Below are 288358 nucleotides of genomic sequence, written 5' to 3'. Positions count from 1 at the left end.
CGAGGTGAACGTTACGTCAATCGTTGTGTCATGGAAGAAAATCGGTTCGGGGGCGGCAGCATTATGGTATGGGGTGGGATTACAGCAAGACAGAGGACCCGTTTGATAATGGTAGAAGGAAATCTTAATGGACAGCGCTACCGCGACGAGATCATCGACCCTGTTTTTGCGCCCGACCTCATATTGCTCGACTTGTTCAGGATTTTCTTCAACAAAACAACGTGAATGTCTTCCCCTGGCCAGCTCGCTCCCCTGATCTCTCACCAATCGAGCACATGTGGGATGAGATGGATCAGCGCATTCGACATCAACCACGTGTTCCACAGACACTCCAGGAACTTCGAAACATGCTCCAGCAGATATGGACAGATATCCCACAGGACTTTGTGCGACGCCTGGTCCATTCCATGAGACGAAGATGTGTTGCTTGCATCGCAACTAGAGGTGGACACACACTTTTGATTTGTAAAGTGACAATTTGGCATGTTCATGGCTTTTTTATGAAATCACACATTTTCTGAAGTCAGTATGTCAAATTAAAGCATTTGAACACTTACAGGAGTCTTTTATCTGTTGCAAACCGAAATTGTTTCAGATTTGGTAAAACACTTTGCATCAAAACTTATTCAATGTCACGGGAACTTTTGTTGTTCAGTATATTGTAGCTTTGACTTTATTGCGAGCGTTTAGCCCTGAACTTCAAGATTTTCTTAAGCCTACATTTGTACTCCCCCCAAAGGTTTTCCTTGATATTGGCCTTCTGGAGACTGTCCCTTATCTGTATCCCTAAGTACGTATCGGCCTGACCTTCCATGATATGGTCAATAACTCCTCCTCCAAGTAAACTGACTGATCCTCCCTCTTCTACCTTGCCACGTTTCAGATGAAGAATGTTGCATTTGTCAATCGCGAGTCCAAAGGACATGCCGATATCTTTAGAAAAGGACTCGACAAGAAGAATCTCCAAACGAAGACGAGCAGAAGCTGTTCAATTCCACCGACACAAGCCCCCAAATCAACAGAGATCAATGATATCTCATCCCGTCTGCCAACAATGAATTTATATAACAACAGCATCTCTATAAGTAATGCTATCAGCGCTGTATACTTGTATCCGGCCATGTACAATTACCTTCTGCTGAGTGCGGCAAAAAACAACCAACCAACCAACCAAAGCCAATGGAAAGTCCACGATGACACTTGGGGAAGCGATCACCTTCCTATACTTACCTACATAGGTAGCCCACCACAATTAGAGGAACAGCCCAATCCTCAGCCCACATGGGCTGATTGGCCTAAATTTAGGAAGGAATGTATAGCATTCAAAGCCTCAGAAATTGCCTTGGATAATCCTGATCTTCTTTTGGCCAAAATCTCACCTCAGCAATTATTGCTGCATCTTAAACATCAGTTTTAAAAAAACAAACCGCAAAACTAGCAAAACTCCGGGAAATAGCAAAACCTAGGAGAGTGAGAAAGAAAGCCCTAAATAGGTCAAAAAGGGATAAATCAGCCTTCGCCCAAGTCCAAGCAGCCAGGCCAAAAGTAAGACAGCTCATAGACGATTCTAAAAAGGAGTCATGGCAGACCTTCTGCGAATCTCTAAATGAAAAAAACAACCAATACTAAAACAGTCTGGAACAAAATACACGCAATCAAGGGTAAGCGTAACCCTACAAAAATTCCCAAGTTAGCCAACGCCCATACAGTCAAAGAAAAGGCCAACATTCTAGCCGATCACTTCTCATCTGTCAGCAGCAACACACACATTGCAGCAAAGAATTCAAACAGGAAAAAATGCTTATCAAAACAGCCGCTGAGCAAGCATCTGGTGTACAATATACCATTTACTGTGACAGAGTTTGACGATATGATACAACATAGAAAAGGCACAGCACCGGGTTTTTGACACAACCAGTTACGATAAATTGAAAAACCTACCTGATCAAACCAAAAGCTTATTCACTGAGTTGTATAACAAAATATGGTCCAAAGGAGAAGTCCCAAAAGCATCCCGTTTCTAAAGCAAGGGAAAGATGAAGCCCTACCAAACTCTTATCGACCGATCACACTCACCTCAAACATGTACCGCGACGAGATAATCGACCCTGTTGTTGTACCGTTTTTGCGCCCGACCTCATATTGCTCGACTTGTTCAGGATTTTCTTCAACAAAACAACGTGAATGTCTTCCCCTGATCAGCACGCTCCCCTGATCTCTCACCAATCGAGCACATGTGGGATGAGATGGATCAGCGCCTTCAACATCAACCACGTGTTCCACAGACACTCCAGGAACTTCGAAACATGCTCCAGCAGAAATGGACAGATATCCCACAGGACTTTGTGCGACGCCTGGTCCATTCCATGAGACGAAGCAGCAATGAGGATACAGGGAAGGTTACTTTAGTCCTTATAAAAGTAATGCAAGAGGCACAGCTGTCTTATTTAATAATAATTTTTAATTTTAAATTTTAAAAGTAATCAAAGATCATGCGGAAGGAAATGTTTTAGCACTAAATATTAGGATACAAGACATTTGATTATGGATATGAATATGGATAGGTTTAATTATAAGCATTTAAACAATCCCAAAGCAAGGAATGAGGTATTAGATATTATGGAAAATTTTGATTTGAAAGATGTTTGACGAGATTCAAATCCGTTTGACAGGCTTTTCACCTGGCGACAGCCTAACCTTATTAAGCAAGCTAGATAAGATTTTTTTTCTTATATCCTACAATATAGTCCCCTTGGTCAGTGAATGTGACATCCACCCAGGGCTGGACTCTGATCATTCTCTGGTTTGTCTCTCATTAGATATTCACGAAACTGATAGAGGAAAAGGCTTCTGGAAATTCAATAATTTTCTGTTATGTGATAAAGAATATGTTGAGGAAATTTAAAAAAGACTTAAAGATACATTTAATCAGTATGAGGACAAAAATAATGATACTAATAGAAAATATGTGGTAAACGATCAGTTGCAATGGGAAATAATACTTTTAGCTATAAGGGGTGAAACAATATATTATTCTTCAAATAACAAAAAGATTACAGGGGCAAAGGAAAAACAGCTTGAAAAGGATTTACTCAATTTTGAAAAGAGATTTAGATAAAACAGAAGTGGAAATAGAAAAGAAAAATATATTAAAGAAAATAGAGGAAATTAAAAATGAAATTGAGAAAATACATAACCAAAAACCACTAGGAGCTTTTAAAAGATCAAAAGCTAAATGGATTGAACATGGAGAAATACCTAGTAAATATTTCCTACACCTTGAACATAGGAATTTTTTAAATGAGTCAATTTGTGAATTGCAGTTAACAGACGGAAATATAATTTTTAAAAATCAGAAGCAAATTCTAGGCGAAACAAAAAGATTCTATAAAAAAATTATTCACAAGAAAAAATTGTACACAAATGGATTTAGATAAATAATTTGAGGGGGATAATGTACCCAAATAACCAGAATCTATTTCCCTACAACTAGAGGGGGAGATAACTTATGAAGAAGCTCTGGAAGCACTGAAAGGAATGAAAAATGAGAAAAGTCCTGGCCCGGATGGTTTCACAACAGAATTTTTAATTTCTTTTAATGATATTGGACAATTTTGGCTTATGTCTGGTAATCATGCATATATATAGAAACGAATCTCTTTGATGTAAAATCGTTTGGTTTTTGAATAATGTATAATGGATGAAATGTTAGACGTTGTATTTTATTAGAAATGTGAATACAGATTTTTTTAAATCATTGATAATAATCTAATACTCTTTATTATATTTCCTGAATAAATTATATAAATTACGATTTTTAGGCAAACAATTTAATCCCGTCGTTGAGGGGCGCAAACACCCATGATCCAAGTCCGACCTCAATCCATACTACTGCTACTACTACAGCTACTGCAGCTACTACAACATTGACCTTCTACTACATGGTCACCTAACCGTTGATGCACTCCATACTCCATAAAGGCTCCATAATGTGAAGGGATCGCACAACCTTAATATTGGATCATTTAAACTTCAAAAGTGGGCACGGGTGGCCCAGTCGTCTTAGGCGCCGCGATTCGCTGTGCAGGGTTACGTCCCTTGGGCACGCTAGAAACCTATGTTTGTGGGTTCGAATCCCGGTTCGCCCCGATTATGTTTCTAGGTTTGTCAGCACCATGCCCGTGCTCGTGGGTTTCACCGAAGTGGTAAACGTCTGAGACCTGCACCACTTCGGGCTTTCCTCCCACATTAAGCTGACACGCCGCGATATAACTGGAATACTGTTAAAAGCGGCGTTAAACCCAACTCACTCACTCACTTAAACTTCAACACGTATTCTAATATAAAACAACCAACATCGTTTCAGGAATTTTAACCGGATCAATCTACGTGGATACAAAATTGATGGAGAATGGCTTCCCTGGAGAGGGTCGTGAAGACGGCACAGTGGTTGCGATTAAGACACATAGGTCATTCTCTACCAGATACAAGCGAGCTGTATTAATTATCCGGAACCCATACGAGGCATTTCTTGCTAATTTCGTCCGTCTACATTCTGGTCACACTGGACAAGGTAACCTTGATCACTTCAAAGGTAAATACAAATACGAATGTAGATTTAAGTGACTTAACTTATTGTTACATACAGATTATGTGTGGTTTCCATTGTCCTGCACGTGTCGTACCCACGTTATGCTTCAATCGTTGACATTGTCCCGTAAGCTTCACACACATTATACAACTCCCGTGACATTATACTACATGCTTCACACACACATTATACATCTCCCGTGACATTATACTATATGCTTCAGACACACATTATACATCTCCCGTGACATTATACTATATGCTTCAGGCACACATTATACATCTCCCGTGACATTATACTATATGCTTCAGACACACATTATACATCTCCCGTGACATTATACTATATGCTTCAGGCACACATTATACATCTCCCGTGACAGTATACTATATGCTTCAGGCACACATTATACCTCTCCCGTGTCATAGTGCTATATGCTTCAGGCACACATTGTACATCTCCCGTGACATTATACTATATGCTTCAGGCACACATTATACATCTCCCGTGACAGTATACTATATGCTTCAGGCACACATTATACCTCTCCCGTGTCATAGTGCTATATGCTTCAGACACACATTTTACATCTCCCGTGACATTATACTACATGCTTCAGGCACACATTATACATCTCTCGTGACATTGTACTATATGCTTCAGGCACACATTATACATCTCCCGTGACATTGTACTATATGCTTCAGGCACACATTATTCATCTCCCGTGACATTATACTACATGCTTCAGGCACACATTATACATCTCCCGTGACATTATACTACATGCTTCAGGCACACATTATACATCTCCCGTGACATTGTACTATATGCTTCAGGCACACATTGTACATCTCCCGTGACATTGTACTATATGCTTCAGGCACACATTATACATCTCCCGTGATATTATACTACATGCTTCAGGCACACATTATACATCCCCCGTGACATTATACTACATGCTTCAGGCACACATTATACCTCTCCCGTGACATTGTACTATATGCTTCAGGCACACATTATACATCTTCCGTGACATCAAATGGGGTTTAACGTCGTGTCCAAGATTATTGCACTTAAATAGCGACGTGCATGTACGTGTGTGTGTGTATTTGTGTACTAGTCTTACTTACTTTGGAGATTTAACGTGCGCTTTCCGACTGATACGTATTTCGCACACGGTTGTACTAGTCCGGACTGATGCCGATTTCATAGTGCTAGCTCACTGAGATACCATGCCGCAGTTTAACATGAATGCCCCACTCAGACACAGTATACTGACTCCGAGCCGATCAGTCCTTGTTTTAGCCCCTTAATGCCGAGCGCCAGACAGGGTAACAACAAGTACCATCTTTTAACGTCTTTTGGTATGACGCGGCCGGGGATCGAACCCCGGACCTTCCGCTCTCCGGGGGGACGCTCTACCACTAGACCACGGTCACTTTCGAAGAGGAGTGTATATCTCATGTCATATACGTCTGTTACAACAGTAGGTGGTAGTATACATCTCATGTTAGATACATCAGTTAGAATGATAGATGGGTGGAGTGTATATCTCATGTTATATACATCTAATACAACGGAAGATAGGGAGTCTATAGCTCATGTTGTTTACATCTGTTACAACGGTAGATGGGGAGTGTATATCACATGATATATACATATGTTACAACGGTAGATAGGGGAGGTATATCTCATGTTATATACATCTGTTACAACGGTAGATGGGGAGTGTATATCTAATGTTATATACATCTGTTACATCAAAAGATGGGAGTATACATTGCATGTTATATACATCAGCTACAACGGTAGATAGGGAGTGTTTATCTCATGGTATATACATCAGCTACAACGGTAGTTAGGGAGTGTTTATCTCATGGTATATACATCTGTTACAACGGTAGATGGTGAGGTATATCTCAAGTTATATACACCTACAACCTGCTCCAATATACCTGTTATCACAATACGATACCTATTGTACTCATCTCACGGTGACACCTAGCAGGAACTACCTTTAACTTCGTCACCTTCCATGTTCACTTTTTGCAGGAACTGTTTTCGTATCGTAATGCTCACTGAAGGCTCGTATAATAAAATTCTTATTCCTATATATGATACTGTGGGTACGGAGAGAATCAGTCAATAATCCGTATTATCATAAACGAACTATTGTTGCTGTTCTTTCTTGTGTATATAATATTTCAATAAACAAAATCAACTGATAGACACAACTATTTTGATAATATGCTTAAACACTGATGCCTCGGGTGCGGAAATCTTAAATCTTTTAAATCTTTTTTATAGCAACTACAAATCAATATTATCAAATCTGTTATATATGAACACTGTATTCCATTTACAATTATGTCTTCTGGTTTTCAGACTGGACAACCAATATAGAAAACTCAATAGGTTCATTCCGGTCCTTCCTCACTTCCTGGATGCAGCAAAAGGATCTCCTTCCAGTGTTCTATGACGCATTGAAAGCCAACTTAACGCACGAGCTCGTCAGGATATCCTCATTCTTGAAGGAGGCAGGCGTTGACGGAAAGCCACAGTGTGCTTTACGGAACTCGGAGGGGAACTTCCATAGAAATTCAAGTGGAGTGTCACTCAACTTCTTCTACAATAACGATCAGAGAAAGAAAATGAATGGTCTCATATCTCAAATTGAGGGTATAGTTTCGAAGAGATTTGTCAATATGACCTTACCTATGAAAAATTGGAGAATGTAAATACCGAGGGAAAATTCAAGAAAAATAAAAGTTTAACATAGCGCAATATTTAGAATATTCTTTTCAATTAATAAGAATGCAGCAAGTAATTGAGCCTTTGTGATGGCATGACAGGTGAAGTGGACTGAAATTTTCGTTTGGCAATGCCTCGGTCCACTGATCGTTGTCTCAAATGCCAGTTTCTCCATGATCATGATCCTTGCTGCTGAACGGGATACCACTTACCCCAATATTTCATCCGGGTCACCAATAGGATCTTGATAAGAAAAGACCTGCACCGGCAGTTCGCATGAACAGAGTCGAACCAGTGTGTGCGTGCGTGTGTGCGTGCGTGCGTGATTGTGTGTGAGTGAAATCCTACAAGGACAGAGTCACTCTGCATCGACAAAACCATTTCGATATACATAAGAAATCTCCTCAAAAAGCTGAGCGTTTGTACGATTAAATTAGTTATGATACCAGATGTTGGCCGAAGGTGAGCGTATCCTGCAAACATGCAAAGGCAAGTCAATTGTTCATCTGAAAAACACGTGAACATATGAAAAAAGTCAAAATTAGGAATTGCATAGGACATCGTTTTTGTCACTGAAGCGTTAACTTTTGAATGTCCTCAATATGTATACCATACAACTGTTTTGAAACCGTGAAGATCCGGGGTGGAATAGGTCTTCAGCAACACATGCTTGCCGTAAAAGGCGACTATGCTTGTCGTTAAAGGCGACTAACGGGATCGGGTGGTCAGGCCTGCTGACTTGGTTGATGCATGTCATTGATCCCAATTGCGTGGATCGATGCTCATGATGTCAATCACTGGTTTGTCTGGTCCAGATTCGATTATTTTACAGGCCGCCGTCATAGTGCTGGAATATTGCTGAGTGCCGCGTTAAACAACAAACCAACCAACCAAACCAACTTTGAATGTTGTAACCATGATGATACAGTTTCTGAGCAAGAGTCGCATGACGCTCTTTGAAATCGTGGCAGAACGGGCATGTTCGATTGTACCTCAAAAGCTGGGAAACGTAGACACCAAATGCTGGTGGAGCTGTAGGGATATTGCTCGACATAAAGGGAAAGTTGTCTTATCCCTACATATTAAATAAATGTTATTCAGCATTTAACATATTGATTTCTCAGTAAACTTCAGATGGCATTTGTCTCAAATAGTTTCTGTGAATATAGAGGACGTCCTTCCTTGTTTGTATTAAGCATTATGGTTAATCGTTGAGACAGAGATTTGGTGGTACGTTTGCTCGAACCAGCAACATGTCTCTCTTTGTATAGCTTTTGAAGGACCTTTGTATCCATTACAAAAGAGAGGTTACTTCGTCAGGTTTAAGAGTGAAGTCAAAAGTTTGTGACACTGAGGCTGGTTTATGACAGATTTCTTCCTCGGTTAACATGGTGGCCTTATATATAGCATTATTTAAAATATCACTTACATCTAGTTCTTGATCAAACAGTTCATGTAGCGATGCTTACATACATGTATAATAGTTATTTTATGTTAGACTGTGTCAGCGGGAACAACTACAAACATTTATTGTTGGACAGACAGACACTTATGAACATTGAACAACCTGGATAAAATAGTGTTCGTATAGGATTGGTTGGTTGGTTTGTTGTTTAACGCCGCACTCGGCAATATTCCAGCTATATGATATGATAATTATAATAACGAGCAATCTCCTGTAGTCATCAATAGTATATAGTTAGGAAAATCCATGTTCATCATATATATTTTTAACTACAGTACATTAAAACAGCAATCCTTATAAATATTTAAAAATTAACGCATCTGAAATATTGACACATATACGTAAATAAATATAGATGTGCAAATTAAGGCACATATGTTCAATAATTTCATTGAGCTTACACTTCACCCTGTCCCTTCGTGTCACGCAGCAGAATCATATCATTTATCGCACATTCCATTTTAATGTTTTCTTTGATGGTATTGTCATTATTCGTCTCATAGAATTTATCAAAAATGTATTTCAATAGCATATTCTTAAAGTTTATTTCCATATATATACATTTCTATGAACTTAAATTCATATTGTTACAGCAGATGGACTGCCGCAAAGAGCTAGCTGACCACACATATATGTAATTTCATTTTTACAGAATAATACGGTATGAGACGTGATATCTGAAGAGTGAACCTTTTAAAAACATAACGTCAAACACATTTTGGAGACCATTTGAAGAATAATTATAAAAGGGATATAACGTATTAGAATCTTGACAGCAAATCGCGACATGAATCAAATTCTTCAACCTCACCTTCTTCCAATCATTGAGGAGGAGGCTGTTTCAACAGGACAACGTTCCACCGCACATAGCGGTAGACTACCTTCATAATGCGAACATCAACGCCTTGCCCTGGCCGTCGTGATCTCCAGATCTTAACCCGATCGATCACCTCTGGGATGAACTCGATCGACGTGTACGTCAACGTCAGAGCACGCTGCAGACACTCCCACAACTGGCCAAAGCGTTACAAGCAGAATGGCGCAGAATTCCGCAGGTTAGAATTCGAACACTTATCCAGTCAGTGCCGAGGAGATGCAGAGCCGTGATTGCTGCCTGGGGCGGTCACATGAGAAACTGAGTTCAGTGCAACCTTGTGGCATTATGTGACATGACAATAATCAGATTTCAATGCCGTTGTACATACGACAACATGTGACTATCGAGCTCTAAAATTTCATATATGTATCTATGATATTAAATTAAATATATCGACTTTATTATGTTCAATAAATTTACTATAAATCTACCTGTGCGTTTCTTTTTTCATAGAGTGTATTTAACCAATACTTTACACATCTTGTCATAGCATATACATCAATGGGGTATCTACCACATTCACCTAACATTGCAGTGGTCTAGGCAGACAGTGCACCTTATCCAACTTGTCTTCCTTTTCAAACCTCCAAACTTCCGCATGATACAAGCGTACTGGCTTTATCTTTGCCTCTAAACGTTTGAAGAAGAAATCTGGTGAAAACGTTTGCAACGAGTGTAGACTTCTCAAAATATTTATCCATGCCGTCTTGGCCTGCAGAGCTGTATTGTCGGCCGTTTTAGGCCAGTTAAGCCTATCGTTAATACATAAACTCAGAATGAAGTACCAAGGAACAACTTCAACAACATTGCCTTTATTTCTCACAAAAAGACAATCCACCACCATTTCTGAATACTACAAATTTAGCTTTAGACATATTGACCGACATTCTTCTCAAACATTTTGAAGAATATTTAACTTTTTTTATATTAAAAACAGTATGACCAAACAGTATCATATCATCAGCAAATAAGGGAAGTAGAATGTGAATTACACCTCCATGTAAACTCACACCAAATGGGCACTCCTTTTCCAGCTCAAGAACTATTGGAAAGCTGAAACAGGAACGGGCTCATCACACAGCCTTGTCTTTCGCCAATAGAACAAGCAAATACACCAGACATGTAGTTGTTAAATGTTACATCACTATAAATCGACTGCAGCATTTTACCTATTTTTGAACTAATTCCATGTTTGTTTAACAGATTCCATAAAAGAGGTCCCTTCATGGAGTCGAATGCCTGGGAGAAATCGCTAAAAGCAACATAAAACTTACCCCTTTACATGAAAGAAAACGTTTTATTCGTTATGCAAAAAGTGTTCAGTGCAAGGCAACGTTCGTTTTTTATAAAGACATTCGTCGTCCTACCACGGGGAGTCTCTGCATGTCTCAAGGCAAATCTGTCTTTTGAACACTCAGTGTAGCATCAGTTAGTCAGCTCACTCTTGTAGATATGTCTGAGATAGAACACTATGCTGCGTTTTCTAACATGTCAGTGATAATCTGTGATGACATATTTGTGACAAAGGATTCACTAAGTTTTTCATTCCAGATATACGTTTGCTTTAACTGTTTGCCACTAGATTGGAAATGATTATCTTGTCGTGCTTAATACTCACGGTGACAGGTAAATAAGATATCATTTTATTGTCTGAAATATTGTGACAAAGATTTGATGACGCTAAAGCATAGTCTTTAACACTGCATCCTAAGTGTCCAATGAAAGTGTCATTTGATATTACTCCAAATCTGCCGTTTATTAGATGTATGTCGAGAAGGGAACACAACTCCAATAGGGATTTACCAAATGTGTTCATCTTGTGGCCAGAGGACACTCTTGTCGAGAAGGGAACACAACTCCAATAGGGATTTACCAAACGTGTTCATCTTGTGGCCAGAGGACACTCTTGTCGAGAAGGGAACACAACTCCAATAGGGATTTACCAAACGTGTTCATCTTGTGGCCAGAGGACACTCTTGTCGAGAAGGGAACACAACTCCAATAGGGATTTACCAAACGTGTTCATCTTGTGGCCAGAGGACACTCTTGTCGAGAAGGGAACACAACTCCAATAGGGATTTACCAAACGTGTTCATCGTGTGGCCAGAGGACACTCTTGTCGAGAAGGGAACACAACTCCAATAGGGATATACCAAACGTGTTCATCTTGTGGCCAGAGGACACTCTTGTCGAGAAGGGAACACAACTCCAATAGGGATTTACCAAACGTGTTCATCTTGTGGCCAGAGGACACTCTTGTCGAGAAGGGAACACAACTCTAATAGGGATTTACCAAACGTGTTCATCTTGTGGTCAGAGGACAATCTTGTCTAGAAGGGAACACAACTCCAATAGGGATTTACCAAACGTGTTCATCTTGTGGCCAGAGGACAATCTTGTCTAGAAGGGAACACAACTCCAATAGGGATTTACCAAACGTGTTCATCTTGTGGCCAGAGGACACTCTTGTCGAGAAGGGAACACAACTCTAATAGGGATTTACCAAACGTGTTCATCTTGTGGCCAGAGGACACTCTTGTCGAGAAGGGAACACAACTCCAATAGGGATTTACCAAACGTGTTCATCTTGTGGCCAGAGGACAATCTTGTCGAGAAGGGAACACAACTCCAATAGGGATTTACCAAACGTGTTCATCTTGTGGCCAGAGGACAATCTTGTCGAGAAGGGAACACAACTCTAATAGGGATTTACCAAACGTGTTCATCTTGTGGCCAGAGGACAATCTTGTCGAAAAGGGAACACAACTCCAATAGGGATTTACCAAACGTGTTCATCTTGTGGCCAGAGGACAATCTTGTCGAAAAGGGAACACAACTCCAATAGGGATTTACCAAACGTGTTCATCTTGTGGCCAGAGGACACTCTTGTCGAGAAGGGAACACAACTCCAATAGGGATTTACCAAACGTGTTCATCTTGTGGCCAGAGGACAATCTTGTCGAAAAGGGAACACAACTCCAATAGGGATTTACCAAACGTGTTCATCTTGTGGCCAGAGGGCAATCTTGGTTTTTCAATTTGGGTGGAACCGGCACTAAAATGATCACCCCCTTCGACATAACACCCCCTTCGACATAACACCCCCTTCGACATAACACATCATATCGTCTTTGCCAGTTCTGCTGTTTAGGTCTTCATACATCAAAACGGATATCAATGTATACTCTTCGAGCACACTTAGTAATAAGTTCAATAATAACTCCACTCCATGGCCATTTCGGCAGTCGTTGTCCCTTTACCAAGATGAGCCTTCTGGTTGGATATAACTAAATACACATACAATATCCATATCATAACCAAGGAGAGCCTTATGAAACACCACAACAATTGCATTTTGACCAAATCTATCATCAGTTATGTACTTTGTTAAATAGTGCTTAATTAGAACTACTATTCCCCGAATAGCGTCCAAACTTAGATATATCACTTGCTGGTAAAGTAAAAACTGCAGAAATCTGTTTCAATTGTCCATGTTTCACACAGTGAAATGATATTGAATATGCCAAGGAAAGAACAAAAACAACTAAAATTGCTATGATAGGTTTCGATTTCCCTTGAACCCGTCTTTCCAATTCCGTGGGTACATGCGATCTCACACAAACTGAGTTGGTCTGATTCTGGTATGGAGTTGAGTGCACTTGCAACTTTTTGTTTACAAACATCGTAGGCTTCATTCGTGTCTTCGTCACCTCCAGATATGATTAGGTTGTCCCGCCTATTGAGGGCTCCCAGCCTGTCCACTTCATCCTGTAGATAGTCGAATTGCATATCGTCTCTGAAGGGTGTTGCAGCTGAGATTCAGCTTCTGTAGTACGGATGTCAACATTGTCCAGCTTTGTCTGAATAACATCTTGATTATCTTTGATTTCACTTAAATTTGCATGAATGTTACTCAATGTAGTTGATATGTTCTTTTTCAAGTCATGACATGATTTCTCCAACTTCGAATACTTACTTTTCGTCATTTGTACGAGGAGAACAGCCTTAAGCATTTCGATAGCACTATCAACAGGTCGTATCTCCAGCACACAACAAAAGCTCAGAAACGAGGAAGGGTTGGTTTTGGAACGCCTTGTCAACGTAAACAATGTGCGGTATAAATGGGCGTACATAACAATAGCGTCTGTCATGCAAATACTGCTGCACTCAAATGGACAGCTTTCAAACAAGAATGACAATATTTTTCCTTGAGCCAGTTCATCACACCCCCTGGCCACAATAGCACCAGATCCGGTCAGTAGAAACACAATGGACGTTGCAGGGAGGCGAACATGAAATCATATCTGACCACATTCACGTATCGTAACGGAAAAGGGTGTGTAAAGGTTCCAACTGTCATTCTCCATGTTTAAATCGAACATTTGCCTTGTTAGTGCGTTATTTGCTTGCGGTGGAGTGGTATATAGTCTGCAATTGTTGAAATATCACTATCAATAGACACCGAATGCATTTTTCAGTGAACATATTTAAGATTTTATGTTGTTATTTTACCAATAGGATTTGAATCATTAAAATAAACATCAGTTTCAACGCGTCTAAACGGTTTATGTCCTTGGTGTTACCATTCGTTTAAATAGAGTTATCAAACATATCATTTCTAAAGGGGAAAGGGCAGAGTTCTGTCGGTCACCAACATTTAAAAAGATAGCATATTTCATATCGTCGGATGAGGAGATAAAGTAGTCATTAACACTGTAACACTGTTTTCTTACACGCTTACCATTTAAAAAGATAGCATATTTCATAACGTCGGATAAGGAGATAAAGTAGTCATTAACACTGTAACACTGTTTTCTTACATGCTTACCATTTTTGAAGAAACCAAAATTGCCAGTTTTTTTTATAGCTTTAAGCTGTTCTCGCTGATGCTACGTCGGGTCAATTATTTTTCCGATAGAATTTTATTCAAATACTGGCGTTGCCTTTTGCGCTTTTACGATGAATGGCTTTAAAAACTGAGGTAATTGTTATCAATGAGTTAGCAGAAATGTTCCATAAACAGTCTTACAGTTGTTCTGGAATCCATTCCATTATCAGCTTGTTTTTGAGTGAGTGAGTGAGTTGGGTTTAACGCCGCTTTTAACACTATTCCAGTTATATCGCGGCGTGTCAGCTTAATGTGGGAGGAAAGCCCGAAGTGATGCAGGTCTCAGACGTTTACCACTTCGGTGAAACCCACGAGCACGGGTATGGTGCTTACAAACCTAGAAGCATAATCGGGGCGAACCGGGATTCGAACCCACAATGATAGGTTTCTGGCGTGCACAAGGGACGCAACTCTGCACAGCGAATCGCGGCGCCTTAGACGACTGGGCCACCCGTGCCCCCGCTTGTTTTTGAAATGTATACGTAGGTATATGTTTTGATCCATCTCTTACTAGAGAAATGCTCACCAGTTTAGTCCACGACCAGTCTGTCCTGAAATCGCGTCACTGGCTTCAAGTTTACGAAAGGATACAGATTACAATCTATTGCATACAAGTAATTTCACATAATTGAATTATTAACAGTGTAGTCAAAGTAATAAAACATGACAGTTTGACCAAAGCTTATTGAAAAAACCTCTGTCACAATTAATGACGAAGTACAACTTGTTAACTGACGATTAAGTAAGCTCCTGCATAAATTGGAAAATTGGTCAGAGATATTATTTCAAAAGTTGAAAATGATTCGTTTTGACAAAATGATATTATGGTTTAAAGAATTGTTATTTTACCATATATAATCAAAAATAACATTTTCTTTGAATTTCACTTTCACTTTATTGGATTTCCAGAATATATATCCATCAATATTGACATTTATTGACTGTGTGTTTTTTATTACTAAAATTCCGTCGTCTGCAACCTAAGTTGGTCGTAAGAGATTGCTCGATTCATCTGGCTTGGTTGGTCAGGCTCGGTTGGTCAGACTCCGTTGGTCAGGCTCGGTTGGTCAGACTCGGTTGGTCAGGCTTGGTTGGTCAGGCTTGGTTGGTCAGGCTTGGTTGGTCAGACTCGGTTGGTCAGACTCGGTTGGTCAGGCTTGGTTGATCAGGGTCGGTTGGTCAGGCTCGGTTGGTCAGACTCCGTTGGTCAGGTTTGGTTGGTCAGGCTCGGTTGGTCAGACTCGGTTGGTCAGGCTTGGTTGGTCAGGCTTGGTTGGTCAGGCTTGGTTGGTCAGACTCGGTTGGTCAGGCTTGGTTGGTCAGGCTTGGTTGGTCAGGGTCGGTTGGTCAGGCTCGGTTGGTCAGGCCCGGTTGGTCAAGCTCGGTTGGTCAGGCTCGGTTGGTCAAGCTCGGTTGGTCAAGCTCGGTTGGTCAAGCTCGGTTGGTCAAGCTCGGTTGGTCAGGGTCGGTTGGTCAAGCTCGGTTGGTCAAGCTCGTTTGGTCAGGGTCGGTTGGTCAAGCTTGGTTGGTCAGGGTCGGTTGGTCAAGCTCGGTTGGTCAGGCTCGGTTGGTCAAGCTTGGTTTGGTCAGGCTCGGTTGGTCAAGCTCGGTTGGTCAAGCTCGGTTGGTCAAGCTCGGTTGGTCAGGCTCGGTTGGTCAGGCTCGGTTGGCCAGGTTCCGTTGGTCAGGCTTGGCTGGTCAGGCTTGGCTCCTACGACATGGATCTTTGTCAATCACTGGATTGTCTGGTCCAGACTCGCCTATTTACAAGCCGGCGTTATGTAGCTGGAATATTTCTGAGCGACATTAGACAACAAGCAAAACTCCAAAAACTAAATCGCACAACATGTTTCAATCACGTATTAATGTAATCGTATGTGGCCTTGCTCCATAGAGACGGTACTTGTATATGTTATAGCAGCGTAGTTATATCTGTGGCATGTTGCTGCAAGGTTTGAAGCACCTGGCAATGACGTCGCTATTTGGCTGACAAAATTCTCACGTCGTTACAGACTCGCCCTATTTGACCATGACCATGATCTATACACTACATAAAACGTTAACAATCTCGTTTATCCATGGAACAATTTCCATCTGGCGTAAAGGGCAACATATGAATGGATCACTGAAAATCAGTGATGACACCACGTGTTCGCAAATATCAGGAACAACCCAAGTGTATGCTAATTCTAAATTGACAATATATTTACTGGCTGCCTTGACTACACTGCATATGGATAAATCTAAAGTTTTGATTAACAATACCACCAAGGAAATGCTTTTAGTGTCAAGTGCTATTGGTGTCAAGCGCCATCTTCCCGAGGCAAGTGAGTTAACTGGCTATAAAAGTCCAGTTTCCACCCTTGCCGAACTAGGCTTACATTTTGCTGGACAAACGAGTCTATGCATAGTCCAATCAAAATCGCGCACCGAAATCGAAATCCGGTTCGTAAATTGTCATGCAGATTCCGGTCGACTGCACGTTTTGCAAAGCATGTGCACGGCTAACTCGTTGTCAACAGATATTTTCTAAATCTTTTCATGTTTTTAATCAAGATGCCCACGTGATTTGATGTACTTCGCGATGTAAGACTCGGTTTATCACAATATAGATGTTGATTATCGATCAGATCGTCCTGACTGGGCGCCATCGTTTTGTTTGAAGCAAATGCAAGTGATACGAGAGGTGGAATCTGATTGGTCAATAGGAGGGGCATAGAAGGGACATAACTCATAATAGCCACTGGTAGCGCTACGATCGAGCCCAGGAATTGCAGCCCAATTCGACAAGGGTGGAAAGTGGACTTTTAAAGTCAGTTAACTGTCTTGTCTCGGGAAGATGGTCAAGTGCATGCTTCAAAGCCTTAAGGGGGCACGGGTGGCCCAGTCGTCTAAGGCGCCGCGATTCGCTGTGCAGAGTTGCGTCCCTTGGGCATGTCAGAAATCTATGATTGTGGGTTCGAATCCCGGTTCGCCCCGATTATGTTTCTAGGTTTGTCAGCACCATACCCGTGCTCGTGGGTTTCACCGAAGTGGTAAACGTCTAAGACCTGCGTCACTTCGGGCTTTCCTCCCACATTAAGCTGACACGCCGCGATGTAACTGGAATACTGTTAAAAGCGGCGTTAAACCCAACTCACTCACTCACTTACTCATTCTAACATCATTCCCAACTTCTGCGCGTTTAGTACCCTAAACAAGATCTCAATACGCTTAGAATCTACACATGTTTAGCATCTAAGCCTTTTCTGTTAATACTGTTAACAGCGGCGTTAAACCCAACTCACTCACTCACTCACTCACTCACTCAAAGCCTTAAATACAGGAACTTGAATAAACACTTTCATATACATTCATTTATAGTTTACATCCAGTTTCCATTTGTCCATAATCCCTGTTCTTAAGACAAACCTCTTCGATAATACAGTGGTAATGTTTGATATAAGCTCATTGATCATCTTCCTTTTCCTGTTAGAATAGAAGAAGGACAGTGTCATTCCAGATGAAGGTCTATGAAAGTTCCCCTCCGAGTTCCGTAAAGCACACCCTGGCTTTCCGTCAACGCCTGCCTCCTTCAAGAATGAGGATATCCTGACGAGCTCGTGTGTTAAGTTGGCTTTCAAATCATCGTAGAGAACTGGGAGGACATCTTTGTGAAGAACCCAGTGTCTGTGGAAATTGTCATATCTGTGCGCTAGTCGTTGAACAAAAACATCCCAATCTGAAAACGAAAGTTGCATCATGGTTATGTGTGATCTGTCAGTTTGTATCAAATACTGTCGAGGGTGCTGTTTCGAAATAGTCCTCGTAATTGTCTTAAGATTTCTGTGTCATGACTGAAAACGTTTCGGTGCCAATAAGAGGAACGTTTCTAATTTTTTCAGTCGGGTTTGCCTGATCCAGACTTGACATATGTATACGCGAAGGAAAGATTACGGCCGTATTGCTTAGTTAGCTATACAACCTCACAGGTCCCACCTCACTCGATCCCTTCGCCACTCACAAACTCACCCACAAACTCACTCGCAAACTCACCCATCAACCTACTCACAGACCCACTCACAAACTCACCCATCAACCTACTCACAGACCCACTCACAAACTCACCCATCAACCGACTCACAAACACACTCGCAAACTCATCCACAAACACACCCACAAACACACTCACAAACTCACACACAAGCTCACTTACAAACTCACCCACAAACTCATCCATCAACTCACTCACAAACTCACTTACAAACTCACTCACAAACACACTCACAAACTCACCCACAAACTCACTCACAAAACTCACACACAAACTCACTAAAAAACCGACCCACAAACACAATGACACACTGACTCACAAACTGACTCACAAACTCACTCGCAAACACACTCACAAACTCATTCACAAACCCACTCGCAAACTCACCCACAAACTCACTCGCAAACTCACTTACAAACTCACTCACAAACTCACTCGCAAACTCACCCACCAACTCACTCACAAACTCACTCACAAAGTCACTCTCAAACTCACCAACCAACTCACTCACAAACTCACTCATAAACTCACTCACAAACTCACAAACTCACTCACAAACTCACTTACAAACTCACTAGCAAACTCACTCGCAAACTCGACCACCAACTCACTTACAAACTCACTGTCAAACTCACTGTCAAACTCACTCACAAAATCACTCACAAACTCACTTACAAACTCACTCACAAACTCCCTCACAAGGCTATTTATATTCCGCATATTTCCACACCGCTCAGGGGCATGTTCAAAGCGTTATTATTACCATGGTCACCTGGTCATTGTGCAGCTCCCTGGGGATCATACAACCTGGTCATTGTGCAGCTCCCTGGGGATCATACAACCCAAGATGTATGTCAGATGCTAGAAGGGTACCATCTCAACCTACCGGGTACCCACTCACTGCTGGGTATACAGAGGCACATTTCGAATAAATGCACTTGCTAAAGGAGACACCACAAGTGTCACATGTACTTCAGTGTCGGGCAGGGACAAAGCCCTAGAAACTCTCGGGAGCCAAGCTACTGAACGCGGTCACCTGTCCAGTCAAATCTCATTCGGCTACCAACATTAGTACGACCAGCACATGCTCCTCGAGACCACTGATTGCATCTTTCAGTGGCATTTAGAAGTTGGTGTGATGGAGAAAGACAAGTTCCATGAATGAACAACTTCTTTATTAGAATTAGTGCGACGTTTCGGTGTAGATCCTAACACCTTTATCAAGCAAGTGACTTATTACTGGGTATAACACGTGGAAGATACTTACCCTTCTCCTTCCGTTTGAACCGAGTAATGGCGATCAGCCCTGTGTGGTTGTGAGATTGTCGGCGGTTGAACTCGGACAGAATGACTTCGTATGGATTTCGGATCAGCAGGATGGCTCGTTCATACTTGGTTATGTTTAGAAAGTGCGTCTTTACCACTACCACTGAACCGTTAGAAATTCCTTCAGCCGGGAAGTCAGTGTTCAGCAGGGACTGGTCGTGGTAGACGGATCCTGTCAAGAAACCTGAAACAATAAAAAATCTTCAAAATTAATTTCAGAATACGGTGAGGTGACTACTTTATCCAAACAGCTATTTTCACGAACTGTGTGTGGGTGTGAATGCGTGTCTGTGTGTGTGTGCGTGCGTGCATGTGCGTGTGCGCGTGCGTGTGTGTGGTGGTGTGTGTGCGTGTGTGTGTATGTGTGTGTGTCTGTGTGTGTGCGTGTGTGTGTTTATGTGTGTCTCTGTGTGTGTGTATGTGTGTAAGTGTGTTTGTGTCTGTGTGTATGTGTATATGTGTACCTGTGTGTATGTGTGTGTGTTTCTGTGTGTATGTATGTGTATGTGCGTGTCTGCGTGTGTATGTGCGTGTCTGCGTGTGTGTGTGTGTCTGTCCGTGTGTGTGTGTGTCTGTGTGAGGGTGTTTGTGTGTTAGTGACTCTGTATATGTGTGTACGTCTGTGTGTGTATGTGTGTGTATGCCTGTGTATGTGTGTATGTGTGAATGTCTGTGTATTTGTGTATGTGTGTATCTGTCTGTGCATGCGTGTATGTGTGTGTATGTGTGTCTGTCTGTCTGTGTGTCTGTATGTGAAACGATACACCGATATTCCGATGCATCGCGATACTTGACCCACGATACGATATACGATTAACGTGGGCCCATTTATCGATACGCCACGATACGGAACGCAAATCTCAAGTACAGCGTTTCCTCGCTATTGTGCCTTTCAATCAACCGTTAACTTGGTTATGGGGCGCTGTAACGCATGGCTCCATAAACGTACTTACATTTTTAATAAGCTCAGGTTTTACACTGACAGATGTTTTTACCCATCTTAAAAAAACATTATCAGCTGATCCCCGCAAGCACATAACACTGGAAATACCAGACAGCAAATCCGAACTAAAGTACGCAATTCAATGCCATTATTATACTATCTTGTTATTAAAACGTGTTCATTGTATATCTGGACTAGCGTTTGTAATATATTTTAATAATTTTATTCAAAAATTCATTTAATATCGTTTTCATTAAGGTAGGTGAAATCGTGTGTGAAGAGATACAGCAACCACGGTCAGATTACCGCTTTTGACGCATGGAAACGAACTTTAGTTGTTAGGGAATGGATACATATATTAGAAATGCCATACTTTGACTCGTTAAAAGTCATATTTGTGGCAATTTTGCTAATATATGTCAACATAACGTTTTCGCAATCGAAAAACGTGTAGCACGGGAAGTCCCTAGGGTGACGGGTGAAATTGTTTCATACGTTAAAATATCCTGCAACAGCAATCACCAGTACCAAAATGCTACACTTGTGGTTCTTATAATTTTTAATGTATATACATGTATAGTAAAAACTGCAACTAAAGTAACACGATATTGGAATATATTATTCCTGATAAAACAATAATTTCAGATACAATTTCTTCGACCATTGCATCAAAATTCTTTGAAGTTGTATCACTGGTCGAGTACATTAATTATTTTCTGGTGTTTGAACTTTGAATTGTTTTGAAGGAAAGTTCGAGAAAGTTCCACTTTGAAGCTGAACATTTTAGTAATCTTGTTATTATAAAACAGTTTTGACTGTTCAATCTTGACATGCTTTAAGTTTTGTTTTTTTATCATTGCGTATCGAGATGCGTATCGTATCGTGGCCTTCCTGTATCGTTGCAGCCCTAGAATGAGATGAGTGTATGTGTGTATGTCTGTGTGTGTGCGTGTGTGTGTGTGCGTGCGTGCGTGCGTGAGTGCGTGCGTGCGTGCGTGCGTGCGTGCGTGCGTGCATGTGTGTGTGTTTGGGGGGGGGGGGGGGGGGATATGCTCGTGTGGGTTTGTGGATATATCTCTGTGTCTCTGTGTATGTGTTTGCGTGCCGGGCGAGAGTGTGTGTGTGTGGTTTTGGCGCATGTGTCTGTGTGAGTGAGTGTGTGTGTTTGTGTGTAGGGGAGAGGCTGATGTGTGTGTGTGGGTGGATGGTGTATGTGTGTGTCTGTCTCTGAGTGTGTGTATGTGTGTGTGAGTGTATTAGTGTGTGACTTAGTGTGTATGTGTGTGCCTCTCTGTGTGTGTGTGTGTGTCTGTCTGTGTTTGTGTTAATGTGTGTGTGTGTGTCTGTGCTTGTGTGTATCTGTTTGTGTGTTCATTCCGTCTGTATGTCTGTGTATGTGTGTGTAAGTATTTGGTTGTTTGCATGTGTGTCTCTCTTTCTGTGTCTGTGTGTATGTGGGTGTACATGTCTGTCTGTATGTGTGTGTCTGTGTGTATATGTGTTTATGTGTATATGTTCGTGTGTGTGTATGTGTATATGTTTGTATGTATGTGTGTGGGGGGAGAGGCTTGTGTGGGTTTGGGTGTGTGTGTGTGTGTGTGTGTGTGTGTGTGTGTGTGTGTGTGTGTGTGTGTGTGTGTGTGTGTGTGTGTGTGTGTGTGTGTGTGTGTGTGTGTGTGTGTGTGTGTGTGTGTGTGTGTGTGTGCGCGTGCGTGCGTGCGTGTGCGCGTGCTGGGCGAGAGACTGTCTGTGTATCTGTGTATGTGTATGTGTGTCTGACTATGTTTGTGTGTATGTGTGCCTCTCTGTCTGTGTCTGTATGTATGAGTGTGTGTGTACATGTCTGTCTGTGTGTATGTTGTACTGACTTACGGAGAAACAGAATCGGGACAAACCGGGATTCGAACTCACGAACATACGTTTCGGGCGTGCCTAAGGGATGCAACTCTGCAAGCGAATTACGTCGCCTTGTTGATACACCCAATAGCTCTCTCTCGGGTAAGTATGGAGCCAGTACCGTCAGCTATCTCACTGCATTGTGGGAGAATATAGTGTAGATTTAAATACATGAGTTAAAAGCGTAGTGTATTTATTGTACATGATTTATTTTGTTTTCAGGACAACGAGTTCCACTGCCTTCGGAATAGGGCTGCTGAACGATATTGGCCCAGAATAGGACCAGTACTGGACAGTACCACAACAGTACTGGCCCAAATCTAGCTCAGTGTGCAGTGGTATTGGGCCAAATCTAGGTCAGTGTGCTGTGGTATTGGGCCAAATCTAGGTCAGTGTGCAGTGGTATTGGCCCAAATCTAGCTCAGTGTGCAGTGGTATTGGCCCAAATCTAGGTCAGTGTGCAGTGGTATTGGCCCAAATCTAGGTCAGTGTGCTGTGGTATTGGGCCAAATCTAGGTCAGTGTGCAGTGGTATTGGCCCAAATCTAGGTCAGTGTGCAGTGGTATTGGCCCAAATCTAGGTCAGTGTGCAGTGGTATTGGCCCAAATCTAGGTCAGTGTGCAGTGGTATTGGCCCAAATCTAGGTCAGTGTGCAGTGGTATTGGCCCAAATCTAGGTCAGTGTGCAGTGGTATTGGGCCAAATCTAGGTCAGTGTGCTGTGGTATTGGGCCAAATCTAGGTCATTGTGCAGTGGTATTGGGCCAGTTCTGGTGCGGGCAATTGGGCCCGGATGGATACAGAAAAGGCTTAGATGCTAAACATGTGTAGATTCTAAGCGTATTGAGATCTTGTTTAGGCCGCTAAACGCGCAGAAGTTGGGAATGATGTTGGAATGAGTGAGTGAGTGAGTTGGGTTTAACGCCGCTTTTAACAGTATTCCCGTTATATCGCGGCGTGTCAGCTTAATGTGGGAGGAAAGCCCGAAGTGATGCAGGTCTCAGACGTTTACCACTTCGGTGAAACCCACGAGCACGGGTATGGTGCTGACAAACCTAGAAACATAATCGGGGCGAACCGGGATTCGAGCCCACAATCATAGGTTTCTGGCGTGCCCAAGGGACGCAACTCTGCACAGCGAATCGCGGTGCCTTAGACGACGGGGCCACCCGTGCCCCCGATGTTGGAATGAAGTGAGATCCCAGCCACCTCTGTGTGTTTACACCCTACGTGTGTTAGCATTAGGCACGGAAGCCTTTCCTCTATTCGCAATTAAAGCACAATCTTAAGCAAATTAGAGATTAACATGTCAAAACATACATGTTTTTGGTCCCGTTTCATTCCTGATATATCTGTACAGCTAAAATGATATATATTTTTCAGTTTTGAAATAGCAAAGTTTTCCTCAAACATTTTCCATATCCAATAGAAATTTCTGCACAAAGCAAAGTCGATTGTACGATTCCGACTATATCATGTGTGTTTGAATCATTATCAAATTGTAATGATACCAAGTGTTCGCGTAAAGGTATGCACATCCTGCCCCACCGGTGGCACCCGTCACAAACACATGCAAAGGCTAGTCAATTGTTCATCTAGAAAAACACGTGAACATATGGTACACGTAAAAATAAATAATCACTGATGCGTCAAATTTGGAAATGTCCTCCACATGTCTACCATACAACGGTTTGAAAGCTTGAATGTTGTAACCTTGAGGACGTCATTTGGAATCTTGGAGCATGCTCGATTGTATCTCAAAAGTAGTCACAACCACATGCAAAGGCAAGTCAATTGTTCATCCGAAAAAAATATGGGAACATCTAGTACAAGTCAAAATAGGGAATTGCATTGGACATCATGTTTGTAACTTATGCGTCAAATTTTGAAATGTCCTCTGCATGTCTACTATAAAACTTTTTGACAGCTTTACTGAGGCCTTGAAGGTTGTAAGGACTGGTCATGTCTTCAGGTTTCAGAGTCAAGTCAAAATGTGACAGCACTGATTTATATTCGTCACAATATGGCTGAAATATTGCCGATGTGACGTTAAACTTTAACTCACTCACTCACTGATTTATGGTGTGGCAGAGTTCTCCTCGGTTAACATACTGGTATCGTACTTTATTCCATGTACCGGAGCTGGCAAGATATCCCTGGTCGCTGAACTTGCCGGGTCATTGGCCGGTTATTCCGGGATTCCAGCGCCACAGCAGGTACATACCTTAATATATTATGTCTATTCTACACATGCACATGCACCAAGTTCTTGATTATGCGTTCCCTGCTTAGTTCATCTTCATTTACAGTTTGTGGACACCACGTATATAAAGCACAGTTCTATCAATGTACAACAATTAATTCATATTTCTGACATATTTGTCACTACGAATTGTCACCATATCTGGCACTATTTGATATGTCGTGGACACCAAGTTCATTGATCAAACAATTAATGTAGCTATACTTACATATACTTCTTAGGTTATCTGATGCTTTGTCATGTGTTTTTTTTAGGCCTTGTCATGTGTTATTTTAGGCCTTGTCGTGTGTTATTTGAGGCTTGTCATGTGTTGGCTTGTCATGTGTTATTTGAGGTCTTGTCACGTGTTATTTTAGGCCTTGTCATGTGTTATTTGAGACCTTGTCATACGTTATTTGAGGCCTTGTCATATGTTATTTGAGGCCTTGTCGTGTGTTATTTGAGGCCTTGTCACATGTTATTTGAGGCCTTACATAAAGCATGTGATGATTGTTCAAGCTTTGCGTTGTTTTGTGTCTATTAGCCTAATGATACACCAAATACTTTTTTTGAATAAGGGTCGTATCGGAAGTACCCACATGAATCCATTGAAAAGTTCAAAATACTAGTTTCTGGAATGATTTGTGTTTTGTTTGTTTGTTGTTTAACGTTGCACTAATATTCCAGCTACATGACGGCGGTCTGTAAAGAGTCGAACCAAGTCAGCAGAGGGTGGCCACCCGACCCCGTTAGTCGCCTCTTACGACAAGCACATTCGCCTCTTACAGCAAGTATGGGTTGCTGAAGACCTATTCTACCCCGGATCTTCACGGATCGATTCTGGAATGAAGTCACTCCTGTAGTACCCTAAGAGTCTCGAAAATGTATTTGGAACTTGGGGAAGTTTTCCGAGCGCCCTTAAGGGTACGGGGTAGTGGTTTTCAACATTACGAAATTTAGAGTTTTTCATAACTTCAAGTGGCCATATAGTCATTATTTTGGTAGTTATTGTAGTGATACTGTCGAATGCACATTTGCATGAACTTTCCATATAATTATTACACGAGGTATGGTTTCAAAATTGGGTCACGCGACCAGCCCTTAATGAACTGGTTACGGAAATTTCGTTTAAATCGGGTTTGGACCTGCAGATGATATTGGTGATAATTATATATGTGCAGTCATTATACCTGTGAGTTGCTGAAGAATATGGCGCATCCACGTGTTACCGGATCCGGGAAAACTGGCCAAAGCTGTTACAGGAAGGGTCCTTTTGGACGTCCCAACTGCCACCCACCAGCCCCCCCCCCCCCCCCCCCCCCCCCCCAGTCAGTTAAGAAAGGAAATGGAGTACAGATGTAGTGACTTGAGGACGCTTCAACGTGTAGAAGATAACGGATTACAAATTACCTTTATTATTGGAGAGGCATGACAAGAAAAATGAAACATAAAATCTAAACATAAAATAGAACTGTGAATTTTGTCATGGATTCGACAAAGTGACAAATACCAGTACCTGTGAGTTCCTGAAGAAGATGACGCATCCACGTGTTGCCGGATCCGGGGAAACTGGCCAAAGCTGTTACAGGAAGGGTCCGGTTGGACAAGGAAGGGATCGGACAAACCAGATCCGGCGTCCGGATGTGATGGTGTTTCTTTGCACTGATAACATCATCGACCTTGACCAAGGTCACATTATTGCTGATGATGTACAGAAGCATGATGCACACGACACTGGCGAATAGCCTCCTCATCTTAGATGTAATGAAACCTGCATTGACCGAAGTACTGTCTCCGCCACAGCGTGTGACCATATCGCCGTACACGCAGAGGAATCGATTTGTCTCTTCGTCTGTCCTGCTACCGACTTAATAACACCAAAGCAGATGTTACCTACCTCTGTCAATTAAGTCTATCTTTAAATTGATCTCCACCAATGGGTGGTCCTCGAAAGGTAATTTCAGCTAGTCCTTGGCGATTGTACAAGCAGTAACCCTCTTCTGCATTTTGAGTGAGTGAGTGAGTCAGTCAGTGAGTCAGTGAGTCAGTCTGTCAGTGAGTCAGTCAGTGAGTCAGTCAGTCTGTCAGTGAGTCAGTCAGTGAGTCAGTCAGTGCGTCAGTCAGTCAGTCAGTCAGTCAGTCAGTCAGTCAGTGCGTCAGTCAGTCAGTCAGTCAGTCAGTGCGTCAGTGAGTCAGTCAGTCAGTCAGTGAGTCAGTGAGTCAGTCTGTCAGTCAGTGAGTCAGTCTGTCAGTGAGTCAGTCAGTGAGTCAGTCAGTCAGTCAGTGAGTCAGTCTGTCAGTGAGTCAGTCAGTGAGTCAGTCAGTGCGTCAGTGAGTCAGTCTGTCAGTGAGTCAGTCAGTGAGTCAGTCAGTGCGTCAGTGAGTCAGTCAGTGAGTCAGTCAGTGCGTCAGTGAGTCAGTCAGTGAGTCAGTCAGTGAGTCAGTCAGTGCGTCAGTGAGTCAGTCAGTGAGTCAGTGAGTCAGTCTGTCAGTGAGTCAGTCAGTGAGTCAGTCTGTCAGTGAGTCAGTCAGTGCGTCAGTGAGTCAGTCAGTGAGTCAGTCAGTGCGTCAGTGAGTCAGTCTGTCAGTGAGTCAGTCAGTGAGTCAGTCAGTGCGTCAGTCAGTCAGTCAGTCAGTCAGTCAGTCAGTCAGTGCGTCAGTGAGTCAGTCAGTGAGTCAGTCAGTCTGTCAGTCAGTCAGTGAGTCTGTCAGTGAGTCAGTCAGTGAGTCAGTCAGTGCGTCAGTGAGTCAGTGAGTGAGTGAGTGAGGTTTTACGCCGCTTTTAGCAATCTTCCAGCTCAATATCACGGCGGGGGAAATGGGCTTCACACATTGTACCCATGTCGGGAATCGAACCCGGGTCTTCGGCGTGACGAGCGAACGCTTTAACCACTAGGCTACCCGACCACCCTTCTGCATATGGAAATAAATATATCCACCCAAGCCCTGTGCGCCATAGGGAAGAGGTTCACGAACACCTTGCAACTGTGTACCCTAAATATGCCCTGTCGTGTAAATTATCATTTGACCATCATCGGTCACAAAAGGCTAAATGTTTAACCTAAGTGTTTGGCAAATGTATAAGTTTAGGATTACCCTCGAAAGTTCATTTGAGACATTCTTGTTTTCCGTGATCCATTAATATACATGTAATTGCCATAGCTATTTCGCCCAGTGAAGTCTATTTCGTTGGATGAGTGAGAATTGCGTTTCCTATTTAAACGACAACGCTAGAGAATAATCAATGACGATTATCCGCTGAAACGTATTCCAAGGTGTTCGCGAATGACAATAATAACTCACGGGGATACTTATTCTAAAATTCAAAAATATATATACTTTCTGCGTTGAATGGAATGATGTCCTGCTTATGGATAAATCACAAGTTTTGATCAACAAAACCACACAGAAAACGCTCTCAGTTGTGCTATTAATGTCATTCGCAAGCTTCAAAACCTGCATACAAAGCCTTGAATATATATCACACCCGTTGGTGTAACATCATATGTGAAGGTACTTTCCTTTTTGCAAATGGCAAGGGTTTCAGTGTGAAAGCCGACATTTACTCCCGCAGCAAGGATGTGGTGTATGTCATGAGATGTTCGGGATGCGGCGAAAACTACATCGGTGAAACCGGCATGGAATTAAAAGATAGAGTCATTGTACACAAACAGCAGATTAGAGACCCTAATGTTCGATGCTTAAGTGTCAGCAAACACATTGATGATGGCGGGAACGGGGAATTCAGTATTTTTCCGTTTTATAAATTGTATACCAGTAAAAAGCAGCAGAGACTGGAAAAAGAACACATGTTTATCCAACTGATGAAACCCAAATTGAACTCTAGAATGTATTAATAGATTTGTCATTTCAATCGTAAATGTTACACTGTTACTTTGCAAATACTGTATATTTTAATTCAAATGTCTCCCTACAATTGTTAAATTACTTGGTGTCGTCGCTGGAGTGTGTAAATACATTATGACGTCACAGTTGTAATTTATGACGTCGTCATAAGTATGACGTCATTCATATGTCATTTCAGTTACACTGAAGAGCTGTCATGAGACAGTGAAAGTACTAGAGAGAGAGAGAGAGAGAGAGAGAGAGAAAATACAAAAGATGAGCTGTATTATTTATTCTACCATGAATTTGGAAATTACTCGATTCTGATTAGTCAATCAGAGCCTGTTAAATCACAATTAACCCCTTCTGATTGAAACAGCTGGTTTGACGGCCGCATCACCGCGGAAGCTAATATTCATAGAATAGTACTTTTTCAGTCATTGTCGGTAGGCATATTTAAATAATTATATCTACAATTACAGGTTACAAAATGCACAGATGCGGGTACTACAATATTCAAAGGATGGGTGGCAATACATTTCGTGCAGAAAGCACGATAGAAATCTACAAAGTGAATGTTTTTACGTTTTGGAGACAACAGAGAGCTTGGAATTTTGGCGCTTTTCTATATACGACACAATGAGCGACATGACGTCATAATGGTGACGCGCGATGTAGAGCGAAAGCCTTGCAAAGATTGCTTTGTTTTCTTTAAGGATGCCAACCTTATGTTAGCTTACCAAGTTGCCGTGCTTATATGCTTTCAATGCCTGTCATATGTTCGAGTGAAGTACAAGGGTGTAAACAAACTGCTTGAGTATGTACAACACCATATTTTGTTCGATGATTCCGTAATTCAGATCGATAACCCACTCAAAACACTGGACTCAACCCATGCCGCTTCACTCAGTATATTGCTAACGACGAAGCGTTCGCGTATTATTTACTCATGGTAGAATGGAGATAAACATACTGTGTTTTCAATGTAAAGCTAGGTTACCTGTAGATTTAACCGCGCTAAATTGAATTTGGAACCGAACGCGCATTCGGTTAAAATCTACAGGTAACCTAGCTCTACACTGAAAACACAGTATGTTTATCTCCTAACTCAACCGGTTTCACCCATGTGATTTTCAAGAGTACAGTTATACCGTTACGCTGTTTTGACATCACAGTGCACTCTAACATAGTATGACGTCATAGTTCAATCTAACTTTGTGACGTCATAATATCACGGGCGTAAGACGATAAGGCAGGCGTACGTCACATACAGAAATATTCTACCATGACATTGATGAATGCTTGATTCTGATTGGTTAAAAAGAGGTTTTCTTTTTGCTACGGAAACCCCTTTCAAATATATTAAGCCTTTTCACAAAAAAACGTGAGTATGAATAGATAGCCTACATATCGGTTCATAGAAAATAGCTGCCGATCGATCACCCAAAATGAACTGTAAAACGTATCTATATTTCCTCTAATACACGCTGGGTCTCCAATACCAGCCAGGTCTCTTAAACATGCCGAGGCAAGGGCTGTCGCGAAATTAACAGACGACATAACGTCAAATAGAAGAAATACGGTAGTTTGATATCGAATGTTTTGGGCGTTGGCTGACCCTGACCCTGACCCTGACGGCCGCAACCCTGACTGCTTCGATGATGACATTAAAAGATTTAACGAAGGCATATCTTTTGCACACAGGCGAAATGTTTATGAAACTGTTAGAGAAATGTTCTATGGTGACCAGAATCGGAACAATTTGAGCTATTTCCTCATTGAAACAACCGACAATGAAAGTAAAATAAAACATTATAAAAATTGTTTAAAAAAAAACTTTATTCATCACAACCTGTTGCTTACAAACCTTTTTGTGATCGATATTCGTCGCTATGTCCGTCATCAACCATCGTAGGTATTTGGCATAAAAGGATTTAAAATTCCATCACTCAGAAAACACTTGTCCATTCGAAAATCCACGAAAACAATGCCCCAACATCATTGAACTCAATCTTGGTGAAATTCATTTCAGAACATGCACAATTAGGAAAATCATACACGACCCACTACGTCTGGGCGACGAATGTCTCATTCCATTCACACGCTGGCTTTGGAATCCATGAAATCTTGAAAATGACAGGTCACACCATGCAGATTCTGAGATAGGCCCTACCTCGTGTAAAGTTGTCCCGGCTCGTCTGTAGGCTAAAAAGCGGCTGTTCAGTCATACTCAGTTCCACTGGTAATCATATTGTACCAGCAGGCTCTATCATTCCCAGTAAGTCCACAGGTTAATGTTGAACCACATTATAGATGTAAACAAAATTGTCAGCCATTGACAGCTGCGAGGTGTGAGTAACCGTGATGTAGGTCAAGTTCTGCCACATCCAAGTTCGGGGTGGAGAGGCATTTATTTTGATGTTATTATTGTTTACTTGGGGTAATTGCTATCTAACTAATAACTCTTAGACATGTTAAATGTGTAATAGGATATTAATTCAAAACGTTTGTTGTAGAAATATATTCGTTTAGCATTTTAAAACCTTTTTCTATAACCTGTCACCCCTATAACAGAAATGATGGGATGTTCGATTTCCAAGAAATGACCTCCTCGCCAAATTCCGAGAAAAGACAGGGTCAGCCGAAACAGTGTACAACAGGTTGTTAGAAATTAAAACATCTGTCTTTGGACTAAGTTTGGAGTGTTATTTGTCAACTTCTTTTGAAAAACTATGTGTTTTGAATACCTATTATGAACTACTCACGACTATGGTGTTTTTAATCTTGAACTTTAGTAATAATTGTTACATATATAACTACCTGTGACCACTTTTCGGAATTTTCTAAGATTGCGGACCTGTGCACCTGTGTTATTTACGCGTTGCAAGAGAGCGCCGTTTTCAAAGCGTTGTTGCAGTCATGGTAGAATGGAGATAAACCTACTGCGTTTTGAAATTTGATGTAGTCCCAATGTAGAATAGATACCTCTTTATTATAATTTGGAACCTTGTCGTTGTTTCTGGTGTGACGTCATTTCGACCTTAATTTAAAATCACATTAAGATTTGAGTGACGACAACAATACCGTCCGGGTGACACTGGTTCGAGTGAAGTGCTTGTGCACTGACGAATTCTATAAACTATTAATTCAATGGGACAAAGACAAAGACAGTTATAGTTTCCATTTCTCCATAATCCCTGTTCTTAAGACAAACCTCTTCGACAACACAGTGGTAATGTTTGATATAAGCTCATTTATCATCTTCCTTTTACTGTCAGAATAGAAGAAGGACAGTGTCATTCCAGATGAAGGTCTATGAAAGTTGCCCTCCGAGTTCCGTAAAGCACACTGTGGCTTTGCGTCAACGCCTGCCTCCTTCAAGAATGAGGATATCCTGACGAGCTCGTGTGTTAAGTTGGCTCTCAAATCATCGTAGAGAACTGGGAGGACATCTTTGTGAAGAACCCAGTGTCTGTGGAAATTGTCATATCTGTGCACGAATCGTTGAACAAAATCATCCCAATCTGAAAATGAAAGTTGCATCATGGTTAGATGTGATCTGTCAGTTTGTATCAGATGTACTTTGGTTTTGGTTTGTTGTTTTACGCCGCACTCAGCAATATTCCAGCTATATGATGGCTGTCTGTAAATAATCGAGTCTGGACCAGACAATCCAGTGATTTACATCATGAACATCAATCCACGCAATTGGGATCAATGACATACATCAACCAAGTCAGCGAACCTGACCATCCGATCCCGTTAGTCGCCTTTTACGACAAGCATGGGTTGATTCAGACCTATTCTACTCAAGATCTTCACGGGTCCAAATGTACTTTGAAACCATTGTGGAAAACTGACAAGAGTACTGTGCAGGAATTGTCTCCAAACACCTCACAATTGTCTTAAGATCTCTGTGACGTCATTGAAAACGTCTCGGTGCCAATACGTATAAAAATTCTGATGCTTTCCGCCTCTGGTTGACTTCGGTATGCACAAAGGCCGGAATATAGCTGCTTGCTTACTGTGGCGATAAAAAAACACTCACCGGCTACGCCTTCGCTCGCTCCCTTCCCCGCTCACGCACGCACGCACGCACTCAATTCACTCACTCACCCACCCACGTAATCTCAGGATGATAAAACTAATATATTATTTTATATATGGTAAAAACATCATCTTCCATCAGTAATTTACGCATCGTTAATGTTTGATATTTGCACACGATAGCACGAAACATGGCTGGCTGACAATCCAAAATAATTATCGCATATTTTTTAAAATACAAGTTCAGGTTTTCTTATTATAAGAATTTAGAAAGTGACAGAGGAGTTCTTATAACGTTTGTTTGTTAGCCTGTAAATAATCGAGTCCAGATAATCCAGTGATTGATATGGTGAATAACACACTGATAGGATACGATAACTCGCAATCAGCAAAGTCGGCGAGTCTGACAACGCAGTCTATCAAATCGGGGGGCACGGGTGGCCCAGTCGTCTAAGGCGCCGCGATTCGCTGTGCAGAGTTGCGTCCCTTGGGCACGCCAGAAACCTATGATTGTGGGTTCGAATCCCGGTTCGCCCCGGTTATGTTTCTAGGTTTGTCAGCACCATACCCGTACTCGTGGGTTTCACCGAAGTGGTAAACGTCTGAGACCTGCATCACTTCGGGCTTTCCTCCCACATTAAGCTGACACGCCGCGATATAACTGGAATACTGTTAACAGCGGCGTTAAACCAAACTCACTCACTCACTATCAAATCGCCTCTGACGGCCGCTGCTTGGGATCTAGTATTACCGGGATATGGATGTAAACTCCCCTTGCGGTTTTGACGGAGAATGTGAGCCCAATATCCCGACTCGCCGGCTTACAGTCTCCGTCAAGACCGAGGGGGACTGTATATCCTACTCATGAGCCTCAATGCAAGAAATACCCGGAAAAATCAGAAAACATCGACATACCTTATAGGGAAACAATACAGTGTGTCGCAGTATAAAAGGAATTCACTCAAAAAACACGTGCAGCTGGAGTCATGACATAATAATCTGAACAAACTCACGTCACCTGCCCCAGTAGCTCAGTGGGAAAACAGGGGGTTACAAAACTTAACACAAATGTGAGGTTGCAGGTTCGATTCACATCATCGAATTTTCATGTTTAAATCAAATTTCTGACTTTTAACCAATTATCAAACACAATTATGTACGCATCAAGTGGCAATTTTATTAAACGTTAAATTTCACGTAATGCCCGCTTACCCGAGCTACTTCAGCTGGAATGCCCGCTTACCCGAGCATACTTAAGCTTGAATGCCCGCTTACCCGAGTAACTTTAGCTTGAATGCCTGCTGACCCGAGCATACTTAAGCTGGAATGCTTGCTTACCCGAGCATACTTAAGCTGGAATGCCCGCTTACCCGAGCATACTTAAGCTGGAATGCCCGCTTACCCGAGCATACTTAAGCTGGAATGCCAGCTTACCCGAGCATTTACGAGGGAATAACTCCTTTACGGGTTTACCCGAGACAAGTCGTCCTTTACGGGTTTACCCGAGACAAGTCAAACCTATATTCATAACCGAGTGACATCGTTTGAGGTTAATAAACACTAAAGAGAGCATCTGTGCTTACACTTGAATTCACTGACGTTGATTAGCCCTGTGTGGTTGCCGTCTGATCGATCGCGGCGGAATTCAGCCAGAATGGCTGCATATGGGTTCCGGATGAGTAGGATAGCTCGTTCATACAAGTCTATATAAGGATAGTGCGTCTTTATCGCCACGACAGAACCGTTTGTAATTTCTTCTCCCGGGAATTCCTTCTTCATGAGCTGTTCATGAAAGACAGATCCTGTTAAGATGCCTGAAACAATGAATATGTTGAAAATTAATTCCCGGAGCAAACGAGGAGATGAGTGAGTGAGTATGGTTTTGCGCCGCGTTTAGCAATATTCCAGCAATATCACGGCGGAGGACACTAGAAATGGGCTTCGCACATTGTACCCATGTCGGGATTCGAACCCGGGTCTTCGGCACGACGAGCGAACGCTTTTATCACTAGGCTACCGACCGCCCACTATGAGATGAGGTGAAATGGGGTTCGGCGTCTCGGTTAAGACTATTTAATCCTTACAGCGCGAGCGCGTGCGTGCGTGCGTGCGTGCGTGCGTGCGTGCGTGCGTGTGGGTGCGTCTGTGTCTGTGTGTGTGTAAGTGTTCCAAAGTGTTCCTACTGTAAATAATCGAGTCTGGACCAGACAATCCAGTGATTAATATCATGGGCATCGATCCACGTGCGTCAACCAAGTCAGCGAGCCTGACCGCCCGATCCCGTTAGTCGCCTTTTACGACAAGCATAGTCACCTTTTCCGGCATGCATCGGTTGCTGAAGACCTATTCTACCCCGGAATGTTCACGGTGCAATAACGCGTATGTACCCCGTTGGAATCGATAGCGGCCTGTCATGGCCTGCCCATGGAAGAGACGGGTATTCGAATTACATCCTGGGGAATGGTAGCCCACTCGGCCTGCAATGCAAAAGCCAACTTCTGCAACGTCTGGGGTTGTGGTTGACGTCGGCGTAGGCGTCTATCCAATTCATCCCACAGGGTCTCTTGTGATCGGTGCTGTATGCGGTCGAGCGTTGTCCTGCTGGAATACACCGTTGCAGTTGGCTGCAATTGGGAGGACGTGTGGTAGGAGAATTTCGTTGATTTATCGTTGACCCGTAAGATTTCCCTGGATATTGACCAAACCTGTCCTGTCCTGTCATGATGAGAGAAGGGCGCCCACGTCATAACGCTACCCTCGCCAAACCTGTCCACTTCCTGTACGCAGTTCCCGGCGTAACGTTCTCCCTGACGTCTGTAGACCCGTGCTCTTCCATCACCGCGACGGAGGAGAAATCTTGATTCGTTGCTGAACCAGACATCTCTCCATCGCAGTTGGGTCCATTCCCTTTGTTGACGACACCACTGCAGTCGCTGTTCACGATGTCGACTCAATACGACGCGTCGAACAGGACGTCTAGCTCGTAGACCTGCTGCTCTTAAACGGTTTCGTACGGTCTGGTCAGAGATTCTGCGCAGTTCGGATAATTGTGATGCGGTTGAGGTGGCTGTTGTCGTCCTTTCACGTAGGTGGCGCAGTCGGAGACAGCGATCGTGGTCGGGGGTGGTTACTCTTGTTCGTCCCGACTTTGGCCGATCACGTGTTGACCAATGCTGATAAAACTGATCCCATAGACTTGTAATGGTGCTGGGCGCTACATTGAAAACCCTGGCTATAGTTGATCGGATTCACCTGCCTGCAAGCGACCTATGACGTTGTTTCTTTGCACTTACATTACTCTTGGCATGTTGTTGAACTGTCACTGTTCGATTGTCGCAGATATCAGGCAATGAAAAACCCTTCCCTTTAACACAGTTTATAGTGCTGCTGCCCGTATAGTGCGTGCAGCTACATGGCCCTTTCCGTAATGCACTGGGTGCGTTTTTCCGAATCGTACGTATTTCCCGAAAAATGGTTTGCATGTCCTTGTTGTGATCATTTTGATCCGGAATATTTGTTACTGACAATATAACACATTAACCCACTTTATTTTGCACCTCTTGGTCCACTAATTTTGCTTTTATTGCAAAGAAATATCCGTATTGCGTTTCTTTTTTTTGAAGCGTATATATAAAATATTGTTTTTATGAGTCTTTTTGTGTCTCGTGAGCCATTGTGGCCGGTCGCTGAGATTTTACATTCATATGTCATTTTATATGTACAGTGGGTAACACTATGATAAAATATTAGTAGTATTTTTTTTCTTCGTGCTAACCAATTATACTTACTATGGGGGTAATTGGTTTAGTTCAACGTCGCTTTTAACAGTATCCTCGTTCTATCACAGCGTGCCAGCTTCATGTCGGTGGACAGCCCGAAGTTATGCTATTCTCAAACGTTTACTACTTTGTTGTGTATGGGGCTGACATATGTAAATACACAGTCAGGGAGAACCAGATTTGAATGCACGATCAGAAGATTATGGTACGCTTTGGCAAGCTCGACAGCAACTCGCAGCAGCTTCACCGACTACCCTTAACTCCCGTGTTGTTTCAGTCAGAGGTCAGATGTAAATCACAAGGTTTAGTGAGTGAGTGAGTTTTACGCCGCTTTTAGCAATATTCCAGCAATATCACGGCGGGGGACACCAGAAATGGGCTTCACACATTGTACCCATGTCGGGAATCGAACCCGGGTCTTCGGCGTGACGAGCGAACACAAGGTTTAGAATGTGTATATCACTGATCGTGAGTTGTATCCAGGCAGGAAGTGTTTATTAATCCTCCTTAGTTGGTTGGTTGGTTGATTTGTTGTTTTACGCCGCACTCTGCAATATAACGGCTATATGACGGCGGTCTGTAAAATAATCGAGTCTGGACCAGACAATCCAGTTATTGACATCATGAGCATCGATCCACGCAATTGGGATCGATGACCTGCATCAACCAAGTCAGCGAGCCTGACCACCCGATCCCGTTAGTCGCCTTTTATGACAAGCATAGTCGCCTTTTATGGCAAGCATGGATTGATGAAGACCTATTCTACTCCGGATCTTCACGGGTATTAGGAACAGCTTGTGACCAACAATGGCCTACAAACTGCCCCATGGTTGTCTGAACAAATGCTTCAGGACAGATGCCTTTCTGATTTTTTGCAAGGACTTCATTAACATTGTTATATTCCCAGTAATATTCCAGTTATATCGCGGCGTGTCAGCTTCATGTGGGAGGAAAGCCCGAAGTGATGCAGGTCTCAGACGTTTACCACTTCGGTGAAACCCACGAGCACGGGTATGGTGTTGACAAACCTAGAAACCTAATCGGGGCGAACCGGGATTCGAAACCACAATCTTGGTTTCTGGCGTGCCCAAGGGACGCAACTCTGCACAGCGAATCGCTGCGCCTTAGACGACTGGGCCACCCGTACCTTTATTATTGGAGAGACATGACAAGAAAAATGAAACATAAAATCTAAATAGAACTGTTAATTTTGTCATGGATTCGACAAAGTGACAAATACCAGTACCTGTGAGTTCTTGAAGAAGATGACGCATCCACGTGTTGCCGGATCCGGGAAAACTGGCCAAAGCTGTTACGGGAAGGGTCCTTTTGGACAAGGAAGGGATCGGACAAACCAGATCCAGAGTCCGGATCGGATGGTGTTTCTTTGCACTGATAACATCATCGACCTTGACCAAGGTCACATTATTGCTGATGATGCACAGAAGCATGATGCACACGACACTGGCGAACAGCATCCTCATCTTCCCCATCTTCCAAGCGTCTGGCCTCATCACAGTACCACCTCCGAATCCACCTTGCCTCGCGTCCCAACTGCTACCCACCAGCACGGATGCAGATGTTGCCTCTCTCTGACAATTAAGCCTATCTTGAAATGGATCTCGTCAAGCAGGATGACATCCGAAAGGTAATTGAAGCTGGTCCTTGGCGAATGGATCAGCGTTAACCCTCTTCTGTATGATGAAGTGAACACATCCATCAATGACCTCGACTGACTGACTGACTGACTGACTGACTCACTCACTCACTCATTGACTGACTCACTGACTCATTGACTGACTCACTGACTGACTGACTGACTGACTGACTCATTGACTGACTGACTCACTGACCCACTGACTCACTGACTGACTGACTCATTGACTGACTCACTGACTCATTGACTGACTGACTGACTGACTGACTCATTGACTCACTCACTGACTCACTCACTCACTCACTCACTCACTCACTCACTCACTCACTGACTCACTGACTCACTGACTCACTCACTGACTCACTGACTCACTCACTGACTCACTCACCCACCCACCCACTCTTCTGCATGACGAAGAGAACAAATCCAATGCCCTCAACCAAAAAGGAAAGAAATTCACCTTTCAAGTGTTGACCACTATCCTACACAAACGGCTTAATGTTTGACCTCAGAAGTTGACACATGTGTAAGCTACATGAGTCGGGGGGCACGGGTGGCCCAGTTGTCTAGGGCGCCGCGATTCGCTGTGCAGAGTTGCTTCCCCTGGACACGCCAGAAACCTATGGTTGTGGGCTCGAATCCCGGTTCACCCCGATTAGGTTTCTAGGTTTGTCAGCACCATACCCGTGCTCGTGGGTTTCACCGAAGTGATAAACGTCTGAGACCTGCATCACTTCGGGCTTTCCTCCCACATGAAGCTGACACGCCGTGATATAACTGGAATAATGTTAAAAGCGGCGTTAAACCCAACTCACTCACTCACTCACTATATGGGTCGACACACAGGATTGGTTCCGTCACAGGACAAACTGGTTTGTCACTAATCTCCTGCTGGGACGTGGTGTAAGGGGCGGTAGGGTAGCCTAGTGGTTAAAGCGTTCGCTCGTCACGCTGAAGACCCGGGTTCGGTTCCCGACATTGGTACAATGTGGGAAGCCCATTTCTGGTGTCCCCCGCCGGGATATTGATGGAATATTGCTGAGTGTGGTGTTAAGGAACAAACAAACAAACAAACAAACAACAAACTATTGTGACAGACTGGAACAGAGCTCACGTGCAGCTGGCGTCGAAGATATTTACATATAAATTCTAAGGTATTTACTTCCCCAGTCTGCTGTTATCTCATTCGCCCATAGCTGTCTCGTACAAGATGTCACAGTCAACTAGATATTTTCATTAAGAGTCATAGTGTCATCAAGATTCTATCTCTTTCAGTCAGTAATTCGGAGATGTCACCAACTGACAGACTGGTGCGACAGGCTGTAACACACTAACCTCTAACAACCGCATGTCGCTCATCTGACCGTTTAGCAATATTCCAGCAATATCACAGCGGCGGACACCAGGGTACCCATGTGGAGAATCGAACCCAGTGCTTCGGCGTGACGAGCGAACGCGTTAACCACGAGGATACGAGTGACGTTTTATGACGCCTTTTATAGCAATATACCAGCCAGGTGAACCCGACATATCTACATTGTACCCAAGACCGCCTCCGTGGTCTAATGGTAGAGCGTCCGCCCGGAGAGCGGAAGGTCCGGGGTTCGATCACCAGCCACGTCATACCAAAAGACGTTAACAGATGGTACTTGTTGTTACCCTGTCTGGCGCTTGGTATTAAGGGGCTAAAACAAGGACTGGTCGGCTCGGACTAAATCGGCATCAGTCCGGACTAGTACAAACAGACACACACATACATACACGTGCATGCACGTCGCTGTACAAGAGCAATAATCTTGGACGCGACGTTAAACCCCATTTCACCTCACCTACATTGTACCCACATGGGATTTGGTGACGTGAGATGGCCTACGGTTTAACGTAGCGTTTAAGATTATTGCACTTATAGATCGATGTGCATGGATGTGTGTGTTTGTGGCTGTTTGTACGGGCGGTCGGGTAGCCTAGTGGTTAAAGCGTTCGCTCGTCACGCCGATGACCCGGGTGCAATGTGTGAAGCCCATTTCTGGTGTCCCCCGCCGTGATATTGCTGGAATATTGCTAAAATCAGCGTAAAACCATACTCACTCACTCACTCACTTGTACGAATCCGGAGTAATGCCGAGTTTATAGTGATAACCTACTGACAATACCATGCTGCAGTTTAACATGAGTACCCCACCCAGACACAGTATACTGACTCGGCGCCGACCAGTCCTTGTTTTAGCCCCTTAGTGCTGAGCGCCAGGCAGAGTAACAACAAGTACCACCTTTAACGTCTTTTAGCATGGCGCGCTATCCGGGCAGACGCTCTACCACTAGACCACGGAGGCGGTCAAGGTGGGGATTTGACACCATGTATTCAACATGAAGTTAGAACGCCACACGATAAGGTTGGATGCCGCCCAACACAAATTGTAAATTTTTGCCATAGAGGGAAAGATAGAATTATTTTTAGTAATTCTCAGTGAGCATTTTTTTGTTACTTCATGCTGATTGGTTAATTCACGCCAATGTTTTTATTATTGTTTATTGTTTTTATTGTTGCCAATTGCCAATTGCTCCATTGTTTTCAAGTCCCCAATAGCCACGTGACGTCATATCAACACACTGTGATGAAAAGATGACGTCATTACTTTCAGGACGTCTCACTTGGTTGTGTGTGACATGGTTCCAACAATAGACTGCCAGAGCTACTTTCACTACTTGTGACCGCGAATCGAAATGTGTCTGCCCCTCGTGAAGTAACGGTGAATGTGACCCGTGAAGATTCCAGGGTAGAATAGGTCTTCAGGAACCCATGCTTGCCGTAAAAGGTGACTATGCTTGTTGTAAAAGGCGACTAACGAGATAGGGTGGTCAGGCTCGCTGACTTGGTTGATGCATGTCATCGATCCCAATTACGTGGATCGATGCTAATGATATCAATCACTGGATTGTCTGGTCCAGACTCGATGGTTTACAGACCGCCGTCATATAGCTGGAATATTGCTGAGTGCGGCGTTAAACCAGAAACCAACCAACCAACCAACTAACGGTGAATGTCGCTAATATGGAAGCGTATTAGTGCCACAGTCTAAAACAAAATTTCATCTACGTAGATGATATTGTTTTAGACTGTGGCACTAAGACGCTTCCATACGCTAAGGCTCGGAGACAGATAATTCGTATTCTCCTAAGCTCGAAGGTTACACTCCAAGTATATTACCCAGGATATCAATGATTTTCAGTAACTCCTACTGAGTAAAATAATGTCAGGTGCATCCAAACTGGACAGATTATGCTAATTGTCCCATAGTTTGTCATTGTTTTTTAAACGGTCTATAGCAATGGGGCGTAATTTCCACACATTATCACATATAATTAAAGATGTCTTCCTCTATTGTCACTTACGTTGTCAATATTTGGTTTCATACGACGTCTCGATCATAGAACCCGCGTTTAATTCATTTTTGAAAAATGACTAGAGTAATAAATAATTAATGACGTCGCTTCAGCTGCGACGACATGTGTTTCACACAAATGTGGCGGCTTAGGTGTCTAATTAAGTATGCCAGGTGTCTAATTAAGTATGACAGATGTCTAATTAAGTATGCCAGTTGTCTAATTAAGTATGCCAGATGTCTAATTAAGTATGACAGGTGTCTAATTAAGTATTCCAGGTGTCTAATTAAGTATTCCAGGTGTCTAATTAAGTATTCCAGGTGTCTAATTAAGTATTCCAGGTGTCTAATTAAGTATGTATAGATTGTTTGTTTCAAGTACTCAATCGTTGGCAAATGTTCGATTTGTTGCTAACACACCTGTAGGAGGTCTGTAGGAGACCTGTAGGAGACCTGTAGGAGGCCTGTAGGAGACCTGTAGGAGGCATGTAGGAGGCATGTAGGAGGCATGTAGGAGGCCTGTAGGAGACCTGTAGGAGGCCTGTAGGAGACCTGTAGGAGGCATGTAGGAGACCTGTAGGAGGCCTGTAGGAGACCTGTAGGAGGCATGTAGGAGGCATGTAGGAGGCATGTAGGAGGCCTGTAGGAGACCTGTAGGAGGCCTGTAGGAGACCTGTAGGAGGCATGTAGGAGACCTGTAGGAGGCCTGTAGGAGGCATGTAGGAGGCATGTAGGAGGCCTGTAGGAGACCTGTAGGAGGCCTGTAGGAGACCTGTAGGAGGCATGTAGGAGACCTGTAGGAGGCCTGTAGGAGGCATGTAGGAGGCATGTAGGAGGCATGTAGGAGGCATGTAGGAGGCCTGTAGGAGACCTGTAGGAGGCCTGTAGGAGGCCTGTAGGAGGCATGTAGGAGGCATGTAGGAGGCCTGTAGGAGGCATGTAGGAGGTCTGTAGGAGACCTGTAGGAGGCCTGTAGGAGACCTGTAGGAGACCTGTAGGAGGCATGTAGGAGGCATGTAGGAGACCTGTGGGAGGCCTGTAGGAGGCCATCGTGCTGGTTACAAAATAAAAAAAAGGTAATAAAAGTTGACAGCTGTTTTTAGAAACATTCCCTGTTCTTTATGGTGGCCGAGAGGGGACATCACTTTATCGCCTTCAGTTACGACCGCCTCCAAACACGGCCGCGAGAAAGCGACAACACGAGACGGTAATGCAATGTCCCCTCTCGGCCACAACAGGAATGTAACACTATTTAATGTAAGCGGTGGTGAGGAAGTTATCATATTTAGATGCCCGAATTAACTTCCGGAATAGCATGATGGATGTCAAGTGTTATAGAAAGGGAATATTCTGTGATGTTCTAGTGACACTCGGCTGGTCTAGCACTTTGTGGAAAATGCTGGAGGGTAGTGGAGCGGGCGCGTCCCTGTCTCATCTCACATTTCATATGACATTACATCAAGACCAGCTTTTGTGTGAAGATGACCCCGGGTTCCCCAGCCGGAAGCTTGACCACTGTTGCTGATTTGTGAATATTAATATCCCTAAACTTTTTGTTATCACCAGTGCCTTCATATTTTGTATTTGATACTGTCATTGAATATTGTACTACCACTTCATTATGTACTGCCATTGTATTTCTGTGCAGTATTTTATACTGATTTGTAAACCTAATTAATTGTGTAATATAAATTGTGATCGTATACCAGCTTGTTTTTTGTTAGATTCACACAATTACCTTATTGTTTCCATGTGGGAATCGACACGTTACACAGCTGTGGGTGTTCTCTACCTTCTGTTGAGTAGCATTTAGTGTTTTATCTGCAAATGCCATAATGTTATCCCTAAATATTCTGTTTGACATCTGACTGAAGATGAGCATTGTGTCTCTTGTCTTGCATAAATCTGCATGTGTGTGTACTTGTGTGAGTGTGTGTGTACTTGTGTGAGTGTGTGTGTGTGTGTGTGTGTGTGTGTGTGTGTGTCTGTGTCTGTGTATATTTTATCTGGTTTTGCAGATCTCGCTGAAACAATATCTAAACTCCATACGAACCCCGGGCACCCACCCCCACCTGTGATCCTGAGTTTGAATCCCGGTTCGCACTGATTATGTTTCTGGGTTTGTCAGCACCATACCCACGATAGTTGGTTTCACAAAGTGGTAAACGTCTGAGACCTGCATCATTTTGCGTTTTAGTCCCACATTAAGCCTGTATGCCGTGATATGGAACACGGTCAAAGCGGCGTTAAACCCAACTCACTCATGCCGTTTCCAGCCCAGGCAACCTTAAACCAACAGCGAATGTGGTACAGACGTTAAAGGTACTTGTTGTTACCCTGCCTGACGCTCGGCATTAAGGGGAATGACAAGGGCTGTATCTCGTCAGTGTATTGTCTGAGTGGGGGTATCTGCGGCATGTATCTCACACGTCTCTACAGAAGCACAATAATCTTGAAAGCCACGTTAAAACCCCATTTTGCCTCCGCTACAATGACATATGCCAGCTACAACGACGCGATATGTTCAGACACACATCATCATAGATACTGGCACATGCTTTAATTAGCATATCTGAATACCGCATGATATATTCAGTGACACATCATCATAGATACTGGCACATGCTTTAATTACCATATCTGAATACCGCCTGATATATTCAGTGACACATCATCATAGCTACTGGCACATGCTTTAATTAGCATATCTGAATACCACATGATATATTCAGTGACACATCATCATAGATACTGGCACATGCTTTAATTACCATATCTGAATACCGCCTGATATATTCAGTGACACATCATCATAGCTACTGGCACATGCTTTAATTAGCATATCTGAATACCACATGATATATTCAGTGACACATCATCATAGATACTGGCACATGCTTTAATTAGCATATCTGAATACCGCATGATATATTCAGTGACACATCATCATAGATACTGGCACATGCTTTAATTACCATATCTGAATACCGCATGATATATTCAGTGACACATCATCATAGATACTGGCACATGCTTTAATTAGCATATCTGAATACCGCATGATATATTCAGTGACACATCATCATAGATACTGGCACATGCTTTAATTAGCATATCTGAATACCGCATGATATATTCAGTGACACATCATCATAGATACTGGCACATGCTTTAATTACCATATCTGAATACCGCATGATATATTCAGTGACACATCATCATAGATACTGGCACATGCTTTAATTAGCATATCTGAATACCACATGATATATTCAGTGACACATCATCACAGATACTGGCACATGCTTTAATTAGCATATCTGAATACCGCATGATATATTCAGTGACACATCATCATAGATACTGGCACATACTTTAATTAGCATATCTGAATACCACATGATATATTCAGTGACACATCATCACAGATACTGGCACATGCTTTAATTAGCATATCTGAATACCACATGATATATTCAGTGACACATCATTATAGATACTGGCACATGCTTTCATTAGCATATCTGAATACCACATGATATATTCAGAGACACATCATCACAGATACTGGCACATGCTTTCATTAGCATATCTGAATACCACATGATATATTCAGTGACACATCATCACAGATACTGGCACATGCTTTAATTAGCATATCTGAATACCGCATGATATATTCAGTGACACATCATCACAGATACTGGCACATGCTTTAATTAGCATATCTGAATACCGCATGATATATTCAGTGACACATCATCATAGATACTGGCACATGCTTTAATTACCATATCTGAATACCGCATGATATATTCAGTGACACATCATCATAGATACTGGCACATGCTTTAATTAGCATATCTGAATACCGCATGATATATTCAGTGACACATCATCATAGATACTGGCACATGCTTTAATTAGCATATCTGAATACCACATGATATATTCAGTGACTCATCGAAAGTGCAAGTGCTGTGAGTTGCGTCCCTTGGGGTTGCAAGAATCCTGTGATCCTGTATTCAAATCCTCCTCGCCTTTATTAGGTTCCTAGGTTTACGAGCAGCTTATCCATGTTTGTGGGTTTTACAAAGTGGTTCGCGTCTACAATCTGAATCACTCCGGGCTTTCCTCCCACATTTAGCTGACACGCCGTGATATACTGTTCAGGGTGTTGTTAACTCACCTCACTCACTAACCCATGATATACTCATGGTATTCACACGATGATATTCAGTTACAACACATGATATATTCAATGACATATATATCCAAGCAGGCTGTGAATCTTCGCATCATAAACTGTCACATTCGGATGAATATCGTCATTTTCAGCCGCGACAGTCATATCCCAGAAATCTAGGAAATATACCTGATCTTGAACCCCCGCGAACTCCTTCTTGTAAATCTGAGAATAAATTGTTCCCCAATAATCATCAATAAAACCTCGGTTGTTCCCGCGGTCGTTGAACGCGTGAGGACCCTTCACGAACACTTTGGCTTCCGGAGCCCGTTCTAAGAGCGACTTCACTGATTGGACGACGCGCCTAACGTGCGTTCTTAGCAACGTCGGTGGATACGCCGTGAAATGGAGGTAAAGGTGAAGGATGACGATGTCTCGGTTGGCGGCGGGGAGCTGGTCGATGTAGACGTGCGTTGCTTTGTGGGCATGGCGAAGGACGAATTCTTCAGTGTTTGTGAACGGCAGTTCATGAGTGGCCCAGAATACAGCGTAGTTGTAACGCTGGCTGTAGAGCGTGGAGGGGTACGGCCATTGAGCGTAGTGCCACGTTTCCGACGTCAGACTCAGTGTTTGACGTTTCCGAAGGTAGGAGAACCACTGGCGCAGTGTGGAGTCTCCGTGCATCCAGACTCTCCTGTTGCTGAGGCACCTGTTCCAGCTCTCTACAGTGTTGGGGAGGATGTTGGTGCAGATGGTGGAGTGCCATCTCCAGTGGAGGAAATAGCCGACCGGGGTGCTTTGTTTCCACGTCTCAGAGGGCGGCAGCTCATTGCAACTAACGAGACGTCTTCTGCCTGTTGTTCTGGGCCGCTCTGAAATAGATTTCATAAACTCAATCAATGTTTGATACTAAGTCGGTGAAATAATGTTGTTTAACGCCTTACACTGAAGACCATCTTCTTCACGGCGACCTGAAAATGGCGGCCCTACGAAACCTGTACCGCACTTCGTTTGCGATCTGTTACCCTTAAGGGGCGGTCGGGTAGCCTAGTGGTTAAAGCGTTCGCTCGTCACGCCGAAGATCCGGGTTCGATTCCCGACATGGGTACAATGTGTGAAGCCCATTTCTGGTGACCCCCGCCGTGATATTGCTGGAATATTGCTAAAGGCGGCGTAAAACCATACTCACTCACTCACTGTTACCCTTATTCTAAGTTCGCTTTCCATGTAGTATACGTGTATAGAGGGAAATAACTAGGAAGAGGTAGGTATGTAAGACTAAGGCAATCGGAGATCCTACAACCCTACGGTGAACATTGGCAAACTTTTATTATTTGTTTGTTTGTAGTTGTTTAACGCCGCACTCAGCAATCTTCCAGCTATCTGACAGCTGTCTGTAAATAACCGAGTCTGGACAGACAATCTAGTGATTGACATCATGAGCATCGATCCACGCAATCGATGACACGCATCAACCAAGTTATCGAGCCTGACCACCCGATCCCGTTAGTCGCCTCTTACGGCAAGCATAGTCGCCTATTGCGGCAAACATGGGTTGCCTATGAGAAAGGTGATCATAATCGATGAACGGTCTTCCGTACCTCCCCCTTAACCTTATATCTTCTACCTCAGCCTTAACGCTTTATATTCTTAAACAATGACCATCTTAGTAAACACCACACCCTTCTGACTGTCGTACCAGTGTCTACTTTGGTACCTTTAGCCCCGAGCTGTCGTGAGGTGCCGTTAGTTGCCGTGAGTTGCATTCATGCACTCAGAGTACTCACCCTTGACCTGGACTTGGACAGGACGTCGGATGTTTTGATGAACGTTGTTTCTAACAAAAATACAAACAAGCCATAATGAATTCATGATCAGACTTTCACCAATCCCCCCACCCCTCTCCCAGTGTGTTGTACCCCCAGACAAAGGAAAGCCATATGTAATACACCAAACACGCAGTCCTATCAAACATCCACGTGTCGTGTTAATCGTAGCAGTTAAAGGCAATGAACAGTTTTATAAGAGATACAAGTTAAAATAGTATACTAACGTATTAATAAAACGTATTGTAAATTATACACAACAAGAAATTGGCAGTACGTGATACATTCTCTTGCATGGAATCCGATCAAGGGCTTGTCTGGTGGGTGCGAGTGAGAGTGAGTATGATTTTACGCCGCCTTCAGCAATATTCCAGCAATATTACGGGGGAAACACCACACATAGGCTTCACACATTGTACTCAAATGCGGAATCGAACCCCAACCTTCGGCTTGACTAGTGACGTGTGAACACTTGTTCCACAAAGCTACCGTATTATTTGTTCAGGGAAGTTTCTCACACTTACTCATCTCCGGGTGAGATCAGGGCCCTACCAACCTACGTGCTGGTCGTTAGAGGCTATTTAGTATATAGGGTGGTCAGGCTCGCTGACTTTTGCCTGCCTGTATTACTTTAAGCGTACACTGACGTCATGGATCGTTGCTCATCACTGGTTTGTCTGATCTCATTTTGAATATAAACTGCTGGGCACAAGTCAGGATACGATACAAACGTGAGTGAGTTTGATTTTACGCCGCTTTTAGCAATATTCCAGCAATATCACAGCGGGGGACACCAGAAATGGGCTTCACACAGTGTTTGCAGTGTTTCGGCGACTGTTTTCAAACTAGTATCGTTTTCATAGCGTTTGTAAAGTAAAGCAAATCCTATTTTCAAGTGTATTTTTTTCTTTTGCCCTGCAGGTTATATAGTTGCAATACTGCTCTGAGTTAGGGGGTACAATAAACAAACACACTTACGCATCAAATAACCTCTTATCGTCAGTGTACAGAGGCCATGGCGGTTGTGAAGCGCCAGTTCTCGTCCACTCTGCGCATGTCAGGAAGTCCGGGTGACCGCAATACCATGGTAACCCGTGGTTCATGGCGGTTAGGTTGCACACAGTCTCGTAGCCCGGAAGATGTGGAGTATATGCACAGAGCGTCATCTCATACGTGTACCTTCTTTGGAAAATGGCAAACATTTGTCTTATAAGGTATCCTTCTCTATGAATAGTATAGAGCATTCTTATCGCTTCCCGAGATGACGCAATGGCAACGACAACGTCAACCCTTCCCCGCCATAGCAACCGCACAACGCCGGTGTAGCTTCCATTGCGATGGTCAATGACGTATCCATTTGCGCATGCGCCCTTGTCGGGTTCCTTTACCCATATTCGGACTTCGTCTCCGCCTCGTAATATTCTCTTATTGTATCCATTGTGCAGGACAATCGACACGGAAAGTACGTCATTGACGTAATGATGCGTCAAGTGTGTCAGCGCCGCCGTCGAGAAGGTCGCATTGGCTATGCCGTAGAGGTCGACACTTTGGTGCTTGTCGAATCGTAAATCGTGAACATATTCATCCTCTTCGTACAAACCACTCAGCACAGCATCGTCAAATTCCGTGAATAAATCTTCGTGACGGGGTCTCGGAAGAAAGTCGGTGTTAAGTACTTGTATGCTTCTATCATGGGTGTCATGGCTGACGCCGATAGGATGAGTGTACTCTTTCCTTCTTGGCTCTTCAGCGTACTCGAATTGATCTTGAGAGATCCATCTGCACGAGAATAAAGGGAGTGAGTGAGTTTGGTTTACGCTGATTTGAGAAGTATTTCAGTTATATCACATCTTTCCGAGGCATGAGAGTTTACTGACTTTAAAAGTCTAGTTTTCACCCTTGCCGAACTAGGCTGGCATTACTGGGCTCGATCGCAGCGCCACCATTGGCTATTACCAGTTATGTCCCTTCTAAGCCTCTCCTATGGACCAATCAGATTCCACCTCTCGTATCACTTGCATTTGCTTCACACAAAATGGCGGCATCCAGTCAGGACGATCTGATCGATAATCAAGTTCTATATTGTGATAAAACGGGTCTTACATCGCGAAATGCACCAAATCACGTGAGCACCTTGATTAAGAACATTAAAAGATTTGGAAAATATCTGCTGACAACGAGTTGGCGGTGCTCATGTTTTGCAAATACTGCAATCGATCGAAATCTGCACGACAGTTTACGAACCGGATTTCGATTTCGGTGCGCGATTTTGATTGGACTATGCATAGACTCGTTAGTCCAGCCAAAATGCAACTCCACAATACCAGCCTAGTTCGTCAAGGGTGGAAACTGGACTTTTAAAGTCAGTTAACTCTCTTGCCTCGGGAAGATGGTTATATCACAGCGTGAAGTTTGATGTGGGGGGAAAGCCCAAAGTGATGCGGGTCTTAGACGTTTACAACTTCGATGAAACCCACGAGGACCGGTAATACGCCTGGGATTAAATGTCGACTTGCGACCGTGTCTGCGTTAATAAGAAGGCCAACTCTTCCAATGGTAACGGCCGGACTCATAGTGCGTAAACTAACGGGGAAAAAGAGGTGATGAGGTGAAACTGGGTTTAACGTCGCGTCCAAGATTATTGCACTTATATAGCGACGTGCATGTACGTGTGTGTGTTTGTGTGGCTGCTTGTACTAGTCCGGACTGATGCCGATTTATAGTGCTAGCACACTGAGATACCATTCCGCAGTTTAACATGAATACCCCACTCAGACACAGTATACTGACTCCGAGCCGACCAGTCCTTGTTTTAGCCCCCAAATACCGAGCGCAAAGGCAGGGAAACAACAAGTTCCATTCCGTCTGGTATGACGCGGCCGGGGATCGAACCACCGATCTTCCGCTCTCCGGACCGACGCTCCACCACACGAACACGGAGGAAACCCGTGAAACCCAGTCGTCGTCAGGCGTGACAGAAACCCGTGACTGTTAATTGAACTCACAATCTCTCTATGATTATCATACTTGATTTGGGGGCGGTCGGGTAGCTTCGTGGTTAAAGCGTTTGCTCGTCACGCCGAAGACCCGGGTTCGATTCCCGACATGGGTACAATGTGTGAAGCCCATTTCTGGTGACCCCCGCCGTGATATAGCTGGAATATTGCTAAAAGCGGCGTAAAACCAAACTCACTCACTCACTCATGCTTGATTTGTCAGCAACTTCCAATGAGTTTTACCAAGTGAGTGGGTGAGTATGGTTTTACGCCGCTTTTGGCAATATCCCAGCAATATCACGGCGGGGGACACCAGAAATGGGCTTCACACATTGTACCCATGTCGGGAATCGAACCCGGGTCTTCGGCGTGACGAGCGAACGCTTTAACCACTAGGCTACCCGACCGCCCCAGTTTCACCAAGGGGTAAACGTCTAAGACCTGCATCACTTCGGGCTTTCCTCCCACAAAAAGCAGACGCCGAGATGTGTCTAAATACTCTTCAAAGCGGCGCTTAACCCATCCCAATCGAAATATACACATCACCTCATCAACAAAATACGCATACCACAGTACAATTTTCATGTATTTCAAAATAGTACAATATCTTACATGGGAAAACGTTATACTCAGAAGTGATGTAAATATGTTCATAGCGGCGTTAAACCACCTCACTCACAACAGATTAAAGAGAAAATCACTTCACCCAAATATTGATACGCTATAATTATTATCAATCCCATGTATTCCTACTTACCGGAAACGGAATATCCAATACAAGACGAACACGGCAGTATTAAGTATCAGCAATGCGAGCAGGATACGAAAGGATGGTACTTTGAAAACAGTCGCCATGTCACACAGAAAAGTGTCTCTATTTCGCTTATTTCCGTGCAAGTTTACGGAAAATGCCGGGGAGACGACAAACCGTGATTCTTGACATTTGCTGACCATGAGCCGAATGCATCCGGATCAGTTCACGGAAAGACCCGAGTTGTGGATACGTATGTTTCCGTTTAATACTAAAGTCGGATTAAAGCCACAAGCAGCACACTGCCTGTCTACTTCCTGATAGAGAACCTGATTCTGGAAGGAAGAACGGATTAACGAGGAGTGTTTCCAGCTGGTTCTGCATTGGACGAACCTCCTCAGGTAAAGAGGCTTAAGAACATAAGAGCAGGAAGCAATATATGACGAGGTGTTTTTGTAAATTCCAGCATATAATTATTTTTTTTATTTTTTTTATAGAAACCCAAAGTTACAAGTTAAAAGGCTCATTGCATGTGATTTTATTAACATTTCTTTAGTAACTTACCAATGCATGAAAGTATTCATGCATTTCTGGTGTCCCCCGTCGTGATATTGCTGGAATATTGCTAAAAGCGGCGTAAAAGCATACTCAATCACTCACTCATGGCCTTTTTCTAATAAGGTAACCAAGGACCTATTTTCCTTGAGAAAAAAGTACACATACCTCGCATTGTAGGGGAAAGGGACCTTTTCTTGTAGACAAGTGTCGATAGGCTACTCGCATTGTAGGGGGAAGAGCCCTTTTCTTGTAGACAAGTGTCGACAGGCTACTCGCATTGTAGAGGAAAGGGCCCTTTTCTTGTAGACAAGTGTCGACAGGCTACTCGCATTGTAGAGGAAAGAGCCCTTTCCTTCTATTTATAAATACAACACCAATGGTTTATGTTGGAAAAGATAACTCATATACTGAGCTACTAAATATTTTAAAAAAGTTGATCTCAAACTAAAACGATTTTTAATTTATAAAAGACAGTTATAGTGATTGAGTGATTGTGTGAGTGAGTGAGTGAGTGAGTGAGTTGAGTGAGTGAGTGAGTGAGTGAGTGAGTGAGTGAGTGAGTGAGTGAGTGAGTGAGTGAGTGGGTTGAATGAGTGAGTGGGTGGGTGAGTGAGTGAGTGAGTGAGTGAGTGGGTTGAGTGAGTGGCCGGGGTGAGTGAGTGAGTGGGTTGAGTGAGTGAGTGGGTGAGTGAGTGAGTGAGTGAGTGAGAGAGAGAGAGAGAGCCTCCAGCACTTTCACGGCGGATATCAGACAGTAATGACGTACCTCTCTAATGTTATTTATACATGATAACTTTTTAACCGATCTGTTGTTGAATCTCAACTAACGGAAGTGTTAGGCTTTCTGTTTGTTTGTTGTTTAACGCCGCACTCAGCAATATTCCAGCTATATGACGGCGGTCTGTAAATAATCGAGTCTCGACCAGACAGTCCAGTGATTGACATCATGAGCATCGATCCACGCGATTGGGATACGATGATATGCATCAACCAAATCAGCGAGCCTGACCACCCGATCCCGTTAGTCGCCTCTTACGACAAGCAAAGATTGCTGAAGACCTATTCTACCCCGGATCTTCACGGGTGATTAGACATTCTAATCGTGTCGAATAAAAATAGTCCTCTCATCAGTCGCCCTTAAAATAGCTGCAGCGGACGGGGCAATGTATTAACCAACGGTCAACACAACGAATGGTTCATCTTTTAAATAAACATGTGTTAAAATCTGTTATTGTTGTGCACTCGCTGTCGCCCAAAGTATTGGTCTTGGTCACTGAGCACACGTGCATATCGTGTGGATAGTGAGAACGAGGCTGGTACCATTTGAATCACCATACCATTATTACCGACTCTTTGATGCACGAGCTCAATAATTGAAAGTTATTTTACACCGTAAGCATTATTCCAGCTATATTAATTATGACGGCCTGAAAATTAAATTATATTTAAGCTGGGCCATTTAAACATCGGTTGATAGCACGAACACGATCACAACCATCTGCCAACCAAATCACATTGTGACCTTCAGAGCTTCATTGTCGTCGGATCTTCCGACAAACAATTGATTTGGAGGAACAATGCTTTATCAGAAAGGCCGTCCCAGTGATGTGGTGGTTAGAGCGTCTCCCCGGGGAACGGCACGTCGGTGGATCGATCTGGCCGCGTCATACCAACAGACGTTAAAAGATGATACTTGTTGTTACCCTGCCTGGTACTCGACATTAAGGGAGTAAAACAAGACTGTCGGCTCTGAGTACACACCCACACAGACACAGACATACACACAGACACAGACACAAACGCAAGCACGCACGCAGGCGCGCACCCACGGACGCACGCTTATCCCCATTTCACCTGACCTATTGATCCGTGTCCGCACGGGGTGTCGGCAGCTGGTGTTCTCCGATAAGAAGAATACGTAAAAACACAAAGTTTTCAGTTTGGTTGATGTTAACAAACACCCTATTTCGGCAACACATAAACAGTTCCCATCACAACAAAAAATGACCCGGTAGGTCGAATATCAATTACACTTTTTACTGAGCAGATTCATTTGACATATTGTTACAGCTAGATGCCACACAGACGAGTCTACACCTCTAAATCTGAGTACTTTTAAACATCTCTCTATCGGGATAAGCCGAAGATTTGTCACCATAAGTCAACATATATCTCAAAAGCACGAACCATCGACTACAAGTTTCTCAGAAACGTGATGCTTTCCTTTCTGTTGAAGATTAGTGAAAGGGCCAGTCTAATCCTTGACCAGCATTTGACGCACACAGCTGTCGTCCGTTCTCTCTCTGCGAACGTGGAATATTGCTAAAGGTGACATGAAGTCAAGCACTCCATGCGAGCGAGAAAGATACCGTATTTCCTGTTTTATGTGAGTGAGTGAGTATGGTTTTACGCCGCTTTTAGCAATAGTCCAGCAACATCACGGCGGGGGACACCAGAAATGGGCTTCACACATTGTACCAATATCGGGAATCTTCAGGGGTCAGTTCATCCTTGTAATTGTTAAACGCCCATGTCAGCAATATTTAAGCAACATCGCAGCGGCCTGTTAATAATCGAGTCCGGATCAGGCAAACCAGTGACTGAAAGAATGAGCAATTATCAACACCATTAGAGCACTATGACTAGCTATCACCCAATTATGCAAGGAAATAGTCTCCTAACTGCATGATCATTCCAAACCTGTGTTGACCCAGAATCCACATAAGGGTGCTACAAAAAGCATATGTCCTGCCTCACACTGAAGCACATGTGGTCTCTTTTGACAAATGACTTTGTTCCAAATGTGCCTCTGTTCACCCAGAGGGCGGTCGGGTAGCCTAGTGGTTAAAGCGTTTGCTGGTCACGCCGAAGACCCGGGTTCGATTCCCGACATGGGTACAATGTGTGAAGCCCATTTCTGGTGTTCCCCGCCTGACATTGCTGGAATATTGCTAAAAGCGGCGTAAAACCATACTCACCTGGTACCTGGTATCATCTGAATGCAGCTTGGGTTGTGTGCTCCCCAGGGAGCTGAGAATGAAAATCAAATGCGCACTGATCCATTGAACATCCATTGAACATAATAATAATGTAGCGCTTTATTATTATTTTTAATCATTATTAACACAACCTGTAGTTTAGAGGACATTGTGTTCCCACTCGAATCCTATGTTAAGCACAATCTTTTGCTGTTTAAACCAAATAATGTAATCGCAGAAAATCATTTTGCATGCTCTGGTAATCTTACATTTCTTGAACACACTGCATTACATATTGAATTTTGTACAGATTCTTGAAGGTCTTATTTTGTTGTGTAGCATATAGACAGAATTGGGACAATCCAGTGGTTGATGTTGTGAGTAACAATCCACGAGGTCGGGCACGATGACATGCAAATCCACAAGGTCGGGCACGATGACATGCAAATCAACCAGGTCGCCCTCACCACTTGATCCATCTGGTCGCCTCTTACGACCCCCCTGTGTTGCCGGGGACCTATTCTAACCAGGCAGTTCTTACGTCATTCGGGGCTACTGGGTGAGTGAGTGAGGTTTTACGCTGTTTTCAGCAATACTCCAGCAATATCAAGGTGGGCGACACCACAAATGGTCTTCACACATTGTTGGGAATTGAAACCCAGGTCTTCGGCGTGACGAGCGATCCCCTTAACCACTGGGCTACCCGACTGCCCCTTCAGGGCTACTGATAACAGTTGAACAAACTGCTCTTGTTTTCTTCAGCCTAGCAAATTAAACAACAGAAAGAATTTCACTGAAAAATAGGGTCCTTTTCAGTTGACACATTTTGTCCATTTGGTCCTTGTTTGTGCCGTCATATTGTTTAAATTTTAAATTACAGATTCAAATAAATAAAAAAAATATTTTAAACAGTGTCTGTTTTTCTTTGTAAAGTTGGGTCTGGCTTTCAGAAAGAAATGATATGTGATGGGGATGGGTGTGGAGTGAGTGAGTGAGTGAGTGAGTTGGGTTTAACGCCGCTTTTAACAGTATTCAAGTGTCAGCTTAATGTGGGAGGAAAGCCTGAAGTGATGCAAGTCTAAGATGTTTACCACTTCGGTGAAACCCACGAGCACGGGTATGGTGCTGACAAACCTAGAAACATAATCGGGGCGAACCGGGATTCGAACCCACAATCATAGGTTTCTGGCGTGCCCAAGGGACGCAACTCTGCACAGCGAATCGCGGCGCCTTAGACAACTGGGCAACTTGTGCCCCTCATGGGTGTGGAACCTTACAATTCTAGGCCGGCTGAAATGGCCAAAGACTGTTTCCATCAGTCTACCCCTGTGGTATCACGCTGTATAGACCGTCTCTGTGGCCCAGTGGATAGAGCCTCTGCCTGGAGACCTGAAGGTCGGTGGGTCGATCCCTGGCCGCGTCATACATAAAGACGTTAAAAGAGGTTAAAAGACGTACCCTGCCTGACATTTGTATTACCGTGATATTACAAGAACTAGTGTCAGTATACTGTGTCTGAGTGGGGTATTCATGTTAAACTGCGGCATGGTATCTCAGTGAGCTAACACTATGAAACAGGCATTAGTCTGGACGAGTACAAGCAGCCACACAAACACACACACACACACTAACACACTAACACACACACGTACATGCAGGTCGCTATATAGGTGCAATAATCTCGGACGCGACGTTAAACCCATTTCACCTCACCTCACCTTACTTAACATTTACAGCCAGGTATGTACACTATGAAACAGGCATTAGTCTGGACGAGTACAAGCAGTTCCACTCAGGCACGCACGCACGCACGCACGCACACACACAAACGTTCACGTCACTATGTAAGTGCCCCGTGACACCCGATTTCACCTCACTCACTTCACACGATGTACACGTCACTCCATGGAGTAAAATCCTCATAAACGTGAAAGATTCAGAAAGACAAAATCATGAATGACAATGATTTAATGCTCAAAATCATTACTATTTACAACTGTAAGAATGACTTTATACACATAAATAAATACATATTTCATATCCACATCTCTCGGGACAACAAAAATAGGACAACCATGACAGTTCATGTAGACCTGCGATTCACCCTTCACCTCTCCTCAGTACATTCAACGTTCTTGTAACGTTCAATAAACAACTTTGTCTCCACAATGCATCCTTCAGCAAAACTAGATCACAAAGCTAATCAATTAGATCATAATAATAATTACATAAATCATCGTGTAATTCCTACTCGAGTGTTGATATAAACATTCAATTGGCGCATAACAAATCGTTACAGATTCAAATATTCACAATTTCTTTTTTCGACAATATTCCAACATAATTCAGTTATTGCGTTCTTGTTCCATGAAAGACATGTCTTAATCTGTGTTCTGTTGGACAGAGCACTGACCAGGAATCTGTGTCTAGTACATGTGTTCTATGGACAGAGCACTGACCAGGAATCTGTGTCTGGTACATCTGTTCTATGGACAGAGCACTGACCAGGAATCTGTGTCTAGTACATGTGTTGTATGGACAGAGCACTAACCAGGAATCTGTGTCTAGTACATGTGTTCTATGGACAGAGCACTGACCAGGAATCTGTGTCTAGTACATGTGTTCTATGGACAGAGCACTGACCAGGAATCTGTGTCTAGTACATGTGTTCTATGGACAGAGCACTGACCAGGAATCTGTGTCTAGTACATGTGTTCTATGGACAGAGCACTGACCAGGAATCTGTGTCTAGTACATGTGTTCTATGGACAGAGCACTGACCAGGAATCTGTGTCTAGTACATGTGTTCTATGGACAGAGCACTGACCAGGAATCTGTGTCTAGTACATGTGTTCTATGGACAGAGCACTGACCAGGAATCTGTGTCTAGTACATGTGTTCTATGGACAGAGCACTGACCAGGAATCTGTGTCTGGTACATGTGTTCTATGGACAGAGCACTGACCAGGAATCTGTGTCTAGTACATGTGTTCTATGGACAGAGCACTGACCAGGAATCTGTGTCTAGTACATGTGTTTCTCTGGGGCCTGCTTGTGTGCTATGTACAGGAAGCCGATGCTGGACAGAGCACTGACCAGGAATATGACATCAAACCAGCGATGGTAGAAACTAAACTGCAACTCTCCCAGGACCTCCGTGATTATAGACCTGAAAACACAGCACACAATGAAAGAAAGGGAGTGAATGAATAGCACAGCTTTTCTGCTACCAGATTAGCTTGGGAAGATCAAGAAAGAGATAAATTTGAGCTCAAATTATTTGTGTGTTTTTTGGGCACTGAAAAGGTTGTGTTGGTCGGTTTATTAGAAAAAAAATATATTTGCAAGATATTTATAATATTTTCTGAAATAAAAGCTTCAGCTCTGGTTGGTCAAATCCATTAACTGGCATAAACTGACAACCATGATGAAGTAGTTTTTAGTAGTCAAGATATTCTTATCTGGTTAATGAGTAGGAAAAATACACTTTGTTTCTTCTTCAAAAGTCGTCTAAGGCACTGTGCAGAGTTGCGTCCCTTGGGCACGCCAGAAACCTATGATTGTGGGTTCGAATCCCGGTTCACCCCAATTATGTTTCTAGGTTTGTCAGCACCATACCCGTACTCGTGGGTTTGACTGAAGTGGTAAACGTCTGAGACCTGCATCACTTCGGGCTTTCCTCCCACATTAACCTGACACACCACAATATGACTGGAAAATACTGTTAAAAGCGGCGTTAAACCCAACTCACTCACTCACTCTTCAAAACTCACCTATATTCCAGTGGCATATTCATCCTCATCAGCAGCACAGAGGATACAAAGTACATGCCCTGAAAACAGACGTTTGTTCATTAGTTTGTGGTGTTTGTTTGTTGTTTGTTGTTTAACACCACACCCCAGCAATATTCCAGCTACCGTATTCGACATAATAAGCGCCCAGGGCGCTCTCAAAATTAGAAATAGGGGGCTGTTATTTAAATAAAATTTTGGTGAAAAAAGAAAAGTCTGTGCGTATTAGACACGACAGATATATTTTTCAAGAATTTAATTGCCCATGATATGGGGCGCATATAACACACGAGTTCGTATTATACACGAATAAATATGTCTTGTGTACATTTATCAGTTGGAAGAGATGCTAATTGGGATTGTTCACTGGCCAATATATTAGCAAATATTGCCGTGGGCGCTTATTAGAGCGGGGTGCTTCTTATGTCGAATACGGTATATGACGGTGGTCTGTAAATAATGAAGTCTGGACCAGACAATCCAGTGATTGACATCATGAGCATCTATCCATTCAAATGGGATACAATGACATGCATCAACCATGTCAGCGAGCCTGATCACCTGATCCCGTTAGTCGCCTCTTATGACAAGCGTAGTTACCGATTACGGCAAGCATGGGTTGCTGAAGACCTATTCTACCCCGGATCTTCATGGGTTGAGTTTGTGGGGAGGAGATAGGTAATAGTGTTACGACAAACTAGAAAACAATGTCAAGATGAGTTGGTTTGGTGTCATCGCATCCTGATAGCGTTGATTGTTGATGAATCATTGGATTGTCTGATCCAGACTCCATTATTTACCTCATTAAACAACAAACAAACTTTCAAAATATGTGTTGGACTATTAGGGCCGTGTATTGCCTTTAGGTGTGCGTTACAGTGCCCTGGATATATTGAGATACTTAGCCATTATTGTGACATATTTTAATAGTGCCGATTTATAGTGCTAGCACACTCAGATACCATGCCGCAGTTTAACATGAATACCCCACTCAGACACAGTATACTGACTCCGAGCCGACCAGTCCTTGTTTTAGCCCCTTAATGCCTAGCGCCAGACAGGGTAACAACAAGTACCATCTTTTGGTATGACGCGGCCGGGGATCGAACCCCGAACCTTCTACTAGACCACGGAGGCGGTGTCCTTATAACGATAACACATAGCAAAAGCCTTAAAATGGGCCAAATTCTACTAGTCCTTGTGATACCTTTACTACTGGGCAGTTCGGTAAGGACTACAGGACTAGTGCCAATTTCTAACGCTGGAAGTGGCGCCATCATTGGTTTCTCCTCCCTCTTTCATGGGAACTATCAGGTATTCCTGTTTTTTGACAACATATGTAAACAATCAGTTCTGGACCAGACAATCCAGTGATTGATATTCAAACCAACCATCAATGCTGTCAGTGGAAGACGACAACCAGTGAACCCAGTCACTGAACCTGACCACCTGATCCATAACGCTCCCTCTTCCGACAAGCGAAGAGCGGTCGGGTAGCCTAGTGGTTAAAGTGTTCGCTCGTCACTCCAAAGACCCGGGTTCCATTCCCGACATGGATACAATGTGTGAAGCCCATTTCTGGTGTCCCTTGCCATGATATTGCTGGAATATTGCTAAAAGCGGCGTAAAATAAAACTCACTCACTCACTCACTCCGACAAGCGTAGGTTCCTGTGGACCAGTTCTACACGGAATGAAGATGGCACAAAAATGACAATACATTGACCGTCATGACCAGTGTCTGGTATCCAGGGCTACAAGGAGACTCTATAGCGGGTTTATTTCAACGATTTTCTTGGGGCGTCAGGGTAGCCTAGTGGTTAAGACGTTCGCTAGTCACGCCGAAGACACGGGTTCGATTCCCGACATGGGTACAATGTGTGAAGCCCATTTCTGGTGTCCCCCGCCGTGATATAGCTGGAATATTGCTAAAAGTGCTGTAAAAGCATACTCACTCACTCACGCAACAATTTTCTTACCATAATCTGAGCCAGACATAACACGATGACATTGGAGGATTTGCTACTTGCTATAGCATAGAAGAACTGAAAACAAAAATCACAAAGCTTTATTTATCACAAAGTATTTAACACAACAGAAATAAGCATCACTTTAAGAAACTGTTTTAAAAGTACAAATATTTCCTTTTCCCTTTTTTTATTACATGTTTGAATCGGTAGCTATCTTGTAGTTGTCCAATTTTCGATCACGAACGTTGATAATACTTAATTTTGTTTATCCGACATACTCGTTAATCCGACATCATCATATGCAACCAACAATGTCTGATTAACGGAACTTGACTGTAATCAGATATGTTCATATGAATTAAAACTAGACTTTCTTCATTTCAACACATGCACATTTTGGATCTAATATAACAGGAAATGTACACACAAGGGGTAAAGTTTGTCGAATGGTTGATTATATTTGCTTTTAAAATTTTTTAACATGAGCAAGACTTTGACCCAAGCTGATTGTATTAGATGAAGACTAAAGATGTAAGTACAAACATAAGGTCAAGAAGTCATCGAGGGACAGGGACTTGCTCATAGTTACATTTCCTCCTGGGAGTTGGACGACTACATTTTGTTTGTTTGTTTGTTGTTTTACGCCACACTCAGCAATATTCCAGCTATATGATGGTGGCCTGTAAATAATCGAGTCTGGACCAGACAATCCAGTGACTGACATCATGAGATCGATCCACGCAATTGGGATACGATGGCATGCATCAACCAAGTCAGCGAGCCTGACCACCCGATCCCGTTAGTCGCCTCTTACGACAAGATGTCGTAAGCAGAAACCGGGCAACAGTCTGAAATTGCTTCTCCTTGCTGAAGACCTGTTCTACCCCGGATTTTCACATGTCTGGACAACTATAAGTGCTCACCTTGGTCAGTGTGATGAGAAGTCCTCGTATTGATGTTACGATGATGATACCCACGAGGAAGAATGAGATTTGTTGAGACCAAAATTTCACCTGAAACCAACAAATGTCACCTATTTACACTCACATCTGTGTGACACTGACTTTCAGAAATTTGGGTGAGAATGCATGTATTACCTTACTCTTGCTCAGGAAATATAAGAATTCTGACACTTGTTTTGTAAAATCACACATGCTCATATAAAAATCTCTATATATTTCTCTGTTGAATGTGGGGCAGCAATATTCCAGTCACAGTGGACCCTCGATATACCGCTGTCGTCGGGGTCCAAGATCCTGACCCCACGTTCTAGGAAAGAGCATTATACAGATATTCGTTGCTGATGATGTGAACTTATCTGCTCAAGTCATCTTGCACTATAAAGGTGTTAGAATCTACAAAACCGTCGCTCCTAATGGTAATAAAGAAGTTGTTCATTCATACATCTTATCCTTACTTAGTACTTAATTGCTAAATGCCTCTCACACAAGCTACATCCACTAAAACTGACCATACCATATTCTGTTTAAAATTAGGATTTTACTTCAAGTTTGTATTTTCTAAAGTCCAGAGGAATATAACCATTGTTTTCAATACAATAACTCATCTTCCTTCTGATTGGTCCTGGTATTGCTAAGATGATCGTAACTCCCATACTTTAACATAGGTTTACAATAGTCGTAGCGCTAAGATAGCTTTGTGCAAGTAGGCCCTGGTATCAATGAAACACCACTGGCATAAAGCCTTAACTGGAGTTAGAGTGAGTGAGTGAGTTGGGTTTAAGGCCGCTTTTAACAGTATTCCAGTCATATCACGGCGTGTCAGCTTAATGTGGGAGGAAAGTCCAAAGTGATGCAGGTCTCAGAAGTTTACCACTTCGGGGAAACCCACGAGCACGTTTATGGTGCTGACAAACCTAGAATCATAATCAGGGTGAACCAGGATTCGAACCCACAATCATAGGTTTCTGGCATGCCCAAGGGACGCAACTCTGCACAGCGAATCGCAGCGCCTTAGACGACTGGGCCACCGTGCCCCCTAACTGGAGTTGGAATTATCATCACTGTACGCTTGTGAGTTGTCTCCCATTGTACCACATGCAGTGTTAGAAATTGGCACTAGTCCTGTAGTCCTTACCAAACAGTTGAGGTATCATAAGGACTAGTAGAAATTTACCAGATTTAAGGGTTTTTCTACATGTTATCATAATAAGGACCAGTGGACCAAAAATGTTAGTTTCTAACGCTACACTTGGGGCAGTAGTTTTGTGTGGAAGCAATACTTACGTCCACATTGATGCCAAAATAGTTGACAGCAATGTCAAAGCCTTTAGTGATTGGATCAACCTTTCCCACACGATCAAAGATGATGTTTATCGTCGCCTGAAACAAGGTCACAAAAAGAATGTATTATTCTTTGGCTACCCAAGAGCCGACCCATAAGATACCCCTTTAACTGGCTGATGGATCTGAACCTGTGACAAAGTCCAGCTGTTTGAGTGGTGAATTGCTGTCTTGTAAAGACCGACTCAAATTGGTCAGCTGCATAAAAAATCCATCATCATAGCGTTTCATATGATGTCATGTGCTTGACAGTCATAATTGACCTACCCATTACTTGGTTGATGCATATCAACGTATCCTAATTGAGGGGATCAAAGCTCATGAGATCGATCACTAGATTGTCTGGTCCAGATTCGATTATTAATAGACCGCCGTCATATAGCTGGAATATTGCTGAGTGTGGCGTCAAACAAACAAACAAACAAACACAGTTGAGCCAGTGCTCATCTTATGTCACCATACTGAACCCACTGGTGGACATTAAACCAAATAACTGGTGAACAAGAAATGGTGGACATGAAATGGTGGATTCATTACAGTCTCCTACACACCTCAACCTTTGGTCTTGTACATGCCATTCCCCTGGAAACTCCTGACCCCCCCTCTAATGACATGAACTCATGTCATCATCACACCACATATCTCACTGGCGAGTCAACATGTAAACACCCACACAAGGCCTGTACGGACACCATGACGCGATGACGTCATGGGCTGCCATGTGGTAAGTGACCCTGTTCCTACTTTAGTTTCCTAGTTTCCACTAGTTTCCTGTGGTACTTACCATGAATATTTTCCACACGCAGTATACTGTAAACACGTAGCCCAGCACGTTGAAATATTTCCCTTTAAAGGTTTTGGAGTATTCCCGACGTTGCTGAAATGACAAGCAATTCAAGTTCACCCTATGAAACAAACTGCTCCAATACTTAAGGCAGTGTCATATGTCAATACTTGAATGTTACTGCAACTAAATTCTAATTGCTAAAAAATTACTGTGTTATAACATGATGTTAAAAAGGTGAAGAATTCCTGTTTTATGACGGCGTGTCAGCTTAACGAAGCCCGAAGTGATGCAAGTCTCGACCATATTGTACTCTGTCTTCTGAATAGACTTTCAAACTACATCAGTCGACATACACACATACAAAATAAAATGTTGTGTCTCCTGACACATTATTCAAAATTTGGACACATATCTAACAAAATCTTCCCAAGGCAAGGATGTCAACTGACTGTAAAAGTCCTGTTTCCACCCTTGCCGAACTAATTTGGAATTTATCGGCTCAAACATAGCACCACCAGCGGCTATGGTGAGTTATGTCCCTTCTATGTCCATCCTATTGAGCAATCAGATTCCACCTCTCATATGACTTGCATGTGGTTCAAACATAATGACGACGCCCAGTTGACGGTACACATGCTTTGCAAATCCTGCAGTCGACCGAAATCTGCACTTTGAAATCCATGTTGTTTACCAACTGGATGTCTAGTTCATTATGAGATTTTGATTGGACTATGCATAGACTCGTTGGTACAGCCAAAATGTAACTCCGGAATTCCAGCCTAGTTCGGCAAGGGTATAAACTTTTGTTGTCAGTTAACTCTACTACCTCGGGAATGATGATTTATCATCCAAAACGGGCTCCCACGGGAGATATCCCTTGAGTGAGATCAAGAGATATCTACACTGTAGATATTGCTGCAATGAAATTTCATCACAATGCTTTGCAGACCATTGTGACATCACTGGTTACCATGACGTCACAATCAAATGACCTCACTAATGGCTCTGCTACTGAAGCTGTCAGCTGTACTTTTTACACTTAAGACACTTCTTATTACTGTCTGCAAACTGAAAAAGTTGGAAGAATGATGTTGGATGATAATAAAATCTCACCCTCGTGTCCACTGATATAAAATATATCAACACTCATTGATAAAAGTGAGAAAACTCCTCGGCAAGCCTCGGGATTTTTCCACTTTTATCAACTTGTGTTGATATATTTGATATCAAAAGACACTCAGGTGAGATTCTCTATCTAGCAATGAATTTCTTGTGGACTACATCAACATCAACCCACCACAGCATCGTTGAGGTCGCAGGTCTCCAGGAACAGCTGTCTGCTGAGCTCCTCCATGGCACTGGTCTCCTGCTTTAGGAGGTTCACGTCTCACACGTTAAGGTCCAGTCACCACTAGTACGTACGTACACCTTACGATTTGTTTATTTGTTGTTTAACGCCAGCTATACGACAACGACCTGTGAATAATCGAGTCTACATCAGTCAATCCAGTGATTGACAATATGGACATTGATCTTCGAAATTAAGATACAACAATATGCATCAACCAAGTCAGTGGGCCTGAACACCGGATCCCATTAGTCGCTTACTTACGACAAGCTTAGTTGCCTCTTACGACAAGCACAGTTGCCTACTTACGACAAGCACAGTCGCCTACTTACGACAAGCACAGTCGCCTACTTACGACAAGCATAGTTGCCTCTTATGACAAGCATAGTCGCCTCTTACGACAAGCACAGTTGCCTCTTATGACAGGCACAGTCGCCTACTTACGACAAGCACAATCGCGGCGCCTTAGACGACTGGGCCACCCGTGCCCCCGAAAAGAGCCCGAGGCCATGAGGGTATTATACTGGGTTGTCTCCCCTTCCTAGCTACACTGTTCAAAACAGGATACTCTCGTTGGTGCTGCCGGACGTGACATTCTTCAACATCCCCCAAAGTCCTCCAGAACTCTTTGATATGCTGGCCCGACGTAGATTCTCTCGCTCCGCCAGGGCAATCCTACAACATGAAATTAAACACCGTTTTTAGCAATAATCCAGCAATTGAACCAAGGGGGCACCAGGAAAGGGTTTCACACATTGTACCCATGTGGGGAATCGAACCAAGACGTTTAGCGTGACAAACACTTTAACCACTAGGCTAACCCATCGTCCCAGAAGAAGAAGACAGGAATGCGTCAGATTGTCTATTATGTATGGTTCATGTGGCCACAAGTGAAGAAACCAACGGTAAAATTGTTCCCAATACCCTATCATACTGGTTGCTGTGAACCTAATATATCCAGGAACTAGGGCTGGGATGAATCTGATTTACTACCCAGGTACCTGACCCCCTATTACCTGATTTTCATCCAGGTACCCCCTGTAGGTCTAAAGTGTTGGGGGGCGGTCGGGTAGCCTTGTGTTTAAAGCGTTCGCTCATCACGCCGAAGACCCGGGTTCGATTCCTGACATGGGTACAATGTGTGAAGCCCATTTCTGGTGTCCCCCGCCGTGATATTGCTGGAATATTGCTAAAAGCGGCATAAAACCACACTCACTCACTCACTCTAAAGAGTTGGGCACAAAATGTCTGACTGGGAATTGTTTAACTGGAGCCCAGACAGAAAGTATTCAAGATACACATAGAAAACAATCTGGTCATGCAGACACTGAAGTTGATCAAAGCTTCATCTTATTTAAACATATGAATGTCAGAAGGAATCTGTGCACAGGTTTACCTTTTCTTCTTCATAATGATCATGTCGAGTGTCTGCAGAAGCCGCTTCTCTATACTCTGAATGTCGGTCTCTGTAACGTGTCTGCAAATATACAAGGAGGTCTGTTACAGGTCTGAATGTAGGTCTCTGTAACGTGTCTGTAAATATACAAGGAGGTCTGTTACAGGTCTGAATGTTGGTCTCTGTAACATGTCAGCAAGTGTACAGGGTTGTCTGTTACAGGTCTGAATGTTGGTCTCTGCAACATGTCTGCAAGTGTACAGGGTTGTCTGTTACAGGTCTGAATGTCAATCTCTGTAACGTGTCTGTAAGTATACAGGGTAGTCTGTTACAGGTCAATGTCGGTGACTGTAACGTGTCTGTAAGTATACAGGCTTGTCTGTTACAGGTCAATGTCGGTCACTGTAACATTTTTGTAAGAATACAGGGTGGACTGCTACGGGTCTGAATGTCAGTCTCTGTAACGTGTCTGCAAGTATACAGGGTTGTCTGTTACAGGTCAATGGCGGTCTCTGTAACATGTCTGCAAGTATACAGGCTTGTCTGTTACAGGTCTGAATGTCGGTCTCTGCAACATTTCTGCAAGAATACAGGCTTGTCTGTTACAGGTCTGAATGTCAATCTCTGTAACGTGTCTGTTACAGGTCAATGTCGGTGACTGTAACGTGTCTGTAAGTATACAGGGTGGACTGTTACAGGTCAATGTCGGTGACTGTAACGTGTCTGTAAGTATACAGGGTTGTCTGTTACAGGTCAATGTCGGTGACTGTAACGTGTCTGTAAGTATACAGGGTAGTCTGTTACAGGTCAATGTCGGTGACTGTAACGTGTCTGTAAGTATACAGGCTTGTCTGTTACATGTCTGAATGTCAATCTCTGTAACGTGTCTGTAAGTATACAGGGTAGTCTGTTACAGGTCAATGTCGGTGACTGTAACGTGTCTGTAAGTATACAGGCTTGTCTGTTACATGTCTGAATGTCAATCTCTGTAACGTGTCTGTAAGTATACAGGGTAGTCTGTTACAGGTCAATGTCGGTGACTGTAACGTGTCTGTAAGTATACAGGGTAGTCTGTTACAGGTCAATGTCGGTGACTGTAACGTGTCTGTAAGTATACAGGGTTGTCTGTTACAGGTCAATGTCGGTGACTGTAACGTGTCTGTAAGTATACAGGGTAGTCTGTTACAGGTCTGAATGTCAATCTCTGTAACATGTCTGTAAGTATACAGGGTAGTCTGTTACAGGTCAATGTCGGTGACTGTAACGTGTCTGTAAGTATACAGGGTAGTCTGTTACAGGTCAATGTCGGTGACTGTAACGTGTCTGTAAGTATACAGGGTAGTCTGTTACAGGTCAATGTCGGTGACTGTAACGTGTCTGTAAGTATACAGGCTTGTCTGTTACATGTCTGAATGTCAATCTCTGTAACGTGTCTGCAAGTATACAGGGTTGGTTGTCTGTTACAGGTCTGAATGTCGGTCTCTGTAATGTGTCTGTAAATATACAAGGAGGTCTGTTACAGGTCTGAATGTCAGTGTCTGTAACGTGTCTTGCAAGAATACAGGGTGGTTGTCTGTTACAGATCTTAAGGAGTAGTTTACTCTGTATAAGTATGGAGGTGTAGTTCTAAGCTTAACAAACAAAACCAACATTTGTGAAAGTGTTTTTAATATTATTTAAAATTTGCTTTCAGTTTAGGAAACAGGTGGAAATCACTCGGTGCCATGTCTGATGAGTATGGAGGAAGCTCTTCGAACCCACATTGTCACACTGCAGCCTTTGCCTAGGGTCGTCATCAAGGCTTGCTCTCCCAGCCTTAAACATAGCTGCCCAATAAAGAGTGTAAATACCTAGGGCACTTTCAAGTTCAACTGGCTGTCATTGATATACAAACGGCCCCAACAGACCAAATACACTTGCAATTTACTTTATTATGGCTCCTAGTTGAAAGTTAGTCAGACTGACAACGTTCTGACCAGCCCTCGTATATGTATGGGAGTGAGTGAGTGAGTGAGTGAGTGAGTGAGTGAGTGAGTGAGTATGGTTTTACGCCGCTTTTAGCAATATTCCAGCAATATCACGGCGGGGGACACCACATATGGGCTTCACACATTGTACCGATGTCGGGAATCGAACCCGGGTCTTCGGCGAGACGAGCGAACGCTTTAACCACTAGGCTACCCGACCGCCCTTGTATATGTATGGAGGTGAAGAGTGCTGTTTAATATATGCGTATGGCTACCTGACGAAGTAGTGCATGGAGGTGTAGGGGTAGTTGACGGCACCAAACCCTGACAACAGCGCCATCAGTGTCACCCCGATCACGCCCACTCGTCCAATACACTGCTCTATAGAAAATATGCCTGAAAACACAAGAAACAGAGTTGCATCAACATTATCATCACAGGGATTCATCTTGGATTTTCAACTTAGTGCCTGGAAAAGTGCAATCTCATTAAAATCAGTCTTAGTTCTCGCTACCGCTTAACAAAGATCTGAGGACATCCCATTGCCGGTCACGTCAGACCGACCTTTCACAAACTTTGACCCACCAATGGAATGACTAACAAGAAGTCGACAATAGTCAATCAGAAGGCAGCTTAATCGAGCTTAATCGGCATGAGTTTCAAACTGGTGACTACGCTTTGAAACATATTTTGACATATACTCGATTAAAAAATTAAAAAACTGAACAAAAGAACATTCTGGAATGGGTAATGGATGGTCTAGATTGTAAGAATACAGACATAAAACACTAACTGTCGTTCGGAATTCCCTGTGTGTTTTGGGAAACAAACAAACAAACAAACAAACAAACAAACAAACAAACAAACAAACAAACTATCTAACTTACCATGTCTTGGGCTGAGGATGGGGAAGGGGTCGCCAATCTTCCAGAACAGGTAACAGAACCCACACCAGGATCCCACAGTGAACAGAACCCTGATGTGACGCTTCTGTGGCACTGGTAAACAAACACAAGATGACGTGATGAAAGTTGGAGACTTATTGCAGGTTGTTTAATGGTTTTGTTGTTGAATGCTGCACTCCTCAATATTGCCGCGGTATGACGGCGAGTGTTGCTAACAATCTTTAATTCAGACTCTCCTACAGGGCATCATTATGCAATCCTAGTAAAATCCTACACACCCCTAGGGTAAAGGCACTTAGAAATACAGCTGTCAACAGAGGCATCCAAGGTAAACAGTAGCTGTGCTCACCCAGTCGAATGTTGCTGATGATGAAGTATGCGATGTAGAAGGGCAGTACTGCAATCAGCATTGTCAGTATCGCATACAGGCCAAGCTTCCAGTGGAAAAATCGGGAACTGAAACACAGAATTACACCTTCAACCTGTGTGTGTCAGGGAAAACATAGCAATCTCATAACTTAAAATCAATTTTTTACTCCCCTACAATACCTCTCTGCGTGAGTGAGTGAGTGAGTGAGTGAGTGAGTGAGTGAGTGAGTGAGTGAGTGAGTGAGTGAGTGAGTGAGTGAGTGAGTGAGTGAGTGAGTGAGTGAGTGAGTGAGTGAGTGAGTGAGTTTTCATGCCACTTTTAGCAATATTCCAGCAATATCACAGCAATGGACACCAAAAATGGGCTTCACACATTGTACCCATGTTGGAAATCGAACCCAGGCCTTCAGCCTGACGAGCGAACACTTTAACCACGGGGCTGCCCTTACGCCCTTTAAGAGGTCACATTAGAAAGAAACCTGTGTAAATTTTGCCCAATCTAAATCAATGGATGTGTGGGTTCTTGGCTCAATCAGATGTCAGCACACCAGAGAAGTCAAATTCTAAAGTTACGGAAAACTTAAAGGTATATCAGGGACTTATCTAGGCATGCTCAGAGGCAGAGAATCGGCAAAAGTCTGCAAAAATGTTCCTAAAAGATCCAAAGCTAGAATGCTAAGTTCCCCAATTCTCGTCAATAAATATGTAACCGCAGAGATCAAAATGCATATTTTTTCAAGTGTGACATTGGGCACTCATCAAAATAATTCAGTGACCTTTGAAATGTAAGTGTGCCAAGTGGAATACTCGTGATCCATCTGCTCACTAACCATCTGTGAATATTTCACTAAGGCGAGATAATGAGCAGTAATATTTTAGAAACATTGCTCCCTTCCTCTTCAATAATCATTGATATTTTGTGCCTGACTTGTGCACATGTTCATAAGTTTCCCTGTGTTTGTCGTGTTTACTTGTGTGATTTGGTTTGGTTTGGTTTGTTGTTTGACGCCGCACTCAGCAATATTCCAGCTATATGACGGCAGTCTGTAAAATAATCGAGTCTTGGCCAGACAATCCAGTGATTGATATCATAAGCATCGATCCACGCAATTGGGATCGATGACCTGCATCAACCAAGTCAGCGAGTCTGACCGCACGATCCCGTTAGTCGCCTTTTACGACAAGCATAGTCACCTTTTATGGCAGGTATGGGTTGCTGAAGACTTATTCTACCCCGGATCTTCACGGGTCTACTTGTGTGAAAGTACATCTATCCCTGGCTTCATGTAACAAGCATTGTCACAGGGTACTGTTGTTCATTATACATTATTCATAAGGGGGGCCCTTCATATGTTAATGGTGTCATTGCAATTTTAATCGTGCCATTGTCACTAAAATAAAGGTATTTTGAAACCCTTTCAGGTGAGGTGAAATGGGGTTTAACGTCGCGTCCAAGATTATTGCACTTACATAGCGACGTGTATGCATGTGTATGTGTGTGTGTGGCTGCTTGTACTAGTCCGGACTGATGCCGATTTATAGTGCTAGCACACTGAGATACCATGCCGCAGTTTAACATGAATACCCCACTCAGACACAGTATACTGACTCCGAGCCGACCAGTCTTTGTTTTAGCCCCTTAATGCTGAGCGCCAGACAGGGTAACAACAAGTACCGTCTTTTGGTATGACGCGGCCGGGGATCAAACCCTGGACCTTCCGCTCGGACGCTCTACGATTAGACCACGGAGTTGAAACCCTGATAAATAATAACTGTATTTTACTGACAACAGGACCAATAAAGACATAGTTTTATTTTATTGCATTGAAATTGTTCTCAAAAATACAGAGTTAAATATTTCTGAATTTATGAAAATGAAAACTCGAAAAACCAACCTGATTTTAAAAAAAGTAACGGTTTCATCCCAAGTTGCTTGACAGGGACACATAATTTAAAATCCTGGATAAATCCTGGCATATTTAATCTGCTAACTTAACGTGTAGTCCATCTACACCAGACAGCCCCTGTGGCCTGGGTCATTATCATGCTGGAAGCCTTCAGTGTGGGCAACCAATTTCTGGACATCAAAGCATTTTGTGGCCTCCTTTAGGCGACAAGCACTTACCTTGAATCTAATACTTCCAGGGTTTAACAACAGCGACAAGATCACTTACCTTGAATCTAACACTTCCAGGGTTTAACAACAGCGACAAGCACTTACCTTGAATCTAATACTCCCAGGGTTTAACAACAGCGACAAGCACTTACCTTGAATCTAATACTCCCAGGGTTTAACAACAGCGACAAGCACTTACCTTGAATCTAATACTCCCAGGGTTTAACAACAGCGACAAGCACTTACCTTGAATCTAATACTCCCAGGGTTTAACAACAGCGACAAGCACTTACCTTGAATCTAATACTCCCAGGGTTTAACAACAGCGACAAGATCACTTACCTTGGATCTAATACTCCCAGGGTATAACAACAGCGACAAGAGGACTTACCTTGAATCTAATACTCCCAGGGTTTAACAACAGCGACAAGAGCACTTACCTTGAATCTAACACTCCCAGGGTTTAACAACAGCAACAAGATCACTTACCTTGAATCTAACACTCCCAGGGTTTAACAACAGCGACAAGCACTTACCTTGAATCTAATACTCCCAGGGTTTAACAACAGCGACAAGCACTTACCTTGAATCTAATACTCCCAGGGTTTAACAACAGCGACAAGCACTTACCTTGAATCTAATACTCCCAGGGTTTAACAACAGCGACAAGATCACTTACCTTGAATCTAATACTCCCAGGGTTTAACAACAGCGACAAGCACTTACCTTGAATCTAATACTCCCAGGGTTTAACAACAGCGACAAGCACTTACCTTGAATCTAACACTCCCAGGGTTTAACAACAGCGACAAGATCACTTACCTTGAATCTAACACTCTCAGGGTTTAACAACAGCGACAAGCACTTACCTTGAATCTAATACTCCCAGGGTTTAACAACAGCGACAAGCACTTACCTTGAATCTAATACTCCCAGGGTTTAACAACAGCGACAAGCACTTACCTTGAATCTAATACTCCCAGGGTTTAACAACAGCGACAAGATCACTTACCTTGAATCTAATACTCCCAGGGTTTAACAACAGCGACAAGCACTTACCTTGAATCTAATACTCCCAGGGTTTAACAACAGCGACAAGCACTTACCTTGAATCTAACACTCCCAGGGTTTAACAACAGCGACAAGATCACTTACCTTGAATCTAACACTCTCAGGGTTTAACAACAGCGACAAGATCACTTACCTTGAATCTAATACTTCCAGGGTTTAACAACAGCGACAAGATCACTTACCTTGAATCTAATACTTCCAGGGTGTAACAACAGTGACAAGATCACTTACCTTGAATCTAATACTTCCAGGGTGTAACAACAGCGACAAGATCACTTACCTTGAATCTAATACTTCCAGGGTTTAACAACAGCGACAAGATCACTTACCTTGAATCTAATACTTCCAGGGTTTAACAACAGCGACAAGATCACTTACCTTGAATCTAATACTTCCAGGGTTTAACAACAGCGACAAGATCACTTACCTTGAATCTAATACTCCCAGGGTTTAACAACAGCGACAAGATCACTTACCTTGAATCTAACACTCCCAGAGTATAACAACAGCGACAAGCACTTACCTTGAATCTAATACTCCCAGGGTTTAACAACAGTGACAAGAGCACTTATCTTGAATCTAATACTCCCAGGGTTTAACAACAGTGACAAGATCACTTACCTTGAATCTAACACTCCCAGAGTATAACAACAGCGACAAGCACTTACCTTGAATCTAATACTCCCAGGGTTTAACAACAGTGACAAGAGCGCTTATCTTGAATCTAATACTCCCAGGGTTTAACAACAGTGACAAGAGCACTTACCTTGAATCTAATAATCCTAGGGTGTAACAACAGCGACAAGAGGACTTACCTTGAATCTAATACTTCCAGGGTGTAACAACAGCGACAAGAGCACTTACCTTGAATCTAATACTTCCAGGGTGTAACAACAGCGACAAGATCACTTACCTTGAATCTAATACTTCCAGGGTGTAACAACAGCGACAAGAGCACTTACCTTGAATCTAATACTTCCAGGGTGTAACAACAGCGACAAGAGCACTTACCTTGAATCTAATACTTCCAGGGTGTAACAACAGTGACAAGATCACTTACCTTGAATCTAATACTTCCAGGGTGTAACAACAGCGACAAGAGCACTTACCTTGAATCTAATACTTCCAGGGTGTAACAACAGTGACAAGATCACTTACCTTGAATCTAATACTTCCAGGGTGTAACAACAGCGACAAGAGCACTTACCTTGAATCTAATACTTCCAGGGTGTAACAACAGCGACAAGAGGACTTACCTTGAATCTAATACTTCCAGGGTGTAACAACAGCGACAAGAGCACTTACCTTGAATCTAATACTCCCAGGATTTCAAAGATTATCAGTTCAAACATGGTGCAGGAGAGGGCAAAGGTCACAGAGAACACCAGCAGAACGATGGAGTGATGGACCTGAAAGCAGCACAAGGTCGACTCTCAGTGGATAGGTCAGTCATTTCCATCTTCCCGAGGCAAGGGCGTTAACATAGAAGGGAGATAACTGGTAATAGCCACTGATGGAGCTATGAGTTAACTGGTCAATAGGAGGGACATAGAAGGGAGATAACTTGTAACAGCCATTGGAGGAACTCCGATCAAACCACAAAATTCCAGCCTAGTTCGGCAAAGGAAGGGTGGAAACTGGACTTTTACAGTCAGTTAATTCCCTTGCCTCGGGAAGATGGTCATTTCACAAGAACTAGCACTACAAACTCAAAATAAATCCCCATTCAGAAAAACATTTGTACCATAACGTTATGAACCAGGGACCCGTTCCACAAAGCGATTTTAGCGCTACGACTGTCGTAAGTCAGTGTTAAAGAATGGGAGTTACGACCGACTTAGAGCTAAGATCGCTTTGTGGAACGGGGCCCTGAACCAAAAAGAACCCATCCCCAAGGGTGTGTGGATGTGGAGGTTGTGTGCGAGGGTGACTGTAGTAATCTGGACCAATACACGGACACCCGACTCAGACACAGCATACTGACTGAGCTGACCCGTCCGTGTTCTTGCCTCTCAATGCTGCGTGACAGGCAGGGTAGCAAGTACCATCTTTAATATTCTATGAAATGTCCACTCTCTGTTTCCTGTTATTCTCACTCAACAATATTCATAGCTGTCTGTAAATAAAGAGTCTGTCCCAACTTTAAACAAATAAAATAACGTACGAAATTCATCTGGTTCTTAATTCTCTCAAAATTACGTTTGACTGATTTCTGAAGTAATTTAGTTAGATCTACATGTCATTCACACAAACTTCAGTCACAATTTCCTCTTCTTTATTCATAATATTTCGAAATTAAGTCACTAAAATATATGTATGACCTCGAAGCAAAGAGAAAACGTTTTTCCGTTGCACTAAAAATAGACACGGGGAAACCTTATGGCAAGAGACAAACTGACTTTGTTTGAAAAAAATACTTATATGAATATTGCCAATGTTTTGTTTAAATACAAAGATTTATAAGTTACTTTATTTGACGGTCCACAGGGATTGGCAGTTATCAAGCCTCATTTTACCGGTAATAAACTGGTAGTTTCCAGTAAACAGGTACACTCGGTTTAAGACGCACAATCAACCTAGCAAACTGAGTCATCCATCAAGGCACCTCTTTGACCAGCATAGGAGACCTATGCTAAACCAGAATCTTCACAGGGTTTGTGAGTGAGTGAGTATTCCAGTTATGCAGCATGTCAGCTTATTCTGGGAGGATATCCTGACGGGATGCAGACGCTTACCTCTTTGGTGAAACCCAGGAGTGCGGGGATGGTGCTGACAACCCGAGAAACAGTGAACCCGGATTTGAACCCACAATCATAAGTTTCTGGCCAGGCTAAGGGAGGCAACTCTGCACACCAGTGCCACCCCAAGGCTTCAGGCTCAACATGTCATGGTGCAAACTAACCATCCATTTTAACGTAGTGAACTAATCTGTCAGAGTATGACGCCAGACAGTCTACTAATGTTTAAAATCCACCCCTTGAGCAGTTCTGTGAAGAATATATCAACAGACCGAATTTCAATAATGCTAAATGCTCCATGCCATTAACTCACTTGCAACTTTGGTTTTGTTTGTTTGTTGTTTTATGCCACACTCAGCAATAATCGAACTATATGACGTCAGTCTGTAAATAATCGAGTCTGGACCAGACAATCCAGTGATTGACATCATGAGCATCGATCCACACAATATGGATACTATGACATGTATCAACCAAGTCGGCAAGCCTAACCACCCAATCCTGCTAGTTGCCTCTTACGACAATCATAGTTGCCTTTTACAGCAAGCATGGAATGCTGAAGACCTATTCTACCCCGGATCTCCACAGGTCGCAACTTTGGTCCTGGAGAGTAAAACATTCTCGCCAGTGCTACTATTTCAACAAAAACACAGCATTATATGGCAGTGTACTTTACTGTTGAACAATGGTTGTAGTGAGTGAGTGAGTGAGTTGGGTTTAACGCCGCTTTTAACAGTATTCCAGTTATATCACGGCGTGTCAGCTTAATGTGGGAGGAAAGCCCAAAGTGATGCAGGTCTCAGACTTTTACCACTTCGGTGAAACCCATGAGCACGGGTATGGTGTTGACAAACCTAGAAACATAATCGGGGCGAACCGGGATTCGCACCCACAATCATAGGTTTCTGGCATGCCCAAGGGACGCAACTCTGCACAGCGAATCGTGGCACCTTAGACGACTGTCAGATTGTATCTGTGTTGCATTGTTTCTGTTGAGATTCGGTACACGCTCATTGCATTGTGTTTTCACAATGATTAGTTGTCAGGAATGTAGTGCTATTTAATGAAAGTAGTCGCCAGGAAGTGGCACATCACTGAGGTTTATGTCAAGTTGGTAAAACACATGAGCATGCCTAGTAAATATTGCGTGGATTGATGCTTATGATGTCCATCACTGGATTGTCTGGTCCAGACTCAATTATTTACAAACCGCAGTCATATAGCTGGAATATTGCTGAGTGCGGCGTTAAACAACAAACAAACAAACCAGTAATCAGACCGAGCCTGGGACATCAAAATCAGTATGGTATCAGCAGAACCTGACAGAACCAAGGGAAGCAACTCTGCACAGTGACTGTGTACCATAGTCCACTAATTACCTCATAATCTCGGAAGAGTTTCTTGAGGAAAAACACCCATCCTCCTCCAAAGAAGAGAATCTGAAAACATATGATCAGTGTCAACAACAATACCAGGAGTCATCAGAAGATGACATATCCCCCCACTCCCCATTGTTGTAATATAAGACAAGTGGGCCAACAAGTATGGAACACAAGACCTAAGGGATGGGCTAGTTTACAAATGGCAGGAATTCAAAATTTAGTATTCTTTACACATTGGAGTGAGCATTTCCTGAGAGATGGGCTTATACACAAATACTATGGTATGTCGCATTGGTGTTACATCAGTTTATTTTTTTTGCGGCCATGAAATTTCCGAGTCCCGTGATGGGATTCAAACCACAGACCTTCTGACCGAGGTCGGACGCCTTGCACATGACCAAAGAGGTTAACCCTGTCAGCAAGCTGACAAGGTAAGGATGTCCTCTGTGGGACGACTCCAGGCCCTGCTACATTTACATTTGATGGATATTGTGAGTACTGATGCATGCAGTCGGGGTATGATGACACGCTATCAACCAAGTCAACAAGTCTGACCACCTGATCCACTTAGTCGCCTCTTATGACCATTGGTTGCTGGGGACGTATTTTAATCCGGAATCCCCCCGGGACATTCCCAGTGTATATCTAGATGTTGTTATTAGTGACCAATTGAGTCATGGTCATGTCTGTGTGTAATTTAAGCAATCTTTACCGTATTCGACATAATAAGCGCACTGCTCTATTAAGCGCCCACAGCGATATTTGCTAATATATTGGCTAGTGAACAATCCCAAAAAGCACCCCTTCTGATTGATCAATGTACACAAGACTTATTTATTCCTGTGTAATATGCACTTGTGTGTTATATGCACCCTTAATTATGGGCAATTAAATTCTGGAAACTATATCTGTCGTGCATGATATGCACATACTTTTCTTTTGTATCATTTCAGGCTGTCAGCATAAACTACGAAATTTACAATCTTTCAACTCTGTCTTTTTCTCGCCAAAATTATGTTCTAATAAGAGCCCCCTAATTCTAATTTTGAGAGCGCCCCGGGCGCTTATTACGTCGAATACGGTAACTCATAAACATTGATTTAAATCAAAAAATTTGAACATGCAGATAAACCAAATTATATTAATGACTTATTCTAGCTTGCTAGGACTGCCAAGTTATCTTAACCCCAGTCCTTGAAGGCCTTGCTTGTTTTTCTGTGCAGCAATGTAAATTGTATATACATCTACTGGTTTCTCGAAGTTCACTAAAGTTTGCCTCGTTTTTCTTCTAAAACAAACGTGAAAATTTATTTCTTCAGATTGTTTCATCAGTGTTAACTGAATGAACATACATACTGGTTTGTCAGCTGACATTATTGTATTAACCGATGATGTTTCGCGGGCCACTGCATATAGAGAGGTTCAACTTACATTATATATTTACAAATAGACCTTAGCCATTTGGTTGTTTTAGAGGGACGTGTTGCGACGTTGACTAGACGAAAATATATCCATATTTACCTGGGAAAATAACATGATACATGAATCTGCGAAAAAGGACATCTTGAATAAGGCGTGAGGGTGTGAATGTAAACAATCAGAGCTCTATCAGTTGCAGAGATCTGTTTAGTGTGGCAGTATCCACGTCAGACGTCCAACACAGGTGGTGTTCCCGGTGCCATGTTTATAAACTCATCTCCGAAGATGATATGTAAGAACCATTTTGATTGGTCGGTTGGATTAACAAAAATAAACGAATGAAACTTTGATAACATTAATATTCAGGTACATACATATAAAAGTGATATTTATAATCAGTGACAGCAGATAAATAAATATTATTTTGCCATTCTCGTACACTATTGAATGTTATCTTTCGTGTTTATAAGGGGATTCCTCAACTTTATAGGACTGGAAACAACCAATCAGAAATATCCTATTTGTGGAGAAGAAAGGGGAATTCCAGGCTGTTCTGTCTAAACGATTCACTCCAACGTTAGTCAGCGAATAAAGGAGTTCCACGAGATTATTACAAAACACGTTTAATAGGACAGAAACAGTTACATCATTGAATAACATTGCAAATCGGATCTTGTTTGTGATATCCATACAATCCCGCATAGTGACGAATGCCGCCGTATAATCAAATATTCGTGTTGAGTTTCCATTAATGGAATGGCCGACGCCATTTTATTTCCAAGGCCGACATGACTGTGGAACAGTCTTCTCTTTCTCATCGTGTTACTCAGGTATTTTTTATGCAAATTTCATGTCTGTTGTATAAATGATTCTAGCTGTGTGTAAACTTTGCTTAGGAAATGTTTCGAATGCAAGGTTTGATGCAGTTGTCGTATTTTGGAAATTTGCATTGGGAGCGCATGCTCGCCATGATGTTTCTCCCGAGAAGTTCAACTGCGAAGTGTAGATACCACTTGGCCGATTCCAGAATCCAAGCGAAATTGATGTCGATGTTATTTATGTATGGACACAGTGTTATCATGCATAATTTGCATTTTGTTTGTATAAAAAGTTACATTTTCCGTACGTCCAGCCTAACGAAATGCGTCTGTTTATTCTTCACGATTCTGACTTTCGAAATGTAGTATTGCTATCGTACACACAAGGTGATCATAGTTACCTGAGTATCAAAATTATCAAATGTTTTTCATGTACTTAGTAGATATTAATTTAAAACCACACATGAGTCCCAAAAGTTCCAATGTCAAATCATCCCCAAACCCTTGCCCATATAAGCCGTGTTCATCTACCTGTCAGTGTCATAATAGGAATGACTTCAAAGGCTTGCAGGCCTACCTTGTCCAGGTACAGTCTCTGATTTTTCTACTCGGCCATTAAAAGTTTTGATACCTGTCATGATAAACATGAGTTGATTTAAAGCCCCAAAATTCCCATTTAGAATATATAGAAACTTTAAAATAATTGAGTCGAAGTATGACAACGTCAAATGAACATTTGTACTAGCCTACTAATACACTAAATCCATGAATGCCCAGTGGTGAATATTGGTACATGTCCAGGATCTTTTGATGGTGGGTGTGAATCCCAGACTGCACAGATTATATATTCCTATTTTTAGCACTATACCATCTTCCTGAGGCACCGCCTCTGTGGTCTAGTGGTAGAGCGTCCGCCCGGAGAGCGGAAGGTCCGGGGTTCGATCCCTGACCGCGTCATACCTAAAGATGTTAAAAGATGGTACTTGTTGTTACCCTCTCTGGCGCTCGGCATTAAGGGGCTAAAATAAGGACTGGTCGGTTCGGAGTCAGTATACTGTGTCTGAGTGGGGTATTCATGTTAAACTGCGGCATGGTATCTCAGTGAGCTAGCACTATAAATCGGCATCAGTCAGGACTACTACAAGCAGCCACACAACCACACACACGTACATGCATGTCACTATATAAGTGCAATAATCTTGGACGCGACCTTAAGCCCCATTTCACCTCACCTCTTCCCGAGGCACAGGGGGTTAACTGACTATAAAATTCCAGTTTCCACCCTTGCCAAACTTGGCTGGAATTGTCATGGTTATGGAGTTATGCATAGTCCAATCCAAATAACGTAACAAAATCGACATGTGGTTCGACAACAGCCATGTGGATTTTGGTCGATTGTAAAGCATTTATTTGTACCACCAACTCGGCATCATCAGATATTTTCCAAATCCTTTCACATTTCTTTTCAAGGTGCTCACGTGATTTGGTGCACTTCGCAAAGTAAGGCCCGTTTTATTGCAGTATAGATCTTGATTATCAATTTGATCGTCTTGATTAGGTGCCACGTTTTGTTTGAATCAAATGCAAGTGATATGAGAGGTGGAATCTGCTTGTTCAGTAGGAAGGACATAGAAGGGACTTACTTGCAATGTAATAGCCACTGGTGGCGCTACGATTGAGCCTTGAAAATTGTGGTGTAGTTAAGCAAGGGTGGAAACTGGACCTTTACATTCATTTAACTCCCTTACCTCCGGAAAATTGCACTAAACATGCTCATGATCTAGGAGGCAGGAGGCTCTTGTTCCCCAGTCCTCATTGATGTCACATTTCTCTGTGTAGAGTTGGGGGGCATGGGTGGCCCAGTCGTCTAAGGTGGCACGATTCGCTGTGCAGAGTTGCGTCCCTTGGGCATGCCAGAAACCTATGATTGTGGGTATGAATTCCGGTTCGCCCCGATTATGTTTCTAGGTTTGTCAGCTCCATACCCGTGCTGGTGGGTTTCACCGAAGTGGTAAACGTCTGAGACCTGCATCACTTCGGGCTTTCCTCCCACATTAACATGATTAAGCTGACACGTCGCGATATAACTGGAATACTGTTAAGAGCGGCATTAAACCCAACTCACTCACTCATGCTGTAGGAGGCAGGAAGCTCTTGTTCCCCAGTCATCATTGATGTCACATTTTTCTGTGTAGAGTTGTGTCCCTTGGGCATGCTTCGATCCTATGATCAGTGGTTTAAACACCGCTATGATGTGACCCCATTCACATGCACCTCTATATACACATATGTGTGTAAATTTGCATACATGTGTAAATATCCACATGTGAGTATACTTGTCACGTGAATGTGTTTACTCATGTGTATATATTTATACCAGAAGCAAATTTGCACCATGTCTGGATCAGGTAATAATGTAAATTTACACAAGTGCAGATTTGCACTGTATGTACACTGGTTTATTTTATCACTATGTTTTCTTTTTTTGGTACACTCTACGAGCAAAAATTGATTCATTATTTGTATTGTGTAAACATTGGACATTGGATAATCTTACCTATGTAAATAGGTTGTGACTTGGGGACCAGATCATAAACTTTCCATATTTGTGTTCTGAATTAGACGTGATCTATGTGAAATGAGTTTGTTAACATATAGACTTCAGACCATTACAGTTTGGTGAGTGGTTCGTACATTTGTGTTTGTAGATGTATCATTTAGTTAGAATAAAAATCAAGTTGAGTAGAACATCATTAAATCTTTCCTTAAATCCAAATATGACATTTTGCTTATCTCATTCCAATTCTGTTGCCAGTACTGTTTTCTATCCATTTCATTCAGCTGTGGGGGGCACGGGTGGCCCAGTCGTCTTAGGCGCCGCGATTCGCTGTGCAGAGTTGCGTCCCTTGGGCACGCCAGAAACCTATGATTGTGGGTTCGAATCCCGGTTTGCCCCAATTATGTTTCTAGGTTTTTCAGCACCATACCCATGCTCTTGGGTTTCCCCGAAGTGGTAAACGTCTGAGACCTGCATCACTTCGGGCTTTCCTCCCACATTAAGCTGACACGCTGTGATATAACTGGAATACTGTTAAAAGCGGCGTAAAACCCAACTCACTCACTCACTCATTCAGCTGTGCCTCAACAGTTTAACATGTGTTCATTCAGATATTAGATGGTCAAAGAAAGTCATGAGCAGAGTGATGAATGTGTGTGCCTCACTCCATTTACATGCTTCATTTACACACCTTAGTTCATTTTCATGTGAACACATAGTTAATTTACGTAAGTCCCCGTTACACTATCAAAAACTTAGATTAAAAACTTTCTTGGTCCAAGTTGGACTGTTTACACTCATCAAAGTTTTTGACAGGCCATCAAAGTTTTGGTTGGGATTATCTTGCCAAGGTGGATGCTACTGACAAAGAATTGCTTGCAGTTGTCATATGTATTTTGTGTATTGCCATGTTGAGAAGGCGGCGTCGAGGTAGGAAAAGGCATATTTTTGTTCCGAGAGTGGCTGCTCGTTGTTAAAACAAATCAATTAATTCTTCCAACATCTCGTCAGTCCAAAATAGTTTACTCATTTTGACTTGACTCTATGCACTTCCGGTTGAAAAGGGGTAAATGTCCCTTGCGGTCTGATTGGCTAAATGAAAACGTCATCAAACTTTGATAAAAGTTTGACGAGAAATACGATTGGTTTCTATTCCATCAAAGTCCCATCAAAAACTGTCAAAGTTTTTGATGGCATGTTACACTATCAAAAACTTGGTCAAAATGGATTTTGACCAAGTTTTTGATAGTGTAACGGGGGCTTTATACACCAGTATGTACTTATTCATGTGCAAGCCCCACGAAGATCCGGGGTAGAAAAGGTCTTCAGCAACCCATATCTGTCATAAGAGGCGACTAGGCTTGTTCTAACAGGATCGGGTGGTCAGACTCGCTGACTTATTTGATGCATGCCATTGCATCCCTGTTGTGTGGATCGATGTTCATGATGTCAATCACTGGATTGTCTGGTCCAGACTTGAATATTTACAGACCGCTGTCATATCAGCATATAGCTTGAAATCTGGGGTAGAAGAGGTCTTCAGCAACCCATACTTATCATAAGAGTCGACCAGGCAAAGCCGCTTGTTGTAAGAGGTGACGAACAGGATCGGGTGGTCAGACTCGCTGACTTGGTTGATGCATACCATTGCAACCCTATTGCCTGGATCGATGCTCATGATGTCACTGGATGGTCTGGTCCAGACTTGATTATTTACAGACCACTGTCATATAGCTGGAATATTGCTGAGTGAGGCGTGAAACAACAAACAAACAGTCATGTGCAAAATTACTTAAGTGAGTAAATGTTTTGCATGTGACATTAGTTTGGAATCTGAAATAAATCCCTGCTAAACTGAATAATTCAAGTTACCAGTGCTTAGTATATATTTTCATGCATGTTTTTTTATTTTTCTAATAAACAGTAAGTACCACTGAAGATAATTATGGTTGGCACTTTAATTGAGTTTTGCTTTCATCACAGTCAGTGACTTCAGCCACCTGTCCGAGTTTAGTGACATTTCTTATGGTCTAGTAAGATCACATTATACTAAAGTACTCACGGAAATGAAAAAAACCCTGTTTTTTCGACCTCAGATCTTAAATTATTGCAGTTAATATACAAAATATGTAAATATTCAAACAACTAAATTAGTACTAATTGGGCCGTGGCACAAATACAGCGTATCAAATGTTTTTATGCCTTTTTACACGTAAAAGTGTGTAAAAATGTGAATAAAACAGACTATTGTGAAACAGGGCATAACCAGGTGTAAGTAGATCCAGGTGACCTATGACACCTTGACGACAGGTGAGAACAGGTGCATAATGCCTATAGTCTGTTTCTGCTATGTCAATTTGGACTTAGTTTTATTTTTGAATGTTGAAAGTGCCGACAAATTACCTTCTGTAAAGTACATTTTGTATTGTTCACTGAGATCAAACTAGCAAATCCAGACTAGTACTTTTTGAGTTGTTTTGTTATTTCGTATTTACAGCTACGTAACACTTTGTGTCGATTTTTAAATTGAGAAAAACAGTTTTTTTCCATTTCCGTGAGTACATTAGTCCATGAGCTTAGACTGAAAAATATGCCAAAATACAAATATCGGGCTAGTAGCCTCAAAACTTTTGGCACAGACGGTCATAATATGCTTGCACGCAATGTTTCTAAATGATAATCAGTGATAACTAGGGGTTTGGCAATTCACGTTTATCTCAAATATTTACTGAGATAATTGGGATCAGATTCATATCATCATCCTATTTTTGTGAGACATTTTCCGTGTGGGCCAGCTAAGAAGAGGTTATTGCTTCAACCAGTTTGCATGACTGGTTAATTGAGGGTTGTTTCAGGCGATTTCATTGTGCATTTTGTTTCATGATACATGGTAAGGAAACCATGGTAACGCTGCCCAATTAGGTGTCAAAATATATATGTGCGACCGAGTCACTGTAAAATGTAGTCAATATTACTTTTGGAAAATTAATACAGAATTATAACATGAACAGATTTGTGTGAACATGGTGAATACGTCAGTTTCAGATCTGTTTACAGTCTAGGTCACCCACTGGTCATGGCAAATAATCATCCAAAATATATTTTTGAAGATATTTTTCAAATTGGGTTTATAGACAAATGTGTCAAAAGTTTATTAAATCATGAAGGCATTTCGATTTTATCAAGTTCACAATTCATGAAAACACCCCAGTGAATTGTGGCCCTACTCCTGAGTACTATCAAATGGTTGTTGCCCTGCTGGTTCTGGGACCTTCCCACAAAAAGATCTTAGCCTACTATGATTGCAAGTCTCTGTTAAGGATTGGGATTTACGATTGTCTTAGCGCTAAGAGAGCTTTGTGGAATGTTGCCCTGGCTAGCAGTAGGGCTTGGCTGTATGCTCTGGGTTGATAAAACAGAGCTCCAGATAAGCTTTTGGTGTTGTGGGTATTTTACCCATGCATTTTAAAAGAATTGGGTATCAGTAATTTTATCTGGGTATTCAAATTTCTGTTACCCACCAGTTTTTACACATGTGGGTATTTAAGTTAAATATTTAAAAACACTATTCATCTAGTCCCTGCAAACTGGTGTCGTGTGGGTTCGAGAGCTTTATAGGACTAAAAAATACCACGATACTTCCACAAGAAAGTGTGATGGCAAATGACCGTGATGTAACTGTCATCGTGGAGTTTGGCAAGGTTGACGGAATGTCCGTTTATGATTTCAAAATAAGTCACTGATTTGCTAATCGAATATGCAGGGTTACTTCACAATATTTTAATGATATGCACAAGTTTTATTTTTGTAGCTTATCTGTAATGTTTGTTGTGTATTTGATACGCTTGGATTTTATTTTACTGCATATTTCTCCATTTCTGATGCGTATTTTACGCAGATACACAGCTTATCTGGAGCTCTGGATAAAAGGCAACTATGATGATGGGTCTGAGTGTCTGACTATGGGACATGGTTCGTAGGGAGGGACTAGAGACCCATGGTGACTTGTGTATTGGGTTGCTCATAGCTAAATTCAACCATTGCCACCCTGCCCCGATTTCTCAAAACAAACTTAGGTTAAAAAACTGAGTTAAATCTGAGCCTTTACTCAAATTTAAGAAAACTTCTAAAACAAAACTAAAGTCATTTTTTACCCAAACTGTGTTAGAAAAAACAGAAATAGTCAAAACGAACGTTAGCCTACATGGAAAATTAAAGTTAAACATGGGCAGAAATTGCGATCGCTAATAGACATAAGCGGAGATCAAAACTGAGACAGGTTATTTCTAGGGGCTTACCGATCGTGACAACTCACTGGAATAAATATCAGACGAAGATTTATTCCTTAGATTTAGGTTTTGGGCAGAAACGTAGGGCTACAGACATTCAACATATTTGTGCAAAATACCCCAAAAATATTCAAAACCCAAATTACTTTCAATTAACTTGCGTACAGAAACAGATGTATTAAGTGAAAAACTCAGATGTATAAAAACAGCTTGCGTAAATACCCAATGAAGCTTTTACAGCATGCGAACAAAGGAGCTAATTTCTGAAACACATTTACAAGCTAATTTACTTTCTCAGGTAAGCTTATATAATTAGAACAGTTATATACATCTAAAATCAGTGTTCCCGTTTACCGGTAATTATTACCAGTTTTTTACCGGTAAAAGTAGGCTTGGACCAGTAATTCATGTGACTGCCAGTCCCTGTGGACCGGCAAATAAAGTCCTTATAAATCTTGTTGTTGAACAAAACATCAGTGATATTCATAGAAGTACATTTTTCGAACTGAGTCAGCTTGTCTGTTACCACCAGGCTTTCCCCCTGTCTATTTCTAGGTTAAATATGCAGTTGCAGCGGTTTCGTCTCAAAATATCAAAAAAATAAAGACAAAATTGTGACTGAAGTTTGTGTGAATGATGTATAGATCTAACTAAGTTATTTCAGTGATGACATCTTTGCACTGAACATGAAGTTGAAAGAATTAAAACCAAATAATTTTCATACGTTGTTGGGACTGGTGGGACTGGCAAAAATTACGAAGTACTGGCAATTTTTAGAGTTGCCAGTTTCAAAAGCCAGCAGGAACGCTGAAACACATTATTTCACTTTTTTAAAATCCTAAAATGTTCGCTAATTTTGGGAAAAACCTAATGGAGTGATGAATAGATGAGTGAAAGAATATTGGTTACCCAATGAAAAATGTAATAACCCAAATCAAATAGAAACCCAAGAGTAAAAACTCAATTGCTCAAAAAGTTATCGGGAGCTCTGGAAACGATTCTATATACATCCTATTGCTCAGATTGATTTGAGAAACATTATTGAGTTAAAAAACTCAGCTGATAGTTTTTGGCAAACTCAGTTTGAGATTTGATTAAAAACGTAAGCTTGTTTCTAGACAGTGAGGCCTGAACATTGAGTATACCGTATTTGATGTAATAAGCGCCCAGGGCGCTCTCAAAATAAGAAATAGGGGGCTCTTATTGGAATATTATTTTAGTGAAAAAAACAGAGTTGAAAGATAAATATCGTTGTTTATGCTGACAGCCTGAAGTGTGTATGTACGACAGATATATTTTTCCAGAATTTAATTGCCCATAATTAAGTGTGCACATATCACACGAGTGCGTATTATACGCGAATAAATAAGTCTTGTGTACACTGATCAATCGGAAAGGGTGCTAATTGGGATTGTTCCCTGGCCAATATATTAGCAAATATCACCATGGGCTCTTATTAGAGCAGTGCGCTTATTAGAGCGGGGCGCTTATTAGAGCAGTGCGCTTATTAGAGCAGTGCGCTTATTAGAGCGGGGCGCTTATTAGAGCGGGGCGCTTATTAGAGCAGTGCGCTTATTAGAGCGGGGCGCTTATTAGAGCAGTGCGCTTATTAGAGCGGGGCGCTTATTACGTCGAATACGTTTTCTTTATTAATGGATGTACATATGCAGTCTATAGCGGTGGTCACTTTTTATTTTTCAGTGATTGCAGTGATTCATTCTCAGTTTCGACATCCCAAGATTTCCAATATCTCAGAATTTAAAAAAATTAGAACATAAAAAACATGAACTTATTTTAAACATTTCACAATTTTGTCCCAGTCTGCCTTTGGAATCCTAGATATATCCCTGGGTAACCCTATATTATGTTTCAGCGGGGCGATGATGCCAAGACGTATGACACTATCAAGGAAGTGACAGGAATCGACAACCCACAGGTGATACAGGAAGCCATCACTGCATGCAAGAACAACGAAGGATCCTTCAAAGTGGAAGATGTTGTTGCTATGCTTCTTGGGGATGAGTCAGACCGCCTGGCAAAAAAGCAGGTATGTCAGCGATAGAAAGTGGCACTGGTCCTGTAGTCCTTGCCGAACTGCCCAGTAGTGAGGGATCAAAACAACAATAAAAATAACAGCTATGTTTATGTACATAATAATAATGACATGTAAGTTGTTGTTTGAGAAGGGAATATGTTACTTTTACGTTCTGATATTTTGACGATGATTCACTATCCCACAATGCCACTGACAAATCACTAACCACTGACAAATCACATGCGCGTGGGTTTCAAGCACCTGTTTTCACCTGTCATCAAGGTGTCATAGGTCATGGACATTCACCTTGATCTACTAACACCTGGTTATGCTCAGTTTCACAATAGTCTGTTTTGTTCATATTTTTACACACTTTTACGTGTAAAAAGACATAAAAACCTTTGATACGCTGTATTTGTGCCAAGGCCCAATTAGTACTTATTGAGTTGTTTGAATATTTATATATTTTGTATATTATTATTAACTGCATTTATTTAAAACATGAGATCGAAAAAACAGGTTTTTTTTCATTTCCATGAGTACTATCGTAGAAATTTGCCCTTTATGACACTAACAGTGGTAAAAACTAACATTTCTGGTTCAGCCAGGAAGAGGGGCTGTAAGATAGCCTTGTGGTTCACCTCTCCCTGTTATAGGTCATTGATTCCCTATTATGTCAAGCCCATTTAATATCCCCAGGATTTTGAATTGTTGTTCCAAGCAGGGATTTATCTAGTAGGGGTGGGTATTGGAGGTTTTAGGTGTATCACAATATTTTATGATTCACCAGGCCGTATTATGATACATCTCACGATAGGTTGTATAGATATTTTAATTTTTTTGAATTTAGAAGCATTTTGAAACACCAGTATATGAATTATTATTATTATTATTATTATTATTATTATTATTATTATTATTATTATTATTATAAGTGGAACACAACAAGATGCTGGTACTCATTCAATACACAAGGATGTATGCTCTGGGTTTTTGGCAGGTGTGAAACATTAAAAACATGATAAAAAATCGCTATTTGATATCAGCTGATATACCAAGCATTAAAAAATCAGTGTTACGAATTGGCATTAATCCTGTGGTCCTTGCCAAATTACCCATTATTTACTATCAAAAGGACTTGTAGAAATTTGCCAATTTTTTAGGGTTTTGCTATATGTTATCATTATAACGACAACTTCTTTATTACAATTAGGAGCGAGGTTTCGCTGTAGGTTCTAATACTGTTATCAAGCAAGTGATGTACAGAGTATGTTGACAAGTATATATACAGGATAGGAGGCAGTGTTTATACAGTTGAGTAGGTTTAAGATGAAGTTTTACTGCTGGAGTGGAGAAGCCTGTTTTGTACACAGAAGGGTAAAACATATTGGCCGGTGAAGCCTGTAATATAAACAACAGGATGAAGCCTGTAATATAAAACAGAAGGATTATGACCGATTGGGGTCTTTGATGAGTTGATGGTATGCCGGTGGTATGTAGTAGCAATAGTCACGGTTGATTGATGGTGGGAGATTTTAATGAGATTGTATTTGGTTATTAACCTGTGTTCCCGCTGGCTTTTGAAACTGCCAGTCCTCCTGGACCTCCTGGACTGGCAACACTGAAAAGTACCACTCCCCTCCTAGTTGTTGTCAGTCCCAACTTTCAACAATTAAAAAACATTTAAAAATTATTCGGTTTTAATTCATTCAACATCACATCATCTCTGAAGTAACTTGGTTAGATCTACACGTCATTCACACAAAGTTCAGTCACAATTTTCTCCTTTTTTATATTTCAAGACTAAGTCACTACAAATATATATTTTTAACCACGAAGCAAAGCAAAATGTTTATTTCCTTGCACTGAACACGGACAAGGGGAAACCCTGAAGGTAACAGACAAGCTGATTTTATTCGAAGAATATCGCCGATGTTTTGTTCAACAACAAAGATTTATAAGGTACTTTATTTGCCAGTCCACAGTGGATGAATTACCGGTCCAAGCCTTATTTTACCAGTACAAAACTGGTAAAACGGGAACACTGTTAACTCGTTCCCAGAGACTCGTGGGGGGGGGGGGGGGGGGGGGGGGGGTCATAGATGAAACCTGCATTTTCACAGGAAAATATCAGCTTGTAAAACATTTGCAACTGCATGTCATACACCATTTAAGAGGTCTAGCCCTACTGTTTATGAATGTAAATGTCATGTTTATAATGTTATTTAAATAATGCATTTACAACTTAATAAACATACCACTTAATTATTTTACTACAAATGTAAGCTACACATTCATAATGTCCAGATTAAGTACAGAGGAAGCGAAATATTTATATATATACATGGTGTGCTGGATCAGTGGATGTGTCTCATATTTGTATGAACCTTGTAAGAAAATGTATGAATAACACATGCAAAGATTCCTTTGATGGATGGTGTCATTTGAAAGCTCTGACCATCCAGATCGCATCGTGACGTATCCAGTGGTATATTCGCAGTTGTAACAAGTGTTTCTGATGGAGAGAAATTCATTTAATTAATGAATCTAAATAGCTTTCTTTACGTAATCTGCTATAAGGATCGTGACTGGTCGATTTCAAACAGACACTGAAGATCCGGGGAAGAAAAATTCTTCCACAACCCATGCTTGCTGTAAAAGGCGACTATACCTGTCATAAGAAGCGACTAACTGGATCTGGTGGTCTGGTTCGCTGACTTGGTTGAAGCATGTAATTGTATCCCAATTGCCTAGATTGATGCTCATGTTGTCAATCACTGGATTGTATGGTCCAAACTTGATTATTTACAGCCTGTCGTCGTATGGCCGGAATATTGTGGAGTTCGGAAAACAAACAAATTCAAGCACATGACCTAAGGCAGCCAATCAAATAACAGCAATGGATCCTGTCCTCGTGTGCGATAATTTTCAAATTTAGATAAAAGATTCTGGTTCATCGTTTTATTCTGAACGTTTAGGGCTTGAAATCACAACCTTATATAAGATATAGAACTTAGTGGATATATTGTGCTCGGTTAGGACCTGAGATAAGATTCTTTGGGCATATATTTTGGCATTAAACATTGTGTCCAAGTGTTTTGGACTTACAATACACAATCTCACAAAAAGTTGGGGATCAAGAGGTTCGAGTTGCGGTGTGGGTTTATTAGGAACCCTTCTAGACTCGTGAAGATCCGAAGAGAATAGATCTTCAGCAACCCATGCTTGCCGTAAAAGGCGACTATGCTTGTCGTAAAAGGCGACTAACGGGATCGGGTGGTCAGGCTCGCTCACTTGGTTGATGCATGTCATCGATCCCAATTGCGTGGATTGATGCTCATGATATTAATCACTGGATTGTCTGGTCCAGACTTGATTATTTACAGACCGCAGTCATATAGCTGGAATATTGCTGAGTGCGGCTTTAAACGACAAACCAACCAACCAAGGAGCCCGTCTCACTCTTTGCCTTGTTTGATATATTAAGAGATTTGCTTGAAATGTCTTTATTTGGCTCTTTGTCATATTCTATAACTTAGACCAGTTGTCAAAAATGTGTGCCAGAATTTCTTTTTCGAAAACATAGCAGCAAATAGTTAATAATTTTAAATTTATAGATAAAAAATGATCAATGAATTAAAATAGAAATTTCTGCACAAAGCAGAGCCGATAGTACAATTCCGACTATATATCAATCTTTATTTGTGCACTGTTTTTGGTTAAACTTTTGTAGATAAAACATGTTTTATGCTCTCGAATTTAATTATAAGCATTGACTGTGTATTTTTTTCGGTTCATTGAGGATTCATACAGTTTGCACATTGTTTTTTCGATTCATACCTCAATGAACCGATTGTCTTAAAATGTAATATCCAGTTATGTATGACTGTTTAATAATCTAATACCAACTTTGCCCCTATAACCCATATGTGAAGTATCATAAGGAATGAGGGCATGCGTGGCCCAGTAGTCGTCAGTGTCACTGACAGATCACTGTACATAATTGTGTTCCTCAGATGTGCTAGAAACCTATGATCGGCATCTTCCCGAGGCAAGAGAGTTAACCGACTATAAAAGTCCAGTTTACACCCTTGCCGAACTAGGCTGGTATTATGGAGTTACATTTTGGCTGGACTAACGAGTCTATGCAAAGTCTGCACATTGGTTTTTCGATTCATACCTCAATGAACCGATTGTCTTTAAATGTAATATCCAGTTATGTATGACTGTTTAATAATCTAATACCAACTTTGACTGGAGTAGGTCCAATAGTTTTTCAGCTACTGTAGTAAAAGTCGGTACCTTAAATTAACTTCCAGACTATAATACAAAATGAAATGTTTTCAAACATGAAAAGTGATAGGTTAAAGAACTGAATGATGAGACCAGGCTACGGCCTGGCCAGTGTAGCTGCCTGCAGCGCATGGGGACACATGATGTAGAAAGAGTTAAATATGATGCTGTGATTGAGATTACACTCAGGTTCGATTACGTATGTGGTAGTCCCCGGGGTCTGTGACACCCCAGTTTTGTGTGTGTTGCTATTTGCAGGCTGCAGTGATTTACCTTTAATATCTTTGTATCTTTGACTGGCATTACGCTTGTATAACATTCACTGTTCCTTCACCCTTGCTGTCCGAATCCTCCCACTATATGTGTATCCGCACAATTGCCGCAGGTTGTGAAGCCGTACCGGGATGTTACGGACGCTCTGCCGCACGTGACCCAGAGCCAGACCACTCGGGTGAGCGGGGGTGAGGCTGTCCCCAGCCCCACACAGAAGACAGAGGGAGCCGGAGCAGCCTCCAGCAAGGGTAAGCAGCAGTTGGGACTGGTGGTAGTAGTAGTAGTGGTAGATGTTAGGGTGGGCGGGGTGAGGCCGTCCCCAGCCCCACACAGAAGACAGAGGGAGCCGGAGCAGCCTCCAGCAAGGGTAAGCAGCGGTAGGGACTGGTGGTAGTAGTTGTGGTAGATGTTAGGGTGGGCGGGGCTGAGGCTGTCCCCAGCCCCACACAGAAGACAGAGGGAGCCGGAGCAGCCTCCAGCAAGGGTAAGCAGCGGTAGGGACTGGTGGTAGTAGTAGTGGTAGATGTTAGGGTGGGCGGGGTGAGGCTGTCCCCAGCCCCACACAGAAGACAGAGGGAGCCGGAGCAGCCTCCAGCAAGGGTAAGCAGCGGTAGAACTGATCGTGGTAGTAGTTGCGGTAGGTATTGGTGGAAGCAGTGTTGATGCAAATTCAGCACCATTCAGAATAAAGAGGTAAAGTCATGGGACATAAAACTTGACACAAAACTAATAACAGGAAGTCAATTTCTTTTGGTGACTATTTTACAGTTTCTCTCTGTGTTTCCAGGAGTAATCGACCTGACCAATGAGCCGACCACTGACCGTGATGAGTTGCAGAAAGCTATAGCGGCCAGTCTACAGGACAGCCAGGGCATTCTGGGAGGTCAGGTGACCAAAGAGGAGCAGGATATCAGCAGGTACCTTGACGATACCATGAATGAACTGTCGGAATCAGCATCACCACTTATTGAGGGCCTTCCTCCCTACCCACCACCTAAACGACGCACGCCACGCCCCTATAACCCGTATGTGAAGTATCATAAGGAATGAGGGCTTGGGTGGACCAGTAGTCCTCAGAGTTAAGAGAGTTAACTGACTATAAAAGTCCTCCAGTTTCCACCCTTGCTGAACTAGGCTGGTATTATGGAGTTACATTTTGGCTGGACTAACGAGTCTAAGCATAGTCCAATCAAAACAGCGCAACGAAATTGAAATCCGGTTTGTCAACTGTCGTGGAGATTTCGGTCAATTGCAGGATTTGCAAAGCATGTGCACCGCCAACCCGTTGTCAACAGATATTTCTTAATCTGTTCATGTTTCTAATCAAGGTGCTCACGTGATTTGATGGACTTCGCTATGAAGACTTGTTTTATCACAATATAGATCTTGATTATTGATCATATCATCTTGACTGGGCGCCGCCTTTTTGTTTGACAATTCAAGTGGTACGAGAGGGGGTATCTGATTGGTCCATAGGAGAGGCTTAGAAGGGACATAACTGGTAATAGCCACTGGTGGCGCTACGAATGAGCCCAGGAATTCCAGCCTAGTTCGGCAAGGGTGGAAACTGGACTTTTATAGTCAGTTAACTCTCTTGCCTCTGGAAGATGATGATCGGGGGTTCAATTCCACATTCATCCAGATTATGTACAGGGTTTGTCAGCTCCATGATTGTGTTTCATCATTGCAGTAAATGTCTGGGGCTTGCATCAAGCTAGCATATATAACTGAAATACTATTGAAAGCAGTGTTAAACTCACTCACTCACTCACTCATTCACTCAGCCACTCATTCACTCAACCACTCATTCAACCATCGAAACACCCAACCAAACACCCACTCACCCACTCACCTATCGAAACACTCACTCACTCACTCACTCACTCACTCACTCAAACACTCACTCAAACACTCAAACACTCACTCACTCACTCAAACACTCACTCAAACACTCACCCATTGAAACTCACCCATTGAAACTCACTCACTCAACCATCGAAACACTCACTCACTTACTCACTCACTCAAACACACACTCAAACACTCACCCATCAAAACACTCACTCACTCACTCTGTACAGCAGGATTCTGGTTAAAGCGTTCGCTCGTCACGCTGAAGACCCGGGTTCGCTTCCCAACATGGGTACAATGTGGGAAGCCCATTTCGGGTGTCCCCCGCCATGATATTGCTGGAATATTGCTAAAAGTGGTGTAAAACCATACTCACTCACTCACTTACCTCACACACTCACTCACCTCACTCAACCACCCACTCCCCCATCGAAACACCCAACTTCACTCACTCACTCACTCTGTACTGCAGGGTTCTAGAAGCCAGTCTGGCCGAGAGCAAGGCAGGGACAAAGAGGAAACGAGGGGAGGTATGGTTTGTCGACCCACTCAACCCCCATGAACGCAAGCGCACCGAGGGCTGGCCAGTAGGACTGAAGAACGTCGGCAACACATGCTGGTTCAGCGCCGTCATACAGGTACGCAGGTGTCGGTTGCCATGGTGACACAATACATGCTGGTTCAGCGCCGTCATACAGGTACGCAGGTGTCGGTTGCCATGGTGACACAATACATGCTGGTTCAGCGCTGTCATACAGGTACGCAGGTGTCGGTTGCCATGGTTACACAATACATGCTGGTTCAGCGCTGTCATACAGGTACGCAGGTGTCGGTTGCCATGGTGACACAATACATGCTGGTTCAGCGCTGTCATACAGGTACGTAGGTGTCGGTTGCCATGGTGACAATACATGCTGGTTCAGCGCTGTCATACAGGTACGCAGGTGTCGGTTGCCATGGTGACACAATACATGCCGGTTCAGCGCTGTCATACAGGTACGCAGGTGTCGGTTGCCATGGTGACACAATACATGCTGGTTCAGCGCTGTCATACAGGTACGCAGGTGTCGGTTGCCATGGTGACACTTCACATACATTGGTTGATAATGTAAAAGGTACAAGATGAGATTCCTTTGCTGTGAAATTCGAGTTACACATTTTTTTGGAAATTTGTTGTTAATAGTAACAAGCTTCCGAGATTTGTTCTCATCACACAACATGAGTATGATATTTTGTAACAGATGAACTTAAGAGGGAGTTGCAATGCCAGACACACATCACAAGGAAAGATAAGAAATATTTTCCTTGTATGTCTGTTTTTGCTAGAAAAAAATCTGATCATCAACGCCTCTCTATGTGAGGGAAGTAGAGAGATGCAGAGATCAGGAACAGTTATCTCCCTTTGACTAGAACGGTTGGATTGCCGTATCAGCGCGCTAGCATTGTTCCAGGGATATTCTTTGACCCTCCTGACCTTGTTAGGGACGTCGTACAGTCCCCCCTCCGTTCCACTGCCCCCCGAAAAAAATTAAATTTTTGTAAATTCTGCCACAATAATTTGATATATATACACACAACTCATGAAACTTCACTCCAGAACGACAATATGTTTACAGGATTTAAACCAGCTTTTGACTTGTGTGTTATAATTTTGCGGCAAATGAATGCAAAATTCTGCAAGAGTTCTACACAAAATGTGATATTCTGCAAGATGGGTACTTATCTTTCTTTAAAGTATTCTGCGATCATGAAATCTTGGATACAGCAGGGACTGGCCCTAGTCTTTGTTCAGGAGTAACGTTTCAGTGACCTGGGTGTTTGTGGACGTTTCTGTCTTTGTTTCAGTCACTCTTTCATCTACGAAAATTTCGACGCATAGTGCTGAATTTCCAACTTCCAAATGATGGGCCTTCAACAACCACCAATGTAAGTATGTCCGTGTTGCCATGGCAATTAGGAAGTAGCAGAGCAGAGCACCCTAGCAGTAGCTCATCTGAATTTTTATTGTGATAAATGTCACAGATTAAGGTCAGCTACTCCGTGACAATAATGTCTTTTCTTCTTCCAATGTACTGGTGAGGCTTTCCTATGATGCTCCTAAACATAGAGACCCGGGCTGGGTAGAACAGGTCTTAATCAACCCATGCTTGCTGTAAAAGGCGACTATACTTGTCGTAAGAAGCAACTAACGGGATCAGGTGGTCAGGATCGCTGACTTGGTTGATGCATGTCATCGATCCTAATTGCGTGGATTGATGCTCATGATATCAATCACTGGATTGTCTGGTCCAGACTCGATTATTTACAGACCGCCGTCATATAGCTGGAATATTGCTTAGTGCGGCGTTAAACAACAAACCAAACCAAAACCAACACAGTTAAAGAACACCCAGTTTATACATATACCATACTCTATCTGTCATGGCGGGTGGGTATTGCAACTGACAGCTTTCCATTTGTTGGTGTTGCTTAACTTTTTTTTGAGGAGGGCATGAAAGAAAATATTTGAAACTTTTACAGAAGTCTTGTTGCCTGTTCCAATGGAAACTGTGCTCCACCTCGTCTGTTATTACAGAAGTGGATAGCTACAAGTGTTATTGGATTTGTTGCGTGTTTGGCAGGAGAGGAGAAACCACCGGTTCATGCACGAGCTGCGTCACCTGTTTGCCTTGCTGGTCGGCTCCAACAAGAAGTACGTGGATCCGTCCAAAGCTGTGGATATACTGAAGGAGGCTTTCTCCTCCCCTACAGGAGCCAGTGACAGCCAGCAGGTGGGTGGTGGTAGTCTCCTACAGCAGGTGGGTGGTGGTAGTCTCCTACAGGAGCCAGTGACAGCCAGCAGGTGGGTGGTGGTAGTCTCCTACAGCAGGTGGGTGGTGGTAGTCTCCTACAGCAGGTGGGTGGTGGTAGTCTCCTACAGGAGCCAGTGACAGCCAGCAGGTGGGTGGTGGTAGTCTCCTACAGCAGGTTGGTGTGGTAGTCTCCTACAGCAGGTGGGTGGTGTCAGTCTCCTACAGCAGGTGGGTGGTGGTAGTCTCCTACAGCATGTGGGTGGTGGTAGTCTCCTACAGCAGGTTGGTGTGGTAGTCTCCTACAGCAGGTGGGTGGTGGTAGTCTCCTACAGCAGGTGGGTGGTGGCAGTCTCCTACAGCAGGTGGGTGGTGGCAGTCTTCTACAGCAGGTGGGTGGTGGCAGTCTTCTACAGCAGGTGGGTGGTGGTAGTCTCCTACAGCAAGTGGGTGGTGGTAGTCTCCTACAGCAGGTGGGTGGTGGCAGTCTCCTACAGCAGGTTTGTGGTGGTAGTCTCCTACAGCAGGTGGGTGGTGGTAGTCTCCTACAGATAGTTACAGGCTCAGTGTGTTCCGGGGGTGGTGCCGGTTATTGTGTCAGTGACAGCCAGCAGGTGGGTGGTGGTAGTCTCCTACAGCAGGTGGGTGGTGGTAGTCTCCTACAGCAGGTTTGTGGTGGTAGTCTCCTACAGCAGGTGGGTGGTGGTAGTCTCCTACAGGAGGTGGGTGGTGGTAGTCTCCTACAGCAGGTGGGTGGTGGTAGTCTCCTACAGCAGGTGGGTGGTGGTAGTCTCCTACAGCAGGTTTGTGGTGGCAGTCTCCTACAGCAGGTGGGTGGTGGCAGTCTCCTACAGCAGGTGGGTGGTGGCAGTCTACTACAGCAGGTGGGTGGTGGCAGTCTCCTACAGCAGGTGGGTGGTGGTAGTCTCCTACAGCAGGTGGGTGGTGGCAGTCTACTACAGGAGCCAGTGACAGCCAGCAGGTGGGTGGTGGTAGTCCCCTACAGCAGGTGGGTGGTGGCAGTCTCCTACAGCAGTTGGGTGGTGGCAGATTCCTACAGCAGGTGGGTGGTGGTAGTCTTCTACAGCAGGTGGGTGGTGGTAGTCCCCTACAGCAAGTGGGTGGTGGTAGTCCCCTACAGATAGTTACAGGCTCAGTGTGTTCCGGGGGTGGTGCCGGTTATTGTGTCAGTGACAGCCAGCAGGTGGGTGGTGGTAGTCTCCTACAGCAGGTGGGTGGTGGTAGTCTCCTACAGCAGGTTTGTGGTGGCAGTCTCCTACAGCAGGTGGGTGGTGGTAGTCTCCTACAGCAGGTGGGTGGTGGTAGTCTCCTACAGATAGTTACAGGCTCAGTGTGTTCCGGGGGTGGTGCCGGTTAATTTGTCAGTGACAGCCAGCAGGTGGGTGGTGGTAGTCTCCTACAGACAGTTACAGGCTCAGTGTGTTCCGGGGGTGGTGCAGGTCATATTTACTTATTGTCACATTGGTTTACTTGCAGCATTCACTTTCTAATCCTTGGGGAGATAACTATAACCTAAACAAGCTACAATAACCTGCACCACCCTAGGAACCTGGTCAGCAAAACAAGAAATTAAAAAGTGTATTCTCATGTTTATTATGGTAATCTAATTGTATTATTGTATTGACTTGTATTGCAGGACGTTAGTGAGTTTCAACATAAACTCTTGGAATGGCTTGAGGATGCTTTCAAGAAAGATAACTCCGACCCTTCATCCCCACAAGAAGCGTAAGTCTTGTTTTGTGTGTATTGGGTGGACACATCTAAGCTTGGGGAGCTGGTATTGGAGTAAAAGATCTGCCTTTGATGATGTTGTAAATCATTTGACATTCGTTTGGCTGCAGGATACACCTTGCTTGAAGTGACATATTGCTTTCTATTCACAAAATGTTCATAATCAGGTGGTTCATTGGGGAGATGAGTTTCGTCACTGTGCATTGCAAGGCACTGCTATAAGGGTAACGCTCTTTTTCAGGGCATTATCATTTGCAGAAGCTTGAGGTCTTCCATCAACTGCCCTCCTTCGTCGGGCAGTTGAAAAGACCTGGGCTTCTGCAAATGATAATGACCTGAAAAAGAGCGTTACCATTATTATAGCTAAAATGGATGGAATTTGTTATCAAATAAAAAGAAACATCGGTTTTGAAAAATTTACTGCAATCAACACGAATGTCACTGACCACATTTTACAAATATGGAAACATCATAGAACAAACACAGATGACGTCACTATAATATGTGACGTCACTTTCTCTACCCTATGACGTCACCTAACACCGGGCTTGATAATGGCCCGTCGTCAAGCAATATGAGGGCATTATCAAGTTACAGTGGCCCGCTCATTTCTGATAACGTGCGGGCGGTTTAATGATAATTCTATCCATTTTAGCTATAATACACGATAGCAATGCTGATCTTTGTGATTCCATTATGCTGACCACATTGCAACTAATAAACACCTTTCAGTTCTTCTGGCGGTTTCAGCCATTGTTCTGTCATTCTGTATTTGTCAGGGTGGCATGGCTCTTGAAAACATGTCGAAATATTCTTCTGTGATTTGTACATGACCCCATTGTGAAAGTAAACAGAGAAATCCATGCATGACCAGAAATACACTAACTCCTATACAGCAGAATACAGGCAATAGCAGCAAGAGAAGCTTGTACCGGGAATATAGGAAGCTTAGTGGCTAGTCCTCTTTGTAGGGGTGGTGGGGTAGCATAGTGGTTATAGCCGAAGATTCAAGTTTGATTCCCAACATGGGTACAATGTCTGAAGCCACTCAGCCACATAGTGGTAAACCCCCCTGGTGTCCCCTGCAGCGATATTGCTGGAATATTGCTGGAATATTGCTGGAATCTGGTTGGAATCTGGCTTAACACCATACTCACTCCTTATAGAGAAGTTCTCAGATCTTCAGATCTAATTTTGATCAGATTGAATTTTGACACTGACAGTATGTTTCAAATATGCATTTTTAAATCTCTAATTGTAGATTGCAGACAATGGCATCATGTCAATGAAGAAATTACTGCATTGAAACATGATGGTTTGAACACTTCACACAGTAACCATGGCAACTGAATTATGTTTTTTTCCAGGAAGGCGGGGTGTTCTCAGCAGGAGGATAAGAAGGATGACAATCCTGTTGTGGATCTATTTTATGGGCAGTTCCAGGCGGAGGGATATCACGAAGGTGGGTGATGTGGATCTTGGGTTGGAATTTATCTCCAGTAACCCATGCTTATTGTAAGAGATGACTTACTGGATTCGACGTAATAAGCACCCCACTCTAATAAGCGCCCATTGCGATATTTGCTAATATATTGGCTTGTGAATAATCTCAAAATAGCACCCCTTCCGATTGATCAATGTACACAAGACTTATTTATTCGTGTATGATACTCACTCGTGTTATATGCACCCTTAATTATGGGCAATTAAATTCTGGAAAAATATATCTGTCGTGTATAATATGCACAGATTCTTCTTTTGTATCATTTCAGGCTGTCAGCATAAACCACGAAATTTACAATCTTTCAATTCTGATTTTTTTCCTCACCAAAATTATATTCTGATATGAGCCCCCTATTTCTAATTTTGAGAGTGCCCTGGCTGCTTATTACGTCGAATACAGTAATTGATCGTAGGGGTGTAACGATATGGTGATACAGTGTGATATTGTATCTTGATAGGAGCCCCACATGATAATTTATCAATATACAACTCATTTATCACGATACATACGATATATGACATTTCAAATTATATTGGTGTAAAAAAACGTGAATTAAAACTGTTGCAGATTCTCTGGTATTTCCCAGTTGACTATAAACAGCATAACATTCACAGTGCCCGGAGTTCGATCCCCGGCCGCATTATACCAAAAGACGTTAAAAGATGGTACTTGTTGTTACCCTGTCTGGCACTCGGCATTAAGGGGCTAAAACAAGGACTGGTCGGCTCGGAGTCAGTATACTGTGTCTGAGTGGGGTATTCATGTTAAACTGCGGCATGGTATCTCAGTGAGCTAGCACTATAAATCGGCATCAGTCTGGACTAGTACAAGCAGCCACACACACACGTGTATGCACGTCGCTATATAAGTGCGATAATCTTGGATGCGACGTTAAACCCCATTTCACCACACCTCACTCATCTTCGGCCTCTGAAATTAATTAACAAATGATTGAGTGTTGCGATTTATCAGCAAAACAAGAGAATGTCAACTGTTGAAATAAAAGTACTGTATTGAGATACTAATTGCACCCATAGTGCGGGGATATTTATCGTAAATGACTCAACTCTATTATTACACCTCCTGTTGGTGTAGAACTGACCAACATGTCTAGAATTCAATGTGTGTTTCACAGGAAAGGGTTTCACCAACGAGGAGACGTTTGGGCAGTTCCCCTTGCAGGTGAACGGGTTTCGTGATATTCACGAGAGCCTAGAGGGCGCCACTGCCCAGGGTGAGATTGAGGCTGTCAGTAGTGACGTCACACAGAAATCAGGCCAAGAGGTGAGTGTGGGAAATATGTCATTTGTCACACACTGTTGCAGTAAACAGTTTCCTTTCTATAGATATAGTGCAACTTGCTTTTCCTTTGAGGACCTCTTGCTTATACCATATTGGATCCTGGGTCAGAATAGGTCCCCAGCAACTCTTGCTTACACTCAATTTGGGATTCTGGGTCAGAATAGGTTTCCAGCAACTCTTGCTATCACCCCACTGGGGATTCTGGGTCAGAATATGTCCCAAGTACCATGCTTGTCTTGCCATATATATATATGTGAGTTTCAGAGACAGACGTAAAACAGAAATTTCACATGTCTCCTGGGGGTACGGGTGGCCCAGTTGTCTAAGTTGCCGCAAATTGCTGTGCAGAGTAGCGTCCCTTGGGCGCGCAAGAAACCTATGATTGTGGGTTCGAATCACTGCAGCACTTCGGTCTTTCCTCCCACATACAGTTAAAAGCGGGATACAGTTAAAAGCGGGGTTAAACCCAACTCACTCACTCACTCACTCACTCACTCACTCACTCACTCCACTCACTCACCCCACCCACCCACTCACTCACTCACTCACTCACTCACTCACCCCACTCACTCACTCACTCACTCACCCCACTCACTCACTCACTCACTCACCCACCCACCCACTCACCCACCCACCCACTCACTCACTCACCCACCCCACTCACTCACTCACTCACTCACTCACTCACTCACCCACCCACCCACCCACCCACCCACTCACTCACCCCACCCACTCAATCACTCACTCACTCACTCACTCACTCACTCACCCCACCCACCCACTCACTCACCCACCCACCCACCCACTCAGCCACTCACTCACTCACTCACTCACCCACCCACCCACTCACTCACTCACTCACTCACTCACTCACTCACTCACTCACCCCACCCACCCACTCACTCACTCACTCACTCACCCACCCACCCACCCACCCACTCAGCCACTCACCCACTCACTCACCCACTCACCCCACCCACCCACCCACCCACTCAGCCACTCACTCACTCACTCACTCACTCACTCACCCACCCACCCACCCACCCACTCACTCACTCACTCACTCACCCCACCCACCCACTCACTCACTCACTCACTCACTCACTCACTCACCCCACCCACTCACTCACTCACTCACTCACTCACTCACTCATCTCCTGTTACTGTTTCAGCTATGGTTCTCCCGCCTGCCTCCAGTATTGACCTTTGAGCTTTCACGTTTCCAGTTCAACCAGCAGATGGGTCGACCTGAAAAAATACATAATAAGATAGAGTTTCCTAAAGTTATCTACATGGACAGGTAGGTAAATGTTTTCTCTTTCAGCGTCCAGTCTTACATGCACTATTTATTGGAATCATCTCGAATGTGGCATTTGATACTGAATTATGTCCCCTTGCCATGCCAGGATCTGCTGATCCTGATTATGATCCTTGGCACCACACCTAATGCTGACCCTTTGATTTTGATATAAGCGGGTTTCAACAAATTGGTTCATGACATCCACCTGCATATAATCTTTCCTCCTGGAAGGGACCTGGAAGATCCGGAGTAATATTGGTCTTCAGCAACCCATGCTTGCCGTAAAAGGTGACTATGCTTGTCATAAAAGGCGACTAACGGGATCGGGTGGTCAGACTCGCTGACTTGGTTGATGCATGTCATTGGTCCCAATTGCGTGGATCGATGCGCATGATATCAATCACTGGATTGTCTGGTCCAGACTCGATTATTTACAGACCGCCGTCATATAGCTGGAATATTGCTGAGTGCAGCATTAAACAACAAACCAACCAACCAACCAACTCAATTGTGTAGATTGATGCGCATGATGTCAATCATTGGATTGGCTGGTCCAGACTCGATTATTTACAGCCCGCCGTCATAAAGCTGGAATTTTGCTGAGTGCGGCGTTAAACAACAAACCAACCAACCAACCAACCAACCCAATTGTGTAGATTGATGCTCATGATGTCAATCATTGGATTGGCTGGTCCAGACTCGATTATTTACAGCCCGCCGTCATAAAGCTGGAATTTTGCTGAGTGCGGCGTTAAACAACAAACCAACCAACCAACCAACCAACCAACCCAATTGTGTAGATTGATGCTCATGATGTCAATCATTGGATTGGCTGGTCCAGACTCGATTATTTACAGCCCGCCGTCATAAAGCTGGAATTTTGCTGAGTGCGGCGTTAAACAACAAACCAACCAACCAACCAACCAACCAACCCAATTGTGTAGATTGATGCTCATGATGTCAATCATTGGATTGGCTGGTCCAGACTCGATTATTTACAGCCCGCCGTCATAAAGCTGGAATTTTGCTGAGTGCAGCATTAAACAACACAAACAACACAAACAAACAAACCCTGCCCACAGTCAGTAGTCATGTTCATGCTATCAGCCACGTGTTGGTTGGTGCCGGTCTCAGCGTCAGGTTTCTCTGCTACACAGGTACATGGAGAGGAACAAGGCACTGACTCGGCAGAGGCGGGAAGAGGCCAGAAAACTGAAGGAGGAACTCACTGTCCTGCATGCTAAACTCGATAAGTAAGTCAGAGAGATGGATAAGTAGGTCAGTCAGGTTGATAAGGTCAGTGAGATGCACAAGTAGGTCAGAGATTGATAAGTAGGTCAGTGAGATTGATAGGAATGTCAATGAGATGGATAAGTAGGTCAGTGAGATGGACAAGTAGGTCAATGAGATGGACAAGTAGGTCAATGAGAACGACAAGTAGGTCAGTGAGATGGATAAGTAGGTCAGTGAGATGGATTAGTCATGGATAAGTAAGTCAGTGAGATGGACATTAGGTCAGTGAGATGGACAAGTAGGTCAGTGAGATGGACAAGTAGGTCAGTGAGATGGACAAGTAAGTCAATGAGATGGATAAGTAGGTCAGTGAGATGGATTAGTCATGGATAAGTAAGTCAGTGAGATGGACAAGTAGGTCAGTGAGATGGACAAGTAGGTCAGTGAGATGGACAAGTAGGTCAGTGAGATGGACAAGTAAGTCAATGAGATGGATAAGTAGGTCAGTGAAAAGGATTAGTCATGGATAAGTAAGTCAGTGAGAACGATTAGCATCTGTTGGCGTTTGTTTCTGCCCCTGTATTCCTGTGCCTGTCCCAGGTTCATCTGCTACGGGTCCGGAAGCAAGCGGTTCCCCCTGCAGGACGTGTTGTCCTCCGTGCTGCAGTTCGCGGAGAGTAAGCCCAGCACTCCCAGCCAGCAGTCACACGATGTCGAGATGGAATCTCCAAAACCAAACTCAGTCACAAAGTAAGAAAACTGTTTTTCATTGTTCATTAACTGTATCAAGATATGTTGGATACCTTGTTCTGGGATTTTAGTACCTGATGAGAAACGGCCTATTTAGTACACACTATATCACTACTTTTTCTTATCCAAGTACTACGATCATGTGTCATCATTCCCTGATTATGAGGGTTGTTGCTCATTATTTCAATCACTGGCTTGTCTGATCCAGACTGTATTTATAAAGAGGCCAGTGTTATGTTGTCAGGTAATGGGTGAATGTGCTTTTGAACAACAAACACAACAAATGCTACTTTGTCATTCTGTGCTTCAGCTGCAGGACAGAATCTCCCAGCTCTCTCCCGGTCCCCTCGGTCGATGTGACCATGTCGTCCCCCCTGCCTCGCTCCCCGGGCAGGCCCCCCAAGCCCCCGCCTGACGTGCCCAGCCCCTCCCCCCGCCATGTGTCAGAGAGTGAACTCCAGGTGCTACAAGACTGTCTCCGGCGGTGGCGGACTGAGGTGGAGACTGACGTCAGGGGTGAGGCTTTCGCAACTCTCTCAGTAAGAACGAGGGATGCCAGTCAGCAGTTCCCCAGCTGCTCCCTGGAGGAACAACCCGTGCAGATCCGGGTTAGAATAGGTCTTCAGCAACTCATGCTTGTCGTAAGAGGTGACTAACGGGATCGGGTGGTCAGGCTCTCTGACTTGGTTGATGCATGTCATCGTGTCTCCATTACGTAGATCGATACTCATGATGTCAGTCACTGGATTTTCTGGTCCAGACTCAGTTATTTACAGACCGCTGTCATTTTGTTGCGATATTGCTGAGTGCGGCGTCAAGCAACAATTAAATATACAAAACTCAAATGAGTTGGCATGGAGGAATACCTCACAGATGCAGTTCTCCATCTTCTGTGTTGTTCTTCACACCAGAAGTCCATAGGAGCCCACCCTGGCTCTGTGTAAAGCTATCTTGACGGTGTTGCCTTAGAGGACGTTACACTATGTTAAGACTAGTAGCCAGTATGGGTTGCAGTATTACCGGTATATCGGTGAATTGAGGTTCATTCCTTCCATTATATCACAATATGATATCACAATATGATATCACAATATCATGCTTTAGTGCTCAGTATATTGTGTGATTTCAGTTAGCAATTTTTATCACGTGTTTAATGGAATACACTTGCCAAATTCTTGTCCTTCAAAAAATTTCCGTAATTCCATAATGCAAATTCGCATTCTGGAGTTCTTCTGTGGCAGTGGTGTAACGCCAAGTCACCACTGTCCCGGAGCGTGCATCCCTGCGTATTTATTGAATGAGTGAATATTATGCTGTTCCAGCATCTTCTTTTGTTCATTTATGAACATCAGTTCTTGCTCTGATGTTTCAAATTGCTTCTGATATTCAAAATTTTGAATTTTACAATAGATTGTGATAATATCACAACACGGCCTTGTACATTGTAAAATATTGGGATACACTTTACGCATCCAAGACCCATCCCTAACAGCAAGTGATAGCTGTATGCTACCTGTCGAAGTTTGAAAATGATTTCCAATTTTTTCAGAGTTACAAGAGAACATATCTCGACTTGAAGATCAGGTCAACAGCACGTACAGTGACGACGCTATGCAAAAAGTGAGTGCGCAATATATGTCTTATCTTGATCACCTTCTCAAATACAGTCAAGTCCCGTTAATCCAACATGGTTGGTTGCATGATTATATCATATTATCGAGTATGTCGGATAAATGAAATTTAGTGGTATCAATGTTTGTGATCGAAAATTGGACAACGACATGATAGATAACGATACAAACATGAAATAAAAAAAATGAAAAATGAAATATTTACATTGTTTTGTTACATTGTTAGCGAAATATGATTTCTAATCATGCAAGCTTAACACAAAACTATGGTTACGGGCTGTATGACTGATTTAAAATACTTTAAAAAGCTTAGTCTGGAATGGAAGTCGCCGTTTCAAACTAGTGCTGACATGTGAAGATTCCAGGGTAGAATAGGTCTTCAGCAACCCATGCTTGCCGTAAAAGGTGACTATGCTTGTCGTAAAAGGCGACTAACGGGATCGGGTGGTCAGGCTCGCTGACTTGGTTGATGCATGTCATCGATCCCAATTGCGTGGATCGATGCTCATGATAATTATCACTCGATCATTTACAGACCGCTGTCATATAACTGGAATATTATATAACATAGCCTGATTGCCAAGGTCAGTTAGTTTGAATCCCAGATAAATATGTCCTGCACTGTTAGTATAACATGGCCTGACTTGTATTCCAGTTCCCCTACCATCTCCATGCTGTGCTGGTTCACGAGGGTCAGGCGGCGTCCGGCCACTACTGGGCCTACATATACGACCTGACCAGGGAGAAGTGGCTCAAGTTTAACGACATCACCGTGTCCGAGTCCTCCTGGGAGGAGCTTGAGAAGGAGAGCATGGGAGGCTACCACAATGCCAGTGCCTACTGCCTCATGTACGTGGACCGCACCAGACTGGAGGCGTTGGAAGGTCGGTACACTGTAATGGTCTGTTCGTGCCTGTTTGTTCTCAGATACAGTTGCTTGTAGAGCAGAGAGGTGTACCAGAATACCACAATTTGAAATACTGATGAATATGTATCACAGTACATTTGGAAAATATTGGTATATTGCGTTTTTCAAAATCATGTTCAGAAATATGCAACTGAATCCTGTCTTCTAAAAATCAAAACTGTTCATGACCAGCTTCCTGTATAAGCTGTGTCTATTATGCATTGGGACCATAGCAACATCCAACAAAATGGCGGACAACTTCGTCAAAATTGTGCGGGGAAAGTCCTATGTATAGATCCATTTTCTTTCAGGTACATAACAAATTAAGGCGACTTTCGAGATCGGGTGGTCAGCCTTGCTGACTTGGTTGATGCATGTTAGCTTATCCCAATTGCGTAGGTCGATGCTCATGATGTCAATCACTAGATTGTCTGGTCCAGACTTGATTATTCACAGACCAACCTCGTGTAGCTGGAATATTGCTGACGAAAGAATGCATTAAATATGTTGTACGTATTGCAATACATGAATCGTTATTGCTGTGAATTGCAGTACACAACTCCGGACCAAATGGCCGCTGGTTGATCGGAGAGTCGGATGTCCACCATGTGCTTGTTGTTTCAGGGAGGCAGCGGAAGGAGCAGGTAGAGGCTCTCCCACCGGACCTCTCCGACCAGGTGATGGACGACAACAAGAAGTTCGGGAAGGAGCTGGAGGACTGGGACCGGGAGATGGCGCTGAAGAAAGTCGGGGGAGATGCTGAGGTGACCGACCACAGGAGGAGAGGGGACAAGCCTGGTAGGTCCAACTCCTCACAGAGGAACCAGCAACAACCATGTGTGAAGCCTTTCTGTTGTACTGCTGCCCTGATATTGCTGGAATAATTGCCTCAGTTCAAGCCCCCACATGGGTACAATGTGTGAAGCGATTCTGGTGTACTGCTACCCTGATATTGCTGGAATAATTGCCTCAGTTCAAGCCCCCACATGAGTACAATGTGTGAAGCCATTTTCTGTTGTACTGGTGCCCTGATATTGCTGGAATAATTGCCTCAGTTCAAGCCCCCACACAGTACAATGTGAGAAGCCATTCTGGTGTACTGCTGCCCTGATATTGCTGGAATAATTGCCTCAGTTCAAGCCCCCACATAATACAATGTGAGAAGCCATTCTGGTGTACTGCTGCCCTGATATTGCTGGAATAATTGCCTCAGTTCAAGCCCCGTCATGAGTACAATGTGAGAAGCCATTCTGGTGTACTGCTGCCCTGATATTGCTGGAATAATTGCCTCAGTTCAAGCCCCGTCATGAGTACAATGTGTGAAGCCATTCTGGTGTACTGCTACCCTGATATTGCTGGAATAATTGCCTCAGTTCAAGCCCCGTCATGAGTACAATGTGTGAAGCCATTCTGGTGTACCGCTGCCCTGATATTGCTGGAATAATTGCCTCAGTTCAAGCCCCGTCATGAGTACAATGTGTGAAGCCATTCTGGTGTACTGTTGCCCTGATATTGCTGGAATAATTGCCTCAGTTCAAGCCCTGTCATGAGTACAATGTGTGAAGCCATTCTGGTGTACTGCTGCCCTGATATTGCTGGAATAATTGCCTCAGTTCAAGCCCCGTCATGAGTACAATGTGAGAAGCCATTCTGGTGTACTGCTACCCTGATATTGCTGGAATAATTGCTAAAAGTCTCACTATCGTATGCTTGAGGATTTCAACCAGTGATTTACCAGATGCAAAGTCCTACAGCCTGTGGATACAAGACTTCTATTACATCAGTGCCAGAAATCCAGTATTTCGGCTGTCATAGAACTACAAAAATCTTAAGATTTTTCACAGAAGTTCTCTTCACTGGCAACTATCGATAACTAGTTGAGATACAAGTATTATGTTCGAGGCGTGAAATCCTTACTTCTTTTCCACATCTAGACAGAACCCGGAGTTGTTATAAGCACGGGAATTGTCATTTCCTCTTCATTGACGTGTGGCATCTCTCTCAGACCTCCATTCTTCTGATCAGCATGTCCGTCTGTCAGCCGTTCAAGCTCAAAAACCGTTGAAAATATTTCTTGTTGAAACTTGCTATGCAGATTAGTCTCGTGTTGAACTGGTGCCTTTTGATAATTTTGTGTTTTTATTTTTTGTATTTTTTATTTTTTGTATTTTTGTCTTTTTGATGAACTGGGATGTTGAAAAATTCTGAACAGCATTATTTTTTCTTCACTGAAGTGAACATATCCAATATCAACGAACCAAGAGTGGGGTATAAGTGACCAACTCCATTTTCGAGTTGCACCGGAATGGAGGGATATGTCATCTCCTGATGACTCTTGTTTCACTAGGGATCCTGGCTCACGGGTGGCCCTGTCGTCTAAGGCGCCGCGATTCGCTGTGCAGAGTTGCGTCCCTTGGGCACGCCAGAAACCTATGATTGTGGGTTCGAATCCCGGTTCGCCCCGATTATGTTTCTAGGTTTGTCAGCACCATACCCATGCTCGTGGTTTTCACCGAAGTGGTAAACGTCTGAAACCTGCATCACTTCGGGCTTTCTTCCCCCATTAAGCTGACACGCCGCGATATGACCGGAATACCGTTAAAAGAGACGTTAAACCCAACTCACTCACTCACTCACTCACTTGGGATCCCTACAGTTATATTATGCTTTAAGTCTCCCACCCCACAATAATTAACTCAGGTAAATCCCTGGCTTTAACAAATCGTCAGCACCACTTAATATTCAGCCTCTCACATTAAGCTGACAAGCTCAGCGCGGCCTTAAACCCAACTCACTCAATCAATTTCCCAATCACTACAGTATATTTGTGGTGTTTCAGCACAAACTACAGGCACTCAGACAGTGCACATGTCCCAGCGGATCAACCTGTCGATCGTCCACGCCCAGCTGGCCATGCAAGACACCATGGGCATCGTCATGAAAATGATGGAGATGAGTGCGGCCAAGCCCCCGGGGGAGTTGCTCCAGAGTGTGAGTCTGGACTGTCACATCATTTCTCTAGATTTGTTTAATATGTAGAGAATCTTGCCCCATTGTCTTTTGATATCAAATATCTCAACGAGTGTTGATATATTTTATATCAAAAGACACTCGGTTGAGATTTTATTCATCATCTAATATCATTCTTCCAATATTTTCAGTTTGTAGACAGTAGTAAGCAGTGTCTTAACTGTAAAAAGGACTGCTAACAGCTTCAGAAGCAGAGACATTGTTTGTTTGTTGTTTAACACTGCACTCAGCAATATTCCAGCTATATGACGGCAGTATGTAAATAATCGAGTCTGGACCAGACAATCCAGTGATTGATATCATGAGCATTGATCCACGCAATTGGGATATGATGACATGCATCAACCAAGTCAGCCAGTCTGACCACCCGATCTTGTTAGTCGCCTCTTACGACAAGCACAGTCGCCTTTTACGGCAAGTATGGGTTGCTGAAGACCTATTCTACCCTGGATCTTCACGGGTCCAGAGCCATTAGTGATGTAATTTAATTTTGATGTCATGGTAACCAGTGACATCACAATGGCATCGGAAGTACCATCAGTTCAGGGAAGTGGTGTACCTTTTTGTTAAAGGATTAGAAGCGTATTATAAAGAAAGGTAAGATAATCTCACCTGAGCTACGGACTTTCAGGCCTTATTTTGAACACTGCCAGTCAATGATTTGAGAATTTACAAACTGGTGTCCATCTTTCAGATCGTTATGGTGAGCTAAGGACTTTCAGGCCTTATTTTGAACACTGCCAGTCAATGATTTGAGAATTTACAAACTGGTGTCCATCTTTCAGATTGTTATGGTGAGCTAAGGACTTTCAGGCCTTATTTTGAACACTGCCAGTCAATAATTTGAGAATTTACAAACTGGTGTGGTGTTTCAGATCATTGTGGGTGAGCTGAGGAGTCTGGCCAAGCTGGAGAAACAGTTTCCCAAGAAGCCTCTTGACGACCTGCGGCTGCGGATGGTGAGCCTGTATCTGTTCATGAACGGCACGGACGAGGACACACAGAAGTGGGTGCTGCTGGAGCAGATCACATACCTGAACAGGCTGGACCCCGAACAGAGGTGAGTGACAAGTACTATATATAGTTTTGAAAAAGTGTAAACATCTTGAGTAGGACAAATCCCACTGGCTACAGCGTATTTTTCACTTTCACGTTCAGATTTCGATCGTGCTTGAGCTTGTGTTTTGGATTTCGCAACTTATTGTAAATAGTCGTGGCATTTCGCAGTGGCTGATCAAAAAGACAGGAAGATACGAAAACTGATTCATCTATGTCAAAACAAAATCGTTGTCTGTAAAATACCAAGTTTGTGATGAAACATTATGACAAGTAGACTTCGACTCTAGACAAATGAATGTTTACTGTTTGAAGTGAGTGAGTGAGTTTGGTTTTACACCGCTTTTAGCAATATTCCAGCAATATCACGGCCGGGGACACCAGAAATGGGCTTCACACATTGTACCCATGTCGGGAATCGAACCCGGGTCTTCGACGTGACGAGCGAACGCTTTAACCACCAGGCTACTCGACCGCCCCTACTGTTTTAATCACCCAGGGACAGTTCACAATTTGGGTTGTTCCACACACTCTACTTGGGATCATCTTGATTTGGTGTCATAGCCCCCTAACAGTCTTGTGTTTTTGCTCATGCCTTCAAGCACATGTTCCTAGGCTAGACTGTTGCTTAATCCATCCGTTTCAAGCGTGTGTCACATCTGACGTGTTTTCAACTCACTCCTCACTATTTGGACTTTTTTTACATGATTGAATCACGGGCTGTTCTGTCGCCGGGTCTATTAAATGTCTGTTTGGTCTAGTATTGATTTTCAGCAACCCCAACTTACTTGGTTGATGCATGTCATCGTATCCCAATTGCGTGGATCGATGCTCATGATGTCAATCACCGGTTTGTCTGGTCCAGACAGGATTATTTATAGACAGTCGTCATATAGCTGGAATATTGCTGAGTGTTGTGTTGAGCAATAGTAAAATAGTTAAACAAAGTAGGCTGGGCAAATGATAGTCTACGTAATGAAACTAAACTCTGCTGAAATTGACTCAAGGTTTAAGCACAAACCGATATTGGGTTCAGAGAGTTGACAGTTGCTTCCAAATTGAGTCATTCCCAGGTTCTCAGTATACCTGGGGTGAAGGGGTAGACGGTAGTCGCGCCGAAGACCCGGGTTCGAATCCCACATGGGTACAGTGTCTAAAGCCAGTTTCCGGTGTCCGCTGCTGGAATTTTGCTAAAAGTGTTATTACTTACATTCAGTATACCTTGTTTGTCATAGGAGGTGACTAATTAGATTTGTGGTCAGACTCGGTGACTGATAGCGTGTCAACATGGAAGGCATGGATACTGCTCATATCAATCACTGGGTTGTCTGGTCCAGACTGCATTAATTAATTATGGGATAAAGCTGGAATATTCCTGTGTTTCAGAACGAAGTCTTTAAGTGCCGCAGCTCAGGAGATGATGACGACCATCCAACGGGAAAAGGGCGAGCAGGGTCTGAGGCTACACGAGGTATCAAATTAGGAGATAAACATTACGTGTTTCTGTTTCGGGAATTTTTTGAGTATTTAATGTGTGGTAATTTCGAGAAAAGGACTAGCAGGGTCTGAGGCAACACAAGGTATCAAATTAGGAGATAACATTACGTGTTTCTATTTCAGGAATTTTTTTATTTAGTATTTAATACGTGGTAATTTAGAGAAAAGGACTAGCAGCGTCTGAGGCAACACGAGGTATCAAATTAGGAGATAAACATTACGTGTTTCTGTTTTGGGATGTTATTGAATATTTGATGTCAGGTAATTTTGAGAGAATATCTAGCAGGGTCTGAGGCGACATGAGGTATCAAATTAAGAGATAAACATTAGGTGTTTCTGTTTTGGCATGTCATTGAGTATTTGATGTAAGGTAATTTCGTAATTTGTTAGCCAGAGGTTTCTGTTGAATTCCATGTTGACTGAAATGTGAGTGTGCAACAGAGAATGTAGCTTAAATATTGATTGCACGAATAGAACGCTGACATTTCAAATAGTGTACTTTTTGTGCATTGTCTATATACTTTGGAAATTCTTCTTCACGATGTCAATCACTGTACTGTCTGGTCCAGACTCAATTATTTACAGACCACAGTCATATAAGCTGGAATAGTGCTGAGTATGGCGTTAAACAACAACACTCACACCACGCCACGCCACGCCACGCCACGCCACGCCACGCCACGCCACGCCACGCCACGCCACACCTTGTGAAACATCCAACTTTTTCATCCCTGTTCTGTTTCAGGCCTGGCATCGGAAGTACCATCAGTTCAGGGAAGTGGTGTACCTCTTTGTTAAAGGATTAGAAGCGTATTATAAAGAAAGGTAAGATAATCTCACCTAAAGTCATTTGATCTGATGAAAGTTTCCTGTGTTAATAGCCTCGTGGTTAAAGCTTTGCTCATCACGCCGAAAGCCCGGATTCGATTCCCCACATGAGTACAATGTGTCAAGCTCATTTTGGTGGTTACGCCATGATATTGCTGCAATATTGCTAAGACCATACTCACTGATTCACGTTTAGAAAAGGCCCCATACATGGGTTGTCTCAGTGGGTGAACTGGCTGAGGTCATCGTGACCCGAAAGTGATGATCATTTCTGTGGTTTTCAGCCATGTTTTTCTGAACCAGATTTAAGTATTTGTCCCCCCCCCCCAGAACTGCCGATTTTGATTTAGTCATTACTGTTTTAATCTAAAAATTACAGTATTATGATGACAAACAAACTCCTATGAAAGTCAATTTGTTTAGTTCGATGTTGGATATAAATCTTCATTCCTTGAGTTTAGAGGAGGGGTTGGGGGGGGGGGGGGAGGGTTGCTTAATGGACCTCTACAGTTTTCCATCAGACACAATCACCGTTAAATAGTTACATCCAGTCTTTCCTCAAGACAGGGTTTTATCAATAGTCCATATAGTACATGATTACAGGTGTCATCTATAAGAACCCTACAAATGATTGTAAACACCTCTTAGATAAACTTCATTAAATAAGCGTTCCGAAAAAAACAGGGCAAAACACAAGAATGCATGACAAAATTGGCGTCAGGTTTGAGCTTGTTTTTGACACTGACTGCGTATTAATTTCAGAGAGTAGTGACCTTACTAAAATACATGATAATGTGTAGCATGTTTAATTAATTCTTAAAGGTTTACTCTACCCCAGGGGCTGATGTCCAGGTCGAGTAATGAGTTGCAATATATAAGGGTCTGGGTAAGAATGACCCAGACCATGCTGGTCGTAAGAGGTGGCCAAATGGATTGGTGGTCAGGCTCAGTGTCTTGTCTCTGCTTACAATAAAGATCACTGGATTGTTTGGCCGAGACTCCATTATTTAAAGGCAGCCATCATGTTGCTGGAACATTCAGAGTGTGGCATTAGACTGTGTCAGAGTGAGTGAGTACGGTTTTACGCCGCTGTTAGCAATATTCCAGCAATATCACGGAGAGGGGGGTGGGGGGGGGGGGGGGGGGAATACGAGAAATGGGTTTCACACATTGTACCCACGTCGGGAATCGAACCCGGGTCTTCGGCGAGACGAGCGAACGCTTTAACCACTAGACTACCCGACCGCCCAGTTGGTGTTTTAAAGAATTCAGTGTAACTTGATAGGATTGCCTTGTCTCTTGTTGAGGTTGTGTTCAACATGTCAGCGGGGCACGGGTGGACCAGTTGTCTAAGGCGCCCCAATTCGCTGTGCAGAGTTGCGTTCCTAGGTCACGCCAGAAACCTATGATTTTGGGTTTGTCAGCACCATACCCGTGCTCATAGATTTCACCTAGGTGGTATCTGAGACCTACATCACTCGGGGCTTTCCTCCCACATTAAGCTGACACGCCATGATATAACTGGAATTCTGTTAAAAGCGGCGTTAAACCCAACTCACTCACTCACTCAGTATGTCAGAGTGTTAGACACTGCATGCATGAACATTACTGTGCACCCCTGAACTAGTACGGGGGGTTGTGGGTCAGGCTGGAGGAGTTGGACTACAGCCCTGGTGTTCTGTTGCAGGTTTGCAGAAGCAATGCCTTACTTTAACATAGCTTGGCATTACAACACTGAGGTGATCGAGGGCAAGAGCGAAAACTTGGGGATGAGTAAACAGTTGGTGGCCTTCTACCAGAGGGAATGCTTAGAGGTGAGTAGATGTCGGGGCAGGTCTTGGGGAGGAGTAAACAGTTGGTGGCCTTCTACCAGAGGGAATGCTTAGAGGTGAGTAGATGTCGGGGCAGGACTTGGGGAGGAGTAAACAGCTGGTGGCCTTCTACCAGAGGGAATGGTTAGAGGTGAGTAGATGTCGGGGCAGGTCTTGGGGAGGAGTAAACAGTTGGTGGCCTTCTACCAGGAATGCTTAGAGGTGAGTAGATGTCGGGGCAGGACTTGGGGAGGAGTAAACAGTTTGTGGCCTTCTACCAGAGGGAATGCTTAGAGGTGAGTAGATGTCGGGCAGGACTTGGTGAGGAGTAAACTGTTGGTGGCCTTCTACCAGGAATGCTTAGAGGTGAGTAGATGTCGGGGCAGGACTTGGGGAGGAGTAAACAGCTGGTGGCCTTCTACCAGAGGGAATGCTTAGAGGTGAGTAGATGTCGGGGCAGGACTTGGGGAGGAGTAAACAGCTGGTGGCCTTCTACCAGAGGGAATGCTTAGAGGTGAGTAGATGTCGGGGCAGGACTTGGGGAGGAGTAAACAGCTGGTGGCCTTCTACCAGAGGGAATGCTTAGAGGTGAGTAGATGTCGGGGCAGGACTTGGTGAGGAGTAAACAGCTGGTGGCCTTCTACCAGAGGGAATGCTTAGAGGTGAGTAGATGTCAGGGCAGGACTTGGGGAGGAGTAAACAGCTGGTGGCCTTCTACCAGAGGGAATGCTTAGAGGTGAGTAGATGTCAGGGCAGGACTTGGGGAGGAGTAAACAGCTGGTGGCCTTCTACCAGAGGGAATGCTTAGAGGTGAGTAGATGTCAGGGCAGGACTTGGGGAGGAGTAAACAGCTGGTGGCCTTCTACCAGAGGGAATGCTTAGAGGTGAGTAGATGTCGGGGCAGGACTTGGGGAGGAGTAAACAGTTGGTGGCCTTCTACCAGAGGGAATGCTTAGAGGTGAGTAGATGTCGGGGCAGGTCTTGGGGAGGAGTAAACAGCTGGTGGGCATTATTGTGTTGCTTATCATATTAACCACTGGTTTGTTGTGAAACTGTCTGTAAAGTGTTATTTACACAATGTTAATATTTTTGTACATTCATGAGGCTGAATACTTCACAGTAGGTGAATGTCACAATATGTGGTTATTGAATAAAGTTTAGACCCGTGAAGATGCGGATTAGAATAGGTCTTCAGCAAGCCATGCTTGTTTAAAGTGGCAACTATGCTTGTCGTAAGAGGTGACTATGCTTGTCGTAAGAGGCGAAAAGGGATTGGGTGATCAGACTCGCTGACTTAGTTGATGCATGTCATTGTATCCCAATTGCCTGGATCCATGCTGCTGATGTCAATCACTGGATTGTCTGGTCCAGACTTGATCCTTTACAGACTGCAGTCATATAGCTGGAATATTGCTGAGTGCACACTAAACAACAAACAAAACAAAAGAATAAGTTAATGGGAGAAAGTCATTCGAGATGAAGCTGTCATGTCATGTCATTTTCATGTCACAGAAGCTGAACGCATGGTCTGCCCAGATGTTCGAGGCGGAGGATGACATCTCCGAGATGCTGACGACTATGATGGACCTGGTGCTGCCTTCCATGCCAGCTCTCTTCCTGTCGGGCTTCTCAGACGACACGGCTTCAGCAGAGGAGATGAGGGAAAGGTGGTGTTCATTCCTGGGGCAGGACCTGGATGGTGAGGCAGCTTCATCTTCTATCACTCATCCCCGTGAACATCCGGGGTAGACTAGGTCTTCAGCAACCCATGCTTGTCTCCCCCCCCCCCCCCCCCCCCCCCCCCCCCCCCAGTGAACATCCGGGGTAGACTAGGTCTTCAGCAACCCATGCTTGTCTCCCCCCGTGAACATCCGGGGTAGACTAGGTCTTCAGCAACCCATGCTTGTCTCCCCCCCACCCCCCCACCCCCCGTGAACATCCGGGGTAGAATAGGTCTTCAGCAACCCATGCTTGTCTCCCCCCGTGAACATCCGGGGTAGACTAGGTCTTCAACAACCCATGCTTGTCTCCCCCCCCCCCCCCCCCCCCGTGAACATCCGGGGTAGACTAGGTCTTCAGCAACCCATGCTTGTCTCCCCCGTGAAGATCCGGGGTAGAATAGGTCTTCAGCAACCCATGCTTGTCTCCCCCGTGAAGATCCGGGGTGGACTAGGTCTTCAGCAACCCATGCTTGACTCCCCCTGTGAACATCCGGGGTAGAATAGGTCTTCAGCAACCCATGCTTGTCTCCCCCCGTGAACATCCGGGGTAGACTAGGTCTTCAGCAACCCATGCTTGTCTCCCCCGTGAAGATCCGGGGTAGACTAGGTCTTCAGCAACCCATGCTTGTCTCCCCCCGTGAACATCCGGGGTAGACTAGGTCTTCAGCAACCCATGCTTGTCTCCCCCCCCACCCCCCCACCCCCCGTGAACATCCGGGGTAGAATAGGTCTTCAGCAACCCATGCTTGTCTCCCCCCGTGAACATCCGGGGTAGACTAGGTCTTCAACAACCCATGCTTGTCTCCCCCCCCCCCCCCCCCCCCCGTGAACATCCGGGGTAGACTAGGTCTTCAGCAACCCATGCTTGTCTCCCCCCGTGAACATCCGGGGTAGACTAGGTCTTCAGCAACCCATGCTTGTCTCCCCCCGTGAACATCCGGGGTAGACTAGGTCTTCAGCAACCCATGCTTGTCTCCCCCCCACCCCCCCCACCCCCCGTGAACATCCGGGGTAGAATAGGTCTTCAGCAACCCATGCTTGTCTCCCCCCGTGAACATCCGGGGTAGACTAGGTCTTCAACAACCCATGCTTGTCTCCCCCCCCCCCCCCCCCCCCGTGAACATCCGGGGTAGACTAGGTCTTCAGCAACCCATGCTTGTCTCCCCCGTGAAGATCCGGGGTAGAATAGGTCTTCAGCAACCCATGCTTGTCTCCCCCGTGAAGATCCGGGGTGGACTAGGTCTTCAGCAACCCATGCTTGACTCCCCCTGTGAACATCCGGGGTAGAATAGGTCTTCAGCAACCCATGCTTGTCTCCCCCCGTGAACATCCGGGGTAGACTAGGTCTTCAGCAACCCATGCTTGTCTCCCCCGTGAAGATCCGGGGTAGACTAGGTCTTCAGCAACCCATGCTTGTCTCCCCCCGTGAACAAACATCCGGGGTAGACTAGGTCTTCAGCAACCCATGCTTGTCTCCCCCGTGAAGATCCGGGGTGGACTAGGTCTTCAACAACCCATGCTTGTCTCCCCCCCCCCCCCCCCCGTGAAGATCTGGGGTGGAATAGGTCTTCAGCAACCCATGCTTGTCTCCCCCCATGAAGATCCGGGGTGGACTAGGTCTTCAGCATCCCATACTTGCCGTAAAAGGCGACTATGCTTGTCCTAAGAGGCGACTATCGGGATTGGGTGGTCAGGCTCGCAGACTTGGTTGATGCATGTCATAGATCTCAGTTGCGTTGATTGATGCTCATGAAATCAATCACTGGATTGTCTGGTCCAGACTTGATTATTTACAGACCGCTGTCATATAGCTGGAATATTGCTGATTGCGGCTTTAAACAACAAACAAACCAACCAATCATGTCACTCATACCTTGCTGTTTCTGGGGGCTTGGCAGTCGCAATCTTTGAAGAGTTGCATCCCCTGGTCACGCAATAAACCTAAGATTGTGGATTCAAATCCCAGTTCGGGGCGGTCTAGTGGTTAAAGCGTTCACTCGTCACGCCGAAGACCCGGGTTCAATTCCCGACATGGGTATAAAGTGTGAAGCCCATTTCCATGTTGTAGTCAATAATGCATCTTCTCGAACCCCAACATAACAAAATTTGTTTTAAGATGGTACTTCTTTTTTCCCTGCCTGTTGCTCGGCATTAAGGGGATGAGAAAAGGACTGGTAGGCACGGAGTCTGTGTGCAGAGTCTGAGTGCTTTAACCATGACTGTGACATGGGATCTAAGTGGGCTATTGCTGAAAATATTGCTGAATGATTCTTTGGTCCACATTTACATAATCACATATTTCTGTCTCAATATATTGATTACACATCTGAGTTAGTGAGTTTGGTTTAACGCCACTCAGAACATTATTTTAGTTGTATCATGGCATGCGAGCTTGTTGTGTGAGAAAAAGTGATTCAAGTCTTCCACTTCGGTAAATCCCCGAGGCATTGGTGTGATCCTGGTAAAGAATCTGGAATTTGAACACATGATCCTAGGTTTCAGGGATGCAAGAGACCGTCTCCGTGGTCTAGTGTTAGAGCGTCCGCCCGGAGAGCGGATCCCCGACCGCGTCATACCAAAAGACGTTAAAATATGGTACTTGTTGTTACCCTGTCTGGCGCTCGGCATTAAGGGGCTAAAACAAGGACTGGTTGGCTCGGAGTCAGTATACTGTGTCTGAGTGGGGTATTCATGTTATCTGCGGCATGGTATCTCAGTGAGCTAGCACTATAAATCGGCATCAGTCAGGACTAGTACAAACAGCTACACAAACACATGCACGTCGCTATGTAAGTGCAATAATCTTGGACGCGACGTTAAACCCCATTTCACCTCACCTCAGGAATGCAAGTTGCACATCTGAGATTTTGTGTTGCTGTTTCAGAATACAAGGTTGAGAAGCTTCAAGAGATTCTCTCCAAGTTGTTCGAGCCCCGCATCAGAGACACGGTCAGTTAGGACACCATCAGTCCGAATCACAGACATGAATGAACTCTACTATCAGTACAAGTCTATCATGGCCACAGCAGACAATCAGGGTGACCTTGACCTTGTTTTGAAGGTCACATAGAAGGCTTAAGAGGTCATATGGATATCACTTCCTCTCAGCAGCGTCTACCTGTGTTGTGGATGTTGCGAGAACTCGGGATGCATAGCACGTACGACATAACCCCCTATGTCATAGTTCATCATCATGTATCCTGCACTCATCATCAGGGTCAAGGTCACCCCAAAGAGTTCAAGGTCATGTCATCTAAACAGCCATGCGTGAGCTTTGAGAGACACAACAGTCCAGTTGAAGTCTAAAGACAGACTGACACATAATGCCAGGACCCAGGTCAGGTCAAGCTAGGTGTGGGGTCAAGGTCAAGGTCATGGTCAAGGTCGTGGAATATGCCCTGAAAAGTCAGATGATTCAAGCTGGAATGGTGAAGAAAGATGTGCTCTGGACTTTGTGGCAGCAACTCTGTAATATGCTATTTAAGCAACATGATAGCTTGTGTTCACTGGTGTTCCGCATCCATGGCATTGCATTAGAGTCTGCTAGTAAGGCCTGTTTTTTGGCCAAAGACTACTGTTGAGAAAAAAGCTGAGATTAGTCACACTTTCTCCACCAACGACTGAGATCCATCGTGTATTTTGTGTTTCTTTCTTTTTTAAGCAAAGGCTAGTTGTCACTTTGACCAACCTGTGCACTCATAGGCTTTCTCTTCCAATGTGTGAGACGGCTCTCGTGGGAACGTGTGAATCCGGAATGCCAGAAATTCTATATTTAATCATTGCCGTTATCATCATCATAGTCATTAACATCATCATCATCATCGTCATCATCATCATCATCATCATCATCATCATCATCATCATTTTCATTGTTGTTGTTGCCAGGATTATTATGAATATTAGTTACGGATTTATTTTTTCCTTTCAAATTGCTTGTAGCCCTCAGTTGTGGGAAACTTAGAGAAGATTTTGAGCAGTAGTTATGTAAGAGGTGAAGCTGACGGCTGGTTTGTCAGCATCTCTGATCTGAGTCAGGACTGGACAGCTGCATCTTCCATGTCTCCAGGGCCTGTATTTCTACAACAACCCCACGACCCGTGTTCTCGTGATCTTAAATAATGTCGAGATTGGGAAATGGGTATGGGAAGACTTGTGTAGCCAGTTTTAAAGGACATGAAGAAATCTGTTCCATCAAAAAGAATTTTGACGGCTTTCTTTTCCTTTTCAATCAGTTTTTTTTTTTTAAATTTTGAATTTCTCACAAATTCTATCGTAATCGGTGATACTGGCCGCCATGATGTTGATATTGCCAACCCGACATTGAAATTTGTTTTTCTTCACTTATTTCTTGGGTAGTTGGATCCGTTGGAACTTTTGAAAATATATTTTACTTTAATCCAATCAAATCTTTAATAGATGCAGATATTTTGTATCAAACTTGCATAGGGGCGGTCGGATAGCCTAGTGGTTAAAGCGTTCGCGTCGTCACGCCGAAGACCCGGGTTTCGATTCCCGACATGGGTACAATGTGTGAAGCCCATTTCTGGTGTCCCCCGCCGTGATATTGCTGGAATATTGCTAAAAGCGGCGTAAAACCAAACTCACTCACTCACTCACTCACTCACTCAAACTTGCATACACTTTCCCTGACTAAATAGGTTACAAGCTGTTTGGGATATATATTTCAGTTTTTGCATGTGCCATGTTCACCTGCCTCAGCTTTCAAGAGCAAATTAGAATAAACATTTCATCATCATCATCATCATCATCATCATCATATTTCTGAAAGAGTTTATCCTCCAGGGCCCTGGCCCCACAAAGCCATCTTGGCGCCAAGTCAGTAATAACTCTAGTAGACTTGCGATGGTTGCTTTGTTGAACAAGGCCCAGAATGAGATTGAATTGTGTGTTTGAGGAAATACATTGGCCTGTATATATATTCATCTGTTCACTATAATACTCATCGTCTCCCATGTTGGTGGTTCAGTCCTACTTACACGATGGTTGTGATTAGTCGTTAGGAAATCATTCTCATATCTCCTATTCTTTCACACCTTTAATCGCAAGATTGACAAATTTTAAACTATTATTTATTTAATCCTATTTCTTCTTTTAGAGTTGTTGTAAGTGTTTAGAGTATGATTTGTGCTAAGTACTTAGCCCAGGCCACAACAAATAAATCCCTTGTTTGAGGGATAGTTTTGTCAGTAGAGAGGAGCAGTTTTATTGTAATTATTTCTTTATTCCTTATCAATTTGTTTTTTTAAGTGACAACGAACTTCTAAAAACATTCAAAAGTATCTCAGTATATATGCATGCATCTTATACTTGCGGTACCAGAATGTCATGGGGCTTCCCATTGTCTTGAAACCATTGTCAGGGAGGAAGTACTAATCACGGCACGGAATTCTGTTTCATGAAGAAATTGTCTTTTATGAATTGGAAAGTCTGTGTTTTTCATAAGAAATGGTTTACCCTTCTTTTACCCAGTGATTTCCTTGAGAGGCATTTAGAAGCTGGAGTACAAAGTAAGGATAGATGGATGAACAACTTCTTTATTACAATTGGAAGCAACGTTTCGGTGCAGGTTCTAACACCGTTATGAAGCTAGTTAGAACCTACACAGGCGGTCGGGTAGCCTGGTGGTTAAAGCGTTTGCTCGTCACGCTGAAGCTCGGGTTCGATTCCGGGTACAATGTGTGAAGCCCATTTCTGGTGTCCCCCCGCCATGATATTGCTGGAATATTGCTAAAAGCGACGTAAAACCAAACTCACTCACTCACTCACTAGAACCTACACCGAAACGTCTCTCCCATTTGTAATAGAGAAGTTGTTCCTCCATATATCTTATCCTTACCTCCCCCAGTGCACAAGGTTTCTGTTTGTTGTTGGCTCTCGTGTGGACGGTGTGAAGGTACAGCAGGGAGTGAGTGTACCAGTACCAGGGCGTGGGCAAGTAGGGAGTGAGTGTTCCAGTATCAGGGCGTGGGCAAGTAGGGAGTGATTGTACCAGTACCAGGGCGTGGGTAAGTAGGGAGTGATTGTACCAGTACCAGGGCGTGGGTAAGTAGGGAGTGATTGTACCACTACCAGGGCGTGGGCAAGTAGGGAGTGATTGTACCACTACCAGGGCGTGGGTAAGTAGGGAGTGATTGTACCAGTACCAGGGCGTGGGCAAGTAGGGAGTGATTGTACCACTACCAGGGCGTGGGCAAGTAGGGAGTGATTGTACCACTACCAGGGCGTGGGTAAGTAGGGAGTGATTGTACCAGTACCAGGGCGTGGGCAAGTAGGGAGTGATTGTACCAGTACCAGGGCGTGGGTAAGTAGGGAGTGATTGTACCACTACCAGGGCGTGGGCAAGTAGGGAGTGATTGTACCACTACCAGGGCGTGGGTAAGTAGGGAGTGATTGTACCACTACCAGGGCGTGGGTAAGCAGGGAGTGATTGTACCAGTACCAGGGCGTGGGCAAGTAGGGAGTGAGTGTATCAGTACCAGGGCGTGGGTAAGTAGGGAGTGATTTTACCACTACCAGGGCGTGGGCAAGCAGGGAGTGATTGTACCAGTACCAGGGCGTGGGCAAGTAGGGAGTGATTGTACCACTACCAGGGCGTGGGCAAGTAGGGAGTGATTGTACCAGTACCAGGGCGTGGGTAAGTAGGGAGTGATTGTACCAGTACCAGGGCGTGGGCAAGTAGGGAGTGATTGTACCACTACCAGGGCGTGGGCAAGCAGGGAGTGATTGTACCACTACCAGGGCGTGGGCAAGTAGGGAGTGAGTGTATCAGTACCAGGGCGTGGGCAAGTAGGGAGTGATTTTACCACTACCAGGGCGTGGGCAAGCAGGGAGTGATTGTACCAGTACCAGGGAGTGGGCAAGTAGGGAGTGATTGTACCAGTACCAGGGCGTGGGCAAGTAGGGAGTGATTGTTCCAGTACCAGGGCGTGGGCAAGTAGGGAGTGATTGTACCACTACCAGGGCGTGGGCAAGTAGGGAGTGATTGTACCACTACCAGGGCGTGGGCAAGTAGGGAGTGATTGTTCCAGTATCAGGGCGTGGGCAAGTAGGGAGTGATTGTACCACTACCAGGGCGTGGGCAAGTAGGGAGTGATTGTACCAGTACCAGGGCGTGGGCAAGTAGGGAGTGATTGTACCACTACCAGGGCGTGGGCAAGTAGGGAGTGATTGTACCACTACCAGGGCGTGGGCAAGTAGGGAGTGATTGTTCCAGTATCAGGGCTTGGGCAAGCAGGGTTGTTGAAGTGTGAAGCTGTTTCTATGTTATGCAAAGTATTACATAAAATATTGGTTCCAAATAGATGATTGTACATTGCCACCAGAGGCCTGGAACCTTTAGTCCTGTCAGTGTCTTTAGAAGTCATGGAATTTCAATTCTGCTTTGAAAAGGCCTTGACTTTCAGAAATCAATCCTCTTCTCAAGTTAATCACACATCTTTTTCTAGCTTGACAAAAAATGATGAAATGTGTTAAATATGTTCAAGAATTTTTCTGTATGTGATTTTTTTATAGTCGGTTACTGTAGACACATCTCCCTACCAAGAAGCAGCTGCATCCTGTCAAGTCAGATATGCGGTAACCATTTGAATGGAATGATATTGAATATTATATTTGCATGGCCTTGAACATTGCAGAGGAAAATGCCTTGAATTTTTAACCCGCAACTCTATATAGGGGGGGGATTCCAGAGCAATTTTGATTTCTTGTCCTGAGAGCTGACAGATAACGATCAGGCAGGAAGATTAACCGTTATGTTTTTGTGAGAATCAGTACGATTTTTAGAGCAAATATCGCCAGAAGGATTATGTCTGAACACGATCTTCCTATCATTTAATCTTGTTATTGACCTCAGTCAGTTAGTGCTGGTGATTGGAGGGTTTGAAGACTTTTGATGATACAATGTCATGTGAGTGATTTATTCAAACCTATACGGGGGCACGGGTGGCCCAGTCGTCTTAGGCGCCGCGATTTTTCGCTGTGCAGAGTTGCGTCCCTTGGGCACGCCAGAAACCTATGATTGTGGGTTCGAATCCCTGCTCGCCCCTATTATGTTTCTAGGTTTGTCAGCACCATACCCGTGGGTTTCACCGAAGTGGTAAACGTCTGAGACCTGCATCACTTCGGGCTTTCCTCCCACATTAAGCTGACACGATGCGATATAACTGGAATACTGTTAAAAGCTGCGTTAAACCCAACTCACTCACTCACTCACTCAAACCTATACAGTTAATCAGCATTATGGTGATTTCTAATCCGTCTTGATTGAAAATAATTTGGTACCTGATTGTCCCGGGGAACAGATGGCCTGGTTGTTTGAGGTGCCGCAATTTGCTATGCAGAGTTGTGTCCCTTTGGTGTGCCAGAAACCTATGATTAGTAGGTTCAAATCCCAGTTCACAAAGATTATATTTCTTGGTTTGTCAGCACCATAGCTGTGCTTGTGGGTTTCGCCAAAGTGGTAAATGTCAAAGACCTGCTTCACTTTGGGCTTTCCTCCAACATCAAGCTGACACGCTGTGATATAATAGGAATATTGTTCTAAGCAGCATTAAAACCCAGCTCACTTACTCATTCATTCACTCTGATCGTCCCAGACACCACTAACTGACTTAATTTGCAATTGGCTTCTCTGATAAGTACTTAAGATCTGTCATGGGTGGCCCAGTCGTCTAAGACGCGTCAATTCGCTGTGCAGAGTTGCGTCCCTTGGGCACTCCAGAAACCAATGATTGTGGGCTCGAATCCCGGTTTGCCCCTATTATGTTTCTAGGTTTGTCAGCACCATACCCATGCTCGTGGGTTTCACCGAGGTGGTAAACGCCTGAGACCTGCATCACTTCGGGCTTTCCTCCCACATTAAGCTGACACGCCGCGATATAACTGGAATACTGTTAAAAGCGGCGTTAAACCCAACTCACTCACTCACTTTATTCCCACCATGACATGAGGGACGGTCCTAGACACACCAGAACAGCTAGTGGTCTTGGAAGCCTGGCACGTCTGTACATGCATCTTAACTTGGGACAGTGGATTATGTGCTTCTCCACTCACTAAATAAGAAAGTAAGGTTTCGACAAAACCTTTTATCAAGCTTGTTATGTGCCTTTGTTTAAGAGGAGAATTTCTCGCCAATGTTTCATCGTTCACACAATGACTACTCACTGTTTCTCAGAAAGGAGGATCTAGGACAGGGTTCTGTTTTGACCCAATGAAATGGCCCAATTGCATTGGAATCGTGTTCGTATGACCAACTACTTTTATTGTTCTTACTAAAGAGAATTTCTCGGACCACAGTTGATGTTTCACCATGTTTGGATTGACTCCTACATTTCTAACAAATTCAGCTTTGGTCAAAGATATCTTCTTGTACAAATATTGGATGAAGATGACTTTTGAAATGCTCCAACATCAGCCTTCTTGACACCTATATCCACTTTTGGTTTTGGAAGTAAAAAACAAACATTGGAATGAACTCATTTTATGATTTTTAAAATGATTTTGAAGAGTTGTTTCTGAAAGGACGCTGAATTTCTGGGGTCAAACAGGTGACTGTCATATATCATCCTCTCACAGCTTGCTGTTGATCTCACATGCAGGTTCTTCGGCAGTGTAGATACCATGTATATATACATTCTATTTATGATCATGAACATAGTGTGAAGTGTATATATATTCTGTAACAATGGTACTACGATCTCAGTGTAAATACTGCACCTCGTGGCCATTCTAGGAACTAGGAAGAAAGGGAGACTACCCATCCTCTACATGTCAAGAAAGGGAGACAACCCATCTTCTATGTAGAAAGGGAAACAACCCCTCTTCCACATTTGATAAAAGGGAGACCACCAATCCCATGTATATTGTTTGTTCTATATTTGTTAACAAATATGCATACATTTGTGATCATCCTTTGCCCAGAAAGTATCTTTTATGAGTTTTGACATTATTTCCAAGGAGTATTCAATCTAAAGACAGTAGTTAGGGTTTCAAGGAAGTATGATGACTTCATTTATTGACAACTGGGGAAATTATTAATTCAGTTTTGTTAAAAACGAAATGATAAATCTTAGATGGAGAGGTGTTTCGTTTCTCTGTAATGACTTGAGATACAATGTGTTTTTTAAAGTCGTTTTTGATCTAGCTAGGCTTTACTTTTTGCCATTTCGCCTTGCTGATATTTCTTTCCCTCTTTTGAGGTTACAAATTTACCTATTTTTTACAGTGTCAGCAAGTTATATTCGAAGGCATCAGTGACAGTGCATGTATTATTGTTTCCCTGTGTTCTACAGGGAGTGTCACGCTCCTAAGGACCTGCAACTTGTCATACATAGATGTAGGTTTCACATCCGTGATTGTAACATCTATGACATGCTGTAGTGCTTTCAGGGCGGTCGGGTAGCCTAGTGGTTAAAGCGTTCGCCAGTCACACTGAAGACCCGGGTTCGATTCCCGACATGGGTACAATGTGTGAAGCAAATTTATGCCATGATATTGCGGGAATATTGCTTAAACTTGCGTAAAATCATACTCACTCACTAGTGCAGTCTTTCAGGGCGGTCGGGTAGCCTAGTGGTAAAAGCGTTCGCTCACTATAATAGCCTAGTGGTTAGAGCATTGGCACGCCACGCCGGAGACCCGGTTCGATTCCCGACATGGGTACAATGTGTGAAGCCCATTTCTGGTGTCCCTCGCCAAGATATTGCTGGAATATTGCTAAAAGCGGCCTAAATCCATACTCACTCTCTCACTCCTCACACACCAAGCTGATTGTACTGACATGGTGCTGAGTGTCATTCATTCAAACACATTCCTAGAACATGTCTACTTGGGGTAAATAATCATTAACCCAAATAGTCTTTCTGAGGATTTGTTTACTTTAGAAATTCAGTTTTTACACATTTAGCTTTTGTTTCTGTAGCCAAATTTGTGTTCGCTTTGTAATAATGAATCCGCTGGTTACTTTCAATCCCAGTCAAAGATATCCAGAGGCTGAGGTGAGGTGAGGTGAAATTGGGTTTAACGTCGCGTCCAAGATTATTGCGCTTATACTGCGACGTGTGTGGCTGTGGCTGTGGCTGTGGCTGTGGCTGTGGCTGTGGCTGTGGCTGCTTGTACTAGTCCGGACTGATGCTGATTTAAAGTGCTAGCTCACTGAGATACCATGCCGCAGTTCAACACGAATATCCCACTCAGACACAGTATACTGACTGCCAGACAGGGTAACAACAAGTACCATATTTTAACGTCTTTTGGTACGACGCGGTCGGGAATCAAACCCGAACCTTCCGCTCTCCGGGCGGACGCAAGACCACAAGACCACAGAGGCGGTCTCTGGGCAGACGCTCTACCACAAGACCATGGAGGCGGTCTCAGGGCAGACGCTCTAGTGGACCACGGAGGCGACAACTATCATATGAGGCGACAACCGGGTTTCGGGGAGGTCAGACTCGTTGACTTGGTTGATGCATGTCATTGTATCCCAAATTGTGTAGATCGATGCTCATGATGTCAATCACTGGATTGTCTGTCCACATGTGCGTGACGGCAGCCATATAGCTGAAATATTGCTGAGCGTAGCATTAAACAAACAATAAATTATATAATCTGTTACTTTTGCGTTTGAGTGTATATTGCTGATTTTTGTGACGTTAGCTCACCTTTGTGTAAATTGATCATGGTCATAGAAATTACTATCAAAAGCAAAATAATGCAATAAAACTGTTAAAGAGTATAGTTAATGTACATCAGTTTAGTTTCTGATGTATAAAAGCTGTGGTAAAATTTTGGAATGGAAGTGCTTAGTTTGGCAAGAACGGCCAGTGCAGGTGATCCAGAAGCCTGGAGCCATAGACAACGTTAGGAAGACATGTCTTGTATATTTCTGTTATCAGTCATGTTGTTTGTGAAATGTTGACTTAAAAAGAATTTTTATAGAAAGTAATTTGAGCACAATTATGATGGAAGTAATGGGGGATAGACCACCACTATTGTATAAGTCCGAGAAAGTTTAAAGGGACTATTTATTGCTGTCAAAATCTGGTTAATCTATGTGAACCATATGTCTGAAATGAGTTCAATTTGATCAATGAGGTCTGCCACTGAGCTGCAGATTGAATTGAGTTCAGTTTGACCAATGAAGTCTGCCACTGAGCTGCGGATTGAAATGAGTTCAATTTGACCAATGAAGTCTGCCACTGAGCTGCGGATTGAATTGAGTTCAATTTGACCAATGAGGTCTGCCACTGAGCTGCGGATTGAATTGAGTTCAATTTGACCAATGAGGTCTGCCACTGAGCTGCGGATTAAAATGAGTTCAATTTGATCAATGAGATCTGCCCCTGAGCTGCAGATTGAATTGAGTTCAATTTGACCAATGAGGTCTGGCACTGAGCTGCAGATTGTAAGCATTTTGAGGCATAGTGACACATCTTGACACAGTTAGCGAATTGTAGTCTGATGACGTGGCCTGACATTACAGTTGGAAGGCTATACTCATAATCTAAATTCATCAGTGAGTTGTTATCCTCATAACACTACAGTTTGTGATGATGGTCGTAGCGCTAATGTTCGTGCCTTCGACAGGACGATGGTTGAAGGCGCGAGTGGCTTCGTTGGATGGGCCATGATCTCAAATTCTGGCATTGGATCATGTAACGACACGAAGTGGATCTAGAAACGTGTGCACCCCTAACTGATGTTTTGTATGAATTATGAATCTCACTGTATACTTGAGTTGACCAAAGCTCTCTCACAACCCGTAACAGGGATACTTCACTGAATGATCAAGTAAAGCACACATTGCCCAGGACTACCTGGTCCCAGTGTACTATTGCTGGATAGTTTGTTTGGAGACATTTTGTTTGAAATTATTCCTGACCATTTTTTTAAACTCTTTATGACGCTGGGTGTATATGAGATAGTGTGGCTACTTGGCAAGTTTTGAAAGGTCTGTGGTGGTTGATGGCCGTGATCAGAGACCTGAAGAATCAGGCTATATCTCTCTCTTGTGTAAGTCTATCTGTGATATGGTTGTTATCAAAAAACGACAAGATTAAACAAGCCAACTGTTCAATAAATCATTATTGTTCATTGATTTTGGTTTTATGTCTTTGTTCTGTGGGTTGTGGATGGTAAAAGTGTTGCTTGTACGACAGAGGACCGGGGAAGATTGCGGGGTAGAATGGGTCTTCAGCAACCCATGCTTGCCGTAAAAGGTGACTATGCTTGTTAAAGGCGACTAACGGGATCGGGTGGTCAGGCTCACTGATTTGGTTGATGCATGCCTTTGATACCAAATGCGTGGATTGATCACATATCAATCACTGGATTATCTGTTCCAAACTCGATTATTTACAGACCGCCGTTATATAGCTGGAATCTTGCTAAGTGCGGCGTTAAACAACAAACCAACCAAATCTGACATGATTATGCTGGAATATTGCTAAAAGATGCTTAAAATATTCTCACCCGCTATTTTTTCTGGTTTTTTTCTCTCGCCCCGTGAGACTCGACAGAATAAATTGTTTGTGTGAGTTGTTCGATGGCTGGTCATTGTGATGTCCTCATAGTGTCAGTACTGGATTTGTGAGTCCAGACTCGATTAGCAACAAACAGATTGAGCATTCTTGAGAAGAATGACCCATATGTTTGGAGTGTGAATAAAGAATTCCATGTTTTAAACGGACAGATTGGCTGAGAGCCCAGTGGTTAAATAACTAGCTCGTTTATGCCAAAAACCAGATTTCGATGTCTCACCTCTGTACATTGTGGAAAGTCCATTCATGTGGCTGGGATATTGCTAAACGTTGGGCAAACCGTATTCGCTGACTCATCAAAATATGTTAGTGAGTCCCATGTTTTCCAAATGGTCCCAGTGTCAATTGCAAAGCGGGAGTGTCTCCAGTACTCGGGCTTGTTGTAAGAGCAGACTGAAGTAGCAACAAACAGATTGAGCATTCTTGAGAAGAATGACCCATATGTTTGGAGTGTGAATAAAGAATTCCATGTTTTAAACGGACAGATTGGCTGAGAGCCCAGTGGTTAAATAACTAGCTCGTTTATGCCAAAAACCAGATTTCGATGTCTCACCTCTGTACATTGTGGAAAGTCCATTCATGTGGCTGGGATATTGCTAAACGTTGGGCAAACCGTATTCGCTGACTCATCAAAATATGTTAGTGAGTCCCATGTTTTCCAAATGGTCCCAGTGTCAATTGCAAAGCGGGAGTGTCTCCAGTACTCGGGCTTGTTGTAAGAGCAGACTGAAGTACTTGTCGGAAATGCTAGAAAAATGCTTTTGCTCATTGCAACAAGGTAGAATGTTTCGCAAACTGTTGCTTTTGAAATAGCAGTAACTACAAATCTACCTACTTGTGGCTTGAGGTATGTCAGTCACATCTAGTACTATCGACAATTACCCGTGAAGATCCGGGGTAGAATAGATCTTCAGGAACCCATGCTTGTCGTAAAAGGCGACTATGCCTGTCGTAAGAGGCGACTAACGGATCGGGTGATCAGTCTCGCTGACTTGATTGATACATGTCATCGTTCCCAATTGCGTGGATCGATGCTCATGATATTAATCACTGGATTGTCTGGTCGTCATATAGCTGGAATGTTGCTGAGTGCTGCGTTAAACAACAAACCAACCAACCAACTATCGACAATTTTACAACTGACTTGGTTGATGCATATCATCGATCTCAGTTGCGTGGATCGATGCTCATGATTGTCTGGTCCAGACTCGATTATTTACAGACGGCCGTCATATAGCTGGACTATTGCTGACTGCGGCTTTAAACAACCAACAAACAATTAAACTGTTGATGTCTGTGTAACTATGAACATAGTGTTCACATTTTGATCACTATATCTTCCACCTTCCTCAACTGTCCGTCAATCAGATCTTCGGACCTTGTTTGATCAACTTCCGAAGCCCTGTATAATCGTGGGTGATTTAATCGGTCATAATGCCCTGTGGGGGGAGTACTGATACACATGCTAAGGGAAAAGTCCTTCAAGATTTTATCACAAACAATGATTTATGCATCTTCAATGATGGATATAATACTGGCACATACTTTGCCAGTATATTCTTCAAATATTCGAATGGTCGGCCCATGATGACTTTTGTAAACGTGACCATTTTCCATTAATACTTAAATCTATCGATCCTACTGATAAACCACCTTCTAAAAGGTGGAAATTTACAAAGGCCAATTGGTCTTTATTCGAAACACTCTATGTTCTGAAGCACTAACTCTTGACAATTTTCAGGAATGTTCCTGATCCTATACAACTGTTTTCAGATCAATTAAATGCTGTTGGAGACGGCAGCATTCCTAAGTCCTCTGCAAACCCATGGTTTAATAATGATTGTGAACAAGCTAGGAAAATAGGGAGAAAGCTGAGAAATATTTCCGTCTACATCCTACACAGAGCAAATAACGTTAACATCACAAGCGACAAGGCGAGACGTATTTCAAACAAAATAGACGCCAATCCTTGAGGAATTATGTATCTAAAATCAGGTCCCGCACACACGTCAAAGGTGGTACATGATTTCAAAGATTCAAGGGGGCACGGGTGGCCCAGACGTCTAAGGCGCCGCAATTCGCTGTGCAGAGTTGCGTCCCTTGGGCACTCCAGAAACCTATGATTGTGGGTGCGAATCCCGGTTCACCCTGATTATGTTTCTAGGTTTGTCAGCACCATACCCGTGCTCGTGGGTTTCACGGAAATGGTAAGCGTCTGAGACCTGCATCACTTAGAGCTTTCCTCCAGCATTAAGCTGACATGCCGTGATATAACTGGAATACTGTTAAAAGCGGCGTTAAACTCAACTCACTCACTCATTCACTCAAAGATTCAAAGGATCACAATCTGAGAGAGGGTAACAAACTATTAACAACTAAATCTGAAATCGCCAACAAACTTTGGCAAACCATTCCTCCTCATCCAACAATAACCCTCAGCTCCATACATACCAAAAACAACAGGAAAAGAAAAAGGTCAATTTCAGCTCTGATAATGGTGAGGACTACAATGAAACATTTTACTCCACGAATTACATACTGCCCCAGTAAAAAACAGAATTACCATTAACCATTTGGTGCGTTTAGAATCATTTGTTACGAAATCCATTATCAACAAACAACATACTGTATCAATCATTTTCGACCTTGAGAAGACATATGATACAACGTGGAAACATGGTATTTTAAAAGATATGCATGAATTCGGATTGAGGGGCACATTGCCCCAGTTCATATCTCAATTTTTAAACAACGGACAATAACATGTACCTCGTACATGTGGGCTAAACCCTGTCTGATCATATAGCATTCCTCAAGGCAGTATCCTATCCGTCACACTTTTATCATCGCAATTGGTAGTCTCACTCAAGTTTTAAACACCTGTGTTTATACGTCGCTCTTTGTGGACGATTCCAACACTTCTTGGCTGCACACAATAGAAAGACAGTTACAGCTCTGTCTGAACAAAATTAAAAAATATGCCAATGAAAATGTCTTCAATTTTTTAAGATCCAAAACAAACTGCATTCACTTTTGTCGAATATACAAATCGTGATTTATCAAGGATCTAGATTTATATTTAGATGGTACTCCAATCAAGGTAGTAGAGGAGGACAAATTGCTTGCCCGTACATTGGACCGTCATCTCACCACACATCAACTATCTAAAGGCAGAGTGACCGAAGTCTCTTTGATTATTTAAAAGTCGTTTAAAATTCCGAAAGGCGATGGGACCAGACAGCCCTCCTTCTCTTGTAAAGGTAAGTAAAACACTCTAGTATTAGCTTATAGCTCCATTGTCTGTGGTGGAGCTTGCAAAAGCAAGTTGTAAAAAATTGACACAGTGCATCACCAAGGCCTAAGGCTCTGTGGGACTGCCTCCGTGGTCTAGTGGTAGAGCGTCAGCCCGGAGAGCGGAAGGTCCGGAGTTCGATCCCTGGCCGCGTCATACCAAAAGACGTTAATAGATGGTACTTGTTGTTACCCTGTCCGGCGCTCGGCATTAAGGGGCTAAACCAAGGACTGGTCGGCTCTGAGTCAGTATACTGTGTCTGAGTGGGGTATTTATGTTGAACTGCGGCATGGTATCTCAGTGGTATCACAGTGAGCTAGCATCAGTCCGGTCTAGTACAAGCAGCCACACACACACACACACACACACACACATGCACGTCGCTATATAAGTGCAATAATCTTGGACGCGACGTTAAACCCCATTTCACCTCACCTCACCTAAGGCTCTGTCTTGGCGAATTTAGGACCCCTCCTGTGAACAGGCTGATGAACCTTCCCTAGAACAATACCAAGGCACATTAGAACTTAACAATGATCTTTCTTCGAGATACGATTGCATGTGATCACCCGATCCATTTCGTCACCTCTTACGATGAATCTATGTTCCCGGCGTGTATGTAACCAATCCGGGGTTTGAAGACCCGTCCCTCCACACCCCACTGTACAACATGGAGGCTGGATCCAAACATGACCTTTGGCGCAAAGGAACTGACCAACCCTACCAAATCAGCCTGTCACCCAACAATTATAACGCCATGCGAAGAGTGAGTGAGTTGGGTTTAACGCCACTTTTAACATTATTCCAGTTATATCACGGCGTGTCAGCTTGATGTGGGAGAAAAAGCCCGAAGTGATGCAGATCTCGGACGTTTACCACTTCGGTGAAACCCACGAGCACGGGTATGGTGCTGACCAACCTAGAAACATAATCGGGGCGAATCGGGATTCGAACCCACAATCATAGGTTTCTGGCGTGCCCAAGGGACGCAACTCTGCACAACGAACCTCGGCGCCTTAGACGACTGGGCCACCCGTGCCCCCTGCGGAGAGAGTAATGTGTCCTATTTTCTTTTAAACATGACAATTCAAATCATTTGCAAGATTCATGTTTTATTGTAGCTGTTTTTCTCTGTGTTTTTTTTTACAAAATCTCAAGGTATTAACAACACTGTGATGTTGACAAGATGGTCCTCAACCGCATCTCTTTATGGGAATATTAAACCATCTTGGTCGTACGAACACCGTAAGTCGACGCAGATCTGCGTGGATCATGATTTTAAATGAAATTCATTTTCACTTTCTGATTTTCAATTTTCGTATATCTAGCATTTACTTCACCCGAATGTTGATTATCGGGGTCTTTTTATCAAACTATTACATTTTTTTACAAATTTTGGTGGTTTCATGCAATAAACAAGGCATTATCCAAATTGACCTGTATATGACATTTTTTAAGACTCTCAGAATTATAACAGATATACATATAATTCAAACTCAAAAACCGTATACCGACGCCATTTTGTCTGTTAACATTATTTTGACGACCAATAATAATTCTGATTTCTTGTCACATGTCTGTTGTCCCTGACAACAGGGAACAGCCAGTTAAAACGGCCGTCTCTAGGGGCAGGTTGGCGACGTGTAATCGCAGTACTTGGCGTCGTTATTCCAGACGGTCGACGCCGGGCACTGAAAGCCGTCGTACGTCAGTCCGCTGGAGCAGGTGACGTAGATGTTGCAGCCCCGGCACGACTGGTAATCTCCGTTAGGAACTCCATTACAGTCACTCACACAAGCTGGGGATGGTAAAATGAATTAGGATACAAGGATTTTTGTTCGATAGTTTGCTTTACATTTCTCCGTAAGGACACCAAGTGGCTGAGATATAGAAGGTATTACTCCGCCGCTCATATTTACTTGTCCAAGATGTGGAGTGAGTGAGTTGGGTTTAACGCCGCTTTAACAGTATTCCAGTTATATCGCGGTGTGTCAGCTTAATGTGGGGGGAAAGCCCGAAGTGATGCAGGTCTCATACGTTTACCACTTCGGTGAAACCAACGAGCACGGATATGGTGCTGACAAACCTAGAAACATAATCGGGGCGAACCGGGATTCGAACCCACAATCATATGTTTCTGGCGTGCCCAAGGGACGCAACTCTGCACAGCGAATCGCGGCGCCTTAGACTACTGGGCCACGCTACATGCATGTCTTCAGGCATAACGCTACAAGCATGTCTTCAGACCTAACGCTACAAGCATGTCTTCAGACATAACGCTACATGCATGTCTTCAGATATAACGCTACAAGCATGATCCTCAGACAACGCTACAAGCATGATCCTCAGACATAATGCTACTACATGTCTTCAGAAAACGCTACACACGTCTTCAGACATAACGGTACAATCATTGCTTCAGGCATAACGCTACAAGCATGATTTTCAGACATAATGCTGCTACATGTTTTCAGAAAACTCTACCCACATGTCTTCAGACGTAACGCCACAAAGAAGCAGGTCAGACGTAACGCCACAAAGAAGCAGGTTAGACATAACGCCAAAAAAAGCAGGTCAGACATAACGCCACAAAGAGGCAGGTCAGACGTAACGCCACAAAGAGGGAGGTCAGACATAACGCCACAAAGAGGCAGGTCAGACGTAACGCTACAAAGAAGGAGGTCAGGCATAACGCCACAAAGAGGCAGGTCAGACGTAACGCTATAAAGAAAGAGGTCAGGCATAAAGCCACAAAGAAGGAGGTCAGACATAACGCCACAAAGAAGGAGGTCAGACATAACGCTACAAAGAAGGAGTCAGACATAACGCCACAAAGAGAGAGGTCAGGCATAACGCTACAAAGAAGGAGGTCAGACATAACGCCACAAAGAGGCAGGTCAGACATAACGCCACAAAGAGGGAGGTCAGACATAACGCCACAAAGAGGCAGGTCAGACGTAACGCTACAAAGAACGAGGTCAGACATAACGCCACAAAGAAGGAGGTCAGACATAACGCCACAAAGAGGGAGGTCAGGCATAACGCTACAAAGAAGGAGGTCAGACATAACGCTACAAAGAAGGAGGTCAGACATAATGCTTCAAAGAAGGAGGTCAGCCATAACGCCACAAAGAAGGAGGTCAGACATAACGCCACAAAGAGGCAGGTCAGACATAACGCTACAAAGAAGGAGGTCAGACATAACGCCACAAAGAGGGAGGTCAGACATAACGCCACAAAAAGGGAGGTCAGACATAACGCCACAAAGAGGGAGGTCACACATAACGCTACAAAGAAGGAGGTCAGACATAACGCCACAAAGAAGGAGGTCAGACATAACGCTACAAAGGAGGTCAAACATAACGCTACAAAGGAGGTCAGACATAACGCTACAAAGAAGGAGGTCAGACACAACGCTACAAAGAAGGAGGTCAGACATAACGCCACAAAGAGGGAGTTCAGACATAACGCTACAAAGAAGGAGGTCAGGCATTACGCCACAAAGAAGGAGGTCAGGCATTACGCCACAAAGAAGGAGGTCAGACATAACGCCACAAAGGAGGTCAGACATAACGTCACAAAGGAGGTCAGACATAACGCCACAAAGAAGAAGGTCAGACATAACGCCACAAAGAAGGAGGTCAGACATAACGCTACAAAGAAGGAGGTCAGACATAACGCTACAAAGAAGGAGGTCAGACATAACGCCACAAAGAGGGAGGTCAGACGTAACGCTACAAAGAAGGAGGTCAGGCATAACACCACAAAGAGGCAGGTCAGACGTAACGCTACAAAGAAGGAGGTCAGGCATAACGCCACAAAGAAGGAGGTCAGACATAACGCCACAAAAAGGGAGGTCAGACATAACGCCACAAAGAGGGAGGTCAGACATAACGCCACAAAGAGGCAGGTCAGACATAACGCCACAAAGAGGCAGGTCAGACGTAACGCTACAAAGAACGAGGTCAGACATAACGCCACAAAGAAGGAGGTCAGACATAACGCCACAAAGAAGGAGGTCAGACATAACGCCACAAAGAAGGAGGTCAGACATAACGCTACAAAGAAGGAGGTCAGACATAACGCCACAAAGAGAGAGGTAAGGCATAACGCCACAAAGAAGGAGGTCAGACATAACGCCACAAAGAGGCAGGTCAGACATAACGCCACAAAGAGGGAGGTCAGACATAACGCCACAAAGAGGCAGGTCAGACATAACGCCACAAAGAGGCAGGTCAGACGTAACGCTACAAAGAACGAGGTCAGACATAACGCCACAAAGAAGGAGGTCAGACATAACGCCACAAAGAGGGAGGTCAGGCATAACGCTACAAAGAAGGAGGTCAGACATACGCTACAAAGAAGGAGGTCAGACATAATGCTTCAAAGAAGGAGGTCAGCCATAACGCCACAAAGAAGGAGGTCAGACATAACGCAACAAAGAGGCAGGTCAGACATAACGCTACAAAGAAGGAGGTCAGACATAACGCTACAAAGAAGGAGGTCAGACATAACGCCACAAAGAAGGAGGTCAGACATAACGCCACAAAGAAGGAGGTCAGACATAACGCTACAAAGAAGGAGGTCAGACATAACGCCACAAAGAAGCAGGTCAGACATAACGCTACAAAGAAGGAGGTCAGACATAACGCCAAAAAGAAGGAGGTCACACATAATGCCACAAAGAAGGAGGTCAGGCATAACGCCACAAAGAGGGAGGTCACACATAACGCTACAAAGAAGGAAGTCACACATAACGCTACAAAGAAGGAGGTCAGACATAACGCTACAAAGAAGGAGGTCAGACATAACGCCACAAAGAGGGAGGTCAGACATAACGCCACAAAGAAGGAGGTCAGACACAAGCACGGAAGTCAGAGGTATAGACACCTTAAAGGCTGTCTCAACAACAACATATACTCACGCCAAGGCTGGGGCATTTGGACTCCTGTCACGTGAAGAAAAAAGTATCTTGTCAAATTCTGCAGTTGTTTTGTATCCAAGGGGTACAACAATATGCTATGATAACATAGAGTGACTTGTTAATGTTTGTTTTCTATGATCTCTTTTAAGTTGTAAAATATGTCAAAGTCAAACTCAGATAAATACCGCATGCAACAATCTCTGGTGTACGTTCCACAACATATGATGTGACGTGAGTTGAGATGGGGTTTAACGTCGCGTCCAAGATTATTGCACTTATATAGCGACGTGCATGTACGTGTGTGTGTGTATGTGGCTGCTTGTACTAGTCCGGACTGATGCCGATTTATAGTGCTAGCCCACTGAGACACCATGCCGCAGTTTAACATGAATACCCCACTCAGACACAGTATATGGACTACGAGCCGACCAGTCCTTGTTTCAACCCCTTAATGCCGAGCGCCAGACAGGGTAACAACAAGTACCATATTTTAACGTCTTTGGATACGACGCGGTCTGGGATCGAAGCCCGGACCTTCCGCTCTCCGGGTGGAAGCTCTACCACTAGACCACGGAGGCGGTCCCCCACAACGAAATCTACTACTTTATATTTATACACAAAGAAATACGATACCTGGCTTCGTCGGTGTAGGCGTGGTCGGGGGAACTGTTGATGATGTCGTTGTGGTCGTGGTTGGCGCAGGTGTTGGCACCGTTGTTGGTCGTGGTGTTGGTGCGGTGGTTGGTTTTGGTGTAGGAATCGTTGTTGGTCGTGGTGTTGGTGTGGTCGTGGGTTTTGATGTAGGAGTCGTTGTTGGTTGAGTGGTTGTCAACTTCACTGTGGTGGTAGGTGTGGTCTGCACCGGCGTAGTCGTGGGTGCGACGGTGGGCGTTGTCGTAGTTTCTGTTGCACATCGTATGGGTGAGGTGAATGAAATGTGGTTGAACAGCGCGTCCAAGATTATTGCATTTATACAGCGACGTGCATGCACGTGTGTGTGACTGCTTGTACTAGTCCGGACTGGTGCCGATTTATAGTGCTAGCCCACTGAGATACCATGCCGCAGTTTAACATGAATACCCCACTCAGACACAGTATACTCCGAGCTGGCCAGTCCTTGTTTTAGCCACTCAATGCCGAGCGCCAACAAGTACCATCTTTAAACGTCTTTTGGTATGACGCGGCCGGGAATCGAACTCTGGACCTTCCGCTCTCCGGGCGGACGTTCTACTACTAGACCACAAAGGCGGTCACAACGTATGGGATCTCAATGTTAACGATTGTAACTTAATAAAAGTATTGGAATTAGCAATAACTGTTACCATGGGAATATTGCTGTAAGTGTAACCATGGAAATATTGGAATGAGCTGTAAGTGTAACCATGGAAATATTGGAATGAGATGTAAGTGTAAGCAGGGAAATATTGGCATGAGCTGTAACTGTAACCATGGAAATATTGGAATGAGCTGTAAGTGTAACCAGGGAAATATTGGAATAAGCTGTATCTGTAACCATGGAAATATTGGAATGAGATGTAAGTGTAACCATGGAAATATTGGAATGAGCTGTAACTGTAACCATGGAAATATTGGAATGAGCTGTAAGTGTAACCAGGGAAATATTGGAATGAAATGTAAGTGTAACCATGGAAATATTGGAATGAGCTGTAACTGTAACCATGGAAATATTGCTGTAAGTGTAACCATGGAAATATTGGAATGAGCTGTAAGTGTAACCATGGAAATATTGGAATGAGTTCTAACTTTAACCATGGAAATATTGCTGTAACTGTAACCAGGGAAATATTGGAATGAGATGTAAGTGTAACCATGGAAATATTGCTGTAACTGTAACCAGGGAAATATTGGAATTAGCTGTAACTGTAACCATGGAAATATTGCTGTAACTGTAACCAGGGAAATATTGGAATGAGCTGTAACTGTAACCAGGGAAATATTGGAATGAGCTGTAACTGTAACCATGGAAATATTGGAATGAGCTGTTATTGTAACCAGGGAAATATTGGAATGAGCTGTAACTGTAACCATGGAAATATTGGAATGAGCTGTAAGTATAACCAGGGAAATATTGGAATAAGCAGTATCTGTAACCATGGAAATATTGGAATGAGCTGTAACTGTTACCATGGAAATAATGAGACAGCGAGTCATCCACATTTATAATAGGTTTATATACCGACATGCTTTTAGTGAGTGAGTGAGTGAGTGAGTGAGTGAGTGAGCAGGGTTTCAGTATGGTTTTACGCCGCTTTTAGCAATATTCCAGCAATATCACGGCGGGGGACACCAGAAATGGGCTTCACACATTGTACCCATGCGGAGAATCAAATCCGGGCCTTCGGCGTGACGAGCCAACGCTTCAACACTAGGTAACCCCAACGCCGGATATGAATTTAACGTCTTTGACAAACCATCCCCTTTTTAAAGAAATGGCAACGCTTGTTCTCTGTATGTTCCAAACCATTATCCTCAAGATCAATCGCTCAGTATGATCTTCCTACCGTGACAGGTGGGGGAGCTGGAGTCACAGAACTTGATGTTGTCGTTCCACACAGTCCCGGAGGGACAGGGGTTGTTGTCGCTGATCTGCTTGTTGACACATCGGACATAAACACCACAGCCCTGACAGGACTGGTAGAATCCATCACTTTTACTGCTGCAGTCGCTGACACATTCTGTAAACAGGGGACGAGGATGTGATGTGGATACAATGTAAAGGATGCTGACAGAGGTACGGAAGGTCACTTAACAAAACGAAAGATTGAATGTATTGAAGCATTGTTTATGTTTTCATATTCACCTGAACGCAGCTTAATAGGCACTGAAGTTCACTTTGCAAACTGTACATCTATAACCTTAAAATGAGCAGATGCGTTCAGTTTAAAGTTTGTAGAATCATTCCAGAAATGTTGGTGTATACCTTAAACAAAATATCAAAAGCATCAACGCTTACATCACTATTAGAAAGTATGTCCCAGATTATTCTTAAACATTATAATGATCACATGATTAACCATCATCGACCCGTGAAGATTCCGGGGTAGAATAGGTCTTCAGCAACCCATACTTGCCGTAAAAGGTGACTATGCTTGTCGTAAAAGGCCACTAACGGGATCGGGTGGTCAGGCTCGCTGACTTGGTTGATGCATGTCATCGATCCCAATAGCGTGGATCGATGCTCATGATATTAATCACTGGATTGACTGGTCCAGGCTCGATTATTTACAGACCGCCGTCATATAGCTGAAATATTGCTGAGTGCGGCGTTAAACAACAAACCAACCAACCATCATCACGTCACTTACTGCCACTTGAAAGCTGTCCTGGAGCCATTGCTGCAATCATAAAAATAACATATGTTGATGAAGGTTGGCACGTGTGTTGAGTATTTACGTAATAAGGGGCTATGACACGGGGCTTCAACGTACGTGGAAAATCGTATTAAAAGCCATGTTAAAAAAAAATACAAAAAGATATTTAGTTGACATCCTGTTGGATTCTCAACACAGTTTTCAGTATACAGCATATACGGAAATACAGTAAACTACGTTTATAACGAACACGCTTATAACGAACTGACGGATATAACGAACTGAGAATTGGTCCTGGCCATTTGCTGCACATATGCTTCTAACAAACTACGGTTATAACGAACTAAAATGAGTGGTTCCTTTGAGTTCGTTATAACCGTAGTTTAATGACTTCTTTACTGCAAACACTTTGAGACTGGACAAGTTAGAGATTAATACAGTCATGTTCGTATCCTGCTAATCTCTGAATACACTTGTCAGACTTCATGTAATGCTATCGCTCTTGATTAGAAAATATAAACATTTTTGTATTTATCTGTTAACTTAATACCACATAAACACACACCTGACGTTATAATGATGTGCAATATTCTATAATCACGAATAAGAAATATTAACCTGAATTCTCATGTTGTGTTTTGTAGCCATCGATTATATCTTATATTGTCTGACGCTACAATCCATACATCCAAATGTAACAAATGTTATTTTGGGGATAAAACTTTCTTAGTAAAGTACAAATTCTAGTAATTTGTTTGGTTGAGTCCCATCCGGGATTCGAACCCACTTTAGAGTTTGGCCCTGACTGTGTATTGTTAGGAGTATTAGCGGAACCTTCTAGAGGTATAAACTAAGGACTTACTTGTAGTTGTTGATCCGGGTGTGGTCGGGCTCGTGGGGCCTACAACCACAGAGAGGTAAAGTGAGCTGTGTGTGTTTGGTGTGACGTCCCTGACTATAGGTCACTAGGGCGTGTCAGGTTACCCCATTGCTCTGAATGTATTATCATGTAATAGATAGTGTTATCGATGGAAAAACTGATCCGATAAAATGGCATCAGGATCCGATAAATATGCAAATGCGGTCAGCCAAAAGAAACTACATTTAAGCGCTATATGTCGATGCAATGTCTGCTTGATCAATATATATCCGCCTCCGTGGTCTACTAGTAAAGCGTCCCCCGATTAGCGGAAGGTCGGGAGTTCGATCCCCGGCTGCGTCACACTAGAGACCTTAAAAGATGGTACCTGTTGTTACCCTGCCTGGCGTTCGGCGTAAAGGGGCTAAAACAATGACTGGTCGGCTCGGAGTCAGTATACTGTGTCTGAGTTGGGTATTCATGTTAAACTGCGGCATGGTATCTAAGTGGGCTAGCACTATAAATCGTCATTAGTCCGGACCAGTACAAGCAGCCACACATCCACACAAACACGCATGCATGCATTCCGCTATATAAGTGCAATAATCTTGTCCGCGACGTTAAACCCCATTTCACCTCACCTTGATCAATACATCAATAAATTATTGAGTTCCTCTGTATGTTTAGGGGCTTCCAAATGAATCATGTGGCACTATATGTGATAAAAATCAATCATTGCATTTAGACGCATTTTCATAAGTCACTTCATTGAGTATAAACACGTCTTTAACATGGATTATTTTAAGCATGACATTATACAATAAAAGGATTATTCCCCTCGTGCGTTTCCATATTGTAAGAATCATACACAAAGAATAACAGATATATTATCCTCACCAAAGCCTCGCAAAACGCAATTCATATTCAGAAAGGTCAATTAAAGTCAACATAGCAACTTTTCAAATGTTAATACTCTAGGGCATACTAAATAATAAATGCTTGATCAAACTGAAATTTGGAAATAGCGTAAAATAGACGATATAAAGCAGAAGGCCAAATCGTCCATAAACGGAAAATTCCGCCACTGAGGGGATTCCCCTGACTGGGGTTAAAACTGGTTCCCGTTGTTCTGTCTGGGATTTTGTAATACATTACATCTCTCTTGTGGTTTAGGCACGAACCCCAAGTAGGTTTGTTTTGGAAGCCCATTAAGGAGGGTGAGATTTCAGCACTTTCACTCAAACATTTGAGTGCTTATCACGAATATTATGAATTTGTCTCTCTGACTAAATGTATAAGGGGATAATTGTTTCACCTTACTTGCTCTTTGACATATGGAAACACACGAGGGCAATAATCTCTATATCTTTAGGTCCGATGTTGGGTGTTCTCTGGAAGCTCACACAGTTTTTTTTCAGCTATTGTATTTCGTATAAATCTATCAGTATGAACTTCCTACCGTGACAGGTGGGGGAGCTGGAGTCACAGAACTTGATGTTGTCGTTCCACACAGTCCCGGGGGGACAGGGGTTGTTGTCGGTGATCTGCTTGTTGACACATCGGACATAAACACCACAGCCCTGGCAGGACTGGTAGAATCCATCACTTTTACTGCTGCAGTCGCTGACACATTCTGTAAACAGGGGACGAGGATGTGATGTGGATACATTGTAAAGGATGCTGACAGAGGTACTGAAGCTCACTTAACAAAACGAAAGTAAAATATGATAAAATGTTTTGATAAATAGGCAGTTCAGCTGAAAGTAAGTTTGATGAAGGCACATCCAAACCTATATCTTACCCAAGGTAGTGACGATCACTGTTATGATAACAACTCGTTACTCCATGAACGTATGGGGACACGGGGACCCAGTCGTCTAAGGCGCAGCAATTCGCTGTGCAGAGTTGCGTCCCTTAGACACGCCAGGAACCCATGATCATGGATTCGAATCCCGGTTTGGCTCGATTATGTTTCTGGGCTTGTCAGCACTATACCCGTGCTGGTGGGTTTCACCAAAGTGGTAAGCGGATATTTCGGACTTTTCTCCCACAGTAAGTTTACATGTTGTGGTATGAATGGACATGAAGATTTACCTTTCATCAATGATATCTATACATGTATCTACACGGAGTGTATACTGCACTGTGTAATAATACATAAGTGTACTCACGGCCAGTTGAGAGCTGCCCTGCAACCACGGCTGCAATGAGAATTATTTATGTTTATTTGTCATATACACATGGACAAACGTTAACAAACACACTCTATGTTCCTCAAGATGGTCTGAGTACTGAGTCCTCCTTATAACACAAGGGAGCGGTCGAAGCATTTAAATAGTGAGGTGAGGTGAAATGGGGTTTAACGTCGCGTCCAAGATTATTGCACTTATATAGCGACGTGCATGTATGTGTGGCTGCTTGCACTCGTCCGGACTGATGCCGATTTATAGTGCTAGCCCACTGAGTTTAACATGAATACCCCACTCAGAAAGGTGGTGAGGTGAAATGGGGTTTAACGTCGCGTCCAAGATTATTGCACTTATATAGCGACGTGCATGCAGGTGTGTGTGTGCGTGTGTGGCTGCTTGTACTAGTCCGGACTGATGCCGATTTGTAGTGCCAGCTCACTGAGATACCATGCCGCAGTTTAACATGAATACCCCACTCAGACACAGTATACTGACTCCGAGCCGACCAGTCCTTGTTTTAGCCCATTATGCCGAGAGCCAGACAGGGTAACAACTAGTACCATCTTTTAATGTCTTTTGGTATAACGCAGCCTGGGATCGAAGCCCGGACCTTCCGCTCTCCGGGCGGACGCTCTACCACTAGACCACGGAGGCGGTCCAAATTAATAGCGGTACAGAGACACATCCCTGTGGCTGAATTTTCTTGAAATAAGGATACTAAGACAGTATGTGCAAAAAGGGCATTCAAATAAAACTGCAGGTTATGTTTATGGAATTATGGATGTTTGTGCCTACTCTCTCCCTAAAACTCCCTGGACATGTTGAATGTCCTACACAAACATGTGTTATGAAAAATACAGTGTCCCCCCTTGCAGTTAAACGTATATCTTGAAGCAGTGTCTCTCACATACAGGTCTTGGTGTAGAGGACTGAACGTCTTGACCCCAGGCCACATCATACACAAAGGCCATACAAGATTAAACCTTGGTGTATTCTTCCTGGCGCTCGGCATTAAGGAAATATAACAAGAACTGGTCGGCAGTATGTGTCTGAGTGGGGTGTCCATGTTTAAATGCGGCATGGTATCTCAGTGCGTTTGATATACGGTCCCTTACTTGTCTGTGTTGTAGGTGCCGTGGTAGATGGCCCAGCTGTTGCTTTACCTAGGGGACGATATAAAAACAGATATAGTTACTTTTGAAAAGCACAAGTTATTGTACTTATGGAACAAAAACACCTTAAATATGAAAAAAGGGATTAAAGTTTATTTGACAGGCTCAAAGAGTAATCTGATAGTCTTGTCCAGATTATTTAACAGTCCGCGATCATACAGCTTGCATATAGCGTGACTTGGGTGTTAACAACAAGCAAACAAATAAACAGATTTGTATCAACGGGCTGGGGTCCACCTTGTTCTTGTGTTCTTGTGGTCCATGTTCCCGTTTGACTAACTTAACCCTTGGCCTTTGTACTATAATTTGGGTCATATTATATTTATTACCTTCGAGGGCAAACATATCACGATTCATAAAAATCATATGTGCCCCAGGGATATATCATGTCACGTGACAACAGTGTAGGGTTTCCGTCATCCGGACGGCATTGTTGACGTCATTCGAATCTTATTGTGACGTGAGGTCGGAATGACGTCACGCTAGAGAAATTGTGGTTTCGCTTGCCTTACAGGTAAGCACAAAAATTTGTCTCCGTATGTAGATATCTTCTTCGGTAATACATAGAACATTATATTCGTGTTCACGTCACACTGTGTTTACGACACAGGGGCTTAATTCCGGTATTTCCCGGGAAATATTTCATTCGATAAATATCGTAATTTCGACACGCGTGTCGTTAACATAGTCTGACAAGAGCGCTCATATAATATTCTCTATTTCTATAAGGAAGCAGTGACATTTCAGCACAATATTAATTATTCATTATTGCTTCCGTTTGTGGACATGGAGTAGCTGCAATATGTTCATATACCGGCCGACCCGTGAATATTCGGGTCAGAATAGATCTTCAGCAACCCATGCTTGCCGTAAAAGGCGACTATGCTTGTCGTAAGAGGCGACTAACGGGATCGGGTGGTCAGGCTTGCTGACTTGGTTGATGCATGTCATCGTAACGCAACTGAGTGGATCGATGCTCATGATGTCAATCTCTGAATTGTCTGGTCGACTCGATTTTTTACGGGAATATCGCTGAGTGTGGCGTTAAACAAAAAAAATCCAGACATATACCTGCCACATGTCAAAGAACACGTTTTTGAAGTAGTAGCACGTGTCCTATTCCCACCACGTGTCTGATTCCTATCTAAGTCTGATTCGTGTATACGTCTCACTAAAAGGCGACTATGCTTGTCGTAAAAGGCCACTAACGGGATCGGGTGGTCAGGCTCGCTGACTTGGTTGATGCATGTCATCGATCCCAATTGCGTGGATCGATGCTCATGGTGTCAACCGCTGGATTGTCTGGTCCAGACTCGATTATTTTACAGACCGCCGTCATATAGCTGGAATATTGCTGAGTACGGCGTTAAACAACAAACAAACAAACAAACAAACAAACATAAGTCTCACTAAGAGTATTCCTATTTGTCACCCCTGATATACAGCCGGGGTTTTGATGATGTGACACCCACCAGATGCGATGTTACAGCCGTTGAAGTCCAGCCTCATTGCGATGTGTTTGTGCCAGTCTACTGGACTGACCCGGACATACTTGGCGATGATTGGACAGTCGAGACTGTTCGTTACAGGCGACGTGGAGTCGGTGTTGCCGTCGAAAACCTGCCAACCAACATGTCATGGCCGCATATACCCATGCGAAGAAATAAGAGAACGTGAATAGAAAAAAAAAAAGTTTGACGTGACATCCGATGTATTGAGATGACAGAAGGTCAATATGACATCCTCAAGTATCCCGGAGACGACCATGGCGTGGCATCTTCAAGATGACCGGATATTTATCATCCCGACGAATGCCGAAGATGGCCGAAGATTTTCCTGGTGTCACATCTCGAGGTATCCCGAATATTTTATAGGGCGAAATGTCATGTGGTTTAGATTTTTACTCAAATTAGATTTTTTTGAGTGCCCATTCTATTTTCTATACCACAAGGATTAAGAAATCAATTGGTCCCAATTTTCTCGTCGGCCATTTTGGTAGTCATCTTGGATTTTTATAATGCCCGATTTGTTCAACTGTCCTCTATCAGTAAACCTGTTTTTTTTCATTGAGAAGAACATTCAAACCTCATTCTGTTTGAATTATGAGGAATGGCTTGAATGGTAATCCCTTCATAAAAAACTGCGTTTTGAAATTAGTATTACAAACTTTTATCGCTTAATTATACGATACATTACCCTCAATCATTTAAAGCTAAGTATTGACTAATAACTAAGTACTAATAACAAATAATTTCTTAACACATTTAATGTTTCAAACAACACTCAAACCATGTGTTCGTTCGAATTTTGAATTTTAATAAAATGGATGACTTTTAATAATAGAATATGGTCTGAAATGTCCATTTTGAAATCCAAGATGGCTGCCGCAATTTTAGGCCAAGAAATGACACCACTAGATTTCCGTGTGATCAAACCTAGCACAAATGTGACCGAAAGTACAAAATACCCATTATTAATATGTCCGACTTTTTCTAGCGGAGCGATTTGAACAGTATTTCAGTTACATTACGGCGTGCGGGAGGAATGCCCGAATTGACTCAGCAGGGAAAACATACCAAACCGGGAAATATAATCAGGTCGAACCGGGATTCGAACCCATGGTCATAGGTTTGTTGGACATGCAATGGACACAACACTTTACGGCTAATTGCGGCACTTTAGACGACTAGGTCTAATTTGGTAGCTCACCTTATCTGCTCCAGCGCTGTCGGTGACCGTTGTCCACGTGGTGCCATCCAGACTGTACTGTACAGTGTACTTCGTCACCCACTGTTTGCAGCAGCCGCTGACGGGGTCGGGGTCACGTCCTGCTGTCGTCACCGTCTGCACAACGCTCGGGTTGGGCAAATCAACCTGTAATCCGACGAGGGGTGGTGAAAAGAGGTTCTGTTTGCACGTTGTTCAATGTCGACTATATATTCCTGCTTCGTGACGGCGGTCTGCTTGTTTGTTTGTTGTTTAATGCCGACGCACAATATTCCACCTACACAACGGCTGTCTGTAAATAATCGAGTCTGGACCAGACAGTCCAGTGATTGACATCATGAATATCGATCTACCCAATTGGGGTCGATGACAGGCATCAACCAAGTCAGCGAGCCTGACCAACCTATACCGTTAGTCGCCTCTTACGACAAGCATAGTCTCCCCCTCTTACGGCAAGCATAGTCTCCCCCACTTACGACAAGCATAGTCTCCCCTCTTACGGCATGCATAGTCTCAACCTCTTACGACAAGCATAGTCTCCTCCTCTTACGACAAGCATAGTCTCCCCCTCTTACGACAAGCATAGTCTCCCCTCTTACGGCATGCATAGTCTCCACCTCTTACGACAAGAATAGTCTCCCCCTCTTACGACAAGCATAGTCTCCCCCTCTTACGAGAAGCATAGTCTCCCCCTCTTACGGCATGCATAGTCTCCCCCTCTTACGACATACATAGTCTCCCCTCTTACGGCATGCATAGTCTCCCCCTCTTACGGCATGCATAGTCTCCCCCTCTTACGACAAGCATAGTCTCCCCCTCTTACGAGAAGCATAGTCTCCCCCTCTTACGAGAAGCATAGTCTTCCCCTCTTACGACAAGCATAGTCTCCCCTCTTACGGCATGCATAGTCTCCCCCTCTTACAGCAAGCATAGTCTCCCCCTCTTACGACAAGCATAGTCTCCCCCTCTTACGACAAGCATAGTCTCCCCCTCTTACGGCATGCATAGTCTCCCCCTCTTACGGCATGCATAGTCTCCCCCTCTTATGGCATGCATAGTCTCCCCCTCTTACGAGAAGCATAGTCTCCCCCTCTTACGGCATGCATAGTCTCCACCTCTTATGGCATGCATAGTCTCCCCCTCTTACGAGAAGCATAGTCTCCCCCTCTTACGGCATGCATAGTCTCCCCCTCTTACGACATACGTAGTCTCCCCCTCTTACGGCATGCATAGTCTCCCCTCTTACGACAAGCATAATCTCCCCCTCTTACGACAAGCATAGTCTCCCCCTCTTACGGCATGCATAGTCTCCCCCTCTTACGACAAGCACAGTCTCCCCCTCTTACGACAAGCATAGTCTCCCCCTCTTACGGCATGCATAGTCTCCACCTCTTATGGCATGCATAGTCTCCCCCTCTTACGAGAAGCATAGTCTCCCCCTCTTACGGCATGCATAGTCTCCCCCTCTTACGACATACATAGTCTCCCCCTCTTACGGCATGCATAGTCTCCCCTCTTACGACAAGCATAATCTCCCCCTCTTACGACAAGCATAGTCTCCCCCTCTTACGGCATGCATAGTCTCAACCTCTTACGACAAGCACAGTCTCCCCCTCTTACGGAACCCATAGTCTCCCCCTCTTACGGCATGCATAGTCTCCCCCTCTTACGGCATGCATAGTCTCCCCCTCTTATGGCATGCATAGTCTCCGCCTCTTACGAGAAGCATAGTCTCCCCCTCTTACGGCATGCATAGTCTCCCCCTCTTACGACATACATAGTCTCCCCCTCTTACGGCATGCATAGTCTTCCCTCTTACGGCATGCATAGTCTCCCCCTCTTACGGCATGCATAGTCTCCACCTCTTACGACAAGCACAGTCTCCCCTCTTACGGCAAGCATAGTCTCCCCCTCTCACGACAAGCATAGTCTCCCCCTCTTACGGCATGCATAGTCTCCCCCTCTTACGACATGCATGGAGGTTGGCGTTAAATCTATGATTGTAGCTACGATCCCGAGGTTACCTGCAGCCATTGTTTTGTATCCAAATCGAGGGAGACCCAAGAGCCGACCTTGTAAGCTTTGGGATCAGGGTCAACCTTGACGTTTAGTTTTCCCCTGTAGGGGGCGTAATTGTGAACAGGATCCTTGCTGGTGTAGTCGCTGGAGGCGGAGAACGCCGCGTCTGGGAGCGTCTCCGTCAGCGAGTCGTCACAAACACCTGAGATGAAGAGTGGGTTTTATCGACGGTTTCGCACCCATAAAGAGACAACTGAGAGAATAACGTTTCAGATTAGTATTATAAAAAAAGTATCATCAAAACAAAATGTTTACGATGCTAGGGATAGTAGTTTTAATCATTTATTTATCATTTCTTAGAGATGACTTAGAGATTAACGTTTTTTTAGATATGTACAATAGAAACGTGTCATAAATATATCATAATTCTCCATTTGTTCAAATTAATGTAAAAAAATAATAGACGTTTTATGCAACCTACGAGATCTGTATCATCAGGTGCACATTAATTCTACAATGAAAAGAGAGGCAGTTAAATGTCTCAGATATCGTAATAAGAACATGATTAGTGTCAAAGTGCCCATGACGTCCCTCACTTACTTGTTGCTGGTGCTGTTGGTGCCCCCGTAGTGGCAGCAGTTGTCGCACCTGGAGTTGAATATAATAATAACATATATTGTAAATTTGAGCGCCAAATCCATAAGCAAGCTCAATGCGAGAACACATTATTACCATTATTACCCAATGCAATGGATCAGCATGCACTCAAGTTCCATTCTCTGCTCCCCGGGGAGTATACAACTCAAGCTGCCGTGTTATGCGCTAAACGAGTCACATTACCATCCCATCCTACCGGGTACACCTTCACGGCTGGGTGAACAGGCATATTACAAACAAAGCAGACACCACGTGCTCGATGTGATTCAGTGTTGGGCAGGGCCGAAGCTACAGAATCTTACAGATGACAGAGAGTTAGCGTCTGACTTGATGTCCAAATATTTCACAGATATAGTGAATCCTCGTTAATCCGGACCGAAACTGAATTGAAACCTTATCGGATAAACAAACGGTTGATCAGTAATATTGTAAATTCTATATACTACAGTCATTCAAAACAACATCGTGTGATCAATAATGGTGTAAATACTATATACTACAGTCATTCAAAACAACATCGTGTGATCAGTAATGGTGTAAATACTAAATACTACACTTATTCAAAACGAGACCGTAAAACGCCTCCCTCCAGTCAACGTGTCACATAGACAACAGGAGCCATTTTGTCACGCAGAAATTTGACATTTGTCTTTTCTTAAAATGACATCACAGGGAATCTGTACATGTTTTGTTTTACATACGCATATCTATCACATTCGCGTCAATACAGTCTTATCCATAATCCCTAACCAATCAGTACCACCTCGTAATCTGGACGAGATGTTTGACTGTTTAAGACAAGAGTGGCATAATGTTCCAAGGGCTACAATCCGGGCATTAATTCGGAGTATGCCAAGACGTTGTCAGGCTGTTGTGAGAGCTCGTGGTGGTCACACGTCATACTGAAGAACTGAGATTAAGTCATTATGTACCATGTAGCTTTCATTTGATCAAGTGTTGTATTAAAATCTTATGTCTGCACCATCCATGCGATCGTTTATTTTATTCCATCAGTGTATTTGAAAACCTCTCTTTTTATTCTTTAAGCTTTAAAGAAATCGATCAAGACTTACCTTGTACTCTTGCGATGCCGAAAAAGGCTGCAAAGGTAAATATGAGAGAATAAAACATGTACATCAGATCAAACAAGAACAAACACAATCTCTGAAATTTGTATTGCCATACAGAAAATAAGCATACGTTACCATTCATCGGCTTCTATGCTATCACGATGCAAGATCACTGAGGAAAGGTGGTGAGGTGAAATGGGGTTTAACGTCGCGTCCAAGATTATTGCACTTATATAGCGACGTGCATGTACGTGTGTGTGTTTGTGTTGCTGCTTGTACTAGTCCGGACTGATGCCGATTTATAGTGCTAGCTTACTGAGATACCATGCCGCAGTTTAACATGAATGCCCCACTCAGACACAGTATACTGACCCCGAGCCGATCAGTCCTTGTTTTAGCCCCTTAATGCCGAGCGCCAGACAGGGTAACAACAAATACTATCTTTTAACGTCTTTTTGTATGACGCGGCCGGGGATCGAACCCCGGACCTTCCGCCCTCCGGGCGGACGCTCTACCACTAGACCACGGAGGCGGCCTAAATACTTATGAAGGGTCAAGAAGTAGTCCTGAGACGTTGTGTATGTATACAGAAACTGTTGTCCATCACACTCCTTGTCAACTGTCCAGTTTCTTAATATATATTATCACTACCATTATGAGTTTACAAATTTGTGATATTATTCATAATATGGAGATTTCACTTGAAACTAAAGGTGCCAGATGTTATTATTCTATTATGATCATTTCAGTGTATCATAAATACACTAAAGCCTCCGGATTTGGGTTGTTAAACATTCCATTTATCTGTATTCAAATGCAGCCACGATACTTTAATTAAACAAAATTAAGATTTTCCTGTTATTGTTAATCACTTTCAGCAAAATAAAACAAGAGAAGATCTTTTCGGCCCCATACATGCACATATTGCTTCACGTATGAGAACAGAATCTAATCTTTTGTTGTTTCTCAAGAATACCAAGGCCCTGAATCTATCACACAACACTACGTAGCCAGGCCTGTGAATGTCCATGTGTTGTACTTTGCTGAATCTGAACATTCTGTCCCAATTCCATAGATGCATATCTACTGTTGATAACCTCGTACAGAGTTATTTGGGCTTCCTACGTCACACAGCTATGCATACGTACAACGTGACTGAGATAACATTTGGAATTTAGCCATTCCCAACTGTGCCAATTCCTCTCAGTATATACAAATCATGCAAGACTTGTGAATGCACATTATGACTTCTATGCACACAATGCAGTCACTTGCCCTTCTCCTTCTGATGTCAGTGGTGTCTGCCAAGAAAAATGTTCTGTTTCTCGTTTCTGATGACATGCGTCCCAACCTGGGATCCTACCTTGGCCCCGACTTCCCCTCGCCTGTCTATCCAGTGATGCACACTCCTTCTCTTGACGCATTAGCCAAAACGAGTCTTCTCCTCAAGAGAGCCTATGTTTCCCAAGCACTTTGCAATCCAAGCAGAACAGCCCTTCTTACCAGCAGGAGACCCGACACAAGCAACGTCTGGAACATCGGTCCCTACTTCAGGAAATGTGGTGGCAACTTTACCACTCTGCCCCAGTACTTCAAACAGAACGGGTACAGAACAATAGGGATGGGGAAAGTGTTCCACCCTGGGAAATCGTCGGGCAATGACGACCCCGTGTCGTGGACAGATCCATATTTTCATGCATCTGATAAGTATGCTAAGGATGATCTCATTTGGGAGGCCGTGTCTGAGGACCGAGAAGCAAAACAACCTCTGCGAGATACGCTGCTTGCTGATCATGCAATACAGGTTCTTCAAGACGTGGCCCCTAAAGCTAAGTCAGGTGAGCAACCTTTCTTTGTGGCTGTCGGACTTCACAAGCCTCATCTTCCTTGGAACTTCCCAGCTCGCTTCATGGACTATTACCCTCTTGAGAGTCTAAGACCCCCTCCCAATTATTTTGCACCAGTGGGTATGCCCCCAGCTGCTTGGCACAACTTTACCAACATGGGTGAGTTCAAGAATATAAAGCCTCTTGGATTAAAGGACGTTGGAGACATCAATTTCACCTTCCCCCTCAACGTTACCTTGGAGTTAAGAAGGGCATATTATAGCTGTATGAGTTACACAGACTACGAACTTGGGCGAGTTATAGCCGAGCTTAACAATCTTGGCCTGACTGATAACACTATCGTTTCTTTCTGGGGAGACCATGGGTGGCAGCTTGGTGAACACAGCGAATGGGAAAAACAAACAAACTTCGAGGATGCAACCCACGCTCCCATGATGATCCACATCCCTGGACTCACAGACCAAGGAGTAGTCACAGAACAGCTCACAGAATTTGTGGATCTATTTCCAACACTTGTTGAAGCAGCAGAGCTTCCTAAAATCGAGATGTGTCCTGAAAGTTCACAAAATGTTGCCTTGTGCACAGAGGGGGTCAGTTTGATGCCTCTGGTGAAGAATCCAAATACGACACTGAAGACAGCCGCCTTCTCCCAGTACCGCAGAGGCAAGGCTCTTATGGGATATACAATGAAAACCAACACATATCGCTACACAGAATGGGTCAAGTTCAGTGCCAGGAAGAAGAAGGTCACAATCCACTGGGACCAACTAGTGGCCGCGGAACTGTACAATCACGAGGTGGACCCACAGGAAAACTACAACCAGGCGCTGAATGCCACCTATGCCACCATCAGAGTTGACCTGAGTGCCATGTTACAGGCTGGCTGGAGAAAGGCCTTACCTGATGGAAAAACCTCAACCCTTAAAGACATTTCACCTGTCAATGTACAATTGAATGAATAAACATATTCTGAATTCACAGAATATCAGATTTTGTTTGAAAACGCTATATGTGAACAAAAGGGAGACCATCCTTCCACAGCCTCAAGAAATCTCTGCTAAAAGCGTAGTCGATTGAACGATTCCGAGAGTACCAGAGCTTGTGTTTATGAATCACTTTCAAAAAGTGATTGAGTTACTGAAAAGGTGAGTGTATCCTTCCCAACCTGTGGCACTCGTCACAAACACATGCAAGGCAAGTCAATTGTTCACCTGAAAAAAACACGGGAACATATGGTACAAGCCAAAATAGGCAATTGCATCGGGCATAATTTTGTTCACTGAAATGTCGTCTACCATAAAAAAATTGAAAGGTTTTCTGAAGCCGAAATTACCATACACCCGTGAGTATATTTGATGTTAAGTCCTTTATAGTACATGTACCTGTCGATCTATGATATATAAATCATACGTTATTTACAAACAGGTATTGCTTACTGATTACATATTAGTAGACTAGCGGTTCAAGTGTTCGCTTTCCGTGACGAATGCCCTGGTTCGAATTCCCACATGGTCACAAAGTGTGGAGCCAATTTCTGGTGTCCCCCGTCGTGATATTACTGGATATTGCTGAAAGCAGCGTAAAAGCATTCTCACTCATAATCGAGTCTGGACCAGACAATCCAGTGATTGACATCATAGGCATCGATCCACGCAATTGAGATCGATGACATGCATCAACCGAGTCAGCGAGCCTGACCACCCGATCCCGTTAGTCGCCTTTTACGACAAGCAAGTCGCCTTTCACGACAAGCAAGTCGCCTTATACGGCAAGCATGGGTTGCTGAAGATCTATTCTACCCCGGATCTTGACGGGGCCAGGATCAATGTATGACCCAAGGTTTGACGCAGGTTATTAGTAACGAGAAAGCAAACACCATAGAGAGCAGAGGGAGAGTTGTAACATGAAGGGGTAATATGTCCTGCAAACCTGCAAAAACAGCTGCAAACCTGCAAACATCATTTCCCAACACGCGCACATTGACAGACAGAAATAGCTACATTCCAGACATCTTGATCACACGTAGAGTCATTTGAGTTGGGGAATGTGTGCTGTACAGAATAGATGGTTAACTTTTCACCAGGATTACAGATTAGAATAATATATCTTGCTGAGATTTCCAAACACACCCGTGCTTAACGCTTTTCTTTTTGCGTATGACAGGGAATTAATTTACCTCGACGGGAGACGTTTGGCCCGAGACATTTGTTTTCGTGCCAAGCCTCTGTATGATGGAATGCGAGGTGGACAAAACTATTTACTATCTAAATACAGTTGCTGACGTCCCTGTATGGATGAAGGGGACATTGACAGCATATACTAATCTCCGGTGTTTACACGACTGTAATCCTGGCTACTTCAGCACGTCTACACATGACCAAAGGAATACATGTATATACACCTGAGGATCTCAAACACTAAGGTCTGCGGTAAATGAGTGAGTGAGTGAGTGAGTGAGTGAGTGAGTTGGGTTTAACGCCGCTTTTAACATATTCCAGTTATATCGCGGCGTGTCGGCTTAATGTGGGAGGAAAGCCCGAGGTGATGCAGGCCTCAGACGTTTACCGCTTCGGTGAAACCCACGAGCACGGGTATGGTGCTGACAAACCTAGAAACATAATCGGGGCGAACCGGGATTCGAACCCACAATCATATGTTTCTGGCGTGCCCAAGGGACGCAACTCTGCACAGCAAATCGCGGCACCTTAGACGTCTGGGCCACCCGTGCCCCCTCTGCTGTAAATGAGTGAGTGAGAGTGTGAGTGTGTGTATGTATGTGTGTACTTTTAGCCGCAATCAGCAATATTCCAACTGCCTGTATATAGTCGAATCTGGATCATCAAATCAAAATTATGGACAACGACCCACGCCGTCAGGTACGACGATACTCTATCAACGACGCCACGCTATCAACGACGACACTCTGTCAACGACGACACTCTATCAACGAAGTCACCGAGCCATTAAATCACCTCCTACGATCAGCATTGGATTTTGGCGGCCGATTCAAACCCGGAATTCCGAGGGCGATAACATGAGCGAGGTTGGTTTTACGCCGCTTTTAGCAAACTTCTGCAATATCACGGCGGGGACATCAGAACTAGGCCACATTGTACCCAGGGGAATCGAACCCGGGCCTCCGGCGTGACGGACAAAGGCTCAATGTGCAAAGGCCAGGTCTGTACGAGTTTCCTACTTTCGCATGACCTACTCACTTAAACATTTCATAGTGAAACATAAGATATTTTTTTTTATAAGCAACTAGTCCTAAGCATGTTTGTTTTTACAAGTTTTCACAATGTTGATAACATTACAATTCCTTCTACAACATTGTGATACTGAATCCTCAAAGCATATACGAAGGACATATCAACAGAAACCGGTCTTCATCTTCAATCACTTTCTTTAAACAAACATGTTTTACAATACAAACATAATCTTCTACCAAATATTTTCCATATTTTCCATTGTCCAGACCAATACGTACATTATGATGGTTGGTTTGTTGTTTAACGCCGCACTCAGCAATATTCCAGCTATATGACGGCGGTCTGTAAATAATCGAGTCTGGACCAGACAATCCAGTGATTGACACCATTAGCATCAATCTACGCAATTGGGATCTATGACATGTATCAACCAAGTCAGCGAGCCTGACTACCCGATCCCGTTAGTCGCCTATTACGACAAGCATAGTCGCCTTTTACGGCAAGTTTGGGTTGCTGAAGACCTAGTCTACCCCGGAATCTTCACGGGTCGCGTACATAATGATTTTTCACGTTAACTATAATCACAGGGGCACTTGATGCCTAGAATTTTATGTTCAGTATTTATCTCTTATGTCAAGGACAAACCTACTGTAGGGTTAATAGGTCTTGAATTTGCCAGTTTGTGTGTTTGTACGTTTGTTTGTTTGTTTGTTTGTTTGTTGTTTAAAGCCCCAGTCAGCCATATTCCCGGTGGGTTTTTAATAATCCAGTCTGGACCAGACAATCCAGCGATTGACAGCATGAGCATCGATCTACGCAATTCGGATACGATGACATGCACCAACCAAGTCAGCGAGCCTCATTACCCGATCCGTTAGTCGCTTCTTTCGTGAATATGCTGTGGCCTTAAACTGATTTATCTATTAGTAAACAGTATCCGATATGCCGAACTGTCGGTTATGATGTTAATGGACCGCCATGGTTAAGGGCTTCGAGTTTGGATGTTTCGATGAGTTCGTGATATCCGGATCAGATCCTAGATGCAAACGAACCATTTTACTGACCGAGGAGTCAACTGTTATTTGCTAATCTCTGTAAGCACCCGCCCCATATTTACCTAGATATCATAAACAAACTACGCCGCTTGCCATCGCTTGCCTTCCTGTACCTCGCCATGCTCCTGTCGCAACAGAGGTGTTCGACGCATTCCACTGCGCATGTCCTGTAGCCCCGCAGTAAAAATGCCCGGATAATACGTTATCAGCCATGTTTGCATTGGTAGGTGGTTGCTTCTTTTTCAACCAGGAAAAAAATCATAATGATATATTATCATGAGAAGGTTAATGAATTTCTGTCTCGGTCTGTGACACCCTGACACCTTTACGCTGTCATCAGTTAGGTTGGGAAGATGGATGCATACCTGTATCTTTATTCGAAAAGACCGCCTCCGTGGTCTAGTGGTAGAGCGTCCGCCTGGAGAGCGGAAGGTCCGGGATTCGATCCCCGACCGCGTCATACCAAAAGACGTTAAAAGATGGTACTTGTAGTTACCCTGTCTGGCACTCGGCATTGAGGGGCTAAAACAAGGACTGGTCGGCTCGGAGTCAGTATACTGTGTCTGAGTGGGGTATACGAACTCAAAGGGACTACTAATTTTAGTTCTTTATAACCGTAGTTCGTTATAAGCATAGATACAGCATAACTACAGCAAATAGTCGGGACCAAAAAAAAAAGTTCGTTATATCCGTCAGTTCGTTATAAACGTGTTCGCTATAACCGTAGTTTACTGAACTTGTCGCGGACCACCCGCTTCCCCTTTCTTTCTGTATTCTTGGAACGGCGTTACAAAGTATGGAGAATGTGTTGCTCATACAGAAGTGACATGTATTCAGGTATATAGGTAAATACCTATCAAAGACTTGATGAATATCGATATTTCCCTCAGTGAGATTGCCTCAATGGTCTAGTGGTAGAGCGTTCGCCCGGAGAGTGGAAAGTCCGGGGTTCGATCCCCGGCCGCGTCATACCAAAATACGTTAAAATATGGTACTTGTTGTTACCCTGTCTGGCGCTCGGCAGTAAGGGTCAGTATACTGTGTCTGAGTGGGATATTCATGTTAAACTGCGGCATGGTATCTCAGTGAGCGAGCGCTATCAATCGGCATCAGTCCGGACTAGTACAAGCAGCCACACAAACACACACACGTACATGCACGTCGCTTTATAAGTGGAATAATCTTGGACGCAACGTTAAACCCAATTTCACCTTACCTCACCTTTATTCGAAATATTTGGGTTTGCTCAAATAGTTATAATACAGCGGGGCAATGAGTGCGGCACAGTCGGTTGTAGTTTGTTTTGAGGTTAGACGTCAAATATAGACTAATGTGTAACAGGATGTAAAACAACAATATGTAGACTATAAATGACATCTTTAGGTTACCTCAAACGCGTCACAATTAAGTAAATATAGACGAGAAAACACATTTCCATAAACATAAGAAATCTCCAGTTAAAGCGGAGTCGATTTACGATTCCGACTATATCATGAGCATGTCTTTATGAATCACTATCAAATAGTGATGATACCACGTGTTCGCGTACAGGTGAGCGTATCCTGCCTCATCGTCATGAGAGATCCTTTTGCATTGATTGTTGCCTAATTCGGAGTGTAGCGTTTATGCCCTCTTTGAAGAGTATTTCAGTTACCGTATTTACTTGAGTATAGTGCGCACCCAAGTATAATGCGCACCTCCCGCTAGCTGATTCAATATTTTGGAATACCAAATTCGAATATTCTACCCAGAAAATCATCACACTGTAGTCCAATGAATTCCGGTATATCACGGCGTGTCAGCTAGATGTGGGAGGAAAACCCGAAGTGATGTTTACCACTTAGAAACATAATCTGGGTGTCGAACTTTCCAGCACATTTCTTAACTTAACTTAACTTTGAACATTGTGTTGGTATTTGCCTAGTGTCTCGTATGGTCGGATGCTATAGTTTATTGTTTGTGTACGTGTTTTAGTATGAAGTGTATGTAACATGTGACACTGTGATAAGCATTATATTATTCTCTCTCATATCTTGTATTATGAAGGTTTTCAACCCCTCTTCCTCATTTTCTATTCTGAATAGGTTAAGAAATATCCCCAATATTGTGTCTGATGTTTCAGTACCAGTTATTTTATTTTTAACTTTATTCAGTTATTTTATTTTTAACTTTATTCGGAAAAAACTTCTGGTGCCTCTCTTAAATCACTATACTTTTCTTAATCTATAATTTATTTTCAGAATACTCCCTGTGTCTTACATCCAATTCTTGAGTATCAGGTTCAAACTATTCCACCTATTCTATATCCAATTATTTGATTTAAAATTATAACACACTCATTCACAGACTGTTGCACTTTTAGTGTCAAAACATTTGTATTCTTCAAAACAAATGGTGGTGTCATTTGAGCCTGGGGAGTTATCTGAGTCTACGACGGGGTAGTCGTTTGGGCCTAGGAGGAGTCATCTTGCCTAGGCTCAAATAACTCTAGAGACGTCTTAGCCTGGGGAGTCATTTGAGTCTAGGGAGTTATCTGAGTCTACGACGGGGTAGTCGTTTGGGCCTAGGGGGAGTCATCTGAGCCTAGGCTCAAATAACTCTAGAGTCGTTTAAGCCAGGGGCGTCATCTGAGCCTCTTACACCGGCCACATCGAAGCCACGTCAAAATAATATATAGTTTCATGAACCTACCTGTCTTATCATTCATTATTAAATCTATCACTTTTCACAATATAAAAAAATAGTATTCCAATTCATCATATTTAATTAATAGATTTAATCTGTGACACCACTTCTGATCCCGTTCACTGATTTTAAACCCGTGATTAGATCTTACATCCGAGATCTAATGCAAAAGAAGTGGGACGCCCAAGTAGGTATCAATAAATTACATGAAATTAAACCATCTATCGGTTACACCTACTTGGGGTGTCAGTCCAGATTTGAAGAGGTCATTATACGACGATGTCGTATTGGCCATTCAAGATATACACATGAGTATTTGTTACAAGGTGAAGATCCTCCGTTTTGTATCCCTTGTGATGAAAGAATCACAGTCAAGCATGTCCTGCTTGACTGTATTGATTTTGCCATCACAAGGGATACTTATTTCAATGTTTCATCTGTAAAGGATCTTTTTAATATCAGTTCTCATTTAGTTATTGGTTTTTTAAAAGACATTGAATTGTACCATAAATTTTGATTAATATGTTGTGTATATAATATACTTTTTTATGATTGGCAGGATAAATTTGATAACTGAGATTGTTAGTGGCTGTATCCTCGAAGGGGGTTAAAGAAATGTAAAATGATTGTCCCCTGGAGAGGGTATGTAAGACCACGTCATTCAAAGTAGATTTGTTCTTACCACAGTCTTTAATCGTAGAATATATGTTGTTTTAATTTGGCTAAATTTGCCAATAATCGCCAACACCTGAAGGGATGATGTAAATCCGGCTGGGGTCCATGCAGGAAGCTGAAGTACTGTTAGTCCAAATGGACCCTAGCATGGTGATCTACCTTCAGCTGCTGGCGATCTGTAGCCCTTTTTTATATTGTACCGTTATTTATAGTGATATCTTTTTATAGTTGTATGCTAGTTTTACATATTAATCTGTGATATTCTAGTAATTCTACTGTACATCGATGACAGGTTTTAATTTAGCAAAAATATATGTACTAAAAATGTATAATTTCTCGTCACGATATGGCTGAAATATTGCCGATGTGATGTAAAGCATTAACTCACTCATTCACCATTAATAGATTTAAACTTATCAACGATTTCCCGCAATGTTATTAAAAGAAAATCGGGGACACATGCTTCGACAACAGGTCCATATGTAACATGTCAAAGAACAGTGTATAGACGTTTCATTCAAATCGTAAATAAATTACATCAAGTAATAAACAAAATCAACAAATATATTTCCAAATATTGTCAAACTTACATCTAAGTTACTATTTCCATGTTTAGGTGCGATCGTGTAAATGTAAGTCAAATGACATCTCGGCATTTTCGCCTCGATTTTTAGGCCTCGAAAACGATTATATGTATGATAAATCTTCGTCACAGGTCGTAACCTAGCACGATATGTCCACGTAGTTCCATATTTTAAACATAGGTCGCGATTTTCTGCTTTAAACGTTCAAACTAACATGATTTAACCAAAGACTGACGTCTTAAACTGAAATATATCACACACGAGGACGGTATTCATTGCTGTAATTTGATTAGCTGCCGTAGGTCATGTGCTTGATTTTTACCAATCACGATCCTTATATTTTTAGATTACGGCAAAAAGGGTCATTAGAACCCCATTTCCATCCAATAAAGTCGCATGTTACAACTAAGCAAGTACTCCTGACGAGGTCACTGAATATTATTGATGTTCAGAGCTTTTTGGCGATGCTGAACATCGAACGTCTTTTCGCACGTGTTATTTATACCAAGCTTCAGAAACGGCGGTGTTTCCCAGTATGTTCTTACGTCACCAGGAACTATGTTATGATAGCATGTACTTGTTCTTCTTTTTATCATCTTTTCCCATTACTTCAACAATGAAAATAAAACAGAAAAAAGTTAGTGTATAGCTCTATGATGAAATACTAAAATTGCCGAAAATCGCCATAATTTACGCTTTCTTGGAGGTTAATCCAGACGTTAAGATTTTTTTAATACAAACGAACTTAATCAAGTTATAAATGCATTATTTTAATGATGTGATAAACTTTACTTTCAATCATTAAACAGCAGGATTAGACCTTTGAAATGGTGTATGACATGTAGTAGCAAAGTGTTTTAGAAGCTGATAATTTCCTTGATATATGTAGGCTTCATCTATCACTCGGTGTGATAGCAGTATAAGCTTTCCAACAAGAAAATGCCCGACCTTACACGGCAAGACTGACACCATCCTTTTTCCGGAATCACAACATCCAGATTCTGGCCCCCCATAGCCCTCCAGTAGTAGATGACGTCGTAATGCGTACTGGAGTAGTAGCTGCCGTCGTAAAACGTACTGAGCTGGTAGATGACGTCATAATGCCTACTGAACTATTACGTGACGTCGTAATGCATGCTTGACAAGCAGATGATGTCGTAATGCGTACTAGACTAGTAGATTACATTGTAATGCGTACTGGAGTAGTATATGACGTCATTATGCCTTCTGGGGTAACTGATGACGTCATAATGCCTACTGCGCCCACTTGCACAAAGCGATCATAGCGCTATGTAAAGTATGGGAGTTACGATCATCTTAGCGCTAAGATCCTTTTGTGCAAGTCGGCCCTTGAGTAGAGGATGACGTCGTAATGCGTACTAGAGCAGTAGATGACGTCGTCATACATTCTGGAGTAGTAGATGACGCCGTAATGCGTACTAGACTAGTAGATGACGTCGTAATGCATGCTGGACTGGTAGATGACGTCGTCATGCATATTAGACAAGTATATGATGTCGTAATGCGTTCTGAACTAGTAGATGACGTCATAATGTCAACTGAACTAGTAGATGAAGTCGTAATGCATGCTGGACTGGTAGATGACGTCGTAATGCGTACTGGAGTAATACATGACGTCATTTAGCCTACTGGAGTAGCTGATGACGTCATAATGCCTACTGGAGTAGCGGATGTCTTCGTAATGCGTTCTGGACTAGTAGATGACGTCGTAATGCGTACTGGACTAGTTGATGACGTCGTAATGCGTACTGGACTAGTAGATAATGTAATGCGTACTGGACTAGTAGATGACGTCGTAATGCATACTGGACTAGTTGATTACGTCGTAATGCGTACTGGACTAGTAGATGACGTCGTAATGCGTACTGGACTAGTAGATGACGCCGTAATGCATACTGGACTAGTAGATGACGTCGTAATGCGTACTGGACTAGTAGATGACGTCGTATTGCATACTGGACTAGTAGATAACGTCGTAATGCGTACTGGACTAGTAGATGACGTCGTAATGCATACCGGACTAGTAGATGACGTCGTATTGCGTACTGGACTAGTAAATGACGTCGTAATGCGTACTGGAGTAATACATGACGTCATTTAGCCTACTGGAGTAGCTGATGACGTCATAATGCCTACTGGAGTAGCGGATGTCTTAGTAATGCATTCTGGACTAGTAGATGACGTCGTAATGCGTACTGGACTAGTTGATGACGTCGTAATGCGTACTGGACTAGTAGATAATGTAATGCGTACTGGACTAGTAGATGACGTCGTAATGCATACTGGACTAGTTGATTACGTCGTAATGCGTACTGGACTAGTAGATGACGTCGTAATGCGTACTGGACTAGTAGATGACGTCGTAATGCATACTGGACTAGTAGATGACGTCGTAATGCGTACTGGACTAGTAGATGACGTCGTAATGCGTACTGGACTAGTAGATGACGTCGTAATGCATACCGGACTAGTAGATGACGTCGTATTGCGTACTGGACTAGTAGATGACGTCGTAATGCGTACTGGACTAGTAGATGACGTCGTAATGCGTACTGGACTAGTAGATGACGTCGTAATGCGTACTGGACTAGTAGATGACGTCGTATTGCATACTGGACTAGTAGATGACGTCGTAATGCGTACTGGACTAGTAGATGACGTCGTAATGCATACCGGACTAGTAGATGACGTCGTATTGCGTACTGGACTAGTTGATGACGTCGTAATGCGTACTGGACTAGTAGATGACGTCGTAATGCGTACTGGACTAGTAGATGACGTCGTAATGCGTACTGGACTAGTTGATGACGTCGTATTGCGTACTGGACTAGTTGATGACGTCGTAATGCGTACTGGACTAGTAGATGACGTCGTAATGCATACTGGACTAGTAGATGACGTCGTAATGCGTACTGGACTAGTTGATGACGTCGTAATGCGTACTGGACTAGTAGATAATGTCATGCGTACTGGACTAGTAGATGACGTCGTAATGTGTACTGGACTAGTTGATGACGTCGTAATGCGTACTGGATTGGTAGATGACGTCGTAATGCGTACTGGACTAGTAGATAACGTCGTAATGCGTACTGGACTAGTAGATGACGTCGTAATGCATACTGGACTAGTTGATGACGTCGTAATGCGTACTGGACTAGTAGATGACGTCGTAATGCGTACTGGACTAGTAGATGACGTCGTAATGCATACTGAACTAGTAGATGACGTCGTAATGCGTATTGGACTAGTAGATGACGTCGTAATGCGTACTGGATTAGTAGATGGCGTAATGCGCCCCGGAGTGATAGATGACGTCGTTATTAAAACTGGAGTTGTAGATGTCGTAAGGCGTACTGAACTAGGAGATGACGACGTAATGCGTACTGGGGTACGTGCAGTAATAATAGGTAATCAGTGTCTTTACCTTCCGCACTACTATTGTTTGTAACGGAAATAACGGGACATTTCTCGACAACGGGTTTAAACAACAACCTTCACTTGGTAGAATTTGAATTTGAATTAGAAATCTTCATATCCTACATATGTCATCGATGCGACAAACCAGTGTGATAAGCATGATTATTACTTGCCCGTGAAGAGATCACCCGTTTAATAAAAATATAGCTGTATTACGCATTGTGTAATACCTAAACGCGTGCTTATGTACTCTCGGAACACGTTTCACGAACAAATATTGAAAGCTCTCAACATCCCTTGGCTTATTCAACGACATTACGTGTGGAGTTGATAGATCACTGAGAGGAGCTTATGCACACTCGATGACCCCAGCAATCTTGTTGGTAGGCTGACGTCACATGGCATTGTTTCGCCGATGGATCTTGCAACACATTTCCACAAATTACGCCATCGGGTATTGTGACGTTATTGTAAACTTTGAGGTGCAAGCCCCGTTTCACAAGGCGATCGCAAGGACAGTCGTAAGTCTGTTAAAGTACGTGAGTTGCGATAGTCTTAGCCCTACGATAATTTTGTGAATTCTAAAGGTTGACCGTTGTATGGTATCAAATTCATACGTTTCAACTTTTGACGTGTTTGAAGTATTATTTTGTTAAACTCAATTGGACTATGCCGTGGATCGTGTAGGGGTCAGCTACCCTATTCACACTCAACAGGATAATTCTAAAAACGTTATAAATGGCTAGTAATAAATAAAATACTAAACTCGCTCCCGTTTAAAACCAATTTTATGAAACTCGTCAGATACCAGAACTATTCACTCGTTTCTTAAAACTGGTATTACACAGGAGCTCGTTTAGTATTCTATATTTTCAACATCCGATAAATATGCAAATGAGGCAGCTGGCAGTAACTCCTAGATACGCTCCATACCAAGATACACTGCCTACTGTATAAACTTTTAACTAACGACCCAGTATGTGTGTGTGTGCGGGGGTTTATATAGAGAGACCATTCACTGTCAAGACTGATACTTTTGTTTAAATATAGTTGAGTGGTATACTCACACCGACTATTTTAAAAGTAAAATTTCAACCAGAAAAAATAAACAATTTTAAAAGGATTTCTGTCGTGTGCTGATAGTTCATTGAAATTATTTCTGATAATTCTGACTCATGAACATATTTGGTTTAATCCCCTGTCTTTAAGTTTCTCACATATGACAAATGATAACGCTGAGATACATCTATGACGTGTAATACAATTCAGTTGTTCTAGAGCACTGAAACGTTGCCATGACAACAGCTATAGTGAGTGAGTGAATGGTTTATAATATCCCGTAGTCCACAATATCCCAGTAAATATGATCGGCGATTATTAATTTCGTTATGGCTATATAATTCACGAGTCGAAGATTGTCTTAATTCCAACCTTTTGCCCTTCAATTTTCTAAGGAAGCTGAACAATTATCGTATGCTTTGCAATTTTTGTTGAAACAAAGTATTTAAGATTTTAGATAAAAAATCAGGTTGATAATTCATAAGTATATGACCTACCCCAACACAGGAGGATAGCACGTTTCATAGCAGCAACTCGTCTTAATCCAACTGTTGATGAAAATGACACCGTTTCCCGGCACCTTCTATATATAGTCTTGCGAATTACATATCACCCCTTTCCCCAAGCAAATGGTACATACCAGATATGATATGGAACAATCCATTCCCCGTGAGAGGGGCATCAGGTTGGTGTCATGTTTGCATGCCTTGGGAACGACGTCATCTCGATATTCTAGGGAGTGTCATATAATACGTGATACTTGAAATCATTTTGATGTATTTAAAATCGTTTGAACTTAAAACTGATAAGAGACATTCCTTGATAGTCAGTGATGAAGGAACAACTCCCGTTATGAAAATTCAAACCATCATCTTCTGATAAACGACGAAGGTATGTGAGTAATTTGAATATTGCAGATAAGCCAGGTTAAAACAACACAACTCGACGGTAGAAAGGGACGATTTTTAAATATATTTCTAAAGTATGTATCTCGTAATCTCTTTAAATTTGGCTCTGTCCCTGCAATTCGAGTTACTGAGTGAGTGAGTATGGTTTTACGCCGCTTTTAGCAATATTTTCAGCAATATCACGGCGGGGGACACCAGAAATTGGTTTCAAACATTGTATCCATGTTGCGGATCGTACTCGGGCCTTAAGTGTGACGAGCGAACGCTTTAACCACTTGGCTACCCGACCGCTCCCATACATTTTAATTGGATGAAAAACCATTCGAGACGTCATGGTAACTGCGACTAGGCTCCCACGAGAAACTGACACTATGAATAATGTTTGTTGTTTAACGACACACTTAGCAATATTCCAGCTATTTGACGGAGGTCTGTAAATAATCGAGTTTGGACAAGACAATCCAGCGATTGACATCATGAGCATCGACCCACGCAGTTGGAATTCGATGACATGCATCAACCAATTCAGCGTGCTTGACCCCCCGATCCCGTTAGCCGCCTCTTACGACAAAGCATGGATTGATGAGATTCTAATTCTAACCCGGATCTTCACGGGTTCTATTAGGTGTGAGTTATGAGACGTGTGCAACAAGTCAGATTAAAGTGGGCTCCCAACAGCGTCTAAAAAGACAAAAAACAAAAACTTAGTCGGGACTCTGCTATTTTAGGGCGGGCGTGTCACGAGAAACGAGAGTGTTATGTTAACAAGTATAATAACAGTCCCAATACAACCATCTTCAAGAATTGATTACTCGGCACACCTTCCTCAAATACCAACAATCCCCCGTCCACCATCCAGCCGTTGATGGGGACCGTGGTGAAAGTGGGAGGTGTTAATATGCCGGCATGTTCTCGTCGCCACTTTTAAATGATCGTTAGTTAGATGTACCGTGAGACGATGACGGGGGATGCTGGATGGGAAGTCGTTCACGTGTGGAGTTGACGTGTGGGGGTGTGACCCCGTCCGCTGGGGCGGGATCTTCCTGGAGAGGATGCCATCCTGAAGGTCTACATGTACCGTTATCAATTACATTCATAGGTGCGGCGAAATGGGTGTTAATGTCGCGTTCAATATTACTGCACTTATATAGAGACGTGCATGCATGTGTGTGTGTATGTGTGTGTGTGTTTGTTTGTTAGTGTGTGTGCATGCATGCGCGCGCGCGTGTGTGTGTGTGTGTTAGTGTGTGTGTATGCATGTGTGTGTGTAAGTGTGTTTGTTGCTTTGTACTATCTAGACTAAACACGGTTTTGTCCTGATAGCTCACTGAGATACCATGCCGCAGTTTAACATGAATACCCCACTCAGACACAACATACTGACTTCGAGCCGACCAGTCCTTGTTTTAGCCCCTTAATGCAGGGTAACAACAAGCACCATATTTTACCATCTTTTCGAATGACGCGACGGGGGATCGAACCACCGACATCCGCTCTCCAGACAGACGTTGTATCCACTAGACCAGGTGATCTCACCCATAGGAAGTATGGGGTGGAGACTATGACTTGTATCACTCGATACACTCGAAGACAGGTATGGGGCTACAACCGCAAGATCACAACAAGGGGGAACGTCACAAACATTTTAAGAATGTTCAACAAGTTATACACACGGAATAAAACGGACATAAAATGCACGCGATATCGAAAGTAAGTTAGTTTATGCCTATTACATATTTCGTGATGAAATGCTATGGATATCACGAAATATATGTTCCAGTTTTATCAGTCCAGATAAACTATAGAATATTTATTTTTTTCTTGTGTAAGAATGTATGGTTGCCATGATGAAAGAAAACAGAATTTAAAAAAAAATTCATAACGTTAAAGAGTAAAGTTACGAACACTGTGTGAAATTAAAGTTTAAAAGCATTCTCTCATGTTTGATGTTGGCCTGAAAATAAAACAAACAAGACATGATTTTTATATTCAATTGTGATGTATTTGCTACGGATATCATAGCTGTGTTCTGGACCTTAAGTTTTCAGTGTTAGTAACGTTATGATAACGTTTGTAGTTTTTTGGTCAGGTCCAATTTTCAAGTGTATACTTTTTTGGGCAGGTAGTTTAGTCTTTTGTCAAATAAATTATGGGTAATTGAGAATGTATTAATTGCCTCCGTCAGGCAGAGAAACAATTTGTTAGTTTCTTATCAGAAGCGTAATTTTAAGGAGCTTTTGTAAAACGGCTTATGTAAAGGCATTTTACATTGTCCATCAAATTAAAGTATTCTCATGCATATCACTATGCATATGACGTCCTCAAACTTATAAAGTTTCCTTTCAAAAGCAAGCCTATTCTTGCACTGCTGAGGCCGCAAATATGCACAGCGCGTCCCATCACTGGTGATAGCCGATAAACCAACTTACTGTGTAGTAGGACAAGCTAATCCTCAGAATCCGGGTGTTTTAACTGTACCTAAGATGTTTGTAAACTAACCACTTTGTTCCTCATTAACAAGGTCCCAAATGTGCGTCATTATCTTTCTGACGTAATATTTTCCAAAACGCGCTTGTGTAATTTATTTGTATGTCAGAAATAGTGTTTTGCATTTTGAAGCGATGACTGTTATGGAGTTTGAGGAGGTTTTTAAAAGTCGACTACTGTTTAAAACTTGCTTTTTGTTTTGTAAAGCTTTATGTTCATTAAAATTCCGTTTTGCCTGGTGATACCGTCCCCTACTGATCTCACAGTGGCGCCCGAACCAAGGCTTAGATCCATTTCGTCCGGGTGCACGCAAGTGAATACCACGATTAACACGCTTCACGCCAAATGCTGATTTTGTTGAGTAAGAAACTATTGTTAATATTATGTACAGTAAGGTTCACATCATCATTACAAATATCACCGGGCACCAAGGAGTCATTTGGAGACATCACACAAGAAATGTCACTGTTTTAAATTGACTGTACAAAATCGTCAGCGTGCCTCTTATCCCATCGTCTCGGAATGCGCGTGGAGTCAGTGTTGTCAATTTCAGTGACTGATTGACAGATGTCTGTTGTCGATTGGATTTGACTTGCGTTAGTGATTACATGTGTTATTACCATTTGAATAGAAATTTCAGAGCGCAATGGGAATCGAATAAACAGGATAAAAAATTCAACTTTAAATCAGTAACATATTTTAAAGTAGCTAAGAAAGGGATAGTATAATCAGTAACACTACAATTTGTACAGGAATTTTCCCCTATCTTTGTTTGTTTGTTGGTTTGTTGGTTAACGCCGCACTCAGCAATATTCCAGCTATATGACGACGGTCTGTCAATAATCGAATCTGATCCAGACAATCCATTAATTGACATCAAGAGCATCGATCCACCCAATTAGAATACGATGACATGCATCAATCAAGTCAGCGAGCCTGTCTACCCGATCCCGTTAGACAAGCATAGTCGCCCACCCTTATCTGGCCACCTCTGCCTTATACAATAAACACTGTGTTATTTTGACACATGTTTATGTCCATGTTTTTTACACCATGGGGTCCAATTAATTTTATAGAGTGACTTCATTCGTTTAAAGCGTTTCCCTATAGTGAGTGAGTTGGTGAGTGAGTGAGCTGGGTTTAACGCCGCTTTTAACAGTATTCCAGTTATATCGAGGCGTGTCAGCTTAATGTGGGAGGAAAGCCCGAAGTGATGCAGGTCTCAGACGTTTACCACACTGGTGAAACCGACGAGCACGGGTATGGTGCTGACAAACCTAGAAACCTAATCGGGTCGAAACGGGATTCGAATCCACAATCATAGGTTTCTGGCGTGCCCAAGGGACCCGAATCGCGAAACGCAACCCCCCCCCCCCCCCCCACACACACACACACACACCACCACCCCCCCACCCCCCCCCACACACACACACACACACACCACCACCCCCCACCCCGCTTTTCTCTGTAACCTGGCACAGCAATTAATAAAACGCGCACCTTTCTCTTCGACTGCCATGTCCACATTATGTAGTTTGGCGCGACGGAGACATTTACAGCTATTTTAACAAACTTTATCCGACATAAATGCCTACATGGATTAAACATCGACATGGCGGGCGCAAAGACAACAGTCTGCGAGTGACGGTGTACACCCGTGCAGAGAGAAATCTGAATTTAATGTTGAAATGATGACGTCAGGTCATGTGAAGTAGCGTGTTGGCGAGAAGCTGGCATCAGCAAACCTGAACCTTGACCCCAAATTGCTGTGTGGGTCCTCGCGACGAGAGAGAGAGAGAGAGAGAGAGAGAGAGAGAGAGAGAGAGAGAGAGAGAGAGAGAGAGAGAGACTAAGGGACGCTACTCTGCTGCGTACTGGACCACCAAAGAACGAAGAACGTGAAAGTAATAATCATTCTCTGCTGAACGTCATGTTTGCAGTGGAGATAAAGCGTACGCACGTCACGCCGTAGACCCGGGCTCGATTCCCCACATGGGTACACTGTGTGAAGCCCATTTCTGGTGTCCCCCGCCGCGATGTTGCTGGAATATTGCTAAATGAGGCGTAAAACCATACTCACTCACTCATCCCTACGTGGCCGTTATTCGCGAGTCCGTATGCATATTAATCCGGATAAGCCATGTTTCTTGCCCAGTCATCTCAATCATCGCATGACCCGTGAAAATCCGGATTAGAATAGATCTTAAGCGACCCATTCTTGCCGTAAAAGGCGACTATGCTTGTCGTAAAAGAGGCGACTGGCGGGATCGGGTGGTCAGACTCGCTGACTTGGTTGATACATGTCATCGTAGCCCAGTTTTGTTGTTCGATATACACCCGTGCATGCTCGTCGCTATACAAGTGCAAGATTACTGCGAACGCGACGTTAGACCTCATTTCACCTCACCCACATGTGCAGTGAGTGAGTGAGTGAGTGAGTTACGATTCATTGTCACATCGGCAATATTTCAGCCATATTGTGACTAAATCAAGTTTTACAGTACTAAAATACATAAATATAGACTATAAAACTTGTAAGCCCCCAGTGTAGAGTTGTGCCCCTTTGGCGTGTCAGGAACCTATGTTTATACCCGTTACATATTCCATTAATCCGGATAGATCATGTGATTATCGTTGTATAAAACATCACGAAAACACAGAAACACATAATTATAGGTAACGGTTGGACTCGTCTATAACGCCGCAATTCACTGTGCAGGGTTGCCACCAAAATCATACCAGCTGTCTATGATCGTGGGTTCGAATCCCGGTTCGGGGCGGTCGGGTAGCCTAGTGGTTAAAGCGTTCGCTCGTCACGCAGAAGACCCGGGTTCGATTCCCAACATGGGTACAATGTGTGAAGCCCATTTGTGGTGTCCCCCGCCGTGATATTGCTGGAATATTGCTAAAAGCGGCGTAAAACCATACTCACTCGAATCCCGGTTCACCCTGTTTATGTTTTTTAGGTTTCTCAGCACCAAACACGTAGTCCTTGGTTTCACTAAATTGGTAAACGTCTAAAACCTGAATCGCTTCTGGTCTCCATCAACATCAAACTCGTGATATAATGTAAATACTTTTCATATATATTGGTCGATTTTATAGCAAGTTAAATTGCAATCAACGATGTTTTGTTTTTTAAATATTTCGCAATTACAAATATGTGGAAATGTTTATCACAAAAGCAGATAAGGATTCGTGCAATTTACGTAACATATATTTGTGATGACATTAACAGAAATGAATGTGTCTGTATCTTATCACATAGGCATACTCCAATGACCAAGAAGCGAAGTCTTTGCTTTCTCGTCAGACTTCCAGCATTGATCAAAGTCTGTTCGCGCAACGATGCTACGCTTGTAAACAAAGATGGCGCCTGTGTCGGCCATTACCGCTCTATCTTCCTGGCGCGAAAACTCATCTCATTAATATTAATATAATGGTATCTAATTCAAGCCCGCCCAAGGAGATACACGGAAGCGGTATTATCTTGGGCCTTGACTTGCCTTGAGATGCAAGAACGTTTGGCAAAATAAACACGTGCCTTCGGTAAATATCGTTTATTTCCGTGTAGATTATCCAAATATGGGCATCTTGTTAGTGCCTCCTTACTTGTGACGTTCGGACGATGGCGTGTGTGAGTGTTTGTTTGTTTGTTTGTCTGGATTGTCTTGTCCAGACTCAATTATTTACAGACCACCATCATATAGCAGGAGTTCTGCAGTCCTGCTGACTGCGGCTTCGCTAATATATCATTGTTCAGAAGATCTTGTAATTACTTACCTGTCGAATGCGGAAAATGGAACAATACACGCCTCGATTGTTAAGTGTATTATATCCAGATTATATTACTAAAACACAATGAACATTCCGAGGGCGACCGGATCGCCATGTGGTTAAAGCGTTCGCCCAAGACCCGGGTTCGATTCCCGACATGGGTACTATGTGTGAAGCCCATTTCTGGTGTCCCCGCTGTGATATTGCTGGAATATTGCTAAAAGCGGCGTAAAACTATACTCACTCACCCAAGCTGCAAGGACAGGGCCAAAGTTGAAAGAGGTTACGAGATACATACTTTAGAAATATATTAAAAACTCGTCCCTTTCTACTATCAGGTTATATAATTGTTGTAACCTGGCTTTTCGGCGATATTTCAAATATTCACATACCTTCGTCGTTTATCAGAAGATGATGGTTTGAATTTTCATAACGGTTGTTGTTCCTTCATCACTGACTATCAAGGAATGTCTCTTATCAGTTTCAAGTTCAAACGATTTTAAATACATCAAAATGATTTCAAGTATCACGTATTATATGACACTCCCTAGAATATCGAGATGACGTCGTTCCCAAGGCATGCAAACATGACACCAACCCGATGCCCCTCTCACGGGGAATGGACTGTTCTAAATCATATCTTGGATGTACCATTTGCTTGGGGAAAGGGGTGATATGTAATTCGCAAGACTATATATAGAAAGTGCCGGGAAACGGTGTCATTTTCATCAACAGTTGGATTAAGATATATAGCTAAAAGAGGCGTAAAAGCCCACTCACTCACTCACGCACTCACTAAACATTCCGCTGCAATTGTTTAATTCTGGAAGGTGGCGATTCGCTGTGCAGAGTTGCGTCCCTTGGGAACGCCAGAAGCCTATGATTGTGGGTTCGAATCCCGGTTCGCCCCGATTATGTTTCTAGGTTTGTCAGCACCATACCCCTGCTCGTTGGTTTCACCGATGTGGTAAACGTCTGAGACCTGCATCACTTCGGGCTTTTCTCCCACATTAAGCTGACACGCAGTGACGTAACTGGAATACTGTTAAAAGCGGCGTTAAACACAACTCACTCACTCACTTGTTACGCTATCGAGGTCATGCAACGCAAGGGTCCGTGGTATGTGTTCCACAACATGAGGGGTGGTAGGTGAAATGGGGGTTAACGTCGCGTCCAAGATTATTGCACTTATATAGCGACGTGCATGCACGTGTGTGTGTGTGTGGCTGCTTGTACTAGTCCGGACTGATGCCGATTTATAGTGCTAGCAAACTGAGATACCATGCCGCAGATTAACATGAATACCCCACTCATGTACACTGACACAGTACACTGACTCCGAGCCGACCAGTCCTTGTTTTAGCCCCTTAATGCCGAGCGCCAGACAGGGTAACAACAAGTACCATCTTTCAACGTCTTTTGGTATGACGCGGCCGGGGACCGAACCCTGGACCTTGCGCTCTCCGGGTAGGAGCTCTAACACTAAACCACGGAGGCGGTCATATGGGAGTATCATGCTCTGAATAGTCGAGGATAAGTGTCACAATATAAGTGTCGCAATATAGATAAATCTCATACTGGTCATTGTGCCTTCCATTAGCCCTCTCGGCTCCATGGGGAGTATACTATCCAGGCTGCCTGCTTGGCTTTAAGGTTTTCACATTCATTTACTAGGGGACTTTCGTTGATTCAGGGATCATATATACATAAATGTGTCATGAAAGTAATCAGAAACATGATGACAATCAGTGTACTGTTATTTGTTGTTATATATGTGTCATTGAAACAAAGAGAAAAGTCTGAAATGTCTATAAATACCGTTGTCGTTGTCCGGGATTTTGCGTCAGCCATGGCATCACCCAGAACGGAGACTGTGACTATTTCTGTTGAATTTTTCGATTCATTGCAGTGTATCTATTTTTAATTCCCTAATTTTTTCTTCGATTCTCTCCCCATGCATAAAAATGCCGAGCCAGGATAAGCAGTAAATAGACAATAGTAGAAAATGCTACTCTGTGTAAAATCGGAATTTTGCTTTGTATACATTTCAAACAAGTGCAGTTTTCCGAGCACAGCGTTCGTTTTCATACCTAATTTGTTTTGCTTGATTTTATCTAGACACTTTGTATTGGTGACAAAGACCATTTGTCATCTGTTTCTAAAATGTACGAGAAATTCAAGGATGTATGTAGCGCAGCTGAGCTTGAAATATACCTGATGTAATTGACGTCTCATAACAGGTGTACCTGTAAGGTGATTTTGTAAACACTATCCAATGTGGCGGAAAGTTCAGTTCGCGGTGTTCGTGTTTGCGTATTTTCCAAAACATTCTAAACTATTCTAGGGTTATCGGCGACGTTTTGGAATGATCATTGGTGATTTCATAAAAGACATATACGCGTGATCACTAATATGCTATTTTTAAAATTAATTTTCCCGAGTAATATCCGAAATTTAGACTTCAAAATATGCTGTAAATAATGCCGTGAATGGTGATTTTTTAATGTGTAAAAACTGGCGACATTTACGATGTACCTAATTTTCAGTCATTTTCCTTTGTTAATGTCACTGAATGATATCGGAGAACAGGGAATTTCCCACAGATTTCATAACTGATGTGATTATGTGTGCGTAATGTATGTTGTGTTATATTCGACTTCAAGGTGAGGGTTGAAGAGAAGGGACATATGTGTCCCTCTGGCATCCAGGCGGTTAGATGTAAAGAAAACTTGAACAAATCGATAACCGAGGTATTTTCCATTCAATTACCGATGAGATCCACAGTGGAAGCGTATCACAACCAAAGACTTGGGTGGTGGGTTCGTGGGTGTGTGTGTGCACAGTTAGCGAGTCTCTGAGAATAGAGGTTGTTTGTGCATACAATAGACATGTTACTAAGGTGAGGGGTTGTTTGTGCATACAACAGACATGTCACTTAGGTGAGGGGTTGTTTGTACATACAATAGACATGTCACTAAGGTGAGGGGTTGTTTGTGCATACAATAGACATGTCACTGAGGTGAGGGGTTGTTTGTGCATACAACAGACATGTCACTAAGGTCAGTGGTTGTTTGTGCATATAATAGACATGTTACTAAAGTGAGGGGTTGTTTGTGCATATAATCGACATGTCACTAAGGTCAGTGGTTGTTTGTACATACAATAGACATTGTCACTAAGTTATGGGGTTGTTTGTACATACAATAGACATGTCACCAAGGTGAGGGGTTGTTTGTGCATACAATAAACATGTCACTAAGGTGAGGGGTTGTTTGTACATGCAATAGACATGTCCCTAAGGTGAGTGGTTGTTTGTACATACAATAGACATGTCACTAAGGTGAGGGTTGTTTGTGTATACAATAGACATGTCACTGAGGTGAGGGGTTGTTTGCGTATACAATAGACATGTCACTAAGGTGAGGGGTTGTTTGTGCATACAATAGACATGTTATCAAGGTCAGTGGTTGTTTGTGCATATAATAGACATGTTACTAAGGTGAGGGGTTGTTTGTGCATACAATAGACATGTCACTGAGGTGAGGGGTTGTTTGTGCATACAACAGACATGTCACTAAGGTCAGTGGTTGTTTGTGCATATAATAGACATGTTACTAAAGTGAGGGGTTGTTTGTGCATATAATCGACATGTCACTAAGGTCAGTGGTTGTTTGTACATACAATAGACATGTCACTAAGTTATGGGGTTGTTTGTACATACAATAGACATGTCACCAAGGTGAGGGGTTGTTTGTGCATACAATAAACATGTCACTAAGGTGAGGGGTTGTTTGTACATGCAATAGACATGTCCCTAAGGTGAGTGGTTGTTTGTACATACAATAGACATGTCACTAAGGTGAGGGTTGTTTGTGTATACAATAGACATGTCACTGAGGTGAGGGGTTGTTTGTGCATACAATAGACATGTCCCTAAGGTGAGGGGTTGTTTGTGTATACAAGAGACATGTTATCAAGGTGAGGGGTTGTTTGTGCATACAATAGACATGTCACTAAGGTGAGGGGTTATTTGTGTATACAATAGACATGTTATCAAGGTGAGGGGTTGTTTGTGCATACAATAGGCATGTCACTAAGGTGAGGGGTTGTTTGTGTATACAAGAGACATGTCACTAAGGTGAGGGGTTGTTTGTACATACAATAGACATGTTATCAAGGTGAGGGGTTGTTTGTGTATACAATAGACATGTCACTAAGGTGAGGGGTTGTTTGTACATACAATAGGCATGTCACTAAGGTGAGGGTTGTTTGTGCATACAATAGGCATATCACTAAGGTGAGGGGTTGTTTGTACATACAATAGACATGTCACTGAGGTGAGTGGTTGTTTGTGCATACAATAGACATGTCACTGAGGTGAGTGGTTGTTTGTGCATATAATAGACATGTTACTAAGGTGAGTGGTTGTTTGTGCATACAATAGACATGTCACTAGGGCGAGGGGTTGTTTGTACATACAATAGACATGTCACTAAGGTGAGGGGTTGTTTGTACATACAATAGACATGTCACTAAGGTGAGGGGTTGTTTGTGTATACAATAGACATATCACTAAGGTGAGGGGTTGTTTGTACATACAATAGACATGTTATCAAGGTGAGGGGTTGTTTGTGTATACAATAGACATATCACTAAGGTGAGTGGTTGTTTGTGCATACAATAGACATGTTACTAAGGTGAGGGGTTGTTTGTGCATACAATAGACATGTCACTGAGGTGAGGGGTTGTTTGTACATACAATAGACATGTCACTAAGGTGAGGTGTTGTTTGTGCATACAATAGGCATGTCACTAAGGTGAGTGGTTATTTGTGCATACAATAGGCATGTCACTGAGGTGAGTGGTTGTTTGTACATGCAATAGACATGTCACTGAGGTGAGTGGTTGTTTGTACATGCAATAGACATGTTACTAAGGTGAGGTGTTGTTTGCGTATACAATAGACATGTCACTAAGGTGAGGTGTTGTTTGTGCATACAATAGACATGTCACTAAGGTGAGGGGTTGTTTGTGTATACAATAGACATGTCACTAAGGTGAGGGGTTGTTTGTACATACAATAGACATGTTATCAAGGTGAGGGGTTGTTTGTGTATACAATAGACATGTCACTAAGGTGAGGGGTTGTTTGTACATACAATAGACATGTCACTAAGGTGAGGTGTTGTTTGTGCATACAATAGGCATATCACTAAGGTGAGGGGTTGTTTGTACATACAATAGACATGTCACAGAGGTGAGTGGTTGTTTGCGTATACAATAGACATGTCACTAAGGTGAGGGGTTGTTTGTACATGCAATAGACATGTTACTAAGGTGAGGGGTTGTTTGCGTATACAATAGACATGTCACTAAGGTGAGGTGTTGTTTGTGCATACAATAGACATGTTATCAAGGTGAGGGGTTGTTTGTGTATACAATAGACATGTCACTGAGGTGAGTGGTTGTTTGTGCATACAATAGGCATGTCACTGAGGTGAGTGGTTGTTTGTGCATACAATAGACATGTCACTAAGGTGAGGGGTTGTTTGTGTATACAACAGACTAGATATGTCACTGAAGTGAGTTTTTTTGTGTGCATACAATGGCCATGTCACTATCGTTAGGGGACCACACTCCCTGCAAGCGCCTCTGAGTCCGGATATAGCGAGTTAATGGAAGCCTGACGGCTTCAAAGGATGCAAGGTCAACGTCTATGTGATTGTGAGTGAACACAATGACGAGTGCCCATTTCCGGACGCGCGTGGTTCATATGGTGACACGAGACCCCGAGTCGTTTAACTCCGTCTCTCGACATAAGAACAATGAAGCCCATGGTTTCCGGGTCATTTTCCATAGAATTGTATCTATCCTAATAAATAGCTGTCGGAGTGAGTCATTTTATTGTTATCTTTGTACATATATCCAGCAAACAATCAAACAAACAATCAAACAAACAATCAAACAAACAATCAAACAAACAAGCAAACAAACAAGCAAACAAACAAGCAAACAGACAATCAAACAAACAATCAATCAAACAAACAATCAAACAAACAATCAAACAAACAAGCAAACAAACAAGCAAACAAACAAGCAAACAGACAATCAAACAAACAAGCAAACAGACAATCAAACAAACAATCAAACAAACAATCAAACAAACAATCAAACAAACATTCACCTGATGAAGGAGCAAGAAGTAGCTCTTTAAAGTCATTTGACATTTTATCAGTGTATGGATTTGAATCTGAATGGAAAGAAAAGTTGTAAATATAGATGTATTGTTTTGAAAGAATTTGTAGTCTGAAATAATCATGTGATCAGGATTGCAATTGGCATTCATCTCCCTCGGATTGATCACAAATATTACGGTACGAATGTGTTTTTCTTGTATCAGAAGCCATGGGCTGTACACAGTAGCATACACCCTAGGCAGTGACAGTGAAAACAACACGTTGCCAAATATATAAAAGTCTTTGTTTTCATATTTGCGAGTATACAGTCATTGTTGCTATTCAAAAGATTGCTAAAGGTATCACCACGTGTATTAATATATAATCTGACAGAAATATACTTTGTCTTAATGATAATGGAAAATGGGTCGTCCTCAATAGAACCATTGTTACACCGCCGACAAAAGCGTTGTGAATAAACAATATCCTCTCTTCTGCCAGGATTACTCCCCATATGCACTTCACTCAATCTCAACAGGCACAGCATACAAGCCTATCCTAAGAACCCTTTGCTCTGTGTAGTGCAGTGTATCAGAGACTACCTTGACCGCACACTCCTGTGGAGAAAGGATTTGGAAAGAGATAAGTTATTACTCAGTTTACGGCCATGCAGTGGGGACAAGTTCTATTCACTGACGAGTCTTGTTTTCACCTCAGCCACAGCGATGGACGGATTCGAGTGTACCGACGTCGAGGTGAAAGTTATGTCAATCATAGTGTCATGGAAGAAGATCGGTTCGGGGGCGGCAGCGTTATGGTATGGGGTGGGATTACAGCAAGACAGAGGAACCGTTTGATAGTGGTAGAGAGAAATCTCAATGGACAGCGCTACCGCGACGAGATCATCGGCCCTGTTGTTCTACCGTTTTTTCGTCGTCATGGCCCATGCATTACCTTTCAACATGACCACGCCCAGCCTCATATTGCTCGACTTGTTCAGAATTCTCTTCAACAAAACAACGTGAATGTCATCCCCTGGCCGGCTCGCTCCCCTGATCTCTTGGATCGTGATGGATCGGCGCGTTCGACATCAACCACGTGTTTCATAGACACTCAAGGAACTTCGAAACATGCTCCAGCAGATATGGACAGATATCCTACATGACTTTGTGCGACGCCTGGTCCATTCCATGAGACGAACATAGCAATGTATCTATTTTTAATTCCCTAATTCTTCCTACGATTCGCTTCCCGTGTATATTGTGAAAGGTTGAGCAAATGCATTCAACGAATAGACTTTGTTCACATTTCCAACAAGTGCAATTTTTTCAGCATTCGTTTTCACAGCTCATTTAATTTGTTTGATTTCATCAAGACACTTTGTAATTTGACAATTTTGCTCAAATTATATATGAACGTGCTCAGCCCCACATTGGGCGCCAATGTAGCGGCCATAAAATTTCCGAGTCCCGTGATGGGATTCGAACCACGGACCTTCTGATCCGAGGTCGGACGCCTTGTCCACATGACCAAAGAGGTTAACCCCGTCAGCAAGCTGACAAGGTAAGGATGTCATCTGTGGGATGACTCCACGCCCTGCTACATAAGGATGAATGTATCGCAGCTGAATTTGAAATATACGGGATGTTATTGACGTCTCATTACCGGTGTACGGACTGCCTCCGTGGTCTAGTGGTAGAGCGTCCGCCCGGAGCGGAAGGTCCGGGGTTCGATCCCCGGCCGCGTCATACCAAAAGACGTTAAAAGATGGTACTCGTTGTTACCCTGTCTGGCGCTCGGCATTAAGGGGCTAAAACAAGGACTGGTCGGCTCGGAGTCAGTATACTGTGTCTGAGTGGGGTATTCATGTTAAACTGCGGCGTGGTATCTCAGTGAGCTAGCACTATAAATCGGCATCAGTCCGGACTAGTACAAGCAGCCACACAAACACACACACGTGCATGCACGTCGCTATATAAGTGCAATAATCTTGGACGCGACGTTAAACCCCATTCCACCACCACTGGCGTACGTATACAAAACGTAGCCGTGATATTGCTGGAATATTGCTAAAAGCGGCGTAAAATTATACTCATTCACACACTCCCCCAGCCAGAGGTCGAGCTGTAGCTGGTACCTTCATAGGAAGGAAACGGATGCTATTTTCCTGTTTACAGCGCATTAACCTACATGACAATGAAGTGACTTTCCGGTATTCCCGGCGTATTGAACTCGCGAAATGGGGTATTGTGTTGCATGGGGGTGTACTAGTTCATCAAACAAAAGTACCAGTGTCATTTCTTGCCACGCGCGGATATGTCTTTTGTGTTCCTTTCATTTTGTCTGTGAGAGATACACACTCACTGAAAGCACTTCCTTACGAAAATAGATTTAGTTAAAAGTAAACCCTGACTGACTACCATCGCACAGCAAGAACAACGGACCATGCAATTCGATCAGATTACACGCTGAGGCAATCATTTAGAACAGTTTTCATAAATTCACTTATTACCCACGTGGTGAAGATACAGGTGGTAAGATACTAAATCCGCACGTCACACGTGTGTCGTACAAGGTTGACCTTGTTTTATTCGTTTTGATTGGATAACCGTGACCTCTGTCACACCGGCACTACTTTTTTCATACATAGAATATCGCGAGACGTCATTCATTTTGCAACTACAAGGCAGAACTGAAGCAATCTCATGAGAGCGAGAGATATTTACAAACACTTTATTAAACCAAACAAGATAGTCACACGCATTAAATTCGGTTTGCATCCTATATAAATTATGCATTGAGCTTCTACAGACATAATTAAATGGAGCTATATCCATTTACAATGTACGACTACCGTTCAATAGATCGAGGGTCCCAATGATCGCGACGCACCCGACTACTTTCGCAACTTCCAAGTTGATTTAACGTAAAAGGATAAGCGTGGTGAAATGAAGTCAGTTTAGACTATCTGGACAGATATCTAGACTTTCTTGGGATGATCCGGTTGAGCCATCGGTGTCTTCTTCGAAGCGTATTTTGTGGCACTGTTTCGGGAGTTGTTTGTTCACGACTGCACGACCAGATCACCCAAACTGAACATTTCCGATACAAATCATTCGAAAACTCCGTAGAAGTGTGCCTGATTTCTGATTATGTGGCCCAAAATATCCAAAAGGTGAACAATAACACCCCTTATCTCTAGCGTAAAACGCCGAGTAGATCACGGTTGTCTTTTCTTATTCCGGTGGTGACCTTGCCCTTCGTTCGAAGCTGCCACTGACATGCAAGCAGACTTGGGCGTGTTGAATTGCACGTCTTCAGTATAGGGTGGTACTGTAAACATCACTGTCATTGGCGAACACTTTGATTTCCCTCGTCCAAAATGGTACGGACATGATATAAATTCAGCTGATAGATCAAGGAAACCGAACCATTTTTTGAATGCACAGATGGCAGTGCGAGTGACCGACTGTTGGTCCGATATTCCGGTTATGTGACTTTTCAAATTTTCTGATAGGGTCCTGCGTACTAACAACATGGCGCTTGAATTCTCATAGGTTGAAGAAATTCTTCCAAAAGGATCTTGAGCGTTGGTGCTGTTGTTTTTGAAAACACAAATGCAGGCGCATGTTGTTAATGTATATGCAAAGAAATGTCAACAGTGCCCATATTTGGGCATATATCAATATTCATGCGCAACCAGATTTTGCAACCGTTTTCAGTTCGGTCTGTCAACGAAGAAAAGTTGTTATGTCTTCACACTTACATATATATTTAATGTGGGTAATAAATAAAATACCACACACACACACACACACACACACACTCACACACACACACGTGCATGCACGTCGCTATATAAGAGCAATAATCTTGGACGCAACGTTAAATCCCATTTCACCTCACCTCACCTATTTAACTATTTAAACAACCGTGTACAAATTCCATCTAAAGTATTTGTTGCTGGTTTGTTAAAAAACCCATTTTCTATGGCAAGGATCCACATCTAAACAAAGCTAAAATTCGACGGTACACTCTCTATATGTTATATCAAAAACATAATATTCTCTTTGAAAGAAGGAGGCCCAACCGTCTTAGACACCGCAATTCGCTGTGCAGAGTAACGTCCCTTGGGCACGCCAGATAACTGTGGGTTCGAATCCCGGTTCGCCGCGATTATATTTCTAGGTTTGTCAGCACCATACCCGTGCTCGTGGGTTTCACCGAAGTCACTTCGGGCTTTCCTTCCACAAGAAGCTGTCACGCCGTTATATGACTGGAATACTGTTTAAAGCGGCGTTTAACATAACTAAGTCACTCACTCACTTAGACAGAAACATGTTGATTGTGTTTGCGTGACAAGGAAGGAAGACCAGGGCGTTCAGACCACAGTGTTTAATTCCTGTCGACGATAAGGCCAAAAATTAAGAAATCTTATTCCTCATTATTGTATTGGGCGGTCGGATAGCCTAGTGGTTAAAGCGTTCGCTCGTCACGCCGAAGACCGGGGTTCGATTCTCGACATGGGTACAATGTGTGAAGCCCATTTCTGGTGTCCCCCGCCGTGATATTGCTGGAATATTGCTAAAAGCGGCGTAAAACCATACCCACTCACTCACTCACTCATTATTGTATTAAAAACAGCAGGCAGATGTAAACAGAAGATTTCATACTTTCCTAATCCCTCAAGCTCTATTTCACAAACGGAGCGGTCGGGTAGCCTAGTGGTTAAAGCGTTCACTCGTCACGCCGAAGACCCGGGTTCGATTCCCGACATGGGTACAATGTGTGAATATTGCTAAACGCGGCGTAAAACCATACTCACTCACTCACTATTTCACAATAGTATTACATGAAAACAATGACAAAGCATAACGTAGTTTATGTAATCCTTAGTTTTGCCTAATTGGGAAATCTGTCATGACTGTGAAGAATGCGAAGTATTTTGAACCATTATTTTGAACCAGAAGAATGTAAGAAGTTAATCTGGGACGTGAACAACATTTCTTACATTCTTCAAAGATCGCTGACCGTTGTACCCATGTGTTATACTGCGTCCCAAAAGACTTCCAGTTTACAGCGGTCCTGCCGTCATGGGAGAATGGCGACAAACCTACTGAGTGAGTGAGTGAGTTGGGTTTAACGCCGCTTTTAACAGTATTCCAGTTATATCGCGGCGTGTCAGCTTAATGTGGGAGGAAAGCCCGAAGTGATGCAGGTCTTAGACGTTTACCACTTCGGTGAAACCCACGAGCACGGGTATGGTGCTGACAAACCTAGAAACATAATTGGGGCGAACCGGGATTCGAACCCACAATCATAGGTTTCTGGCGTGCCCAAGGAACGCAACTCTGCACAGCGAGTCGCGGCGCCTTAGACGACTGGGCCACCCGTGCCCCCGACAAACCTACTGTTTTGAGGTACTCTCACTCCAGAATCGACACTTCTTATTATAATTTTAAACATAGGTCAAAGGACGTAGAGTCATTTTAAAACCCGTTAATTTACACCAGAAAATACTGGATTAAATAATTTTGCCTTAGATCGTCTATTTTCAAGGTCGTCGTAGTGTAAAACAATACAAAATAAAGATAAGGTGTCGATAGGACGGACAAACGAGTATTTATTTTGAATGGGCCTAATAGCTGCATGTTAGTGTGCCTGTATCAGAAAGTTATATATGTTTAAATAGATGCTCCTCGTGAGATGATAGCATTCCCCGATAAGGCAGGCTTGTTTATCTGATGAACGACTCCGCATTGACAGTGTTCAGAACAATGGCAGTCATGTTTGATATCCTGCTGTTGGGGACAATCTGGGTATCTCGTGGTCTTTGTGAGTATCATTTATGGTATCAGTTATTTGATTTTATTATCATTATAAAGGATATAACAATGAGAAGGTGTGATTTCCGTACGTCAAGTGATGAAGGAAATATGTATCTGTTAATCCACTAGTCCATTAATATAAATTAAAAGGGTTGTTTTGTCGATTAATCGGCTACTAGATTTCGGATTTGGGATTTATTGCTTCACTTTGTACCTCTCAGGACATGCCTTCATAAACATAACCAGTTAACCAGTTTCTCAATCTTCTCAAAACAGTGAAGAAGTAGAATAGGTCTTCAGCAACCCATGCTTACCATATAAGGTGACTATGCTTGTCGGAAGAGGCGACTAACGGAATCGGGTGGTCAGGCTCACTGACTTGGTTGATGCATGTCATTGTATCCCAATTGCGTTTTGGCTTGATGCTCATGATGTCAATCACTGGATTGTCTGGTCCAGACTCGATAATTTACAGACCGCCGTCACATAGCAACAACACACAAACAATCTTCTCTAAACTGTAACCCATGAATGTCTGACAGAATGCAGCTCTTCAGTTATCCTACTGTCTGTACGTCGCTACACGGAAGGCCGCTAGGAGGGTTGTAGGCTCACTTCCTGGGCGCTGAGATATATCAGGCAGATGGACACGTACTGGTTCCTTATAAGGATTCTTTTCACGGAGTATGATTTAACATATTTCGGGTGGAGTAGTAGTATTTGTAGTAGTAGTAGTAGTAGTAGTAGTAGTAGTAGTAGTAGTAGTTGTAGGTAGTTAAAGTAGTAGTTGCAGTAGTAGCAGCAAGAGTAGTAGCAGTAGTAATAGTATCAGCAGGAGTAGCAGTAGTCGTAGTAGCGGCTGGAGGAGTTGTAGTAGCAGTAGTAATAGTAGTAGTAGTAGTAGTAGTAGTAGCAATAGAAGTAGAACTATTATTAGCAGTAGTAGCAGTAGAAGTAGTACAGTAAACTACGGTTATAACGAACACGCTTATAAAGAACTAACGGATATAACGAACTTACTTTTTAGTCCCGACTATATGCTGTAGTATTGCTGTATATATGCTTATAACGAATTACGGTTATAACGAACTAAAATTAGTTGTCCCTTTGAGTTCGTTATAACCGTAGTTTACTGTAGTATCAGTAGCAGCAGCAGTAATAGCACTAGAAGCAGTAGTATCAGTAGAAGCAGTAGGACTAGTAGTAGTAGCAGTAGTAGTAGAAGAAGAAGGTGGTAGCAGTAGTATACGTTGCAGTAGTAGAAGTAGAATGTGGTAGTTGCAGTAGGCGTTGCCGTGGTAGCAAGAGAGAGAGTGAGTGAGTTGGGTTTAACGCCGCTTTTATCAGTTTTCCAGTTATATCACGGCGTGTCAGCTTAATGTGGGAGGAAAGCCCGAAGTGATGCAGGTCTCGGACATTTACCACTTCGGTGAAACCCACGAGCACAGGTATGGTGCTGACAAACCTAGAAACATAATCGGGGCGAACCGGGATTCAAACCCACAATCGTAGGTGTCTGGCGTGCCCAAGGGACACCACTCTGCAAAGCGTATTGCGGCGCCAAAGATGGTTGGGCCACCCGTGCCTTCTACTTTCTGAGAGAATATTATGTTTTTGATATAACATATAAAGACTGTAGTAGTAGTAGTAGTAGTAGTAGTAGTAGTAATAGTAGCAGCATGAGTAGCAGCAGCTGTGGTAATAGCAATAGCAGCAGAAGTAGTAGTAGCAGTAGTATTAGTATTAGTAGCAGTAGTAGTATCAGTAGTATCAGTAGAAGTAGTAGATGCATCAGCAGTAGCAGCAGCAGGGGGAATAATAGTAGTACTAACAGCAGTAGCAATAGTAGTAGCAGAAGTAGCCGTGGCCGTAGCAGCAGCAGCAGCAGTAGTAGTAGCAGCAGTAGGAGTAGTAGCAGCAGTAGTAGTTGCATCAGCATCAGTAGTAGCAGCAGCAGTGATAGTAGTAGTGGTAGTAGTAGTAGTAGTAGTAGTAGTAGCTGTAGGTAGTTATAGCAGTAGTAGTAGTAGTAGCTGTAATAGTAATAGCAACAGTAGTAGCAGTAGTAGTAGTAGTAGCTGTAATAGTAATAGCAGCAGTAGTAGTACCAAGAGTAGAAGTAGTAGAAGCAGTAGTACCAGAAGAAGAGGTAGTAGTAGTAGAAGTAGTAGTAGTACTAGCAGTAGAAGCAGTAGTGGAAGTAGTAGTTGTAGCAGTAGCAGGAGTAGAAGTAGTAGTAGAAATAGTAGTAGCTGCAGCAGGAGTAGACGTAGTGGTAGTAGTAGTAGTAGTAGTAGTAGTAGCAGTAGTAGTAGGAGGTAGTTACAGCAGTAATAATGGTAGCAGTATCATTAGTAGTAGTAATAGTAGTAGTAGTAGTAGTAGTAGTAGTACTAGTAGTAGTAGAAGTAGTAGTAGCAGCAGTAGTAGTAGCAGCAGTAGTAGTATGAATGTTTCCTGAAGTTACAGTGCCTTTCTATTGACAGGGTTTATCGGAATACCACAACACATGCAACCATCATCGCTTAGGTAGTGACAGCCACATTGAATTAGTGAGTTGGGTTTTACCGCGCTTTTAACAGTATTTCCAGTTATATCACGGCGTGTCAGCTTAATGTGGGAGGAAAGCTCAAAGTGATGCAGGTCTCAGACATTTACCACTTCGGTGAAACCCATGAGCACAGGTATGGTGCTGACAAACCTAGAAACATTATCGGGGCGAACCGGGATTCAAACCCACAATCGTAGGTTTCTGGCGTGCCCAAGGGACATCACTCTGCAAAGCGTATTGCGGCGCTGGCTGGGCCACCCGTGCCCTCTTCTTTCTGAGAGAATATTTTGTTTTTGATATAACATATAAAGTCTGTAGTAGTAGTAGTAGTAGTAGTAGTAGTAGTAGTAGTAGTAGCAGCATGAGTAGCAGCAGCTGTAGTAATAGCAATATCAGCAGAAGTAGTAGTAGCAGTAGTAGTAGTGGCAGTAGCAGTAGTAGTAGCAGTAGCAGTAGAAGTAGTAGTAGCAGTAGCAGCAGTAGCAGTAGCAGTAGTAGTAGCAGTAGCAGCAGTAGCAGTAGTAGTAGCAGTAGCAGCAGTAGCAGTAGAGGTAGTATCAGTAGAAGTAGTAGTTGCATCAGCAGCAGGAGTTGCAGCAGCAGTGATAGTGATAGTGGTAGTGGTAGTAGTAGTAGCAGTAGCTATAATAGTAATAGCAGCAGTAGTAGTAGTACCAGGAATAGAAGTAGTAGCCACCCGTGCCCTCTTCTTTCTGAGAGAATATTTTGTTTTTGATATAACATATAAAGACTGTAGTAGTAGTAGTAGTAGTAGTAGTAGTAGTAGTAGTAGCAGCAGCATGAGTAGCAGCAGCTGTAGTAATAGCAATAGCAGTAGTAGTAGTAGCACTAGTACCAGAAGTAGAAGTAGTAGAAGTAGTAGTAGTACTAGTAGTAGAAGCAGTAGTGGTAGTAGTAGTTGTAGCAGTAGCAGGAGTAGAAGTAGTAGTAGTAGTAGAAATAGTAGTAGCTGCAGCAGGAGTAGACGTAGTGGTAGTAGTAGTAGTAGTAGCAGTAGTAGTAGTAGGAGGTAGTTACAGCAGTAGAAATAGTAGCAGTATCATTAGTAGTAGTAATAGTTGTAGAACTATATAGGATTCGAATATTCACTGATTCGTAACACTTGAGTGTGAAATGTTAGACGAAATGTACAACCTTGCGATTCAAACGTTTCGTTATTTTTTTGCCTTGGCTGCTCTCACGAGAACATTGCGATGTCATAGTGACGTCACTTGTGACGTAGCCACATATAGTAATACTGAGAAGCCATATTGCTCATATTGTTTCCATCAACAACCTGACCTTGTCCGTCGTCTGACTGTTATTATGTGAAACAACTGTTATTACTATTCCGTGATATAACCGTTACACTATATACACATTTCCTTACATAACATTACATGACATAATAGAACATGCTATAACGTTACATGATATATACACTGCATGATATACCATCACATGGTATTACCATTGCAGTGAGTGAGTTGCTGGTGGGGCGAGTGTGTGAGGGGGTGGTGGAGTGAGTGAGTGAGTGAGTGAGTGAGTAAGTGTGTGAGGGGTGGGGTGGGGTGGGGTAGTGGAGTGAGTGAGTGAGTATAGTTTTACGCCTCTTTCAGCAAAATATCCCAGGAATATCACATCGGGGGACACCAGAAATGGGCGGCACACATTGAACCCATAACCATCACACGATATAACCATTATACGTTATCAATATTATATAATATAAACATCACATTACATACCACTACATCGTTTAACACTACATAATAACAGTTTTTAGCACGATATACCGCTTTTCCATTGGACGAGAAATCATGATCGCCAAACTGACGTTCAAAAGTGTATGAACAACACATTTTGACGTTCAAACGTTATTCGAGAAATTGTATTGTTGAAATGACGGACTTTTTCCACATTCCCGAGGACATCCCTGGGAATTCCATAACATAGATGCATACAGAAGCGTTGTTCCCATCATACAGACCCTTTAATCTTGAACTTAGATATGTCGGAGAGTTAACTGCATGTCCAGTTTAAGTACAGTAAACTATATTTATAACGAACACGCTTACACCGAACTACGGTTATAAAGAACTAAAAGTAGTGGTCCATATGAGTTCGTTATAACCGTAGTTTACTGTATATCCTCTTGACAACCCACCCTAGAGACAAAACTCGTAGCAGAAACCTTACATAATGTTATTGTAATGGGAAGTGGATATGCACGCATAGTGTGGATTACGTTAACGAAAACATTTTCGGCCCTTTGTACACTTGGACCAAGTTTTAACAATTATATTAATAGTGTCGATCATAAGAAAACAGATTTGTTCACAATTACAAAGTTCTCATTATTTGGGGGCTGTATATACATTTTTCTTACAATCATACGATGGACATGTTAAAAGAACGTGAAACTCATCATCAACGATATTCAAATTACAAAGTTGACACATTCGGTTTTCTTTTGGATATTTTTTTCTGCGTCAAACACATGTCTGTAGCCCTGCCCCATCTGTTCTTAGTCGTACTAGATTCTGTCTAATATTTAATACATTATTGTTTGTGAGATAAGCTTTAGCATATAAGCGGCGGTCGGGTAGCCTAGTGGTTAAAGCGTTCGCTCGTCACGCTGAAGACCCGGGTTCGATTCCCGACATGGGTACAATGTGTGAAGCCCATTTGTGGTGTCCCCCGTCGTGATATTGCTGGAATATTGCTAAAAGCGGCGTAACTTATTTCATTAATTTTATTCAAAATTCCTTTTAATATTGTTTTAATTAATTTCGGCGAAATCGTGTGTGAAACGATCGTAAGATCGCACAACTCACCGTTATGAACAGCAACCACGGTCAGATTACCGCTATTGACGCCTTGAAATGAACTTTATTGACAGAGAATGGATACATATATCATAAATGCAATACTTTGATTCGTTAAAAGTCATATTTGTTTTTGTTGGACGATTCTATGTCAACACGTAAGTTGGTTGCATGATAAAAACTTTATAGCATCTTGTGTGTAGATGGCCATCTTCCCGTGACAAGCGTGTCCACTAGTCTGTATCAAAGTTGTTGGATGGTTTGTTGTTTAACGCCGCACTCAGCAATATTCCAGCTATATGACGGCGGTCTGTAAATAATCGAGTCTGGAGCAGACAATCCAGTGATTGACATCATGAGCATCGATCTACGCAATTGGGATACTATGACATGCATCAACCAAGTCAGCGAGCCTGACCATCTGATCCCGTTAATCGCCTTTTACGACAAGCACAGTCACGTTTTACGGCAAGCATGGGTTGCTGAAAACTTATTCTACCCCGGAATCGTCACGGGTCCTGTATCAAAGCCTAGTTCTACTTGGAAACAAGACTTGGAAGACAAGGCTGCTAGTGGACGCTCTTGCTCTCGGGAAGACGGTAGATTAGTTAATTCAAAAAATATGTCGATACATCATAATTATGAAGCTGTGTCTCAGTCAACCAACCTAATGTTTTCACATCGTCAATAAAATCATCATTTACCAGTTGGGGGGCACGGGTGGGACAGTCGTCTAAGGCGCCGCGATTCGCTGTGCAGAGTTGCGTTCCTGGGGCACGCCAGAAACCTATGATGATGGGTTCGAATCCCGGTTCGCCCCAGTTATGTTTCTAGGTTTGTCAGCACCATACCCTTGCTCGTGGGTTTCACCGAAGTGGTAAACGTCTGAGACCTGCATCACTTCGGGCTTTCCTCCCACATTAAGGTAACTGCAACACTGTTAAAAGCGGCGTTAAACCTAACTCACTCACTCACTCACCAGTTTGTTGAGAAAACCTTCAATGTTCCACAATTCATGAGTAATCTTTGAGTAATTTTACTACGCTTCACTGATCAGGCGGCGCATCAGTATTCTCAGAGTTGTCTTCCTCAGCCTGTATTTCAAATTGTACCCTTCGTATTCCTGAAGGTGGAGACATAACGCTTGAACCAGTCAATGCATCCACCATTCGTGGACACCAGTTCAACTTCACGTGTGACGTGACGACGGACAACGAGGGAGGTTTGGTGATCTTCAAGGGGGAGAAGTCCCAGTCCCCTGTCTGCCGTGTGTTTGGTCATACAGGGAAACAAGTCATGGAGAACGCCGGGTATCTGTGTTCGCGCAAGGACGGACAACCACACACGTACTCGCTGACCATTAGGAATGTGTCTGTAGAACACCATGCCCCCTGGACTTGTCAGTACTCTACAAGCAGAAGCAACACCGTAGCTTTGAATGTCAAGTGTAAGTGGATTCTCTGGTGTCCACCCAACTACCCACCAACCCTCTGCATCCACAACCACCCACCCTCTGCATCCACAACCATCCACCCTCTGCATCAACAACCATCCACCCTCTGTATCCACAACCATCCACCCTCTGTATCTACAACCACCCACCCTCTGTATCCACAACCACCCACCCTCTGTATCCACAACCACCCACTCCCTACATCCACAACCACCCACCCTCTGCATCAACAACCATCCACCCTCTGTATCCACAACCATCCACCCTCTGTATCTACAACCACCCACTCTCTGCATCCACAACCACCCACCCTCTGTATCCACAACCACCCACTCTCTGCATCCACAACCACCCACCCTCTGCATCCACAACCACCCACTCTCTGCATCCACAACCACCCACTCCCTACATCCACAACCACCCACCCTCTGTATCCACAATCACCCACTCCTTACATCCACAACCACCCACCCTCTGCATCCACAACCATCCACCCTCTGCATCCACAACCATCCTCCCTCTACATCCACAACCATCCTCCCTCTACATCCACAACCATCCACCTTCTGCATCCACAACCACCCACCCTCTGCATCAACAACCATCCACCCTCTGTATCCACAACCATCCACCCTCTGCATCCACAACCACCAACTCTCTACATCCACAACCACCCACCCTCTGCATCCACAACCATCCACCCTCTGCATCCACAACCATCCTCCCTCTACATCCACAACCACCCACCTTCTGCATCCACAACCACCCACCCTCTGCATCAACAACCATCCACCCTCTGTATCCACAACCATCCACCCTCTGTATCTACAACCACCCACTCTCTGCATCCACAACCACCCACTCCCTACATCCACAACCACCCACCCTCTGCATCAACAACCATCCACCCTCTGTATCCACAACCATCCACCCTCTGCATCCACAACCATCCTCCCTCTGCATCCACAACCATCCTCCCTCTGTATCCACAACCATCCTCCCTCTACATCCACAACGATCCTCCCTCTGTATCCACAACCACCCACCCTCTGCATCCACAACCACCCACCCTCTACATCCACAACCACCCACCCTCTGTATCCACAACCATCCACCCTCTACATCCACAACCATCCACCCTCTGCATCCACAACCATCCACCCTCTACATCCACAACCATCCACCCTCTGCATCCACAACCATCCTCCCTCTACATCCACAACCATCCTCCCTCTACATCCACAACCATCCACCCTCTACATCCACAACCATCCACTCTCTGTATCCACAACCATCCACTCTTTACATCCACAACCATCCACTCTCTACATCCACAACCATCCACTCTCTACATCCACAACCATCCACTCTTTACATCCACAACCACCCGCTCTCTACATCCACAACCACCAACCCTCTGCATCCACAACCGTCCACCCTCTGCATCCAGAACCACCAACCCTCTGCATCCACAACCACCCACTCTCTACATCCACAACCACTAACCCTCTGCATCCACAACCATCCATTCTCTACATCCACAACCAACCACCCTCTGCATCCACAACCACCCACTCTCTGTATCCACAACCACCCACCCTCTGTATCCACAACCACCCACTCTCTGCATCCACAACCACCCACCCTCTGCATCCACAACCACCCACTCTCTACATCCAGAACCACCCACCCTCTGTATCCACAACCACCCACTCTCTACATCCACAACCACCAACCCTCTGCATCCACAACCATCCATTCTCTACATCCACAACCACCCACCCTCTGCATCCACAACCACCAACCCTCTGCATCCACAACCACCCGCTCTCTGCATCCACAACCATCCACCCTCTGTATCCACAACCATCCTCCCTCTGCATCCACAACCACCCACTCTCTACATCCACAACCACCAACCCTCTGCATCCACAACCATCCATTCTCTACATCCACAACCATCCCCCCTCTGTATCCACAACCATCCTCCCTCTGCATCCACAACCATCCTCCCTCTGTATCCACAACCATCCTCCCTCTGTATCCACAACCATCCTCCCTCTGTATCCACAACCATGCACCCTCTGTATCCACAACCATCCTCCCTCTGTATCCACAACCATCCTCCCTCTGTATCCACAACCATGCACCCTCTGTATCCACAACCATGCACCCTCTGTATCCACAACCATCCTCCCTCTGTATCCACAACCATCCTCCCTCTGTATCCACAACCATGCACCCTCTGTATCCACAACCATCCACTCTCTACATCCACAACCACCCACTCTCTACATCCACAACCATCCTCCCTCTGTATCCACAACCATGCACCCTCTGTATCCACAACCATGCACCCTCTGTATCCACAACCATCCTCCCTCTGCATCCACAACCATCCATTCTCTACATCCACAACCATCCTCCCTCTGTATCCACAACCATGCACCCTCTGTATCCACAACCATCCACTCTCTACATCCACAACCATCCTCCCTCTGCATCCACAACCATCCTCCCTCTCCATCCACAACCACCCACCCTCTACATCCACAACCATCCTCCCTCTACATCCACAACCACCCACCCTCTACATCCACAACCACCCACTCTCTACATCCACAACCATCCACCCTCTGTATCCACAACCATCCTCCCTCTACATCCACAACCATCCACCCTCTGCATCCACAACCATCCTCCCTCTACATCCACAACCATCCACCCTCTACATCCACAACCATCCACTCTCTGTATCCACAACCATCCACTCTCTACATCCACAACCATCCACCCTCTGCATCCACAACCATCCTCCCTCTCCATCCACAACCACCCACCCTCTACATCCACAACCATCCTCCCTCTACATCCACAACCATCCTCCCTCTCCATCCACAACCATCCACCCTCTACATCCACAACCATCCACCCTCTGCATCCACAACCATCCTCCCTCTACATCCACAACCATCCACCCTCTACATCCACAACCATCCACTCTCTGTATCCACAACCATCCACTCTCTACATCCACAACCATCCACCCTCTGTATCCACAACCATCCTCCCTCTCCATCCACAACCACCCACCCTCTACATCCACAACCATCCTCCCTCTGCATCCACAACCACCCACTCTCTACATCCACAACCATCCACCCTCTGCATCCACAACCACCCACCTTCTACATCCACAACCACCCACCCTCTACATCCACAACCACCCACCCTCTGTATCCACAACCATCCTCCCTCTACATCCACAACCATCCTCCCTCTACATCCACAACCACCCACCCTCTACATCCACAACCATCCACCCTCTGCATCCACAACCATCCACTCTCTACATCCACAACCATCCTCCCTCTGCATCCACAACCATCCACTCTCTACATCCACAACCATCCTCCCTCTACATCCACAATCACCCACTCCCTACATCCACAACCACCCACTCTCTACACCCACAACCATCCTCCCTCTGCATCCACAACCACCCACCCTCTCCATCCACAACCACCAACCCTCTGCATCCACAACCATGCACCCTCTGCATCCACAACCACCAACCCTCTGCATCCACAACCACCCGCTCTCTGCATCCACAACCATGCACCCTCTGTATCCACAACCATCCTCCCTCTGCATCCACAACCACCCACCCTCTCCATCCACAACCACCAACCCTCTGCATCCACAACCACCAACCCTCTGCATCCACAACCACCAACCCTCTGCATCCACAACCACCCGCTCTCTGCATCCACAACCATCCACCCTCTGTATCCACAACCATCCTCCCTCTGCATCCACAACCACCCACTCTCTACATCCACAACCACCAACCCTCTGTATCCACAACCATCCTCCCTCTACATCCACAACCATCCTCCCTCTACATCCACAACCATCCACCCTCTACATCCACAACCATGCACCCTCTGTATCCACAACCATCCACTCTCTACATCCACAACCACCAACCCTCTGCATCCACAACCATCCATTCTCTACATCCACAACCATCCTCCCTCTGTATCCACAACCATCCTCCCTCTCCATCCACAACCACCCACCCTCTACATCCACAACCATCCTCCCTCTACATCCACAACCACCCACTCTCTACATCCACAACCATCCACCCTCTGTATCCACAACCATCCTCCCTCTACATCCACAACCATCCTCCCTCTACATCCACAATCACCCACTCTCTACATCCACAACCACCCACCATGTGCATCCACAACCACCCAATTAAGTCACATGTAAAAAGGGCGACACAATTAAAACGCCAACAGTGTTATTATCAATGGTGATAATAATAGGTATATGTTTTTTACATATGTACTGAAACTCATTTCAGATCCACCTACGGTTGCTATAGCTCCTGTCGACTCACAGTTGGGGTTCGTATATTTACTTGGTGTTAACAATGTATCTTTGACCTGTGATGTGACATCAGCTAACCCCTTGTTGTCAGTCTTTACCTGGTACCATGGGGGGAACATTGTTGGCAGAGATCGGATCTACACTATCCCCACAGTGTACAAGTCTAGCTCCGGGCAGTACAGATGTGTTGCTGACAATGGCGTATCACCGCCCGGAGAAGACAGTGTTATAGTTGATGTTCATTGTAAGTACCAAACTTATAAACCTTTCATTAGGATCGCTATTAAGTAAGAGACTTCTTTCTATAGGCATTAAAACCTATTGTGAAGTTTTACTTTCCAGTCGGGTTAATCTCATAAACAGGGACGGTGTAATGTCTCTGGGATTTTATATGATATCCTGGGTATTATATTAATATAACTTCCGTTCATATTGTAACATTTAATGAAATGTTAAATCAAATGACAAATGTTTTCTTTATATTCCCGATTATCGACCTCGCAACCTTCATATCTGTAGTCCAGTGAGTGTACCACGAGGCTACAGAGGTGTTGATAAGCCTCACTGGTTTTTAGAATGTCCTTTACAAGATCCGTACGCAGATATTTTGCGCACGTTTCCTAAGAATAATGGAAAGTATGTTCGAAACATGAAAATGTTGATAAATGTTGTTTTAAGTTTATTTTCGATTTATAAGTATGGAAAAACACTTTCCTTCGGTTTTGGTAGACAGAGCATGCCTCTCCCCAGGGCGTGGTCTGTCTACCAAAACCGAAGGAAAGTGTTTTCCCCAATACATAATATGTGGTATACGCCAGAACATTTTACGATTGCATATCTCCCTGCGGTTCCACAAGCTAGATATATGAGTTTCTGCTGTTCTGGTTTTTGCTCAACGCCGCAATCAGCAACAGCCAGCTATACGACAGAGGCCCGAAAGCCTGTCGAATCTGGTCAAGATAATCCAGTGATTAATGTTAGGAGTTCCGAGAATCGCCGTCGGGGTACGATGACAACTACGTCACCAAGCCTGACCCCCGGCGGCTGGGGATCGAACCCTGGACCTTGCGCTCTCCGGGCGGACGCTCTACCACTAGACCACGGAGGCGGTCTGTTCAAAGATGTGTATACATGGAACGCAACATTGTTTCAGATGCGCCAACTATGAAAATAACACTCGTGGAACCATGTACAGAATACATTTTCCTCCTTGGCGAGAAGAATGTCATTTTGGCGGATTGTTCAGTCACAGCAGCAAACCCCTCCCCACAAAATTATACCTGGTACCATGGGGGGAACATTGTTGGCACAGATCGGATCTACACTATCCCAACAGTGTACAAGTCTAGCTCAGGGGAGTACAGATGTGTTGCTGACAATGGCGTACCACCACCTGGAGAAGACAGTGTTATAGTCGAGGTGCAGTGTAAGTAATAAGTATCAATGTTATATACAGTCGAGGTGCAGTGTAAGCACTAGTATCAATGTTGTATACAGTCGAGGTGCAGTGTAAGTACTCAGTATCAATGTTGTATACAGTCGAGGTGCAGTGTAAGTAATAAGTATCAATGTTGTATACAGTCGAGGTGCAGTGTAAGTACTAAGTATCAATGTTGTATACAGTCGAGATGCAGTGTAAGTAATAAGTATCAATGTTGTATACAGTCGAGGTGCAGTGTAAGTACTAGTATCAATGTTGTATACAGTCGAGGTGCAGTGTAAGTACTCAGTATCAATGTTGTATACAGTCGAGATGCAGTGTAAGTACTAAGTATCAATGTTGTATACAGTCGAGGTGCAGTGTAAGTACTAGTATCAATGTTGTATACAGTCGAGGTGCAGTGTAAGTACTCAGTATCAATGTTGTATACAGTCGAGATGCAGTGTAAGTACTAGTATCAATGTTGTATACAGTCGAGATGCAGTGTAAGTACTAAGTATCAATGTTGTATACAGTCGAGGTGCACTGTAAGTACTAAGTATCAATGTTGTATACAGTCGAGGTGCAGTGTAAGTACTAAGTATCAATGTTGTATACAGTCGAGGTGCAGTGTAAGTACTAAGTATCAGTGTTGTATACAGTCGAGGTGCAGTGTAAGTACTAAGTATCAGTGTTGTATACAGTCGAGGTGCAGTGTAAGTACTAGTATCAGTGTTGTATACAGTCGAGGTGCAGTGTAAGTACTAGTATCAATGTTGTATACAGTCGAGGTGCAGTGTAAGTACTAAGTATCAATGTTGTATACAGTCGAGGTGCAGTGTAAGTACTAAGTATCAATGTTGTATACAGTCGAGGTGCAGTGTAAGTACTAAGTATCAGTGTTGTATACAGTCGAGGTGCAGTGTAAGTACTCAGTATCAATGTTGTATACAGTCGAGGTGCAGTGTAAGTACTAAGTATCAATGTTGTATACAGTCGAGATGCAGTGTAAGTACTAGTATCAATGTTGTATACAGTCGAGGTGCAGTGTAAAGACTAAGTATCAATGTTGTATACAGTCGAGGTGCAGTGTAAGTACTAAGTATCAATGTGGTATACAGTCGAGGTGCAGTGTAAGTACTAAGTATCAATGTTGTATACAGTCGAGATGCAGTGTAAGTACTAAGTATCAGTGTTGTATACAGTCGAGGTGCAGTGTAAGTACTAGTATCAATGTTGTATACAGTCGAGGTGCAGTGTAAGTACTCAGTATCAATGTTGTATACAGTCGAGGTGCAGTGTAAGTACTAAGTATCAATGTTGTATACAGTCGAGATGCAGTGTAAGTACTAGTATCAGTGTTGTATACAGTCGAGGTGCAGTGTAAGTACTCAGTATCAATGTTGTATACAGTCGAGGTGCAGTGTAAGTACTAAGTATCAATGTTGTATACAGTCGAGATGCAGTGTAAGTACTAAGTATCAATGTTGTATACAGTCGAGGTGCAGTGTAAGTACTAGTATCAATGTTGTATACAGTCGAGGTGCAGTGTAAGTACTCAGTATCAATGTTGTATACAGTCGAGGTGCAGTGTAAGTACTAAGTATCAATGTTGTATACAGTCGAGATGTAGTGTAAGTACTAAGTATCAGTGTTGTATACAGTCGAGGTGCAGTGTAAGTACTAGTATCAGTGTTGTATACAGTCGAGGTGCAGTGTAAGTACTCAGTATCAATGTTGTATACAGTCGAGGTGCAGTGTAAGTACTAGTATCAATGTTGTATACAGTCGAGGTGCAGTGTAAGTACTAGTATCAATGTTGTATACAGTCGAGGTGCAGTGTAAGTACTCAGTATCAGTGGTGTATACAGTCGAGGTGCAGTGTAAGTACTAAGTATCAATGTTGTATACAGTCGAGGTGCAGTGTAAGTAATAAGTATCAATGTTGTATACAGTCGAGGTGCAGTGTAAGTACTAAGTATCAATGTTGTATACAGTCGAGGTGCAGTGTAAGTACTCAGTATCAATGTTGTATACAGTCGAGGTGCAGTGTAAGTACTAAGTATCAATGTTGTATACAGTCGAGATGTAGTGTAAGTACTAAGTATCAGTGTTGTATAAAGTCGAGGTGCAGTGTAAGTACTAGTATCAATGTTGTATACAGTCGAGGTGCAGTGTAAGTAATAAGTATCAGTGTTGTATACAGTCGAGATGTAGTGTAAGTACTAAGTATCAGTGTTGTATACAGTCGAGGTGCAGTGTAAGTACTAAGTATCAATGTTGTATACAGTCGAGGTGCAGTGTAAGTACTAAGTATCAATGTTGTATACAGTCGAGATGCAGTGTAAGTACTAAGTATCAATGTTGTATACAGTCGAGGTGCAGTGTAAGTACTAAGTATCAATGTTGTATACAGTCGAGGTGCAGTGTAAGTACTAAGTATCAATGTTGTATACAGTCGAGGTGCAGTGTAAGTACTCAGTATCAATGTTGTATACAGTCGAGGTGCAGTGTAAGTACTCAGTATCAGTGGTGTATACAGTCGAGGTGCAGTGTAAGTACTAGTATCAATGTTGTATACAGTCGAGGTGCAGTGTAAGTACTCAGTATCAATGTTGTATACAGTCGAGGTGCAGTGTAAGTACTCAGTATCAATGTTGTATACAGTCGAGATGCAGTGTAAGTACTAGTATCAATGTTGTATACAGTCGAGGTGCAGTGTAAGTACTAGTATCAATGTTGTATACAGTCGAGGTGCAGTGTAAGTACTAAGTATCAATGTTGTATACAGTCGAGGTGCAGTGTAAGTAATAAGTATCAATGTTGTATACAGTCGAGGTGCAGTGTAAGTACTAAGTATCAATGTTGTATACAGTCGAGGTGCAGTGTAAGTAATAAGTATCAGTGTTGTATACAGTCGAGATGTAGTGTAAGTACTAAGTATCAGTGTTGTATACAGTCGAGATGCAGTGTAAGTACTAAGTATCAATGTTGTATACAGTCGAGGTGCAGTGTAAGTACTAAGTATCAATGTTGTATACAGTCGAGGTGCAGTGTAAGTACTAAGTATCAATGTTGTATACAGTCGAGGTGCAGTGTAAGTACTCAGTATCAATGTTGTATACAGTCGAGGTGCAGTGTAAGTACTCAGTATCAGTGGTGTATACAGTCGAGGTGCAGTGTAAGTACTAGTATCAATGTTGTATACAGTCGAGGTGCAGTGTAAGTACTCAGTATCAATGTTGTATACAGTCGAGGTGCAGTGTAAGTACTCAGTATCAATGTTGTATACAGTCGAGATGCAGTGTAAGTACTAGTATCAATGTTGTATACAGTCGAGGTGCAGTGTAAGTACTAGTATCAATGTTGTATACAGTCGAGGTGCAGTGTAAGTACTAAGTATCAATGTTGTATACAGTCGAGGTGCAGTGTAAGTAATAAGTATCAATGTTGTATACAGTCGAGGTGCAGTGTAAGTACTAAGTATCAATGTTGTATACAGTCGAGGTGCAGTGTAAGTACTCAGTATCAATGTTGTATACAGTCGAGGTGCAGTGTAAGTACTAAGTATCAATGTTGTATACAGTCGAGATGTAGTGTAAGTACTAAGTATCAGTGTTGTATAAAGTCGAGGTGCAGTGTAAGTACTAGTATCAATGTTGTATACAGTCGAGATGTAGTGTAAGTACTAAGTATCAATGTTGTATACAGTCGAGGTGCAGTGTAAGTACTAAGTATCAATGTTGTATACAGTCGAGGTGCAGTGTAAGTACTAAGTATCAATGTTGTATACAGTCGAGGTGCAGTGTAAGTACTAAGTATCAATGTTGTATACAGTCGAGGTGCAGTGTAAGTACTAAGTATCAATGTTGTATACAGTCGAGGTGCAGTGTAAGTAATAAGTATCAGTGTTGTATACAGTCGAGATGTAGTGTAAGTACTAAGTATCAGTGTTGTATACAGTCGAGATGCAGTGTAAGTACTAAGTATCAATGTTGTATACAGTCGAGGTGCAGTGTAAGTACTAAGTATCAATGTTGTATACAGTCGAGGTGCAGTGTAAGTACTAAGTATCAATGTTGTATACAGTCGAGGTGCAGTGTAAGTACTCAGTATCAATGTTGTATACAGTCGAGGTGCAGTGTAAGTACTCAGTATCAGTGGTGTATACAGTCGAGGTGCAGTGTAAGTACTAGTATCAATGTTGTATACAGTCGAGGTGCAGTGTAAGTACTCAGTATCAATGTTGTATACAGTCGAGGTGCAGTGTAAGTACTCAGTATCAATGTTGTATACAGTCGAGATGCAGTGTAAGTACTAGTATCAATGTTGTATACAGTCGAGGTGCAGTGTAAGTACTAGTATCAATGTTGTATACAGTCGAGGTGCAGTGTAAGTACTAAGTATCAATGTTGTATACAGTCGAGGTGCAGTGTAAGTAATAAGTATCAATGTTGTATACAGTCGAGGTGCAGTGTAAGTACTAAGTATCAATGTTGTATACAGTCGAGGTGCAGTGTAAGTACTCAGTATCAATGTTGTATACAGTCGAGGTGCAGTGTAAGTACTAAGTATCAATGTTGTATACAGTCGAGATGTAGTGTAAGTACTAAGTATCAGTGTTGTATAAAGTCGAGGTGCAGTGTAAGTACTAGTATCAATGTTGTATACAGTCGAGATGTAGTGTAAGTACTAAGTATCAATGTTGTATACAGTCGAGGTGCAGTGTAAGTACTAAGTATCAATGTTGTATACAGTCGAGGTGCAGTGTAAGTACTAAGTATCAATGTTGTATACAGTCGAGGTGCAGTGTAAGTACTAAGTATCAATGTTGTATACAGTCGAGGTGCAGTGTAAGTACTAGTATCAATGTTGTATACAGTCGAGGTGCAGTGTAAGTACTCAGTATCAATGTTGTATACAGTCGAGGTGCAGTGTAAGTACTAAGTATCAATGTTGTATACAGTCGAGGTGCAGTGTAAGTAATAAGTATCAATGTTGTATACAGTCGAGATGCAGTGTAAGTACTAAGTATCAATGTTGTATACAGTCGAGGTGCAGTGTAAGTACTAAGTATCAATGTTGTATACAGTCGAGGTGCAGTGTAAGTACTCAGTATCAATGTTGTATACAGTCGAGGTGCAGTGTAAGTACTCAGTATCAATGTTGTATACAGTCGAGATGTAGTGTAAGTACTAAGTATCAGTGTTGTATACAGTCGAGGTGCAGTGTAAGTACTAGTATCAATGTTGTATACAGTCGAGGTGCAGTGTAAGTACTAAGTATCAGTGTTGTATACAGTCGAGGTGCAGTGTAAGTACTAGTATCAATGTTGTATACAGTCGAGGTGCAGTGTAAGTACTAGTATCAGTGTTGTATACAGTCGAGGTGCAGTGTAAGTACTCAGTATCAGTGGTGTATACAGTCGAGGTGCAGTGTAAGTACTAAGTATCAATGTTGTATACAGTCGAGATGTAGTGTAAGTACTAAGTATCAGTGTTGTATACAGTCGAGATGCAGTGTAAGTACTCAGTATCAATGTTGTATACAGTCGAGGTGCAGTGTAAGTACTCAGTATCAATGTTGTATACAGTCGGGATGCAGTGTAAGTACTAAGTATCAATGTTGTATACAGTCGAGGTGCAGTGTAAGTACTCAGTATCAATGTTGTATACAGTCGGGATGCAGTGTAAGTACTAAGTATCAGTGTTGTATACAGTCGGGATGCAGTGTAAGTACTAAGTATCAATGTTGTATACAGTCGAGGTGCAGTGTAAGTACTCAGTATCAATGTTGTATACAGTCGGGATGCAGTGTAAGTACTAAGTATCAGTGTTGTATACAGTCGGGATGCAGTGTAAGTACTCAGTATCAATGTTGTATACAGTCGGGATGCAGTGTAAGTACTAAGTATCAGTGTTGTATACAGTCGAGGTGCAGTGTAAGTACTCAGTATCAATGTTGTATACAGTCGAGGTGCAGTGTAAGTACTCAGTATCAATGTTGTATACAGTCGGGATGCAGTGTAAGTACTAAGTATCAGTGTTGTATACAGTCGAGATGCAGTGTAAGTACTCAGTATCAATGTTGTATACAGTCGAGGTGCAGTGTAAGTACTCAGTATCAATGTTGTATACAGTCGGGATGCAGTGTAAGTACTAAGTATCAGTGTTGTATACAGTCGAGGTGCAGTGTAAGTACTCAGTATCAGTGGTGTATACAGTCGAGGTGCAGTGTAAGTACTAAGTATCAATGTTGTATACAGTCGAGATGTAGTGTAAGTACTAAGTATCAGTGTTGTATACAGTCGAGATGCAGTGTAAGTACTCAGTATCAATGTTGTATACAGTCGAGGTGCAGTGTAAGTACTCAGTATCAATGTTGTATACAGTCGAGGTGCAGTGTAAGTACTAAGTATCAATGTTGTATACAGTCGAGATGTAGTGTAAGTACTAGTATCAATGTTGTATACAGTCGAGGTGCAGTGTAAGTACTAGTATCAATGTTGTATACAGTCGAGGTGCAGTGTAAGTACTAAGTATCAGTGTTGTATACAGTCGAGGTGCAGTGTAAGTACTAGTATCAATGTTGTATACAGTCGAGGTGCAGTGTAAGTACTAGTATCAGTGTTGTATACAGTCGAGGTGCAGTGTAAGTACTCAGTATCAGTGGTGTATACAGTCGAGGTGCAGTGTAAGTACTCAGTATCAATGTTGTATACAGTCGAGATGTAGTGTAAGTACTAAGTATCAGTGTTGTATACAGTCGAGGTGCAATATAAGTACTAGTATCAATGTTGTATACAGTCGAGGTGCAGTGTAAGTACTCAGTATCAGTGGTGTATACAGTCGAGGTGCAGTGTAAGTACTAAGTATCAATGTTGTATACAGTCGAGGTGCAGTGTAAGTAATAAGTATCAATGTTGTATACAGTCGAGATGCAGTGTAAGTACTAAGTATCAATGTTGTATACAGTCGAGGTGCAGTGTAAGTACTAAGTATCAATGTTGTATACAGTCGAGGTGCAGTGTAAGTACTCAGTATCAATGTTGTATACAGTCGAGATGCAGTGTAAGTACTCAGTATCAATGTTGTATACAGTCGAGGTGCAGTGTAAGTACTAGTATCAATGTTGTATACAGTCGAGGTGCAGTGTAAGTACTAGTATCAATGTTGTATACAGTCGAGGTGCAGTGTAAGTACTCAGTATCAATGTTGTATACAGTCGAGGTGCAGTGTAAGTACTAGTATCAATGTTGTATACAGTCGAGGTGCAGTGTAAGTACTCAGTATCAATGTTGTATACAGTCGAGGTGCAGTGTAAGTACTAGTATCAATGTTGTATACAGTCGAGATGCAGTGTAAGTACTAAGTATCAATGTTGTATACAGTCGAGGTGCAGTGTAAGTACTAAGTATCAATGTTGTATACAGTCGAGATGTAGTGTAAGTACTAAGTATCAGTGTTGTATACAGTCGAGGTGCAGTGTAAGTACTAGTATCAATGTTGTATACAGTCGAGGTGCAGTGTAAGTACTCAGTATCAGTGGTGTATACAGTCGAGGTGCAGTGTAAGTAATAAGTATCAATGTTGTATACAGTCGAGGTGCAGTGTAAGTAATAAGTATCAATGTTGTATACAGTCGAGGTGCAGTGTAAGTACTAAGTATCAATGTTGTATACAGTCGAGATGCAGTGTAAGTACTCAGTATCAATGTTGTATACAGTCGAGGTGCAGTGTAAGTACTAAATATCAATGTTGTATACAGTCGAGATGTAGTGTAAGTACTAAGTATCAATGTTGTATACAGTCGAGGTGCAGTGTAAGTACTCAGTATCAATGTTGTATACAGTCGAGGTGCAGTGTAAGTACTAGTATCAATGTTGTATACAGTCGAGGTGCAGTGTAAGTACTCAGTATCAATGTTGTATACAGTCGAGGTGCAGTGTAAGTACTAGTATCAATGTTGTATACAGTCGAGGTGCAGTGTAAGTACTAGTATCAATGTTGTATACAGTCGAGGTGCAGTGTAAGTACTAAGTATCAGTGTTGTATACAGTCGAGGTGCAGTGTAAGTACTCAGTATCAATGTTGTATACAGTCGAGATGTAGTGTAAGTACTAAGTATCAGTGTTGTATACAGTCGAGGTGCAGTGTAAGTACTAGTATCAATGTTGTATACAGTCGAGGTGCAGTGTAAGTACTCAGTATCAGTGGTGTATACAGTCGAGGTGCAGTGTAAGTACTAATTATCAATGTTGTATACAGTCGAGGTGCAGTGTAAGTTCTCAGTATCAATGTTGTATACAGTCGAGGTGCAGTGTAAGTACTCAGTATCAATGTGGTATACAGTCGAGGTGCAGTGTAAGTACTAAGTATCAGTGTTGTATACAGTCGAGGTGCAGTGTAACTACTAATTATCAATGTGGTATACAGTCGAGGTGCAGTGTAAGTACTAAGTATCAGTGTTGTATACAGTCGAGGTGCAGTGTAAGTAGTAAGTATCAATGTTGTATACAGTCGAGGTGCAGTGTAAGTACTAAGTATCAATGTTGTATACAGTCGAGGTGCAGTGTAAGTACTAATTATCAATGTGGTATACAGTCGAGGTGCAGTGTAAGTACTAATTATCAATGTGGTATACAGTCGAGGTGCAGTGTAAGTACTAATTATCAATGTGGTATACAGTCGAGGTGCAGTGTAAGGACTAAGTATCAATGTTGTATACAGTCGAGGTGCTTTGTATGTACTTAGTATACAGTTGGGGTGGAATGTCATTGCTAAGCATCATATGTGTGTTGACACTAGGATTTTGTTTGTTTTGCAATGGCTTTATCGTAGAGTAACTTTAGAGGACAGTGTTACAGTCAATGTGAAGTATAAGAACTCTACCCTCCGTGGTCGTAGACCAGTGTGGTGAATAGATCACGTTAGGGTGATAGTGCAGAGTGGGCCCTCCGTGGTCCTAGACCAATGTGGTGAATAGATCACGTTGGGGTGATAGTGCAGAGTGGGCCCTCCGTGGTCGTAGACCAGTGTGGTGAATAGATCACGTTGGGGTGATAGTGCAGAGTGGGCCCTCCGTGGTCGTAGACCAGTGTGGTGAACAGATCACGTTAGGGTGATAGTGCAGAGTGGGCCCTCCGTGGTCCTAGGCCAGTGTTGTGAATAGATCACGTTAGGTTGATAGTGGAGAGTGGACCCTCCGTGGTCGTAGACCAGTGTGGTGAATAGATCACGTTAGGGTGATAGTGCAGAGTGGGCCCTCCGTGGTCCTAGACCAGTGTGGTGAACAGATCACGTTGGGGTGATAGTGCAGAGTGGGCCCTCCGTGGTCGTAGACCAGTGTTGTGAATAGATCACGTTAGGGTGATAGTGCAGAGTGGGCCCTCCGTGGTCGTAGGCCAGTGTTGTGAATAGATCACGTTAGGGTGATAGTGCAGAGTGGGCCTTGATCGACTAACACCTGGTTATGCTCAGTTTCACAATAGTCTGTTTTGTTCATATTTTTACACACTTTTACGTGTGAAAAGACATAAAAAACATGTGATACGCTGTATTTGTGCCAAGGCCCAATTAGTACTAATTGAGTTGTTTGAATATTTATATATTTTGTATATTAACTGCATTTTTTTTAAATCTGAGATCGAAAATCAGTTTTTTTTATTTCCGTGAGTACTTTAGTGCAGACTGACAGTAATAGGGTTCGATCACCTTGAAGTGTCGCACAAACAGATGTTAAGATGTTGTTTTCCCAGATCCACCAGCCGTTCACATCGACGGTAGCTTGAAAGTGGTCAACGAATCAGAAGATTTGATCATCCACTGTTCAGTGGATGCAAACCCGGAAGTGACGTCAATAGTTTGGAGAAAAGAAGGAGTAGGCGCAAGGATGTCTGACAACGGGACTCTTCATCTGAAGAACGTTAAGAAGACTGATGCAGGAGAATACGTCTGCACAGCCACGAACACTGTCACAAGATGTAATGGAACACGACAGATGAAACAGTCGTCTCGAACTGTTACAGTACACGTATTATGTAAGTACAATTTTGTCCTTTTCGTGCTTCCTGTATTCATTGTTCATGCTTCCTGTGTTCATTGTTGATGCTTCCTGTGTTTAGTGTTCATGCTTCATGCGTTCATTGTTCATGCTTCCTGTGTTCAGTGTTCATGCTTCATGTGTTCATTGTTGATGATTCTGATGAGCATTGTTCATGTTTCCTGTTTCCTGTGTTTAGTGTTCATGCTTCGTGTGTGTGTTTCTCGTGTTTAGTGTTCATGCTTCGTGTGTTCATTGTCCATGTTTCCTGTGCTTATGTTCATGCTTCATGTCCAGTGTTCATATGTCCTGTGCTCATGTTTCTTGTGTTCATTGTTCATGCTTAGCGTGTTTATGTACCATGTGTTCATGATTCATATTTCCTGCGTTCATTGTTCATGCTTCGCGTGCGTGTTTCCTGTGCTCATGGTTCTTGTATTCATTGTTCATGCTTCCTGTGCTCATTGTTCAAGTTTCCCGTGTTCATTGTTCAAGTTTCCTGTGTTCATTGTTCATGTTTCCTGTGCTCATGGTTCTTGTATTCATTGTTCATGCTTCCTGTGCTCATTGTTCAAGTTTCCCGTGTTCATTGTTCAAGTTTCCTGTGTTCATTGTTCATGTTTCCTGTGCTCATGGTTCTTGTATTCATTGTTCATGCTTCCTGTGCTCATTGTTCAAGTTTCCCGTGTTCATTGTTCAAGTTTCCTGTGTTCATTGTTCATGTTTCCTGTGCTCATGGTTCTTGTATTCATTGTTCATGCTTCCTGTGCTCATTGTTCAAGTTTCCTGTGCTCATTGTTCAAGTTTCCTGTGTTCATTGTTCATGTTTCCTGTGCTCATGTTTCCTGTGCTCATTGTTCATGCTTCCTGTGCTCATTGTTCAAGTTTCCTGTGCTCATTGTTCAAGTTTCCTGTGCTCATTGTTCATGTTTCCTATGCTCACGTTTCTTGTGTTCATTGTTCACGCGATCATGAGCTCTGTGACACTCGATGAATCGATACATCGACGCTGACCACCTGGCCCATTACGTAGCCATGTGCAATAAGCAGGGGTAGGTAGGGATGAAAGTCTTACCCGGAAGCCCATCCCGGGAAGCATTTAAACATTATGATTATCATATAGCGTAAACTACGGTTATAACGAACACGGTTATAACGAACTGACCGTTATAACGAACTTATTTTTTAGTCCCGGCCATTATATGCTGTATATATGCTTATGGCGAACTACGTTTATAACGAACTATGATTAGTGGTCCCTTTGAGTTCGTTATAACCGTAGTTTACTGTAGAGCCTACATATCCCGAATATTGGCAAACATGAACAAACTCCCTATTGCCCGAAGAAATGACACAGGCAAGAATATTATTATATATCTTCGCAAACTAAAGCTTCCTGCTTGTAACAGATCGTCCCTTGGTGCAGCGGATAGAGCGTCTGCTCGGAGAGTTGTGGTTCGATTCCTGGTCAAATAATATCAAGAGATGTTAAAATATTGTACTTGTTGTTACCCTGCCTAGCTCCCGGCATGGATAATACCAGGACAAGAGTGCTAGTGTGATATACAGTAAACTACGGTTATAACGAACTCAACGGGACCACTAATTTCAGTTCGTTATAACCGTAGTTCGTTATAAGCATATATACAGCATAACTACAGCAAATAGTCGGGACAAAAAGTAAGTTCGTTATATCCGTCACTTCGTTATAAGCGTGTTCGTTATAAACGTAGTTTACTGTATGTGAGTGGGATATTCATGTTAAACTGCAGCATGGTATCTCTGTGGTATAACACAACCGGCATAGGTCTGAATTGGCATAAGAAGTCACTGGCATGCATGAAGCTTGTTAGCGTAATAACACTGAGCCTCCTTTCACCCCACCCCTTGCGCAGTTAACTTGTATTAGGATCACAGGATGTAGGGAGTGACGCTGAGTGGAAGTACAATGTATAACAGGAGCTCAGTGTTCAAGCTATGTTAGGGGGCACGGGTGGCCCAGTCGTCTAAGGCGCCGCGATTCGCCGTGCAGAGTTGCGCCCCTTGGACACGCCAGAAACCTACGATTGTGGGTTCGAATCCCGGTTCGTCCCGATTAGGTTTCTAGGTTTGTCAGCACCATACCCGTGCTCGTAGGTTTCACCGAAGTGGTAAACGTCTGTGACCTGCATCACTTCGGGCTTTCCTCCCACATTAAGCTGACACACCGTGATATAACTGGAATACTGTTAAATGCGGCGTTAAACCTCACTCACTCACTCACTCAAACTATGTTACGACATTATGATCCAGCAACAACCCCCTACCTCCTGGTTGGCGCGGCAGCAGCAGCAGCTGGGTGTGTGGTGCTCATCGGCAGCGTCGTGGGCGGGCTCCTGTGTATTAGAAGTAGCAACAGAAGAAGAAGAAGAAGAAGAAGAAGATATCGCAGAGAGAAAGGTAATCTAAGTGCCGAGTAAGATACTTTTCATCCGGTCTGCCTTGTGGCTATATGAGAGCCTTATACAGACGATCAGTTCAACCCTGTGGTCATTGTAGAGCCCAGTACAGAACATCCGGTCTGACCAGTAGTTTTACAAGGGCCGAGTACAGAACATCCGGTCTGACCTGTAGTTATACAAGGGCCGAGTACTCAACATCCAGTCTGCCCTGTAGTTATAAAAGAGCCAAGTACAGAACATCCGGTCTGCCCTGTAGTTAAACAAGGTCCGAGTACAGAACATCCGGTCTGCCCTGTAGTTATACAAGGGCCAAGTACAGAACTTCCGGTCTGCCCTGTAGTTAAACAAGGGCCGAGTACTCAACATCCGGTCTGCCCTGTAGTTAAACAAGGTCCGAGTACTCAACATCCGGTCTGCCCTGTAGTTAAACAAGGTCCGAGTACTCAACATCCGGTCTCTGCTGTAGTTATACAAGGGCCGAGTACTCAACATCCGGTCTGCCCTGTAGTTATACAAGGGCCGAGTACTCAACATCCGGTCTGTCCTGTAGTTAAACTAGAGCCGAGTACAGAACATCCGGTCTGCCCTGTAGTTATACAAGGGCCAAGTACAGAACATCCGGTCTCTGCTCTAGTTATACAAGGGCCGAGTACAGAACATCCGGTCTACCCTGTAGTTATACAAGAGCCGAATAAAGAACATCCGGTCTCTGCTGTAGTTATACAAGGGCCGAGTACTCAACAGAACATCCGGTCTGCCCTGTAGTTAAACAAGGGCCGAGTACTCAAGATTCGGTCTGCCCTGTAGTTATACAAGGGTCGAGTACTCAACATCCGGTCTGCCCTGTAGTTATACAAGGGCGAATACTGAACATCCGGTCTGCCCTGTAGTTATACAAGGGCCGAGTACTCAACATCCGGTCTGCCCTGTAGTTATACAAGGGCCAAGTGCTCAAGATTCGGTCTGCCCTGTAGTTACACAAGGGCCGAGTACTCAACATCTGGTCTGTCCTGTAGTTATACGAGGGCCGAGTACAGAACATCCGGTCTGCCCTGTAGGTATACAAGGGCCGAGTACTCAACATCCGGTCTGCCCTGTAGTTTTACGCACAGTGTCTCTTTGCTGCCCTGTGGCTGCACGAAGGCCTTATACAATAGGTCAGGTCTGCCCTGTGGCTGCACGAAGGCCTTATACTATAGGTCAGGTCTGCCCTGTGGCTGCACGAAGGCCTTATACTATAGGTCAGGTCTGCCCTGTGGCTGAACGAAGGCCTTATACTATAGGTCAGGTCTGCCCTGTGTCTGCACAAAGGCCTTATACTATAGGTCAGGTCTGCCCTGTGGCTGCCCGAAGGCTTTATACTATAGCTCTGGTCTGCCCTGTGGCTGCACGAAGGCCTTATACAATAGGTCAGGTCTGCCCTGTGGCTGCACGAAGGCCTTATACTATAAGTCAGGTCTGCCCTGTGGCTGCACGAAGGCCTTATACTATAGGTCAGGTTTGCCCTGTGGCTGCACGAAGGCCTTATACTATAGGTCAGGTCTGCCCTGTGGCTGCACGAAGGCCTTATACTATGGGTCAGGTCTGTCCTGTGGCTGCACGAAGGCCTTATACAACAGGTCAGGTCTGCCCTGTGGTCATTCAAGGGCCTAGTAAGGAGGGCTCCTGTGCGGCTATTTAAGAACCTAGTACAGTACATCCGGCCCTGCTGCTGCTCCACCGCTGACGATATAACCGCAGCTCTTGTTATATTAGAACCTCAATGACTGGTTGCCGACAGCCTTGAGGTTTGTCTCAGCTCAGGTCAACCGAAACCAGCAATTCGTGCATATAGCATAATAGGCCAAATGTGTGATCTAAATTGATTGTATTCATACGCATGATGGCTGTTAGCTCAGCTTACCCCAAACCCCAGCCCCACCCGACCCCACCCCAAACCCCATTCCCCCACACCACTCTACCCCACCCCACCCCAGCCACACCACACTCCATACCACCCTACCCCACCCTAGCCACACCCTACCCCATACCACCCTACCCCACCCAAACCAACCCCATCCCACCCCATGCCACCCTACCCCACCCCATACCACCCTACCTCACCCCAGCATCCACCCCACCCCAAACCCCATTCCCCCCACACCACCCTACCCGTAACCAGCCACATACCACCCGAAACCACCCTACCCCACCCCAACCACACCCCACCCCAACCCACCCCATCCCATTACACCCAACACCACCAGAGAGATAAGGATGTTGCATATACGCTGTCTTTAATTCCAGATGCCACATTAATAGCTGCTGACGACAATGGCTTCAGCAGTCCGAGCCGACCTATGCCAGAGTTATCCCCAGGGGCAACAACACAAGCTGGTTCCGTACAGGACGGCGCCTACAGCGCTGTGACAGACCGACCCATCACAGATCCGCACTACACAGAAATATCCTTCCCGGCGACAACACAAGCTGGTTCAACTCAGGACGGCGCCTACAGCGCTCTGACAGACCGACCCGTCACAGATCAGAAATACACAGAGTTATCCTTCCAGGCAACAACTCAAGATGGTTCAACTCAGGACGGCGCCTACAGCGCTCCAACAGACCGACCCATCACAGATCAGAACTATCTATCCCTCATACCCGGGCCTCGTTCTTCTGATGCCATACCAGATGCCTCTGTAGACCGACCCATCACAGATCAGAACTATCTATCCCCCATACCCGGGCCTTGTTCTTCTGATGCCATACCAGATGCCTCTGTAGACCGACCCATCACAGATCAGAACTATCTATCCCCCATACCCGGGCCTTGTTCTTCTGATGTCATACCAGATGCCTCTGTAGGTTACCCCAATAGTGCAGGCAGTGAAAGGCGTTATGAGATCCCATCTCTGCCTAAAACAGGATGATTGTTGGTTATTGAGTCTTGGGGGGATAGCGAAAGGATTGAGTCGTCTTTTGCATCATAACAATTACACATTCATCAGAAGTCCGCGAGCCAGGCCATCCTTGGGTTGTAGACCAAGGTGGCAGGGAGCCGATTGACATGAGGACAAACTGTCTAATATGTGGAACAGTGCGGATTATGTTACCAATAATGGCACAGGTATAAGTGAAGTTCTTTTAAGTAATTATCAATGAGCATGATAGCAGTTTTCTTTTTTTTTTCGAGGGTAAATCTTAACTCACTCACTCACTCACTTTTTTGGGAGGTCCATAGGAACGTTTCGTGTTTAACGCCGCACTCAGGAATATTCCAGCTTTAGGACAGCGGTCTGTAAATAATCGAGTCTTGACTACACAATCCAGTGATTGAAATCCTGAGAATCGATCCACGCCGTTTGGATAATATGACGTGCATCAACAAGTCAGCGAGCCTGACCACCCGATCCCATACGTCGCGTCCTTCGACGTCACAGTCGCCTTTTACGGCAAACATGGATATTCTATCCCGGATGTTCACGGGCCTCGTAGGAACGTGACGCCACATTAAAGACATCGTTCATGACGTCAGGACGTTTCTTATTCGACGTCGTTTCAACAATAGAGTTAGTGAGCTCATATGTCTCCATTTGACATCTGGAAATCTACCTGGATTTTTTTTTACAATTTCTCAGAAAAAACTTGGTACTATAAGGAACACTGTACTCACATCTTGGCATGACGGGATATCGCATGTATAAATGTCAAAGGTGACTTGCCAAGGCCCGAAACTAAATTCCTTGAGACTGAGTCACCTTGCCACTGATGACGTCACTGCCAGGAATCGATTCCGGGGATGCAAAATACGCAAGTACCGGTCGTCATTGGGTGTAGTTACCCTGGGTCAGCATGTCCGTAGCCTGTCTGATGTCCGCCCGGTCTGCATCAGGGTAGTTAGTAAAACGGGAGCAGCCAATGGTTCCAGCAATGTGGACATTAGTGGCTCCCATCTGTATCATGCTCAGGGTCCAATCGCATTATTCGGGTGTGTTTCAGTATCAGAGTGAGTGCCTATCATGTCCGTATCATTTATGCTCTTATTGCACGTGTTGCTTCGGCTGTTCAAGCGGCATGTGTTTTTTCACATTCTCGCATTTTCTATGAAAAAACACGTGCCATGGACGTGTATGACTTTCTGCATAGAGCATTGATGTGTTTAGACGATGTGCTGTTCATCAATTTGGTTTGAACTTGTCTTTTTAAATTTTTGCATTTTCATTTTTAAAGAGGTACAGTTTCTTTTGTTCCTCGGTATATCTGAATTACAATTTGAAGATAACAAGGATAACCAAGATCTACGAAATACTCACACCCTTTGAAAAAGTGTTATGACATAATGACCTATGTTATCATAATATCATCACAGTCTATGTTATATTATCATCATGGCCATTTTACTTTGTCGCCATGTGTTATCATATTATCATCACGACCTTGTTATCATATTATCATGACGATCATGTAATATTATCAGCACAGCCTATGTTATATTATTAGCACGATCTATGCTATCACATTATTATCACAGCCTATGTTATCATATTATCAACACGGCCTAAGTTATCATATTGGGCAATACGTTTTCACATTACCGCCTTTCTTATATTATCAGCACGGCCAATGCTATATTATCAGCACAGCCTATGTTAACGCGTTATCAGCAAGACCTTGTTATCATATTATTACGGCCTATGTTATATTATCAGCACGACTATGTTATCACTTTATCAGGACGACCAATTTTATAGTATCGCAGCACGGCCTATGTTATATTATCAGCATGGCCTATGTTTATAGCCTATGTTATAGTATCGGCGCGGACCATGTTATATCACCAGCACGGTCTTTGTTATCACATTATCAGCACGACTTGTGTTTTATTATCAGCATAGCCTATGTAAATAGCATATGTTATAGTATCATCACGGCCTATGTTATCGCATTATCAGCGCGGCCAATGTTATCACAATACCCGCACGATCTATGTTATCACGTTATCATCACAGCCGATGCTACAACATTATCAACACAACACGGTCAATGTAATCACATTACTCGCATGGCCTATGTTATATTATCATCAGAGCACATGTTATCACATTATCAGCATGGCGGTGTTCATGTGACTCTTTTTGTTTGATTAGCTGTAGGATGGAGCAGGTAAAGGATGCATGGCCGCAGATCCATCTGCTACAGACCTGTTACAATAGGGAATTAATAATCCATCTGCTACAGACCTGTAACAATAGGGAATAAATGATCATGGTTATACCAGATGGAGTGAGTGAGTGAGTGAGTGAGTGAATAGGATGGAGGAGGTGAAGGATGCATGACCGCAGATCCATCTGCTACAGACCTGTTACAATAGGGAATAAATGATCATGGTTATACCAGATGGAGTGAGTGAGTGAATAGGATGGAGGAGGTGAAGGATGCATGACCGCAGATCCATCTGCTACAGACCTGTAACAATAGGGAATTAATAATCATGGTTATACCAGATGTAGTGAGTGAGTGAGTGAGTTGGGTTTAACGCCGCTTTTAACAGTATTCCAGTTGTGTCAGCGGCGTGTCAGCTTAATGTGGGAGGAAAACCCGAAGTGATGCTGGTCTCAGACGATTACCACTTCGGTGAAACCTACGAGCCCGGTTATGGTGCTGACAAACCTAGAAACATAATCGGGGCGAACCGGGATTCGAACCCACAATCATAGTATACCAGATGTAATTGTTGGTAATTTTGTACATAATTTTTGACTCTTTGTCGAATGTGTAATGATTATCCAAATCTGTTTTTTTTGTTTTTTACTGCAGTATTTATCAATTTAGCATTATGATAATGAATAACCTCATTCCGCGGGTCTTATATTGACCGGTACAGCCTGTAATATATTGCATGAAGTCACGTGAAACCTCGTTCATCCACAGCGCAGAGAAACCGCCCTGATGAAGTTTTATTTCCGAATAAACTTTTACTTATAGTTGCAAGTAGTTTTTTTTTAAAGAGATGTTTCTGCACATCATGTATTTCTAAACACGTGCCCGTTTTATATTCATCTCACAGCTTTGTATCGTGCTCACATTCCAGCAATATCACAGCGGGGGACACTAGAAATGGGCTTCAAACATTGTACCCATATCGGGAATCGAACCCGGGTCTTCGGCGTGACTACCGAACGCGTTTGCCACTAGGCTACCCGACCGCCCCGATAGCTAAGTAAGTTAAGTAAAGAGTGAAACTGTGATAGATTGGACCTACGCGTATATTGCTTTGGTGTGGACAATTTGCGTTCTCCGTTTAAGAATTGACTTCTGCATTGTTTGCATGTATGAAGGTAGAAACATGAGAACCGGGTTTGTGGACACAAATTGTTCTCAGCGCTCAAATAGAACCCAAGCACCCGCCCACCTTTTTAAGCCAATCAGGAAACCGTAGTGCGCTAGGGGGCGTGGCCTACATTAAACAGAGGCGTATCACATTTGATTACGGTATCTCTGATCACATCATACCAACTCACGCCACTGTGAGTGTTGCATTCTTACGTATTGACAACAACTGCTGCATCTCTCACTCACTCACTCACTCACTCACTCACTCACTCACTCACTCACTCACTCACCCAAACCCTCCCACCCACCCACCCACTCACTCAGACACTCACTCACTCACTCACTCACTCACTCACTCACTCACTCACTCACTCACTCACTCACACACACTCATACATTACCACATTACGTAAGGAGATAGGTGTTTCCGAAACTGTGTGAGGAGGTAAGTGTTTCCGAAGTCAATTACATGGTGTCCGCACTAATGTGTCGCTGGTGTGTCCCCATGGTCTGTCGAGCAGTTTCCGCAGCAGTAACGAAGTGATCTTGAAGATGGTGTCGCACAATCTGACGATCCTGACGTCGGGTGGTGACCCTTGGTCTTCCACGACGTGGTCGGTCATCTGTAGTGTTGGTGGTCTGGTACCGTCGCTGGAGCCTGTATATGGTCCTTACGTGGACTTGAATGCATTGTCTACTAGCCGGGCGGTTTGTCTAGCTTGCAATAGTTTTTATTTTAATAGGGCAAGAAATGGGGTGCATCGGGTTACCATGGCCGTTGCCGTGATGCGTTTGGGCGATCGGTTTTATTGTCATCTGCTTTGGGGTTTTCTAATCATCAAATTTCATTTTTCCAGACAAAGTAATGTTAAATTTTAGAAATTTTAGAAATTACCCGGATGTTTAAATGACAACTATTCATGCAGTGTTACTTGGGGTGACGTTTCTTTTGCGGTTCAGTATATAACTACATGTATAATCTTGCTTTCTACTCGGTGTGTCACTGATCTAAAATATTCAATAGCTGTCAAAGAGCCAGTTACCTAGCACCAACTTACCAATAATCATCTGTCCCTTTATGTCGAGTAATATTCAAGCAGCTCCAGCTTTAGTGTCTACATTACTTTCCAAGTACAATTAAGCATGCTCTTCCCACCAAGATTTCAACATACAAGTGCATCATACAGCTCTTGTTCAAAAGTTGTTTGATCACATTGAAGGCCTCAGCAAAGCTTACAAAACGTCATACGGTAAACTACGGTTATAACGAACTCAAAGGGACCACCAATTTAAGTTCGTTATATCCGTAGTTTGTTATAGTGAGTGAGTGAGTGAGTGAGTGAGTGAGTGAGTGAGTTAATATTTATAGTCACATCGGCATTGTTTCAACCATATCGGTAGTTCGTTATAAGCATATATACAGCATATATACAAAAATGTCCGGAACTAAAAATAAGTTTGTTATGTCGGTCAGTTCGTTTTCCGCATGTTCGTTAAAAACGAGGTTTATTGTACTGTATGCATGTGGAGGACGTTTCCTACATTTGACGCATCAGCGATAAAATTGATGCAATTCCCTATTTTGACTTCCCGTGTGTTATTAAGTGAACAGTTAACTTGCATTTGCATGTGTTTGTGACGGGTGTCACTGGAATGGTAGGATACGCTCACCTTTTGATAGGGATTTCAAATCCAGTCGGAATCGTTCAATAGACTCGGCTTTTAGAGACATTTACTGTTTTTTAGCCGCTTTTATTAATAATTATTGTACACACGTCTTATCGTTCTATTTTCATTTAATAAAAAGTTGTTTTCTTTCTTATGTTATAACCGCTTTCTTAATGTTGCAACTGAAATACGCCTTTCTGTTATATGTTACAATTGAGTTATTACATTCTTTTCTATGCCATAATTGTACTATAGTTATTCCCTTTTTCCCTGGTTGGTCGATCCACAAACACTTATACACATTTGTTAGATGCATGCCGAGCCTTTATCACATAATCCCAAGATCTTATCATCACTCCAAATAAAGATGTATTACAAAGAACATGATCCTAGACTGTAAAGCCCCTGGACTCCCAGGCGACCAAGTAACAGGTTAGAATGGCTTGATGACAACGACGAATCCATTGGACTCCCAGGCGACCAAGTAACAGGTTAGAATGGCTTGATGACAACGACGAATCCATTGGACTCCCAGGCGACCAAGTACCAGGTTAGAATGGCTGGATGACAACGACGAATCCATTGGGCTCCCAGGCGACCAAGTAACAGGTTAGAATGGCTTGATGACAACGACGAATCCATTGGACTCCCAGACGACCAAGTACCAGGTTAGAATGGCTGGATGACAACGGCGAATCCATTTCACTCCCAGGCGACCAAGTACCAGGTTAGAAAGGCTGGACGACAACGACGAATCCATTGGACTTTCAGAGAAAATGACCCGAAAAGTAGCAGGTACTTGTTGTAGTCAGTGGTTTGCAATATTCTACAGTTCTTATGGAAAGGGTTGTGTCGCCTAATCGTACAAGCGACTCTGCTTTTAACAGAGAATCCTTATGAATATGGAACGTTTTTTTCGCTTTATTTCATTTCTAGGATTGTCATGTTTGTCGCCAAAAGTGTCGCCCAAACAGTTTAAATTCAAATTTATCTCCCATAAACGTTTGCAGGTTATTCTTGGTACAGTATTATACATGTTTTATAATTGTGAAGATGTGTAGGTTAGGTGAGGTGAAATTGGGTTTAACGTCGCGTCCAAGATTATTGCGCTTATATAGCGACGTGCATGCACGTGTGTGTGTGTAGCTGCTTGTACTAGAATGGACTGAAGCCGATTGATAGTGCTAGCCCACTGAGATACCATGCCGCAGTTTAACATGAATACCCCACTCAGACACAGTATACTGACTCCGAGCCGACCAATCCTTGCTTTAACCCCTTAATGCCGAGCGCCAGACAAGTACCATCTTTAACGTCTTTTGGTATGACGCGGTCTGGGATCGAACCCCGGACCTTCCGCTCTCCGGACGGACGCTCTACCACTAGACCACGGAGGCGGTGAAGATGTGTAGACCTTTACATACAAACATACATGTAGTCGCCATTTTACAAGTTAATGGACATACATATTAACAGTGTTTCAACTACCATGCGATTTGTTTGACTGGAAGTTGAGATGTTCGGTTATAACGTCTTCAGGTTGTGTTCCGATGAATCAACGTGTGGTGTTTGTTATAAGCAATTCACTTTGGATCTGTAATGGTATTGGGGTGACCATAATAAAAATGGCATCAGTATCTTGGAGATTATATAAAATTCCACCACAAAAGCAGAAGTAAAACTCCATCTCATGAGGTGCTGAATCGTAATTATCAAAAGATTTTAAGATCTGGCGTGAATAAACAAGTGACTGCGAAAAATGAATAAATAGACACATTGATTGCATTAATGCACACCGATAATGATAAAACCAACTGATAGTTTAAGGTTTTATTAACACAAAGCAATTACAATTAAGCAATACTCAAATAAGAGGACTCAGATCATACACTTGAAAATAACCAGAAACAAATTGTCTTACAAGTATTAAGGGTGAACATAAATGTAAAATGTCAATGCAAGATAATAACAAGTTTATGTTATCCGCCGAAACAGGTCACATTTTGGGGTAAAGGTCAAACTAGCTGTGAAAATGAAATAGAGCACTGGCAACCAGTGATGACACCAGGTGATCGAGGAAAAGGTGGGCATGTCCTTCCCTACCGGTGTCCCGGTATAAACTCTCCCCCGTACAAATTCTACCCCCCCCCCACACACACACACACACACACACACACCCCGGAGATTTTATACCGGTACAGATTCTCCCCCGGAGAATCTGTTCTGAAATAAAATCTCCCCCGGGCGGATATATTTCGCGCCCCCCTCAGTATGAAGTCTCCCCCCTGATTATTCGGTTTGTTGCAATGTCTTTAAGTACTATATTCTTTAAATAGATATCTTTAATGTAAGGGGGGGGGGGGGGGTACTTTAAAAAATAGATTATGAAATATGGACGTAATGAACTGATATTTCTGCATATTCTATTTGGTAACTGTACGTTCCATCCTAAAATAATTATAAGATATATATCATACCAAACAAATTGGAATGCAATGACTTAATGTAACAAATACATGTACGGTTACTGTTGTAACTGAATTCAGAAATCTTATTAATCCTCAAAAACATTAGGTTTTAACACTAACTACTTAAAAACTGTCAACATATCCACGCGCGCCTCCAGCTCAGGCTGTCCGTTATACTCTGATGTAAGATCTAAAATATATTCCAATTTGAAAATGGTATCAGTGTAATATCAGTGGCTAGAATATCATGGTGCAACCAGGTTTCTGTTAAACACCCCCACAGATACTATTACTAAATGTATATTTAGATAAATATATAACCCAGAAATAAAAAAGTGCATAAACAAATAAACATAAAAACCTTGAGGAATATAAAAAGCCAATGTGTAATGCTAATTATAAAGCACGAAGACACGATAAACTGTACCAACATTACAATTACGGTAATACCGCATGTGCTTGGATTATCTTTTTTTCAAATGTGCTCCGTTCAAGAAATTTATATAGAATTATGTATTTACTCTCCCCCATGTATTTTGCACTTTTATGTAAAAGCTTTTACACATTACAGATTCCTTTGTTATGATTTTAATGCAAACAAACCAGGCTTTACAATGTATTTTGTTTCAACAGATTTTTAAACATAAATATATGAATGGGGATTGACAAACAAGCTTTACTGGCTTATGTAAAAGCCGCCGCCCTGAGTTTCCATGTGCGCGGTTTGCCACGTTTACGTTACGGGAGGCGGTTGAAATGCTATATACAAAAACTATGCTTAAAAGTTCGGCGACTTAGTTTCAATTGTGCGCGGTTTGGCGCGGTTTGACCAACTGCAAACCGCTAAGGGCTAGCGGTTGGTAAAACCGCGCAAATCGAAAAGTTCATTTATGATGTAGTATTTTCATTGGCGCGGTTAGGAACGCTCGGTTAAAAAAAGTCGAACAGTGCTCGATTATCTAGAACCGCGTGGTTAGCCCAGCGGTTCTACCCGAGCCAATGTTAGAGAAAATATTCTAGGATTTGATTGGCAGCTAACCCTTGCTTGCAAAAACAAGAAATCCGGTGACTTAAATTTATACATTTTATACATGCCAACAGCCATGCACGCAAGTAAAAGTTGTTCAGAAGCTGATATTCAAGTTAAACAAACATTCTTTATATCTAACGACTAGTATTATATCTACCTATATACCACTTTATTGTCTGATATTGCGGTAGTTAAAGAAAACGCAGTGCTCATATATATATACGGGGGAGGAAATATTCTGGGGGAGATTTTATTTCGTAGGGTGGGGGAGAGTTTATTTCGAGAGGGGCGGAACTGTACCGGTATAAATTCGCTGGGGCAGATTATATTCTGGGGGCGAATATATTTCGTGACACCGGTAGTACCCGCCACGTACACAGCTTGTATAAATAGTAAGTATTTATTGCCTGACGCCGCACAGGCGAACCTCTGCTATACGGCGTTTACAAACCAGATAATTATCTTTTGCACTCACACAGCTTGCGTTAAGTGCAATAATACCAACTTGTCAGTTCTAATACACAGATTGACCAGCTCTAAATACACAAAAGACATAGCATTCTACAGAGATGCATGTTAAAAGTACGACGTCGCCAGTACATGTAGACAGACATCAATTCACACCACATGTTGAAAATTAGTTGTCTGTAGGCAAAGCAAACCAGCGACAGGGTCTTTGAAGTTTCAGTCGGGGAACCGAGGCTGCACTTCGAACTCATATAAAGTTCTGGAGTATCTCTCAAAGGGTATGGAATCCCGAGTGACAAAAGCGCGGATTCCTGCTAGGACCATCTCTCACCAAAAGTGACTATCGATAGTTTTTCTGAACAAATTTTACTTGATATCAAGGATACGTATATTAATCAAAATGAGTTATATATCATTATACTGTACAGCGTTGATACTTTAAGAATAGTCTGTACATACAACCAAGGCCCAAATGGTTATACAGTTTCAGCAGTAAATGTAAGTAAAAACAAGAGGGAAATTAACATTGCTTAAAACGTAAAAAAATAAACAAGCCAGACAATTATCAGCTGGACTCACACAGCTTGCGTAAAGTGCAATAAAACCCACTTGTCAGCTCTAATACACAGATTGACCAGCTCTAAGTACACAGAAGGTATTACATTCTCCAGAGATACATGTATAAACCAGGTGATCTTGAAACGGAAGCGATTCGAACTGATATACATTTCTGGAGAATCTCTCAGAGGGGATGTATACCCGGGAGACACAAGCGCGGATCTCTGCTCGGACCATCTCTCACCCCCAGTGGCTGTCGACAGTTAAGCTGAACACATTTTACTTGCACTTGCAATACGGATAAGTATTTTAATTAACATAAGTTATATGACAATTATACTTTGCAGCGTTGGTATTTTAAGAATATGTTGTACATACATGTTGCCGAAATGGTTACATACTTACAGTAGAAAATGTAAGTAAAAACAAGAGGGAAATTGATATTGCTTAAAACGTCAAAATAAAGGATATCGCGTACAATTACTAGTGGATACATATTGCCTTTTGTCTCATGTTGCACATAAAATACTAAAATAATATTTAATATACATTTAGGATAAGCAATAAAATACAACAGTGGCGGTCCATCAGTCAGGAACCTTGTCACAATCAGGAAACATTATGAATACAAAGTGTATAATCTGATTAAAACTAAATGTTTCTTTTTCGCCCCCAAAACTTGATTTTTCTTCAAGCTTACTCTCTCGTTCTCCAAGTCTCAAATATTAACACTTTATTATATAGCGGCAGAGTTTAACTATATCTTCCGGCGCCATGGTAAATACAATATACATATACATGCATGACACACACAATCACCATCATAATAGTATTAGAGCATGACCATTCAATATAATGGATGTTGAAGAGGCTGAGATGAACATGTGAAAGACGTTGTGATAGGATCAGGCTGTATGGAATGCCCAATGGATCACAAACAGCATTCGTTTCTATATTTGTTCCATGCACAGAGAGTATTTGCAATTAGATTTTCTAAACAATAAAACAACAAACTGGTATATAAAAAAAAAGAATGTCTCTATATAAATTATTTTTTCTTTGGAGATACCTGCACGACAGTAGCGAGTGATTGAGTGAAAATATAACGTTGCATAGCTATTATTTCAGTCATATAGCGACGAGACCAAGTTAATATGTAAACAATTGAGAGATTTATGCAAAGTTATATTTAAAAACAATCTATTGAACATATTTGAGCATAACAATATCATGTATACATTTTAAAAACACGGGCTATAGGTCACCAGTAACCAAAGCTGGGCCACCTCGCTGGGGATCTTGGGGACTTTCAGTACCTCGGCTTCCTGCATGATACCCCAGCAGGAATTACGTCATCACTTTAGCTACTGGTGGTTGTGCATAATACTAGCCAATATTAAGAAATACTCAGCAATGAGTTGGCTGAAAAACCTTGGTTGATGAAAGTTACATCTTATGATAAGATTACGTGTCACACAGAGCGACAATGTTTTTTTATGGTACGCCAACCTGGACAGAGCCTCCAATAATGTCTGTTCATAATAGCATCACACTAAATTTAAAAACAAGGATTTATTATTGACATACATAAAATGTATTATACAGACCAATTTCTTTCAGAAAAGATATCCTTCAGATTTACACTCCATTGCGATTGCAAAGTTCACACAGTCAAGCAATATATGCTTGACGGTGAACCTTTCATCACCAGGGATACACTTAGCAGGTTCGTCCTCATCTGTCTTAAGCAGATATTCGTGGGTAAACCGACTGTGGCCAATGCGACATGGTCGTAAAATGACCTCGTCATGTCTTGACTGATAACCCAAGTAGGTATGACCGATTGTTGGTTTCAATCCGTGAACTTTATTGCGTCCTACCTGGGTGTCCCACCTCTTTTGCCTGAGATCCCGAGTAAACTTTTAATAGTTGGTTTGAAATCACTATACGGGATCAGTAGTGTAGATAACGGTTTGTCAAGAGCTGCTTTAGCTGCAGCAACGGCCTTTGAGTTACCTATTATGCCTACATGACTTGGCAACCAGCAAAAGATGATGTCACATAGGCCAGTAGGAAATCATTATAGAGTTCTAAAATGTCAAGGATAATAGGGTGATATCATCAGAGACGTTTAAGACAAGACGAATCAGAGATGATGCAGTTTTTAGATTGGTTTTGTTGTTAAATATAGGTCAAAGCTGTTGAGATAGCTTTGGACTCAGCTGTAAAAATTGAACGTGAATCTGGGATTACTGAGGAAACAATTCAGAATCCAGTGATGGTGGCACTAGCGGCTTTGCCATTTGAATTGTCTTTCCAGTGGCGGTCGGGTAGCCCAGTGGTTAAAGCGTTCGCTCGTCCAGCCGAGGACCTGAATTCCATTCCCAACATGGGTACAATGTGTGAAGCCTGTTTCTGGTGCCCACTTGTTTCAACAAGTTTGTTGGCAATTTCATATTTTGTAGATAATAGTGTATTACCATCTTTAAGATGGTGAACTCTGGATTTAGTTCCTTTGCCCTTTGAATCATGTGCCACACTGTGGACTCGGGTGTGCGGGAATTAATGTGGGATGTCGACTGAAATATTTCTTAGCTTTCTTCATATTTTTTCTAGCTTGTTTACATTCATTATTGAACCATGGTTTACTTATAATAATATATCTAAAAAAAATTGCATAGGATCAGGAACATTCCTGAAACCGTCGGGTTTTAGTTTTTCAAAACAAAGTGTTGGAATAAAGATCAATTGGCCTTCGTAAAGTCCAAACTTGTTGTTCGTTAGATGGAGTAATAGTTGGAAAATGGTCATTTCTACAAAGGTCACTATGGACCGACCATTCGAATTCATTTGAAATATTTGAATCTGTCAGTAAAAGGTCAAGGACAGAGTATGTGTTAGTGGCGGGATGAAGATATGTGGTATTACCATCATGAAGATGCATAAATCATAATTTGAGATAAAATCGCCCTGAACTTATCCCGTAATATTTGTATCAGTACTCCCTAATCCCTAGGGGAGTGTGACCGTTTAAATCGTCCATGATGATACAGGTAGCCGGGAGCTGATTGTGCAAACTCTGAAAATCTGATTGATGGATAGTTGAGGAAGGTGGAAGATACAGTGAACACCGTGTTCAAAGTAACAATTCTTCTTAAGACCTCTGCAATTCCATTGTATAATGTGTTGGGGATTCATGGTGGTGCTTTAAAGTGAAATGTCACGCAAACGTTGGGAAGACTTTGTAGTACCCCTATCTGTTTCTGTTTGTGAGTTTAGCAATTTCCGGAACTGGCTCTGTTCCTCGATGGTCTTTGGTTTTGGAGTTGTCACAGCTGGTTGTTCAAGTAAAGCAGTTGGAAGTGACTGGACAGTTTTGACCCATGTCAGATCAGTCTGGCAGTGGATAGAGGCAGTGGTGACAGGAGGACGAGAGTAAGCAGCAGAGTAAGAGATAGAAGCAGAACCTACAACCCTCTTCTTAGCTTCATATTAGGAGAGATTTTCTTCAGTCTTGACTGAACATTTCACAACCTTCTTGCAGTCAGTGGCTTCGTGTTTGGCCATCACAGCGGTAGCAAACAGCAGGACTTTGTAGCACTCGAGTGGATTGGAGATATACACCTCCAAGGGGAGCAGAGCAATAACAAATGTCAAAGGCTAAATCATAGGCAATATCTGGAGACAGCGACTGCTACCACTGGGATCTGTCTAAGAAAATTAGTTTCATATGTAGAACGGTCCCTTGAAATTTCATAGGTTTCTACTCGATGACTTGGTTCTTCCTCTTTGAAGACCGACATCAGCTGTCTCCCAGTGAAAGGGATAAAGAAGGTGCTTATGGTAACCAGGGTTATTTCAGTGATGATGATGTTGGTAATGATGGCTGGATCACCACTGTACAATGGCCCAGACGAAATAGAAACCCACATTGTCCTTATCTACTGCTTTGTTGTCTTTCTTGGACCAATATATCCAACAAGATGTTCAACTGAAGTCGCAACTCGAACTGTGTTTTTCATGCAGTAATCATGCAGTTGATGATGTAAACAAGGTTATATCAGCATGCGTGTTGTAGGGATTTGGTATGCATCGTTTCTGCTTGTCGTGACAACTGCGATACGGAAAAACACATCATATTGAAATCATTATTTGAAATTTGGAGATGCTACTCTTATCTGAAAATGACTTTGAGAGTAGTTGGTATGCCCCAGTCAGGAACGTTGAAGCGTGAAGTTGCAAGGCGATCGAACGTGCACAAAAACACCATTTGGACATCATAGCAGCGGCGGCAGCAAACAAACACCGTTACGAGCCACCCATCTGCGAAATTGGTTCCAGCCTGTCACAATCACTGCAAGAACCATCCATAGTCTTTGAATATCGGCACTAACTGTACGTCGCCGACTTTCAGGATTGTTGCATGGAGAGCAGCCAGACGCCCAATTCTGACCAACAATCACTGCAGATTGCGTCGACAGAGATGCAGACAGCGAGTGCGTTGCACGTTTATTCAGTGGAGACAGATTCTATTCACTGACGAGCCTCGTTTTCACCTGTCCCACGGCTATGACCGAAAACGAGTATATGGCGAACTTTACGTTTAGAAATGTGTTATTGAGGAAGACAGTTTCGGAGGAAGCAGTGATATGTTGCGGAACACAGAGAGACAGAGGACTCTTTTTCATGTGATCAATGGCAATTTGTATGGGCAGCGTTACCGTCATGAGGTCATCAAGCCTATCGATGTGCCGTTTTCGGACCTGGCATGATTTTTCAGCATGACAACGCCCGACCCCATGTAGCCCAGATTGTTTAAAGAGCACTTGGACAGAACACTCGGATGTGATCCCGTGGCCAGCTCTCTCTCCAGATCTTTCTTCAACTGAACACACGTGGAATGAAAAGGACGGGCCGCCTCCCAAGTTTACCGACTCCATTAGAGAAACTGAGGGACAGGCTGATAGAGATATGGGATACTGGGTTAGATGTTTGATCCGTTCAAGGTGATTCAGTGCATGCATTCAAGTGAGAGGGGGAATCAGACGATACTGTCGTGTGAGTTGAACCTTCTGTTCATGTGTCATTAAATGTGTAAACGTGTTTCCTGGTCCATTTCCTGTTTGAAAAGATGAATTCTTGCAGATGCGTGTGTCTACTTTGATCAGGTTCTTGATTTATATCACTACACAGGAAGTTTTGTTGCTGAGTAAATAGAGATTTTAAGCTTGACCATTAACATGAGATGGTTAAATGACCAGACCACGTAGTACCTCATCCGCATTTACCCATGCCTCTAGTGCAGTTGTCTTGCAAGTTGAAGTTTTAAAAATCCAACACTTGCAGATTCAGGCTAGAATTGGTCTTCAGGAACCCATGCTTGTCATGGAAAGCGACTAATGGCATCAGGTGGTGGGGCTCACTGACTTGGTGGATGAACGTCAACCCGATACGGTAGGTCACAAATTACCACCAGATTAGGACCCTGACCATGACAGTGGTGCTTGACTTGTGACGTCGTGACATACCCCATGAGAAGTTTGCATGAGGGGATGAGAGGGGAGCATGTGTGACACTGCATATATGAGAAATTGCCAGGCGCACATCGCACGTGATATGGTGTATGTTGCCCTTGATATACTATACACTGTATGTGATATACTGTAGGCTGTTCGAGCCGTGAAGATTCCGGGATTGAATAGCTCTTCAGCACCCCATGCTGGTGACAATGCTTGTCGTAAAATGCGACTAATGGGATCAGGTGGTCAGACTCGCTGACTTGGTTGATGCATATCATCGAACCCAATTGCGTGGATCGATGCTCATGATTTCAATCACTGGATTGTCTGGTCCAGACTCGATTATTTCCAGACCGCCGTCATATAGCTGGAATATTGCTGAGTGCCGCGTTAAACAACAAATCTACCAACCAACTGTATGCTGTACATGACATACTGTATATTGTACATGACATAATGTATACTGTACGTTACATGCTGTACACCGCACGTAATATACTCTAAACTGTATGTGATATATTGTATACTGCACATGATATATGTATACTGGACATGATATACGTATAGTGCATGTGATGTGTTAAACACTGTATGTGATATACTTTACTTGATATACTGTAAACTGTACCTGATAAAGGTACGCTGTACGTGTTTTACTGTATACTGTACGTGGTATGATTTATGTTGTACGTGATGTAATGTATACAGTTTACGTGATACACAGTACACTGTAGGTGTTATACTGTAAAGTGTGCATGATATACTGTATCGAGTATGTGATATACTATATAGCCTACGTGAGATACTGTATCGTGTATGTGATATACTGTATAATGTAAGAGATATACTGTATCACGTACGTTATATACTGTATTGTGTACGATATTTACTGTATTGTGTATGTGATATACTGAATCGTGTAAGAGATATACTGTATCGTATAAGAGATATACTCTATCACGTACGTTATATACTGTATTGTGTACGAGAAATACTGTATCACGTACGTGATATACTGTATCGTGTACGTGATATACTGTATCTTGTATGTGATATACTGTATCGTGATGTGACATACTGTATCGCGTACATTATATACTGGGTTGTGTATGTGATATACTGTATTGTGATGTGATATACTGTATCGTGTACATTATATACTGTGTCGTGTATGTGATTTACTGTATCGTGTACGTGATATACCGTATCGTGTATATGATATACTGTATCGTGATGTGATATACTGTATCGTGTACATTATATACTGTGTCTTGTACATTATATACTGTATCGTGTACATTATATACTGTGTCGCATATGTGATATACTGTATTCTGTTCATGATATACTGTATTGTGCTCCTGTTTTACTGTATCGTGTACATTATATGCTGTGTCGTATATGTGATATACTGTGTCGTGTATGTTATATACTGTATCGTGTACATTGTATACTGTATCGTGTACATTATATACTGTATCGTGTACATTATATACTGTATCGTGTACATCATATACTGTATCATGTACATTATATGCTATGTCGTGTATGTGATATACTGTATCGTGATGTGATATACTGTATCGTGTACATTATATACTGTGTCGTGTATGTGATATACTGTATCGTGTACGTGATATACCGTATCGTGTACATTGTATACTGTATCATGTACATTATATACTGTATCGTGTACATTATATACTGTATCGTGTACATCATATACTGTATCATGTACATTATATGCTATGTCGTGTATGTGATATACTGTATCGTGATGTGACATACTGTATCGTGTACATTGTATACTGTGTCGTGTATGTGATATACTGTATCGTGATGTGATATACTGTATCGTGTACATTATATACTGTGTCGTGTATGTGATTTACTGTATCGTGTACGTGATATACCGTATCGTGTATATGATATACTGTATCGTGATGTGATATACTGTATCGTGTACATTATATACTGTGTCTTGTACATTATATACTGTATCGTGTACATTATATACTGTGTCGCATATGTGATATACTGTATTCTGTTCATGATATACTGTATTGTGCTCCTGTTTTACTGTATCGTGTACATTATATGCTGTGTCGCATATGTGATATACTGTGTCGTGTATGTTATATACTGTATCGTGTACATTGTATACTGTATCGTGTACATTATATACTGTATCGTGTACATTGTATACTGTATCGTGTATGTGATATACTGTATCGTGATGTGATATACTGTATCGTGTACATTATATGCTGTGTCGCATATGTGATATACTGTGTCGTGTATGTTATATACTGTATCGTGTATGTGATATACTGTATCATGATGTGATATACTGTATCGTGTACATTATATACTGTATCGTGTACATTATATACTGTATCGTGTACATTGTATACTGTATCGTGTATGTGATATACTGTATCGTGTACATTATATACTGTGTCGTGTATGTGATTTACTGTATCGTGTACGTGATATACCGTATCGTGTATATGATATACTGTATCGTGATGTGATATACTGTATTGTGTACATTATATACTGTGTCGTGTGTGTGATCAACTGTATCGTGTACGTGATTAACTTAATCGTGTATATGATATACTTTGTCGTGATGTGATATACTGTATCATGTACATTGTATACTGTATCGTGTACATTATATACTTATCGTGTACGTGATATACCGTATCGTGTATATGATATACTGTATCGTGATGTGATATACTGTATTGTGTACATTATATACTGTATCATATACATTATATACTGTATCGTGTACATTATATACTGTGTCGCATATGTGATATACTGTATTCTGTTCATGATATACTGTATTTTGGTCCTGATGTACTGTATCGTGTACATTATATGCTGTGTCGCATACGTGATATACTGTATCGTGTATGTGATATACTATATTCTCTACGTTAAATGCTGTATGACAACCCTCGATTCAAATGCTTTGAGAATTGACAAGATGCAATACCATATATAGCACTAATTTAGGTCATCAAGAAGTAATCTGATGGAGGATAAATAAATATTAACAGCTTGTAACAATAACATTTTTGGTGACAGACAGTATTTTTTTTCTTTTATTTATGACAAAGGTATATTTTGGAAGAATTCTGCAACAATTTTGTTCCGCTAAACTCACACACCCCAGCTACACCCCAGCTACACCCCAGCTACAGTGGTTTTACGAAATTAATTAGAATTTAAGGCACCTTATCTTCAACACTTCATTTCTAAAACTAAGTTCAAAAACCAAAATGGATGTGTTGGTCCATACAAGTTCAACATTTCCATTATATTTAGTTCGGACTTCCAATACCGTTTGCTCCTTGCCATCTAAAAACCTGATTAAGTATAATACATAATCAGACATGGCAAAGGCAAATGAACCATCATAATTCCATTTCATGTGATGGATGAACTCCATTCCGTTTATCTTCTCAAATTTATTCAACGTAAAGTCACCTTTTCCAGCATGAATGTTGTACCTTTTTATTCCATCACCCCAAGCTAGATGGATATATAAAGCCATTCCAAATTTCCCCCTGCAGGAAAATACACATCCAACAATTGTGCCGTGGAGACTTCTGTTAAAAAAGAGAGAGAAATCCACGCTAATACATATAGTGTAAAGTCAACCATTAATTTGTCACAATAGTCTCTTTGAAAAATGTGCATGCGTGGGTTGGTGGTCGTGAATGGGGAATGAGTGAAAGAGTGATGCATAATAAAACAGCTGTGCTCTTTGTGTACACATCTAACGTTACTGGTTTATGAAGATTCTATAAGAAGTAACTGGTTTCTACAATAGTGAGAAAACAACGTGAAAATAACGTGTTTGTTCCTAATACAGGATATTTACCATCCTCAACACACACACGTGATAACCTTTTTTATCATATGATGTGATTCATCTACTCTGTGCTCGAAGAACCTCTTCCCATCTCTCACAAACATTACCTCAAGATTGCAAGTTTTCCTGGAATGTGCGTATTTATATGTATTATGTCAGAAGGTAAGTGTTGTGTCAGTCATTATACTTCCAACAGAAACCTGTTTCTTATACAGTGGCGTAACTATACACAGGCAAACCAACTATTGCCTACACAAATTGTAACCACTTGCCTTTCGAGGCAAGCCATCGGTCTGGCGGTAGTGTAACTGCCCTTTATCAGCTAAGGGAAGCTACTCCTTACCTAGTCTATGGGACGTCACGTTTGTTTGGAGTTTGCCTGTCTCGTTATAACGTTACGAAGTGCCTTCAGTTGTACAATTGTTACAACCCTTAATGTAAAAATTACTCTTAATGTTGAAATTACTCTTAATGTAAAAAAACAACACTTAATGTTTGTTTTTTTTACATTAAGGGTTAATATCGTACATATCACCCCTTATTGTACAAGATTCTTAAAAAAACAAAGTTTGATTGGAAATATGGGGTACTTTTTGCTATTTTCACATTTTTTATTGTTTTTGCTCGGTTTCTTGTAATTTTTCGTCATATGCGACAACTGGAGAAAGTGACTTTGCTCAGATCTGAGAACAAGAGGTGCTATTATAGGAATGGCAGGCTCGTTATTGAGGACATGCCAGCTACTACTCTGGAAGCTGATAAGGTTCAGATCGCGACTCGAGTGGAACACCGTCAGCCGTGGACCAGGAGCGGGTGCTGCGGTCTGGGTCGAAGGTTGACTCAGTCTCAGGGTAATAACGGGGTGGCCAGGGCTGTCAGAGCGAGTCAACAGCCAAAAGCATATCTTACATTACAAGGCATATAGCAGATTTAACAAACAAACTGTCCGATATTGGATTTGGAAAACAAAAATGCAAATGGACTGTGTTGTATGTTACACTGTTTGCACTTTTTCGCGGGAAAAACATCTAATATGGAACTTGTTTAACAACAAAGGCAACGGGGTCGTTATTTACTGTCATTGCAAGACCCTACCCTACGCCAGGATGGTAAGAACACAAATACTCTAACTTTGATAACATGCAATTATGTTAAAACAATTTTCAAAACAAAAATGCAAATGGACTGTGTTGTATGTTACACTGTTTGCACTTTTTCGCGGGAAAAACATCTAATATGGAACTTGTTTAACAACAAAGGCAACGGGGTCGTTATTTACAGGTTTTTTTAATGGGTCGTAACTGACGTGTGATTTAGCCGATTTTGTTAAATCTCTGTGCAAAGGTAAATCTTGGGACAGTATGCAATATGACTTTATTTATGTTACTACCATGCTTCACGTAAATTTGGTAACAAAACTTAAAACTGTCATTTTCAGATTAGGATTGAGTGATTTGGTGTAATATGGGGTAATAAAACTGTTTTTTTAAATATGTTACGTCAGCGGTTAAAAGATAACTTTTCTCTGGTTAAGCATACTGATCTTCCTGAAAGCTCCAAAATGTCTTATCATGCATAGTGTAAAACATCCACTTCATGTGAGAAATAACTATAAATACATTCAGCACAACATTGACTCGTTTTCGGCTCAGTTTTCACAATTTAGAAATTGAACGTGGACGACATTTCAATATTACTCATGAATTTAAAAAAATGTAAAGTTTGTAACCTATACCAGTGAAAATTAATATCGCTTTTTGTTAATTTGTCAAGGTTATAGCCATCTGAGGCAAAATTACATAAAATCTGGATTTTACATCTTTCCAAATATTCAGAGTGAGTGGGAGAATATTGTTTTACGCCGCTCTAAGCAATATTCCAGCAATACCACGGCAGTGGACACCAGAAATGGGCTTCACGCATTGCCAAATATTCTAAAGTTTAATACACTACTGTCATTGCAAGACCCTACCCTACGCCAGGATGGTAAGAACACAAATACTCTAACTTTGATAACATGCAATTATGTTAAAACAATTTTCAAAACAAAAATGCAAATGGACTGTGTTGTATGTTACACTTGTTTGTTAAATCTCTGTGCAAAGGTAAATCTTGGGACAGTATGCAATATGACTTTATTTATGTTACTACCATGCTTCCATGGCAAAGGAAAGCAGCATCTGCAGGACCGGTTGATCGATGCTCAGAGATGGCTTTCAAATTTGGTATTTAGGCACAATATATTTCAGGACTCAACAAAATAGGTTTCCTTACCATTATGGCAATGTAACCGAGGCATCTAATTGATCGAAATTTAGATCTTCGATTTTGTTAAAAGATATTAAGATATAATTTTGGACACTAAGTACATTTTATTACAATAGCAATGGATTGGAGTCCTCTGTTTGGTCAAAATTTAGTGCTATACTAATAAGTGCTCTTTATGAAACTAGGTGTGGATCATGAGCACAACATCTAGTTATATAACCTCAATCAGAAATACAAGACTGTCTCACAGTCGCCATTTTGTAATTTACAGGTCTCAAACATCTAAATTAGTAAACATCTATTCATGAATTCCATTTGAAAACCCTCGTGAATATAATTTCATTAGATTATTAGCTCATTGTACCCCCGAAACGAAGTTAGGGTGTATAATGGATTCAGCGTGTCCTCCTGTGTTTCAGTCTGTTCGCAAGAAAATAACTTTCCGGACAATTCCTTCTGAACTAGCTGACTGATTTCAATTAAACATTGTGCACACTTCAACATGTTGTTGGGCACATCGCAATTGTTTTTTTAAAAATATTTCTATGTCATTTGAATTTATCTGGACAATTTCTAAACTAGTACATCGATCTCTTTCAGATATGTACGTAGGTGTGGCCACAGACACTGTACGACATGCCTTCATTAATTCCCCCTAGGACAGTTCAAGTTAGCTTACTTTTTATCCACGCATGCAAGATGTTCGAAAGGCTTATGTGACGTATTGCTATCCGCCTTTGTTCGCCGTGCGTCATCCGTCATGCAAAATCTATTCACATTCCAATACGATTTTATTCATAAACTATATCAAAAGCCAGCTCACCCTGTACGAAGTTTCGCGTTGAACCTATGTCAGCTCACCAAGAAGATCGAAAGGTCGGTACCTACCTGACATGAAATTCTCTTCAGGTATGCCTTATGCTATTTTTTTCGCTGTTTTCAATCAACAATGGTCTTACTACAGGATATAGAAAAGGTATAGACTTCATATAAAAAAACCACTTTTAACTTTAAGTGGCTATATTTGACTCGACACGGTACATGGATAACCGACAGGGTGTTTTTTTTAACAAAACTTCATTTCATTGGAATTCCTGTCGTTTGTAATATCATATGGCTCTGGTGTATGCTCCACTGTCATATCCGTAATGCTGCTTCAAAATGACCATCATTTTATTTCTCAAACTCTGTTAATGGACCATTCCTACAACCCACCACCATCTACGAATTTGTCTGAACTTCTTGGTTTGAGTCCTCCTTTTCGCCGTTTTGATATTAGGATAGTAATTGAAATGAGGTTACCTTGATGAATATCGAGAAATAACCCTTGTAAAACAGTCATAAACCCTTTTATAAAGTCTGCATATAGCAACCAGGTGGCCGTTATAGAGAGGGAATCTAAAAATGATGAGTCGTTTGCACATCTGGTCAAAGCAGCCATCAGTTAAATCTGCAAGTTTTATGATTGTTTGATAAGTATTATTTCATACTGATAGACCTTAATGCAAAAAGAATATTATCTGTCACTTCAACCTTTAATGTTAAAAAACCCCAATACATTGAAAATATTTTTACATTAAGGGTTGTAACATACATTCATAAAATGAAACGCTGTAACGTCGGAGATATTTCGGCCAAATGCAACTGTTTTTATGTGAGAAAAGGTTCCAAGCCTCAGTGAGTGAGTGAGTATGGTTTTACGCCACTTTTAGCAGTGTTCCAGCAATATCAAGGCGGGGGACACCAGAAATGAGCCTCACACATTGTACTCATGTCGGGAATCGAACCCGGGTCTTCTGCGTGACGAGCGAACAAGTTACCCACTAGGCTACCCATGTTACCACCTAGTGTAAGTTATTAACGTAGAAACACAACCAGTAGAAACACAACCAGTAGAAACACAACCAGTAGAAACACAACCAGTAAAAGGCGTGTCATCGGTACAGATAACTGACTGATGGTGCAACATGAACGTGTTCGTCCATTGGCGTTGTTTACGTGCCGATATACGTCTGGTATTGTGATAAATCAAAATATTTGGGAAGAAACACTGGTGGGATTTTTTTTGTCCTATCAGGAACCCTGGTATTTGCTGCCTTCTTGAGCAGTATACGTGTAACTTCCTCTGGTAGTTACTGCCTCCTTGAACACTATTGGTGTAATGTCCACTGTCAGTTGCCGCTTTTTTAAAAGACCCCACAAGTACTGTTCACTGGCAGGTGCTGCTTCCTAAGCCCTATAGATCATAATGTCTATTGGTAGTTGTTCCATCTCTGAACACTCTTGGTTTGACGTCCACTGTCAGATGCAGGGTGTAATGTTCACTGGCAGGTGATGCTTTCTAAAGCACAAAAGATGTTTTGACCACTGGCAGATTTAGCTTCCTTGGCACTCTGGTTGTAATGTTCAAGGTCAGATGCAGCTATCTTAATCACTTTTGGTCTACTGCTACTGTCAGCAGCTGCCTTCTAGAACTGTAGGTTTAATGTCCGCTGTCAGCAGCTGCCTTCTAGAAATGTAGGTTTAATGTCCGCTGTCAGCAGCTGCCTTCTGGAACTGTAGCTCTAATGTCAACTGTCAGCAGCTGCCTTCTAGAATTGTAGATATAATGTCCACTGTCAGCAGTTGCCTTCTAGAACTGTAGGTTTAATGTCCACTGTCAGCAGCTGCCTTCTAGAACTGTAGACGTAATTTCCGCTGTCAGCAGCTGCCTTCTAGAACTGTAGATGTAATTTCCGCTGTCAGCAGCTGCCTTCTAGAACTGTAGGTTTAATGTCCACTGTCAGCAGCTGCCTTCTAGAACTGTAGGTGTAATGTCCACTGTCAGCAGCTGCCTTCTAAAACTGTAGATGTAATGTCCGCTGTCAGCAGTTGCCTTCTAGAACTGTAGGTTTAATGTCCACTGTCAGCAGCTGCCTTCTGGAACTGTAGATGTAATGTCCACTGTCAGCAGTTGCCTTCTAGAACTGTAGGTTTAATGTCCACTGTCAGCAGCTGCCTTCTGGAACTGTAGATGTAATGTCCACTGTCAGCAGCTGCCTTATAGAACTGTAGATGTAATGTCCGCTGTCAGCAGCTGCCTCCTGGAATTGTAGGTTTAATGTCCACTGTCAGCAGCTGCCTTCTGGAACTGTATGTTTAATGTCCACTGTCAGCAGCTGCCTTATAGAACTGTAGGTTTAATGTCCACTGTCAGAAGCTGCCTTCTGGAACTGTAGGTTTAATGTCCACTGTCAGCAGCTGCCTTCTGGAACTGTAGATGTAATGTCCGCTGTCAGCAGCTGCCTTCTAGAAATGTAGGTGTAATGTCCACTGTCAGCAGCTGCCTTATAGAACTGTAGGTTTAATGTCCACTGTCAGCAGCTGCCTTATAGAACTGTAGGTTTAATGTCCACTGTCAGCAGCTGCCTTCTGGAACTGTAGATATAATGTCCGCTGTCAGCAGCTGCCTTCTAGAAATGTAGGTTTAATGTCCGCTGTCAGCAGCTGCCTTCTGGAACTGTAGATATAATGTCCGCTGTCAGCAGCTGCCTTCTGGAACTGTAGGTTTAATGTCCACTGTCAGCAGCTGCCTTCTGGAACTGTAGATGTAATGTCCGCTGTCAGCAGCTGCCTTCTAGAAATGTAGGTTTAATGTCCGCTGTCAGCAGCTGCCTTCTAGAACTGTAGGTTTAATGTCCACTGTCAGCAGCTGCCTTTGGAACTGTAGCTCTAATGTCCACTGTCAGCAGCTGCCTTCTAGAATTGTAGATATAATGTCCACTGTCAGCAGTTGCCTTCTAGAACTGTAGGTTTAATGTCCACTGTCAGCAGCTGCCTTCTAGAACTGTAGACGTAATTTCCGCTGTCAGCAGCTGCCTTCTAGAACTGTAGATGTAATTTCCGCTGTCAGCAGCTGCCTTCTAGAACTGTAGGTTTAATGTCCACTGTCAGCAGCTGCCTTCTAGAACTGTAGGTGTAATGTCCACTGTCAGCAGCTGCCTTCTAAAACTGTAGATGTAATGTCCGCTGTCAGCAGTTGCCTTCTAGAACTGTAGGTTTAATGTCCACTGTCAGCAGCTGCCTTCTGGAACTGTAGATGTAATGTCCACTGTCAGCAGTTGCCTTCTAGAACTGTAGGTTTAATGTCCACTGTCAGCAGCTGCCTTCTGGAACTGTAGATGTAATGTCCGCTGTCAGCAGCTGCCTTCTAGAAATGTAGGTTTAATGTCCGCTGTCAGCAGCTGCCTTCTAGAACTGTAGGTTTAATGTCCACTGTCAGCAGCTGCCTTTGGAACTGTAGCTCTAATGTCCACTGTCAGCAGCTGCCTTCTAGAATTGTAGATATAATGTCCACTGTCAGCAGTTGCCTTCTAGAACTGTAGGTTTAATGTCCACTGTCAGCAGCTGCCTTCTAGAACTGTAGACGTAATTTCCGCTGTCAGCAGCTGCCTTCTAGAACTGTAGATGTAATTTCCGCTGTCAGCAGCTGCCTTCTAGAACTGTAGGTTTAATGTCCACTGTCAGCAGCTGCCTTCTAGAACTGTAGGTGTAATGTCCACTGTCAGCAGCTGCCTTCTAAAACTGTAGATGTAATGTCCGCTGTCAGCAGTTGCCTTCTAGAACTGTAGGTTTAATGTCCACTGTCAGCAGCTGCCTTCTGGAACTGTAGATGTAATGTCCACTGTCAGCAGTTGCCTTCTAGAACTGTAGGTTTAATGTCCACTGTCAGCAGCTGCCTTCTGGAACTGTAGATGTAATGTCCACTGTCAGCAGCTGCCTTATGGAACTGTAGATGTAATGTCCGCTGTCAGCAGCTGCCTCCTGGAACTGTAGGTTTAATGTCCACTGTCAGCAGCTGCCTTCTGGAACTGTATGTTTAATGTCCACTGTCAGCAGCTGCCTTATAGAACTGTAGGTTTAATGTCCACTGTCAGAAGCTGCCTTCTGGAACTGTAGGTTTAATGTCCACTGTCAGCAGCTGCCTTCTGGAACTGTAGATGTAATGTCCGCTGTCAGCAGCTGCCTTCTAGAAATGTAGGTGTAATGTCCACTGTCAGCAGCTGCCTTATAGAACTGTAGGTTTAATGTCCACTGTCAGCAGCTGCCTTATAGAACTGTAGGTTTAATGTCCACTGTCAGCAGCTGCCTTCTGGAACTGTAGGTTTAATGTCCACTGTCAGCAGCTGCCTTCTGGAACTGTAGATGTAATGTCCGCTGTCAGCAGCTGCCTTCTAGAAATGTAGGTTTAATGTCCACTGTCAGCAGCTGCCTTATAGAACTGTAGGTTTAATGTCCACTGTCAGCAGCTGCCTTCTAGAATTGTAGATATAATGTCCACTGTCAGCAGCTGCCTTCTAGAACTGTAGATATAATGTCCGCTGTCAGCAGCTGCCTTATAGAAATGTAGGTTTAATGTCCACTGTCAGCAGCTGCCTTCTAGAATTGTAGATGTAATTTCCGCTGTCAGCAGCTGCCTTCTAGAACTGTAGATATAATGTCCGCTGTCAGCAGCTGCCTTCTAGAACTGTAGGGTTAATGTCTGCTGTCAGCAGCTGCCTTCTCGAACTGTATGTTTAATGTCCACTGTCAGCAGCTGCCTTATAGAACTGTAGGTTTAATGTCCACTGTCAGCAGCTGCCTTCTAGAACTGTAGGTTTAATGTCCACTGTCAGCAGCTGCCTTATAGAACTGTAGGTTTAATGTCCACTGTCAGCAGCTGCCTTATAGAACTGTAGGTTTAATGTCCACTGTCAGCAGCTGCCTTCTGGAACTGTAGGTTTAATGTCCACTGTCAGCAGCTGCCTTCTGGAACTGTAGATGTAATGTCCGCTGTCAGCAGCTGCCTTCTAGAAATGTAGGTTTAATGTCCACTGTCAGCAGCTGCCTTATAGAACTGTAGGTTTAATGTCCACTGTCAGCAGCTACCTTCTAGAACTGTAGATTTAATGTCCGTTGTCAGCAGCTGCCTTCTAGAGTGAGTGAGCGAGTGAGTTAAAATCTAACCTCGCATCGGCATTATTTCAGCCATATAGCGACGAGACCAAGCTAATATATACACAATTTAGTTATTTATGCAATGTCACATTTTAAAATGATGAAACATATTGGAGCATGCTATATTTAATACAGTTTAAAACTCGGGCTATAGGCCACCAATAACCAAAGCTAGGCCACCTCGCTGGGGATCATGGGGACTTACAGTACTTTTGCTTTCTGCATGATACCCCAGCAGGATTTACGTCATCACTTTAGCCACTGGTGGTTGTGCACAATACTAGCCAATATTAAAAAAATACTCATCAATGAGTTGGCTTTAAACACTGGTTGATGATATTTACATCTATTATGATAGGATTATGTGTCACACAGGGGGACAATATTTTTAGGCTACGTTAACCTCCTGGACAGAGCCTTTAATAATGTCAGTTGCTAATAGCATCACAACAAATTTAAAAACAAGCATTTAATCATTCACATTCATATTTAAAATTTATTATACAGACCAATTTCTTTCAAGTAATTTATGATGAGATGCCCGCTGACCCGGGAAAAGAGATCTTTTTGATTTACACTTTGATCATGTGAATCCCTTGCGATTGCAAAGTCCACACAGTCAAGCAATATATGCTTGACGGTGAACCTTTCATCACAAGGGTTACACTTAGGAGGTCCGTCCGCCTCTGTCTTAAGCAGATATTCGTGTGTAAACCGACTGTGGCAAACACGACCTCGTCGTAAAACGACCTCGTCATGTCTTGACTGACAACCCAAGTAGGTATGACCGATTGTTGGTTTCAATTCGTGTAGTTTATTGCTTCCTACTTGGGTGTCCCACCTCTTTTAATCCCGAGTATAAGATTTGATAGTTGGTTTGAAATCACTGTATGGGATCAGCTGTGGAGATAACGGTTTGTCAAGAGCTGCATTAGCTGCAGTATCGGCTTTTGAGTTACCTGTTATGCCTACATGACTTGGTAACCAGCAAAAGACGATGTCACATTGGCCAGTAGAAAGATCTTTATAGAGTTCTAAAATGTCAAGGATTATATACTAGCCACATAAAGAAACTGTGCACGGAGAAAATATAGATATGAAGGCACACCGTTCATATATGAAATATAGGTTTGAACACAGCAATTATTGGGGACATTCAAACGCTCATGCACGTGCCATGCGATATGACGTCATTGATGGGGGCCTATGGACGTGCAATGTGTTACTGCACGTGCATCCTGTGCAGCTGTACACAGCATGTGCAACTCAAAATTCGCTGTCACTTTGGAAAGCATGATCTGTGGCCATTCAAAAATTCAAAACTTCTCATGCGCAGACACAAGCATATCACAAGCAAATCATGCCAAGATTGACAGCTGCACAGGGTCATGAAGCCATTGGAATGATCCGAGCGGGAATGAGGCAACAACAGGTGGCAACACATTTCCAATGCCATCGTAACACGATATCGGCATTGGTGAGGCGTTATCAGAACACAAATGACGTTGCCGACAACCCACGTTCAGGACGTACCCGAGTTACGACGCCAAAACAGGACAGATGGATTCGAGTTACACATCTCCGACACAGGTTCCAAACGGCAGTAACGACGTCCCAGACAATTCCTGGACTGCGCCGTATTCATCCCAACACTGTGAGGAATCGTTTACGTCAGTACGGGATTCGACCACGACGCCCTGCCATACGTCGCATCCTGACACGCTGTCATCGCGTAAACCGTCTAAGATGGTGTCGAAATCATGTTCGCCAACCTTGAATATGGTGGAGAAATGTTGTCTTTACAGATGAAACGAGGTTCAACATTTCCCACAGTGACGGGCGCCAACGTGTCTATCGACGTTTGGGAGAAGTTATGTATTGTGGAGAGGAATCGTTTTGGAGGTGGCTCTGTGATGATTTGGGGTGAGATAACCGCATGGCACCGAACCCCTTTGGTGGTTGTTCAGGCCAATCTCACCGGTGTTGGCTACAGAGATCAGATTCTGAGGCCTGTGGTCATTCCTTTCCTGCAACGTCATGGCCCGTGATTGACATTTCAACAGGACGACAAGGGTCGCAATGGATTTCCTCCACCATAATAATGTCATGTTACTGCCATGGCCTGCAAATTAGATCTAGATCCCTCCCCAATAGAACATGTGTGAGATGAAATGGAGCGCCGTCTGCGTCGTCTTCCACATCCTCCAGATAACGTCCGTGACTTGGCACAGGATTTAAGGAGGATATGGCGGGCCATTTCCCAGGCCTTCCATGCCCATTTGGTGGACTCCATGCGTCGCCGATGCACTGCTGTGATTCACGCACAGGGTGGTCATACCCGTCATTGACTTTGTCGTTTGACCCCCTACTCCATTTTGATCTTCTGACGCCATCGTAACGGATGTTGTTCAGGTCCCGTTGACATTTTCTTATGGTTCGATCATTCAGCTGCTACAGCGTCTGCATCATTTTGTTCTTGCTGTGTTGTATTTCAATCCAGAATATATTTTCTCCGTGCACAGTTTCTTTATGTGGCCAGTATAGGATGATTTGAGGAGACACTTTTAAGTGCCTGAAGGCATGATAATGAATCGGAGAAAATGATGAAATTTTTAGATTGGTTTTGGTGTTTGATATAGGTCAAAGCTGTAAAGATAGCTTTGGCCTCAGCAGCAAAAATTGAACTAGTATCTGGTATTCTTGAGGAGACAGTTCTGGATCCAATGATGGTGGCACTTTCAACTTTGCCACCGTCCTTGGACTCGTCTGTAAAAATTGACATGTGAGAATTATATTTGGAGCGTAATTGGTTATATGATTGTTGATATACCAAAGGATTGGTATCCGACTTTTTTAGATTGGTTAGAGTGAGGTCTACTTCTGCAGACAGTGAAGTGATATAATATTTAAATCCAATCAGCTGTAGTGATGTGTGGTTGAATTCTGATTCCAAGTGGTGGAACCAGGTTTGATAGATTTTGAAACAGGTTTTCATATTGAGGGTGGAAAACACAATTGTATGCTGGATTAGATTTTTTTGAGTGCAATTTAGTGATATATTGCAGTGAAAGTTTAATGAATCTTAGGCCTTGATTGTGTACAGTGCCCAATTTTTCTAAATTGCTTTTGCAGGCTCCACCATAGACAATGAAACCATAGTCCAGTTTGGAGCGTATTAACGATCTGTACAAGTGAAGGAGGGTGGTCTGATCCCCTCCCCACTCAGAATTTGAAACGACTTTTAACAAGTCGATAGCCGTCAGGCACTTTGCCTGAGATATTTAATGTGTGGTAAGAAAGTGAGATGACGGTCAAATATGAGGCCCAGGAATTTGGTCTCCTCTACTACCCTGATAGGTGTACCATCTAAAAATATATCTGGATCTTTGTGAGGTTTGTATTTACGACAAATGTGAATACAGTTTGGTTTGGAATTAGAAAATTTGAAGCCGTTTTCGTTTGCCCATTTTTGAATTTTGTTAAGTCAGAGCTGTAGCTGTCTTTCTATTGTATTCATATTCTGAAGAAATGTTGAAATCGTCCACAAAAAAAAAGAACCATCAACGCTATTGTTTAATACTTTAGTGAGACTATTAATTTTGATGCTGAAAAGGGTGACTGACAATATGCTGCCTTGAGGGACGCCCTTGTTTTTTTATCAAAATGATCAGACAGGGTAGAGCCCACTCGTACTTGAAATTGTCTGTTGTTTAAAAATCGAGACATGAACTGGGGTAATCTGCCCCTCAATCCAAATGCATGCAAACCTTTTAAAATACCATGTTTCCACGTTGTATCATATGCTTTCTCTAGATCGAAAAAGATTGATACAGTATGTTGTTTGTTGACAATAGAATTAAACAATTCTAAACGCACCAAATGGTCAATGGCACTTCTGTTTTTTTTCAGAAACCATACTGGATGTCACTCAGGATGTTATTGGTCTTCAGGTACCAGACTAATCGATTGTTGACCATTCGCTACATGGTTTTGCAAACACAGCTAGTTAATGATATTGGACGGTAGTTGGATGGATCTGTGTGATCCCGTCCAGGCTTTGGAATAGGACTAATAATAGCATTGTGCCACGAAGGAGGGAAATTTCCGCTTGTCCATATTTCATCAAATATATTAAGTAAAGTTTCCCAACATGAATCGGGCAAGTGTTTCAGGAGCTGATAGTGGATGTTGTCTGCTCCTGCTGCAGTGTCATGTGATTGTCCTAGGGCAGTTTATAATTCATGGAGTGAAAATGTTTCGTTATAGTCCTCACCATTATCAGAGTTAAAATTTACTGTTTTCTTTTCCTGCTGGTTTTGAAACCTCTGGAATTGAGGATTATAGTTTGATGGTGAGGAATGATTTGCTAAAGTGTCACCAAGTTTGTTGCCTATTTCAGTTTTAGTAGTTAAAAGTGTATTACCATCTTTGAGATGGTGAACTCCATATTTTGACCCTTTTCTCTTAATCTTTTGAATCATGTTCCACACATTGGACATAGGTGTGCGGGAACTAATTTTTGAAACATAGTTCCTCCAGGATTGACATTTATTTTGTTTAAACGTACATCTCGCTTTAGTGCCCAAATTGTTGACAGTAGGATGTCATCGGAAATATTGTTCAGCTTTCTTCCTATTTTTCCTAGCTTGTTTTCAATTATTATCGAACCATGGTTTACGTATATGGGGGTTTGCAGAGGACTTAGGAATACTTAAGTCTCCAATAGCATTCAACATATCTGAAAAAAGTTGCATAGTATCAGAAATATTCCTGAAACTTTCGGGTTTTACTTTTTCAGAACATAGTTTTTGGATTAAAGACCAACTGGCCTTTGTAAAGTTCCACCTTGTTGAAGGTGGTTCGTCAGACGGATTTATAGTTGTAAGTATTTTTGGAAAATAGTCACTTCCACAAAGGTCATCATGGACCGACCATTCGAAATCATTTAAAATATTTGAACCTGTCAGTGAAAGGTCAAGGGCAGAGTATATGCCAGTGGCGAGATGAACATATGTGGTATTACCATCATTGAAGATACATAAATCATTGTTTGAGATAAAATCTCAAGGACTTTCCCTTATTATGTATGTCAGTACTCCCCCATAGGGGATTATGACCGTTTAAATCGCCCATGATGATACAGGGCTTCGGGAGCTGATCGTACAAAGTCTGAAGATCTGATAAACGGATAGCTGAGGAAGGTAGAAGATACAGTGAAACACTATGTTCAAAGTAACACGGACAGCAACAGCTTGAAGAGTGGTGTTGAGTGGAACAGGGCTATGGATTATGCTCACAAACGAGCGAAAGTGAAGAGGTAGGTGTTGGTTGGTTGGACAACACCATCCTTCTTGAAAGTAAACCGTCTGACAGCTGTGACCGACTGTTGTTCAAGTTCCTTGGCTATATCGTCTTCGGACATGCCAGGCATGTAACGAGCTCTGTCAGGACAATGCCCTTACATGAGTTCAGTGTCTTGTGCACTGAGACAACACCCTTAATATTGACAAACTCATTTACTTTGAGAAGATTGACAGATTGAGGTCTCCATGTACATTCTACAAGGAGAGAGCCAGAACGAAGCTCTTTGACATTTGTAACCTCTCGGTAGATACCAATGATACCTTTGGAGATTACAAATGGGTTCAATTTAATTGGTTCTTTGTCTTCAGCTTCTATAACCAAGAAACGTGTCCAATAGTCGGATCGAGTGGGCATAGTAGTCTCATCAGATTCAATGTGACGTCTTTTTAAACCAGGGTGTTTGGAAGCCATGTCGAAAGGAAAATGATTCAGCACCCCTTTTCCTCACCCACCATGGAGTGTCAACAAGGACAGTCTTATGCTGCAGCGGATTTCCAAGCTGCAAAGACCGAGGATAAAGGGGTGTTATACTCCAGCAAATTTCACACAAAAAGCTATAACTATCTACCAAATTAAGGGTCAGACTGGTTCGGCTCATGACAATTAATTGGAGATGTACAGAATTCGGAGGTCAGCATCACCAGATTGGCCCATGAGCCACCGCCTTCTGGGCATAGGGCTCTAAGCAAGTTTTATAGATTGATACATATATTCAAAACATTCAGAATTAATTTATTTGTAAATACCAACAGATTGTGTAAAAGATTGTATGCACATGGCATGACATGACCAGCCGATTGATAAAATCGGGCCCAATCTACCGCCCGTCTAGCCAAAGTTACGGTCGAAGTGGCGTGTTGGCCTAAGGAGCACTATTGCCGGCTCCGTCGCCCTCAACCACCAGAATCCTTTCCTCTGCCGACACAGGGTCGCAGCCCACGGTCCACTTTGGTCGCCTTTTACGACCAGCAATGGGATGCTGAGGACACATTCTTGTTTATCTTCCCCAGGTCCCAACGGGGAGCCTTCTAGAACTGTAGGTTTAATGTCCACTGTCAGTAGCTGCTTCCTAAGCACTCGTCTTGTAATGTCAACTCACTGCGTGTGCTTTCTTAAGCAGTCTAGATTATAATCCCCATTGGTAGTTGCTGCTTCAAGAGCAATATGGATGTTATACCCAGTGTCAGTAGCTGCCTTCTAGAACTGAAGGGGTAATGTCAACTGTCAGTTGCTGCGTCCTTCAGCACTCTTGGTGTAATGTCCACTAGCAGTTGCTGCTTCGTTAGCACTCACTGTGATGTCCACTGTCGGTAATACTTCTTTACTAAGCTCTTTGGATTTATATGTTGAGCACTATATTTTTAACTTCCATTGAAAATGTCCCCAAAGCCCTATAACTGTAATGTCGGCTGGTACTTGCTGCTTTCCTGAGTACTCTAGATATAATCTTCACTGGCAGTAGTTATGTTTGTTTCAGCGCTATAAGGGTAATGTCAATTTGCACCGTTCAAGTAAATTGTATATGTACTGTCGTCTTCTTTCTATGATGTTGTAGGTGTAATTTTGAGTGCTGCAATTGTAATGTCCATTTAGAATGTTCCCTTGATCTTAAAGTGTAATTTCTACTGCTTTCCTGGTTGCTATAAATGTTATGTTCTTTTGCAGATGCTACATCTCGACTGTGTTGGTAATTATTGGTAATTTGCACAATATTGGGTTGTTTTTTATAGATGACTTTTCACTCAAAGTCAAAAATAGATTTTGACCCAACATGTTTCAAACAGAGGACATATGCGAAACTTGAGCTCCTACTAACAGAGAGGTTGTGGTCTATACCGGGACAGATAGACAAGTTTTTACAAGTGTATTAAACCCATTGTTTTTTATACACGGAGGAGCTTAGCATTGTCATCAGCCACAGAGTATCTTTTGAGTCACTGCTCCTAGACACATTATTGTGCCCGTGAGAAAAGGCAGCCGAAGAATGCAATACTGCATCGCCTGAGCAATAAGTAACAATGGCAGATATATGGGCAGAGTGTAGCCCTTAAACGTTGTTGCAAGGAATTAAATGTTTCATGCTCCACATTTCATTTCGGGACATACAGTATACACCAAGCTAGTGGGACATACAATATACACCAAGCTAGTATCTTACTATTCTACAATATACACCAAACTAGTATCTTACTATTCTACAATATACACCAAGCGAACATCTTACTATTCTACAATATATACACCAAGCAAGCATCTTACTATTCTACAATATACACCAAGCGAGCATCTTACTATTCTACAATATGCACCAAGTGAGCATCTTACTATTATGCAATATACACCGAGCGAGCATCTTACTTTTCTTCAATAAACTCCAAGCGAGCATCTTACCATTCTACAATATACATCAAGCTAGCTTCCTTTTTATTTTACAATATACACCAAGCCAGCGTCTTACTATTCTACAAAATACACTAAGCGAGCATCTAACTTTTCTACAATATATACCAAGCGAACATCATACTATTCTACAATATGCACCAAGCTAGCATTTAATTATTCTACAATTTACACCAAGCAAGCATCTAACTATTCTGCAATACAACCCGGGACATAATATTGTATTTCCAGTAGTTGTGTTTGTGTATCGACCACATCTCTCATAAACAAGAACATGACGTCTCTGAAAGGCATTTAGAAGTGATACACATAAGGAAGAACCTTTATGGATGTCAATTTTTTTATTATGAGGAACACAACGTTTCGGAGTATATGCTTACTCTTCATCAGTATTTAGAAGTGATACACATAAAGAAGAGAATTAAGGAGTAAGCATTTATTCCAAAACGTTGCGTTCGTCATAATAAAGAGGTTGACATGTATAATTTCTCTTCCTTAAACGAGAACATGGTAATACATACTGGGTTATGTCCCCTTCCCTTTCAAACTCAAGGTGACGTGGACTCTTGACTTCCCGGTAACAACGCAAATGCACCTCAAGTCCAGTCAAGTGGTCACTCATTTTGAATGCATATATGCAGGACATACTGTCATCTGTCAGACAACGTCCCGTGTCAATTGTTCTCCAATTAGTTGTAATGCCCGGTAGGAGAACGTTATCCCATTGCACTTGTTCCTCCAGTAAATTTCCTTTGAGCATGAAAGGTTTAATGGCGTTAACAGACAGACGTTCACTCAGAATGTAGAATTCATTAGCAAACGAGGGGCTCCAAGTCAATGATGTCATAATAATTCCAGATCCTTGAATTTTAGTTGTGGTCCAATTGTCTGACAAATCTGAAATGTAAGGTATTTACCGATGTAATATGCTTGGAAAACACGGGCATACAGTTATTTGTATGGGTTGGGTTGGGTTGGGTTGAGTTGGGTAAGGGAGAATGGAGAACCTTATTCGGATGCTTGTGTTGTTGAGAGAGACTCGTGGGGTGGTCAGAGCATCATGATGTGGGATGGAATTAGTCATTCACAGAGGGTCGGCCCTGTGGTCTTCCACATCATCGGTCCAGGGTGAGGCAATGGTGTCATAGCAGCCTGGTACATTTGATTGATTAATTAGTAAAATATTTTATAGGTGTTCGTGCAACTAGGCCCATTTACACCTTGCCCATAATATAGGTTTGCTAAGTACCTGGATAGTTTATAAAGTATCAAAACTGCCACACGCTTTAATATAAGCGAGAATGACATTCTGATTATCATGGTGAACAATATTTCATAGAACAGAAAATACCAGACAATGAGAAGTTAATATTGAGCACTATTAGTGCCTCCACCATTGCCTTACGCTGATTAGCATACTTTTGGCAATGCAATAAAAAAACGCGCTACATTGTCAAGCTGATTACACAATGTACAATGAGCAGAAACGTCTTTATTAATAACATTTAGATAGGCTCCAAGACCACAAAGCCCAAGACGAAATCTGGTTAAAAGAACCTCCTCTCTCCCATTGTTTTCTAGATATGTGTAATTTAGTGATAAAAGGATCGATGCCAAAGAGACTACATCCTTTTAAGGATGATGCCCATCTCTGCTGCCATTTTGTTTTAGCATGGGCCATACTGACGGTGCCTAACTCTGCAGGAGAAGGTAAAATTGTTTCATCCTGTTCGGATTCATCAAACTCTAGTGCAGCTTTAGCCAATTTATCAGCTTTTTTCATTTCCAAGTAATCCAATATGAGAGGGGATCCATGAAAATTCAACATCTTACAGATCTTTACTTAAGTCATTATAAAGGATGAGAATAATGTTGATCAAGTCCTGCCTCGCTGGGGAAGATCCTACCCGAATTGCTTGTAATGCACTGACAGAGTCACTGAAAATTACAGCTGAAACAGACCTTAGAAAATTAATCCAACGCAATGCTTCAATGATTGCTCCTAGTTCAGCAGAAAATACTGATAAGTGATCAGCCAATCGGACAGAAAGTTCTCTCTGTTCATTAACGATGAATATACCAGCACCAACACGACCAGACACTGGGCACTTAGAGCCATCAGTGTAAATCTGCATAGCATTCAACCATTGTAGACTTCGGATTTGTTCCTCAGCTATAGCTTTAAATCGAGGTGCTAGCTCACATTTATTTACCTGCTCCAAGACATCAAAATAAACTAAAGGTAGTTCAAGCAGCCATGGTGGCTTTTCAGGCAGAACAGTAGTGTCATCTATTCGAACATCACGCACAGTATGATTAAAAGCCGTTCTCTGAGATCGCATCCCATAAGGCCCCATACCATTTTTCCAAGTGTCATGAAAATATTCTATACAATTATTCAACACAGTTGACGTTGAGTGTTTTCTCCCAAAAGATTTCAATTTTAACATATATCTAACGTCTAACATTTCACCCCAGAGATCTAAAGGCATTTCGCCTGATTCAACCTGTAAAGCCTCAACAGAGGTGGTCCGGAACGCTCCAAGACATAATCGTAGGGCTTTCGACTGAACAACATCAAGTCTTGCTTTTTGTGTCGCGCATGCAGATCCATAGCCTTGACAACCGAAATCAAGTCGAGATCTAATGAGGGCTCTATATAACATTAACAAACACTTCCTGTCTGCACCCCACTTGGTACTGGAAATGCTTCTCAGAAGGTTCAGGACTTTATTGCATTTCTGAAGCAGATAGTCCATATGTGGTTTCCAGGTGAGCCTCTTATCAAACCAGAGACCTAAAAAATTGACTTTATCGACAAACTCCAATTCAGAACCACACAAGACTAATTTTGAATTATGAGGAATCTTTTTCTGAGCAAAAATGATAGCAGAAGATTTAGAAGCTGACATCTTAAAACCCCCATGTACACACCAATTCTGTACAAGATAGAGAGATTGTTGAACGACCTTTTCCACAACGCCCCATCATCTGCAAACTGTGATGTTTCAACCAGGACATTAATATTCTCAAACAAATCATTTATCATGACAATAAATAATGTTGGGCTGATCTCACTTCCTTGAGGTGTTCCATTCTCTAAAATATAAACATCTGACGTTTAAATGCGAACTTGTATAGTTCTACCTGTTAAGAAATCTTTTATCCAATCAAGCATACGTCCACAAACTCCAAGGTTATACAGTTAAATTAAATCCTGATTGAACTTCTGAAAACAGATTGTTCTTTTCCATGAAGTACGCCAACCGGTTATTTACCATTCTTTCCATGATCTTACACATGTTAGAGGTAACAGCAATAGGTCTGTAGGATGTGGCTTCAGTAGGATCTTTACCAGGCTTCCGAATTGGAACTACAATTGCTTTTTCCTAAGAAGAGGGAAGTTTGCCTTCAAACCAAATATTATCAAACAGTAAAAGCATGGTTTCAAGGCTGATAAGGGGAAGATGTTTAAACATATCATAGCATAAAGAATCATCTCCTGGATGAGTATTTTTCCGTCCAGAAATAGCAGTCTTTAATTCCTGGAAACTAAATAATGAGTTGTAATCAGCAATATGATATGTTGGACAATGCAAGATGTCCGAGAATTCTGATTCAAGTGTTTCTTTATATCGGAGAAAATCTGAGTTAAAGTTATCTGTACTCGATACTTTTTGAAATGACTTAGCCAGTGCATTACTCTTGTCTATATTTGTTGTTGCAGGCGTGACTTTACCAATAGACGGAAGAGAATGATTTGAACTTGAACTACCAGAAATCTTTTTCACTTTCCTACATACCTGGGATAGAGGTGTGTGGTTATTTATAGAACTGGTTTTGCTTCAATAACAGTTCTTTTCAGTAATGCGGAAGTGTGCCTATACTCAATTAACTCACACGGCAAAGCCGATCTTTCAACAATTTTCTTTGCCCTCTTCCTGGCATCATGTGCTGATTGACATTTATCGGTCCACCAACAAACAGGCGGTTTAAGCGGACGTGTACCAGAACTTCTGCCTATAAATTTATTGGCAGCAACAATAATGTTAGAGACAAAGCATTTGGAAAATTGCTCCATATCAATTGAGTTTATAGCAGGCGTGATTGTGTCAGAGCACAAAGCAGTAAATGCAGACCAGTCAGCTTTAGAGAAAAGCCACCGCTAAGGTGTACCACTCAGTTCAGGGATTGCGTCAAGTTGAAGGCTGGTAAACACAGGTTAATGATCACTACCAAATGAATCCTGCAAATATACTTCCCAATCACAATGTGGAGCCAGTTGTGGACTGACAATGGTCAAATCCAGGGCCGAAAATGAAGCAGAAGCCAATTCATACCGGGTCATAGAACCATCATTAAGAAGGAAAATATTCTTTTTATCAAGTAGTGTCTCAATGGCTTTACCTCCAGCATCCAACTTCCTAACCCTCCACAATGGACTATGACTATTAAAATCACCACACATAACTGTAAGATTGGCGGACACTGTCAAAAGAGAAATATAATCATCATAGGTAGCAAGAGTATTATTATAGACATTAAAAATGGAGACTGATCTTTTATACTTCAAATGAATGTTGACGGCATTCGCTTCTAATTGGGATGGTGACAACGTAAGTTCATTAAATGACAAAGTGTCCCTTATGAGTACAGCACAACCACCTCTAAAACCAACCTGACGATCTTTCCGTAGGCAAACATAACCTTCCCAACGAAATTGCTGTTTAGGATTCAGGAACGTCTCCTCAAGACATATAACATCAGGCATTTGATCAAGACTGTTAAGAAAAACCTTGGCATTTACTGATCTAGCATTCCACTGAAGGATCAAGAGAGCCATAAGAAGGATTAAGACTTCCATTGTTGACCCTTAAACATGCTCGTCAGATCATCCGGGGACAAATTTAACCCCAAGGCACCTGACGCTATCATCTGAAGACCATCAGTCTTGAATGCACGAGTAGTGCCAAGATAAGCAACTATACAAATAACAAAGTTGAGAAAATCAACAGGAGATACATTGTTAAATAGAGGTTTGCAAGATGATGTCAACAACAGGATCAGTCTGACATTCAACTTCCAGAGTCTCAGTCTGAGTACTAGCAGTCACCATGACTGGAGAAGACACAACATCAGAAATTGTAACAACCTGAGACAGTGGTTTAGCTGCAGAAGGTGGTTTAGGGACTGCTGGAACCTGGGCGACATCTAAATCTCCACGCACCTCTCAAACAGCCTGAGAATAAGACAACTTACCCTCAACTCGGACTTTCTGAATCTGGACAGTTTCCTTGTATTTAATATAACCTTTGTAAGCCGCAGAGTGTGCACCACCACAGTTCTTACATTTAAGGGAACGTTCATTGCACTCCTCGTATTTGTGCTTTCCTCCACATTTAGTGCACACATGATGAGTGCTCCTACACTTAGCAGAGACATGCCCAAAGGACTGACACTTGAAGCATCGCAGAGCAGGAGGAACATACATCCGGATAGGAAATCTCTGGAAGAATATGACAACATGATCTGGTAAAGATTGGCCAGTAAATGTAAGTAGAACAGATTTGGTGGGAACTTTATCAGGCCCACGAGTCAGACGCACAGCAGAGCACATTAAGGGTAACAAAGGTTTTAACTCGTCCTCAAGTTCATTTATCTCAATATCCAGATCAATACCATAGATGACTCCACGTGTGATTCAGGTTCATGTGCGGTGACAAAATGTTCATCAAGTTCAGTGACCTGCAAAAGTGTTTTGGCAGCCTCAACAGTTTTGGCTGTGACACTAACATCCCCCCTGGCCATCCGCTTAACACTGACTATTTCTCTAGTGGCCTTAGTCAAGGCTCGAGGCAAAGCACGCTGTGTCATAAATTGACAGAGGGTCGTTGAACCATCATCATATTCATCTACATCGGCTTTAAAGATGACAGTGGTTGATTTGACCTGCGCTGGATCATCAAAAAGTAAGATCAGACCAAGCAGTAGGAGGTACAGTAGTTGGAGGCTTGGCAACACAGGCAGTAGGAGGTACAGTAGTTGGAGGCTTGGCAACACAGGCAGTAAGAGGTACAGTAGTTGGAGGCTTGGCAACACAGGCAGTAGGAGGTACAGTAGTTGGAGGCTTGGCAACACAGGCAGTAGGAGGTACAGTAGTTGGAGGCTTGGCAACACAGGCAGTAGGAGGTACAGTTGTTGGAGGCTTGGCAACACAGGCAGTAGGAGGTACAGTAGTTGGAGGCTTGGCAACACAGGCAGTAGGAGGTACAGTAGTTGGAGGCTTGGCAACACAGGCAGTAGGAGGGACAGTAGTTGGAGGCTTGGCAACACAAGCAGTAGGAGGTACAGTAGTTGGAGGCTTGGCAACACAAGCAGTAGGAGGTACAGTAGTTGGAGGCTTGGCAACACAAGCAGTAGGAGGTACAGTAGTTGGAGGCTTGGCAACACAGGCAGTAGGAGGGACAGTAGTTGGAGGCTTGGCAACACAGGCAGTAGGAGGTACAGTAGTTGGAGGCTTGGCAACACAAGCAGTAGGAGGTACAGTAGTTGGAGGCTTGGCAACACAGGCAGTAGGAGGTACAGTAGTTGGAGGCTTGGCAACACAGGCAGTAGGAGGTACAGTAGTTGGAGGCTTGGCAACACAGGCAGTAGGAGGGACAGTAGTTGGAGGCTTGGCAACACAGGCAGTAGGAGGTACAGTAGTTGGAGGCTTGGCAACACAGGCAGTAAGAGGTACAGTAGTTGGAGGCTTGGCAACACAGGCAGTAGGAGGTACAGTAGTTGGAGGCTTGGCAACACAGGCAGTAGGAGGTACAGTAGTTGGAGGCTTGGCAACACAAGCAGTAGGAGGTACAGTAGTTGGAGGCTTGGCAACACAGGCAGTAGGAGGTACAGTAGTTGGAGGCTTGGCAACACAGGCAGTAGGAGGTACAGTAGTTGGAGGCTTGGCAACACAGGCAGTAGGAGGTACAGTAGTTGGAGGCTTGGCAACACAGGCAGTAGGAGGGACAGTAGTTGGAGGCTTGGCAACACAGGCAGTAGGAGGGACAGTAGTTGGAGGCTTGGCAACACAGGCAGTAGGAGGTACAGTAGTTGGAGGCTTGGCAACACAGGCAGTAGGAGGTACAGTAGTTGGAGGCTTGGCAACACAGGCAGTAGGAGGTACAGTAGTTGGAGGCTTGGCAACACAGGCAGTAGGAGGTACAGTAGTTGGAGGCTTGGCAACACAGGCAGTAAGAGGTACAGTAGTTGGAGGCTTGGCAACACAGGCAGTAGGAGGTACAGTAGTTGGAGGCTTGGCAACACAGGCAGTAGGAGGTACAGTGGTTGGAGGCTTGGCAACACAGGCAGTAAGAGGTACAGTAGTTGGAGGCTTGGCAACACAGGCAGTAGGAGGTACAGTAGTTGGAGGCTTGGCAACACAGGCAGTAGGAGGTACAGTAGTTGGAGGCTTGGCAACACAGGCAGTAGGAGGTACAGTAGTTGGAGGCTTGGCAACACAAGCAGTAGGAGGTACAGTAGTTGGAGGCTTGGCAACACAGGCAGTAGGAGGTACAGTAGTTGGAGGCTTGGCAACACAGGCAGTAGGAGGTACAGTAGTTGGAGGCTTGGCAACACAGGCAGTAGGAGGTACAGTAGTTGGAGGCTTGGCAACACAGGCAGTAGGAGGTACAGTAGTTGGAGGCTTGGCAACACAGGCAGTAGGAGGTACAGTAGTTGGAGGCTTGGCAACACAAGCAGTAGGAGGTACAGTAGTTGGAGGCTTGGCAACACAGGCAGTAGGAGGGACAGTAGTTGGAGGCTTGGCAACACAGGCAGTAGGAGGTACAGTAGTTGGAGGCTTGGCAACACAAGCAGTAGGAGGTACAGTAGTTGGAGGCTTGGCAACACAGGCAGTAGGAGGTACAGTAGTTGGAGGCTTGGCAACACAGGCAGTAGGAGGTACAGTAGTTGGAGGCTTGGCAACACAGGCAGTAGGAGGGACAGTAGTTGGAGGCTTGGCAACACAGGCAGTAGGAGGTACAGTAGTTGGAGGCTTGGCAACACAAGCAGTAGGAGGTACAGTAGTTGGAGGCTTGGCAACACAGGCAGTAGGAGGTACAGTAGTTGGAGGCTTGGCAACACAAGCAGTAGGAGGGACAGTAGTTGGAGGCTTGGCAACACAGGCAGTAGGAGGGACAGTAGTTGGAGGCTTGGCAACACAGGCAGTAGGAGGTACAGTAGTTGGAGGCTTGGCAACACAGGCAGTAGGAGGTACAGTAGTTGGAGGCTTGGCAACACAGGCAGTAGGAGGTACAGTAGTTGGAGGCTTGGCAACACAGGCAGTAAGAGGTACAGCAGTTGGAGGCTTGGCAACACAGGCAGTAGGAGGTACAGTAGTTGGAGGCTTGGCAACACAGGCAGTAGGAGGTACAGTGGTTGGAGGCTTGGCAACACAGGCAGTAAGAGGTACAGTAGTTGGAGGCTTGGCAACACAGGCAGTAGGAGGTACAGTAGTTGGAGGCTTGGCAACACAGGCAGTAGGAGGTACAGTAGTTGGAGGCTTGGCAACACAGGCAGTAGGAGGTACAGTAGTTGGAGGCTTGGCAACACAAGCAGTAGGAGGTACAGTAGTTGGAGGCTTGGCAACACAGGCAGTAGGAGGTACAGTAGTTGGAGGCTTGGCAACACAGGCAGTAGGAGGTACAGTAGTTGGAGGCTTGGCAACACAGGCAGTAGGAGGTACAGTAGTTGGAGGCTTGGCAACACAGGCAGTAGGAGGTACAGTAGTTGGAGGCTTGGCAACACAGGCAGTAGGAGGTACAGTAGTTGGAGGCTTGGCAACACAAGCAGTAGGAGGTACAGTAGTTGGAGGCTTGGCAACACAGGCAGTAGGAGGGACAGTAGTTGGAGGCTTGGCAACACAGGCAGTAGGAGGTACAGTAGTTGGAGGCTTGGCAACACAGGCAGTAGGAGGTACAGTAGTTGGAGGCTTGGCAACACAAGCAGTAGGAGGTACAGTAGTTGGAGGCTTGGCAACACAGGCAGTAGGAGGTACAGTAGTTGGAGGCTTGGCAACACAGGCAGTAGGAGGTACAGTAGTTGGAGGCTTGGCAACACAGGCAGTAGGAGGTACAGTAGTTGGAGGCTTGGCAACACAGGCAGTAGGAGGGACAGTAGTTGGAGGCTTGGCAACACAGGCAGTAGGAGGGACAGTAGTTGGAGGCTTGGCAACACAGGCAGTAGGAGGTACAGTAGTTGGAGGCTTGGCAACACAGGCAGTAGGAGGTACAGTAGTTGGAGGCTTGGCAACACAGGCAGTAGGAGGTACAGTAGTTGGAGGCTTGGCAACACAGGCAGTAGGAGGTACAGTAGTTGGAGGCTTGGCAACACAGGCAGTAAGAGGTACAGTAGTTGGAGGCTTGGCAACACAGGCAGTAGGAGGTACAGTAGTTGGAGGCTTGGCAACACAGGCAGTAGGAGGTACAGTGGTTGGAGGCTTGGCAACACAGGCAGTAAGAGGTACAGTAGTTGGAGGCTTGGCAACACAGGCAGTAGGAGGTACAGTAGTTGGAGGCTTGGCAACACAGGCAGTAGGAGGTACAGTAGTTGGAGGCTTGGCAACACAGGCAGTAGGAGGTACAGTAGTTGGAGGCTTGGCAACACAAGCAGTAGGAGGTACAGTAGTTGGAGGCTTGGCAACACAGGCAGTAGGAGGTACAGTAGTTGGAGGCTTGGCAACACAGGCAGTAGGAGGTACAGTAGTTGGAGGCTTGGCAACACAGGCAGTAGGAGGTACAGTAGTTGGAGGCTTGGCAACACAGGCAGTAGGAGGTACAGTAGTTGGAGGCTTGGCAACACAGGCAGTAGGAGGTACAGTAGTTGGAGGCTTGGCAACACAAGCAGTAGGAGGTACAGTAGTTGGAGGCTTGGCAACACAGGCAGTAGGAGGGACAGTAGTTGGAGGCTTGGCAACACAGGCAGTAGGAGGTACAGTAGTTGGAGGCTTGGCAACACAAGCAGTAGGAGGTACAGTAGTTGGAGGCTTGGCAACACAGGCAGTAGGAGGTACAGTAGTTGGAGGCTTGGCAACACAGGCAGTAGGAGGTACAGTAGTTGGAGGCTTGGCAACACAGGCAGTAGGAGGGACAGTAGTTGGAGGCTTGGCAACACAGGCAGTAGGAGGTACAGTAGTTGGAGGCTTGGCAACACAAGCAGTAGGAGGTACAGTAGTTGGAGGCTTGGCAACACAGGCAGTAGGAGGTACAGTAGTTGGAGGCTTGGCAACACAAGCAGTAGGAGGGACAGTAGTTGGAGGCTTGGCAACACAGGCAGTAGGAGGGACAGTAGTTGGAGGCTTGGCAACACAGGCAGTAGGAGGTACAGTAGTTGGAGGCTTGGCAACACAGGCAGTAGGAGGTACAGTAGTTGGAGGCTTGGCAACACAAGCAGTAGGAGGTACAGTAGTTGGAGGCTTGGCAACACAGGCAGTAGGAGGGACAGCAGTTGGAGGCTTGGCAACACAGGCAGTAGGTGGTACAGTAGTTGGAGGCTTGGCAACACAGGCAGTAGGAGGTACAGTAGTTGGAGGCTTGGCAACACAGGCCTTTTTAGAAGTACCATCTGGAATACGACCAATTCACGTTCTCCCTGAAGCCACCACTTTAAATCCCTCCTCACATTCCATTCTGTTGTCACGCTTTCACGAGAACAATCCCCAACAACTGACTGTAACAAACAGCAAACACCAAAAAGAAATGAAAAGGTTGAATGCACTCCAACACAAGAGAAATCAAAAGCCAAAAGATCCAAAGAGGAAGTATCATAAACAGTCAAGTGTGTTGTATAACACTAGACAAGTTGCTGAGAAGCAAAAGACGTCCGAACTCGACGGCAGTCAAGACCGAACTCCGCTTGGTACATTGATCAAGTCTTGAGACCACACACCATAGCTCATTTGTCACGTTGCCGCAACTACGAATTCCAGCATGATAACGTCCGTGCTGACACACCGAGAGCAGCAATAGACTTTCTCCAGCAGAATGGCATCAGAACCATGCAGTGACCTGCCCTCAGTCCTGATTAAAATTCCATTGGGCACTTATGGGACAGGAATCAAAAAGGGATGAATGACGTCCGACCAAGGCCGACAATTGCAGCTGAACTGCGTCAGGCGTCTCTCAGAGTGTGGGCTCAAGTGCCTATGGCCTCCATCAACCGCCTCATCCATTCCATGTATCGACGTTGCACGGCAGTCATTAATGCACATGGCGGACACACGAGATACTGTGTTGCCATTTTGCTCAGAGACTAGTGTTGTGTTTCACTTTAAGAACACTTGACACTTTTATTTTAACCTTGATGATCAGTTTTGCCAAGTTTCATCTTTTTAATAGGTGCCCCACTAATCAGTAATTCTATCAGTTTTATAATGACTTGATATTTGGTGAAAATATCTATTGTATGAAATCCTAATGTTACTTTCGTTTGTATTTGGGGTGATAGGGTCTCTGAAGCCCCAGGTTCGATTCCCCATATGGGAACAATTCGTGAAGCCAATTCTGGTGTCCGAGCCGTCATATTGCTTGAATATTGCTAAAAGCCAGTTAAACTATACTAACTTACTCTCTCATCATATTGATCACTTACATGACGTGTGTGATTGGAACTTTTGATTATAATGAATAGTTCTGTTTTTATGTATAAGAACCTATGTCACTTAGTTTTGCATTGGCTTGTTTACCCTTTCTTATATTTTAATGTAATACAAACATTGGAGAAAAATTGAGATGAGCCGTGTGGCTCCTCATGCATTATTTTTAGAAGATCAGATACCATTTTGTATTTTCTGTACACTTTACGGCGTGCAAGGGATTATTTACATGTTCCAGGATTGGTTAAAAATCAGTTGCTTGATAAAGCTGTTCGAGAAAACCACCTTTTTCCCGTTGTAAATATATGTGTGTTCCTATATTTTTTCAATTGCGACTTCTGAAAGATGTTATCATTATTTTTTAGGTATCTGGATTTTGCAGTGATACCTGCTACATTTAAGAAGATCCTTCCCAGACATGAAAGACGAAAGACTCACCGGATGATGAATAATCCTCCCTAGAACGACCAACAGACTCCCTTCAGAAAGTGCTTACTCTAAATGAATAGTGCCACAGCAGTGTGACTGTGTGGGTAGTTATAATACGATACTAATATTTGTTTGGTTGTTGTTTAACACCGCACTCAGCAATATTCCAGCTATATGACGGCGGTCTGTAAATAATCGAGTCTGGACCAGACAATCAAGTGATTGACATCATGAACATCGACCCATGCATTGTGGTGTACAGCGACGTGGACTATACAAATCAGAATGACATTTGTGGTTTACCCCAGAAACACAATTGACTTTAGATATTCTTCTCCCATGAAATTCTTCTCAGGTTTGACTTACTTGATTTAGAAAATAGCATTGAAGCGTCTGTTTCTGTAAATTCTTGCAAACACCACTGGTTACCGTATGCTTGTTCGTCTTCTTGTTCGATCAAATTTCAATTTGCGATATGTACGAACAAAATTCCATATAATCAATAAAAAAAATCGAGAAATATTCCTTGTTTCACTCCATTAGCATAAAAAATATAATACTGATCAGCCATAACATAGGTGCTGATCAAATATAATGACGCCCTGAATGTTATCATGCTCCTGGCATATTATGCGGGGGGATATAGCGATCAGCCAGTCCGTCCGTCCGTCCATCCATCCATCCATCCATCCGTCCGTCCATCCATCCATCCATCCGTCCATAATCATTTCCTTTTCCGGGGCAGAACTCAAAAATAATTCAGTGTATTTGATAAAAAACTTGGCAAATCTATCAGTCACATACTGAAGTTGTGCCTTTTGCTATTAAGGAATCATATTTTTTTAATTTTTTTTTTACGTTTCCATGGCAACTAGTTGGACTCAGGTTCTATAAGGGTGGTGTTCATTTCCGGAGCGTAACTCAAAAACCGTTAAATTATTTCTTACAAAACTTTGCATGTCTACCAGGCACATACTGAACTGGTGCCTTTTGCTATTTAGGAATTTTATTATTTTTTTATTTTTTTACCTTTCCATGGCAACAAGTTAGATTTAAGTTTTAAGATAGGGTTAGTTCACTTATGGAGTATAATAAATAAACTGTTAAATATTTCCTTGCTAGAAATTGCATGTCTATATATAATGCACATACTGAACTGGTGCCATTTGATATTAAGGAGTTTTAGAAATGTTAATTTTAGAATTTCCATTGCAGCTATTTTGACATGGGCTAAGAGAAATGTTGTGTCACTTACCTGGTTTGGGACCATAACGTTTAAAATGGGCGGGGGATACAGATCACTTCATTGACTATACGCTTGTTTAGTTATTGTTTCTTCTAATTTGTCATTTGTTTGCATTAAAAAAAACACACTTGTTTTAATTTTCAGTTCCTATGGATGCGACCATGGTGGATCTTTTGTCGGTAAACAATGTATGCTTCTTCAAGAAACATTCAACTCTTGACTCATTACATACAGAATTCCACATTCACTTGTGGTTACTTTACAGACAGCTGCCGGGGGATATGTCATCTAATGACTCCTACAATTAACACAACTCACTAACAAACGTTTTTAGTCCCATGTCAGAGGGAGAATTATACAAATATTTTAGTTATGTACTTTTTTTGTGGGGGTTTGCCATTAGTTTAATGCACCTATTTGGGGAAATTATATTCGGTATCGAACTTCAGTAAGACCAGTCTACCCAGATGTAATAAGTACTGATACCGTTCCCAAATACTCTTTCAATCTCACCGGGACCAAATGCCTAAGTGAACACACAGCACACAGAGAAGAGTGAGAATGGTATTGTGCCACTTTTAGCAAAATTGCAACAACATCCCGGGGAGTGAAACCAGCAATGGGCTTCACACTTTGTACCTATGTCGCCAAGCGAACCTGGTACTTTGGCGTGACGAGTGATACTTTCCAGGATACTTTCACCATCTTCAAGTTTCAAACATTTGTTCCACGTGTTTGACACTTAATTGAACAAAATGCTATTTTTGACATTTTTTTAATGGAAGGTTTCCGAAGTTATACGGGCCGGATTCAAAGTGGGGAGGTAAACGGAGGTTTCCGCAAAACGGAAATCTGAACTTGTTTTGCTGTGTTGGCGCGTGTCTGAATGTCACTCACAGATTGCATATCATACAACGACCTCATTAGCAAGTGTTGCTGCAGGACGAAGGCCAGATAGCGGAGAAATAACAGAAAGGATTGTCCCTGCAGCCAGAAGTACAACATCTACAGTTAAATATCGCTGATATCCCAAATGAACCAAGGCTATCACGTGCATCTGGGGACCAACGCCGTGTGAGGCGGGGTAAATTTTATTCTTGAAAAACAGTGTTGCATTTGGATACTTTCATGACGCTCACCATTTAATTAATTACTTTTCCATCGTTTTCCTGTCCCATGCCAATGTACAGACAAACAATGACGGTGTTTACAGTGTCCAAGTCTTATTTGAAGTTAGTGAAAGTACCTTGCATTGCCTCCAATTTTGTTTTCTCAGAGAGGCAGCAGCATAACTTTTTAGACTTCCTTTGGACATTGGAGCTTTAAAACAAGTATATATTCTTAGTCATTTCAGTATTATCAATCTTGTTTTATGCTAAGGAAAACCATCCGCTCTTGAACAAGTGAAAAAAATTACCTTGTTTTGTCATCTTTAATAATCGAGAATAGTTCCGAGGCTGGGTCCACATTCTAGTTCTCTTTTGTACGTGTTCTTGTTTGTCTGAAAAGAAAATTCGAGTCCTGATTAAAAACAACACTGCAAAGAACATAACAAGCTTTATCATTTTAATCATCAGTACCAGGTAAATTTCCTTTGGAAAATATAGTTTCTTATTTGAAATAGAAAGCTAAGGAACATGGAAGTATGTTTGTTGTTTAACACCACATCCTGCAATATTCAACTCCATGACAACGGCCTGTTACTAAATAACTCAGGACCAGACAATGCAGTTATCGACATTGAGAACAATGATCGATACCGGGTATGATGCCTGGCAAACAGCAAAGTTACGTAGTGTGACCACTGGATCAATTTGGTTGCCTTTTTCAACCAGGTAAATGAGGAACTATGACTTATCCCATAAATGGCTGTAAATCATACGGCACATATATTATCAATAGGCAGTTCACTCAAATCTTTCATTCATACTCTGTTTCTAAAGTAAGTGCATTGAAAAACCCGTTATGAACATCGAATCATACAAGAAAGAATATCACCCTCGTGATGTTCCGGAGTCGTGAATACTATAATATGATAGTGATGAATTAAATGAAGACGTTGTTTATTCCTAAAGTATTACATTTTCGACATGGAAACATACAGACTTGATAATCTATATTTATGGGCAGATATCGAAGTACCCAGAACATATTTAATGTGATATATCTTCTGATGTTATACCCGAGCAGGAAACATTCGTGCTTGTAAAAAGTATAGCCTTTGTAAAACTGAAGCACGACACCTGAAGACAAACGCTATGTGTAGATAAATTCATATTCTGCACTCACCATAATGGACACACTTTGTTTCACCACTTCGAGACTTTACACTTGTGCTTCCTAGCTGACATTCGGAAGAGGGAACCTGTAAAAAGTAAGAATTGGTTATTAAACTTGCATTGACAATTTATGTTGGACGTAGCAATAACAGTTATTACAACAACTGAGGGGGTCATACTAACTAAAAGTGACGCAAGAAGGATGAGTCCCCTACATTAGTACGAATATCAAACTTCAACACCAGAGAAAATACCTTCTGGACGTCCAGTAGCACGTCCACCCCTACCTGTGCCACCCGCCACTCATACAATACAGTACTTCTGCCATTAGACGGTGGTCGGTTAACGGACAAGGTGATGGAAGTGCAGAGACCGCGGATTTACTGACTTTTTAAAACGGAAAAACGAACCTTCGTTTTGAAATATGTCTTCAGAGTAAAAGTGCCGTGATTGTGCTGCTCATTAGAAATGTGAGTGAGTGAGTGAGTTAATATTTAACTTCACATCGGTAATATTTCAGCCATATCGTGACGAGACAAGATGTTTACATTAATAAACGAAAATATTTAAACTGTATACAATTATGTCCCCGAAGTTTTGGTTGTTTTTTTGTTTAACAGCGCACTCGGCAATTTTCGGGCTATATGACGGCGGTCTGTAAATAATCGAGTCTGGACTAGACAATCCAGTGATTAAGATCATGAGCATCGATCCGCGCAATTGGGATCGATGACATGCATCAACCAAGTCAGCGAGCCTGACCACCCGATCCCGTTAGTCGCCTTTTACGACAAGCATAGTCGCCTTTTATGGCAAGCATGGGTTTCTGAAGACCTACTCTACCCCGGATCTTCACGGGTATGTCGCCGAAGGACAGTATAATAACTAGAATATCACAGATTTTCGTAAAACTAGTTTGACAACATGTACAAATAGATAACAAACTAACCATTCAAACAACACATTATACAAACGGGCCATAGAACGCCACCAACTGAAGGTTGATCACCGCGCTGGGGAACATGGGGAGTTACAGTACCTTTGCTACCTCCTTGGACCTCAGTCGGATTTACATCACCCAATCAGTTGTTGGCGATCGCCGACAAATTCAGCCAAACATTAAAAATAACACATATGTTACGGTTTAAAACCTGGCCGAAATGAATATACTTTGAAAGACGTGATCTTACATACTCTCTCAGGTAACAAGAAAAACTTTAGGAAATATATTCGTTTGGCAAAACAGTGTAATGTCTCGGGAAAAAAACAATGATTTTGTAGTGAGGTGCACAGATGATGGAGATACTGGACCACGCCAATCCGGCCAGGTAGTTGTACACATAATGGAGATATTGGACCACGCCACCTGGACCAGGTAGTTGTACAGTTAATGGAGATACTGGACAACCCCACCTGGACCAGGTAGTCGTACAGATGATGGAGATAATGGACCACCCCACCTGGACCAGGTAGTTGTACACAAAATGGAGATACTGGACCAGGTAGTTGTACAGATGATGGAGATACTGGACCTCATAGTTGTACAGATGATGGAAAAACTTGACCACCCAACCTGGACCAGGTAGTTGTAAAAAGATGGAGATACTGGACCACCCCACCTGGATCAGGTAGTTGTACTGATGATGGAGATACTGGACCACCCCACCGGGGCCAGGTAGATGTACAGATAATGGAGAAACAGGACCATGTAGTTGTACAGATGATGGAGATACTGGACCACCCCATCTGGACCAGGTAGTTGTACAGATGATGGAGATAATGAACCACCCCACCTGGGCCAGGTAGTTGTACAGATGTGTGAGATACTGGACAACCTCACCTGGATCAGGTACTTGTATTGATGATGGAGATACTGGACCACCCCACCTGGACCATATACTTCTACACATAATAGAGTTACTGGACCACCTCACATGGACCAGGTAGTTGTACAGATGATGGAGATACTGGACCAGGTAGTTGGACACATGATGGAGATACTGAACCACCCCACCTGGACAAGGCAGTTGTACAGATGATGGAGATACTGGACCAGGCAGTAGTACAGATGATAAAGATACTGTACCAGGTAGTTGTACAGATAATGGAGATACTGGACCAAATCACCTAGACCAGGTAGTTGTACAGATGATGGAGATACTGGACCACCTCACCTGGACCAGGCAGTTGTACTCATGATGGAGATACTGGACCACCCCACCAGGATCAGGTAGTTGTACTGATGATGGAGATACTGGACCAACCCACCTGGACCAGGTAGTTGTACTGATGATGGAGTTACTGGACCACCTCACATGGACCAGGTAGTTGTACAGAAGATGGAGATACTGGATCACCCCATCTGGGCCAGGTAGTTGTACACATAATGGAGTTACTGGACCACCTCACATGGACCAGGTAGTTGTACAGATAATGGAGATATTGGACCACACCACATGGACCAGGTAGTTGTACAGTTACTGGAGATACTGGACCACCCCACCTGGACCAGGTAGTTGTACAGATGATGGAGATACTGGACCACCCCACCTGGATCAGGTAGTCGTACAGATGATGGAGATAATGGACCACCCCACCTGGACGAGGTAGTTGTACACATAATGGAGATACTGGACCAGGTAGTTGTACAGATGATGGAGATACTGGACCTGGTAGTTGTACAGATGATGGAGATAATGGACCACCCAACCTGGACCAGGTAGTTGTAAAATGATGGAGATACTGGACCACCTCACCTGTACCAGGTAGTTGTACAGATGATGGAGATACTGGACCTGGTAGTTGTACAGATGATGGAGATACTGGAACACCCCAACTGGACCAGGTAGTTGTACAGATGATCGAGATACTGGAACACCCCAACTGGACCAGGTAGTTGTACAGGTGATGGAGATACTGGACCACCCCACCTAGGCCAGGTAGTTGTACACATGATGGAGATACTGGCCACCTCACCTCGATCAGGTGGTTGTACAGATGATGGCAATACTGGACCACCTCACCTGGACCAGGTAGTTGTACAGATGATGGAGATACTGGACCAACCCACCTGGACCATGTAGTTGTACAGATGATGGAGATACTTGACCACCCCACCTGGAACAGGCAGTTGTACAGATGATGGCGATACTGGACCACCCCACCTGGGCTAGGTAGTTGTACAGATTATGGAGATACTGGACCACCCCACCTGGGCCAGGTAGATGTACAGATAATGCAGATACTGGACATTGTAGTTGGACAGATGATGGAAATACTTGACCACCTTACCTCTGGACCAGGTAGTTGTACAGATGATGGAGATACTGGACCACCCCATCTGGACCAGGTAGTTGTACAGATGATGGAGATAATGAACCACCCCACCTGGGCCAGGTAGTTGTACAGATGTGTGAGATACTGGACAACCTCACCTGGATCAGGTACTTGTATTGATGATGGAGATACTGGCCACCTCACCTGGACAAGGTACTTGTACACATAATGGAGTTACTGGACCACCTCACATGGACCAGGTAGTTGTACAGATGATGGAGATACTGGACCACCCCACCTGGACAAGGCAGTTGTACAGATGATGGAGATACTGGACCAGGCAGTTGTACAGATGATGGAGATACTGTACCAGGTAGTTGTACAGATGATGGAGATACTGGACCACCCCATCTGGATCAGGTAGTTGTACAGATGATGGAGATACTGGACCACCTCACTTGGGCCAGGTAGTTGTACAGATGATTGAGATACTGGACCACCCCAACTGAGCCAGGTAGTTGTACAGATAATGGATATACTGGACCACCCCACCTGGAACAGGTAGTTTTCACAGATGATGGAGATACTGGACCACCCCACCTGGATCAGGTAGTTTTCACAGATGATGGAGATACTGGACCACCTCACCTGGACCAGGGAGTTTTCACAGATGATGGATATACTGGACCACCTGACCTGGACTTGGCAGTTTTCACAGATGATGGATATACTGGACCACCCCACCTGGATCAGGTAGTTTTCACAGATGATGGAGATACTGGACCACCCCAACTGGACCAGGTACTTGTATATATAATGGAGGTACTGGACCACCCCACCTGGACCAGGTAGTTTTACTGATAATGGAGTTACTGGACCATCTCACCTGGGCCAGGTAGTTGTAGAGATGATGGAGATACTGGACCACCCCACCTGGACTAGGTAGTTGTACAGATGTGTGAGATACTGGACCACCCCACCTGGACAAGGTAGTTGTACAGATGTGTGAGATACTGGACCACCTCACATGGACCAGGTAGTTGTACAGATGTGTGAGATACTGGACCAGGTAGTTGGACACATGATGGAGATACTGGATCACCCCACATGGACCAGGTAGTTTTACAGATGATGGAGATACTGGACCACCCCACCTGGACAAGGCAGTTGTACAGATGATGGAGATACTGTACCAGGTAGTTGTACAGATAATGGAGATACTGGACCAAATCACCTAGACCAGGTAGTTGTACAGACGATGGAGGTACTGGACCACCCCACCTGGACCAGGTAGTTGTACAGATGATGGAGATACTGGACCACCTCACCTGGACCAGGCAGTTGTACTCATGATGGAGATACTGGACCACCCCACCAGGATCAGGTAGTTGTACTGATGATGGAGATACTGGACCACCTCACATGGACCAGGTAGTTGTACAGATAATGGAGATATTGGACCACACCACATGGACCAGGTAGTTGTACAGTTACTGGAGATACTGGACAACCCCACCTGTACCAGGTAGTTGTACAGATGATGGAGATACTGGAAGACCCGACCTGGACCAGGTAGTTGTACAGATGATGGAGATAATGGACAACCCCACCTGGACCAGGTAGTTGTACACATAATGGAGATACTGGACCAGGTAGTTGTACAGATGATGGAGATACTGGACCTGGTAGTTGTACAGGTGATGGAGATAATGGACCACCCAACCTGGACCAGGTAGTTGTAAAATGATGGAGATACTGGACCACCTCACCTGTACCAGGTAGTTGTACAAATAATGGAGATACTGGACCTGGTAGTTGTACAGATGATGGAGATACTGGACCAACCAACCTGGACCAGGTAGTTGTAAAATGATGGAGATACTGGACCACCCCACCTGGGCCAGGTAGTTGTACAGGTGATGAAGATACTGGAACACCCTAACTGGACCAGGTAGTTGTACAGATGATGGAGATACTGGAACACTCCAACTGGACCAGGTAGTTTTATATATAATGGAGGTACTGGATCACCCCACCTGGACCAGGTAGTTGTACTGATAATGGAGTTACTGGACCACCTCACCTAGGCCAGGTAGTTGTAGAGATGATTGAGATACTGGACCACCCCACCTGGGCCAGGTAGTTGTACAGGTGATGGAGGTACTGGACCACCCCACCTAGGCCAGGTAGTTGTACAGATGATCGAGATACTGGACCACCCCACCTAGGCCAGGTAGTTGTACAGATGATGGAGATACTGGCCACCTCACCTGGATCAGGTAGTTGTACAGATGATGGCAATACTGGACCATCTCACCTGTACCAGGTAGTTGTACAGATGATGGAGATACTGGACCAACCCACCTGGACCATGTAGTTGTACAGATGATGGAGATACTTGACCACCCCACCTGGACCAGGCAGTTGTACAGATGATGGAGATACTGAACCCCCCACCCCCCCTGGGCTAGGTAGTTGTACAGATTATGGAGATACTGGACTACCCCATCTGGACCAGGTAGTTGTACAGATGATGGAGATAATGAACCACCATACCTGGGCCAGGTAGTTGTACAGATGTGTTAGTTACTGGAAAAACTCACCTGGATCAGGTACTTGTGTTGATGATGGAGATACTGGACCACCTCACATGGACCAGGTAGTGGTACAGATGATGGAGATACTGGACTACCCAACCTGGACAAGGCAGTTGTACAGATGATGGAGATACTGGACCAGGCAGTTGTACAGATGATGGAGATCCTGTACCAGGTAGTTGTACAGATGATGGAGATACTGGACCACCTCACCTGGGCCAGGTAGTTGTACAGATGATTGAGATACTGGACCACCCGAACTGAACGAGGTAGTTTTCACAAATAATGGATATACTGGACCACCCCACCTGGATAAGGTAGTTTTCACAGATGATGGAGATACTGGACCACCTCACCTGGACCAGGTAGTTTTCACAGATGATGGATATACTGGACCACCTAACCTGGATCAGGTAGTTTTCACAGATGATGGAGATACTGGACCACCCCACCTGGATCAGGTAGTTTTCACAGATGATGGAGATACTGGACCACCCCAACTGGACCAGGTACTTGTACATATAATGGAGGTACTGGATCACCCCACCTGGACCAGGTAGTTGTACAGATGATGGAGATACTGGACCACCCCATCTGGACCAGGTAGTTGTACAGATGATGGAGATACTGGACCACCCCACCTGGACCAGGTAGTTGTACAGATGATGGAGATAATGAACCACCCCATCTGGGCCAGGTAGTTGTACAGATGTGTGAGATACTGGACAACCTCACCTGGATCAGGCACTTGTATTGATGATGGAGATACTGGACCACCTCACCTGGACCATGTACTTCTACACATAATGGGGTTACTGGACCACCTCACATGGACCAGGTAGTTGTACAGATGATAGACATACTGGACCAGGTAGTTTTTCAGATGATAGAGATACTGTACCAGGTAGTTGTACAGATAATGGAGATACTGGACCAATCCACCTGGACCAGGTAGTTGTAGAGACGATGGAGGTACTGGACCACCCCACCTGCACCCGGTAGTTGTACCGATGTTGGAGATACTGGACCACCCCACCTGGATCAGGTAGTTGTACAGATGATGGAGATACTGGTCCACCTCACCTGGGTCAGGTAGTTGTACAGATGATGGAGATACTGGACCACCCCAACTTAACCAGGTAGTTTTCACAGATGTTAGATATACTGGACCAACCCACCTGGATCAGGTAGTTTTCACAGATGATGGAGATACTGGACCACCTCACATGGAACAGGTAGTTTTCACAGATGATGGAGATACTGGACCACCTCACCTGGACCAGGTAGTTTTCACAGATGATGGAGATACTGGACCACCAGACCTGGATCAGGTACTTGTACACATAATGGAGTTACTGGACCACCTCACCTGGGCCAGGTAGTTGTACTGATAATTGAGATACTGGACCACCCCAACTGGACCAGGTACTTGTACACATAATGGAGTTACTGGACCACCTCACCTGGGCCAGGTAGTTGTACAGATGATGGAGATACTGTACCACCCCACCTGGACCAAGTAGTTTTACTGATGATGGAGATACTGGACCACCTCACCTGGGTCAGGTCGTTGTACAGATGATGGAGATACTGGACCACCCCAACTGAACCAGGTAGTTTTCACAAGTGATGAAGATACTGGACCACCCCACCTGGATCAGGTAGTTTTCACAGATGATGGAGATACTGGACCACCTCACCTGGACCAGGTAGTGTTCACAGATGATGGAGATACTGGACCACCCCACCTGGATCAGGTAGTTGTACTGATAATTCAGATACTGGACCACCCCAACTGGACCAGGTCCTTGTACACATAGTGGAGGTACTGGATCACCCCACCTGGACCAGGTAGTTGTACTGATAATGCAGTTACTGGACCACCTCCCCTGAGCCAGGTAGTTGTACAGATGATGGAGATACTGGACCACCTCACCTGGACCAGGTAGTTTTCACAGATGATGGATATACTGGACCACCTAACCTGGACTAGGTAGTTTTCACAGATGATGGATATACTGGACCACCCCACCTGGATCAGGTAGTTTTCACAGATGATGGAGATACTGGACCACCCCAACTGGACCAGGTACTTGTACATATAATGGAGGTACTGGATCACCCCACCTGGACAAGGTAGTTGTACAGATGATGGAGATACTGGACCACCCCACCTGGACAAGGTAGTTGTACAGATGTGTGAGATACTGGACAACCTCACCTGGATCAGGCACTTGTATTGATGATGGAGATACTGGACCACCCCACCTGGACCATGTACTTCTACACATAATGGGGTTACTGGACCACCTCACATGGACCAGGTAGTTGTACAGATGATAGAGATACTGGACAAGGTAGTTGTACAGATGATAGAGATACTGGACCAGGCAGTTGTACAGATGATAGAGATACTGGACCAGGCAGTTGTACAGATGATGGAGATACTGTACCAGGTAGTTGTACAGATAATGGAGATACTGGACCAATCCACCTGGACCAGGTAGTTGTAGAGACGATGGAGGTACTGGACCACCCCACCTGCACCCGGTAGTTGTACCGATGTTGGAGATACTGGACCACCCCACCTGGATCAGGTAGTTGTACAGATGATGGAGATACTGGTCCACCTCACCTGGGTCAGGTAGTTGTACAGATGATGGAGATACTGGACCACCCCAACTGAACCAGGTAGTTTTCACAGATGTTAGATATACTGGACCAACCCACCTGGATCAGGTAGTTTTCACAGATGATGGAGATACTGGACCACCCCACCTGGATTAGGTAGTTTTCACAGATGATGGAGATACTGGACCACCTCACATGGACCAGGTAGTTTTCAGATGATGGAGATACTGGACCACCTCACATGGACCAGGTAGTTTTCACAGATGTTGGAGATACTGGACCACCCCACCTGCATCAGGTAGTTTTCACAGATGATGGAGATACTGGACCACCCGACCTGGATCAGGTACTTGTACACATAATGGAGTTACTGGAACACCTCACCTGGGCCAGGTAGTTGTACTGATAATTGAGATACTGGACCACCCCAACTGGACCAGGTACTTGTACACATAATGGAGTTACTGGACCACCTCACCTGGGCCAGGTAGTTGTACAGATGATGGAGATACTGTACCACCCCACCTGGACCAAGTAGTTTTCCTGATGATGGAGATACTGGACCACCTCACCTGGGTCAGGTCGTTGTACAGATGATGGAGATACTGGACCACCCCAACTTAACCAGGTAGTTTTCACAGATGATGGAGATACTGGACCACCCCACCTGGATCAGGTAGTTTTCACAGATGATGGAGATACTGGACCACCTCACATGGACCAGGTAGTTTTCACAGATGATGGAGATACTGGATCACCTCACATGGACCAGGTAGTTTTCACAGATGATGGAGATACTGGACCACCCCACCTGGATCAGGTAGTTGTACTGATAATTCAGATACTGGACCACCCCAACTGGACCAGGTCCTTGTACACATAGTGGAGGTACTGGATCACCCCACCTGGACCAGGTAGTTGTACTGATAATGCAGTTACTGGACCACCTCCCCTGAGCAAGGTAGTTGTACAGATGATGGAGATACTGGACCACCCCATCTGGACCAAGTAGTTTTACTGATGATGGACATACTGGACCACCTCACCTGGGCCAGGTAGTTGTACAGATGAGGGAGATACTGGACCACCCCACCTGGACCAGGTAGTTGTACAAATGATGGAGATACTGGACCACCCCACATGGACAAAGTAGTTTTACTGATGATGGAGGTACTGGACCACCTCACCTGGGCCAGGTAGTTGTACAGATGATGGAGATACTGGACCGGCCCCCCTGGGCCAGGTAGTTGTACAGATGATGGAGATACTGGACCGGCCCACCTGCATCAGGTAGTTGTACAGATGATGGAGATATTGGACCACCTCACTTGGACCACGTAGTTGTACAGATGATGGAGATACTGGACCACCCCACCTGGACCAGGTAGTTGTACAGATGATGGAGATACTGGACCTGGTAGTTGTACAAATGATGGAGATACTGTATCACCCCACATGGACCAGGTAGTTGTACAGATGGTGGAGATACTGGACCACCCCACCTGGACAAGGCAGTTGTACAGATGATGGAAATACTGGACAAGGCAGATGTACAGATGATGGAGATACTGTACCAGGTAGTTGTACAGATGATGGAGATACTGGACCAACCCACCTGGACCAGGTAGTTGTAGAGACGATGGAGGTACTGGACCACCCCACCTGGACCAGGTAGTTGTACAGATGATGGAGGAACTGGACCACCTCACCTGGATCAGGCAGTTGTACTCATGATGGAGATACTGGAGCACCCCAACTGGACCAGGTAGTTGTACAGATAATGGAGATACGTGACCACCTCACCTGGACCATGCTGTTGTACTGATATATGAGATACTGGACCACCTCACATGGACCAGATAGTTGTACAGATGATGGAGATACTGGACCACCCAACCTTGATCAGGCAGTTGTACTCATGATGGAGGTACTGGACCACCCCAACTGGACCAGGTACTTGTACACAGAATGGAGGTACTGGACCACCCCACCTGGATCAGGTAGTTGTACAGACGATGGAGATACTGTACAACCCCATCTGGACCAGGTAGTTGTACTGATAATTGAGATACTGGACCACCACCCCTGGACCAGGTAGTTGTATAGATGATGGAGATACTGGACCACCTCACCTGGGCCAGGTAGTTGTACACATAATGGAGTTACTGGACCACTTCACATGGACCAGGTAGTTGTACAGATGATGGAGATACTGGACCTGGTAGTTGTACACATGATGGAGATACTGGACTACCCCACCTGGACAAGGCAGTTGTACAGATGATGGAAATACTGGACCTGGTAGGTGTACAGATGACGGAGATACTGGACCAACCCACCTGGACCAGGTAGTTGTACAGATGATAGAGATACTTGACCTTGTAGTTGGACAGATGATGGAGATACTGGACCAACCCATCTGGACCAGGTAGTTTTACAGATGATGGACATACTGGACCACCCCATCTTGATCAGGTATTTGTACAGATGATGGAGATACTGTACCACGCCACCTGGACCAGGTACCTGTTCACATGATGGAGGTACTGGTCCACCCAAACTGGACCAGATACTTGTACACAAATGGAGGTACTGGGCCTCCACACCTGGACCAGGTAGTTGTACAGATGATGGAGATATTGGACCACCTCACCTGGATCAGGTAGTTGTACTGATGATGGAGATACCGGACCACTTCACCTGGACGAGGTACTTGTACAGATGATGGAGATACTGGACCACCCTACCTGAACCAGGTCTATCTCCTGAATATGATTATTTGTGGGTTCTAATGTTTTATTTATTATGTGATGATGATCCAATGATGGTCATGTATCTAGATGCCATCCTTTATCGAGGAAATAATGTTTTCTTTTGTACGGCATGCTTGGCGGGCTTTTCGATGAAGTTGTTTTTCTCATCTTCACTAATGCTACCTGTTTTACAAGAATGTGTATGATATTCTAACTATAACTTTCATATTTTTTATTGGCAGACGGACAATGCCTTGAGCACATACATCAACCTTATTATATTATAAGGCATAAATATATTTTAAGCCTTTGGCCATGAAATATACTGTGTCAAATTAAAAACTTCACATTTTTAAAAGTAATCATATATATGATATACAACGGACAAATGTATCAGAGAAGGTAACATTTAATCATTAATGTCCAAAGAAGGATTTTAATTAACGGTGGTAACCATGATTTGTTCCAAGCACCTACGGTATTAAGTAATAACATCAACAGTTTAAATGATAAGTCCCAAGCACGAGAATCTGATGGCACACAAGTTCAGCAGCGTGTATGGCCACCATGTGCATTGACAACTGCCACACAACGCCTCCGCATATGGACCTAGCTTGTGATGCTTGTGAACACATGATTGGGAAGACGACGCCATTGTTGCTGCAAAATGGTGCCAAAATCTTGCAAATTCTGTGGTTGGTTCTGGAGAGTGCGCAGATTTCTGCCAAGAGCATCCCAGACGTGTTCGATGGGATTGAGGTCCGGAGACCTTGACCTTGACTCCCACCTTCTGAAGGAAATTCCTTGTCAAAATTCCTATGCGGGGTCTGGCATTGTTGTGTTTGAAGATCAAACCGGGTCCATGTGCTTCAATAAAAAGCAGACGTTCTGGTGCCAGTACCTGGTTGCGGTAGGCAGCAGCGTTGAGGTTGCCACGGATGACAAGAAGCCTGGAACGTGCATTGCCACAGAAAGCACCACACACCATGACACTTTCGCCGCGAAATGTGTCAACTTCCTGTACACAACACTGGGAGTAACGTTCATTGCGGCGCCTCCACACCACCCTTGCCCTACCATCAGCAAATCGAAGATTTAATCGGGATTCATCACTGAAGACGGCTTGATTCCAATTTGCTTGTCGCTGTGCCGACAATTAACGTTGACTTCTGTGTTACTGAGTCAGAATCGGCCCGCAGAATGGCCGTCGTGCTTGAAGGTGAGCAGTTCTCAGACGGTTTCGAACATTTTGCGCACTCATTCTACCCCTAAACAGTTCATTTCTGGTTGACGTAGCCATCAAAAATCGGTTACGGAGGTAATGTAAGACAATCTGACGATCCTGTGCATGTGACGTCATACGTGGTCGACCAGGCCGAGGGCAATCAGCGGTGGTACACGTTTGCTGTAGACGCGTCTATAAATCATAAACAGTCCGTCGACTACAACCCATGGTCCTTGCGACTTCAGCTACGGGCGTTCCCGTCTGCAACATGCCGATGGCACGTTCACATTGTACAGTTGAAAGGCGTGGCATCACAAATGGCCGTACATACTTTTGTTTTCTTGTGTTTTTCTTTTTTTGTTAATGACTGCTAACAAGTATGGCTAAACACATGTGAGGTATTATGACCACGTGACCAGTTGCACGTGAAAAAACACTTTTGGCACTTTAGTGCTGTGCACATGATTTTGATCGATATACCTGCACACAAACGGGTGTTATCTGAAGACAGTACGTGGCCATTACTGTTTAAATACACAATAAGGGCCCACAATGATAATTGCTCAAAATGTTAAAATTTTAGGATTTTGAAGTTTTTAATTTGGTTCAGTATATATCGTGAAAGTCTTCTTGTGCATCCCCAAGACTGCAAAACAAAGGGTAGCACACTCAGGTAGTCCTCAAATTACTTGATACTTCGTCGAATTCAGAAGCCAAATTAAAGCTTATATCTTTGAATGCTGGATGACTCATTAAACCATAGCACGGTTTCTCCGGTAGTGGAGCAAGGAAAACACCCCTTTGTTTTGAAGGAATAATAGCTGCAAACATGTATCCCACTATTCATTGGTGATACTTACTAGCCAGTCGATTTTAGGGGTCGAGAATAATATCCTCTTGATAGGGAACTAAATTGGGTAATCTCCCTCCACACTTATTTGTGCTGGGTCCTACTTCTTTTCCTGCCAATCAAAGTGTATGTTCTATTTCCCCAGCAAGTTTCATTCTATTTTTTTCTCTGTTTACAGCCTTCCTTTTAACTCATAATGAGATACTAGAAGCATGGGGCTTAAACATTCCACTATTGCGTGAATATACTCTGTAATAACCATCAAATATAGGGTAGGCTTGTGGTTAAAGCATTCGCACGTCACGGGGAAGACCCCAGCTCGATATCCGACATGGGTACAATGTGTGAAGCCCATTACTGGTGTCCCCCCTCCCATGATATTGTTGTAATATTGCTAAAAGCGACGTAAAACCAAAGTCATCAGGTATAGATTGATGTTCTTCGTGTAATAAGAATGAATAGTTTCCTCGTGCTAGCATTTATATTGGTCCACTTGGGATGATATGCTTTATCGCAGATGGTAACTTGAAGATGCCCCATTGAGTTATCAATAGAATGAAGCCGGTGTCAGTTTGCTACTCATGTGAATGTAACATATGTATTAAATATACAAAAAAAATAATTCTAACTTAAATATGGGAGGTGTTAATAATACAAGTATAAAAGCACCTGACACAACGAATGATTGCGGCTCATGTCTCAGGTACCAAGTTTCAAAATCAATTGTGATATATTTAGAAACCATGACGAACTCAGTAAGTCTTTTTTTCCTTCTTTTTTGTGTACTATCATGGAAGAAAGTTTGCCATAAAGAATGATATAATAAACCCCATAGCAGCGAAATACTGGTAATGGTCATCCTGTTCTATGAACAATGATTTAATTCTTTCAGCAAGTGTAGTATCATTATTGAGAATTTGATCAATAGTTTCTGGTATATTGGTAGAAATATATTACACCTACTCTACCTGGAAATCACAGATTTCATTGCTAGCATCGGATGGTTTCTTACCAAGTAATCTTGTGACATCGTTATTTAGTGCTGATACAACAGCTAATAATCATGTCACCCATTCCGCTAATCTTTTATCCCCCAAGCATATTTACACATGTTCGGTTAAATCTTTCAACAATAGCTTGGCTACTATGGGCCTCTGTTTCGCCACGCCTGATTATAACATTACACTTTGTATATAGTTTGGTTACTGATCCCATAAACTCGCGTGCAAGATCTTTTTGAAATAACAAATAACGTCCCAATTTATATATGCGGCCCAGTGCATTAGCTGTTTCAGTTGGAACTGATAAGGTTAATGGTTCAACCTCTTTTTACCTACTGGCTACATCTACAACACTTCAAGCATATTTATAAGTTTTAGGTCTTACTTTATCATGTGGAAGAAACAAACGGTCAGCCTGATGAACTTCATAATTTTTGAAAATAAATCAAACATTTCCTCTCGTTCGGTTGATAAGTATATTTACTATATTGCTTGCTTCTTCATCCAATCCTTGGCAACTTCTTTAGATATATAAGAGGCTGTAGGTAGTTTTTTTATTGCCCCTTAACCTTTCCAATATCCTCAACGGCGCTAAAGTAAATGATCCATTATTATTATCATTGTTATTATTATTATTATTATTGATGTTCATTTAAGACAATGAAAATTGTCCATTTAGGTAAATGACCATATATGTGTTTAACAATGAACAATAACAAGAACTTGGAAAAGCTAACTGGGAGTTTATGTGCTGCCTTAAATCAAAAGTAAGGGTTGTTTTTAGCAAGGTGTGTTATGCTATCATGGATGTCAAGTTATCCAGATAATTTCATCAATTGTGCGTGAGTAAAAATAATAGTGAACTTTTTTTATCCTTATGTGGTTTAAGGGTTTCCTTGATTTTTTGTAGAACATTGGTATATGGCGATCATTGAAACGTTATCAAAAAATTAATTCAATAATTTAGGATCTGGGTAACAACATCCAGCAGTCACACACACAAATCAAAAGTAAATAAATATATTATTGAAGGAAAATATATCTAACAATTGTTTTCATGCTTATTTGTTAACGATTAAATGATAAAATACTCAATCCAATGACTTAAACCAACGAGTATGGCTATGATGCTGACAAACACTAGAAAACGTAATCAGTGAGATTCTTATGAGCGAGCGAACGTTTCGGGCAGGCCTAGAGGGGTGCATCTCTGCACTACATATTTCACCGCCTCTGACATGTAAAGAATATTCTACAGTGCGTATCAGCTTAAAAGTGACAAGTATAGGTCCTTACTGAACTTGGTTTCTTCCGACAACTCCAGTCTTCATCACTCTCTGAATTCTTTGGTTTACCAGATTGCACAACATTTGATGCCTTGCAGATCCTGCACACCAGTGTCTTGGAATTGAATTTTACATGACTACAACTAGCGAGCTGCAAACATTTGGTAAAGCACAGTAAACTACCGTATGGCTCAAATTCAGCAAGGGGAGTGTCACATTGCTCCTCTTGTGCACATGTTCTGAAAACAGTCATATCCTCCTTCACATCGATGCTGTACATTACGACCCACGTCAAGGTAAAACAAATACAAAAAACTTCGCGTATCATTCTTAACAGCTTGGACTCTTGACACCAACACTGTTACTAGTAGAATGTAAAATGTTAAACTGATTAACAAAGTTAGGACAAATAACAAGATCTGACAACTGAACTCCACTTGCACTGCAATACCCTTCTCAACTGTGCCCTGGTGCCGGGTCCCTGATCAAATTCGGAATGCCCACTGTCAGCGGTCACGTTTCTTGAGCAATCAGCCTCAATATTTCATATGATATATTTATACTGAGATTAATCCGTTTCAGATTTTAAACATACCAATAAAAACATTCATGGGCCATTGAAATATTGTATGGTGTTATCTACTCCCTTTGAAAGTGGGCGTCGTGAGAATTATCACTTCGTCCGACTCTCTGTCACCATCCCTGAAATGTTAAGTAGATCATTTGTGTTCAGTCACATTACGGATTGAGAACAATAACTCTAAAATAGATAGTTAAAGTAAAAAAAAACCGAGATTCGACACAACAGAAAATGACGAATAAAGAAGGAATATGCACAGACGAAGCTGTTACCACGAGACAAGCATAAGCTCGACACATCAAAATTAGACAACACGCTATTTCAACGACAATGTATATCACTTTAACAAAAGAACAAATCTCATTAATGTTGTAAATATATCATTATGAAGTATCCTGGCATGATAGTCGTAGAATAATTCCTACTAGTAGTGAATCAGCCCCATAGCTCTCAGATACAATACGAAGTGATCCTGTGTATCATATACTACAGAATGCAGTATGTTCATAAGCACTGAACTGTTAACCGCTGCATGTTAATAAGTCTTACTGTACTGGTCCAAACCAAAGTCACAGTGAAAGTTAGTATGTCTGCTAAAATCAAACATTCTATTATGCCAGTTCAGTGTGATCATGACAGATTCATGTCACCACACTTATGAATGATATTCAGCATACATGATCGTGATGGTACACTTTTTGTACAACATGAACATTTATTTTCATTTATTTTCACACCTTCAAAGAAGTTCGTACTGATAACAGCTTTCCTGAAGAGAGACATTTCCCCAAAATCGGTCTTATAAAGAGAACAATTTATGTGTTGACTACATTATCATGTGTCTCTCTTCCAGCAAAGTCACGAGATATTTCACAAGACTCATCGAATATCATATATACTTCTTTTTGTGAAGGTGTCTACCGGGACATTAAGTCATCACATTACACATGTAAAACCTTGAAAGATAAATTATCCTTACCTAACTCACAGGGACGGTTCACCACCCTTTGTATTTGCGACTAAAAAAGCAGTTTCGTGTTTGCAAAATCTTTAAAATTAAAACCAACACACACACACACACACACACACACACACACACACACACACACACACACTAACACACACTAACACACACACACACTAACACAAACACACTGTGATATTATTACCTATCCAACCGAATATATATTTATTGTGCTTACTTGACAGCAATTGTTACAATTGGGAAAACTCTTTCTTAGCAAAGTACAGATTTTCGTACTTTTTGGATTGAGTCCCGTCCGGGATTTGAACCCACACTGTGAGTTAGGCACGCAATCGCCAGCACACAAAGTCAGCGTTCTAAAACAGCCACCGATGCTTTCACTGAAAATAAAAGTCTGACAATCTTTAGTCCAGATCAAGTACTTTGTGTACCCCTCTGACAAGTGAAAAATGGCACGGTTCCCATGGCCAAAATCTTTGAACACACAATGCCATTAAGAAAATGATCAACTGTAACAAGTTTTATATTTGGATAACACTTTCTCTGTAAAGTACAGATTCTCGTGCTTTTAACGGGTTGAGATAATAGACGTTGATGGTTGTTTATCACTTGAGAAATTAAAGCCAAAACTTAACTTATGAATGGGCAATGGACGATGGGCAAACGGGAGACAGTTATTAGCGCCAATTATCTGTTGGCTTCCCTTGTTACGTTTCCTCCTTTGCTATCTTTTTACTTATGTTGTTCTTACATGTACATAGATATGTTCTCTGCCTCATAGCATTTATTCACCTGATGAAAAACTACATAAACGTTGTGTTCCTCATAATAAAGACGTTGACATCCATAATTTTTCTTCCTTATGAGTATCATTTCTTATTGCCCTTCAAAGTCTCAATCGAGCTTTGTTTTCAAATGTGGAGATATCTGCGTAGAGTATAATATGGTCATGCCTATAAACATTTGGGTCTTTGTCTACATGAGCATTTAAGACATGAATCTTATAGCTAAGGAAATTGCTAAATCTGCAGGGATGAAGTACACTTTATAGCAAGCTGTGATCTTTATTTACACTTTAGACATTCGTAATGGAGATCGGTTACTGAAGTTTAGCGTAATTGTCCGCAACTCTCACCTGCTGACCAGTTGAACTTCTTCGTGCGTTCTGATGCCATTGTAAACTTCCGGGTTGGCCTTCTTTCTGTGATGTTTTGACGGATGAAATCTATAGCGTTATAATAATCTCTGTTTGCTGATAATTAATGTGTACATATTGTAAATAAATGAATAAATACATTACGATATTTTAAAAGATATTTTAAACGTGTAATTCGGTGCATGCAATGCAATGTGAACATGAGTGTGGATGCATGAAGGCGGTTATAGTTATAGTTATAGTGCGATGGATGTAGGGGAATGGCAGGAGGGTGTATGTGTGTAACCACGGATACAGATACATGAGGGCGGATATAGTTGTAGTTCGGTGGATGTTGGGGAATGGTGATAGGATGGATAATGTATGTACAAATGCACCTACATCCATGTTGGCTGACGTAGACATACCGAGATGGTTGTAGGCATACCGTGGGGAAAGATGAGTGCGATGTGTGTGTGCGTGCGTGACTGTGTGCGTGCATGCGTTGTGAAACGAGGGTAGGCGAACATGTAGTGAAATGATTGTGTAAGTTTAGTGGTTGAGGATGTGGCAGGTATGAGTATTGATCCATGCTGACTTGTACAGATCTCTTTTGTTTCACAAACTTATAGTGTTTTCGTTTACTCAATAAATGTTTTAATGACAGAAAATGTAATGTCTCAAAGGTCATACTGGCCGGGCATTCAACATATATATCTGGAAAATTCTTCTTCTTCTTTTTCTTCTTCTTCACGCACGCACGCACACAAATTGCTTAATTAAATGCATCCTCCAGAGTCAGTAAGAAGGTAGAAATAACTGCCTTTGTTCTGTAAATCTAAAAAAGTTTCAGCTTTCGCCTCTTCCTTTGTGGATGACCTCTCTTATCTGTCATAATGTGCCTAGCACAATATGTTGTGAATGCGTAGCCTTGCTGTGGCCAATCATTTTGTAACAAGTTGGCAAACTTTGATATGTAAACAGCTAATATAATTCAGTTTTATTTCATCTTAATATATTAGTCATAAGGACATTGAAAAGTTCTAATAAAAACTCATGCAGTATGGGATGATTGAGGACACACTTTTAAGTGTCTGACGGCATGACACTAAATCTGAGAAGATGATGAAGCTTTTTTAATGGATTTAAATCAAAGCTTTCAAAGCTTTGGCCTCAGCCATAAATATTGAGCTATAATCTGGGATTCTTGAGGAGACAGTTCTGGTTCCAATGCTGGTGACACTACTACCGTACTTGGACCCGTCTGTAAAACAATTGACCTGTGAATAGTATTTTGTTCACAATTGGTTGTATGCTTGTTGATAAACCAAAGAATTTGTTTCCGATTTTTTTTAGATGGGGCCTGGTTTTGCCTTCTACGAGGGAGGAGAAGACCATAGGCGGTAAGGTGATATACAGAGAATACTACACTCATTCTCGTTAGATACCATTTTTATGAAACGAGTGGACTTTCTATGGTATCTGACCGAGCGAAAGCAGTGAATACATTGTATTGTATATTTAGTATTCGTAAAAATGAAGCTTAATTTTTTTGCATATTCTTGTGTTTCAAATTGTATCACAGAGGTTTCAATGGGTTATTGTCACACCAGATAGCATCTTTGTATGTACCACCATTGGTTATAGAGAGTAACAGTATTGATTTGATATGATGATACGTATACTGTATACTCGACGTTTGGACAAAATAATTCTTGTTGAGTACTTTTGCTATTTCAATTGGTAAGATTTTGATGGGCTATTCGGGGTAACATTTGTCATGCTGGACACTTTATACCATAGCTAGTCACATTTTGTCAACGTTCATACATTTCTGAGCTTATCCTGCCAAGTAGATATATTTTCATCAAGGACGTTTTATGGGTGACGAACAAGCTAGTGGAAAGCCTGCAGACCTCTCACCTCTCTGTGAACCGGAGCTTGTGTAAGCACGTATCATTTAAAGTGTTTTACATATTCTGGCCAAGTTGTTAGTTGTTGAGTTTTATTTTTCACGAAACCCCTAAATTCCCAAAAGTGTTAACAGTTTGTCACTGTATTAAAAAGGGAGACCCTCGATAGTCTGCTGCAATTGACATGAGACGTTTTACACTGACATGTCACCATAAATCACAAGAACTGCTTTTAAATAAAAGCAACAAAATTTATGAGCATGTGTTTAACCCTAACAAATACTTAATATATAAAACTGTTAACTAATACTGTAGATTGTATAATATATATTGTAAAAAGAGGTTTGCGATTTTTAAATGTCAAAGAGTAGAACCGTAATGATGGCAGCATAAATCCTAAAGAATTACGACTTTATCCCTTTCACTGACAGGGTAACAGCTCAATTTTTACCTCTCCTGCCGGCCTTTATGCAACGCAAATGTTATATACAACCATGTGCTCACGGCTACTGGTCTCCTTTCCTTTTGTAAGACTAATATTAAAACTCTCAAATATATCCTCCATGATATAGTCTACTTTCGCCACTTACATGGTGTTATTTCCAAGTGTCACGGCTATGGAGCTCAGACAACGGTACCAAGGTCATCATAACCCAATTAAGGTCCAATAAAAGGACAGCCCGCCAACCTTAATAAACATGATCAATGGAAGTCGCTCTACAGACGTTTGATGTCAAATCACACACTTTTCAATGACATGATTTCTTGATTTCATGATATATAAATTAACCCCATCGCACAAGACCACGTAGAGAGAGAGAGAGAGTGAGAGTGAGCTGAGGTGAACGTTGCTTTTAACAGCATTCCAGTTATATCACAGCCTAAGACGTATGGCCACGTAGAATCCAATAGTAGTATAAATACGATGGTTCTGATTGATTACAACATTACACATATTTTGCTACAAAATCACCACCGAAAAGAAGATATGATGAAATACCTAACTTAATGTGTTTTCAACAGTTTTCATCGGGAAATTAAAAATGGCTCATTATGTAACTTGCCATGGCCATAAACATGTGTTTTAGGTGCAAAACCATACTCACTCACTCACTGACTCTCAGTCACTTTTATACCCATCTGTTCTCGAACAAGTGAAACCTTTTTCTGTTATGTTGAATAACCTAGATTATTTTCGTTGTTGCGTCGACATCCTATATTTCCTTTGTAAGGTTTCTTGATGGTCTTTAAAGAAAAAAATATCGTACAGATTTCAAACAATACAGTGAAGAACAGACCAAGATTAACCATTTGGACATTATTCGCCAATTGCAGGTAAATTCTTTTGGTAAATTTCTTTTGGAAAATATAGTGAGAGTGAGTGAGTGATTGATATTGAGAACAACTATCCATACCGACAGGTTAGATGCCATGCAACTAAAATAGTGTCGGATTATGAACTCTAGGTCCATTTGGTTGCCTTTTTCACCAAGCATATGTAAATGGAGAACTATTACTTTAGCCAGAATCCCGTAAATGGCTGTAAGTCAGATACGCCTTATGATAAATTGAAGTTTGACTCAAACATTTTTTTCAATGGCTGTTTTAATGAAACTGCATCCAGTAAAAGGATCATTAACATGCTGGGTAGCGCTAATAGCTCTTCCCCCGCGTAGAATTTGTCCACAACACCCCATTGCTGGTCGTAAAAGGCGACCGAATTGGGCAACCTGTTTGCCCGGGTTTGCGCCCCTGTGTCGGTGGAAGAAGAGAGTCTGGTGTTTGAGGGCACTGGAACCAGGAACCGGTGTTCCTTTTGCCCAACACACCACTTTGACCCTAACTTCAACTAGACAGGTGGTAGAATGGGCCCGATTCTATCAATCGGCTGGTCACGGCAAGCCCTGTGCATAAAATTGTGTATGCACACACGTGATTTTTATAAATGTATTATTTTGACTTGGTTGTGTATAACATGATTGAATTCTCAAACTATTTATGTAACAATTTGCCAAGAGTCTTATGCCAGAGGGCGGTGGCTCATGGGCCAATCTGGTGATGTTGACCTCCAAATTCAGTATGTATCCAATTTCTTGTCATGGGTCGAACCAGCCTGGCATTTAATTTGGTATACAAATATTGT

The 288358-nt window shown here is 42.9% G+C and overlaps 9 protein-coding genes across 9 annotated transcripts; 4 read left to right on the top strand and 5 right to left on the bottom strand.

The window, feature by feature from the left end:
• Positions 1-32033: 32033 nt before the first annotated feature.
• On the bottom strand, positions 32034-38181 carry LOC139458141 (WSCD family member AAEL009094-like). Its single transcript, XM_071239455.1, has 3 exons — positions 37935-38181; positions 34493-34723; positions 32034-32386 (listed from the first exon to the last, which is right to left on the bottom strand). The coding sequence occupies exons 1-3, from the start codon at positions 38179-38181 to the stop codon at positions 32034-32036; spliced, it is 831 nt and encodes a 276-aa protein (XP_071095556.1).
• Positions 38182-42139: 3958 nt separating this feature from the next.
• On the bottom strand, positions 42140-42778 carry LOC139458140 (bile salt-activated lipase-like). Its single transcript, XM_071239454.1, has one exon. The coding sequence runs from the start codon at positions 42776-42778 to the stop codon at positions 42140-42142; it is 639 nt and encodes a 212-aa protein (XP_071095555.1).
• Positions 42779-45986: 3208 nt separating this feature from the next.
• LOC139458139 (NXPE family member 2-like) lies at positions 45987-47680 on the bottom strand. Its single transcript, XM_071239453.1, has 2 exons — positions 47614-47680; positions 45987-46786 (listed from the first exon to the last, which is right to left on the bottom strand). The coding sequence occupies exons 1-2, from the start codon at positions 47678-47680 to the stop codon at positions 45987-45989; spliced, it is 867 nt and encodes a 288-aa protein (XP_071095554.1).
• A 10296-nt stretch (positions 47681-57976) lies between these two features.
• Positions 57977-78841, bottom strand: LOC139457461 (Golgi pH regulator-like). Its single transcript, XM_071238849.1, has 15 exons — positions 78687-78841; positions 77163-77222; positions 74351-74454; positions 69839-69945; positions 69472-69582; positions 68860-68980; positions 66618-66698; positions 65790-65896; positions 65171-65259; positions 63871-63963; positions 63030-63125; positions 61707-61796; positions 60793-60858; positions 58797-58855; positions 57977-58192 (listed from the first exon to the last, which is right to left on the bottom strand). Exons 1-15 carry the CDS (start codon positions 78726-78728, stop codon positions 58048-58050), a joined length of 1371 nt encoding a protein of 456 aa, XP_071094950.1. The 5' UTR covers positions 78729-78841; the 3' UTR covers positions 57977-58047.
• Positions 78842-79208: 367 nt separating this feature from the next.
• On the top strand, positions 79209-95365 carry LOC139458138 (ubiquitin carboxyl-terminal hydrolase 25-like). Its single transcript, XM_071239452.1, has 5 exons — positions 79209-79414; positions 88122-88295; positions 92962-93097; positions 93637-93874; positions 95173-95365. The coding sequence occupies exons 1-5, from the start codon at positions 79373-79375 to the stop codon at positions 95363-95365; spliced, it is 783 nt and encodes a 260-aa protein (XP_071095553.1). The 5' UTR covers positions 79209-79372.
• Positions 93393-121185, top strand: LOC139458142 (ubiquitin carboxyl-terminal hydrolase 25-like). Its single transcript, XM_071239456.1, is given in 23 exon segments — positions 93393-93449; positions 93637-93766; positions 95173-95338; positions 96546-96626; positions 97322-97471; positions 99147-99235; positions 100609-100703; positions 101881-102029; positions 103220-103347; positions 104505-104600; positions 105181-105330; positions 105641-105846; positions 106880-106950; positions 107617-107845; positions 108493-108666; positions 110708-110859; positions 111774-111958; positions 113341-113425; positions 114197-114276; positions 115967-116093; positions 117603-117789; positions 120696-120742; positions 120744-121185. Coding segments are annotated over 19 exon segments (2517 nt in total). The 5' UTR covers positions 93393-93449; positions 93637-93766; positions 95173-95338; positions 96546-96626; positions 97322-97342; the 3' UTR covers positions 120882-121185.
• Positions 121186-136281: 15096 nt separating this feature from the next.
• Positions 136282-173082, bottom strand: LOC139458137 (mucin-2-like). Its single transcript, XM_071239450.1, has 17 exons — positions 173056-173082; positions 170018-170128; positions 168658-168754; positions 153612-153638; positions 152482-152529; positions 151887-152083; positions 149845-150009; positions 148608-148755; positions 147079-147126; positions 145946-145975; positions 145234-145407; positions 143778-143816; positions 142910-142939; positions 142106-142279; positions 140217-140486; positions 139584-139604; positions 136282-136457 (listed from the first exon to the last, which is right to left on the bottom strand). Exons 1-17 carry the CDS (start codon positions 173080-173082, stop codon positions 136282-136284), a joined length of 1782 nt encoding a protein of 593 aa, XP_071095551.1.
• On the top strand, positions 154775-156423 carry LOC139457460 (iduronate 2-sulfatase-like). The gene has a single exon (XM_071238848.1). It carries the CDS (start codon positions 154843-154845, stop codon positions 156415-156417), a length of 1575 nt encoding a protein of 524 aa, XP_071094949.1. The 5' UTR covers positions 154775-154842; the 3' UTR covers positions 156418-156423.
• A 14170-nt stretch (positions 173083-187252) lies between the features above and the next one.
• LOC139457459 (cell adhesion molecule CEACAM1-like) lies at positions 187253-216159 on the top strand. Its single transcript, XM_071238847.1, has 7 exons — positions 187253-187343; positions 193845-194162; positions 198544-198813; positions 199723-199995; positions 209747-210028; positions 212323-212469; positions 214758-216159. The coding sequence occupies exons 1-7, from the start codon at positions 187253-187255 to the stop codon at positions 215381-215383; spliced, it is 2007 nt and encodes a 668-aa protein (XP_071094948.1). The 3' UTR covers positions 215384-216159.
• Positions 216160-288358: the final 72199 nt, after the last annotated feature.

This window comes from Haliotis cracherodii, unplaced genomic scaffold (genome assembly GCF_022045235.1).
Source record: "Haliotis cracherodii isolate W230 unplaced genomic scaffold, xgHalCrac1.p SCAF_12, whole genome shotgun sequence".
Taxonomy (NCBI): domain Eukaryota; kingdom Metazoa; phylum Mollusca; class Gastropoda; order Lepetellida; family Haliotidae; genus Haliotis; species Haliotis cracherodii.
The sequence above is the reverse complement of the archived record's forward strand: the minus strand, read 5'-3'. Positions and strand labels throughout refer to the sequence as shown.

Coding starts and splice junctions, on each gene's coding strand:
- LOC139458141 (XM_071239455.1), bottom strand. CDS start 38,181: ATGGGGAAGATGAGGATGCTGTTCGCCAGTGTCGTGTGCATCATGCTT. Junction 34,724..37,934: donor TCTTCTTCAAGAACTCACAG/GTACTGGTATTT, acceptor TCATTGTTTCAG/GCATCTTAACAGGATCTGTC. Junction 32,387..34,492: donor CAACGTCAGTGAATTCAAGT/GTAAGCACAGAT, acceptor TTTCATTTTCAG/ATTGGGATGATTTTGTTCAA.
- LOC139458140 (XM_071239454.1), bottom strand. CDS start 42,778: ATGGCCTCCTACAGGCCTCCCACAGGTCTCCTACATGCCTCCTACATG.
- LOC139458139 (XM_071239453.1), bottom strand. CDS start 47,680: ATGCAACTCACGGCAACTAACGGCACCTCACGACAGCTCGGGGCTAAA. Junction 46,787..47,613: donor AGGTACCAAAGTAGACACTG/GTACGACAGTCA, acceptor AATCTATTTCAG/AGCGGCCCAGAACAACAGGC.
- LOC139457461 (XM_071238849.1), bottom strand. CDS start 78,728: ATGTCCTTTTTCGCAGATTCATGTATCATGTTATTTTCCCAG. Junction 77,223..78,686: donor GTATCATGTTATTTTCCCAG/GTAAATATGGAT, acceptor ATATGTTTTCAG/ATTCTCTTCTTTGGAGGAGG. Junction 74,455..77,162: donor AACTCTTCCGAGATTATGAG/GTAATTAGTGGA, acceptor TGCTGCTTTCAG/GTCCATCACTCCATCGTTCT.
- LOC139458138 (XM_071239452.1), top strand. CDS start 79,373: ATGACTGTGGAACAGTCTTCTCTTTCTCATCGTGTTACTCAG. Junction 88,296..92,961: donor ACCGCCTGGCAAAAAAGCAG/GTATGTCAGCGA, acceptor CAATTGCCGCAG/GTTGTGAAGCCGTACCGGGA. Junction 93,875..95,172: donor ACGCCACGCCCCTATAACCC/GTATGTGAAGTA, acceptor TCTGTACTGCAG/GGTTCTAGAAGCCAGTCTGG.
- LOC139457460 (XM_071238848.1), top strand. CDS start 154,843: ATGCACATTATGACTTCTATGCACACAATGCAGTCACTTGCCCTTCTC.
- LOC139458137 (XM_071239450.1), bottom strand. CDS start 173,082: ATGTGGACATGGCAGTCGAAGAGAAAG. Junction 139,605..140,216: donor GCCTACACCGACGAAGCCAG/GTATCGTATTTC, acceptor ACGTGACAGGAG/TCCAAATGCCCCAGCCTTGG. Junction 136,458..139,583: donor CCAAATGCCCCAGCCTTGGC/GTGAGTATATGT, acceptor TACCATCCCCAG/CTTGTGTGAGTGACTGTAAT.
- LOC139457459 (XM_071238847.1), top strand. CDS start 187,253: ATGAACGACTCCGCATTGACAGTGTTCAGAACAATGGCAGTCATGTTT. Junction 198,814..199,722: donor TGTTATAGTTGATGTTCATT/GTAAGTACCAAA, acceptor ACATTGTTTCAG/ATGCGCCAACTATGAAAATA. Junction 210,029..212,322: donor TGTTACAGTACACGTATTAT/GTAAGTACAATT, acceptor ATTATGATCCAG/CAACAACCCCCTACCTCCTG.